General features: G+C 44.1%; 3 protein-coding genes across 11 annotated transcripts; 2 read left to right on the forward strand and 1 right to left on the reverse strand.

Annotated features, from left to right (window-relative positions):
- Positions 1–22,917: 22,917 nt before the first annotated feature.
- Positions 22,918–218,944, reverse strand: RASAL2 (RAS protein activator like 2). Of its 9 annotated transcripts, none has more exons than XM_052800962.1 (19): positions 218,729–218,944; positions 128,815–128,942; positions 119,061–119,187; positions 78,924–79,030; positions 65,693–65,802; positions 55,377–55,530; positions 53,707–53,805; positions 52,335–52,889; positions 49,840–49,984; positions 46,502–46,646; positions 45,368–45,604; positions 44,458–44,659; positions 41,555–41,733; positions 39,725–40,586; positions 35,208–35,342; positions 33,620–33,822; positions 33,028–33,115; positions 30,262–30,292; positions 22,918–28,228 (listed from the first exon to the last, which is right to left on the reverse strand). In XM_052800962.1, exons 1-19 carry the CDS (start codon positions 218,892–218,894, stop codon positions 28,086–28,088), a joined length of 3,816 nt encoding a protein of 1,271 aa, XP_052656922.1. In that variant the 5' UTR covers positions 218,895–218,944; the 3' UTR covers positions 22,918–28,085. The 9 variants fall into 9 exon arrangements, with proteins under 9 accessions (XP_052656922.1, XP_052656920.1, XP_052656925.1 ...); XM_052800960.1 differs by having other exon boundaries at positions 41,555–41,754; XM_052800965.1 differs by lacking the exon at positions 218,729–218,944 and adding an exon at positions 176,374–176,526 and having other exon boundaries at positions 41,555–41,754.
- Positions 218,945–219,524: 580 nt separating this feature from the next.
- On the forward strand, positions 219,525–237,246 carry LOC128147622 (quinone oxidoreductase-like protein 2). Its single transcript, XM_052800362.1, is given in 11 exon segments — positions 219,525–219,768; positions 231,146–231,240; positions 232,504–232,635; positions 233,795–233,860; positions 234,173–234,280; positions 235,605–235,690; positions 235,692–235,770; positions 236,253–236,358; positions 236,361–236,392; positions 236,395–236,481; positions 237,178–237,246. Coding segments are annotated over 11 exon segments (1,104 nt in total).
- A 9,611-nt stretch (positions 237,247–246,857) lies between these two features.
- SEC16B (SEC16 homolog B, endoplasmic reticulum export factor) lies at positions 246,858–269,170 on the forward strand. The gene is made up of 26 exons (XM_052802471.1): positions 246,858–246,904; positions 247,945–248,287; positions 249,388–249,494; positions 251,445–251,550; positions 251,670–251,784; positions 252,494–252,635; positions 252,994–253,151; positions 253,786–253,847; positions 255,107–255,242; positions 255,811–256,041; positions 256,645–256,742; positions 257,431–257,512; positions 257,631–257,748; positions 258,361–258,472; positions 258,719–258,824; positions 259,422–259,562; positions 262,462–262,575; positions 263,305–263,377; positions 265,528–265,779; positions 266,355–266,425; positions 266,976–267,122; positions 267,311–267,418; positions 268,293–268,374; positions 268,487–268,584; positions 268,676–268,744; positions 269,034–269,170. Exons 2-26 carry the CDS (start codon positions 248,019–248,021, stop codon positions 269,100–269,102), a joined length of 3,066 nt encoding a protein of 1,021 aa, XP_052658431.1. The 5' UTR covers positions 246,858–246,904; positions 247,945–248,018; the 3' UTR covers positions 269,103–269,170.
- Positions 269,171–288,358: the final 19,188 nt, after the last annotated feature.

Consider the following 288,358-nt stretch of genomic DNA (forward strand, 5'->3'; position numbering starts at 1 on the left):
TGTTACCAAAAAGAAAGAGGCAGTACCTGTCTTTGACGGCTTTTGCAGCTTTTGTTTTGTGAAGCTATAAACTTTTCCAAGATTTCCACAAAAGGGTATCAGGAAAGAGGAATACAAATATTCTTAAATCATGCAACAAGGAGGACCCATACTCCCTGCAGTTTTACCAAGTAAGCTCACAATTGAAGTCTAGCGCCCTTGCCTACTCCAATTGCTAACACAGCTAACAGTTAAAATTGGAAGGAATTTCCTACTGGTTTTATCTTCGAGACTCTGAGTCCTCACATAGGTTACTATGCTTCATCTAGCTCAGGCTTCAGAGATAATTGACTTAAAGATTTCCCAGGATCCATGCAGTTCTTGAAGAATCCACGCAATTGGGACTACACCATGTTTAACTTAGAGGGAAGGGTACAGAGTGGATTTTATACTATGTGGGTCACTCCTGTGAGTTTTCCAGTTTGGGTTAACCCAGATTTCGATGATTGCTTGCTTATTATAGAGAAAAGTGCAATCATGAATAATAGTAACAAAAAGTTCTTTTATCTGATTTCGCCTGTATTTTTAAATAAAAAGAAAAGCTTCACAAAGTTCAGGTTCGGATAGCTGGAATCTATAAAGACAGAAAAATATCAAAGCATCTCTAAACCTGATCCAGAAGTGGTCTTCCCTGGAGCTTTGTCCATGACTGCTTGGCTCAAAATTATGACAGGTGGTGGATCTGATGGCTTCTGACAGTGGACAATCTCTAACTCTTAGAAGCACAAGGATTTCTTAATTGCACAAATCTTTTTTTGAAAAATAAACTATAAATGTTTTAAACAAAAGTTAGATGAAACAAAGCAATGAAGAAGGAAATACAGAATCATAACACAGCAAGATTAGGCCTTCAGATGATCTTAAAGCTGGATGGTGATAACAAGGGCTTTAACCCAGCTGTATCATATTAGCCCCTTTTAAACTCTGCTACGCAGCTGCAGTTACAAATTGCCTTAGAAGATGTGCTGATGCTCAAGGAACAAACTGGAGCTTTGATTTGCAAAAAAGGATATTTGTTTGGCTAGTCCTGTATTTGCCATGCACTCTAATCTGGACTCGTTGCTTACAGGAGATAAAAATAATTTCAGGTAAAAGTTGCATAACCCAAAAAAGTCTGTGTTTGTATAGAGGAATTATCAGTTCACAAATGTTAAGTGAAATTAACAATTTGTCTTAATTATTTGCTGGAGTTTTCACATTTTAAAACACGTGAACAGAGTGCGCTTGTTTATCCAACCTGAGGTAACACCAGCAGTCACCCTCTCAATATAAGAGGTCTAAACTGCTGGCTGCATCCCCTTTATGTGACAGAGGGAAGTCTGACACCAGAAAAATATCACAGCCGACATGAAAGAGGAATTTGATAAGACTAGTTATCTAGAAGTAATGAGACTTTTAAGATGGATAATACCTAAGTCCAATTTTCTTGTTTGTAGAAGTTAGTTATATTACTTATACATTCATTAGCTTAGAACTACTCACTTTTTACCTTTCTTAATAAAAAGGGTTAAAGTTGCCAGGGATGTTTAAAGTACCACATACAATGCCACATTTCCTGTTGACTCAGATCCTGCCACATACAGACATAAGGACAAACTTACTGTAACTGCAAGCTGGACATGGCTAAGGACAGAGCACGTTTGGTGGCTGCAGCTATTTCGTACAGAAGTATTTAACAAGAACTAAGAGAACTACAGTGTTTCTGGTTAAAAACACATACCAGTGTATGAAGGCAGAATGTAAGGGGTAGCTAAACAGAGGGAAAAGGTTTTATTTGCAATGGAAGGTAAAAAAAAAAAATCATAACACATGGAAAGGGATCAGTACAAGGGGTTCAGTGTCACGCCTGCCAAAAGCAAGCAATTTGCAGTAATGCATTGCACTCACTACAAATTGGAAAGGAATTAAAGACCAAAACAAATGCATGAACATACAGACAGAAAATGCTCTATTTATGGTAGATAGCATTTTCTTCTTGGCTATGCTAAAATGTTTACAAAGTAGAAGAGTAAAAAAAAAAAGCTTTATAAACATGTAAATAAGTGAACAGGAATGAACTGAAATATAGCTACTGTAATGGAATGTAGAGCAATTATATCAAGGGTATAAAAATATTACTGGGGGCCTACCTGAAAACAAAAGAAGCCCTACTACTCTTTCAAACATGAGCATGTGGCAAGCTGTACTCCTAAGAGCAGATGTACCTCCACGGGATCTGTAAGAGCAGAACAAAAAGTCCCATATGTGCTGAGGTTAAAAAGCACTCCCCAGATAAAAATGATCAAATTGGTACACAAACCTGCCTACAGAAGAGGATGCAGAAGATAATCCTAATGAATTTGATTAAGTGCTTAATAGCCTATAATGCATTCAGGAAGTAATACACTACATTATTACAGGTACCAGTGTATTTATGTATTATGTAAATCCTGTTGGCATTGAAAGTTAACCTAAGGAGTGAGGTTGACCAAATGCTAAAATGAGACTTTATTGAGATAATATTGATATTGACTGGATGAATTAACTGTCTGGTTCCTGTAATAAAACATATAAAAAATGTTCATAGTTCCACTACAATAAAACCAGACAGTACTGAGTGTTCCTCCATGGGGCCAATTGAGAATACTGGTATTTCTAGATAAAGAGTCGTTCTGGTACACCCTTCTTGACAGAGAAGCTATAAAAGTTGCACTCACAGCTCACATTCTAGAAACTTAAAAAAAGGCATCTCAGAATCATAAATTGCATACAATAGTACTGAAATATTGCTATGGTTTAAAAAATAAAAGCAGCCTTAAGATCTCTATCAATGTAAAGACACACGTGTTGGGAACTATCCAGCAGGATTCCTGCCCACCAGCATGTATGTAAAACTGAGGTTTCTATAATGTAGAAGAACACTTCCTACTGTTCAGAAGAACTGAGGCTGTAAAAGCACATATCAGCTGTGAAATACAGGAGCTTCTAATGGCTTATACTTCCCCATAGTAAAATCCAAAAGCTGCAGGAAAAGTTGTTTGGTTTTTTTTTAGAAATATGACTCGATAGTATTATATCTTTCTGGAACACAAAGTGATACAATAAACTCAAATATGAAATATAAAATGACTAAAGCTTATCAGAGCCTGGGAAAATAACTCCTGATGCAGTTATGGATTGCACTGTTTTAGGTGATGGGGTAGAGGGAAAAACCCTCCACGATGTGCTCTTTTACCCAGGAAAAATGTCCTCTCCCCTATAAGGGAAAGATGATAGGACTTGGCCTACCTTCTTAACTTGGTCTGTCTCCACACTTCATTTGCATCTGAGATCTCGTTACAGTCATTGTGCCATCCTCTTTTTATTTAAAGAATAAAAACTTACTACGCTAGTACCACTCCCAACACCAGCCTTTGTTTGGCTAAATATTCACCCTGCATGTGCTTAAATACATACATACTTCCCGTTGCTGGGGTGCTTTGGGATTAAAAAAAAAAGTGACTCGTCAACACCTGATGTCCATAAAAACTAATTCAGCTGATCAGAAGATGAGTCTACCGTGTCCTGTAGGTGCTCCCAACTACTTTTCCAGAGATGCTGCTCTTGTTGTAGAGATGAATGCAGAGTGAGGAAGGCATGCAGCTTCTATTTTGGTAAGAAGTGGTTTGGTAATATGTGGTTTGACAGCTTATTTTTCAGACCACAACAGCCCCACTGGCCACAAAGCTTGAAAGGAACAGTTGCAAAGGTCCTGGAGCTATCCAGGAAAAAAAAGAATCACCTAAGACAGAGCAATTAATTGGCTGCTATATACATATTGTACTGCTATATACTGAAAAGTAATTGAGCAGTTTGATTTAAGAACATAGGTGTTTAATTTTAAAAGCGGTCTTTCCTTGGCTAGAATTGTAATGACATATTTTTACAAATAGAGGGTTTGCTTTTTAACATTATTACTGTTGAGAGATGCCAAACATACACACCCTATGTCATAACTCTTCAACTTGGCTTCAAATTTTAAATAGTATTCTTACATATAAACAATAATAATGCTCCACTGAAAGCAATTTTAAAGATCCATGATCCACACTGTCAGCCTGAAAGGTGATGGAGGAATTAAAAACTGAAAGAGAGAAATATTCCAGTAATAAAAGTTACAGCAGAATAGACAGCACAGAGTGCAGCACTCCAGCTCTTTTTAGAGCTGAATCTGTCATAGCCTATTCAATTGTATATCAGCACAAACTTTCTCTAGCGCTAACATACCCCATGTTGTCTCACAGAGTAGGAGTACATGCATAACTGTCTTACATATTTTCTTTTTCTTCAGTACTGAAAGCATGGAAAAATAAATTTGAGAAATAGTGTTTTAGGATGCTAGCTCTGGAAAATTACTATCAGAAACTAGACAAATCCATGCTAGAACACAGCCCTGTGGAATTACAATACCTCTCAGCCAAAAGGAGAAAATAAAGGTGACCCTTCAAATCACCGCAGAGACTGCCAGCACAGGTACCCACTGACCAACTGAAGCTCCTGCAGAGTGTTTGTGGAAAGCATCAGTGATCTGTCAGGCCTAGAGCAATCGTGTGTAATAAAGCTCATCTGTTATGGGTACCTACTTGTGTTGCATAGCTAGGCAGAGAAAGCATTTTCTTCTTGCTAAAAATACTTCCTTCCCCTCTCTAAAATAGACAAAAGTATATCTTTGCCTGACCTATTTTTCGTCCTTATTCATTCTGTGGAAATCTTGCAAAGTTGACACCTAATTTCCAGGTGCTGTTGCTTAGCTTCCTAAATTATTGATGAGTGTAATAATTACCCCTTTTCATCATCACATGGGACAGGGAATAGATGCAGAGATTACAATCACATCACCACCCTCATATCCAAGCATGTTTATGATATCAGAAGATCTCTCTACCAGTTTCAATCAATAAGCTGTACTACACATGCATTTTATGTCATGGTCTAATGATACGTTATGCTGGTCTACTCTAATTGTATCAGCAGTGACCCAGGGTAAAGCACAAAAAGTACAGGGGAAATATGGACCAAAATCAGGGGTGTCTGACTTGTTACTGTACTCAAGAGCAGAGCCAGAAGCCTTTGGTGATTGGAGTGCACTGTGTGTGCTGATTCTGACATGGGTTTACAAAGAAGAGAAGAAATGAAAGGAGCAGAGAAGAGGTGAGACTGGTAATGGGGTGTGTCAGGGAACTACCAAGTAACAGGAGAACTTCGTACATCTTGAAAACGTTCAGAATGACTTCAAAAGTAAAAACAAGGGATATTCCATGCCATAGTATCTTCACAGCTGTACTTGTACCAGCAGAGCTGTGTCAGCAGGGCTTCCTATTAGCAACGTGGCCAACAGGAAGAGCTTTTCTGCCAAATTAGCTGTCCCATCTCCCAAGGCCAGGGAGCAGACATCCTCATCTAGCCCTTCTGGCTGAGTTGACTGAAGATGTTCTGCTTCACAGTTGTCCATCAGCATCTGCCAGCTGGGAGTTACCACCCCACAAAAGAAATCCTGTGAGCATTCTCTCACGCTTTGGACAAAGCTGGATGAGTTAGCACTAACCACTTTCTTCAGCACTTTAAATCACTCCATGGACCTTGCCTGAAGTGGGCTAGGGCACAATCTCTTCTGCCCACACATAAAGAGGGCTGCAGCCTCCCTCCAGGAGAAGAACAGTAACAAGCCACAAGAGGAGAATAAGGTCTTCCACGGTCACGGCTGTTTGCAGTGTGAATGTCTTTTCATGGCCTGAACAATGTAAATGCCGGCAACAAATGCACATGCTGGTCAACAGTGGTACATCTACACCTATAGCTTTTTCTGGCACAGCTGTACAGGCAGACCTTTGTAGTGCTAGAGCTTGAAGCTACAGCCTCTGCTGGATTCAGCTGAAGATGTTTTTGCTCCCAGAACTGCGAGGCGCAGAGATGTTCAGCCAGCATGGCTAAATCCAACAGGGATCATGAAATGGAGCTGCTGACCACCAGGATTCACATCTCAGGAAGCTCAGCTCACTAGTGTTATAAGCTGCTTGTCTAGGTGGTGATCTGTGGCATGCACAGAACAGAGACACAGCCCACCGTGCCGCCTTTGCTGTGCGTCGGCCACGCTCCGGGAGAGGGGCAATGGGGACAGGTCGGGGCAGAAAGCTCTTAAATTGCCACCGCCCAAATGGCCAGACTTCAAGAGACTAGGCTCTGGTCTGAGCCAGCGGTGGGAAAACAGGGCAGTTTTAGCAAAACACTGAGACGAGAAATCAGAATGAGATAAGGGGAGTCTGGTTGCAGGTGGAAAACAGGGAGCTAAGTGGGACGGGACAAAGAACAAGTAACGAGCACCAAGTGATCTGGACAACTGCTTGTACCCTCCTGCTGCCCTGCCCATCTGCTTGGAATTTGCTTTCAAAACAAGTCCTATTTTCCTTACGTCTGTCCTGATCCAAGCTCCCATCTTGTCCTTTATGGATCCGGTGCTGTCACTCAAAATCATTTAGAGCAGAAAAGCCGAATTGAGAAACAAAGAAAACTTATTGTTTAACATACACATTCCTTGCCCGGATAAGTTTCTTTCAGCTGTATTTTCCCTCCACTTATTCAGGTCAGAGCCTTCTGGCTGGTTTATGACAGGCGTTTAAAGACAACAATGATTTTATATGACTGTCTGACTGCGTTACAAATTCATCGCAAGTCCTGGCTGCATCTGACATTTAGGTCCAAACAACCGCATACTGTTGGAGAACCCCCACCCCCCATGAAATACATTCACTGACCTCCCCTTCCAGAAGAATGAGGTCATCAGTATAATGAGCTCTCCAAATTGATCTGTAAACAGCCTGATTCACAGTTTTTCTCTAGGAAAGACAAGTTACGAAAGGAGCAGCTTGAACAAAAAGGGCTTCAGCTCCACCCAGTGGTAATGAGAAGGTTTCCAAACCATTCCTCTGCCCATGCTCTGGGTACCTAGTACCAGACAGGCACACAACACTGTTTTTTTAAGCTGAGGCACTAGAGACTTCTGCTTGGACACTGCTGTCTTACAGCTTGAGCTGTTACACGTCTGAACAGTGTTGTTTCCTTAGTAGCCTGCGCCTTCAAAAGCTGGGGATTTATCGTTACTCTGAGATTATATACATCAGCCATCACCATCTTTGGTATTTGCAAATTTTGAACATTTCTCTTCACTAACCATATTCCAAATAACCAGCTGGCTGGGCATAGCACCATGACCTCTTCTCTCTCTGCAGTGATTTTGGGAGTGATTAAGATGTAAAACTTCTCTTTTCTAACTAACTCCTACTCCTGCCTTTTAATAATTTTTTTTTTTATTTCTCTGATGAGGCACCACTTTTTCTGACATAACGCTTGAAACTACTTTTAGAATTGGGGATGCTTTTAAGGAAGGTTTTTCTTGTCCCAGTTTTCAAGAACAGAATGGCTCTCTAAATAAACTTTACAGTTTGAATGACAGGGACCTTGAGAAATTCAAAGCCAGCTCTAGCTCTGTTGGTTGGCCAATAATTAAATAGTTCACCTCTGACCTAATTAATGCTCAAATACACGTCAGCACCTCTCAGGCTCTAAGGAATAAATTTGTGACAAGTGAGGGTCAGGCAGATGCCATCACCTCACCCACCTCTCAAATACCCTCAGTATCACCATCAGCTAGATGCATCATTGCCTTTTTGGGTGGCACCGAAACTCCACTTTGTGACTCTTTGGGGAGCAGGTTCTGGATTAGATGGACTCAAGTCCTGTGTATAACTGTGAAATGTTAGAAACCTTTATACTATTTCTCATCACTGTTCCTGTCCTTCCCACCTGCCTCAGGTGCTCTTTCTTAACTTTTTGGAAGGCATGGCTCATTTTTACCTCTTTATTACACCCATGTCAGTATCATTATTGTGGTTATATTTACATTTCAAAGTGCTGACCCTGCAGCATTTGTCCATGAGTTTTGAGATTATAATTAGATGCAGTGCCTCATTTTCAGCTAAATAGTCAAAAACATATGCAAAGTCTGAAATATATTTTAAACCAATGTGTGCTGCACATAAGCAAAACTGTTTTTTTTTCCTATCTGAAAAGTTTCCAAACCTATTCACTTCAAGCATTCCCTTGTGTGCTTTCTCTCTCACCTATGTACGGAGGCCCATATTTATTTTCATTTAAATAATATTTTCACCACAAAACTGGAACGATATGTTTAGCTATCAAACTATATCACATTCACCAATTAAGATTTGAAAATCATACATGAACAACATGAAAAAAAATTCAGCCGGCCCTTCTTCTCCCATGCAAAATCTAACTTGTAAAACCAGTATTTCACAACGTTTTAGAGCAGCTATTTAATTTTTTCAGCTCATCAGTGACACAACCAGTTAAAGCTAGTTTTATATGCAGTAATGCTTCGTACAGTGCATTGAGTAAAGGACTATTATGGTTTTACTTACAGGAGAAAGGGAAGTAGCCAATTCAGGCAGGCTCTAGCACACATGTATTAATGTCAGTCTATGAAGTAGCAGGAAGGCAGAGAAAAGGTGGGTTGTGCAGGACAGGCAGAATGAGGCTTCCTGAGGGGAACCTGGAAGATAAGGTTGTCCTCTGGCTGCGGCCATGCCCCCCCATCCCCATGTTGCTTCTGCTACCAGGAAAACCAGAGGGAAGAGGCAGAACTGCCTTGATTTGAATTCAGCGGGCATTTTATCATCAAAATAACTGAAAAATCTGACCCCTTGCTAGGGCAAATCTGTAATGCCAAGGGAGTTTGGGAACCCTGTGCTTTGTAATCCATTTTTGTTGCCCAAGCAGCCCAATTTCTTCAGCTTTTACACTTGCACTCTGCTCTGTGACACCATGCTGTCAATAGTGCCTTCCGCCCTTGCGCAGAGAGGGCACATTGCTAGACAAGCTGCTTTCGTTTCTAAAACAGCCAGGTTCTCATGTGTAATAAAGCCAGGAGAGTTAGCTTAGGTGTACATTTCCTGGGCAATTCAGTACATCTTCTTTGGAACCTCTGCCCCGGCTGAATCTGATAACCAGCTGCACAGGTGTGAATCTCAGTGCCTGACCAAACCGGGTAGCCTGGCAAGTGGCTGCTAGAATATTGCTTGGGGGAATCAAATGTGTGCATTCTCACTGATCTCTCCCTTCTTCTGCATAATTTAGAGAGGCAGCATCTCTAACCCTAACCTTTCTCTGCAGATACAATCAGTTGCTCACCAATTTCAGGACGAAGACCACTTTCTGCATGTTAATCTGATGCCTTGAGTGTACTGTGAGCAAAGCCAGCAGCATCTCTGATGAAATGTAACCCCATTCTCTCTCAATTTGTGCCCATCTCCTTACCTTTTGTGTAGTGCTACTGGTGGCTTAGGAAATCCTCATCCATTTAGAGTATTTTCACAGTACAGGAATTTTATTTTTATGGAAGGGGTTTTTCCCCCAGGTTGTGTAGGAAAAACAAAACCTAGAAGCGATATGACAGACAAACTTCTAAGAAAAAGGATTCTCTTTACAGCTAGAACAGTTATTATTTCAGTCTGCCCTTTTCTATGTCATATAGCAAAGCCAGAAGATAAATATTTTGGGTTTTGCCCTTCTGTCACTAGCACAAGCACCTTGTTTTTGGCCTTTGATTAAATCTTTGGCCAAATACAGCCTGATGACACAGCTCCAAATATCCCTTTAACACTCAGGAGAATTTTCAGGGAGAAAAAGACATTCAGAGCCCCTCACCTTCCAAAGATGACCAAAACCACAGTTCATATTTCACTGAAGTTCATTCAGGTAGATTAAACCCCAGACAGAAACAAGCATCAAGCTGCCAAGCAGATTACTGTTAGACCACAACAAACAAAAAAGAAAAAAAAACCTCCGGCTTTTACCAAAGTCAGCAGTAAAGCTGAGGGGCAGAAACGCTTTGATATTTTCATGAAACATTAACCTTCAAACATAATTACTACAGGCACCAAGATTGTACCTGAAGGCTGCAGTGTTGGGGAGAATTGCTGTAAAACTGGCCTGCAGGGCAAGAACGTGGCAGGTAAACAAAAGTAATGTCTGTGCAGAGATAATGGGATACAGGTCAGTGCATAAAAAGCATAGCTTTAGGGGATGGAAGTGCTGTTACTGACAGGAGGTTTTTCCCACTTTCCACGTACCAGCAAAGGTGATGATGACTTGTTTGACATTGCATGAACAGTAATCTTTGAAAACAGACACTACTGAAGCATAATAAGCTGAATGGGGGAGCGTGAAACCAATGTTGTCCCTGCTAAAATCTTGTTGTAATGTTGAAATCATTTTAATATCTGGAAAAACAAATAAATTAAACTAGATTTACTCTGAGCAGTTAAACATCTACATTCTACCTTGACATATGAAATAAAGGGAGCAGATGTCTCAGTCTTTGCAAGATTTCCAGCCCCATTTTGCAGAACCGTAAGTAAGTTAAGGAAGAGACGAAAGATCTGTATCTGTATCTGTAAAATACAGTGACTGAGATTGTGTGCTGTTTCTTCTGAAAATACGACATGGGGAGGACAAGACAGGACAATGGAAGCTAAAAATCAGCTTTGCGTGGCTCTGATTTCTGAACCACTGCATTATTCAGTGTGATGCCCTTCACAATGCTGGTATCCTTCTGTGTGTATCAGGTCAATATCTAGCCCAAAGTGATTTCTCCTTCTTCAAGTGTCTGGGGTAGAGAGATTTATTTAAATTCCCTGCACTTCCCTACTCAGCCTGACCTTTAAAATGACTCTATCAGTGCCAAAGTGTCCAGAAGGTGTATGCAAAAATAAAAGATGTAATTGTTAAAGCTCACATTTCAGGGAATGCAAATAAGAGAGAGGTGGAAGGGGGCCAGGTCTGTTTGGGATGTGATTTGCAGAAGCAACTGAACTGGAAGATCCCAGTGTTGGCAGGCACCGGAGAAATGGTACAGAACAAGTTCTGAACTGCTGTGATTTCCACCAGAGCTCTTCTTGGGCTTCCAACCTTTCTCTGCCTGGGATAAGTTTTGGGGTGTGTGTCAGGCATTAAGAGCCCTGGCCCGTACCACTTACGAGCACAATCTATTTGAAAATTCAGTTCCTAAATCTTCTTAGTGAACAATCACAACGTAGGGTGCATCATTTCTTCCCCAGTTTCTTCAGTTATTTGAATCAGTTTTTAAATACAGGAAGGGAAGAAGCAGTAATTTAACCAGTGCTGATGATTTCTAATCTGCTATAAGGAAAGACGCAGTGTGCTCCCAGCTTTCCCTCCCAACCGGCAGCAGTCCCACTATCCCATTTGGAATTTGCTGTGCTACATATTGTCTTTACTGCCCCAAAGCAGAAACACACATGGAGGGCCAGGCTGTAAGGTTGCCGCACTCCTATACAGCAAGGAGAGCTGGGAGACTGTGGTGGGTTGACCCTGGCTGAACGCCAGGTGCCCACCAAAGCCATTCTATCACTCCCCCTCCTCAGCTGGACAGGGGAGAGAAAATATAACAAAGGGCTCATGGGTCAAGATAAGGACAGGAGAGATCACTCACCAATTACTGTCATGGGCAAAACAGACTCGACTTGGGGAAAATTAACTCAATTTATTACCAATCAACCAGAGTAGCATAATGAGAAATAAAACCAAATCTCAGAACACCTTCCCTCCACCCCTCCCTTCTTCCCGGGCACAACTTCACTCCCGGATTCTCTACCAACCCCCCAGCGGCACAGGGGGACGGGGAATGGGGTTTACGGTCAGTTCATCACACGTTATTTTCTGCCGCTTCATCCTCCTCAGGGGGAGGACTCATCACACTCTTCCCCTGCTCCAGCGTGGGGTCCCTCCCACGGGAGACAGTCCTCCACGAACTTCTCCAACGTGGGTCTTCCCACGGGCTGCAGTTCTTCACAAACCGCTCCAGTGTGTGTTCCTTCCACGGGGTGCAGTCCTTCAGGCACAGACTGCTCCAGCGTGGGTCCCCCACGGGGTCACAAGTCCTGCCAGAAAACCTGCTCCGTGGGCTCCTCTCTCCACAGATCCGCAGGTCCTGCTGGGATCCTGCTCCAGCGCAGGGTTCCCACGGGGTCACAGCCTCCTTCGGGAACCCACCTGCTCTGGCGTGGGGTCCTCCACGGGCTGCAGGTGGATATCTGCTCCACCGTGGACCTCCATGGGCTGCAGGGCGACAGCCTGCCTCACCATGGTCTGCCCCACGGGCTGCAGGGGAATCTCTGCTCCGGCGCCTGGAGCATCTCCTCCCCCTCCTTCTTCACTGACCTGGGGGTCTGCAGGGTTGTTTCTCTTACATGTTCTCACTCCTCTCTCTGGCTGCCATTTCTGTGTCCCAGCAACTTTTTTTCCTTCTTAAATCTGTTATCCCAGAGGTGTTACCACTAACGCTGATTGGCTCGGCCTTGGCCGGCGGCGGGTCCGTCTCAGAGCCGGCTGGTATTGGCTGTTGGACACAGGGGAAGCTTCCAGCAGCTTCTCACAGAAGCCACCCCTGTAACCCCCCCGCTACCAAAACCTTGCCACACAAAGCCAATACAGAGACACCAGAGCACCAGCTCTGAAAATAACCCTTGGGCCAGGCCACAGGGTCTGACACAGGGGGACTTTAGCTTGTAGCTGGGACATCCGAGGACACAGATGCAGCACTGGGCAAATAAAAGTGTTGGGAAATAGTGACTTGCTATGCAATCTTGAGCCGGTCACGTTGCCTCCTTGACTCCGTTTCTGCCACTGAAAAACAGAAGCAATGCAGCTAGATAAAGCTCCTTCCCAGATTAACTCATGAGTACATTGCTCTGGAAACAGAAGACCATACGAGTGCACAGAACTGCTTTTAGGGTTTTAGAGATAACATTACAAAACTGGCTTTCTCCAATACTCCGCTGAACTATAAACATAAAGGATTTCTGCTTATGACAGCCAAAGCTGTGTGTTCAAGGCTGCAAGGATAGCGTAGCATTACTTTGGATTTGCTTATGTCATCTCAGAAATCTGCATGCTCTGATGACTATGATAAATTTGCGCTTTAAATCCACTAATGCTTCAGTCAGAGCTGAGCTCAGGGGATTTTACAGCACTATTCTTGTCTGCCTTCAACTCTGCAGGGGGCTCTTCTGGCTCCAGAGACCTGTGCTTGACAAGAGAGGCACCAGCAGGAAAGACTGTGACTTAGGAAGGTGCACATCTTACCTGATTTCTTACCTCCACAATTTGCAGCATACAATCACGAGCAAAAGCTTTGCTTCTGCGTTGATTTTGTTCCTGGCAAACTGGGTGCCTCAGAAGGAAGCGAATATACCCAATTTCCAAGTGGATGTCATTGCGTTGTAGCTTAGCATAAAGCAAAGGTAAGCCCCATAAAGCCTCTGCTGGGAACATACTATTAAAATCCTCAGACGCAGATGAACTTGCTTCATTCAGGATTAGGTTTGTCCTGCTTGCCTAGCATGCATTTTGGACTGAGCTGCAAAGGCCAATCTTCACAGGATCCTTCCCCCTTTGAATAACGCACTGCAACTTGTCAATGATGTTCCCAGGGCAATTAGCACCCTCCAAAATGTTGCCCAAGGTGGCACAAAAGCCACAGAAGTCTCTTTTTAGCCATGTTACCAGTGAGCAAACAATCCAGCCCACGTGACTGTGTAGTTCATTCTCCTCAGGATTTCTGTTGACTTGGAGCGCATAGGAGAAATTAAAATACCTGATATGGGCAACAAATTTCCACCCCTGCAAAGGAAATGCGAACTGCATTGTGCTCCCATGGCTCCAGTATGGTTTGCATGCTTGCATGCAGAACAGCCTTGCTATGCCTACTGTTTAGCTGGCTGATAGGCCAGGTGGGGTTCCATCATGCATTACAACACAGTGAATCATTAATGATAACATCCAAGCCCAATCACAGTATTCTTACTGTAAGTACTTTCAATAGTTTCCTTACTTTTCCCCCACCTGAACCCCTGCTCTTTTTATCCCAGCCCATTCAGTTAATTTTGCAAGATATCCTGGTCCTCGCATGTTTGAAGATGGGTCCCAAATTAGCATCCTAAGCAGTCTTGTTAGCACATTCCTGCTGTTCATCCTGAGGTCAAAATAAAGGCTAAACAAGATCTCGGAACTGCAGTTCATGACAATTTACTACCCTCCTTTTCAGACAGATTCTTACCTTCCAGTCTGGTAGTAATCTTCTGATCTCCAGTTTAACCAACAGCTTTCCATGTGTTATCCGGTATTTGTCCAAAGCTCAGGCAGCTAGATCTACTGCAAATCCTCTATGCGGAAAGCCCCCAACTTCCGAACAGAGATAATACTGCCCCTTGCTCACAGAAATACAAGGTTCTTTACTTATAGTCTCAATATTTGATCTTAACTTGTTTGTTGGGTTGAAAATTTGTCATAGGAAAGTAGGTTACGTTGTGAAGAACCTTCAGAAATATGGTGTGTGGAGGCTACAAACGCAAATATTATCACCTCTTCTACCTCTCAATGCTTGAAAATTTTTCCTGAGTTCCAGAGTGATGGCCCTAAGGGCCCAGTAGATGAGGTAGGCTTTCTCAAAACAGAAGAGGAAGGATCTGGATTTATCACTAGTCTGTTAATGTGGGTCCTTCACATTATCATCTTGGTTGCTGAGATCTGCAGTCTTGGTTTAGTCAGTCAAAGCAAGAGAAGTCAACAGAGGCCAAGAGTTAATTGAAAAAAAAGTATAGCCCAGTATTTACAAGGCACTACAGAAATGCAACGCTACTTGCGTGCACTGCACAGCAAACCCTAATGTTTTTTATTACAGCTGCGTGAGGGTGGAAGGGGTGGAGAGGGTCAGCCAGAGCAGTCACCTGCATTGCACTACAACAACATGCTTCTGTGTGGAAGGTAGCACTAGCCAACTTGCCAAACCTGTAGGATGACAGCGGGATCTGGGCATACACCTTGGGAAGACAGCTATCAGCAGGAAAGGACTATACAAAGCAGCCAGGTAAACGTGCTTCGTCCCTAGGACAGATGCTGTTACACTCGTGGGTCAGCTCTCTGGCCCAGCAAGCATGCCTGGGAGGCACTGCATCATCCAGGAGAGCATCCAAACAGAAATTTTCAAGCCCACTCAAAATTCCTCCCCATTGATACGAAGCAGAGATTGAAGACTGCTGCTGCTTTCCCCATGGCCTGCAGCGGTACAGTGTTTTACTCCACTTGGATCCTGCACTTTGGGATTGGGAAGATCTTCTGCAAGCATCACTTTCCCTCATCTTCCAACAGCAAAAAAATCTTTCTTCCTAACGTATCCACTCTCTGTGCAGTTGTTCTAGGAGGTCTGGTAACAAGTTTGTACTTTGTGCAGAGGCACCGCTGGGAAACTCTATTTCTTTGGATCTTTTTCCCTGACAGTTTCATACAGGTCCTGTTCACATTTTTCCATTTGTCCTTATTCCTAGGATATCTCCTCAAACATCACTAAAGGGCTGGGGAGCAGAGGTCAAGTGGGAGGAAAGGTGTGGGAAAAGGGAGGTCAGTCTGAAGAGCGGCTATCTATTGACTCCTAAACAGCCCAAGTTCAGAGTGACTGGAAATCACAGCATTTTATGGTGGTTGTTTGACAGCCCAAGAGCAATCCTTCACCACAGTTCCTACTACATGGACTTCCCCTACACAAAGGCCCGCTGGTGCTGCGGGCTATTTTGCTCTCTGTAAGAGCAAGGATTGGAATGCCCTTTAATTCTCAGCATGGTTTGTCCAACTCATCCACGCTGATAGGATGAAAGCCTATTATTATTGCTGTGCATGCACTCCTCATTTTAAGCTATTTATTTACCACATCAGTGCATTACTGCACAGCTATTAATCATTAGCTAATTTTTCCTAATAAATATCACTTCTGTCAGAGAGAAATATTTCAGACCCATCTGCGGGTGGGAAGGAGAGATTTGTTATTTAGCTAGTCAGCATCTGCTTTGTCCTCCTTTTTATGTTCCTCGTACTTCAGCAGGACATAAATTGGAGGGCAGCGTGTGTGGGAAGTCTACGTGGACTTTGTCACAGTGACAGATCTTGATGCCGTCTCAGAGAGGACAGGAGTGAGTTAGCAGGGATGCCCTAAGGCTTTCAAGAAAGATGAGCATTTTACTGACAGCAATTCAAAGCTTATTGAATTGCAAATGTTATCCCTGCACCAGTTTGCTGATAAAGCTTGTAGCGCTGGTAGGTAGCATCTGCACAAGTGTATTTGCCCAAGATACTCAACATGTTGTTTTTCATGCTGATAAGGGAGCAGTGGTTAAAGAAACACTTGTAGCAATGAGTGTGTTTGTGTCATGCATGCTTAGGATTCATTTATCAAATTCATTCCAGACTCACTCTAGTAGAGGCCTGTCAGATAGCTGTGGCTCTTATAAGCAAAAAAATGCGGTGGGAACCTGGAGAAATGACTAAAGAATGGTCATACAGCCTGGTACCAGTGTGATACGTACTCAGCCACTTCCACATGTACTAAAGAGACTAAAATGAAATAAAAAACTTGCAAGTTACACGTGGAGTCTTGACAATGAAAATGCCAATCCTCACATGGAGGAACTACAGTTAGGTTGAAATAATAACTCCAAGACTCCTGACTCACCAAATTTTCTCCCTCCAGCTGCTGGGGTGACCTTTCCCATGGGGAAGGCACCCAGCTTGCCACAAACTGGGCTGGGGCCAGTTCTAAGTTAAGCAGATTCCACATCGTTGGACTCCTCCATGTTCATTATCAGCTGATGCAAGACCTTTGGGCTGCCATTCTGGCGAGTCCGTCAGAATGGGCTCTTTATGATGACGCCCATCCCGTCTTTGACCAAAGTCAACTGCAAATGTTGTACTGGAAGGTATAAAAACTTCATTGTCAATATAAACTTCCAAACTATTTAATTGCATCCTGCTTTGTGTTTGTGGGGTCAGCACCCAAAGTACTGATTTGCTGATGCCCCGAAGACTGTGGGACAATAAAAGCCCTTTTACCTTATGCCAAATAGTGTAATGAACATATCTGGAGCAAAAGCTGCTTTTATTGTTTAGGAGCAGGAGAATGCTAGGTTAGTATTTATTTCCCCAGCTCGGAGGGGCATGTATTGCTGGGGAGCGTGAGCATGACATATATACCACAGGCCTGCCCCAGTTAGAATAAATCTGTGTCAGCATAGTCCTGTATCTGGGTGAACTGCAGAGAAAGGTGTGAACACAGGAAAGCTGCGAACACAGGAAAGCTGCACAGAGCAAAATCACCAGGGAAACACCTGTACAAGTCTTAGTCTCCAGAACAGTGAGACCGGAACCAGCCAAATACTCAAGATATTTAAATCCATCTGAAATCAGACGCCTGAGTATTTTTGAACCAAGGACTAGCTGAGCTCCTTACCAAGGGGAGAAATCTCAGTGGCCCGATGGGCACAGTCACATTTCTGATCTGAGGGGCCAGCTGAGGGGCCTGCCTGTAGCTGCTGGTGCAGGCAGCGTGAGGGACCCCAAATAATGGGGCATACATGTTCCTGTCAGCTCGTTTCTATTCTGGGCAGCCACAAACTGCTCTTCCTTCTTCACCCAGCTCCTTTACTCCCGCTCTCAGCATCTCTGTGACTGACTGCAGCTTCTTGCTGCAGACCTAAGCAGCTGAAGCATCTGGGAAGGAGGCAGCTGGCTTCCACCCCACTCTGCCAAGGCAGCTCATTCCTGACCCATGGCATTGCAGCCACTCCTGTCCTGGGCTGAGCAGGCAGAGATCAGCAGCTGTGCTCGCCACTGAAGCTGGGTGACATGACACACACCTCTATATAAGAGGGGTCTGGGACTGCCACCCAGCTTCTTTCAGGAATGGCTGTGACCTGCATTCAGGGTCCCAGCAGTTAGTGGCTAATGAGATAATTCAGTAGTTCTGAATGGCACTTGAAAAGCCACTATCAGCCCTATAACCATAAATGGCTCTTTTTACCCAGGATTTCTGAGCTCTGAGATAACTGATGCTTGCTCTTCACAGGCTGCTCTGGTGCCGATACATTTGAGCAGCTAACACAGGCCTTCCAGCTAACGCTCAGCTTCTGTCCCTAACCAGAACAGGAAATGCTATGCATACAGGTGGGAGCATGAATGCCTGTGATACTATGCTAACTCCCCAGAGGACAGTCATTATGGCAAAAAACCCAGCCTAGCCCTTCAGGAAAATTTCCTAGCAGCTGTTAGACCACCAATGCATTGGCAGAGGTCTCATAAAAACACACTGGCCGTGATTGAACAGAGCATTACTCTGCACACAATAGTGAACCGCGAGAGCGACCGAGTACGCTGCCTGCTACATCTTTCCACCTTTGCTTTTCAGGCACACAGCTTATTCCAGCATCACAGTTGTCAAGTCAGCAGTTGGGGCAGATGGACTTTCTGTTTTAAGCTCCCTATTTTGCCAAAGCCACAGTCTGGAATCTGCCCGCAGGGAATGTATTACTTTCAAGGAAAAAAACCCCCCAAAACCAACCAACCACCCCATGACAAAAAATATGTTGCTGAGGGAGTGGTGGCAATCTCTCTGCCCTTCAGACAACCCCAGAGGAGATCCTATGTATTTTATCAGCTTTTTTAGCCTTATTGGTTGCTGTAGCCATGACTTTCTAAATGCACCCCAGTAGAGCACAGACCCTGGCATAGCAGGGAGCTACCATTCACAGCTTCCCAACAATGGACAAAAATCTGAAAGGCTGTGCTCCACTTAATCCCAATTATGAGAGTCTTGATCAGGTCTAAGTTCTTCAGTGATTCCTGATCCTAAAAACCACCCAGCAATATAAAATAAAATTTTGCAGTGGCTTCTGGTACTAAAAGGGAAAGGGAAGTCAGTCCTCCTCTTTCATTGCCTTCCCACCAGGGAAGCCCTGAGTCCTGAAAAGTCCTTTGAAAGTGCTGAAGGAACTAGTGCACACAGAGGTATTACCGGAGAGCAAAGCTTTGAACAGTGAAACACAGAGTCTCTAACCACACCTGAGGTAAAGGGGAAAAGGGGGGACACATTCTAGGCATGAGCTTAAGGGCAAGGCCCTGTGTCCAAAGGGGATGTACACTCCCATGCATTTCAGCTCATGTGGGGGCTGAAGTAAATTCTCTGACCTTGATGAGAACTGAAATCCAGCCAGCAACATTTCAAGGCCTTTAGAAAGTAGTTTTTTTACTGGACATTCCTAGTTCGTGTCCCTGGTAAGGACAACTCCTCCTTACAGAGACAATGCTGGCTCTGCAAAACAACTTTCTGCACAGAAGTCAGCTGCTGAATGTGCACAGGGTGTCACAGTCAGGCTACCTGCCAGGGCAGGGGAGCGGCGCCTGCTGCTTTGTCAGGGAAGGCTTGCCCTCTAAGGAAGAAAGGGGAAAGCAGCAGCCAGTGAATTTCTCTTCCTTCCTTCCCAAATGCCAGGTCCCAAATCAGGAGAGGCTGACCCAAACGCCCAGCCATGCTACTTCTGCACAGACCTTTTCATGGAGACAAACCCAGCTTCTCTGGATGGAAACTGCTTCTGCAGCCACTGCTTCCTGGGTGGGGAAGTGTCAGTTGTTCTCCCCCATCTTGCCAAGGGCTCAGAGAAGTGTCTTAACCTTTAATGAGTTCTTGCCACCCTATTATCCACAGTGTGGATGGGGTCTTGTTCAACCTCCTCTTTTCTACATCTCCCAAAGAGGTGAACCTTGCCTCCTACCTCAGCCAACACCAAGAAGGGTTATAACATCAGAAGCAGCGCTGATGCTGAGCCTCCAGCCGGGAGTTTGCACAGGTGGTAGGCTGTTTCAAGGCAACCATCTCCCAGGCACCTATCTACTGCAGCTTTACTGTGTTCAGCTTCCTTCCCCAACAAGTTTAGTTTGCACCTATAAACACAAAGCCAACACTTTTGCACAGACGGCCACCTCTGTGAGCCTTCTAGTGATTAACAAGTTACACACTGGCATTGCACGTGCTCCCCAGGAGGGACTGTCCCTGCAAGATACCACATGCTGTGTGGTAGTCTGCATTTGTTCGGTTATGTTCATTAGTACTCCTGTTTGCTTGTAAATATACCGGGCCTGTAATTCTGAAAATGGATTTTCTCTCATGTGACTCACTCTGAAGACCAGGAGAATATAAAACAACAGTTAGTTTAGGGAGGCGAGATATAGCTCCCATCAACAGAACAGCCACTCCTACAGCAGTAATTTGTAAATTGAGAGTTTCAGGTAGGGTCCAGCATGGCACCTGCGTGTTGCCTGACTTACGTGTGCTAAGTGAAGGGGGAGAAGCAACAAAGGGTAGGGGTGAATAAACACAGCCTGCAACTTAGCTGTAGCTCTTCCTCCTTCACTGCATGCAGGACTTCCTCCTTGCCAAGCAAAATAGGAACTGCTCTCAACACCTGTATCCTGCTGCAAATAGAAGCCTGGGCAGCAGAGAAAAGGGAGTGAAAAAACGTCATTCATCTCTGTGTAGATCACGTTTCATTCTGCATTAGATTCTGTCATCACTATGTCATCCTTCACTCCTGGTGTCGACACTAGGTATTTGTCCCTCATGATCCCCCTCTCCCCAACAGTAACACGACAGCCCTTAGGGTCATATTGTAGTCTGAAAGCTGGAAGAACCTGGAGGACGCAGGGAACATCTGTCCCGCGTGCCCTGATCCTGGCAGCTACCCTGAAGCCTGCAACATTGATAACAATTTCCTCTTATTTCAGCCAAGGCTGCTCTGCTACTGAGCTGGGCTAAGTGGGTTCAGGTCCACAGAACTCACATTTCCAGTCATATCAGCAGGATTATATGTTCTCATGGAGCTGACTAAGGACAAGGAATTCATACTCACTGCAGGAATAACTGTCGGGCAGTCAGGTTTCATGCCTACAACCAAGGTATTTGATCTACCTCTCACAGCAAAAATCAGGAACTTAATACATCTTCTGGAGATATGAGGATATTTAATCTGTGGGACCAGGAGAAAGGTGAAGGACAGCCACATGAGATGGGTTCTAGTAAGAGCAGGGACTCTCTTCTCATGAGGCTCGTATCTCAATGTAAGCAAATTGGTATTCCACCTGCTAATGGATTTAAGCAGCAGCTGCTGCTTACTTCAAGCACCAGCACACATTCTTGCACATAGGAAATCATTAAAGGTTTTACACTTGCATCCTTTGGGCAGGAGGACTCTTGGAGGGGAGCTTCTCCAAAGGAATTTCCCAGCGGGACTGAGTGACCTGCAAGAGTGATGAGGACAGGCTCCAGAGCCCTGTGCATTTTGTCCAGAATGGCTAGAAATGGGAGAAGGATTTGCACATTCACATACAGAAGTTTAACACAGTGGAAGTAAGGAGCACGTCCAAGGTAAAGCGGAATTTAACATCCTCAGCAGGACAGGGATAGAACACTTGAGTATCAGCTGCTTTGGGACAGTCACAGAAAAGCCCAGACTTCCAACACTTTTAATTGTGTTATCCCAGTGCCATCCTAACTGGCATTTGTGCAGTGCTCCTGCTCTACCTCACTCTCCTCCCTCTGCTTCCCTCAGCACACTCTCCGGCTGTCTCCTCCTCCCCCCAACCCTGCTTTCCCCTGCCCATCCCTCTCCCATTTGGATTCCAACCCCCGCCCCCCCCCCCCCCCCCCCCAAACCATGACAGCAAACAGGATACTGAGATCCCTTTGCCGCTAGGTCTACATCCCACCCCATCCCTCTCCTCTTCTCACCTGCCTCTGCCTTGCCTGTTCACATCTGGGCAGCTGGGCCTGCCCCCTCCCCAGGGCAGCGCTTAGCATTGCCGCAGAGGAGCGGGCGACTCTGCTGGGCGAGCGCAGAGAATGGACAGGACAGGACACGGGTGTGGGAAATTACAGATCCACCTCCTTCAGAGATGCCGTTTGTGCTGCTCTCGTGCCCAGAAGCAGCAGGCGCCCACTGTTTCGGGTTCTGTACAAACACGCAGGAAGACAACTCTTGGCATGAAAAACGTACAGCCTAAGCAAGAACAAGGCAGAACACACAGGGGACTTGAACAGAACAAAGTGGAGGGCCAGGGCGGAGGCACACAGTAGCAACTAAGAGTTTGCTGTGTGTTTTTTGCAGGCTTCAAAGCTATGGAAAAAAATAAGCATGTGAAATGAAAATACAAAGACTTGTAGCGAAACATCCCCTTGAGTACAGATTTTACACTCAGTAAGTTGAATATGAAAGGTTTTCCCACTCATTATGTACAAGATTTCACACACATATGAAGAATAAGTATAAATTGCTTGGAATCCAGCACCTGTAAATAAATATTCCTCTGTACGTCCATGCCTCAAACACTGCAGCTTTGGGCTGGTGCATGAGAACCTGTAAACTAGGAACTGACTGAACAAGAAAACTGGGCTGATCACATTCACTGGACTGGCATGAGAGGAATGAACATGTTAATTAATACAAGGTGACTCTCTTTTCACCACTTCGGATGTTGTTATTATCCCCCAGATCCCACGCCTAAAAGAAGCAGAGAGCAATTCTCTGTGCCTCCACAGCTTGTCGCTCTCTCACTCCGCAATGCCAGATTATCTCCCAGCAAGCGGAGGGCTTCAGAACGAGAGGTCACTGGTACACCCAGGGAGGCATTGCTCCGGGATGCAGCCCTGGGACCTGTGCTGGACACACACCCCAGCAGAACACCCAGAGAAAGGAATTAATTCTGCTGCTCCACTCGGCCACGGAACCCCTTGGTTTACCCAGGTAACTCCAGGTGTCAAACGGGAGCTACTCTGTCCCAAACACAAAGTTACGCTCTCTGAGTTTCCCTCCTCCGCCCTCCACAAACATAAGTATAACCTGAGAGCAGAAAGAGCAGAATTTTAAATCAGCATAGGTTTACTGAGTCCAAACTGTTTAAAGTTAAAGTTTATTTGTATTCTTTGTAGGAATATCAATAAAAGACCTCAAATGTATCTGTATCTGTACATATTACAAGAACCTTCAAAAATTATTCACAGAACAAAAATAAATCTTCTTTAGAACAAACCCAGGCAATGAAATGCAGAAATGGATCTCAGAGACCAAACAGTCCAGTGCTACTAGCATAAAAATACGGCTTGAAAAACAAGTTTATTACTTTTTAAGGTGTACTTTGTTGAAATAAAAAATAAATTATTTAGAGCTATCATTGTAAAACAGTTCTGTGTAGTAACACTCTTATTAAGGCCCTTGAGACAGAAAATCTATTTTTACAGGTAGGATTCCTAGCAGGCATGATCTGTAACGACATGCTCACTCTCATGGGAGTTAACTTACTGTGGAGAAGGAAATACCTAAAAGCATCAGCCTAAATTTAACCCTTTTTGCTCTGTCAGACTCAGCTGGATACCTGTGGCTGACCACGCTAACCGCTGATGGAAATATATTTAATGGTTCAACCTGGGCAGGAATTATTCTCCTGGAACGACACAGACATTTTTGCAGAACACAAACAGAATTCGTACATAGACAGTGACCTTAGCAAATAAGTATTGCTGACACATTCCACGGGCACCGCTGTAAAACTGATGGACTTCAATCATTGGGTTTTCAGATGAAGTTAAAAGCTGGTGGGTTTAAGCAAGCATTAAAACATGAAATTAATATATCACGTAAAAAAAAAAAAGCCTAAGCCAACCCAAAGCAATTGCAAAAACATAAAATAAAACCAATTTCTTGCATGACTTATTAGATGGATACAGAATTTATTACTGGATACACCTCATATTCTCTAACTAGCAAATATACACTTTCCTTTCCACGCTCCTCTGGATCCCCTGCCTGAGTTATGCCACTGGAGAGGCATGTTGCAAAACGTGTAGCTGTATGAATCTGTGCTTTTATGCATAGCTGCCCATTTCTAATACACCAGGGAAATAACAGTTGGTAATTCCTGGATGTGAAACCTGTCTATTGCCCTTAAAAAAAAAATGGACTGAATTCCTATTGCTGCAAAGAACAAGTGGCATTTACAGGATGCCACTCCTAGGCTGTGCTCCCTCTCTTCTCTGTTAGTGCCTATCCCATCTCATTCTGGTCACCTCTGTTCTTCACACACTCTGCAGACGCCACATGGCAAAAGGCCGCAGCGCTACAAAACGCTGTTCCACTTCCCTGCCCCGCCACGCTGGCTGCCAGCGTTTACTGGGAACTCAGAAGCCCCGGGGGCTTTTTGGTTTGGGAAGAATCATCCCAGACCAGTATTGAGTAATGTGGCCAGCAAGGACTTGAGATGCCAGGATGGGGCAACTTTTCTGTTTCAGTCTTCGGAATACATGAATATTACTTCTACAGGAGACTAAATTTTTCCTGCACTACTTCAGCTGTTTCCAAACAAGAGCAGCAGTTCCTTGCAATGGCATTAGACACAGCCTGATGCATTTGCTCGAAGTATGAACCAAAACCTCATGTCTATAAAGCTCATCATCAGACTTCGCACTATTTACTACTACTATCATTGCTGCAGAAACCCACTGGCTACTAGTCTTAAACCAAATGTCATCAGGCCCAGTTAGAGCTCTTGCTCCAAAATAGACAGACCTTTTGGCTGCCATGTGGTTTAGTGCCACTTGAATTTTATCAGACTGGACAAAATAGAAGCTGGCATTTTCACATACTGTCGGCTTGAGGCGGCTTAAAATTTCTCTAGAAAGCTGCTTGGTAACAAACTAGGAGAGACAGCTGCCTGCAGAACTCAGGAGCATAACGTTTTGTTCTGCAGCTAATCAATTTTAGTCTTGCAGCATTTTGAGTCTGCTACCTTCACCCCCTTTTGGGTCAAGGCAGCTTGTCCTCCACAGCGGGAGTTAGAGAAGTACACTTTGCACTTTAGGGTAGAAACTGAAATCGAAGACAAACAACCAGCCTAGCAATAAGCTGTGAGGACAATACTGATGGGCCAGACTCTTAGAATAGCAACTTTTTCCTACAAGCATTCTACAAGCTTAAGAAATACACAGGAGAAGGTACATTATTAGAATGATACCCTACTGAAGACGTCACCAAAACATATCAATCACGCGGCAGGTATTATTTCCCCTCTAAAAATCAGGGCTGAAATGTTGTCCCCCATTGCATTTCTCTGCAGGAACCAAAGTGGACACCTTGGCGTCTTCAGCATCAAACCATACAGCTCAGCCAGTGATTTTTGATAGACTACCAGAAAGCTGGGGAACTCCAGTGAAATGCGTTTCCCGAATTAATGCTAGATTAACGCTACCAGAATGACATACCTGCTTCTACCTTACTCTAGTCAATGTACTCCTACGACCACTTCCTCTCACGTCTCAGTCACAGAACAGCCGCACTATTTGCACTGTGTGATACGTGAGCAATGCACATGCCCATCTGAAAAAGGCTACTTTGGGGAACCCATTTCCCACGATGCAGCTGTGTGATTACAGTACATAGCAAAGGGGAGATGTGGATTCACACAAAAATACTCAACCAAAAGGGGTTTGTAAAGGTTTCTTCTAAGAGAGCAACTCACAAGACAGATTAATACAAACTCGATAGACTGCCTATGGCTGTGACGCATGAAGGAAGAAGGAAAGAAGGAGGAACTTAAAGGCACAGTTTGAGGAAGAAAATATCAGAGGTCAGCAATGACCCAGAGCTGGAAGATGGTTTGGAAAGTACCGAAAAGAAATCACTACTGAGCAAATGCAGAGCACAACCCCGGGTGTGTCAGAGAGCGCTGACTTCGCTATGGATGCTCCAAGAACAAGACAGGGATGCTCCTTGGCCTGTAGTACCAAGTCACATTTGAGCAGCCAGAGCAGCCTTGATCTGAAAGAACTAAGCATTACATATAAATCCCAACTCGCTGAAGCCAGATCTTCTCTAGATGTAAATTAACAGCCAAGACCTTGCTAGGAGAGATTCATACACATTTTTCTTATACGTCCTACAGTGCAGGAGATGTGGTCTCTGTATTTGTGCATAGTTAGTAATGCAACATATGTGATGACGTCTAACTGAAGTATCGTAACCCATTAATCAGGCAGAACAGTTAACATAAACTGCGCTCTGTCACAAGCTGCATTTGCCCACAGAGGTGAGATTAATTCATTTCCAAAGAGCAAACAAACTTGACAACAGACACTGAATTTGGGTCCTCGGTATTGCGAATCCTTCATGTTCAAGGCAACATGGGTCACTTTCAGGAGGTCAAGAAATTGGCTCAGAAATGCCTACATTTTTAATGTAGTACAATTTTAGAGATTCAGAAACTAAGGCCAGAAAGGATAATCAGATCATCAGCTCTGACCTCCTCCGTATCACAGGCTATATGGTTTCAGCCAGGTATCCCCATAGCCACCTCATGAACTTGTTGCAGCCTGAACAGTTTGCTAAACACACCCCACACCGGGGCACCCTCTCAAGGTTTTGTCTCGTTTTGAAGTCAACTTTTCCAATTTCTGATTTCCATAACATGTTTGAATGGTTAATCACACTCACTGTTATTAGTATATTTCTATAATTCAAAATTTCAATTGCTGTTGCAATAATTTTATTTACTTTGAGAGTTTGGGGGCTGGAAATGTATAACAAGAAGTGGAAGCAAAGATTCACACACTTACTTGACTCTAGAATCTGGGGCTTGAGAAAAATCTCTCAGACTAAATATTGTGGCATTTGATGAAATCATGAGAATTGACAATACTGTGTCATTTATTGTTAACCTTTAACAGTTTGTGAATGTCATTATCTTCCACGAGAAGGTCACTTTGTAATTATGCACGCATTCACATACAGCCAGTAAGTATGCTTCTGTGAAACACAACTGGAAGTAATTGGAGACAAAAGCTTAGTCAAAACTCCTTAAGAAAAAACTGGTGTGTACAGAACTTCAAAAAAAACCCTTTAAAGCAGCCAGAGAAAGAAAAATTTCAGTGGAAATGGAAGATCTTTTAACACAAACGTGCAGAAAGCATCTTTCATTGGAACTAGACTGGCTAAGCTAGTGGCTGAAATAGTGAAATTGAATGAGAGTTAAAATGTAGAAATCCTCTAGGAAAAAGGAAATTTTGCATACGGAAATCTACTTTGCTGGGCACGGGCACCCTTCGGTTAGCCCCTTCCTCAGAGCATTAACCTGACTGTTCCTGATGGAGTGCAGAGAATAAATTCAGGGTGCCACTGCATGGTGCCTAAAGTGGGGATTGGATAGAAATTTGAAAAAAAGTATTTACAAGTCTGTAAATTCTCAAAACAGAAAATATAAAACTGCATTAGAACTGGGGTAAAAAAGAAAGTATCCTACCTTGAAAAACTGCAGATTCCCTCTGTCTGTTTGATGGGAAGCCTGACTGTGTGCAAATGCAAGGAAACAAGCTTGCTGCTCCAATTTTTACCTTGTTCAAAAAGACTGACAATTTTTTGCCAGAGTCCTACCGAAAGTAAGTACAGGATCCAGCAAGAGCCGATTTTCTTGCTAAAATGTTTGCTATTGAGTTTGCATTCAGTTAAAGAACAGCTAGAGAAGAGGGGAATAAAACCAGCAGATGAGTTTTCTTACAGAATTCATTTCACTACTATTTCACTCCACTCATGTACTTGTAACAGTCAGCCTGATATATACAGCTGCTGTCTAATGTAACCCACTGCTCATCTCTCTCTCTCACCCACAACACACATGCACTCACACTCCCCTCTTCCTCCTCCAAGGACTGCAGTGCTTTCAACAAGAGAAAAAAAAATAATAATAAAAATAGCAATAATTAAAAAAATCTACAGTATTCACTTCCTTTTGGTATATTACATTGGCATTTTCTGTACATGACCCAAGAGCTCCCTCTATTTACACAGTGATATGGAAGGACTTGTTCTCGGGAGCCTGGTTCTCCTGGCCTTGAGTGGGGAATTAAAGCCCACCCTTTCAGAGTTCTTCTTTCTTTTCCATTTTATTAGCAGCATCATGTAAACTTGTAAGGGGAAGGGGGGGCTATTTTGAAGGTTTCTTGAGTCTGCTCCCTCTTGCCCTTCTGGGGAGATGGCTGGCAGCATCTGCCCAGTTAGCAGCTGCTGTTTTTGAATTCACCATTCTCCGTGATGGAAAGCTTCGTGGGATTGGTGGGGGAGATGCCATTGCGGACTTGCATGCTGTAGCGCTCCTTCACCTGTGTCAGGGCACTCATCAGCCGCGTGTTGGCAGAGTCCAGGGACACGATCCGCTTCTCCTGCAACAAACACCCCACAAAGTCAGAGCTCCTCCACAAATGAAATGCCTTTGCCCCACAAGCCTGCTTTATCGGGAACTTCCAGGACGCGGGGCTGTGGCAGTGTCTTCAGATGATTTCTAGGCAGAGGCAGTTTAGCTAACATTCTCTGGTAAGATGGGATGTCTGCCTCTTTCTGTTTTCTTGGGGTAACATGGCCCGCGCTTGCCACAGGCTTTTCACAGGCTGGTCTGGCCCTCCTGGCCTTTTTGCATGATGGAAGGTGACAGTGAGTCAAAGTTACATTGGTGAACTGATCCAGTCACGGTGGCTTTATCCAGACAGCCTCCAACAGAGGCAGATGGAAATGCAGTATTTTGTCATGGGGCAGGGGGGAAGGGTGTTGGTGTTAATAATAACGATAGCCAATTATTATTATTTTTTTCAATTATGTTAGAAAAACAGAAACAGGCAGCAGAAAATAGAAGTGGTGGAGGTTTCAACTGGCAGAGAAAAGTGCAAGTGGTATCTAACGGCCATTGTCTCTGTATTTTGGATGGAGTGTGCTCAGAGTAAACTCATGGTATGCTTGAAATAAAGAAAAAAAAGCAGGTAATGTCAGCCTGCAGTCACCAGCAGGAGTGAGGGTGCAATAGCGACATAGAGAAGAAGCAGCCAAAAGCTAAAACTAAGGGGTTATTTGAGGTGAAGGGGAAGAGGGCATTGTGGGTGGAGGGGGAGATGCCATCGACAGAACACAAAGAACAAACACTGAACACACTGCTCCTAGACCCATTCCAGCTCAGAGGGGCTCCCGGGCTCTGCCGAATCCAGGGTTCCCACATCCCAGTTTTGATTCTTCTGGCACAGAAAGTGCTAGCCTCCACTTCTAGCAGAAAGCTAAAGGATGTGTACTAAATTTATAAAAAATAAAAAACCCATCAACAAAACCCAGCCTACTAACAGCTAGATTGTCTGCAGTGGGATAAAGCACTGGATGGTCAAGCCAAAGAGTTGGTGGCACAATTAGAAATGACAGTTTTCATCTTCCCTCAAAAAAAAAGTAATGCAGCCACACAAAGCAGCAACAGAGATGGCAAAAGGTAAATATGCTCTCCATGCTACCAGCTGATTGGCTTTTTTTCCTTGAGAAGGAAAAATGTCTAATTTACTTGAATGAAAAAAGCTGCATGCAGGAACTCTTCCCAGTCCAGCCCATTGAGAAACAAAATGGAAGGAAAAATGATGCACAGAAGGCACAAACATTAAGGAATAGTTCAGACATACTGCTCAGGAGACCTAAGTGCTACAACAGACCCTTGAGATTTTGATCCCAGAACATCAGCTGTGTGGTACATCAGTAATCAAGTAATGTTTGCTTTTCTCAGTGGGTTTCCCCACAGGGGTAAGTGTTAGGGAGAAAAAAACAAAGCAGAATTTTAAGTACTGCTTGTATTACAGCCCTGGAGACCAAGCTCTGTACAGCAAAGCAAATGGAGGAGGAGGCATGAGAAATCAACTAACAGCAAGGCAGGCTATAGCCAGCCCTAGCACTTGCCCTGGTCCAGCCAACATAAGTAAGGAGAATGGACAATAGAGGATTTAAAGGCCTTAGCCTTTCCTCCCATGCTGAAATAAATCCTGTATAACACAACTGCCTTAGCAGAAATGTGTTCTTCAGCAAGTTAAAGCTCCTCCTCCTTGGACTAAATTTCACCTGGAATATATAACTTAAAATTAAAATTTCTTTCCAAAGAATACAGCTTTCCAAAGAGTTAAAAATGAAAGGCTGGTTGTTTTCTGGCACTGATGAGTGCTCACTATGCCAGTTTGTGAAACAGCTGGAAATCTACACTTGGAAAATCAATCTTAAAAGAATGAGCTTGGTGAGTAGAGGCATCTTCTCACTCAAAGGAAAATACAATCTAACAAACATGTCTCTAACACACATTAATTGGGCACAGGGAGTGGGAGGAGCTGGAATGGGTAGGAGGTCAGTGCACTGGGCCAGGACTGGGTACTGCTCAGCTAGAGAACTGATTGGGTTTACTTGCCTGTTTGAATTATCTCATCCCCATTTATGACCTGTAATTTAACACAGTGGAGATGTCACTTGCAATAGCAACTGGGCTAGTACTCTCTGCAGCTCTGCTGCTCCAAGGAGAGAGTTTAGCCAGACCTAGCCCCTGCCGAGTCAGGGAGGGCCAGAGACAGCCTCTGGAACCACAGCGCACACGAGGCGCTGCCCAGAGCCAGTGCAAACAGCACGTACCCTGAGAACAAGGCTGTCCTTGTGCATTGGTGCAGTATTGGGTGCTGCACCTGACCGTAAGACAAAAGAGCAAATCCTGAAAAGCGTCTTGTGCCGATGTAAGTAAGCACAAGAAGCCCGGGTTACTGCTGTTCCCTAGCGGCCATTTAATTCTTCAAACAGGTGTGATAAGCCAGGTTCCAACTCCACTCATCTCACGTAAAAAAAGACCTTTTCTTTTCTAGCCACCGCTATATCCCTTTGCCAAATGAATCACAAACTAAGAAAAATCTTCCAAGCGCAACTTAGAGGGATTGCTACAGAACTCAGAAAACACTTGGCTCCTCTGGTGTGTCTGTTCTGAATCTTTCATCAGTTTCCTCTTCTGCTCAGGCACCCATGAAAGGGCAATGACAACTAAGCTTCTCACCCCATGAACCACTTGACACTGAAGCAGTTAAGGTTTGCTGATGACCTTGCTTGCCCAAGTAGCCAACAGCACTTCAGAAGAAAAAAAGTCTCAGATTAAAAGAGGAATCATTAATGCTATTGTTTTACTACTGTTTTTTTTCAACAATTTCCACTGCAGGTGATCAATGATGCATCATTTGATCAAGTGTGATCAAGGACCACACCCTTCCAGCCCTGAGGGTGTGAAGCTTTCACAAGTCAGCAGCAGTTCCCTCTGCCAGCTGGTGACACTGAGGGATCAGACTGGTCCACTCTCCACCCTGCTATTCCATAACCTCACACCAAAGCTGAGAGCCTACTGGCACAGACAGGTAACAAAAGGGAAGGGCAAGTTTCTTACTCAGTCACAATCTCTCAGATCCTCCCCTCCAAAAATCACTTTTTATGAGTTTGCTCAGTGCCCCTTTCACCTTCTCGAGGCAGATGAAAAAGGCATCACCTCCTTCAAAAACCAGGCTACTGTTTGGATGGGCTGCCATTCTGTCAGAGTGTAACTGCAAGATGCCCTGACTGTGTCTATCTCCAAAAAAATGGCCCAGCCTCTTCAACTTCTAGCCCAGCTTCCACTTGCCATACTCCTTGATCAGATTGGAGGCTGCTGTAGAGTTTCCTCACCACCGAGAAAATAAAAAAATAGAGTGACTGACTACATTCCTGTTCATTCTCCAGCACTGCACTCTCCCACTTTGCATTTTGAGTGCAAGCTCTCACAGAAGGGATTTAATCTTGAGCTGCATCTAGAAAGGGTGACTACACTGGTGACTCCATGAAGAGCATCTTGCACAATAGCTAGGACCTATATATGCTGTAATTCCAGTAGGATTTTCTTTTTATTCTGCAAGGCTAGGTAACAGAAGTGCCATGTTATTGTACATGAGTGATTTATTCAGATTAGATGGCACAGACCCAAAAATCCAGCTTTCATGAACAGTCTTTCTGAAGAACTGTGGGAAAACCAGCCGAGGCAGCAGGAAAAACAGAACTTTTCACATTACCAAAAAGAAATCTGCTATAAATATGCTCCTAGTGTTACCAGGCTTTTAAAACCACAGCTTTTTTCTACTTTATATTTTTCCTATAGTTCCATGTGAGTTCAAACACTTCTATTATTGCTGGCCATTCAACAGGAAAAAAAAATGGCCATGGTATGCCCTTTCGTGCTCACGCCAATATTCTAATACACCAGTACCATCTTTAACAATGTTCAACTGAGGCTACCCCCCTCGCCACTCTTTGTGTAGGGAAACAACTTTCTGAAATAACTTGGGTTATTCCTGAAACAGGTCATCTTCTTAAGATTATCTGTTAAGGAAAGTTTACAGTTGGAACTACTGAAAAGCCCAGAAGCAGGAAAGATGTCCTCCAAACGCAAATATCACAAACATAACATGGCAGGCAGATATCAAACCAGTCTCAGGCTCTGTTGTACAAGCTTTGCTATCTGGGATCAGCACAGACACAGAAGAAAAGCTGAAATGATCCCACACAATACACCCACATGCATTGCCTGCTGGGTCCGACTTTCCACAGCTAACTTCTGTTGACCGAGGCAAGCACTGCAGGTTTGTGGCAAAGTGGGCATTTCTCCAGGACCGACGTGGACAGTCAGATGGGGTGAAATGCCACATATGACATTATACAGGGCAATGCTCCATTGCAAGCATTCTCTTTTCTTGACTTGAACGTTCAAAGCCATGCTTTTAGCTTGCATAGCTGAGATGCATGCACATGGCAATTAAACTATGCTGGTATGAGGCACAGCTTTTCCAGAGTTCCCAGGCCCACATTTGGAACAATGTCTACACAATGCACTGCTATTCCTTTACCCCCTTGGGATCTCACAAAGTGGAAAAGGTTTTGGAGAAGCGATCAGTCCTGTGATTTGTTGTCAGGCTGTCTCAAAGCCTACTGTCAGACAGTACAGCCTTTATTAATTAAAAAACCCAATTCTCTCCTAGAAGGCAGTAAGTCACATGTGCAACACCATGGGCCAATACTGGCTTGGGAGCTAGGTAATAATACTGGGGCAGGAGGACAGGGGAGAATAACGGGTTCTACGCACAGAACACTTGATTCTTGGGGATCCTGAGCTCCTTACCTGTGCATCAATAATTTTCTGCTTTGCATCGATAACAGCTTGCATCTCTGCATGATCCTTCTTCAGCTCCTCTTCCACTGCCATGAGTCTGGTTAGCAAAAAGAGGTACAAATTAGGACCATTTAATACTATTCCAGAGGGTTTCAGGTACTCTGGCCTGTTGGTTTGACTTCTCTGATTGTCCTGGCTCTGCAAGAGAAGAATTCTGCTGTGCTCAGAAAAGCTTATCTATCCAACTGACACTCCCAATTGCCTAACCTTGTTATTCTCAAAATGGACATTGCCAAAAATGCAACTGCTCTGAAAAACTCCCGCCTTGAGTACAGATTCCAAACAAAGCAAAAAGACCTGTTATAAGTACAACAGAGACCAGGGTTAAAAATTCCTAAATCTTCTCCTTCACTGCCACTTCCTGGCAATCTGAGGCAAGTTTCCACACCTGCATCCCCATTTCTTCATCTCTAAGGCAGGATGGTATCAGTCCAGAGATGTCAAGAAGCCCATGCAACTACCTTCTTTAGTGTCAAAGAGAACACAGGGGACACAGGGGAGCTGCTTGTCCTACACAGTCCCAAACTTTCTAAAGCCTCACCTGCTGATGATACTTTTCATCTGGCTGTCCTTCTCCTCCTGTTGCCTGCGCAGTCTCTCCTCACTGTCTTCCAGCCTAGACTTGTACTCCATCAGCAGCTTCTGCATTTGCTGCTCTTGCACCAGGAGCCGCCGCTCATACTCCTCCAGCCGGCGACTTGACACCTTCAGGCGCTCCTTCAGCTTTGCTATCTCTTGTTCGTACTGCAGGTGGAAGGAAAGAAGGAAAGAAGGAAAGAATCAGATGCAAAGGAAAAAGGAAGAGATCAGATCATTATAATCTGCTGCTGCTGTTCAGAGAAGGACATTGTTTTTTTCATGAAAAATAAATTCATAGAGCTAAAGCAAATAACAAACAAACAACTGTGAGCAACCACAGACAAGGAGCACGTAGGCTCCCACTGAGTGTTAAGCTACTCCCACAGTGTAGGATGTCCTTCTGTAGCACGATTTAAGCAGAGGGCTCTGACATGGCTCCTCAGCCCTGACTGGCAACATCCCCAGTTACCCCAGACTCAAGCACTTCCCAGACAGAAGCTGCTAATAGTGCTCAACTGTAAAAATGTCCGGGGGTGACCAAACTTACAAAACTGACCAGTATGGGACCCAAATAACTCATTCTTCAGGACCTAATCAAGGCATGAAAACACATGTGAAGACAGCAAATCATTCACTACAAAATAAAGCCTGTAAGTTTACTTGGCTGAGGTTTTGTTCTTCTACTTACTGTCTCTGCGGACAATCACTTCTGCAGTAGTGCAATGAATCTCAACGTATTCCACTTTGGTTTGGGTTCATTCACCTTTCTTAATAATCCTATGTTCCTGCTTCTTGTCCACCAAATGTTCTCCTCCCCACTCCCTGCCTTCTCAAAACATGAAACCTCTTACTAAACTTCATCACCATAGCAGCATATAGATGTAACTGTATTTGGAAAAATGGTATCTACTCCTGAAAATAAATACGCTTTAAAAAAAGATCATGGACATTTCTGTGTAGCCCAGAAACACTGTACTACCTAGATGACAGGCACTTGCCTCAGGTGAAGCCCAAGACAAAATTTGAATGCAACTACTGATGAAGATTGAATTGCGTTTACAGAGCCTTGTACAATCACTTAGCATATCCTAAGCTATACTCAGTTGGGTTAACGATAGTGATTTTTTTTTTTTTTTAATGGAGTTTAATGATCACTAAAAAGTTTTGCAAGCATAGAAAAATGGCAGTATGCTGTAGCTATAGTGTTGTCATAAAAAATAATGACTTGAGCAGGATCTAATACACTTAGGTAGTGTGACTCATGATGCACATAAGTGCCAAATACCAGCCTGGAATGTACAAACCCTCAGCTATGTCAGTTTGCACCTATTTGACATGCTACAGCCTGTACGTGGGTTAATCTGTAGTATGGGATACTGTACTACAGATATGTGTGACAGCATGTACAGCAGGAAGTTATGCCAATACAACCTGAGTTTGAAAGCATGACTCTGTCACAGCAGCGCCTGAAAGCTGTTCTGAACTCAGCTGTAGGGTGGACAGGACTCACTGGCAGCCCTCAAGTCGGCTGCATACGGAACAAAATCTACCTTCTCAGCGTGCTTGACTTCATCTGGATTCTGCTCTGCATCCTCCTCTACTTCTTCATACTGTCCGTTATTGAGAACCCACGCAGCTGTCCTTTCCACTGGTGACATTGTGGCAGAGTCCACAGGCGACTGAACCTGGAGCAGAGATACCTGTAAGCATTTTTCAGAGAAACTACATAAAAATCAGCTCTAAAATCCAGTTTATTTGGAGGAAAAAAATGACCATGAATCTGTCAGTCTCAAAGGATCCCCAAAACCTCTCTTGCAGAGATACTTTACCCTCCCTTGACTTAGGATCCACAGCACTTACTTGAGTCCCTCTAAAACCAATGTACTTGAGAAATTTTTCTTCCTCTCTAAGCAAGCTTCTCTCTGGAAAAGTTCTTGTTTCCAAATCCTGTTCACATCCACTTTTCCCCTTTGCCAGATTTTCAGTAAGGCCTTCTCAACCTGTGATTTCTCTCACAAAGAAAACACAGCAACAAAGCTTTGTTTGCAGCCTGCTCAGGTAAGACAGATTGGTTTCCTTGGAGTACTGAGGAGCTTAACTTGGGAGCACAGCTTTCTCAGCCAGGCTGCAGACAGACTTTGCAATGGAGGATGGGGCCGCATGGCTTGGATACGAGACAGTACAGCAGTGCTTAAAAGTGGCAAAGCGGTGTAACATTATCACTATCAGATTTAGAAGGTCTATTGTAGCATATACACCCAGACAAGGCTGTGAAAGGAGGTCAGGGCCAGCAGTGCTTACTAGGAGAACTGTAAAACATCATCAGAGGCTATCCTCAATAAGGGAGTCTGAAAAGGAAGCCAAGAGAAGAAACAAGAAACTCTCCGGCTGGCTGGGGAAAACATGGCTTGCTACAAATTCCAAGCAATTTTCATGGACAAAGACAAGTTTATAAGCACCGGAATTAGCATAATTACCCCTGAAAGAGCAACACTGTCTTAACTTTTTGAGAAATGCAAAAGATCAACTCCCCCCTTGTACCACTCCCCCCAACTGTAGCTTCTTTTTGCACTCAAGCAGCTTTTCAGCACACTGTCTTGTTTCAGCATCGTACCAAAGTGAAATGTGCTCCCTGGCAGGGGGATTTTGAAGTCTCAGTTTCTCAGGAGCTCTTGATGGGGGAGTAACAGCTTCTCTACAAGAGGCAGGCAATGGATCATGTCAACCTCCATTTCTGTTTCACTTGTTCACAAGGACAAGGCTGGTGAGTGCTGTATATGTCCTATGCCAGCTCCAGCCAGACGATCTGCCTGCAACAGCTCAGCTGTCCTGAACAGCGATGAAGACTCCAGCACTGGAAGAAGCCTCAGCAAGGATGGGTATAAAGGCAAAGGAAAGGAGTAGAAATTAGGCAAAAATCTCCGGATTTAGGCAGAGGCCTTTTCGCTAGAAGGAAGTCTTCATAGCAGAAAGGCTAATAGCCTCTTTCAAGTGCAGTGTGACAGCTTGGCAAAGCTCCTTAGATTTTTTTTGATGGTATTTGCTGTCGGGCAGCCACAGTGAGGGAGGCTATGAACTGTGTGTGGCTCTGCCACCAACAGCCTCGTCTCAGAGGTAAATACTTTGGCTCTAGGAATTGCTGGAGGAATTAGGAATAGCTATGGATGAACACTGTCACCGTTCATTGCAGTTATGGAGGACTAAGATAGCAGAAGAGTGACTATAAACAACATCACCAGCCTTGTAACAGACTGCTGATCAGCAGCAATCGTTGCGAAACAACCTTGCAAGCTGTAGGAAGAGTATTTTCATCAGCCAAACTCAGAAAGCCTACAAAGACCAAGTGGATGGCAAGCACTTCACATGCTAATGGGTTATGAGTTATACTCTAATAAAGGGGAAAAAAGAAAAAGCCTGCTAGGAACATGTATTAATTCCCCTCTCTGCCTCTCTTCCAGAGGAACACACTGACATTTCTGTTCCCACCTACCTACTAAATGCAAATGGAAGGCAAAAAGTGACCTCTCCCAGTAAACAAAGGGCCTAGCTCTATATTCAGAAACAAATGGTACTTGTAGAGAACAGAGTCTAATAATTATAACGCCCACAAAGCATGCCTAGAAAGAACATGCCCAGAAAGAACATGCCCAACTTCTCTTTTCTCTTTCTCTTTTTTAAATAAGAACAGAATTCCACAACACGATTTGCAATTAAAAGGACATAGCGGAATTTGCCTCAAAAAAATTTTGGCCACTCGATCTGGCACACTTCAAGACATTTCTCAAGGGTGCGGGGAAGGAAAGAACAAATTGATTTCTATGAATAAAATAGGAGCAAGTACTCTAATGAATCCAGTGGAAACAATTAGTATGGAAAGTAGAGTGGAAAAGTAAGTAGATGCACATCGCCTACAAGAGGGGGGAAGGAGACTGCCCTGAAGCCAGTCATAGTCGTTGGCATCTGTGAAGCTGAATGTAAAAAGTAACTGGAGAAGAGGGAAGTCTGAGACAGTCACTTTGATGCTAAACAAGCACAGGTAACTGATGTACTTGGGGGCAGGCGGGTAATCAGCAATTTAAGATGAGAAGTGCCAGGAGTTTGCAAACAGCTAACTGAACAGTTCTTGTAAATACACACAGGGCAGAAGCCACCCATGTAAGGTGTACACACAAAGACTGGAGACACACCACCTGTGCTTTCTCCTCCTTATCCTAACACCTTCAAAGTAAAGCCCTCTTCGCATATTTGTGTAGGCACTTCTCATAACAAGCCCTGAGGAAAGGTACCAGCTCCCTGGGGATTTTGGCTAGGACACTGCACAGAACCATACAATAAAACTCAGCAGATCATACAATACAGGTTCACACTGGATGCCTGAGAACTGCAAAGGGAGTTTTTCCTTCAAATTTATCCTCATTACTGGCCTAAAAATTTCCTACACCTCCACACTAGGCTTAGTTGTATTCAATTTACTTTACCTATCAACCCCTCTATGCCAAATGCAAAACACACGCTCCAAAGGAGGACACAAACACATGCACTTCAAATAATATGCAATTACTTTTTTTGGTATTACTAACTTGGCATATTAAGCTTTGCTTTGTGATTCAGTGTTTCTGATCTCCTTGTACTTTAATGAACTTGAGGTATCAAAGTAGTTTTGAAGCCTGATTGCTCCTGGGTTCCCAGGCATCACCCAGATTTTCCTCCTTTCGACTGTAACATTCAGGAGTTTGCCAAGAAAGCTATACCAACAGGGATACCAGCGAAACCCTTGGCAGAGCAGGAGCTCACGCTGGCAACTAAGTTCTTCTGCCAGCTTTACCTTACAAGACAAAAGCCTTCCCCCTGCACAGCCATGTCTTCACCAGCACTTTTGCCAACAGGGCTACATCAGCAAGGAGCATCATAACCTTCTGCTCTCTGTGGATGTAGCTTCACCAGCAGTGTCAACCTCAGGGGCTGCAACTTTCTGGAGTGAAATTCTTCACTCTTGCCTGTGAACAGAGTAGCATCCTTCCTAGAAGGTCTTGTGGAAAGCAGGAGCTTAAAAAATTTCTTTCTGTACTAGGTAAGGTAAATCAAACATGACCATGTTTACCCTCACAGTGACCACAGGAGAAAATACTTAACCCCAAGGAATAGCGCAGGTGTTGCCTTCAAGAGCCTCACCCTGCCCAGCTGACAAGTCTGTATGCACTAGTGTGACATTTCTAAAAACAACCACCTTCTCTCTGACCTGCAGACTGACACGTTTTCTACCTTTGCTGTAGTGCCAAACATTTATATACTCATTTTCTCTTTAGCATCAAACTAATTTAGGAAAAGGTTTTCATACACAGCAAATCACAACAGGATTTTTTTTTTCTGTTTTTTTAAGTAATGGAACTTTGGCTTTTTGACAGGAATATCTTGATTTACAGCTGCCTATGAACAAATGATAAAGTGCATTAGGAGTTGGTATGTATAAGCACTCCCGTCCAGAAAGTGTTTGCATTATTCATAGTTTGGGATGATTAATGAAAAAGCAGTATTTATTTGGGGACCAGCAATAGACTGTTGCATCATGGTGAAATACAGATTTCTCCACACTTAAGAAAACTGTACTTATTTATTATTTTGGCAGCAGTTTATTCCATGATATTTTACCTTTGTTTATTTCCCTGTTTTTAGGTAGCTATGCTTTTAAATTAGCACCACAGGGCAAATGCAGTCTCACGTGGTGATCTTAACTACAATTTGGAACAAAGCTTCTTCTATTTTTTTTATTCAGGGAAATTTTCAAGTTTTGTTTCTTTCAGCAGGCTTGCTGCTACCTTAGTAAATAGAAAACTTTTTTTTTTAAATTTAGTACAAAAGCATCCAAAAATAACAGGTAAGCTAGGCTTGCCAAGCTTGTAAGGGTAACAAGCATGACTATTCTTTACACTTGCTACTGGCCACTTGCTTAAGTGCCAGTACTCTTGATTCAACTCAATTCAACTCAAAGGTCAAAAAGCTTTGAAGGTCAATGCAGCCATCAGCTAAACACCAAAGCAGAAAGTGCCTGGAAAAAGGTTTTCCTTACCTGCTGTGTTTGTTGCCTCTGAATTGCCCTCACCTTTGGGACAGGGCTTTCTCTAGAGGACGAGGACTGCTGCCGGGACCGGCTCCCATTCTGAATGGGTTCAGTCACCATGGCTCCTGACACTCCGGACATGCTGCCCGTGCTCCGCAGGGATGCGCTGTGCGGCAAGGACTGCGGAGCTTTGGCCCTGGCACCCAGCCCGGCTTGGTCCATTTTGCGGATCTGTGCTTGGCTGCTGCTGTTCTGGCGGGGCAGCGCAATGGGGACGTGCTTGTCTGGGGCCATGTGGCGCCGGGAGAAGTCCTCGCTCTGCGTGCTGCGCTTGGTGAAGTCCTCCATGCTGCTGTTGCTGGGTCCGCTAAGTTTGAAGTCTTCGCTGTGGCTTCGGCTCCGGGAGCTGGCAGTGCTCAGGTTCTCCAGGCTGGAGTCCACGGAGGCCTTCGGCATCGGTGGGGTTGGGTTGTTGAGATGGTAAACCGGGTTCTGGAACGACAGAGGCTGGAGGCTGCCCTGTTGGTTCAAAGCCGGGTGCAGAGGCCTTCTCACCTGGGGAGCACTCTGGGGTGTGCTCTGAGTTTCCCACAGCTGTTTGATGTTTGCCACCTGTGTGATCGAGAGCTGGCTGCCGGCCAAGCGCAAAGGCACGTCGTGCATAATAGAAGCATGGTCACTGTGAGCCGTGTGAGGATCTTGGAGGTCCATGAGAGAGATGCTACGTCCATTGGGCAAGATGCTTTCCCTTTCATCCTTATCTGAGTAAGTCATGCTCTGGGTGGATGCCTGCTGAACCAACAGTAAGGTCTTGCCCCTAAAATATCCATCTACATTTTCCTGTGTTGGAGACTTCAGCTTATGCAAGTCACTGTGGAGTGGAGAAGAATTTGGTTAATTTTTAAGCAGCCAAGACCCTGAGAGATCTGTCCCCGAGAAGTCTTTCTACCTCATTTAACCTCCCACCCAACTGAAAGCTTCAAGGAACCAGATTTCCTTTCATGAGCTCTTTGTGTTCAAGTCAGAACACACACTTCCTTAATTACCACTTATCTTTGAGAATTACATTTGAGTCAAGAAGTGCTTCATCTTTATTTTTTTCACAGGTGAAATGGAAACCATTCCCACCAAATCGTCCCTGCTTAGACAATTCTGTCTCCAGCAAGACTTCAGAGCAGTTCAGATCCTGTTTAACCCTTCACCAGCATTACGTATTGTGGGTGTCTGAAAATTCAACAGGAGTTGTGTGAAGGCTCCTGTAGATCTAGATGTAAGCTCAGATGGCAGACACTTCCACGTGACAAAACTGGCCCTCATAACTGACAGCACAGAAACTACTCTGAGACCACAGTATCCAAGCTCTTTGGCAGTTCTGCCCTGTCACAGCTTTTTGCTTCCGATTAACAGCTATTATGGTGTGAGAAACGCTGCACTAAACAGAGGAGGGACTATTTTTGCTATTTCACTGGTAACAAGTTCCACCTACAGCCCGGTTTTTCATCAGCAGTAAATAAGTGGCGTGATTGCCAGAAGGAAACATTATGGTTGACTATGCATCTGGACACTCAGACTGGCAGTAATTGCAAAACTGTTTTTTAGCAGCTGAAGTCAGTGACTCCCGGAGACACGTTTGAGTCCTGGGTAAGTCAAAAGTTTCAGGTCTCCAGTGCCACCTTGTGCACCTCTTACTAGGACTGTGTATTCCCCGTAACAAAGGCCCAAGCTCCCTGCTCCTACAGCTGATGTGGGCAGACAGTTCAGGTGATGAAGCACTCAACTCTTAACAGACTTAACAACCCCTTACCCCACATCTTCCCTTGAGCTCTGGCTGTTACATACCCATCAGTGGGGTCCTCAAATATCTTCTGAAGCCCTGAGGAGAGACTGCCACTGACGTTTGGGCTAGAGCTGTGCTCAGTGAAACGCCTCAGCTGCTGCTGTATGGGCGTAGGGTTAGTCATTGATTTGGTGATATCGGCAAGAATACGAGGAAGAGGTCCCAGTTTTGCCACGGTCGCCTGTAGAAAGGAATTTTCACCCTAATTGGACAACAAGCACCGCGACATCCGCCAGTTTTTTGATAACGATGCACAGAGGCGGAGGGGTGGAGGTGGAAGGAAGGAGGGTGGGTGGTTGTGTGCGGGTGTGCCAGGACCGTAATGCAGTGTTACGGAGCAGCGTAACCACGGCGACGAGATGGATGAAGGAGACGAAACGGGGTGCAGCAGACATTGAGGAAAGAAAAGGAAATAGAAATTAGGATTGACCCCCCAAAATAAAAATCATGCTCAATAAACCAAAACTATTGCCATTCCAATGCAAAACTATCATGCAAAGCAAACTAAGTCCAGGGTGGGTGAGGCCAAAGTGAAAACTACGGTCATCTACTCATTAAAGGGCATTCAAAGACTACAGATTCAGCTAGTGGGGGAACTTTCCAGGCAAAGGGTGTCACGTGGTAAAGGAAATGCATGCCAACAGACAAGGGGATGCGGCATTCAGGGGGATCATGAGAGAATTGCAAGGGTTGAGGGAGATGGGGAAAGGGAAGGTTTTCATTTCATAAGCCTTTTGCTTTTGGCATCCTACACTGATGCCATCTTCTGTAGCATCCTGTTATCAAAAATTAAGGCATTCTTCCCTACCTAAAAGTGAAAAATAACTGCATGAAAACATCAATGATCCTCATCCCAACATTATCACATCAGGATTAAATGTGTAGCTTCTTGTTCAATTACATGTTAGCTCAGTGTTCGCCAGGCCTAGATAAGAGCAGCTGACCTTCCAGCAAGGAAGGCTGCTCATTCAGGCTCTTTGTATTTCTCCCTCCCTTTGGGTCACTGCTGGTTGTATCATCTACAGGGCATCTTTGGGCTCTTGGGACTGCAGGAAGAAGGTGAAAGTGCTGGAGGTTTATAAGAAAGTAAAACTCCGCTGCAAAGACAATGCTTTTTTCAAAGATATCCCTATTTTTCCTGTAAGCTGGTATTCAATCAGTTTGGCTCCAGAGAAAGGTCTCTTTACAGACGCTTTCATGTAGCACTTCTGTGTCTATTAAAATCTCTGAGGTGAATTCTCTCATCATTTCCCAGTCATTACCTGCAGTAAAGCAGTATTGCATGTAACTTTACCCCTTAATTCTCTTTTTAGCAAACCACTATACCAGCTCCCAAGGGCGTTAGGATAGATCTGTGAGTCTAACCTACAGAAAGGGCAAAGCAGATCTGCTTTGACGGTTTATCCAGGTCTGGCTCCTCCCTTTCCTCGCTGCCCAAGACATTTATGACCGCTGCATTCAGAGAGCAGCTCACAGTAACTAACACCAAGTCCAAAGATCCATTTGCAGTTCTAAAGACTGGAGCTGGGCTTCTCTTGATCTGACGCCTGACCAGCTTGGAGGGAGATGGCAGTGTTCCCTGCACTGGTGGGTTTACCCCAATGTGTAGAAATGGAGGATCTGGTCTTTAGACTGCTCACTTTGCCTGTTTTCCTGAGGCTGCTGAACTGTCTTTATAGCTGACTTTGCTGCCTGCGACATTTTGAATGTACACTGTGTGCATGTATGAGGAAAACGGAAAAACAAGATCATAAATTATTATCAAACTAAGATTAACTAATATATATTGCCTTTTTGAGTCAAGGACATTTCAATTTACTCTGACACAACAAGCTCAGGTTTTTTGTTTTCTGTTTTAAATAATGTACTGTGAGAAAATAGATACCCAACAAATAACTATTTTGGCAAACCTTGATGCAATAAAAATATTAAGAGTGCATTGCAATTCACCTCACCTCTCCAGTTTCAAAAGAAAGAATAATACAAATGGAATATGGACAAAATAATGCACCTCTAAAAGTTGAAATATGGAACAGTTCCAAGGACTTGCAGAAGAAAAAAAAAAAAAAGACTCACAGCTCAGCTTTTCTGGGTCTTATCAACTACCTTTGCTATCAAGGTTTTAATGATTTTGGATCCTGCAAAGCCACATAGCTAAGGAAGAGCAAACTACTGCCTTTTCTCCTTCTATAGCTAAATGGAAGCAATGCTTATTGTTGGTGATGTCTATTGCGATCAGCAGAACAGAATATGGACAATGCATATGATCCCAGCACAATACACGGCAGAAAGCATCTTGCTTTTGTTACAGGATAAAACTGAGAGTGGATCCAGGTTTTTACATGGCATCCTCTTGTACACTAAAAACTAATCCAAAGACTACAGAAATGAGAACATCTCAGCAGGCTTTGGATGAGGTCTTTAATGAGAGTAGTTCTGCCTGGCCAACACATTACTCCATCAGAGCTGGGCAGGGTAGGGCCTGGTGTGCAGCAAATCACCTCCATTAGCATCAAAAAGGGCAATGCAACATTTTCATTTTCTGCCCAAACACCCTCCCTTTTTTCGAGCTCGCTTATGAGAAAGGACTGCCTGCTCAGGGAATTCCAGGTATAATTTTAAGCGCTACCCTCTCCACCATTGAACACCCGGCCTTACTTAAGGCTCTGCAAAGTGTTTGCACTACTGCTGAAGCCCAACCACTTCACATGCCCCGCTTCAGGCCTTAATCTGAAGTCATGGAAAGAACAGTTGTGAAATACCACTATCAAACATTCCTCTCAAAAGCTGTTGAATAAGTTCTCCCCAAAGCAGGCTTCAGCTGCTCCCTTGATGTCTCCTAGTGTTTACTGTTGCTACGATACAATTGCTGCATTCACCCTCCCGGGCCTCCAGCCTGCTTTACCTTATCAAGTTGGGACACAACCTCCCATAAGAGGGAATGCAAAACTGAGAGCTCTCTGCCCAGGTCGATGTAGCCCTCAAATCCAGGCATGTTTGAGATGGTATCTGGATTAGAGATCTCCACGAGAAAACGCTTCATTCCTCCCCACTCATGTTCCAAAAAGTCATTCATGAAGGCCATATACTCTTCCTTATTACCAAACCTGCAAGAAAGGGGAGGAGGGGAAACCCAGTCAATAACCTCCACAAAAAATACAGCGTAAAAGTGCTTATGGCCAATTACTTAAATGCTTAACTTCAGACCTGCCTTCCTGAATATGTGGTCTGGGAGAAAAAAAAAATGGACAATTTAAGAGATTCACTGCTTGCTTGGACTTAATTAAATATTAGTAATTCACCGTTCCTATTATAATCAAGGGCTCAACACATCTCTCCCCCCTCCCTCCCACAGACACCCTTTCTCTTCTCCCCTTCTCTCCATCTCCTCCCCTGTAAGAGACATGCCATGCCCTTTGTATTATTCAGATGGGAATTTAGGAGGAAGAAAGGAGGAAAATCATGATCCTTGGTGGGAACAGGCTTTTTTTCTTTTGAAATAGCATACACACGGACATGCTAATGCATGGCTCTTCTTAGTTTTATACTGTGTCCCCTCTACTGAATTCAACACAGCCCAAATCTGCATGTGAAAAGGAGAATTTATCTAGCTCAACACTGAGGTGTCTCAAGGGGAACAGCGTTCACATATAAGTGAGAAGTTTCCTCCTTTTCTAAAGCTGACTTCAATTTGACAGAGAATCAGCTGCCTGCAAACATGACTACCAAGCGGGCCTCTCCTTGCTCCATAGTAACCTGCAGTGACTTGCACCCCTACAGGCACAGATTTTTTCAGTTTTATTGTCACCACCTACTTAGCAAAATTGGCGAGATTCTGAATGACTTTAGCAATAAGTGTGAGTGTGCGAGATGTCCGGTCATCAGGATACTCCTGCATGAGGCTAAAGAGACTGGGGGACATGATAGCAGGGCACAGGAAGCGGAGGAAGAGGGAGGCACTGATCAGGCGTTCACTGATGTCCTGCTTGCCCCTGCTCAGGCACTGCTGCTTCCAAGATGCAAATACTTCCTTCAGCTCACGAGGGAACACGCTGAAAAACAAGAAACCAGGAAATAAAATCACATGGGCGATGAGATGCAACAAGTTGAGCTGGTGACCAATCACCTGAAATAATTATCTGTGAGAAAACATCATCGGCGCTTCCCCCCCCGCCCCCAGTTTTCTCTCTCTAGGCTAGGAAATGTCATTAGACATCTATTCTTAGACCCTCATTTAATCTGGTGATACTTAAGTAGTCTTTAAAGCATCCCTTGTTCATATATGTTAAGTGAAGCCATTTTCAGACACACTGATTTGCAAGCTAAGAACTACTTATCCATCGCTATCCTGGAGCAAACAGGATGTTAGAATACTAAAACCAAACTGAACCAAACTGAACTCGTCTCCATAACTGAAATCTTTATTTTGCTTGTTAAGCTCTCTCAATATTTCGCATGTGCATTGTTCTGAAGCAGAAGGCCCTTCTTCTTTCACTACTACTACTCAGAAACAGAGATTAATAGAAACCTCTCTCCCAATGCTTCCTCCCTGTGATCCCCTGTTCAGTTCTACAATCTGAAGGGTCTGAAAATCTTCTATAGACAGCAAAACTTTCAGCTTTTTATTCCAAGTTCAAGCTAAGCTGTTATCTTCTCACTTTATTCAGCCACAGCTCAGTATGTGTTCCCTTGGCAGCGTATTTCAGCAGAATTTCCTGTCAGGTATGGTGTGTGGGACTGGAACCCCTCAATTTGGGCACAAGTTCCACCTGCAATATGGTGTCACACGTAGGAAGGTAGTGAGGAAAGGAAGCGAAGGCAGTCTCATAAGACAGATGGGTCTATGCTATTTCCCCATACAACTGCTGTTTTCTCATCTTCAGAGGAGGAATGGGTACCCTTCTAAGCAAATGACCTAATGGGGGAGAAAGGGACGGAAGATGCCTCACCAGTAAGAATTGATAATCTTGCAGAAGGCCAGCTCACAACACATTTTCAGGTTGCTCTGATGATCTGTTAATTCACTGGATGAACATTTGCTGGGATCCACTTCACAGTTTTCATCTGACTCATACAAAGCCTTGATAAACTCCCCTGGACAAAGGGAAGAGGATGACAAACCAGGGTAGTTACATGAAAAGCCTCCTTGACACACCTTTAAATCCTGCTTATGTCTTTCCTTGGCAACTGCCTCTTCTGTTCCCCGTGTCTGCAATACAGCCTCCAGACACCAGATGTTGGGGACACGACTCCTCCCAGATCTTTTGGAGCAGAGCACTTGGCGTACCAGATCAGATGGCTGGTGCTCTGATGCTTCAGCCTCCTGTGCCCTCGCTGCCCCCAAATATAGGTGCAATAACAGGATGGCTTTGCTTAAAACCCCTGCAGACACTTCACTTATAGCCTAAAGAATAGGATTTGACTTTGTATTCAAATTGTATTATCAACTATAAAACTATCCACAGTCTTAGAAATGAAGCTGTGCTATTTGTCTTCATAATTTCCCCAGGAAATACACTTGACAATGCTATTTATTTTTATTATTTCTAGATTTACCTTTTTTTAAATTTTAAAAAGTGTCACCTTGCTCTTGAATAAGAGTAACATCTGAGTGCTAGCTAGATACTGCTAATTTTCTCAACCTCTTTTATCAACACCTTACAACATTTTTATAGCCTGCATCTTTCAAAATCCTTTGCATTTCTGTCATCCTTCTCTTACGGCATCACAGCAGAAGCTGGACACTTACAAAACCACATGAAGTTTCCTTTGTTTGACATACTGGAATGACCTACTTACTAGTTTTCCTCCTACATATGCTGGCACACCAAGTGATTTTTAAATTGTTGTTCACTAGGAAAAACTCTTTTATTAATTCATTTAATGATTCAATGTCTTTTAAGTTCATCTCCTCAGATGATCTTGCTGGCTCCGAGCTAATGCCACAAGGCTTGTTTGTGCAAAAGGGTTTTGTTTTTTTGTCTTTGTTTTCATAAAAACCCTTAAACACCTCCCACCCCCCCCCTCCCCAAATCTCAAGTCAGCAGTGTTCTTGCAAGCAAAGCAGGCAGCACATTTTCTTAAGCTTTTTTTTTGTTGGGGTCCAAAATATTTCTGCTGAAGGCATCCGGCATCGCTTCTGTTGAGCCAATTCTGTTTTAAGTGTTGTTTACTGGATAATATTTTTTTTCCTTAAACACATTTGAAACTTACTCCTTATGGTCCACAAGACCCTGCCTTAATCATATATTAAGATGCTCTTACAGATGTATTAAATAGCTAACACCAAGTGTAACGTTGTTAATCCTTTCAAAGAACATGGCACCTGAGCAAAATGACATTTAAAACTTGACAAAGAATTAGATTGGTATATTGTCATCAGCAACCTTGCCCTGAGCTACAGAAAAGCTGGATGACCTTAGGGGGATTTTCCATCTCTCATGTCTATGATTTACAATCTTATCACTCAGTTCTAAATGATGTATTAGAAGTCATTAATTTTAGAATATTTTTATGTAATTACTGCACATTAAGGGGCTTACAGTCAAATGTAATATACTGGTCCCACAGCTGATCGTTCAGTCTGCTGAAAAGCATAGGACAAAGTGATATGCTGCTCATTTCTCCCTACTAGGCAAGAGCCTAGGACTGTGACTTCTGCTGAGTGGTTCCACCCATGAGAATAAGACTACCAGAACAGGCTCGTTACACTTAAGAAATAGCCAAAATGCCTATAATCACAGATCTGACTATACTGACCCTTGGAGCACTAATTTAGCCAACTATCTCCTTGATGACTTGCCAGTGTCTGGGATTGCTGAGGACAAGCGAGATTGCTGGGAAAGCAAGCTGCCTTTTCTTTTTTTTTTGTGAAAGGATGTGGTGTGGGACTTGGCTTGGCCTGATCTTGTTTCTCTTGTATCAATTTCCAAAGCTTTCTTCATCCAAGAAACATCAGGGGGATGGGTGGCTCATTGTGCAATCGTGGATAACAAAGACTGTGTGGAGTGGTAAAAGCTAACTGTAGCGAGGCTGTGAGTTTCCTTGGAAGAGAGCATGCACGTTTTTGGTCCTCTTGATTGCAATATTAGTTGTGCGGACAGTAATTCCCAAGGCAGTAGCTTATGACTACAGCAGAACCTTTTGGTGGAGAGGGGACAATAATACAATTGTCAGAATCCACCCTGGCACGTAATCGTGGACATTAAGACCCCTCACGGGAACGGAGTACGATATCACAGGTCAGCCAGGCAGTTTTAATGAGGTGGTGAATAAAGAGCGCGTTGGATAAACACAGGCAGGAAGCTCCTTAGACAGTATGCATCTTGATCTCCTGCCCTGTGCTGCTCAGTAGCCTTGCAGCCTCACCCCCTCCAGCCATATTTGTCTAAGGATTTTTGTTGGGGCAAGGTACCGCTTTAAAAGGTTAACACAGATGTTTATGAATGAATTGCTCATGGCAAACGTAAGGGCTGAGCAAGTCCAAGGGTCGCTGTGGAATGTGTCAGCATTACCAATACTTGCAGCTGAAGCATCTGGAAATGAATTTTCTTGTACTACCTGCATTCAACCCAAGCGCTAGGGTGGGCATCTCACACTTAACACTTGTTAACACCATAGCTAATATTTGCTGTTAACTACAACGGCAAGTGAAAGAGACTGACTGGAGATGACCCAGCAATACACACTTGTGGATGAGAACTTTGGTTGTCAACCAGATAACCCGGAGTATATCTAACACCCTAGGTGGCGGCACTTCAGCCTGAAGTGAGTGCAGGAGCTTCTTTAGCATAAAAGGAGGTTAGTGAAATATATGCTTCACATTCATAACCCTTTCTGAAACCTCCACCTAATTGTATTGCATGTGATACCAGATTCACTCCTGACACCACAACGCAAGGTATTGGTCTCGCTTTCCACTGTTAAACTATGTGTCAGAATCCCTTTTTTAAGCCTGTTTGTATATCGGATGGAACAATCACTGTTGGCCAGAAATACAACATGGTGATACAAACCTTAAGAGGGACTCAGCTATATTAAATCAAGTTTGCCTTGCCTTGGGTGTTACTTCTGCAGGCACTGAAGAGCATCTTCCTCTGTGTGGAGGAAGGGCATCAAGAGTAAGACAGCATGTATTTTGCTATCTGAATACTAGACACCCCGGCTGAGTGCTGAGGCAGTTCCTTCCCATCCCACATTGCTAGGTGCACGAGGCTTCAGTCATGTTGCAGACAGTTCAGGGTTAGCCCTTGCAATGCAAACAGGTGACAGACAGGCACTTTCTTACCTAGTGCATCGTGAAGATACTTCTGCCCTACCAACTTCAGGTATTCCTCAATAGCTTTGGTAGCAAGTGTGTTCTCCCTGAAGATCAAGACATCATGCTCCCCACAACGATCTACCTCAGACATCACCAAATCCGTCAAGAAGTCCTGAAGAAAAAGGTCAAGTGGCAAGAGGTTATTTTAACCAGACTCAGTCATGCCAGGCTAACTGCAGAAGCTGAGAAGGAAGGATAAACAGAGGATCCAGAGGATTATTGAAATAATTGCTCAGCTTGGGACAAGGGGTGCAGATGCTACATGTAGTATGGGCAAAGGAAATAGCTAAGGCTCCTCTTGGGTTTATTATATTTATAAAATGATATAGATCACAAATTATTAAGGGAGAAGCAAAAGTCTCTCAAAGAAAACCTTTACAGCCAAGCTTGTGTTTCAGATCCTGAACAGAAACCCTCACCAGTTTATCAGTGGCTTTGTCTGCTGAAGGAAACTGTGATATTATATTTATCTTTTAATACTGAATATTGCACACAAACTTGGATTTAAAAATCCAAAATGGAAGTTAGGCACAAGCTCTTACAGCCTGGTGAAATTTAAATACAAAGAATGGCTTATATAAATTAAAGTCACAAACCAAAAGTGGTTCAGGATTTGGGAAAAAAGTTAACATACTTGCTGTGGATCTATATGGCTTAACTTGAACTGTATTCAAATGCCCAGGCAGGAACTATCAGCAAGTCTTGATACAGTGAGTAACTGCTTGATATAGGGTCTAATTCTACAGTAATACTTATTTCCTGAAGTGATAACTTTATGTGAGTCAAGGACACTCAGCATTTCACAAGAAATACTTAGTATTTTGCAAGATCCAATTTCAGCCACTGTAAAGTTCTCCAGGAGAGGAAGCATATTTCTCCGTTTTTGTTTTTTTTTTTAAACTGTTCCAAAAAAAAGAACACCCAAAAACCAAAACACCACCCTGAATTAGGGCTGAGTGATAACTGTGACTTGCTGGTTCTGCTGCAAACAGCATCCTCCTCCAAACAGTACAGAGTGCTGTAGTAAGGTTTTATAACCCCATTAACTACAGAAGCCATAATGCACTACTAGCATATGAATATGAAATACGTGGAACAAATTATATATGATAAATATAGATCAAAAATACATTTAGTACTCTTGGTTTTCAATCCACTATTGCTGTTTCTCTTCAGCAAAATCTGAGAGAATTATTTTCACCTGGTGCAAACTGGGAACATCCAGCTGCATCACCACCAACAAAGTGTGAACTGGAAACGTACCCTCTTTGCAGCTTTAGGTTACGGCAGCCTAAGCTGCTCAATGCTTCCAGTAAACAGAGGTTCAAACGTTCAGGCACTAGGAAGGCAAACTCATAATAATAATTTATCTACCTGTTGCAGCTAGCACTGCAGGAATCCAGAGCCTGCTTTCCAGCAGGATTTCAACACAACCCTACAGGAGCTACCCCAGCTACCAGCTTCTCTTGATCAGACAAACAGCTTGGTAAGGAATGAGGTCCTATCACACACTGTCACAGAGCACCACCCTTTCAGAGACGTACGTCAAAGGGAGGACAGTAGAAAGTGGTGTATGATTACGCAAACATAGAAGGACCTTTTTGGAGCAGGTAAATTAGGCTGTCCCTTGGATGTTACTTGTGGCCATCCTTCCACATCTCCAACCCTCTAACTTGTGTTTGGTCGTGCTTAACTTGCTCAAGCTGGCATTACTGGAAGAAGCTGGCTGCAGCTTGGCACTACTCACACACACACTTGGCAGGCAGCATCCAGATAAATCAATGCTTGTTAATGCCTCTCAGAATTTCCCAAGACCTACAGGATATTCTCCTACAATCTATTCCAAGAAATTGAGGCTCACTCCAATTTCTGCCTCACAGAGAACCGTCAATGTGCACCCAGAAGTCCTAATAACATCCTTGGGGCAGGCAGGATCACCTGTAGAGATTCACCAAATGGCTGTTCAAATGCTGACCAAGTCAATGTTATCACTGATTAGCTGATTTAGCACTGAATCATCAATGGCACCCTGCCGCTCATTGTATCAGACACTTATTTATAGAAGTAATTCTCCGGTTTACTAATCTATTGCTTACTTATTTCTTATCCTGTATCATGATTTTAGAAATACAGAAAAGGTTCCTGAACACTCAAGTGCAGGCCTTAACTTTTCAGAAGAACATGAAGTTACGTAGTCCTCCTGCTTATACTTTGCACCCAGTGTCTTTAATCCTTGTATCAACTCTTGTTGGTATCGTGCCTATCTACATGCCTTCCTGGTAGGTGAAATTGCCCAAATCTTTTCAAGTATTTTTGAGGCCCTTTTCTCAGCCTTACCCCATCTGGCACCTTCTGCTGTTGCTTCCGGTCATGCCAGCCCAGGTTTCCTACTTTCTAGCTGAAAAGACACCACGTATCAGCAGCAAGAGGGAGTCCTTTTGACAGAAGCCGCCTGTTCTTACCTTAGCTCTCCCAGTGCTCTGAAGAATGTGCACCAAAGCACAAGCCATCTCTTCCTTATTCCTTACGCTGATCACAGGTTCCAGCACAGAGCACAGCATAGTGTAGTTACTGGTAACAAACTCTGCAAATTCTTTGTATTGCTCCATGGGCAAGATGGTGATGGTCTGATAACGGGACTTTATCCGAATGGAAGGTCCCCCCGATTTCCCTTTGTTGGGTGTGGGCGTGCTGACTGGGTACCATTTTTCCACAAACTGGCGACCGGTTACACTGGCCATGGGAATGTTGACCAGGCCTACATAATTGTTCTTGTCCTTTTTCTTCTTCTTCTCCACATCCTTGTAGATGTGAACTGTGATGCTGTGAAGAGGTGGGAGACTGTAGAACTCGAAGTGCTCTCCCCAGAAAATGTTATCTGCTTTTGTTTTGCTGGTGGTGCGGGCAAAAAGAGTGTCATCAAGGCACAGCTCACAGAAGTATTTCTTCTTGGGGGCCAGGTCCTTTGCCTCAATGATCCAGAGACGGAGTACATTTTCAGCTCGACGGCAGTTGTCCTGTGCAGAAGAAAGCTCTGAATCAGCTTTGATTCAAAATCCCTAAAAATTTAGTATTCTGTCTTCTATAGCAGCAGTGAAGGGCTGCCTTTTGTGTCCAAGGTAAGGACAGAGTCAGAATTCAGAATCAGATTCTCTCATCTTCAGAGAATCAGAATCTCTAGAAAATCAGACATTTTCTAAAATAGAAGAAAAGGGCTGTCTTTTGTATGTCAAAGGTGGGGACTAGAACATTTTTCTTCTCAAAAAGCTGTACTTGAAATGGGTTAGAAAACAAACACTCTGCACAGGAGCCCCTCAAAAGCTGCTAGACTGGTGTGGCACGCTGCATTGTTTACTCTTGTGAATAACTCCAAGAGCACTGTTAGCCTGTCCCTCAAAGGTGGTATGCCAACTATGGAGGTGACATGCGGTATTTCCAGCTGATCAGTAACTTGACTCTGGTTCAAATTCCATTTTTTTTTTTGTTGGTTCCCCCCGCCCCCCAAACTGTGCCCCCACAGTAAAACATGAAACCTATGAAGCCATGTCCCATCCTTCTGAGGTGCATGGTATCAGAAATCCAGTGTGAAACATGATAAGCAGGCACTGGGGCAGGGATCAGGAAGCATGCCGACATGTATTTGTTCATTAAAGGTTTGACCTACTGCACTCACTAGAATAGTACACAGCAGCTTTTGATAACACTGATGAGCAGACTTCTCCCCAGACTAAATTAATTGAGGATCCATCTGTGGGAAGCCCTGGTACACTGGACTAAAATCCAATCATACCACCTCCATTCCCCCGCTAATCTTATTTCCACAGTTTCTATTACCTTATTTGGCTGTACTGTTCTGCGTAGGTTTTCCATCCACTTGTCCCTCTCTGCTGCAGAGGAACAACTGAAACATTTACTGCCACTGGAGTAGGTTACCTGGAACATAAAACCAACAGGCTGAGTCCAGGCAAGCCTAGGAGACATGTAAGAGGCTGCAAAAAGCAAGGAAGAAGATAAGCAATGCTTAAGCAACAAAGTAAACACGAAAAAGGCAGGAAAACAATATGGGACCCTAGAAGGCAGACAGGTTAAAAGGGCCACAAAACGTAGAGAGGAAAAAAAAATGTCAGTTCAAATTAATAAAAAACTAAAGAAACATATGAGGAGCACCAGAGGCTCCTCTTAAACACTCTTAAACAAAGCTTTAATCAACCAGTTAATTCATTTTTTTTTAAAACACTTAATTGATCCATAGCAATTAAATGCTTGCAGTTTTCCCCGTTAAGTCCTAGAGACAGATGATTTGGTAACATAACAGCGTAAAGACAAACAGAACTAACAATGTATTAAAATAAGGCAAAACACACTGGAAATAGTGTCTTCAGTAAATACAAAATATTTCCAAGACTCCATATATACAGCAACACTCTAAAACAAACCAAAGGAGTTGTGCTCTGATCTGGCCCTGACACGATGCCATACACAACTCTGCTTCACGCAGGAGGGAACCACCTTGGTTTCTTTCACTTTTACGTGGCCTGACAAGCTTCATTTACTCTTTCCATTCATTTGTGCATACAATTAAAAAGCAGTTTGAGGCAACAGCCTCAGAGCTAAGTTGTTGCCAGTTTTTTCACTCAACTCCCCAAATCTAAGCAAGCTGGAAAGCGCTTCCAACCAGAAGAATGAGACTGAAGTGAACAGGAACAGTTCCTGGATACATCCCGAGGGAGATGGGCCCCATACGCTGGTTTTCTGCCAGAGCAGTTTTCCAGGTTGTAAACAGATCTTTGTTCCAGAAGTTTAGACACATCTGACTAATCCTGCTGAAGACAGACTGTCACCCGCCCCTGCCACGACAGATGACGATGGCCTTAGATGCATGCAAATAGCACACATGAATACGCTGTTGGTCCTGCAAGGTAAGAACTGTGCTCACACAAACAGCCTGTTCCTGAAGCAAAGCTAGGAGCCACATAGTGCTGTGCTGCAGCCTGTGCTGAAAAAACAAGAGGATCTTTGCATCCTGCTCCATGGTGCAATGGACACGTCCACAGTTACTGAAGCTTCTCCTTCAGGAACTGGCAAACGGGCTGAGCTAATGGAAGGGGGCTCTGACTGGAAATCACATTTCTCAATTACAGTGTATTTTCTAAATTTAATTTTAGGTAAATTTGGAGAGGATGAATACACAGCTTATGAACAATAGTATGTTTCAACCATATGTTTGCATGCAAACTACAAATGCTTAGATATTTATCAAATTAAAGAGATTTTTCAATTAGAAGACACAGTAATTGAAAAAGATTTCTCCCATTGAGTGAGTGATGCCATTAGCCTCAAGGACTTCAAAATCACATGCTGGTTAGACGGCCCCCACCCAAACCTCAGGATAGCAGCAGCTGCTGATTTGTTCTCAAATTACAAAGTCACAGAACAGCATACTGCAAGGGTTCAAACGGACTGACAGCATATAATTGGCTGCGTGCTTGGAGAGCGTTCTTTACCTCAAAGCAGAAGTCTTGTCCAAGGATACTGCTGTGAAGTGGTTTGACAAAGACTTTTTCTTCTGACCCAAGATCCAGGGCCTCCACGGCGCTGCCTGGGCTCAGTAAAGACTCATGGGAACGGGACTCTTTCAGCTTTGGCAATCCACGAGACCTGTAGGAGAACAAGGGGGAAAGGAAACTTTATTTTTTCTCACAATTACCAAAAGGGAGTAGGCAAGATCCCAGAGAAAGCTGCAACTTGTTGGTGTTTATTCAGAACAACTTCTACAATTAGTCTGTAAACCTTATGAAAATAACATTAGCCCAGCAATCCCAGACTCCTCAGGAAATATCTACCTACACAAGCCTAGGAAGTCCATTCCCGCTGATCTAGAAATTGTAGCTGCTAAGCCATCAGTCAAAGAACAACAGCAAAACAAAAAGTTGAGAACTTAACTGCTGAAATTTAAAGAAAACCCATAGATAGGTTTGGATATATTACTGAAAATATTTACAACTATCTGGATCACTAGATAAATGTTGTGTATTAACAGCAAAAAGCACACCAATCTCTAAATCTCTAAATCAATGCAGAATGATAGCTACTGCCGTTAGAGCAGATGAACCCCCCAATACACTTGATTTTTCTTAATATACAAGGCCTTTATAATAAAGTCAAATATGCAAATTATTTCCCACTTCACAATGCTCAAGTCAGTTACCTACATTTAAATTTTGCATTTTCTTCTTCAGCTGCTTCTTCCAGTTTTAACAGTTTCCAATTTTTTTGATACCTCCATTATCTTCTAACTTCCCCTCACTAACACGTACTGCTTCTCTTTTTCAGTTGACTGTCCTGTAAATCCCTGAGCTCTACCAGAGCTGGCACCTCCCAAATTCTCAGTACTTTTTTATCAAGGCAGTCTTCTCTTTGCCCCCAGCAGTTCCTGAATACTTCTCAAAGACATATCTCTCCCTCCACTATGCTGTAGCTTTTTGCGAACAGCAGCAACATTATAAAATGTGCCCTAACACTTTCTGAATTCTCCCAATTTGATTTAATGCAACATACGTACATAGCAGGGAGCTCTGCTGTCAAACAGCACTATAAAACATGCTCAATTTATAGGTGACAGTGGTTTCACCTGTGCTTCTAACTCTAAACTGACACCTGGACTACAAGCTTCTGCAATGAAGTCATATGATACTTTAGGCACAACTAGCATTTCTGCTTCAAAAGGTAAACACTATGTGCACACATATCTTATTTTTCCTCTAGCTGGAACTCAGTCAAAGCCTTCACAGACGACCAACAAGGAGGAAGAGCACAGAGTCACAGCTTAGCAGAAAAGGAGTTGTTTACCTGGCAGGTCTAGATTTTGTTAAGATACTGAAGCTTGTGCTGGTCCCTATGTCTGTTCAGCGATCCATGAAAGTACGTCCATAAATATGGCTGCACATCCAGAAAGTGTGACTGAGCACAAAGAACAGATGTGAAAGTAGAAAGGCATCAGTTGTCTACACATTATGCAGACAAAAGCAATGCTCTGAAACTATGCTTCCTCACCTGTGTTTGTCCTCACAGTATGTCCTCTTATTCAATTCCCAGTAGCAAGGCTCAGTATCAAATGGAAAATGTTTAAAAAATGTATTTATGGAAGAGTGAAAAGCACAGCTAACTCTAACAGCTTCCTTAATTTTGAAAAATAAATAGTTTCTATTTACTTCCCTCTCATATCTTATACAAAGAAATCCTCATATTTTGTAACCTTAGCAAAATCAAATTCCTCCTACCCTTGAGCAATTCTATGGCGAAACAGAGAGGGGAAAAAAAACCCCCAACCCCAAAAACATTTGGAAAAGGTATCTTCAGTACTTCTAAGGCGGCTTAACAAAAACTTGGGTATCACAAAATATACATGTAAAGCAACAAGCAGAGTTCATCTGACTGCTCTTTTGTACAAAATGAAACGCTGAAGGTATTCTAGTAGATTCATGTACGATAAGATTTATTAAACAGTAAGGGAGAACTTTGTTCCCATTTAATATATTGAATGACCTAAGTGCAGGCAGCAAAAACCTTTCATCAGAGGGATATTACAAAGACACTGATTTCAAATGCAAAACAGCAGCACTGGTACAAATGCGTTGGCTGCCCTGTGCATGCTTTGTTATAACAGGTTACAGGAGCAGCTGAACCAACGCAAACCTAAAACCTCAGCCATGTATAATTGAACACTTGCTGCAGTTAAGGTAGGGCAAGTCTAAAATAAACACACCACAATACACCACTTTAATATCATCTCTGCAAAATCCTCTCTAATTTCTCCTCTCAAGAAAGCACTGCTGAGGTCACTTGGCTTCCATCCCTGTCCCAAACTCTCAGCAATTCCAGTCCTAACAAAATACTTCGGTGCATGATGCAGGGGAGCTGGCTGAGAGCCTGCAGCCAACTCCTGCCTTAACTCCTTGTCAGAGAAGGAAAGCATGGAGTGGTCACAAAGAGGGAGAAGAGGAGGGAAAGAAAAATAATTACCAAATAAAGGAGAAAGAAAAACAGATTTTACAAATTCCAGTTAAGTGGAGGCTGCACTTGGAGTAAGACAAATCAAGCACACCTACATGAAACAATTGTACAACCACTTAGCAGTGCATCCCCAAATCATAGCGGTGCCACATGTCACAGCCCTTCCTTTCAAACTTCGTTCTCTGGGCTACATCTCAGACAATAAATCCTGCCGGGAGAGGAAGAAAGGCACAAAAATCCAGGAGGAGTTCTTCCTCAGGCCTTAGGTTACAAATTTCAGACGAGCATCATGCCAGGCAGATAAGCTGAGGCGAGAAGAAAAGTCACAGCCGCACCAGTAAAGAAATCTCTCTTCTCGTCGGCTGTGCTCCCACCCGGCCCCGTGGGTGACACGAAGAGGCTCCTGGGTGTGTGTTGCCATGGTGCGGCCTCCTGTAAGGAGATTAGGGGGGGCTGGCAGCCGGGAGAGGCAGCAAGCTCGGGGAGGCTGCTCTGCAGATGTAGGAAAGGTGACCTTTCCAGAAAGAAAGAAGTCCCTCCATTTCCTACAACGAGTTTAATGAGACCTGGACAGTTAAAGACAGTGGGAGAGAGCGAGGCATCTTCCAAGAATGCCTCCCAACAGCCTCTGGGGACAGGGCAGGAAGAAAGGCAGGTACACACAGAAATTGTACTCCATGCCTCCACATCCCACCTTGCAAGTTAAATCTTTTAGTAGCATCTATTCTGCTTCATTGCTCTTCTAACTAGTTAGCTTTGAACATTTTGTTTTGTTGCAGGTCAGCTGGAGCATGGTTAGTTTTGTTGACTCAGGGTCCTGGGGCAGAGGAAAGTCTATCTGTTCGAGCAATCCCTTGAAGTTACCATATTTAAAACAGCTCAAAAAACTGATTAAGTGGCTTAGAATTGGCACTTTATCTTCGATAAACACCACAGCAATGCTGTAAAGTTGCTGGTTACATGCAACCACACACATTTACAAACACAAGTACATGCATTTGTAAGCACTATGGTATACATTAGATATAACAGGTATAGGTATAATAGATCTGCAAAGCAAATCATTGACTTGTCCCTAAATCAGCGGCATCCCAATCAATACAGGCAATAATTATATAGCAATAATACTTCTCTGCTGCTTTAAAGCCTCATCTGATATGCTGAAGCTTTAAGTAACGATGAAGGAAAATAGCTTGCTGGCTTCCCTTTTGCACAGAGGCACAGTTAATTAACCAAGGCCACTAACTTACTTCCCAATGTCCAGCAAAGGGGCTTCATTAACAGGGTCTCTCCTCTATTAGGTTGGAAGCTACTGGTAAAACGAGTGTTGCTTAAAGTCTCTGTTAAAAGAGAGGTAATCCCAGAGAAGCAGATTACTGTAAACAGGAAGATCGCACATGCAAAAGGTGGGGGAAGGGTTGTTTGTACAAATCTGTTTCTGTTAAACAGCTCCATTAACAACACAAATCCTGTTTTAAATTACAATTAAACTCCAACGATCAGCTTTTTTTTCTGTGCTGCTTTTTCTATCTACTTCTGCATACAACAAAAAAATTGCAAAGGACAACATTCAAGTTCAGAGCAAATAGTTACCAGCAGCATCAAACAATTCTCACATAGGTATTCTCCGTAATTTCTTTCCAACGGGAAAAGCAGGTGGAAAAGGAGCATGTCAGGGAACATTTTAAACTTCTCACCACTTTTCACATGTTTTGGAGTACTGGTCTTCAGAGCTGCATAATTTCCTTCTAAATCAGAGCCCAGCCAATGCCCCAAACCACTGACCTGGCAGCAGCATGCGACTGCTACTGAGAAAGACCTCTTCGACAACACCATCTTGCTGGCCCAACCCCAAGCTGACCCTCTGTCGTCGCACACCATAATTCAGTAATTTTCCGCTACAGGAAGGTCTCAGTTGTAAGGCGGGAACTAGAAAGCTCTGCCTTTCGGTGGTCGCCCATGGCACACACCAGCCTATTAACTGACTTCTATTATATTCTACTGTCTATAAGGCATGTAGGATAAAGGGTTAAAATCCTAATTGCTCTAGTTATGAAGCTCTCCTGCTGATTTTGACCTATTTAAAAGCCAACCTACAAAGCACAAAAGACTTTCAATTACTGAGCTTACCAGAGAGAGCACTTGGAAAACAAGCCTGTGGACATCAATAATCCAAAAGATAAGAAATAAATGTATAGAAATGAACTACCGAGAACCAGAATCCCATAATCTGTTTCCTTTACCAAACTGGTGTGAAGGCAAAGAATTCTGAAAAGCATTTTTTGTTCAGCCTAAGCACCCGTCTAAAGCCATGTCTTCACTGGTCTTACGCGAAACTGTACATCTGCATGCTTCAAATAATTCCAGCACAATACCCGTGTGTTTAGAGACAGTCCCCGAGATCAGAAAGTTGAATTCAATACTTAGCCACTCGCAAAGTCACAGGAGAGAGCTTGGACTGTAATGCAGTGAACTTTCTGCTCAGCGCTGCTATTCGAAATCCCAGCCCTGCTGTACTGGACCCTAATGTCGGCAACATCATCTGCAACACAGGTGCACTCTACCCGTGCTGCAGCATCAGGTTTCCCTGTGCAAGTGTTCATTTTGTAGGCACCACACCCCACTTCGTTTTCCAACTGCCAATTAGCAGAACATCCTATTACTTGGTCAACAATTCTGCAAGTCTAACCAGTTTCATTATTAATATTTTTTTTTTAAAACAGAAACTCAGGGTAACTTGCTTAGATGCAAGTTCTAGTCAGCTGCAATTAAACGTTGGCTTTTTCTGAGCATATTGCTTCAGCCTTCCATTGAGATTCTAGTCTTTCTTGCAAGGCCCTACCCAAAGCCTCATTGTTTGAATCCTGGATTTGCAAAGCCCTTCCCTGCCTACCTGCTCTCCCTACAGATCACAGCTTGTCTAACAGACACCTCATACGGTGCAGCCAAAGAGGCTGCTGAATTTCACAGGAGTAGCGTTCTCCTCACTGTACTGTAACTGTGGTCTCTGCTATTAACGTTTCAAATTCTTTTGTTTTGCTGGACCAGAGATGCTTAACCGATTCAGTTTCATTTCACTGCTAAGTGATTTATAGGTGAATGCTATGTGGAGGAGCCCAGGGTTTACAGAAAAAGTATCAGCCATTAAGAAGTATGTTTTTATAAAGGGGTCAAGTGAGCTTGCAGGTGAGACAGAGCAGCCTAGCACCAAGGTTAAGGTTTGCGACAATAGGTTTAGCACTGAGATCTTGTTCAGTTTTCACTGAAAAACAAACAACTGCATGAGGACTGAAAAAATTGGCTGAAAGAAATATGTTCACCAAAACAGGAGTGAGATGTCTCTCCGGAAACAAACCACTCCTCCCCTTTCCCCATACTCCAATATGCAGATAGAAACAGATACTCTGAATGAATACAAGCTCTGAGTGAGTCAAGCCTTAATAACGCATTGTGTAACACAGATTTTTATCCTTACATCTAAATCAGGATAAAAATCACCCACCTTTTTTTGAAAACCAGCATTAAATTAGAATGAACGAATACGAAAAACACGACAAGATTTGCTTCTATTATTGATATGATCTGTGCTATTTTCATACTGCAAAGAAACCAGGAGGGAGGAGCGAGAACTTACCGAAAGTAGAAAAAGCTGTCATTTGAGCAGCGATACCGTTTCACCATGAGCCCCAGAGCCATGGCTACCCGCTTCCCTGCAACCTGCTGGAGCCCATTCTGAGCAAGCACACAACGGATCCTGCGCTCGTCTACGACTATCTGATAATGCCATAAAATGACTTTTAGTAAAGCAGGAGGATTCCCACGTGGCAGTAAATCCCAACAGGGCAAAACCCTCCCAGCTGTCTGCAGAGCTTTATTGCAGTCGCTGAGACCATATGCAGCCAGTCTCAACCATCTTCACTCCCTCACCATAAACAAAACTGAGGAGAGAACTGTCGGTCCACTTGGAAATACTCTCAAATTCCTGGCCGCAAACTGAAAATATTAATTTGGTCTCTCCTTTCAAATGTAATTTTCCTTAAGTCTTTTCTCATGCTTTTTTAATATGTTTTATATATTACTGACACAGAGAAAATGTTAGAGACAAATGTGTGGGTTGAAGAGCTCAAAGAATGCAGTGGGAAGCAGGCTAGAAAAGCTGTGAAAGATGATATGGTAATATGGTGCCAGATAGCCTCATGCAAGAGCTGTTGGTAACCTGGTGAGATGCCATACTGGCCACATGTCTGAAGAGCTTCATTCACATCTGGCATGGGTCACAACCGAGCAGAGTCTAAGTGTTCTCACATTAATGCCTTGTACAGACAAAACACAGGTTTTCGAGTACAACAGACCACCCAGCAAATGACCTGAACCTGGAGTAATAGAAGTGATGCGAATTACGGACTGAGAGGTTGTGGATTTTTACAGGACATCTGGATGGTGACCCACAGTGGGCTCGTTTCTGGAGGACCACTGCAGCGCTCTCCTCTCCCCATCCACTAACCCAGTCACACTGAAACAAAGTTAAAAGCCAGAAAAAGTAGGTTGGCCAATTGCTTTCTGCTGAAACAGAAAATCTGGTCACAAAAAAATCTGCAACTTATCTCCATCACTCCTTCCTACAGCATTCCTGAATCCTTTCTATTTTAAATCAACTCCGAAAAAACCGCATCCATCCTCTGTCACCATCTGGCATGGCATGCAGTGTTACAGTATCCCAAATCTTGATGTGCACCAGGATAACTAATCTTCCTTACTCCGGAATTTTATAGGTATTTATCTATAAACATCTCCTGTTTCTTAACAGGACCCAAACACCTCAAAAGCACGAGAAAGCAACATGAGAGCAGCCTCTATTTCCTTCTAATCCTTGCAGGGTTTTGATTTATAAAGCTATATAATACTTTCTTTGAAGGCAGGGCTCTTGTATCTGTCAGAGCAAGAAAAGGTAGATGCTATCAGTCAACCTGGCCCTGAAAACCTGTATAACACCATAACATCACCTAGCATCACCTGCTTAAAATGGGAAAGGGCTGACTCACCCGGGTAGGACAGGAAAGTTTTTACTGCAACAGATCGAGACTCATACAGAAAGCAGGGAGAGCAGAAGGTGAGAGAATGGCAATTCCCTCTCATGAATTAAGAGTCAGCTGCTATGTGTTATCTTCTTTCAGGCAGAAACAGTTGTTGCTGATTTGTCCCATTGGAAAAAATCGCAAACAGCAGCATAATTCTAAATACAAATCAATCTTCTTAGCCTCCTCTTTCCTCCAGCCCATATCCTCCCAGTATACTAATCTGTTCCTCATCTTCAGTGCTTCATTCCCACACAGTTTCTGAGTTGTTTTTCCTGCTGTTCTACCCACCAATTGCATTTTTCAGGCACCCTTAGATACAGAGTGAAACATATGGGAGGCAAGGGAGAAATTATTGGCAAGTTTCACTTCACAGTGGAACTGAATTTCTTTTATGGTTTTATTTATAAAATACCATTAGAAAAGTAATAGCTCTAACCATAAACTTTCAAAGTTGGTATATTCAATTGGTGCACTGTCTGATTAGACCACAAATGCAAAGAGAACTCCATTAAACCTTCAATCTTTCCAACAAAAGGTAACTACGAGGTTGAGTAGTGCTGTTACGCTTTCCTTCCAAAAAGAACTTGTCAGCAATATGTGACCCTCACCTGCAGCATGAAGCTTCAAACAGAGCTTGAGGTGAGGCTTATGCTTTTGAACAGCAATACCCATTTGTGCAAAGATTTATCTCCAAATAAATTAATCTCAGCTTGCTTTCCACATAGCTTGGCTGCTCTCAAATGATCTCCCTTGCCTCCAAACTGTTGCCCTCTGTCCGCTTCAGCACACGTACCTCGGAAAGGAGGAAGATCACACGGACTGGTATCAAAAATGCTTCGTTCCATTAGTAGCAAATGATCGTACCAAGTCACAAAAACCCCCAAACACTGTCCCATCTCCTGCCCTACAGATGCATGATGCATTGCTATAAGGCTAGTGTAGAAGGCCAAAGGAGGAGGGTGACTGGATGGAAAGTAAGGAGCGACCACCGGCTTGTCCCTGTCTAACATCCTGCACATCACTGGCTTTCTAGGGCTCTGTCCCCCAAACCTCTGCGTGGACTCTGCCACTGGAACTTCTCAGTTAATTTGCTCCTGAATCCTCCTTTTTAAATCCATGCCAAGGAGACTTAAGAGGACTGACAGAAGAGACCAGCTATGCCTAACGCCATCACTGCATGCAATGGATTTTATGCTTTGCAAGCCATCAGAGAAAATCCACATTTCATTCAAGTCTAGTTGACAATTTGTGCCCATACTGGCAGGGAGTAGAGGGGGGTCCGGTTTTAAAGAAAAGGCAGCTTCGCTGTGCATAATATCATGTCTTAAACCAAAGTTGTAGAATTAATTATAGCTAAATTTATTGGCTTTCCCAGAACAACAGCATTTCCCTTACACTGCAAAAGGAAGTATCATCAGTCCACATTCAGCATGAGTACCAAGTTAGGGAAAGAAACATATATTATTTACAGCAAAGAGCTTTTTGCATTACAAAACTTCAAGCAAAGCTGGTTACAAACAATGGTAAAAATAACAGGTGCTTTATCACATGGTCACATTATTTAACATGCTTACGCTCACTGAGTTGCTTTTTATAGCCACGTTGCAACTCCCTGAAAACAGGGATTTATAACAAAACTTGACTCAAAACAGACTGGGTGGCCATTGCTATGACTATAGGAGCAACATCATCCACACCATTAGTCACATTCGGTAAGCAGCAGTCTTTTCTGTAACTCGTGAAGTTAACAAGACCTTTAACATCCGAAGCCTTGCTATCTCCATGATTTTATGGTGCTGCCTTTCAGATGGAGAAGATAGCACCATTGATTGAAGCAGCACAGCATGACAGATACAACTAATGAATTCAACTCAGCTAAAGGAGAAGGGAAAATGCACTAAACAATATAAAATCACAGAAGCCTGCCGTGGCCTTAAGTACAGGGCAACCTATTTTTCACTCAATCCAGTCTCCTGCTGGGCTACTGTGGCATGTAACACAGAGTAATGTTTAATAAAAACAATCAAGAGACTTTACAAATAGTTAGGAAAAACCGTGTGTGAGAGCTTTTGCTTGCCTCATGTACAATCCATTCCCAGCCTGAATCACCAGCCAAAAACTAAAGCAGCAAGAATATACCAAATGGAGCACTAAGATGGTCAGTAGTCACTGAGTTTTCCAGTCTTCTGAAAAACAGACCGTCTGTTCATTGTAGTAACACTGCAGTAACTATACAATTGACTGACATTAGCAATGATTCTTAACGTGCCTGAACTGTACTGCACATCTCTGGGCTTTGCGAGTGCTAGCTGAACTGATCTGCTCGCACCAACACAATTCCTCATATTGGCCACTGCACTGATCTGTGGATAAGGATTGCATGCATCAAGCTAAGTTTCTCTAAAGCTGATCAATCCAATGGTTTTGTATCATGAAATTTAAAGTCTGCAGCTTATTCGAAACTGATGCAGAAAAAGGTATTTGAGTCCATGTGCTTAACCTGACCTTTTTGTCAGCTGTTAAGAGCAGTAAAGTTCTCAGTCCTGTGTCAGCAGTACACTGTATACTAAACAACTTCTAACATACTAGAGTCAGCCCCCAAAAACACCCACCTGCTGGTTTAACAACAAATCCCTTTCCTTGCTCTCATTCTGTGCATGCTACTTGTAGATTTTGCAGTGTGCCTCTGGATGAGGAGAGATTGTTTTGGGAGATGCATTGAACCTTACCTGTCATCAGCATTGCGGAGAGATGGGAGACGGAAACTTGTGTTCCTGTCCAACTTTGACTGACTCTTTGTCCTCTTGATGGACCCTTTCAGACGTTTACTGAAGAAGCCCTAAAATGAGAAGTTGCAGAAGTGAAACACGGAAACTGATGCCAGTAATAAATCAATCAATGCACTGTCACTGAGTCCAAACTCAGCAGTGATTCCCACTGACAACGATTACAGAACGTGCTTCATTGGGATTCCTCTGAGCAGGAAGAAAGGCAGGGCTAGATTGTCAATGACAGTTCCAGTATGTGATAGCTTCAAATTGCCATAATTAGCACTACTCACATTACAGGTGCACTTCAATGAATTCCAACTACTATACAAGAGACCCCAAATCCCACAATTACCATTTAATAAGGAGTAGTCTTAGATATCAGTATTTTTTCCTACCTCCCCTTTACATGCCATGTTTTTAATTCTTGGTCAGATTAAGAGTACAAGATGTCTTTTATTATGAGCTTCTATCGCACCCACAGTTGCACCTGGGTTTTCCTTTTTAATTTAGATATAGCACGTTAAGTCTTACAATAATTTGTAATTTCAATAGTCTCACTAGCCAGAATTGAAAATTTCAAGAGATTTCACATACTAGTGACTTCAGATACCAGTTCTGGTATTGCTTTGAAGCAAAGCTCAACCCCAAAATCTACCTATGATCTAAAATACTAAATCTTCAAGTAATCTGTCTTCTGAACTACAATTTTCACCAAACAATCACTGACTAAAGACACATTAGTTGGAGGGAGCCTCTGGGGATCATCTAGCCAGCCTCCTGCTCGATGTGTGTACTGCCAACACTAGGTCGGTCTAACTCTGACTTTGTCTAGCTAAGTCTTGAAAACCTCTGGTGATGGAGATTTTACCGCCTCTCTGCTCTCTGGGCAACTCAGTCCAGTGCTGCATTACCCTTCCAGTGAGAAAAATTTTCCTTGTGTTCAACAAAAACCTCCCAAGCAGCAATCTGCAGCTGCTGTCTCATTATAGCATCTGCCACTATGGGGAAAAGTTTGGCTCTATCATCTTTGTAATTCCCCTCTCCATTGCAGTAAGGTGCCTTACATCACCCCTTAGCCTTTTTTTTGCCAGATAAACAAGTCCTCAACCTCTCCTCGTAGTTCTCTCCTTGTTGATACCATCAAGAGCTACTGCTGTGTTACCAGTAGTGAAACATGAGTACATCTGACCACTGATACACAAAGGGGCGTGTGCCTCTGTACGTGTGGGGAAATCACAGAAATATTTCAACACCTGCAAGTTTGATTTTCTCCTATAGCCCTTTAAATTACTTTGAGCATAATATGCATTTAAAATAAACCATATTGTGTCAAAATATTTCCAGGGCTTGCAGACATACATGCATATAAATTCTTTGGCATGATCAAAGCAAATACAGAGGTTCTTAATCCAGTAGGATTAAACAACATTTCACTGGCTGAATCTGTTCTGCTCCTTCACAGAACAGCTGCGCAGAGCCACCGTATCCTGTGCACTGCTGTTGGGAGATTTACCAAACACATGCGAGTGAAACCATGTTTGTTAAAAATATTATAGACTGGTTATAGGTTGGTAGAATTTGCTCAAAGTAAATGTTCTTTTGGTGTGGATTGAACCAGCACATATACAGCCTTACTTTAGTTATGGTCTAGTGACAGTGATAGCCAACTGGGGCCAGCCCTGTCTTCCATCATCCATGTTTTGCTTGGATAGAAGTCAAGTACAGCTAATTTTGAACACATTCGCAAGGCAAGCCTCCACAAGCTGCATTTGGGACAGGTGACAGATGTTGCCCACAGCTGCCTCCTGTAATACAGAAATCAGCAAATTGGAGACAAACAAGGTCTCCTGTTCTTTCCTATGCAGAACACCTACAAAGCAAGAGTGTTTTATTGGCTCCAGGTGACTCAGCTAGGCTGAAGTATGTGACTCGTTCATCTCTCAGACTTATAAGAATTAGGCCATCACAACCAGAGATGAGTTTATCTGTAATCTTTTAGTCTGAAAAATCTCACATCTCTTTGACCTCTTCAGGAAGAAAATGAGGTTTATCTATGATTGGACAGGGTGCTACATAATTTCATCTAGGCTCCCTTTCCCACAAAAGGTTGGACCAGGTGATCTTTTGAGGTCCCTTCCAACCTGGGCTGCTCTACAGTATTCAAAGGAAAGGGCTATCACCCTCTTCTCATCAGTGGATGCCAGGTTAATTGTTGGAAAAGAAGTTGCTTCCAAACAGCAAAGCCTGCATTTGGTCAGGTTCAAGACATATACTGCAAACATCTCTAAACCAATTTTCCCATCTCATATTTGCCTTTATCTTCCCATACTTTCAGTGCTCCTTTTGAAACAAAATGTATCCTCTTCCCTTTGAACAAGCACACCCTTCAACCCCCCTCTCTACCTTTCCTCATTCTATTATTCTTGGTCCCTTTACATTCAGTTTGTCCCTCTTCCTCCACACAATTCACTCCTGTATCCTAACCCTTCTTGAAACCACACAATTCCCCTCTCCATACACACTGGTAGGTGGGTTGTCTCTCTCCTCGCACTTGTTCTCACTCTTCTTCTTTCGATGAATAACCAAGTGAGTCCTGCTCAGTTGTCAAGAGTAAAAAAAATCCCACCAAATCGACAGTTCCTCAGGTCCACACCCATGACATCTTCAGCAAATACAGCAAGATGGCCTGTCTCTTCTCTTCCATTGAGATTTGGATGGTGATGTATTACTGAAAGCCTATCCATACCTGATGCAGGCTGTAGGATCTTTCCAGCACACGCAGATCATCCTCTCCCAAATACTTGTGTAGGAAACAACCTGCTCACACACACCAGAGCCTGACACATGCCTGTCCATGGGCAGCACAGAGAAACTGGGATGCCCTGTGGGATGGTGCTGCAGGGGACAAAGGAAGAGGGAATCTGTTTTCTGCATCTGAAGGTAGTACTACATTTAAGACTGCCCTTCAATTTCTGAGGCTTGCCAGCCAGCAGGCTCCTCAAGGGTGAAAGCTGGTATATTCCCCTGAAATAGGAAATAAAGTGGAAAAGAAAGGGCCTGATATCTAGATACTGCAACCCCCCACCCCCACCCCACATATCTACATAGCGTGCTGGGGGAAAAGGTACTGTCAAAAGGGAAGAAGTGTTTTTAGCTGTGTGTGCCACTCAAACTCTACCCATGTTCCTGCACTTTTCTTGGTCCTGGTATTAAAGAAGTGCCTTCAAAAAAACCCTGTAATCAATAGATGCTCTTGGGCTTCTTTTGGGGCCACTGCTGGAATTCAAGTAAAGGATGTATAGCACTTTCAAAGGCACTTTCATATATTCTGACCTCTCAGCATAAAAAGTAACAAACCCAACTACAGGGATTCAGATCTGGTGGACCCTGGCTTCATTCCAGTACCTCTCAGGCTACTCAAATTGCAAACACGAAGTAACATGTTTTTCTCCCCTTAAGGGCAAATCAGACAAAGCTGATCCAATTCAGCAGGAGTCCAAAAGTATTTATTATTGAGTCATTCCAAATCCCACTCAGAGAGGGACCATGAATATTCATTTTTGTGTGCATGCACAATTTTAAATTGGCATTGCTTTAACATTAGTGAAACATGTTCTTGGTTTAATTGAACATAATCTATTCCCTAACAAAAAAAATATGCTATTTGGGGTTCAATAAGCCTATCCAGAGTTGACTGTACAAAAAAAAAAAAAATTAGGGGAAGAATATACTTAAGGATAAAAATTATTCAAACAAAGAGTGTATTTATTGGTCATCCTCAAAGACTTGAAAACATTTGCAGTATTTGCTTTCTGTACCTTGCTGGCAGTTCACGCAGGGCCAGCGCTTACAGATGGACAACCTGGGAGCAGCATGAAAAATTTACACGTGCCAGAACTGAGCAGAGCTTTGCAACTTCCATTTGCCAAAGGAAATGTTTTTAAATACTGAATGTGATATAAAAAAGATGTAGTGATGAAAAATAAACTATCTGCAACAATACCATCTAACTGAAAGGTCTTTTTCCTTTTCCTTCTATAGAGAAGAAATCATTGCCAATGCTAATAACTGTAGCTTGTACCATTAAAAAGACAAAACTACCCTTACTTCCTTTCTTATTGTCTAGGTATTTCTCTTAAATACTTATTTCAACACAAAATACACTGCTGTTTGGTTCTTATACCTTATAATGAAGTGTCTGAGCTTTAAGAATCATCATGGAACTTTTTTAAAAATAGTGGGAATTTTACTGCTTAAACAAACACCCTCAGACAAAAAGATGTAAACTTATTACCCAAACTGCCAGAAATTATAAGACTATGTTCTTAATTAAAAAAGTGCAAAACATTGGTAGGATAAATTAGCTAGGATGCAATTGCAAAAGATCAGTACTGTCAGTCCAGTGAGAGAATGACTGTAGAAGAATTACGCCTTAATCTCTCGAGACAGATTTGATGGTCCACACCTAATGGGACAAAGCTCAGTACAAATTCCCCTCAAAACCACACGTTTAAGGGAATGGGGCGGGGGGGTGCGAGCAAGCCGGGGGGAGAGAGCAAGCGCAAGCGAGCACAAGCACATACTCAATAGGGCATGTGGAATAGGTTCAGAGCAGGTTCATCATCTCAGCCAAAAGCATCAAACACTGGGCTAAGAATTCCCAATTCCTAAAAATTATCTAAAAATCATTCAATCCCACTAAGAATTCTATTCATCTAATTTGGAAGTTAAGCATCTCATCTCTCTCACTCTGCCAAGAAGAAATCACCATACGAGAAGTGATAAATTCAGCAGGCTTTTATAACTTCCCTCCATAGCTGCACAGGGAAGGCATAGAAACTCTGACCCCAAGTATTTTAAACTCAGGGATGGTTGTTGGTCAGGGCAGCTTTGGCTTTAGGAAATGCTCACTCCGTGCCAAAGATGACAACTGTCTGTCTGTCCCTAATCTCAGCAGAGCAGCACATGAACTGCCCAACAAATTCAAAGGCAGCCCAAGTATGAACTACTCAACTCATTAACTATTAACTATTGCTCCCTATAGACGTACTGATTCTTCACTTTGGAGAGAACAGCCCATGCATAATAAATAATGATTGTCTTTGTTGTTTTGAAAGTGAAAGGTTAATTCAGCCATGAACTAATAAAACTATATATAACACGAATTATCCATCAATAAAATGCAACAGTATTAGTGGAAGTTTCAAAGCCCCAAAACCACGGTAAAATGGGTGACAATAGAGGTTCATCTTATATGCAGTGCTGTGGTTTGCAGGACCGTTACCTACATTAGGTATTTCTGGGGACAAACACATCGCCTTTTGGAGGCTTGCAATGCATCTTGAACATTTATAATTCTCGATGAGGAGCACTAATGCATTATTAATAACAGCAGGTGGGTAACTTCATTTACAGAGCGATGAGACTTGTTCCCTCTGAGGGGAAGGACTGGATGGATACAAAGCTAACACTCAAGTGACTATGGACGACAGCAGAACTGCTTCCCAACTACTGTGCGTTGTTAGCACATGAAGGATTTTATTTCTTAAGCTGCTCACAAGCAGCTATCAAGGAGAAAAAAAAAAAAAAAAAAATCACAGCCAAGTGAAAATGCTCTCCTGTGCCAGTAACATTGTAAAGCTATGGGAAGCAAAGAAGCAGGGGAAGATAGCCAGGTTGTAAAATGGAAAGATACAACTAGCAGGAAGTTCCAGGGTTTAGGAGCAAACATCGTGAAGTTTACTATCCCCTGTAGAACAACAGCAAAACGCCAATATAACTAGCAAGGAGATGGAGAAATTTGCTTATGAGCCCAGTAACACTCATTATTAAAATATTAGCAGTGACTACCTTTGAAAAGGCTCTCAGCTACTCACACAGTAGAAAAGCAAATGATAACAACTCTACATACATCTTGGTGGTAATATAAGGAACAAGACAGTGACTTCCAACAGTCAGATTCCACCATCAACTCATCCATAAAGCCTGGCACTGTGTCACTGAAGAGGTGGTTTGTGCACAGGCGGAGAACAATAAAAAACATGTTTGAATGTATAAACAAAGGATAAAGCACAATAAAAGTAAAGTGGTATTATGTAAATCTGCCATAGCTTTCGCACTAATGCAGCACTCTCTTCTGATCTTCTCATCTCAGCAAGAAAACTAGAACAAAACTAAACTCCAGAAGTATAAACTGATTAAAGGCAGACAAGAGGGGGATTTACAAATGATATGTTTTAAAGACTGACTATTTATTTTAGAAACAAAAGCAAGAAGGGATTATAGATGTATAAAACAAATAGAATGGAAATTAACTAAGCTCCTCATGCACCCTGTTACATAAGAAAACCAAGGGGCAATTTAACATGAGGCAGCACATTTAACTGATTGTCAGGAGACCTTTTCTAATGCTATCTATAAATCAACCCGTAGAATTCTCTACCACAAGATATTATACAGACAAATTTTTTCAGCAAGATTAAAAAAGGATTATGTGTTTATATAAGGAAGAATAACATATGTAGCTGCATTAGTCAGGTTTAAAAATAACAAGAGTGAGCAATTATCATGCTTCAGGACACAAGCTGATCAACAGCAAGGATCAGGAAGATATTTTTCCCCTGATGGGACAGCACTGCAGATTTGGCCAGATAACAATTTCAACTTTCCAATGAAAAATTGTCTACAGTCACAGGAGGGGTGCAGAATAGGATGAACAAGTTTAAGAACAATAATAAAACCAAGGAAATGGAGAGGATACCACAACAGGGATACATTGATAATACATCTATTAATAAAATGTATCATAAGATGGCATGTACTTTGCATGATATGCAGTCAAAAGTACTAAAGGAATCAAATTTCCAAGTCACTGGGAATCATACTAAAAAATTCATGAAGAAACAAGAGCTACCCGATAGCTGGGGACAGCTACATCAGCTTTTCAGATCCCAGTTCAGCAAGGTGTTTAGCATGGATGCAACTGGGAGCAGAGCCCGGCTGCCTTCATGGGAGCTGTTCACATCAGGCACTAGCACAAGAGCATCCTTAAAAGCCCCTATCCAGGAATTAAGGAATAAAGGTCAGAAGTCTATCTAGAGAACAACAAAACAACAGTGATAAACAATAAATAAGAAACAGGTCACCCAAGTCTATCAGAGTGTTTAATGAAACAACAGTTATCGGCTGCAGCCAGTGAAGTACATGGAGAAGTGATGGCCTCCAGCCTACCTCACCAGGATTCGAGCAGCTGCATTTTTGTCTTTCCCTCACGTCAGGAAGGAGGCAGCAATTTTTGTGACCCCGGCTCTTTAATCCCCTGGCACACAGCCAGTAAGCAGCCCAACACTTCAGAATACCTTTTGATAACACAACATACATACTAATTAGAAAAATTAATGGAAATGAGCTTTGTCAAAGCTAGTAACACAAACCTGAGAACTGGCTGCAGGAATATCTAAAAAGAGTGGTTATGACAAGTGATGAGGTATCAAGGTAGAAGAAAGGGTCCAATGGGATGTGGTGGGGATAGTGGCATGACTGCTTCTGTTTAACATCTTTGTTAATGATCTGGAAGAAAAGTTAAACAGCACATTAATTACACTGAGCTATATTAAATTAGGAGGTGAAGCAAGGGCCAGGGAGGACAGAGAAATAACACAAAGGGTTGTGAGCAATTAGAAACTGATAACACACATTCCTGTGAACTTTAGTACCAGAACTTGGAGAATCAATTGAAGGGAATTAAAAACAGAAGAGCAAGAAAAGTGATAAAAGGGCCAGAAAGACTGATTTGCAGAGGATGCACTAATTAAACTCTGCATGACTTGACTAAGCCATGGTTTGGAGGTAAAGAATAGGATGAGTTGGTGCACATTTAAACACTATTAAACCAAGGATGATTGGAATGTGACCAGTGTTTATAGCCGTATGCATTCATAGTTCCCCTACGTTAATTGCAGGGGAATTAGATAAAGTCAAGTTTACACCAAACATGAGAAAAATGTTCCTGCTGTTCGAGGTCCACCAGACAGTGTCAAAGACTGAATATATCCGTCATCTGACTCAATGTTGAAGTTTGATGCAATGAACAAATCCACTTTGGCAGAAAGATATTGTGAAGGTTATAGAGCCCATGAACAGTATTACCCCAGAAAAAAGATATGGATGAGAACTTGGTGAGCAACCTAGAGATAGCAAATCACCCATTTATGCCTTCCGGCAACATCTGCAGAATAATAGCCAGCATACCTAAACCATCACATCACAGGCAAATGATAAAAAATGAAAGCAGATTCAAATGTGTTACGGTAAGAAAAGAGTGGAAAGTGGAAGGAAAAATGTTAATCTTACAATAGGGAGGACAGATTTGAGCACAGCCAGTTTTTCATGAAGGATGCTGCGATGCCTCACACTAAGGTAAATCAACAATTCCATCTCTGCATTGGCGCTGACGCAGAATTAAAAAGATGTACTTGTATGCCATCAGGTCACATGGCCAGAAAAGATCAGACTTGTTCTAACCTGGCAGCATGACGGTAGTGGAGCTGTGCTCTGGAGAAGCAACAATCTTGCTGACTGCATAAAAGATGAGGCTGGGCAGCCGTGAGATCTCATCAAGCTGTGACCTTCACTTAGGCTGGCTGCATTGTCTTCTGTTCCATTTAGCAGTACTCTTAAAGAGCAGAGAGGCAGACAGTATTTCTATAGATCTAATTATATTCTTGACTAGAAACAAACCAAGGCAGGCAATCTGTAAGTATCAGTCTTCCCATCAAATGCACACAGGGTTCCTATAAAAATCATTTTATTTAGTTCAAAGATTGTGTTCTGGCTTTCCTATCTCATTTGCACTTGTTTCTTTGCCTCTTTCTTGCCTTTTTTCCTAATAGCCAGAAGACATGGATGAATCATATATTATTTGTAATAACAACTCACTAACAACCCTACCCCAAAGAAGCAAAAATTGGAGAGCACAATGAGAGTCTGAAGAGTGGATTAGCAATTCCTCTCTATCCTGCCACTGCAGGAGGTTTGAAGATTTTGATAATCTCATATTTACCCTGGTCCCTCAATTCCAATGCCAGAGCAATGAGAGAATATGGTCAGTTGCCGCAGTGCTGCCGGGGCTCAACAGTGCAACAGTAGGGAACGGGATGCACTGAGACTGAGACACTCTGCCAGGACATAGTGTGTGTGGGAAGGGAAAAGCTGGTTTCTCGCCCACCTATGCGTCACGATGCCTACTTCTAGCCAGTTCTGTATGCCTTCCTATTTGTTGAGTCAAATATTATTCATTATTAAAAATATGACTTTTCCTATATATGCGTATCTATAAACAGCACACATCTGTCTATATGTGAGAAGACACATGCTTCCTCATCTCAATTTTCCTACCTTTTGTGCCTTTCTGTTCTCTCTCAATATTCCTCCCAGATATGCTTGGAAATTGTCAAACGGCAATAACACAACAGAACATAAATGTAGACTTATGTTTTAACTGCAGACAAGAATATTTGGGGAAATGTGGAAGAAAAAGAAAGGACAAGCACCAAGAGCTCCTATCTCTATGTATGCCTTGTGCTGTGCAATGTCAGCATCAGCAGAATACACTTCATTCCCCTTGGTGGGAGATAAGCAGTACAAACACGTTGCACATGCTGGTCCATGTAGTGGTTAGTCCCGAGAAAAAGTATGTTTGTAAGAACTGAAATTCTACTTTTCACACAATAGTAAATTTAAACATATGTCTTTTCCTCCAGTGCACACGCAGGAGGTACAATGGCTAATTTCCTGAACTTTACACGTCAGCCCCTTAAAATAAATCCTTCATTGACCACTGCCACTGAAAAGACTACTTAAAAAATGTCTCATCAAGGAAATGTTCGCTTAAAGGCCATTATGCTGTTATGAATCAAAATTCCAGATGCTAAACAAATGCCAATTAGCAGTATTAAAAAAACAGATGCCCCGTTCTGAGTGAGTACCACTGCCTGGTGTTAGAAAGGAAAAAAAACTGCACAGTACATGCTGGAAGCCACTGTCCTATTGAGAAGACAGCTTTTAAATAGCTTTTCTGAGAGGCAAACTTAAAAAGCTGTAAAAGCAACTTATTATGAAAGTCTCAGCATAATTTTCCATCAGTATGGAAGAAGGTTAAGCTGTCCCCTGCCTTAAGCTGCTTTATTTTAGAAATCCTAGCAGTGAGTAGAAGAGGTATGGCACAGAGTCAGGTCCATGGAAAGAATAACTGAGACAGCACTACACTGCAGCTACCTATAGCCCTCCAACCTATACTGTAGGTGTCAATGTTTGGAAAAACAAAAACGCAAGTTCTCTTATTATTAATCTCCTTTATATGTACAATAACTCCCTGTCAAATAAAGGTGACCTCACACACACACATGCACAAATTTAAAGCCATTACAAGCACCCCTTACATCCTTCACTTGAAGCTCAGACCACTGAGCTGAGACTTCCACAAGGTGCCCAAGTCATCTTACCTACTTCTGAGAGCTGGGAAATTCTTAATATAAATCAAAGGAAGAAACATGATTCCTCCCCATCTTATCATCCACTTATTAGAGGTGTGCCAATCCACAAAGTTAACAGGGTATTTTATTTCAGTAGTTTTGGCTTGAGCTCATCTGTATTCTTAGGCAATCTGACTTCTAATTGCAGCTTGCTCTTTTAAAGAGATCAGAAGTTGGCACGTTTTAAAACGGAATGATCTCAGCCCCCACCTGCACCACAACCTGCTAAGGAGTAACAGCATATAAATGGGCTATTCAGAGCAAAACCTACAAAGCCAGAAGCCTTGTCCCTATGAGAAAGACAGGAGGGTGCATTATGCTCCTGGGTATACAGGTGGCCAGGCAGACAAAGAAGCATAATACCAGCTACATGTGGCACAAATAGCTTCTAGTTTTTTTGCTGGTTTATGCCCAAGAAAGGCAGCCATGTATTGCTTCCTGAGCCTATTTGCCAGAGTCCTAAAAGCCCAATACCCTGCCAGGGGAAATGAGAAACATTCTGCAATGTTCTTGTTTTGAAAGGGAGCAGGAGCTAAGAAGTATTAGAGAGCTATTAGAGAAGAATTAGACAAACATTAAAACATCACTTAAAAGATAGGATCAACATTAAAAAAAACTGTACAAAAATGAGGAACAAACTAAAAAGGAGGCATATAAAACAAACAATACAGATAGTAATCAACACTTCTGATATGGAGCTTGCAGCTGTTAGACGAAGACTATGACAATGCATGTATACATAAAGGCTAGGGCAATTACTTGTAGATGAAGACAAAGAAGACAGAGAATTTCTTATAAATGAAGATGAGAATAGCTAGGACTTTTGAAGGCTCTCAGAGTTCAGAAATCCTCCTGGAACTGTGTGGACCATGGGTTCAGCATAAAAGTCTCAGAACTTGACATAACAGAATATTCTTGTGACAACTTCTCATGCAACTAGACCAAGACCCTTTTTTCCCCAAGTACCACCCAGAAAACAGGTCATTGAAGTGATAAAGGGTAGTTCATAGAATCACAGAATAGCTGAGGTGGGAGGGCACCTCTGGAGATTGTGTAGTCCAACCCTCCTGCTCAAAGCATGGTAAACTAGAGCAAGGTGCTGAGGACTGTGTGGCCAGTCTGCTTTTGAATGTATCATCAGTGATGGAGACTCCACAACCTCTCCAGCCAACCTGTTCCAGTGTTTGATCATCCTCACAGTGAAAAAAGGTTTTTCTTATGTTTAAATGGAATTTCTTATATTTCAATTTGTGCTCACTGCCTCTTGTCCAAAGAGCCTGGCTCCGTCGTCTTTATTTCCTTTCATCAGGTATTTATACACATTGCTAAGATTTCCCTCAGTGCTTTCTCTTCTCAAGGCTAAGCAATATATTCTGCTTTAACTGCTACTTCAGATATTTTTTGAACTAGAGGAAAATGTGATTCATGGTCTTTCAATAGACATTGGAAGTTCAAGTTTTGTTCTGACAAGAAAGCCTTTACAAAAGAAATATTCTTCACAATGAGGATAGTCAAATATCAGAACAGGTTGTCCAGCAAGGCTGTGCAGTATGCATCCTTCAAGGTTTTCAACACCTGATTGGAGAATGCCCTGAGCAATCGGATATAAGTTGGTCCAGCTTTGAAGAGGGGGATAGATCAGAGACTTCTGGAGGTCCCTTCCAATCTATATTATTCTATGACTCTGAAAAGGGACCAAGTATGGATACCCAGTATATTCACTGCTTCCTTGGTCCCTTTTTCAATTCCAATAAATCACAAGTTTACAGGTTTATTTTTAAAATGACACAATGTAGAATTTAATAAAAAAAACAAGTTTCACACACGTTTGGATCTAAAGTGAGCTAGGAAGTGTGCTTAAGAGATGCGTGCTGTCTAAAGCAAAGCAAGAACATATACACCAAGGTACAAAAATGGTACTCATGTCCATAGAGAAATATACAAAAAACTTGATGTTCACTAGATAATTCTTCTTCTGTTTTTCCTCAGGTTTTAAAGTAGGCAGATTACTTGCCAAAAATAGAGGGGTATGAAAATACTTGCAATATTAAAGTTAGGTATTTTAAAACATGAACAAATATTGTTAAAAAATTACAGAGCACCTCATTTTAACTTGAAGCATTTGTCCTCAGTCTAATAATAGAAAGGCCTTTGTGCTCTTGGATGCACTGACCAAAGAGTGATACAAACAAGAAAATCTGGACTCTAGCTGAAAATGTCTCATGCAGACTCACAGCCAACCAAACTCTTGACAAAAAGTGAATAGCTAAAGAGCAATGAAGACACCTGCAGAAATTTCATCAGCTTCCGAATAAACTATAAAGCCATTTCAATTCTCTATGGACTTCAGTGGCATGAGGGAAAATAACATGCTATCGCCAACCTAAATGAACTTTTTTCCTAGTCAAAATTGAATACGTAATGCAATCCCTGGTGGCGACTTCAAAAGTATTTATATAGGTCGCTGCCCACATTAACACTGATAAGTTTCACTATTTGCAACTTTAGATCAAGGCAAGGCAAATAAGCAAGTTATGGATCTACCAGAAATCTCATTGATAATACATGACAGTTGATAGCAATACTCCCCCCCCCCCCCCGAGCTTAGTTGTACACTGTGATATTTTCATGTCCTCTTCCTATGCAATGACACTTACTGGCACTTTGAAAGGAGAAGTATTTGAAGCATCCATGGAGTTGGTTTTCTCAGAGGTGCTGGTCCCAGAGATGCTCCGTCTGCGAGGAGATCTCTCTGCTGGGACCTCTAAGGAAGAGAAGAAAAAGAAGGTGAATGGATGCCGGGGGGTGGGGAATAGTCAGGTTTTATGCTCTGTAGGACAGACGCCTCAGCAAAGTTTCAAGTGCATTACTAAACTGCTGAATTACACTCACCTATTTTTCTACGTCTTATTTACTTACTAAATCACAATGGCATTGCCACTGACAGATTCAAGGTTGTGAATCTGACTTGATTGTAGGCAATAAAAATAAAAAAATGCTGGTAAAGATCAATACTCAAACATATTTAGTACTCTATTACTGTTTGTGAGATAGTATTCAGAGAACTTTATTTTTTTAATTTTTTTTTTTTACATAAGCAATGCAGTAATTAACAGATAACTAAAATCAAGACACAGGGAAGCTCAATTTTAGTCACAGCTGAACACAATTTGAGAAAGGTCAAAGTTCGGTCTTATGTGATCACACTACTTGCTCAAACCATGCAACCAGCAGAAGACTCATCAACTGCCCAGGTAATATGACACATATATCTCTGCAGATAAAAAAAAATAGGTCAACTTCTCCTCATTCTGGCAATATGACCTTACTAAGATATGACTTTGGCATCTTAAATCCATGCAGGCTGATCTGATGAGCACAAATATTCATAAAAGATGCACTTATCTTTTTCTGGTATAAATATTAGAATAATAGCATAATAAAGTATATACACTATTAAAAATCTCTACACAAACACACATATACTGTACATATATGCATTTTTATATAAAGCTAGATACACATACATATAGATACCTTTATCACAACTGCTGCCCATCTCCAGCTCAATTGCCAGACTTAAAGGAATCCAGCTTCACAAAACATCCCCCAACACAGGGAGGGAAAAAATCACTTCCTAGCAGAAAGTCCATTGTTATCTTCCAAATCTTAAAGAAAAGGAGTAAGCCGTGACTCCAGATAGTGACATTTTGACTCCTGCCGTTTTCCTTTCAAGAGACAGATGCAGCTTAAACTTCCATTTCTGGCCGCCTGGCCCTGGGGATCCGTGCTACTTCCACTTAAGAGAAAGCTGGATCTCTCCGTTCCCCCTCCCTTTCCACAGCTTGCAGAGAGCAAGCGAGCAAGCGAAAAAGAAACACACAGGACTGCAGCTATTCAATCAATCGCTCCGACTGCACATCCTCATTAGTTACTTTCAGGCTATTAACAGACGCCCAACTGCCGGCTTCCCTCCGCTACAGAAAATTTCACTGTATATCCTGATTCACAGCAGAAAAAAGGTTTACAGAGATAGACTGCCAGCTGGTTCCACGAGAGCAGTGTTTCCCTCAAAATAACCGAAGAAAAAATGAGAAAAGCCTTCTTCAGGGATAACATTACTTGTGATATCTTTGCATACCGGATTTTGATTTCACCAGAGTTATAATACGTATCTCCCATGGATGCTTGAAGAATGACAAAATGGAGCATATTGAACGAGAGGCTAAGAAATCTGGACCCTGCAGTATTAGTGTCTCACATGGTAGATATTTATCTTTTAAAAAACCAAACTGCTAACATTCAGCCTCTCAATCTGCTTGTAACCATCGTGAGGAAAGAACTGCTAAGGGGGAGAACAGCCTCCTGAAGTGGGCAAACAAAGTCTAACACACAATGTAGCTACCACTGGAAAATGGGCAGGGCACAGCCGCTCGCTGCCAACCATGAGGACAATGCACAAGCCCTGCTTGCACCGACCAAGTAAATCACGGTCTGTCAAAGCTTGCAATAACTGTGATAGAGCAATACCACTTTCGGGGAGATTTCTCCTTCAGCTGATGAGCAGCATCGGGCACTTTCTCTTACAGCTAAGGAGGCATCGCCTGTTCCAGTGCTGGAGGGTAAGTCCCTGTCAGGGCACCTTTAGAGAACACAGTGCTTGGAGCAGGGCCAGTGCTAGACCAAGGTTTTTGAGTAATGGTCAGTCACACTATCGCAGGAGCCTTTGCAGAGGCTGCTAGTTTTATCTGAAGATGCGCTCTTTTATACTGCCAGCCTCCTCCCCCGGCCTCTACAAAGGGAAACTTATTTTCTGCAGCACCTGTAAGTACTGCTCTCCCAAAGAGAGCTGTATTACATTGGATTTAAATGATTGCTTCTGCTGTTCTCACTGTAAATGTAATGAAAGCAAATGGGAGTGATATATTCACTTGCAACTGGGGACTAAAGTGAGCACCTTTTATTTTACATCGAATAGTAATGCGTAACGTAATAGGTTTGGCTTTCTCCACTTCTCACATACAGGAAATCACATCAAAGCTCCTTCAGTAATTTAACACAGTCTGTTAACTTTGCTGAGTCATGAATGAAAACAGGAGCCTGAATTCCCCACTATTTTCAACAATAGGTTCTGCAGGAGTGGCAGTTTAGGAAAAAGTTTAAGTTTAAACCAAATGGAGTTGCAAAGCTACAACAAGGAACATGCCTGTCTCTCCTTGCCTTCCCTCTTCCCCTGACATCCACCCAGCAGCAATTTAAGTTCTCTGCAAATAAAACACTGAGATTCCACTGGTAAAATGAGTTTCTTCCACTCTCAGACCATCACAGAAGTGTACCAAATGGGAAAGGGAAAATGAAATATTCACAAGGTGCCTGCAATGAACTAAAAATAAAACTACCTTTCCCTCTCTTCTCCTTCTAAAAAAACAAGAGCAAATAAACAACATGCTCAGTCCCCAGGAAAAAGAAGACCTAGATATAGCAAAATTGTCAAGATATGTTAACTGGAAATCAAAAGCTAAAGCAACCTGCTATGATGCCTGCAGAATGGTGTTTTTGCTGAGTTGTGTAAAAAAATCTATACTGTCACCACCAGGCAAAAAATGAGACGGTTCCCTCCCCTGCTCCACAAGTAATGCTAGAGGCTACTCTTGCATAATCTTCACCTGCTGTAAAAATCGATGCACCTCTCGTCGGCTTAGTATTAAATTACAACTGCCTTCTCCATTGCTCGCTCTCAGGGACCGACACTACAGATAAATCACATTGTTTCTATAGATAAACAATCTGAAACCCTTTTCATCTACTCTCAATTTCTGGGAAGAAAAGAAAATGAGGAAAAAAAGAAAAAAAAAAAGGATAGACAGATCCTCCCCCTTTCAACCTTAAAAAAATAATCCATCAAACAAATGAGTTGTAAACATCCCTGTAGGACACTTTTAATTTATCACCTCATATATTGGTGATATGCAGTAATATTTATGTAAATAAATATTTACGCAAATATTTACACACTACATAGAAATAGTCAGTTACAAATTAGCTGAGCCAATTACTCAGCAATGGCAGACGCCTCTGAAGAGGGAACTGCCCAAGGATACAATGAAGGTAGGTCTCTTTTCACATCTTCATATTGCGCCACTCTACCCTCTGCAACACCAAAGCTTGTTTTGTTGGCCAGAAGGCAGGTTTGTGTAAGACAAGTGCCACTTACTACTATGAGTAGTGGTGATGATTGACCTCCTTGGAAGGCAACCATCTTGGCCACAGCGGCATAGCCTCAATGACCTCCAGTCAGGATGCGGCTCTCGGACTCGATCTGAATTTCCTATTGCTGGGTGCTCTGGCCACTTGAAATCTGAAACCTTGCTGTTGTGGGAATTTGTATTCTACCGTGAAGAGCTTTTTCTTAGGGTGGGAGAAGTAGAGATGAAACAAACCTCCCAGCTTTGCAGGACAGTGCTTGCTACTCTATCTCTATTTTTCTGAATTAGAAATGGATTGGAGAGGGGCAGGGTAAACTATCAGGAACAAAGAAACATCCTCAGGGGTTAGTGTGAAAAGAATGAAGTTACTGAACTTGCAAATAAGGTCACGGAAACAAAGATTACAGGGCTGTCCATGATTTTGCAAAGGGCAGTGCAATGAAAGTACTGCACAGTTTCAGTGGAACTTGCATCAAGACTGCGGCACCTTCCAGACTGGGCATGTGTCCTCCCAGGACTGGCAAGAACATCTCCAGATCTGAGTTCCTGCTTATGGAGTCCAGCAGGTGACTGTAAAGCAGTCCCCAAGACTTACCTGGAGATGCGAAAAAGGGGTAAGCACGCTGGCAAGCATAACTCCTGTCATTACTCATAAGGGGCTGGTACTGGTCTCTGTCACAGCGAACAACAGATCAGACCATCTACTCCAGGCTGGCAGGTCCCACACTTCTATAATAAAGTTCTCAGCCTGGTCATGTTCTGCAGACCAGCCTTTTATCAGTTGTGACTTTTAGCAGTTCATAATAGTCAATCAATCAAAAGTCACAGTCAATAATCAAAGTCACAATTTTATCAGTTGTGACTTTTAGCGGTTCATAACAACACATAGCTTAGCACTGACCAATTATCTGCTACCACACCCTTCGCTCTGATGTGCGAGAAAGATTTGGATTTGTGAAAGGCTACATTTACCATCCACTGAAAATAAAAATTGTACTACTGACAAAAAACTAATTAATATTTCTTTCCCAGGACACAGATTCTGTTGAGGGGGGGAAAAAAAAAATCCATCCTCAAATTCATTTTCCAGATATCTTTCTTTGGTATCTTTGTGTTGTCTTTACTAGGAAGGGGGCAGACTGCTGGTGTATATTACCTACTGGTTAGGAAAATAAAAGAAAGATATTATAATAAGATTTCAGGGATTGGGACTTCCTTTTGTTTTGTCTGCACACATCCTGATATGATGGTACCTTGGTCTGTGACGAGAGGGGATAGAGAATATGATTCATAAAAAGAATCAGTTCATTCTGCCTCTCAAGTCTAGCTTAATTACAGGCATTTGCAAAATACAAACCCAGTTCAATACAACCAATTACCTATCCAGAACCAAGCGTTCCCAAAGACTGCCTCTCAGGTGCCCTTGTATTAAAATATCCCCAGCTGAAACAAAACCAAACCCCACCCAAATATTTTCACCCCCTTTATATAGCTGCCTTGGCACTCCCCATGAGAAAATGGTAATTGCTGCTGGTCAGAGCATTAGCTGAACAATCAAACAATCCTGCAATTAGCCTCTTGTCTGAAGGAAGGATCAATAAGCTACACATACTATACCCCATTTTTTTAAACAAAATTTGTCATTGTTTTAAATGTTGTAGCACTCATGCAGCAATAGCTACCACAGTGGACAAACAACCTAAATATTTACTTTTTAGCTATGCAATTTTAGGAATTCATCTGCCTGGACAGGTTATTGCACATTTCAAATATGGTAATGCCTAGAGGCCTCTTACCAGAATGCAGCATGGCTAGACTAAGTACCGAATAGGCACCGTTTCTGCCCCAAAGAGTTTACAGTCTTAACTTGAAACAAGGCTCTATTAGAGTGTGATAAACCCTACACAGGAGTCAGGAGGGAAGAAGTACATTAAGAAAATAACCCTTCATGGGCCTCTGTGTGATTATTTATTCTTAAAATAAACTTATACTAAAGTAATTATCCCCAGATAAATAACCAAATTCTAGCAGGGGGAAAATAAAAGAGTATCTTGAAGAAAGAGTTGGGAAAAAAAAAATCTTAGTTATCGAACATTTGTAAGAACAGGAAAGACAAGTGTTTCTCTCAAAGAGGACAGACAGAAGAGACCCTACTGGGGATGTAGCAACAGACTAGAAAGGACTAAAGGATTTCAAGGCCTCCTTCAGCACTATTTTCTGCTCTGTCAAAAGGCCAATTACTCTTACGGATTAACTACAAAAGAAATCCAGAATAAAAACCTGCAGCACTTGACTTTTTGCGACTTAGTATTTCTTTTACAAACACACTTAAAGAAATAATAGGCTCAAATCTAAGCTTGGAATAGTTGGAGCACTTATGGGTTTGCCATTGACAGCTAGTTTTTGAAGATGTTATTCATAGATGTAACTACCAGTTGAGTGGTTTACTACAAACAGAGATTCAAGATTTGTTTCACGGACAACAGGAACTACAGAGCTTGTTTCTTAGTTTACAAAGACAGTACACTAAAACTTTTAGCTTGTAGGGCTTGAAAACAAACCACAACAGAGATACTGCCCTTCTACTCTGCTACATTTTTATTAACTATTTTCATTGTGAGTTGCTGGCCACCTACCACAGTGCATAAATAATGAAGGTGCTTGTTTCACCCTGATGGTTTGGTCTCCTCCTATATGCATATATTAAAAAAAAAAAATTAAACCCCAACATACATATATATGTAATTTAAAAAAAAAGTTTTATATGCATGAATGAATGTTCATCAAGTGGGAATACTCAGATGGGCTGCTAATTCAAGTACTTTCATTCCAAATAAACTACTGTGTTGAGCCTATTGAAAAGGGAGTATCTAATTCACTTTTAGAGCCTTTTAAAAATAAATAAGCATTTCAACAAGTACAAAAATTCAACATGCCCCAAGGCAGTTTATGATGTATCAGTACAGCATATACATTCAGTAACATTATGGCACTCACAACTTAGTTAAGACAGAAGAGACTATTTTTGTCTCATTATCTCTTTAGGGTTGTTTCAGAGTGCTCACGTGACAGCACTAATGAGAAAGAGATCTCTTTGGGTGCAGTCAGTATTTACTCATGGTTTCTTCTACCTTGGTGAAAATACATACCAGCTAACAAAATTAGCGACAGTAATAAAAAGCAGAAAGATAGTGTTAGGAGATATGTAAGAAGGAACAACAAGAAATGTCTGAACAGCATCTTTCAGATGAGTATTTCCTAATGAAATAGGAAGCCACATATAAAAATAAATAGAAATGTTAATGTTTTATCTTGGAGTAAGCATTCTCTCTCATTTTACTCGCTTGGGGAGAATTCAGACATGGGCCCAATTCACAGACAGTCATAAAAATTGAATTAAATGCCTATGTAAGAAGCTTAGGGTAAAAGCAAACTCAAAAAACCCGATCTGTTTTAAGTCCTGAAGTCCAAGTTCGTGTTCTGACTAAAATACATTATGCAAATTCTAGAAGGTATAACTTAAAGGAGAAAATTGAAATTTGCAGTGATAGCTTTTCCACATTTATCAAGACAACTAGACAGGGGGGAAAAAGGCACAAGAAGATACACATCAGAGAGAATGCAACCAAGTCACAGTGTACTGAAGTGCACAAAAGCTACCAAGCCTGGAAAGGGAAATACAAAGGAAATTCTGCAAAGCTCACTGGCTATAGAACTCCATCATCCAACAACTGCTAGATACCAATTATGATCAAAACCTCTCCCAGTCCATTAGCAGGGATTTTAAAAGAAGATACTGTGCTTTAGTAGGGATTGAGTCAATCAGCCAAGTCTTGCAAGATGATCCAGGTAAATATCAAAGATTTTTAATTTACAGATAGGTAATTCTGTTGGTGTTAGGCACTTGCATTGTGCTGGCATATAAAAAAAGTGTAATTGAATCAGTGCCCAGTTCAGAAGGTGCATAAATGACAGTTTAAGTCACTTAAAAGACATTTAAGTCATTGATTCCTAAAGGACTTTACAGTCTGAAAGACAAGACCTAACATGCAAAGCAGATGAATACACAGAGGAGGCTGGACGAAAGGGCAAGAATATCATAGGAGAGAATAATCTTTGGCTTTCAAGTACTGACTCTCACAATTTCTTTTTGCAGAATGTTCTGAGGAAACTGTATGTGGCATTTAGTGAGTACAACATCAGCTGTTACTAGACTGATGCATTCACTTTGAGGTGGAGGAATGAATTCTCCAGCTCTGCAAATCTGAATCACAAATGAAACAGATACACGTCCCTAAACTGTTCAACATATCCTCTACATGATGTGCGTGGCCATACAAAATTTGGAATAGTTGCCCCTTTTTAACCTGCTCATGCATCAGCTTCTAAAGCCTCTTTTAATGGTTGACTCCACGCACAGCAATACAAATTGCCTGGACAACTGTGCCAACACAAAAGCAGACACAAGGAGCTACTGCACATGACCTGGAGATGCTGATGTCCTCGTTAGTTCCTAATGATCTTGGACTGCCCCTGCTAATTCAAATTACCTTGTGTTTGCTGCAGAGAGATTGCACACAGACAATTAACGCAGATCAGCTGATGCATGGTAACTTGTTCCCGCAATGTAATTTGTTTAGAGGCTTATGACTTAGACACACATTAGTATGATATCAATATTTATTATCCTCATTATTAAACAACAGCCTTAAGCCATGGCTTTCAAAACTGATCTTTTTACTCTCTGCGAAAGGTGAATCAAACCATTCTCTAAAAAGCGATCCTTTGGTCTGGTTATTGGGATATTCCCACAAGTGACCGGCTCTTGGGTGCACCAAAGATCGACAGCTCTTCCCTCCTCCTCTCAATGGGCCAGAAGGCTGCTCTAAGCTTCAGTACCTCTTGCTCACTATGGCAGGATTTTTGCCCTAAGCATTACGAATTATTGTTACGGTCACACAAAAAGAAAAAATCCCAAGGTACTGTAGACATCCGAGGGATGTCACTGAATCTGAAATATGGCCCCAGAGTTAAGACACCATTTGGGAATTGGTATCTCTTTAAGATAAAAGAAAAAAGATAATTTAAGTAAAAATATGTACTTGGAGGCAAAACCGGCTAGCTTAAATACCTCAGCTTTGTGACACCCTTCAGACTCCAGTCTGAATAAATAATTCCTGGTGTTTCTGGGGTAAGATTTGGGAGACATGTTGAGGACCTCTTGGCTTGGAACAAAATGTGAATGCAGGCATACGTGTAAGGGGGGTAAAATCTCAGTCTCTTGAAGAGCAGCCCCAGTGCCCAGCCCATGCATACTCCTGTCCTTGTTCACGTCTGGTGTGATATTCCCAAAGAAGGTCAGAGCACATAGTGATGAAGTGTGAGCAAATCAAAATAGACTCTGTGGGAGACCCTTACTTTCCTCCCACATTCTGTACTGTTCTGGACCTGCTAAGTAAGAGAACTGCTTACCACAGAGAGACTAGTGTAAACTGTATCTACTGGAAAGAGCACAGCCACACCAGGCACCTGCCTGTGGTCTGGATGGAGGACAACAAAATTGGGGAAAAAATAGTATCTGGATTGGCTGTCACCTACTTGACTGACAAAGATCCACAATGGTGACTATTGCACCTTGGTGGGGGGGGATATTATAGCAGATATTACAGCAAACATTATTTTAAATAGTCCATGGAAAGGAAAAGGGGCATACATATCAAGCAGCCCGTCTGAGCAACTCAGTACCTAGAAATTACCAAAACAGTAAGAAAACAGACTGCATCCTGAGAACAACAGAAACCATTAAGGAGAGAGATGGAATGATTTGTGGAGATGGGATTAAAAGAACAAAACCAAATAACAACAGTTTGAGATAGCAACAGCTCAAAGGGAAAGACAAAACAATAATCAACTTCTATGTCTGAATTCCGTTTAAAATACTTTCAACCTTACTGGTATTTATGCTGGCCTATAAATAAAAGAATAGTTTCAATTTTCTACCTGAATGCCATTAAACTAATGTGTAAGTATCCAGAAACAGAGCACAGGATTGTTTGATTGTGCTTCCTAGATTTAATTTCTAGGCTAGAGAAGTATCTGATCCCACAGCTGAAATTTTTATTCTAAATGCATCTAAATATTTCTTTTAAGAAGAAAAACTTTCAGCAGTCTCCTCTGATTTACCTTACTGCCATCACAGAGTTGAGAAGTTGTAGGCAAGCTGACAAAAATGAGTGGAAGTAGACTGAACACAGTGATCAGCTGGTCAAATGGCACAGAGAAGAAAAACAGACCAGTAAGTAACATGTTTAGTCCAGAAATGATTTTCTGCGTGGCACATGCCCATTTATGACTTGACCTTTGCCCAATGTGTTTGCAACTATTTCAAACAGATTGTAACCAAGTTTAATTAACAATTGCATACCACTTAAAAGCTTTTAAACAGAAATAAGGTCAGGTAACTGAAGGACTGAAGAAATTAAGCACCAGTGAAAGTAGTAAAGGCTTCCCAGTAAAGTGTTAAAAAAAAAAGTAAAAAAATACAGTTAGTACCCTACCGTACCAAGAAACGAGAGAAGGCTTTTCTCATCTTCTGTGCTGCTATCCAGCCATTCGGCCACATCACCAGGAGAAAGAAGACTCATTCTCCAGCCAGAAAACTTTTCCATACAGAAAACAATAAGTGAACGAAGCAGGGTAGGAAGGGTGGGGAGGAGCTGATGGTCTTGGGATTCCAGTACTCCAGTTATTGTCTACACTGACAACATGAGAGCGTGATCCTGCCCTGTTCTCTCAACCCTACATCTGACAGCCCGTACTGACAAAGCAGGCATGGGTGGGAGCAGTAAGTGGGATCTGTACTTCTTGTCCCTTTGTGTCAGGTTTCAGTCCAAGCAGGAACAGAAAGAAGGCAAAAAAGGGAAGCAGGGGAAACCGAGGTTTTAAAATCCAAAAGAGGTAGCAGGTTATGATAGAATCGGTTTAAGTAAAAAGATGAACTAGGTCTCAGTGCTGAAGAAGCTCAGATAAGTCGGCACAATAGCTCATCACCTAAGTGTAGTATATCCCTATCATTCCTTATAGTGTTGGCTTTGTTTGAAGGCTCAGGTATTATGCTTTATGCTAAAAGTAAAAACAGCAAGCTTAGAGGCAATTTAAGTACCCTCCCCATTACTGAAGAGCCTGCATTCCCCTGTTTACAAGCCCGTTCCTGCTCCAGCTATTATAACAGCATCCCAGCCTTTCTTACAATGATTTTGTTCATGCAATGGCAGGTTGATCAATCTGTGAATAGGAAGCTCCCACCCCTCCCTCTCCCCTCCTCCTGCATGGCGGCGGCATTGATCGGCAATAATGGAATCTGCTTCTGACTGCCAACAGCAGCATTAGAGAGAGGGGAACTGCTCCTCTTCATCAGCGCGAAGCAGCAGTCACAGCCCTGCTGGGCTTCAGCCTCGACTGCAACAGGGCAAATGAGGAAGAGGTAAGGAGAGAGCAGTGTTCTTGGGGGTTCAAAGAAGTCATCAGCACTAACGGTCAGTTATTTATTTAACAACAACAACAACAAAAAGATAAATGGGAAATAATTCTGCTCTGTCTAGACAGCGAGCTTGCTCTGCACAGCTTTGCAATGAAGACTTGTCATTGTGACTTTATGAAGGGTCACATTTAATTGTACAGGATTTATAGCATATGATTTATTCTACACAAAAGAGCATTTTACAGGTTTACACATGCACGAGCAGAGACGAATCCCGGTAAGTGAGGGACTCCTGGGCCCCACAAATCAAAATTGCCTTTGTCCTCAGGGGATGGAGCTGATGCTCTGATCAAACTGCACTCTTTAAAGAGACAGCCGCCTTTTGTTCACCATTTTCTGAACCTGTCTTTATTTTAAATAATTTATACAGTTGCCAATCCCTATTACAAACTAGGACACTTGCTGACCACTGACTAAAACCCAAGCCAAAACAGCAACAACGAAAACCATTAGATCAGCAAAGCGAAGAATTAGATACCAACCAACAAATGAAGAAAAAAAGAGCTATCAAGTCCCAGCAGGGAAGAAAATTCCAATTACTAAGACAAACTGTAGCAAGTATTGTTTGCGCAGGACAGATATTTTCATAAAACACCTGCCAAGCAGGGCAGATGCTATACAGAATTCACAATTAATGAGGGAACATGGGGCAGACAGTTCAGGAGTGAGGTACCACAGCAGTGTGGAAGACGTAGCCGAGCAGTGCTCCTGTTCACACTGAAAAAGCACATGCCTCCACCCCCAATATGAACAGAGATAAAAAACAAGAAACATTTCCTACGTAATAGAAAATCCAATGATAGAAAGACATCAGATACATTTCCCAAATATGCAAAAAATGAGCTTTTCCAAGAAATTTTACTGTGTGTGTGGGAGGATCACATTTGTCCAACTCCTACAAGTAGGATCTTCTTTGAGGTAAGACTGTGCAAACTGATGACATAAATCTACTTGCAATAAGAATGGAATTTAAAAAAATTTAGAGAAAGGATTAGATAGCTATTTTTTTCTGTCTGGTTGGTCAATATGAAACGAAAATTTCACCTCCTTCCTTTTAGTGTTCTGTGAAACAAATACTGTGCCCGCAACCACCTGACTGTCCATCCATTAAAAACTGGTTTAATTTGCAATATTAATGATCAACTCCATAAATAATAGGTTCTAGAGAAAACAAAGTTAAGAGTATTGATTTCTCATAAATGCTTACCAATTTTGCATCGTTTCTAGGAGTAGAGATTGCGTACAGATCCTGTTTTCCTCCCTAACTGCCTCATCTTGTATCATAATTTAAGCGTTATTCATCCCTTTCAATGTTTTATAATCTTCATGGTAACAGGGAAAGTATATTAAATATCACATATGAAACTGGCTTATTGTAGTATTTTAAAATATGGGAACATTAAAAACTTTGTAAAAAATGGAGGCAGTACTGGCAAAGACTTCAGTCAGGAGGATGTAACTAGGAACTGAAAGGGCATTAAAGTTTTTCATATGCAGACCTGTCCTGTGCATTAACATTCCTGGGGCAACACACAGAGTGTGGGGGGGAAAAACCTGCATAAATACTTCCCTACTATTTTGTGTGGTTTAAGAGGTCACAATATCATGCAGGAAGCCTGTCTGCAGTGGACTGTCAGAAGATGGAGATACGCATCAGAAAAAAAAGCATGAATTGAAAAGTCCTCGTAAGAAAGTCATGAACACACCCTCATTAGAAATCCAGGAAATTTAAAGCGATAGATAGATGTAGAACAACCACTGACATTTAGAAACACCAAATCCATCAAATTTAAAAGTAGAAATAATGATTACAATCATCTAACCTGACTTGAAACACCTTTAGAACATCACCTAGTGACTCTTGTCCATTCATTATTTCTAGCTGAACAAAGACATGTCTTCCAGAAAAAAGGACATCCAACTGTAAACAGACACTGCAAAGACATAAAGAGCCAGTCTGTTCCCTTGGTAAGCTGTTCCAATGGTTAACTCCACTCATTCTTAGCAATTTGCTCCTTAGTTCCAAGAATGAATTTATCCAGCCTTATCTCCCAACCACTGGGCACTGGTTGACATTTGTATGCTTTGATACTCTCCATTATCAAACTCTGGTATCAGAAATGTCCTCGCTGTTTACATCCTTTGAATACCTAGTTTCAAACAATCACTTCAAAAACATCTTGGAACTCCTCTGTAACATGATTTTAATTTTTAAACCCTTTGCTGTGCAAGAAAACCAGAGACTAAAATTGCTCCACAACTGCAGGAGGGATGTACTGCCAGTCTCGCACTAAAGCTTGCCATAGGCAGAAGAAACACTGTGAATAGCTTCTTAAATTTGTCTTTCTCCATCTTAAAGCAGGTCTTGTGCTCTAGAGCTTACCAAAAGCTTTCAAAAAGCCTTGTCCAAATTTTCCAGGACAGCCAGGTTTTGAGATAAGCTGCAAATAAGCAGGAGAGGAACATTCAAATATGACTAACTTATTTTCATGCTGTGAGACCTACCTACACTGGAAAAAAGTTTGTTGAACCAATGCAAATACAGATACGAATTGCTCTATTGACCAGAGTGGAAGTATGCAAAATGTGAAAATATCCTATACTGGAAAGATATAGACAGGTAGGAGAGATCAGCAAAGTAGTAATAACCCCCCCCCCCCAAACCAGGAGTAAGAAGCAGCTCATCTCTCCAATATTAGCACTGGTAGCCATACAGAATAGCAGGTGAAAACATGAGAAAAATCCTTCAAAGTATTGGGGTTCATCTCCCTCACCCCGGAGTTCCAAAAGCAGACGAGTCCACATGGCTGAAAATTAAACCAAGCCCTTATGTTTTGGAACCTCTTATATAAACTAATTGTTTAAAACTTCTATCATCCCCAACTGGTAATTCTTTGCATTACCACCAGAGAACGAGCTTCTGCTCCTTTCTGCAGTTGTCAGAAATGTCACCCTCCTACAGTAATGATTTTGAAACCTATGAAGCTAAGCAGCTTTGCCATCCCGTGGATTTAAAAATTAGCATTCTTGATAACTGAAACTACACAGAAGCATGAGTGCTCTGATTTTTCTACAGGAATTTTAGTAAATGATAATTCATAATATATGCAAATAATAGAGCACAGATGCCTTCTGATGCAGATGCTTTGTAAGCACAAAGTCACGGTAGTATTATAAATCATAACGTATTAATGTTCTCTGCATGAGGCATTTACAAGAAGAGGAAAAATGGATCTTTCTTGCACTAGGGACAGACTCTGATGGACTGATTGATGGATATTGCTATAGTCAGTAGATGATGTCTTCACAGCAATATACATCAGACATTGTACACCCAAGTCATTCTTATTAAAATGTTTTACAGTTAATTTAGGAGTGAATAAAGACAGGATATTTGCACACTTGAAAAATTAAATGCTCCCTTCAGAACAGGGGCACAATGGGTAGGGAGAGGGCAAATTTTTTAACAAAAAGTAGGCAGGCAGAGACATATAAAATAGCTTGCCGAGGTTGCAGCACTAGTTAATCCACAAGAAACAATAAACATCCACTTCTCTAACTCCGGGATCAATGTCACATGTACCAGACAAAACTACTCACCTCTATACCTGTCCATTAGGAAATAAGAAAACTTATCCAAGTCATTTTGCCCCAGAAAGATGCAAAGCACTAATAACTTTCCAATCCTATTCAATGCCATAGCACAGAACAAGCAAGCTAGCTTAAAAATAAGTTTCCCAGACATCTAAAAATGTCAATTCTATATGCAAAAGGCTCTGTTTCCTGCATTAAATCATTTAAAATGCCTATCTAGAATGAAAGTCATTTTGCTTTGAGAAGCGGTATTACAATATAACAGCCTTCTAACCATGCTATAATCTAGTTCAAGACCATCCGGATGGACAAGGCCGAGTAACTCACTGTGTATTATGGAATCATGGTGGAAGGATTCACAATCCTTTTGTGACATGGATAACTTTTTGGCTTAAGCTTCATAAGCAAAACCAGCGTGTAATACCATGACACAATCCTACGAACAAGCTACGAGCAGCAGAACAGAATCATTCTGTGGCAATGTAAATCAATAACAGATTTACGTCAGACATGAGAAGATGTGGATAGCCCTGTTGGAGCACAGCAAAGTACACAGAAAGCCCTTTTTATCAGAAAAAAACCTGATGGACACTCAGGTCTCTCTTTAAGCCAGACTATTCTGTTGTGGAAACTGAAACAGCGCTGATGAAGTACGAGCCCACACATACACAATATCGTCTAGTATTTTATCCTTTCAGATTGCTTAATAAAGTGATTTTAGCTCAGTCAGTGATCTTTAGCACTCACTCTCAACAGCTCTCATCCAGCTGAAGATGACAACCTCTACATGCCACAGGACTGATGCAATATTATCTTTTACCAGGGTAATAGCTCCCCTTACTTCCCAGAGTGAACACCACCAGCCTTCCAAACCCAGCTGAGATCAGAGACGTTAACCTAGTGGTTACTCAGGAGGGGAGGCAGAGCAAAGAATTTCCTAAATAACAATTGCTGGAGCAGTGAGGAATCCAGGGGCAGCGAAAGCTGTGCTTGCTGACAGCCTGTAAAGATAAATAGGGACAGAAAGGCTCAAAATGAAGGTGAGAAAAAACAACAAACCTTGAAGTTGGCTAGTATATAGTAATACAAGCAAGAGCTCCCTTGTACAAGCGACATTTTAAATAAAGTCAGGAAGCTACTTCCACACTTAGTTTTGACAGGGCATTGGACACAAACAGGTCAGCATCTGAAATGAAAATTTAAACTAAACCCAAAGGGGCTAGTCTTTATAAAGCTCCTCCATGCCCACTGAGCCTCCTAGCAAAATCATCTGGCCTCTTGGCTGGCTATTCATACTTCACCTTTTTGGAAACTGAGCAGCAAGTCCCTACCACAAACACTTCAAGAATGGCTAAATACATAAGCCTAGTCATGGGCGCCTCAGACAAAATTCACTTAAGTCAGTTTACTTGGACACAAAGAACAGCAGCAGCACAGAAGTTGGCTTATAATTCCCTTGAGACATAAAGATACATCTAACTGCCTATATGAATCTAATCAATGCTTCAAAATCTTCTCCATAATAGCAAGCTATGTCTTAAGAGACCTCCCATTACATTGTGTTTCCTTGGTGCATATGAACTATTTTGAGTATAGACAATATCTTAGAATTATAGACATGCTTTTCAGGTTGAAGAAAAAAAGCTGTCAGAAGCCTATGAAGCTACTTGCTAAGGAGCTGAATTTTAAACTACTTTTAAAACACATCTTCAATTTTTCCATAATATTTTCCTCTTGCACATTCCAACACAACATAAACAACATAAAGCTTTCTTTATGAAGGATGTCTGCCCCAGTTCCCTCTCTAGATCCCAGTACTGTGTTTTCCTGGCAAAACTGATGCAAGACTGTAATGCTGTAGGGGTTGGAGGTGAATCCTTCATGCTGCTGACTGTACCTGCCCACAAAATTAAGTTTTGCTGAGTTTAAGACTATACATCCCTATACTTTTTTCCTCCAGGATGTATTATTAAAGAGATGCTTGAGGAGAGCAGGAAGACTGGGAGTCAAACCATCAGCTGAAGATCAACAGAGTGATCAAGACATGTGCCTGCACCCACACCACAGATAATGTCCAGCATTGTATAAAGAAAGAAACTTGGTTCTATCTAGAGGCCGAGGAGGTAAGCACAGAAGGAACTATCACGCTGCTCATGTACAGCAAGAAAGATGCAGTCTTAAAAGATCTTTAAAAAATTAATGTAACTGAAGAATATGCAAATTACTGTGATTTTGGTTCTTAAGCACGTTAACCCTAAGTAAGCCAGTTCCAAAAATCAGAAGAACTAGCAATAGGAATGTTTTACTACTATAGGTCAAACTGTCCTGTTGCTGTTGTCCACTTTGCCATGGAAAAACACTTCGCCAACATTACAAAACAGTGACCTAACCAGAAGCACTAAGAGCTCTGACACAAGTATTTCTGCTGGAGAGAACTGCTGGATTTTCAGTACTTCACTGATGAAGGAACCATGTGGTTTTTTTTTCCCATTCCCACACCAACTTAGTTCCATTTTTGTACTCAATCCAACTTCAGGTATCCTCAGCATAGCCAAGGGATTCAGCTAAGTTATGCTGCTAGGAGTATGGTAGTTTGTAAGTATCTATTAATGACTACTCTAAAAACATTAAGCTAATTTAATTCCAAATTAGGGCCAAGACATTATTTACAGAGTCATCTACTCTGGAGTGCTTTTCCAAACTGTGAGCCATATGCCTCATGTAAACAGACATCTTGTCTTAAAGGATGAATACATCCAGCTACATATTTCATGAGCAGTATGTAAAGTCTACTTAATTTCTGATGCTGGTATTCATGCGATGAGTTTTTTCCCCAAGAATGTGTTCATGAAGAATACCTTCTATACTCCTTCCCTCTGACCAAAAACATTGGGTGTTCAAAACAAAGAGCAGACTAAAAATGTCCTGAAAACATGGAGCTGTAAAAACAAAACAAACCCCACACTTTCCCAGATTTGCCAAGCACAAAGATTGATAGGGAAGCCCTTGCTCAGTAACACTGTGAGAGTGACACCATGAAATGAATTGAGTCTCAAGCTCTTCAATTTAAAAGAGGATTTCGGAGCTAGCATCTTTGCTAGAAATGTTATGTTAGTTCTAAAGTTATTTAGCATTAGAAATGTTACTTTAATGCTAAGACTGAAAGAAAAATTAAGAATCCCCGAGAGGTGCCAACCTTCAAGAATGGATGAAGAACATGAAAAAGATCAACATTAAGGGTCTGATCCCCTGCCCACTAAGCCCAGTTACATTACCTGCTTCACACATCTGAATATCCAGCCCAGAAATTCAAGAGCTCTTACATCTTTTAAAGTAGTATGAAAGAGGAATGGGGAGTGATTTTTTTTAACTTTGATACTGTGAGGACTGAAATTGCCAGTGTCTCAAGTGATATCAGCATCACACTGTTTTTCTCAACAAGAATTTCCAAGAAATGCAAACTTCAAATATAAGTACAGCTTAAACATGACCAAAACAAAAGTTAAGAAGAAAGAACACTATTTTTGTAGAGCTACTGGAAGGAAAACAGCAAAAACCAAATACACATATCTGCTGACAAAAAAAAAAAGGGAAAAAAAAAAAAAAGGAGGACAGCTTCCTTCCTTCTATCCCCCAGACCTACATCACCTAGTAGCAGTCCTAGAAAAATAAAGCTTTCCAAGCAAGGAAGCTTTGCTGGCTGCACTTCCAAGTCTCCCAGGTATTAAGAAGAAAAATGTAACTGCCCAGAAACCACACTTCAGGCAGACAGTAAACTGAAGCACCCGCTCCTCCCTGCCATGTCTCTAAAGGCAGAAGACTTGCTTAAGCAGTTCAGGTGCAGCATCACTGCTATTTTACAGATGATCTTACAGGTCTTTCATATTTTATCTGTTCTGAATCATTATAAAGGAGCATTATTAGACAGACAGACAAGGAGAAGCACTTAACATATAATGGATTTATCAGAAATTATACTGGAACACCATGGAAAAAGTATCTTTTAAATAATTCTTCCCAATGCTTGTAATGTAACTGTTAGGGTCAGCAATCTGACAGGTTATTACTATCCTTGAGGACTCAACTGCTTAATCCTTTGCACTTCAAGATGCTGACATGCTATGAATTCTCAGGAAGAGAAAACAAGCAGGTTTTGGGGGAAAGGGGACACCTTGCACTAAGCTGTCCTCCAAGCTGCTATTGGGACAGCAAAGCACTTCCCCATGAATGCTGCAGTCAGGCATGGAAAAGGAAAACAATTTTTCTTGCTCACCCTGCAGGCCACATAGTTTGTACAACTCACGTCTTCACAAGTGCTGAATTTTGCCCAAATTCAGAAAGAAATACAAGTGAAAATAATTGATTAAGGCAGTTTTGTTGGAATACTACCATCACTCATGTTGGTCTCTCCTATTACTTTCTGACCTGTTTTTCCTTGGGCATATACTCTCAGCTGGAGCAGGGAAACAGCCAGGAATGATTTTTCTTATTTAGATAAAATTATTGGGATGACAACTCCAACAAGCAAACAAACGAAAGAACAACTTAGTGAGGGCTGGGGTTTGGGTGGCGGTTGGTTTGTTCGGGTTTTTTTGCCTTCTGTGACTAGACATGATCACATAGATAATAGAGAACTACAATTTTGAGAAAAACGGTTTCAGATGAGAGAGAACTAAATGTTTTATCATTCAGTCTGCAGCATTCTGGTGCCATCAGAATGCATAAGACCCACACAGATGGCTTCAAAGTATTTTGGGAAGCGATTCAACATGATCAATATATGATATTCTACGGAGCGTGCGACTTCTTAAGCTTCTGGTCAGATCATGTAGGAATTGCCACACCATCCCATCGACTTAAACATTATTTACCCTCTTCCTACAAGGTTTAGTACAAGGTAACAGCTTTATGTAGCACTCCCACGACGAGTTCAACTTGCTTGTTTTCAGCACAAATTAAATACCAGCGATTCTTGCAGAGCAGGGTTGAGGGTGCTGTGCCAATAGGGAGCTTTACTCCACCCTGAGGTCACTGCTTGCTCCCTTTATATGTCAAGAAACCGCAGCTTTGCTGACATCATCAGGTGGGAGTTCAACTCTCCTTGTCTGGCACAGACAAAAAAAAAAAGAGACTAATTCACAATAACCTGCACTTCTAACACCGGAGACAGAAAACCACCAACAAAAATTCTTAGTGTCTAGTAGCCTGAAAGCGTGCAGCTTGCACTTACCAGGTATGCAGCAGAAAAGCAGGAGCATTCTGGAGAACGAGTGGTTGTGACCAGCAATATGATTTCCTACCCCTGCCTATGAATCATGTGGTCTCCCTCCCTCTGTACTACCCAGTTCCACCTGTGTTTATAGGAATACTATGTTAATCTCTATGTAAGCATCAAAATAAGACAACTGCCAAAGCCCAAGGCCTTTCCAAACACTAGAGATCAGTACAAGAAAGGCAGTACTTGGAGGGGTTTTTAAAATCTGTTTCCAAAGTAGGGACCAAATTTAGTGGTGAAGCAAGGAAACACAGCAAGGTAAGAGACTGTATAGTTTAGGAAATTTTTACAAGGACATACCAAGTCCTCCATCTTGTGGACATGGACTTAATTTCTGACTGATGCTGTATCTTAAAGATTCTTCTTGGACGCTCTGGCAAGAGTTCCCCTGGAGAATATAGCTGACATTTTAGAGTGACCTTAGGACATACCAGGACAGGGCTTTAAGAGCATGAATGCTGTGAAAGCTGGCATTAGAATTACACTGTATTTTGTACATTTGGCATTTTTTTCTGTAGCCATTGCCCCTGAAATCAAACAAATGTGGAGACAATTACAGCCTCCATTCTAGAAAAAGGACCTGGCCCTCACAGTTTGAGTGAGACTGAGCTTGAAACTCTGACTGAAGCCTACTCCAAAAGGGATCAAAACAAGGAGGAAAATGAAAGTAAAAAAAAAAGTATTTTCAATCTCCTCTTTTCTAAGCCAGACTTGCATTTCTGAATGCTTGTGGTTGGCGCCACTTTTGAAGGTTGCCCAGGGGCCTACTCCGAACAAACGCGTCAGCGGAGCTGTTTCACTTCTCTGGCTGGTGTCTACATCACAACATTGCCCACCTAAAGACCCTGCTGAGCATGCTGCAGGTGCAAGAGAAGAAAAATGCAATGTTGCGTGTCATCACAGTGGATCCACTGCCTGACTAAGGAGCAGCACTGTTCAACTATGGAAGGAAACTCTATCCAGACTCACCATGGCTGTTTGTAGCTGCCATCATCTGCTCAGATAACCAGCTATTACACAACTCTGCAACCCAATTTTTGCAGTTATGTTTACCACAACAACTTTGGCACAATTTCCCATTAAATCCATAACATATATAGTCAAAGTCTGTTGACCATTTAACATGTGGAGATGATACTGTTGAAACTGTAAGCACTGACTGTAGTTGCATCATTTGCTTGCTGACCTCTTGTGCAGATTTCCCTCTCCCTTACTAGAAGCAGTCACCCATATATGTAGAAAATTAAATGGAAGGGGACCATTAGGTCTCCCTTCTGCCATTGGCCCAGTTTCAAATCCCACCATTATTAGCTCTCCTAAAAAACATTTGTGCTGTCTGATGCCAATTAGCCAAGAAATCTAGATAAAAGGAAGTATTCCCTTTGTGGAGAATTAAAGCTTTGAAAAGGTACATACCTCTACAGGCTGGAAAATGAATCTGTCTCTTGACGCCAACTAGCCATTTACAACTTACATTTACAAATGCTGTCCATACCCTGTATTTTGCTGCATCACAGAATTCTCTGACTTCCAATATTACATAGCTGGTGCAATACTTACTCCCAGATATCAGAAAACGGCAAGGAGCAGGTCAAGCCTCAGCATATCAGAACGCCCCTTCCTCCTGCTTATATACAAATGAAGCTGATTTGTTCCCATGAGCTTTAAAGAGCCATGACAGATCTTTCTGACAGAAGTCACCTCAAGTATTCGTTACAGTTGCATCGTTTTCCCCTCCCCACAGATTTTAGAGAGAGAAAGAGCAAGAGCACTCACAGAGTATCAGATAAAGCTAGGCACAACATGAAGAATTAGCAGGAATGTAAGTTGCTGCTCATGTCTGCCTTCCAGAACTCCCCAGTAGTGTATTTTTAATTCACTACCCTATTAACATGTTAATCATCTGAAAGAGCCCCAAAAGAGACAGGAAATTCTAAAGGGTACCTCCTGGTAACCACTCCAAAATTACCTAAATGAAACTTGGAAGGGACCAGGATTGTGTTGTCTTGAGCTTTTCTGGTTAGTTTGCCAAAAGTTTGCTTGTTTTTGAAAGAAACACTTGTCCAAAAAAAGCCAAGGCAGAAGGTTTTCATTTTCTGATCATGTAATTCAAAACCAGCTGCAGAACAACCTCATTGGTTCAAGGCTAACAAAAACAGTCTCTCCAAGTTAGCAAATTAGTATTCTCCCTGGTCTACAGATGAGGAGGAAAATGACTAAGAAGGACTTCATAATCAGTACCTATTAAAGGATGTTTCCAAGGTAGAAAAGAATTTAGCTCAGGAGGTTCCATTCCTGGTTTCCTTAGACAACATTTATCACTTTGGTAGCTACTGAAAAATGTTTAACTATATCAAAAGGTATGAAATCTAAATGCTTTCCAGCTTGCTATCACTTCACAATACATTTTAAGACAAAAGCTGCTAGAAAAGCAAGCAGCACTACTAAGGCAGTGCCCTTTATATTGAAAAGAAAACAAATCCTCTTGTTTTTATGAGCAACCTGTAGGATTCCCTGAACTGCTTTGATTTACCATCCCTTGCTGGAGGACAGGAAGCAAGGTTGGCAACATCATATGCTGAAAACATCATGCAATGCCAGCCACCAATAAACACTGAAAGATATTCCCACAGTGTGCCCTTGAAGATTGATGTCTGGACTTATCCAGAAATCCCATGTCATATAAAAATGTACTGACTTATGTTAGGTAAGTAAAGGCTTTCAGGGAGAGGGAGGAAAGTAAACCTAATGATTTAAGTAGCAATAAACTAGATTTTTAACTTTGAAAGCCATTACAAAAACTTGTTTCTCGTCTTCGCATCTGCATGCTGTTTGAATACTAACATGTAATTTCTGGACTAGTGAGCAGAAAAGTACCAATAATCCACTTCTCCATTCATCACATTAAATGCATGTAAAAATCTCTTTAAAAACCTGTGTATAAAACTGAAATAATGAAGAAAAGAATTGATATATACATGCAACATGAAAAAAACCCCTTGAAGTCTCTGGTTGCTTTAAGTCTAGCCACCTTAAATTTCCAGCAAAATACTATGTGCCTCCTACCCAATCCCGCCTCACTGGAAATATTGCAGCAATACAGTCCCCTATTTGCATGGATGGTGTCAGGAGGGATCTCTCTCACCTGTGAACTGCATTCTGCGGTAATCCTAATACCTCTACCATGGTCCTGCCACCATGCCAACCAGAAAGTCAGCGTAGCCTCTGCACGCTTCTCTCCCGCACTCTGTTTTCTCTGCCTCAGACGGTTTGGAATGCAGAAAAGCCAGAGCCGAAGCCCGTCAAGCGCAAGCCTCTCTATTCAGCAACTTGGCTCGAGTTGAACAATAGCCGCCCTTCGGTCGCTCGCCTTCCCTCGCAGCGTATGGGATGCATGCCATCCTCCCTGCAAACAGCGACATAATCTACCCGGGATGGGTAGCCACTTCATTTTTCCTGTCCCAAGGGAGGGTGGGGGAGCTGAGAGACAGCGCAAGCACTCAGGGTGGGGTGGAAAGGGGTGTGGGCAGGAGGAGACTCCTGTTAAGCAAAACCACGTCCGATGCTGAGAAAATTCTGGGATTTCAAGCAGCTGACTCCAAGTCTAAAATCAGCTACAGGGAAGCTTAAGAGGCTGATATCACTGCATACACTGCCTGGATTACAAGAAGCCAGTCAAGATGAAAACATGGTTTTGCCAGCTGAACAAGGAACTACGACTGAATGTGTCTGACAAAACTGCACTTTATTTGAAGATGTTACCCCACTTCAAATGTTTCTACAGCTTAGGAAATATACAGCACCAAAAAAGCCCTGGAGAGTCACTTAAACAAACAATGAACTTTTTCCCCCTCCTTTGTTTCCTGCACTGCCTTTTTTTGTTTTTCTTTAAATTCAATCTCAGATCTATTGCTTTGGAAGTGAAACGGTGAAGTCTGATACCAAAAGCTTTTCTTGAGCTCTGTTCTTTTTTATTTTAGAAGTGCTGAGAGCTGAACTTCCAGGTATAGCATTGCTCTAAAATAAAAAGACAAAAGCTGCTCTTTAAGGCGCAGAAGCAAAAACGTACGCAGTTTGGTTACTGCTGCCGTCGTAATGTCCCTTATACATTATAATGCCCCTGCTGAGAATAGCATGTCAAGATGGATCAGTTTAAAAGTCCATGGTTTGATTCCCAGCAGATCCCACCTGCCAGTCGGGGACCAGAGCAGACAAGCACACACACAAGAGGAATGCAAAGTTGTTCAGCCTGTTGCTAAACAGGCTAAAATTGCTCACGAAGAGCAGCTCTCTCCTACCTTCTGCAGTTCTTGGCGGGGGGCAGGCAGAGGGTGAACATACCTATTTTACTCTAATTTTGCCACTTGTTTGCAACACAATATTCTCCTCCAATTCAGTCCTTTTTTCCACTAATGCTACCCATCTCCTTTTTTTCTCGCTGAATTACTTGAAACAATCTCCTGTATGTTCTCTTAGGCAACAACCTCCCACCACCTCACAGTGCTTCCCCTGGAAGAAACAGTAACTTCGGTCACCCTACCCCCTGCCAAGGCTCACGTGAGAAATCTGTGTGAAAAGCCCAGGGTAGCCCTTGGGAAAGAAACTTGTTCTTGAATGTGTGCTTAAACAATACTGACTGCAAAATAAATAATAGAAAATTATAATTGCTCCCCTGCCCTCTAAAGCCAATCACTAAACTACACCCAGGGATCTTGCACCAAGATTAGCACTAGAAGAGAACAGCAGCTCAAAAACCAGACACCCCCCAAAAAGCCTGTCACTAACAGCAGTATAACAAAAAAACCAGTCCCTCTAAAAGACAAATTGGTTTGACCTGCTGCTTAGAAACGCCTAATTACCGGAAACAATAGGGCAAAACAGTCTCATGATTTCAGGTGAGCCAGATTCTGCAAAAAAGCAGTAACAGCTTATAAGTGATTGCAATCTCCTCTCCCTCACCACCCTTGCTCCATAAAAAAACCAAATACTATGGTAATTATATAGAACACTTCATTCCAGAGCACTGTACCAACTACATTCACAGCACCACAGAAAAGCATCTCTCTGGAGGGTGGAGCAACATCAGACAATTCATGTACACCACAGGGCATGATAGAAAAGATGGAAAAATTAAGGACTGGGACATTAAAGTTAGTCTGTACATCTCTTCAAAGAGTTCTAATGCTTTTATGGGCAAATCCTGGCTTTTTTCTTTTTTTTCTTTTTTTTTTTTAAAGTTTGTCTGATTACATTTCTGGGTTTTGCTTCCATGTTTTGCTTTTTCATTTCACATCATTTAGGAATCCTCTGTTTTCTAAATCAGGTTCAAACAGAAGGGTTAAAACTTTGAATCCAGCTCTGAAATAAGGCCATAATTTGCCTATTTCTTCCAAAGAAGCCATTTTTAGTGATGTGGGAAGGTTCAGTCCTGGTATCTATTTTTATCAACCCTAAAACTTGCTGTACCAATCTCAAAAAAAGATTTCAGATATGCCAAAGGAGCTATCCGACTCATGCAAATACACCTGCTGAAGACTTAGGAAGACAGTGAATTAGGAAGATACTAAAAAAAAAAAAAAAGTCGGGGGGGAATAAGGCAAATCATACAAGTACTTTTAAGTATTCTAGAAATCTGCCCCCCAGTTTCAGGAATTTGAAATGCAATTTGCAAAGTCTAGGAATAAAAGTTGTTTCCAGAAGACTGTGACACTGAATAAAGATTATAAAGATTATTAACACCCCCCCCCCGATAATATTACCAGTGCCTCACTACGCGACTTTTGTTCAAATAACCAATCTTCTGACAAATATAACAATTCTACTTCTCATTAAAAAAAGCCTGTTGAATTGGAAGAACAGGAGGTTGCTTCCCAGTATCTCAAGAAAAATGTCAATACAATGAATTAACTAGTTCCTGGCCAGCATCGCTGCCTCTGTTCAGACCAGGCACGTTTACAGCTTCTGACTCCGAAGGCAGCAGAGCAGAAGCACTAAAGCAGAATAGATAAAAAGAAAATAACTCAAAGTTGAACTTTTTAAAAAAAAATCTAAATTTTAAATGTAAATCCATTTCTTTTAGTATAAATCATTTACAATTAAAGGCAAGATGTTGACTTAAGGTCTGTCTTCCTATGATCTATCTGAACTACTTAAAATCAGAAATACATATGGGAACACTCAGCTCGCAGAAGATTTTTAAAATGCCAAATTACGCAGGGAGAGAAGCTACTAGAAAAATGTTTTTAAAAACACTGTCTTCATATATCCAGCATAGTCCAGATTAATTTATCTAAAAAACCAGTTGTCTGTATTCAGCAAAGTTTCTATCACTTAGTCTGATGCAAAGGACTCAAAAATTAAGTTAAAAACTAAGAAACATCATTAGGTTTTCTAACATCTTAGAGCACTGATAATCTGCATAAATTCATATTATTGTAATATGCGCTGAGTATAGTGTCTTTATCGGGAAAAAGTACCGAACTCAGCTCATACGCTGAGTTACCACCAAGAGCACGAGGGAGAAGCGATGCGACACGAGGACGGTGTTTCGGTGCGGACACTCTTTTTCCCACAAATATCCGGACTGACGGCAGCACGGAGGACAGCGGTGCTTTCCCTACGTGCCCACCTATCCAGAAACGCCACACTGAGCCCCGGCCGCCTCTGAGGTACCTGCGCGGAGTGCTGGCAGGAAGGCGCTGGCAGCCGGGGGCTCTCTGTGAGGAGAGGCTGCAGCTGCCCTGCACCAGTTCCAGCCGGTTCCAGCTGGGGTCAGTCGAGGGGCTGGGAATGAAGGCGTGAAGTAGGAAAAAGGGGTGGGGGAAGGTGGTGTTTGAACTTTTGTTCCTCCAAACTTATTTTAATTGGCAATCAAATTAATTTTTCCCCAAGTCGAGCCTGGTTTGCCCGTGACAGTGATTGGTAAGTGGTTTCCCTGTTGTTCTCTCGACCCACGAGCTTATCCATCTTATTTTCTCCCCGTTCTGTTGAGGCAGGGGGTGAGAGCAGCTGGGTGGGTGCAGCCGGCAGCTGGCCAAGGTCAACCCACCACCACGCTTTACCAGGAGCAGGAATAAAACATCTCTTCCAAATTCAGTCTCTGAAATCCAGCAAAAAACATTCCTCAAATCCTTCCTGTTTGCTCCTGGGTGGAACAGTCAACACCTTACCTCACTGTCAAAGCAAGACCAGAGCACTAATCCAATGGCGATCAAAAGTGACCAGGCTCTGGAAGCTCTATTAAGGTTCCCAGCCTTTAGACCAGCAATCCCCAACTTCACCTGCAACCAAAGGGTAATGAAGTTGACTGCAAAAGCAAAGCACTTGTTATCTGCGTGACAGTGGTATCTTTGGGTCAGCAAGATTGATGGTCTGGACTTTCCTGCTACTGTTTTAGCTCATACATGCCACATAACAGTGGGGAAAAGACCATTAGTGAGGAACAAGTGAGTTGACTGGAGTTTTCAATGGTCAGATTCTCACCTAAACTACATCTGACTCGCTGAAAAAAAGGTTGCTAGTCAAGTAAATATTTGCAGTTCCATCCAAGATGAGAAAAAAAAAAAAAAAAAAAGCAGAAAACCCTTCAATTCTTCACTGGGTAATGCACAAGATAAAGCAGTCTCAAATATGCATCAAGAATTATTAGCTTGTAGCCAAAAGCACTTTAGTGGACACCGAGCTGAATCTTAATGGACACTAATCACTGCTAGAATGTAAAGTCCTCTCCATCTCCAAGGCTTCTTTTGGGAGTCGGGGATTTGTTTGCAACACAGAGGTGCCTGTTAGAAGAGTTTCTGATGAACTCCAGCGGAGTTCAATAGCCCACTTTTCCTCTGTGGCTTTATTATTTTTCTTTTAAGTAAATTATCTCTCTGCTATACTGCCAAAACATTTTTATCTGTTTTGCAGATGAAGATCACGGTTATAATTCTTTGCTCCTCTTTGTGCTATGAAAGTGATCACTTACAAAAGGGACAGCAGGTTAGCAAAATATCCAGTACGTGTTTGAGTAAATCTAACTTAATACCTAAGCCACCTCATATATTGAGCCCGTTTATTTATGCATTGATAAGAGGTAGTTTACCCACAGGAGGTGTGTCACTGCCCCAGTGAAGTGTAAATATCACAAGATGGCACAGGAAATACTGAAAACTCTGCTTCTTTTATTTATTTTTTTAAAACTCCACTTGTCTACTTCCCAAAGGTATTACGGAGATTAATTAGCTCATGTTCGCAGACTATTTTGAAGATGTAAGAATATTACTGCCTGATGGAAAACAAATCTTCTGAAGTCTTGCATGGAAAAACCCAATATATAACTGGCAATGGATTTCTTGCCCCACTATAGCTTTCTTAGCAAGTTCTGCCATCCTCAACCAGAACTAATTATAAGGAAGAAAATCCCCCCAAACTTTGGATCCTAGGGCAGCAATGACAAGAAGTTCTTCAGCACTTTTTATGCAGACATAGGAAAGCTTTTCATGGGATACCTTCAGAGACATTTCAGCACGGGCAGCTCAGGTGCACAGATGGAAACCTGCCAAAGGCCACAACAACAATCCATAATGCCAAAACAAAAATACAAGGATTCACAGGTTTTCAGCACTCTAGAGATAAGATACACAGCAGCTCACCGATTATCATAGCACAATACCAACTAACCCTGCTTGTCCACATTCGCTTGTTATGAGAACATCCAACATACCATGACACGGAGAAAGTACACTGAGGAAAGGGGGACATATGAGAGCAGAAAAGACTGGTTGAAACCTCCTAGAAACAACACAAAACCAAGGAAAAAAAAAAAGCAGAAATGACAGTCCCAAGCTTCATTAAAATAAAAAAAATGTGATGGTTTTACTACTCAGCACAGTGCACTTATTTAAAACAAATCTATTTCTTTAAAGTTCCTGGAAGCATGACTTCAATGGTCCTCCAGAAGGACTCCACGTTTTTCCCACTGTTTGTACAGGCTTGTCCATCAAATATTGTGTGTGTATTTTTGGACTATAAAAAGAAGTTTGGACTATAAAAAGATTACAGAAACACATGAATGCTACAGAAGTGGATGAACTTGTAACACAATGTATGCACAGCTAGCATGAGATAGGGAACTTAAGGCTGTGCCTAGGACAGAAAAATGTGCAACCCTAACGAAACAGTTTTCAAAAGCGAGGCATGACTATCCTGCAACTATGAGCCCTAACTGCAATACACGAAGACATACCAGAAGTAGTTCAAGTAGTAGCTGTAAGAATGTGAGAGCGCAGGCTTCAGCAGTGGCGGAAGTAACACAAGCTCTTCTGAAAATCTCACACGGCCCTTGTTCAAATCTCTGCTGCCTTGGCTCCACTGTTACCGTAAGTGCACTGGCTAGATCAAAGCTAACACAGAGAGCAGTTCATATTACACCCAAGCCACTATAACTCCAGGCTGCTACTAGGGGGGAGCACAGAAATAGAAACAATTTGGCTCTCTACTGTCCTTAAGCAACACCATCTCCTCTGTGTTGGAGGCACCACATGGCTGCAGGGTTATTTGGAACATCTACCAGATCAGATTCAAAGATAATCCATCAACACAACATATATGTGAACATGATTTTGCTGCATGAAGTCCAGTCGATTCACCTGGCAGGCATGTGACAGAACTGGCACCAAAGAGGGTGGTAAAGCAGGGAGATAGGAGTGTGCACAGCCCTGTGCAGTGGAGACAACTTTGTATATTTTATTTCATACAAACTTCAAACTAGATGCACTTAATCCAATTTTATAAATATTTGCATTGTGCCGTATCAATTTATGCTAAAGCAATAAACTGATCAGCAACTAATTCCATAATTAATACCAAAGTCTGAACAAGATTTAATTACATCAACATTTTTAAATTTAGTTCAACAGTTCAAAATTAACTCTAGACAAGACTTAAGATAAGGAAATTCAGGCTGTAGGAAGGAAGGTTAATTTTCCATTAAGTGTTAAGCCGGTTGTTACTGAAGGAAAAAAGGCAAGTATACATGGTTGGGTGAAGTGTAATTACTTTTTGCCACAAGATCAAACAACTATAAAAGAGAACCTACAAAATTTAACAATCCAATCATGCACGATTTAAGGTAGATTTCTCTAAAGAATTTCATAAATAACTTTTTATTGTTGTTGTTGGGAAAACTAAGGAAGATGATTACTTCCTTCATAATAAACTGAGGTTTGGTTAGAACACAGTCAACAGATCTGCCCCAGATGGTCTGAGAGCTACCAGTTCTTACCAATTACTACATTGCACAACATGCTCTACTTATAAAGTATTCTTTATGATCACATAACAAAATTTTAAAATCTGTAAAGCCATTTTTTGTGTGTGCTGGAAGTAGTGGGGAGGGATGTAATAATACATTTCCAGGGGAAAAAAAAAACCCCTAATGGATTATGTGTCAATACTAGAAAGTTACGATTATGTGTTCGTTTCCCTGTTAATCTCTGCTCTAAAAGTTTAAGATCTAAACAGATAAAATTTGCTTCATGATGAAACTTGGCTTTCAGCACAGATGGGAATAAAGTTTCAGCAGCATTCAGAACAAAACAAAATCCTTTGGCTTTGCTTGCATTATAGAAGAAGAAAAAGATAGCAGCTTGGCAATTTTCTGTATACAAATAACTCCAATTGCCCGGGGGGAATGTCACTGAGATCCAGCCATCCTGTTTGTTACATCTAGCCTCCCTGGAGTCAGTTTTAATTTCAAGCAGAGTTGTCTAAATTCTTCACCCTTCCAAGGCAGGCAAATTGCACTGTACATTGTCCAAATTTCAGATGACTTCAGGGCTTTTCCCAACATTTCCTAACCTCCATTGTGGATACAGAAGATAGCAGGACACTTTGCACAGTAGGTGTTTCCCTGTATAGCCTGTTGGTTCTTTAAACATGCCCAAAAGCAGCTGTATTTCACAGGAGATTTTAAAAAATGCAACTCTCAGTTTGTTTAATATCTTTATTGATGATTTGGATGAGGGGATTGAGTGCACCCTCAGCAAGTTTGCAGACGACACCAAGTTGGGAGGCAGGGTCGATCTGCTTAAGGGTAGGGAGGCTCTACAAAGAGATCTGGACAGGCTGGATCGATGGGCTGAGGCCAATCGTATGAAGTTCAACAAGGCCAAGTGCCGGGTCCTGCACTTCGGTCACGGCAACCCCATGCAGCGCTACAGGCTTGGGGAAGAGTGGCTGGAAAGCTGCCCGGCAGAGAAAGACCTGGGGGTGCTGGTTGACAGCCGGCTGAATATGAGCCAGCAGTGTGCCCAGGTGGCCAAGAAGGCCAATCGCATCCTGGCCTGTATCAGGAACAGTGTGGCCAGCAGGAACAGGGAGGTGGTTGTTCCCCTGTACTCGGCGCTGGTGAGGCCGCACCTCGAGTCCTGTGTTCAGTTTTGGGCCCCTCACTACAGGAAAGACATGGAGGGGCTGGAGCGTGTCCAGAGAAGGGCAACCAAGTTGGTGAGGGGCCTGGAGCACAAGTCTTATGAGGAGCGGCTGAGGGATCTGGGGTTGTTCAGTCTAGAAAAGAGGAGGCTGAGGGGAGACCTTATTGCTCTCTACAACTACCTGAAAGGGGGTTGTATTGAGGAGGGTGTTGGTCTCTTCTGTCAGGTGTCTGGAGATAGGACAAGAGGAAATGGCCTCAAGTTGAGGCAAGGGAGATTTAGGTTAGATATTAGGAAAAATTTTTTTACTGAGAGGGTTGTCAAACATTGGAATGGGCTGCCCAGGGAAGTGGTTGAGTCACCATCCCTGGAGGTATTCAAAAAGCGAGTGGATAGGGTACTCCAGGGCATGGTTTAGGGGGCATGGTTAATGGTTGGACTTGATGATCTTGAAGGTCTTTTCCAACCGAAATGATTCTATGATTCTATGATTCTATGTATTTGCATTTTGGGATAGAACATGGTGGGTAAACAATGTCATCTAAAGACAGTTAAAGTTTTAGAATTTTAATTGATCTTGGCGTAGCTACAATCCCTACTAATCACACCCAACAGTCACAGCACTAGGAGATCGTGACCCAATGCACTAGACAGTGGAGCATGCAAAGGATAAAGTCTTTAGCAAACCCTTGTTTGTACTATTACGTGAGCCAAAGGCTTCAGATCTCAGCTCACAAAAGGCTCCCACGCATGGGTTCTGGCAACACTGCCAGGTCAGGGTTGAAGTGCAGTGAAGAACAGAGCCGTGCAGCTAAACGTGCACAGTACCCACCCACAGCCTGCAGAAACACAAACAGTTCTTCGGCCACCACCGAGCAGTGTCAAACTATACAAGTGCAGAAAGGTGCTTTCTGCACTGATCTCATTAGTGTATCACCTTTCAGCTGTTGGGGACCTTTCAATTTAGATTTTTGACACAAAGCACTTACAGGTCAAAAAGAAAAAAAAAATAATTACCAAACCACTCATGGAGGGTTGCTAATTTAAATGAAAAAGGCAACGGACAGTAATGCATCTGATCCTTCAGACTCCTCGGTTTGCATAAAGGAGGATGTGAATCTCTCACATGTATATTTGTGCATGTATATACAAACACGCTCGTGCAAGCCCAAGTCAGGCAAACCCAAAGAGCTGCAAACAAGTCAGCACATCTGAATCCATCTTCCTGCCAGAGATACTGCTATACAACACACCCCTCAATTTGAGGGCTAAACCCAAACCCCTGTTTTGCATCCCTGCCATGCATAATAGTTGACAGAAGAGGGATATTTTGCAGACAGCAACATGGTGTAAGAACACACAGTGCTATTGGGAAAATTATTTCATCAAGACACATCAGAAATCCCTACAGCTGAGATACAGGGAGCTGTAAACTGCATTTTTTTCCTTACTTGCTAACAGATATTCTTCGTAGGCAAAGTTGAGTGGTGGAAGGTGAAGGGACAGCCCTCTTTTTGGCACATAGTTTTGTTAGAAGTTACAGGAAGTCCATTATTTCAAATTCCTGCATCTTTCCTAAGTAAATCTTTACTGGATATGTAAAGATTGGTGCATTGCAGATTCTTTCATTGACCAGGTCACAAACAATCTCTCTTCTTCCAAAACAGACTGTCTCCCTCTCCCTCCCACCCTCTAAAGTAGTAACCTTTTTCAGGTATTCATCCTAAACCTTAGTGCACAAGGATCGTAATTATGTGATGAGCACAGAGTAAATCTATTCTTTCATCACAAAGTACTCATTCCAACTGGAATATACAGAAAGCAAGGCTCAGCTTTGATTGTTCTAGTTGCAAACAACCTTGATTGTTCTAGTTGCAAACCACCTTGTCTTAGAAACAGCAGTTATTGAAATAACCCTAGAAATCTTTTTAGCTAATGTCTGTCCTCTCCTGCCAAGTTTTTACCTGAAGGAAGAAGCACAGGCTGTGTATTTTCTTGGTGCAATCATCCCCACGTAGGAGGGCTCAGCAGCCGCTTGCAGGAAATGTTGTAAGAGGTACATACCAGGCAGCAATGACACCAGACGTCACTTCACTAATCTTCTGTTGCTCACTCCATTTCCAAGCCTCTGGACATAACCTTTTAGAACAGTACGGAGGCAGGATTTCTGCACAGCTAACTGGTCACCTGACAGCAATGCAGTATGGATCTGGCACCAGAAGATTGGTGCTTCATTTTCATCACTTCTTCCCTTGTTTGCATGATCAGAGAATTTTCTGAATCCAGTGGAATTTTTACTGAAAAAATGAGCTTGAGGGAATGCAAAGGGGGTGATCACTAAGATGAAAAATCTATCAACTGTGCAACTAAGCCAGAGGATCAGGAAGTTAGAAGTAATGTTTGAAACTCAAAATTCCATCTTCACCAAATTTCAAAATTGTACATGTAATTCACCACAATACAGAAGGTAGATTTTATTTATTAGCTCTAAGGTATACCCTTGAAGTTTAGAGATCTAAAATCAATTTTAGCAGCCTCAGTCTTTCTGTAAAAGGTAGTGATAGCTGCAGTTGCTTTGAAACTCAGCCCACTCACTTACGTGCTTGACTTGAGGAAATTCAGGTTTGAAAAAATCCAACTCAGGTGATTTATCACCGAGCTAGAATTCCAGATTAAGTGCCTATTGTGTAACAGTTATGTCATCAGGAAAGTAAGGGTGCCTAGTCTCCTATCTATTTGCATTTTAGTGCTTATCTCCCAACCGAAGCACACATTGCAATACTGTTTTCATTAGAAGTTGTCCAGTCTCCTTCGCATATGACCACTAGCCGTGTATTTTTATGAAAGTTGTGGGAACTTAGTACCTCTGAGACCTTTACCTCTCTCTCAAATTCAGTGTTTGTTGGCCAGGAGACACAACTTGTTGGAGAAAGGGGGACACACAGATACAGCATCAGTTTTACTTCATTCAAAAAACAGGCTGAAAACAATCAGAGAAGTCTCTGCACGAGACAATTTACAGATGGTTTATGACAACAGGCAGATAAACGTGCTAGGAAGAGAAAGTCAAAAAGGGTCAGAAAGTAAAACAGAGAACCAGTGAAACACTGGTTGTAAGGAACTCCTGGAGGTTATCTAGTCCTATTTTCCACCTGGAGCAGGGCCTTGCCAACACCCAATAAGGTCAGCTGTGGCTTTGTCCAGCTGAGCCATGAAAGCCTTGAAGGATGAAGTTCCTACAACCTTGCTGGGCAACCTTTTTTAGTGCTGCACTACCCTCCCGGTGACAAACTTTCTCTTAATCTCTCAACCTGAATCTCCCAAAGTGCAACTTGTGGCCATTCCCCCTTGTTTTATCACCCACCACTATGGAGAATGCTTTAACTCCATTACTGCTAAATCTCAAGTAGCCATAGTCTATCAGATCAACCCCTTAGCCTCTTTTTTTTGCCAGCCTAAACAAGCCCAGCTCTCTAAGTCTCTTTTCATGGGTCACATACTCCTGAACAACATGACCTTGACAGATATCTGCTGGACCGCCTCCAGATTCTTAACATCCTTCTTCAAGTGGTGGGCCCAACACTGGACCCAGTACTCCCAGTATGTCAGCAGCGCTGAGTACAGGGCATCAGCATGACTGCTCTTCCATTGCCATGTTAGTGGTCGCAAAGGCAACCCTTACAGAGACACTCAAAGAATGGCAACTCATCAGAGCATGGGAGATTTGTTCCAAGGAGGAGAACAGATGATAACTGTAGGTTGCATGGATGGAATTGTACCAAGGGACGGGGAGAAGAGCAGCAGAGCTGGGAGGGGAGTCAGTAGCTGAGAAACAGCTATTAGTGCTCTACAGAGAGAGCTAAGGCACTAAAGGCCAGTTGGTTCTCTGATGAAGTGAAGATGACACCAGCACAAAAGTTGGGAAGATGAGCTAGAGAGCTATGCAAAGGTGAATAGACATTGACATGAGTACACATTGTCTAGGCAGAGCTGACTGTGTAGAAGCTCCTAAAAGGTGTAAGGCTTGCTTACCCACATTGTCCTCAATCTTGGTGGCTATTCTCTCTCCAGCCAAAAAACTGGAGTATATTTTTAGAAAAAAAAAAAAGGCTGCTTTACTTGTGTGGTTCCAGACACTTTTGTCAGCAACAAAGGTAGTTTAATAAGTCCCAGCCTCCTCTCCTCTTACCTTTGGCTGCTTGCTTGTATCACAGAACTATTCCACCAGAGCTCCTCTTCTACATGCCATGTTAATATTGTTTAAAACAATTAGATCAGTAAAGGCTACAACCAGCAAGCACCCTAGCATTTAGTGTGGGTAGAGGGTACAAACTATGTTTTCCCATTGATTAGTCCAAGTGACTGGACACAAAACAAAATTTCTCAATGCTAGTGACTCAAGGTGAGGACAAAATGAAAATCTGCAAAGAGCATCTTCACCTCTGACCTGCTTTCAGCAACCTTTTCTCAAGAGCCTTCATATTCAGTAGTCATAGATGTGACTGAGAAAAAACAGGGTTAACTTGTTTCAACAAGTGAAACAGTCTTCATTTTCTTCTCAGATGACTTCATCTCCAAATATAAAAAGAAAATCAATTTGCATCAACACTAGCCTAAGCATCAGAGAATCTTGAAAAACTCTCTCCCTGATGATGCTCTTTCCTAATAATTTAAAAATAAATTAAAAAAACAAAACCCAAACCATTTCCTCACTTTCAATCCCTCCTGATATTTTCACACATGCAGGCAAAAAAATCCCTTATTAATGCCACAAAGATGCACCCAGATGCCAGAATCAAAACTTTTGCTATGTATTCTCCTTAACAACTTTCATTTAGTGTGAGCAGGTGGTCAGAAGGAAGCAGAGTAAGAGAGAAGAGGATTATTTTGGGAAAGGAAGCAATAACTGTTACTAGTCTGTCAAACAGTATGAATGGTGGAAATCTGAATCATGCTTTTACTGTATGAATGGTTAATTCCAATATGCTATTATAAACAATGATCCTTTACAAAGGATGTAATCTCCCTAACAGCAAAAAAATACACCTGTTAGAAAAAGAGCAGGATCTGAAGTAGAAATGGAGGCAATCCAGAGATGCACCAGCTTGAGTTTTCTTCATCTTACCTCTTCCTATAACATTTAGGTGCTGGTCTCCAGGGCCTATATCACACTTCATAACAGAATTAGCTCATTGAAAGTAATGCTTGAAAGAAGAAGGAAAGAGGCTGTCAAGCTGGAGTTAGGGAGACATCACAGCTACATTTTTAGCTTCCTTGAATGGAAGCACCTCTGGGTAAGTGCTGCAGAGATGAAATCCTAGCAAGAAAATGACATATTTAGAGCGTGCCTATTCACTCACACAGAGGTATTACTACAATGATACAGATTACGTACTCAGGAAATTTCATGGCATATATTTAACGGATGGCTTGCTGACACAACTCTGTACGGTGTACCTTCCAGATAGGAATTAAGAATTCCAACATTAGAAACAACCTTTCCACTGTCTGCAAGCAGAGGGCAAGCTCCTAAGCTAGCAGTAGATGGTGAGTGTCCTCTGGTGTTACAGTTTTTAAATGATCTTATTAGTTTTCGCTGTTTAAACAAGTCACTTTCTATCTTGTGTTTTATCTTTGTGTCCACCCCTCCGGCTCTCATTCGAGGGTGACCACAGTGGTTTCTGTCCGCACAGAAAGGATGGCTCAGCTGCTCTTCTAGCAGCTGCTGAACCATCACAAATTACAGCTTACTGTACTGAAGTATGTGGAAATTGGTGTCTATCTTAGTACACGGGACTGTAAACCATGGTGGTTCAGCAGCTGCCTCACGAACAGCTGAGCCAACCCTGCAGCAAGGGTAAAAATGAAAGAGACGACAAGAATGACTACAACAGCCCTTGGGTAAAGCACACTTGACTTAATGTTGACCTTTGGAGAGTTACACATCTCTTGCTTCAACTTCTCAGCTGTAACGTGGGTAGTTTCTCTCCCCCACACTTCCTAGGAATGGTGCTAAAAGGATGTGTGCATAATGCTATAAAGAATGCCACAAAAATTTGCAGAATGGGTACTACTGCTGATTATGCCGAGCCCCTGAAGAACACACACCATTCCAGTTGCTCCGTTAACAAAAAGATTGACCTCATACAATACTCTTGAGATTTCATACAAGGTGTAACTGCAGTGCTACAGATGAAAAAGAGTTCCATCACCTGATTTTCCTTTTTTTCAGGATCAATCAATCAATCAATAAATCACAAGAGAGGTATGGCAACCTTACTTAGGAAAAAAAACAAATGCCATTGCTATGCCTTAACCTCTGCACTAGAGGCAGCCCTAAGGAGCTCTTCTGCAAGTAGTTATTTCAGATATCATCATAAGATGCAACGCCTGCTGTTGCCATGTTATGCACATGCTTCCCTAGGACAAGCTAGATATTCTTATCAGCTCTACATAGCAACTTCTCTACAAGATATTTTAGCTGCCTCTGCTGTGCTTTTCAGCTTTTGGTGTCCATTCCAAAGCTATTTTAGTCCGGTTGTTATCTGTACTGCTGGTGATACATTCTGGCTGCCACCATCCGTTTCTTTCTCTTTATAAAGATGTTCAATGGTTTCCTTCACTGGTTTGTCCTCTGGCTCAACATCTCGACACAAAGCTATTCCCACTGCTTGCTATCACACCACTTTTTTCCATTAGCAGGAATTCTGTAGTCATGATAAGAGATGTTTCTAACCAGGATGTGAAAACAAGGGAACTACCAAGGGAGCTACAATCAGAGATTATATATAACCTTCCCTCCCACTTACTCTCATCCTTCCTCACAGCATGAGCATTGCTTAGTTTTTCTCCAGCTCATGTCTGTCTTCTTCCCCTCCCACTGCATGCCCACTTCCTTTAGCTACACACTTTGTGACATCTATATTCACTACAGTTGCAGCTCTCATATGGAGAAGACATGTGGATATGAGTTTCTCTTGTACTTTTAATATGTTCTTGTCAGGCATACATCAAATAGCACGCTACAAGATGCCACATGCATCTAAAATTGTAGCAAAATACATAGTAAGGCATATACCCAAATAGCACAGAATAGCAATTCAAGAAAAATGAAGAAGGTTACAAGGTTACATTTAAAAACATAACACTAGGATTTCCAGCTACTCAGATGCTCAGTGAAGTCTAGAAATTCTTCTACGTATTTTTCTACACATTCTTTGCACATGGTATAGAAAAAGAAGGCATTTAAATCCTAGATTTTAAAGGTCTTTCTAGCTTGCAAAGCTGCAAATAATATTCATTGCCTAGTGCAGACTGGTTGCAAATATGATTCTTCATTCATCCCGCTAGCCACACATCTGGAGAAGTACTTTGCCTATAACACTGTGTAAACATGTTTAATACTGGGTTTAGTTCCGAACAAGAATGACTATTTGTTCATATGGCAAAACAAGATTATCATTTAGAGCTGCATTTGAAATGCCACAAACAAATCCAACAGGGGTTCTGTTTATGTCACTCATCCCCAAGTATTTTGCAGCTTTCCCTCCTAAATCCCCAACCTGTCTGCTTCTTTTCAGACTTCTAATCCAGGAATCAAACAAATCCAAAACAAGAACCCTATCTGATTTCCTCAAATATGGAAGAGTTAAATAGTGCTATTGGCAAGTACAAATAAATAAGTACTATATTTGCAATGTGTTAGTTAACTATCTAGAAGAGTGGGATTTTAATGACTTGTGTGCAATATACTTGCAGAATAAAATTATTTGGCATAAAAACCAGCTGAGCCTGTGAAATGAAAAATACCTTACCTGCTTTTCACCTTTGATAACAATGTTATCAAGGCTGCTTTACCATTTAGAGATGCATGTTACCTTTTTCCTCATAGCTCACTCTCTCCCAGGACTGGTATTTTTCACAGCTGAACTAAGAAAGAATTGCTCCTAGATCCTATCAGCCTATGCCAAGGAAAGCTTCTTGCACAGGTTGGGAATAGAAAGAAGAGTTCACTTGTGCGTGGTTGCTTTCTTCTGGAAAGAGTTGGAATGATGCTCTTTATGCAACCACAGGTGGGGTGGAATAAAGAGGGGGAACTGAGCCAAATCTGGACTTGGGAAACTACTGCAACAGAGCTTTCGTCTGTCATTTTTAATACCTGCCCTTTCTTTTGCTTTCCTTAGATTTCAACATGTATAATTATAGCCAACAGCAGCAGGCAGTTGGTTGGTTCTTTTAGGAACTGCACCCTGAACAGGCATGAGGTAAGTTACAGAAAAACCTGTTATCCAGTACTTGTTATGAAAATATGAAGCAAAGGAAATTCCAGAGCGACTCAAAGTGAGGTAAAACATAACCACCTAACAGTTCTAAAAAACAGCGGGAACCACTTACAGCTATCTGCAAAAGCTGCATTCGTACTGACCTGCGTTCAGCAGCTCTCAGGTGTAAATCCCAGGGCTGCCTAGTAATCTTCGAAACACGGCTACAAACCTTCCTGTGTGCAGCAACAGCCCAGCTTCTCTGGTACCCCATAATAACCTCACTGATAAATTGGATAAATCCTACTGTTTACAAGTCATTTTGCTGGAGGCATTTACAAACTCCTCCACGGTCACACGACCTCCACCACCACCTAGCTATGACGCTACCCACCTCAGCAGGCTCCTTTGCAAGGATGCTGCCGGGGAAGCAGTGCCCTTGGATAACAGCTTGCAGCTATAAATTAAAATCAATTTATTGTGGCCAAGGTTTCCACTTACCTAGTTTGGCGGCCCCCTCTGGTGGGTACTCGGGGAATTGGCCCTCGGAGGGGACGCTCACCGTCCGGCGCAGGCAGCGCCCTTTGGTAGCATCCACCTGCGGCTCCTGGACCCCATCGATAGGCACCTGCGTAAAAGGAATGCTGACAGCTGTTAATGTGCCACCGGGCTATGCTGTTAATATGCCATCTTGATAAGGACTCCATTTTCTACTCATCTGGTAATAACTTTCAGATGCAGTTCAGAATGCCTGCCCTTACCACGCAATTCCTGAGGCTCTGCGGACAAGCACTGCAGCAGTGAGGAGCGTTAGTGCACATGCAGCCCGGAGAGGGCTGCATGCAGGCGTGCAGCAGCCTGCGCTCCAGAGGTATAAAGTCACAACACAGCCGACCCATCTGACTAACAAGGCAGTCCTGCCTTTTGAAACTGCTTCTCCAGTGCCGGACCCATTGCTAGACAGCCTTGTCTACTTCCATGCTGGGAAAGTCAGGCAGAGGCTGCTGGTCAGATAGCTACATGTGAAACTTTGAGATTACAAAAGCATTTCTGCAGTCTCAGCACACATTCAGTGATCAGCTACAGCATGTCAGAGAAAAATGGACTTTCTGCTGGTCATATTGGGCACATGGAGAAAGGGGACATCTATCATTAAGTCAAACTCATCCTATAAGTGGGACTTCAGAAGGCTCTAAGAAAGGCTTGGGGTCCTCACTATTTCATAGTAATAAAATTCTGTATGCTAATTCTCTTTAAAAGTACTGAATGTATAAAGATCTTGTTTCTCTTCTGAAATATTGGCAGAACTTGACCCCTCGGTGTTTACTCCCCCCCAACCTTGCCTTTAAACACCTGGCTGGACAACTGCATTTTGCTAGAGAGGACCTTATGCTGGAAAAAAAAGTGGTAAGTTATGCTACTTATCACTACAGCTACAGGGCATTTAGACAACAGCCAAGAGCTCTAAAAGAGCCTAAGCAATACAGTCTCTTTGCCCCACAGCACATATGTCTGGGAACAAGAAATGAGCCTGATGTAGTCCTAATCCAATCCCCCAAAATGTACAAAGGGATCTGGAGGATAAGGAAGAGTACCCAACTACTTCATGAATTTATACGGACACCTTTGTGCATCCTGATTTTGTTTACATGATCAGCATGGGTTAATTCAAGCATCAGTTACTTTGCATAGAGAAGGGCAGACAGACAAAACCTTCAGACAGCTACCTGCTTGCCAGAGGTGCAATCCAGACTACCCCAGCCTGCAGAAAACATCCTTCCAACAGGAAGACATTGATTCCAGTATGAGGAAGACATCCTTCATTCTACCCTTCTGAAGAACATACACATTGATCTGAAGAGGTTCAAAAGACAGCAGAGATCCTTCAAGCTGGTGAAAGGCTGGTCACCAAAGATGGAGACTGAGTGGGAAAAACATGTCTCCAGAACCAAGATACACAGGCTCCTGGCCCCATGGTAACCACTGTCTCCTTGACTGAGTCACTAACAAGGGGTGGGCACCTGGGGCCAGTACTGCCTTATACAGTATTTCTGGGGCCCATGCACCCCAAAGAACTGGCGCAGAAGGGGGCCAGAGAGCAGATGTGATGGTTGATTAACAAGTCCAGATAGTGCTTCCGTGTCTCAACAAGAGGACACTCCAATTGGGGAGCTAGGAATTCCCTGAGCCTGCTGGCTGCTCTGAGTCGCTTGTCTGAGGAAGCCATGCCCTGCGTCCTGCTGGCCTGCCTGATAATCATGGTTATGACTATGGTTTTGCAGGTTTTTACATGCTCAGATATTAAGTTTAGCTCCGTGTTGGTGAATTACTGGATTTGCTGTCATTTCAACCTGGATAATTGTGCTACTGAGTTACTGCATTTCTTGTTGTTAACCACCCAGATAATCGTACTCCTGATCTGTATTTGTTACTGCAACATTATTTAGAGATAAATTGTTTATCCCTAAAGCTGTTGGTCTGGTGTCTGTTACCATATCTGGAAGCTGTAACTTGGTAACCTTAAGCCCTTATATTCAACAGTTGGAAGAAACCCCAGGGATGAGGGAGAGTGTCGTGGTTTAACCCCAGCCAGCAACTAAACACCACGCAGCCGCTCACTCACTCCCCCCCACCCAGTGGGATGGGGGAGAAAATCGGGAAAAGAAGCAAAACCCGTGGGTTGAGATAAGAACGGTTTAATAGAACAGAAAAGAAGAAACTAATAATGATAATGATAACACTAATAAAATGACAACAGCAATAATGAAAGGATTGGAATGTACAAATGATGCGCAGTGCAATTGCTCACCACCCGCCGACCGACACCCAGCCAGTCCCCGAGCGGTGAATCCCTGCCCCCCCCCACTTCCCCGTTCCTAAACTGGATGGGACGTCACATGGTATGGAATACCCCGTTGGCCAGTTTGGGTCAGGTGCCCTGGCTGTGTCCTGTGCCAACTTCTTGTGCCCCTCCAGCTTTCTCACTGGCTGGGCATGAGAAGCTGAAAAATCCTTGACTTTAGTCTAAACACTACTGAGCAACAACTGAAAACATCAGTGTTATCAACATTCTTCGCATACTGAACTCAAAACATAGCACTGTACCAGCTACTAGGAAGACAGTTAACTCTCTCCCAGCTGAAACCAGGACAGAGAGAGAGAGCATCAAGGGGCTAGAGGCAGGCACAGCCCCTCAGTGCCCAAAACATCTCAGTGCACTTTTGAAGAGGACATTGGCTTCAACAGTACAACTCTGATACATGCAATATGGCAATTTATTTTCATATAGCTATGTAAAAGACAGCTTGCAGCTAAAGGAATAGAAGCCCGTTATATTTCCTGTGCTGCTTATCCTTTTGTATCTTCAATCATCTCTGAAAACCAAGTATTAATAGCAAACAAAAAGATATTATTCATTTGTACTGAAGGTTGTAAAAGATGTACAAGATACTGTACTATTTTAGAAACAGGCTGCGCTACAATGGCTCTCACAAACTAGTTCTGGCATTTCCTGACTTTTAAGCACTTAGCATTCTCTTAAGGTCATTTTTTTTAATGCTATTTGTTACTATGCTAGTCTATTTGTCTCCTTCAAACAGTGCTCATTTTTCAAAACAAGTATCCCAAATCCCTCGTGGTTATTCCGTTAAGGCTACTTTCTTTTCTGGTAGATTTTTACAGCAGCTCCTTTGCCAAACGATCTCCGTGCGAGAACACATTAGGACATGAAGCAGAGACTAATTTTGTTAGTTTATGCCACGTTCATTCAATCAAGTTCACAGATTTTCAGTTTTCATCTGGAGGCTCTATTTATTCTTATTCCCTTCTAAAGGCTCTTCTGCTCCACCGCCTCTTCTGCCTCTCCTGATTTCCTCCAGAGCATTTTTTGGTGGGATGCTGCAAGCTGTATTTCCAGAACAGCTATTACAGTCACACGACACACCTGCTTCAGCACACCTTAAAAGCATCAAGCTACCACCCTGTGATCCTCCTTTCTCAGTGAACTTGTTGTATCTACACCTAACTGCTAGCTCTATACCAATACAGCTCCTGCAGGGTAGACTTCTCCACTATTAGATTTTTTAACTGAGAAATTAATATAGTCCCTTTTCTTTCAATTATACCTCTTCAGTATCTGTGTGTGCTTTCGGACATGGGATGACAGAAACATTCTTTTAATTCACCGACGCGAAAAAAAGCAGTACTACCACCCTGATAACAGTGTATATAACAACAGCGACGATAGCCAAGAGGATGCTATGGATGTAGTGACTTGCTCCCGAGGGTGAGGAGGAGAATGGTGATTGAGGCCAGGCTGTCCTTTGTGTCCTTGGGAAAAGCAAACAAGCTGCAGCACACCGGAGTTGGTGTCAAAACCAAATCTACTTCTGCATACCAGAGATAGGATTTATCTTCAAAGAGGAACTGAGCCATTAACAGGAAGACTGTCTGAGAGCTCAGGTCCTAATTCTGGGTCACTTAGCCTTTTGTACTTAACATTTGTCCAGACTAGGAAAACACAGTTAGACTGCACACTAAAAAAAGGTTCATTGGTGTAGCTATGTTCTTCTAGTGCAGTACAGTCCACACCAGCAAAAAACCTGCTTTTGTTAGCGTATTTATAGTGGCTTGAGAAAAAAAATGATACTGTTTGTTTCACTCAATAATTCCATAAACTGTGTAAGGAACAACATTTTAATGCTACATAGCTTGATCTACACCAGAGAATATACAAACATCCCACAATTTCGTGGACAAGATTAAAGTAGCACAGTAGCTAAAAAAGATCCCCCCTTAATTCTGACTTAAAAGTGCTGTGTTATTTTACGTAACAATCCTCCAAAACCATAGTCTCAGTCTATACTGAGAAAAAAGTACTAAATCCAGGACTGCAGGACCAGTATTTACTGCTTAGCATAAGATCAGCCTGCTCTTAAAAAATACAGCTTCATGAACATGCAAAATGAGCTTGGTCATCAGCTCTGCATCTCTTGGGGCTGGACATGTTTTTAGAAAGGTATATAAACTGCTCTGTGGTAGCTCAAACGGATTCACAGATTGGGTGGCACCGGAACACAAGCAAGCACACAACTAAATACCACATAAACATCAAGCCAGACATCTGCAATCTTCCGAACCCTCCTCCAGCCCCTGCCATTGCAGCAAGCAGTTCAGCAAAGGATCGAAGAGAATGACAAAGTCTTGCAGAGTCAGGACTCCAATGGCAATTTAGGCTTTCAGCTCTTTTTTTTTTTTCCATCCAGCTTTGTTATCCTGTTCTTTGCCCTGCTGAGACTTCACCAACCTGGGAATTGTCCGACCCTCAGCTGATGTGTTGAAGCTGCTGGTTCAGGGCTGGACTCCAAGCAGTGTAACTCTGGGACAAAAAGGTACATAGGGACAGTCCAAATCCCGATAATTTTGGCAACCTCGACAATTTTGATCATATGCCACCCTTCACTGGCAAATTTCACAATTTAACAAGGACGGGTTCAGAGCTCGGACTCTAAAATCTTGAAAAGCATCACAGCTCACCTGCCAGTGAACATGCTTTTTAAGTATAAAAAGCCTATATTTGGGATTTCTAGTAGTTTGATAATGAATAGATTTCAGAAGAAATAGTAGTAAGAACTTTACAAGCATTTAATGCCTCTTAAAGGCAAACTGAGCTAGGCTCTTTTAAAAAAAGAGAAAGGAAAAAAAGTTTCTTCATTGCAGATAGATTTTTCAAGATTGGAAAGACTGATTCAGGACAAAAACTTGAGAACTTGCAATCTCTTCTGAACAATAGTCAGGAAGTTTGGAATCATGTCAACAAAATAGTTAAATAATTCATTTTAATTTTTACCTTCCTCCAGGAAGTTATAAGCTTGCTAAAATTCTGACATAGAAATCCACTTTGAACATGTTGACAACTAACATTTCTTTGGGCTTTTGGAAAATAAATAATTAAATTCATTTGAGAATTGAAGCAAATCTTTTCTTACAACTGGGTTCAGCTTTGACAAACTCCTATTTACAGGTAAAATATATTTGCTGTAAGATACCAATGTGACAAGTCTTTTGGGAATGGCAGTGGGTGTTACTGAAGAACCTCCCCTGGGGCCCCCAAGCAGCAGTGTTTGCTTTTGCTATTTTCTCTTGGGATAATCACTGTTGCTCCACTACTGGTGTCAGTCACAGGAGATGTAAGAGTAGGAAAATACATCAGAGATGTCCTGCTACTGGCCTCTGTCACCAGCACCAATAAGTAGTAGATCTTGTCACAGTGAATGTAGGTCTCTACTATCCTTTGCCCGTGATTAAAACCACCTCTAAATCCAAGAAGGAAGATGAGGTTTTGGGTGCAGGAAGGAAAAAGGAAATGTCTAACACAGTGAAAAGCAGGACAGCAGCCAAGTTACAGACAAAGACGAACTAAAAAGCAGCCCAAAACGAGATGCAGCTATTTGTCACATCCCTCATGAAAGTGCTGTGCAATGGATTATCTATCTGAAACCGCCCTTCATAAACACTAACTCATTCCCTTTCCCTGTTTAAATGGCACTGATTTTGCAGACACTTTTACTGTGTTCTTACCTTATGGAACAGGTTTCGCAAACGATGGAAATACCTACACCTTCCTGACAGTGGGAAACTGTTTTCCTCGTAGAAAAAATACCTGATTTGTAAGTGAATCAATCTAGACCTGTTGTCCCAGTCTTGGAAGATGCTGCTAGATATTACCACACCATGATATGTAGTAGTAATTGCACATCTCCTGTCACTCGTGACTCCTTATTTGCTAAGTCATCACTCACATCCCTACAGGGATTCATTTCCTTTCTACTTACTTTTTGGGCACCAATCTCTTCCCTTCATTAATAATCTTCATTCTTCAGTCTCACCTATTTTCATTTTATAAAGTTGACAAGGTGTCAAGTAATTAATATTTTTCTACACTGCACAAGGTGATACCATCAGACCATTTTTGTCTGAGTAATTACAGATCTTTTTGGATCAAGTTGTACCTCAAAATTTCTCTGATTTCCAACTTACTCTTATGCTTGCAAGCACAAAATCTCTCTTGCACGTACTCTATCCAAACTGCCTTGACAATAAATCCATAGTGGTGGCATGTTATAAGAAAAGAGTTTTCTTACTACTCTGTTTATTTCTGTACTGCTCCCTCAGTCTTAAAAATCTGTGCAATTCATAATGCTCTATTTTAACAGCATTAACTGAAAGAAACCAAACTTAGCAATATACCCAAAACAATTAAGACATCTTTCATTTACCTGTTTGCATTTTGTATATGTTTTCCTACTTTTTGGCTTTGACATACATACTTGCATAATGATTTCACAAAGTATTATAAACATCAAACATTTCTGTTCCCTTTTAATTTCACACAGGCTAAGCTTCTTGAATTTTTATTCCATGAAATAACAAAGCAGATGCACAGAGAATAAAATGAGATGCTTCAGACTCACAGTTTTCAAATTACACCAGCCCTGTGATGATGCGAGTGCTCCCTTTCCGCTGCAAGGGCACTCTGCTGTTAACATCTCTTCCTTCTTCCACCACACCCACCCCCTTACTGATGGGTATTCATTCTGTCCCTCACATTGTTTCTAAGATCCTCTTCAGCAGTCTGAAGAAATTCTGACCTACCCACTCTACCAGCAATTTCCATGTTCAGAGCAGGATCCTCTCCATCTTCAGCTCCTGTTGCCTATCACATCATTTTGGGTTAATAAAAAACCTCTTCCAGCATCACCTTTCCAATAATTTTACTCTAAACATAATCTTCAATTTTCTTCTTTAAGTAACCTCCCTCTTCCTCATTCACCTGGTCTTTTGCTTAGGCTCCCTGTACCTGTGGTCCCACCCATGGGCTTTTTTTGATTCCCCTCCTACATACTTTTCAATCATTATGCTCTTCCCAAGCAACTCTCCCCATTGCTGCCTTAGGCCTGTGTTCACTCTCACTTCTAGATCACATCTCATAGAGCCTCTTTCGGCTCTGAATGACTTGCCAAGTAAAATTTAACCAAGTCGCCTCCCCTTCTCTTTCTCATGAAAGCTACAATGGATACTTCTATTTCAGAAAAAATTAGAAGAGGGTGTAAATCCGGAGCATCAGCTCTGTGTCTCTCTGTTAACTGGCTGTTCTACTCCTATATGTTTCGTGTTTCTACAAGGGATTCTATGTCCACTGCCATGTGTACAGACTCAGAAGCTAGATTAAAACAACCTTTTATTTTCCTACAGAGTACTCATGACTCTGCAAGGAGTTCCCTTTTTCCTTTCACTTAACAGCAGTCCCAAATTACTTGAAAATCAGAATGGCAAATCTGACTCCAGCTACTAGCTTCTGAAACAAATCACATTATCAGCATGTGGAGTCACACCTGCACCAAAGGCATATCTGCTTGGCCCATCTACATGCAGCATTTCCCAAAACAAGTTATTTCTCATTGTGATAGTGCGGGCAGGCTCCTTTGAGAGCACGCTGCAAAGATTTACTCTGCTGCTCGATTTTTTGGGATTACTGCTGTATTTAAAACCCCAGGCTCTGTATAGCCTGATACTGAATTTCTCCAGCTTCTGACAAAAAAAAAAAAGAGTGTATTTAAACATAGTATATAATGACTTAATACACCAGTGCTACATCAGACTTCCCATATTTACTCCTCAGGATCTAAGCAAAAGACTCATCTTACTCCCAGCAAAATGCTTTTAACTGTATGCAGTAGGAGAAATTAAGAACCCATAAGTGCATGATTACCACCTTCAGAAAATGACTTGTGATATGAGCCAGTGTTGTTTTCAATTACATTTCTTTAATGAGATGCATCCTTTTAGCCCAGCTGTGCTGGTACAGTATAGTTTTAGGAATAATTCTCACATGTCCTTAAGTTTCTTCAGTATATACTTTAATTCCTTAGGTGACAGTCCTGTCAGACTAGAAAAAGAACTACATAGTAAACAAACATCATGATATGGGCCTTCCATTTTCCCTGCGTTTGATCACCTCTCCCATGCATTAGCATTGATGTTGTTCCCTTCTAATAACTCAAGTCCTGCTCTAAACCATTTCCTCCTACGCTCCCTATGCAACGAAATATTTCAGCCCTTGTAAATAAACCTGATCACAGCTGAAGATGAATAATATTTAGTGCTACATCAGAAACAGGTCTCATACTCTCAGCCTGTACACAGCCTGTACACAGCAGCTTCAAAAGAATCAAGAAAACGCACAAAAATTCAGGTCCTCTCCAAATGTAGGAAACCATGGTATTAGACTCAAATTCATGGGCATTTATATGTGATAAAATCTATTTCAGTAATTTGAAAACATTCCTATTTTATAGCTCCTCCTGAAATACTTATTTTTAAGCAGGTTAAATCTACACCAGAATAATTAAACAAACAAACAAACCCAGGAGCATTATCAAATGCTTCTAAAGCTCATGTGTTCGTGACAGTCTATAGACATCAAATATCACAAGAAAAAACATACCGTAGTGTAGTCTAGGAGAAGGGAATTATCAGCATTTGCTTGTTCAGTGTTTCAATCAACTAAAACATGCCTATTCTTTACCATATTGACGTTACCTTCATGGCAAGGCACAATGCCATGCTATGTATAGAGAGAGTAATTTTATAATTAAAGCAAAGATGGTTGCAATAGCTTTGAGTATCCATGCTAAGGGGCACCCAATCTTCCTTGCTGCGTTTAGCAAGAGAGGGCAAACCTCGGTCTCAAACAATTTACCTTGTGACTGCAGCAAGGTTGATTGTACAGTGTGAAGGTTGCACACACCTCCTCTGCCCAGCACTTCCATACGGACACAAAAAAACCCCTTTCCCCCCACATTTACTGCACTTTTCCCTACCTTTATGTCTGCACCGACGTGAGGAGGTAGGTTTACATAGCTGTGGTGGCTTTAGCTACCATTAAAAGCAGCAATAACATAGGAAGATGTAGTGGCAGACTTAAATGCAGGCTGTAAAACCCCAAGAGGGAGGTTCGGATGCACACAGTTTGCTGTGACCTCTTCCATGCAACTGGCATCTGGGCCAGCAGGATTATAACTGTGCGTGCCATGCCATCCATACGCAGAATAGGTTAGCTCCCCTTTTCCCCCCCTTTCACACATTTCACTAAACTTGTGAACAAAATAAAGGGGAGATGAAAAAAGCTGCCTTCCTGTTTTACCAATAAAGGCCAAAAGGTAAATCCTGAGTGGCCAACACGAGCTTCTCTCACCTCTTTCTCCCTGTTGAGCAGCACCAGCTGGCTGTCCGTCAGGATGCAGTATTTCCTCTCCCATGTTGTCGTTTCAGTGTAGGGAGACTGGCCGCAGGACAGTCTGTGTGTAGGTGGCCCTTTCACATCTGCAAAGAGAAAACCGTGACGCCAGAACAATTAGCATGTGTCATTAACCACCTTCTTTGCTTTTGCTGTTCTGCAGCTAGATGTGAACCAAAACTGCAATCTGTACTTAGCAGTGCTTGTTTCAGGATATTAAAAGACAAAATGCTAATCCTGGGAGGCACCCATGTGGAACGCTACATAAGGTACACTATGAATACTTATTTATCTATAGCATGACTTACAAAAATGGCAATACCCAAGATGAATATAAATGTCTTTGTCAAAGAGTGAAGTATAATTAAAAGACCAAGAGCTCTCATGCAAACTTCATCTTCCCTCCACTCCCTTTTCAAAAACGTGGTTACATGGGTAGGGCCCTGAATGTACCCTAAATCATAGAAGGGTACATAGGAAGGAAGATGTGGACCAAGGAAGGCAGGCTTGAAGAAGGGAGGGAAAAATTCAAAGGGATGGCCATTTAATTGAGAAGGGCTTACTATCATCTTTTGGTAGGGATGCTATTTGATTAAATTGTGACAGATAGGAGTCTTCCAGCATTTTCATTTAGCCACAGCCACTATAGTGCCAAAACTCAAACAAAAAAACCATCCAACTAAACAAAACCCAAAACCAAACCAAAATCCAACTTGTTTGGCTCCCAGTGCTATCTTTTAAAATTTATTTTAAAATCAATTTCCCTTAAGTCTCTCAGGCTTGAGCTACATATCACATTCTGCCGCTCACTACTAAGTTTTTCTCCAAGACTAGGAAAGGAAAGCACATGAACAAGTGCAGCAGACAGACTTCACTGCCAAGCAGCCAAGCTCAAAAGCAGAGAAAGCCGTGGAGCAGCAAGGTATGCTGTCAGTGCTACAAGAAGACTGGGTGCAAAGAAGGCTGCCCTGGGAATTAAGTGTGCAGTCAACTTAAAAAAATCTCTCTACAGGAGACAGAAATGCTATATGAATAATAGAAAAAGGGATGTACACAACAGAGCCATGGGTAGCAAAATTTATACAAACTTAGAAAAGTTTCAAGTCATCTCTTTCTAAAGTTTTGAGATTAAGTTCTCGTTGCTTTATAACATTAAGTTTTGGTTTTACCTTGCACCCTAGTTTTATACAACTTTACCTGCAAAAAAATCAGCCATTCTCAATGTATACACTGTAGATTCCTAAAGTCCCTGAACTACCTCTAAGGGGTCTAAAATAGACACTGCATCAGGGGCTTGCTGCATAGGAGTCCAGGACCTCCTTCAGCTGTTTCAGGAGACCATGAGGCAAAATGAGTGTTTAAAACCAAAGTGTTTTGTAACATTAGCTTCCTTTTAGTACACATACTAATAACCCAGCGCTTGCACAGAGCTAAGCACAGATGCTTCTTGTAGCTTCTACACAGCTTCACCACTAGAGGCCAGCGAATCCTCAAACACCCAGCACCTTCCCAGCTGCAAGGAACAGTGCAAGTCCAAACACAAGCATTAAACGTTGAGTAATGAACCCCTCCAACTGACTTCACTCCTTGCAGACCCTGTGTATGCCAAATCCCACCTAATTATTAAAAAAGCTGCAACATCTTCACGCTCTTTTCCTGCGTATAATAGGCACCTTTGCCTCCGCATTGAAAGGAACGTGTCAACTTCTAAAGCTGGAGAATTAACTTGAAAGATGGCTTTCAGTACCTAGTTCAATCTCATGTTGCATTAGGATTTTTATGATTGTTCGGCAGAATGCTTGCAACAGGCAATCTGATACCTGTAAGCAAGAAAAAGAAGAGGACTGCATGGTTCCTACTACTCTGAATAATAAATGCATCTTTGCTCCCTTAATTTCAGGTGAGAGAATTCAGGGAAGAAGCTGAGATTCAGAATCAGGCTCCACAGTTACCTCTCCTAACAAAGCTTGGTTTCCAAGAGTGACAAGCAACGCTGTGTGTCTAAAAATTGCCCAAAACTCTACTTTGGCATAAGCATAATTAAGGGAAACCACCATAATCTCTGTGATGCAAAAGTGCACTTGTGCAAACTCCTGGAGCCCAACAGACTCTCTCACAAGTTACGTATTTGTCCATCTTATAGAAATTAACCCTCCAGGTAGATTTTTGGCACAACTTCAACTCACATTTATCATGGTGTCCAACCAAACACCTAACCAGATGCAAAATAAAACCACTGTTGCTCCTGCTTAGACCTTGGTTTCCCAAACAGCAGAACATGAACCCTACCCACACCTAAGCAAGACAAACCTACGAGCAACGAGCTAACAGAGGGAAAATGAGCAAGAAGGAGGAAGCCATGGGCTCCCAGCATGAGCGTGCAAAGAAATGTGAAGACCAGAGCTCTGGGGATCTAGTCTCTTGAGTAATGAAAGCACATGATAAATCACCAAGGGGAAAAAAGGATGAGGGCGTGCCCCGTCCTGCTCATGTGGGTGGGCTAGCAGCGAGAGAGTGCCTCCAGCTGCTACGCTGAGCGATAACCAAGTAAACTACATTTTGAACTGCTGATAGACTTTCTCATGGCAACAGAAAACCCTTCCGGACCATTAGCTCCAATGCAGAATCTACAGTCACAACTCGCCCAGCACCGAAAGACTTTCGCATTATAATTTCTACTAACTACAAGCCTTGGCAGGGTACCATCCAACAGATCTATAGGCTGCACAAAGGAATTAAAGAACAGAACGACTTCTTCCACTGCAATAACAACTCCAGGACTTAACTGAGTCATCAGGCACTGCAGGCCAGCCATGGCTCTGCTGCCAAGTGGGTTGGCTATGTCAGAACAGCTTTCCACAGGCTGCTGGCGCAGTAACATGCCATCTCGGTGTCTGGAGCTGTCAATCACCACAAGAGAACACCACAGCATTAATATTTTGTGTTTGTATTGGTATCCTTTTGAACACGTCGGGACACAGCCCCACCACCCCTGCAAGCTGACCAAGTGCTCTCTTCAACAAAGAGCAGCAGCTGCAAGCTGGTTTTCTGATGTATCAGATCCTGTAACTTCAGTCCTCTCCCCAAGGCTGATGCTGCAAGCCCATCTTGCAAACTAGATGGATGCTGAATACATGTTACAAGAAAACTCTCTGCAACAAAAATCGCAGCGTAGCTTTGGTGCATTTGTCCCACCTATTTAATTATTTCTCAGCTAGCCTTCTTGCATGGTCGACCTCTTTGGAGCCTCTCACAACAGCTGTAACTTCAGAACTTCAGTATGTTACCAGTTTAGACTGAAGACTCTTTGGGACTTTACACAGTATCACATACACACTCAGTCGCTTCACAAACCCTGTTCTGCTTTCTGGTACTCTTCATCGTCAGTTTTCGTTTTACATTCTTGGCTCCAACTTTTCATGTGAATGTAATAAAACCCACTGACCTCTTCCACTAATGCCCCATAAAACTAATTTACCACCACTGTTTGAATCGCTATGGAAGTGAATGGCAAAAAGTCCATGTGTAACTAGGACCACTTACACTTCTGGAAAGACCAAAAGTCAGGGCTGTCCTTTTTCACTTCGGGCCTACTATCTATCAGCTCGTACAGGAAGGCTTGTGCTTTGGGAGGTAACTCACCGATGAATGCAGTTTCAGACAGGAGTTGGAGAAGAAATCAGGGAAGTGTATCTGAAAGCTCTGAGTTTGCAGACGTTACGTGTGGAATGGGCTCATGCAGCCACACACCTAAATATGCAAGTTCTGGTGACAGAAGACTTCTTTCTCTGGTCTGATGCAATCCTTTCCATTCTGCATCATTACAATGAGGCATTCAAGCAAGCAGATCAGTTAGTCTACACACAGGATTAAAGGTCATGCCTTATGCGCCTTCATATGCTAATATCAGTTAAATAACAGCTTGGAAAAAATCCCCTTCTCGGTGTATCCTCCCCTGCTGAACTGAGAAGAGCACCACTGCTCGCCTGCCACATCCGACATAGCTGAAGATTGGAAACTGCGTTGTTTTTCCTCAGGGCTCTGAAATGCCATTAGGCATGTTATAAATATCCACAAAGCTCCCTTTCTGTCAGCCAAATGACAACTTGTACCTTATTATTCTTTAAGTACAGAACTTATTTAAAAAAAGGGGGGGGGGAAGTTCTGCCATAACCACATAACAATAAAAAGAAGTGTTGACTGGTGCAGGGCGAGGGAACAAGGAAAGAAGCAGCCAGTGCCAAGCTGATCCCCACAGAAAGGCTAAGTGGTTTTATGAAAACTGACAGCAGTTTTGCAGTATTTAGGGAGTAGTACTAGTGCTATCAGATGGGAACATTTCTGAATCTTCCATTGCAAGTATGCAACAATTCTTTTTTTTTAAATTCCAAATGCATTTTCGAGTGGAGAATACTTTCCAAAAAGCAGGCAATGGGCAGAATCAGAGAATTATTTCCAAGAGATGACAGGTGTTCCAGTGTCATTTAGTCCCCAACAGCTCTTCTACAATCAGAAGAGCAGCATCTTCTCTCCTCTTCAGAGCTAGTGAAAAGGACAGAATTAGCAGAAATCACGGCAACAAAACTACATTAAAGGTAAATTCATGCCTTTAGTCTCCTTGCCAAAAAGCACTCTCTACCTACCATCAGTAAAAACACAGCAATAAACCTCCATCCCAGTGATGACAAGAGCACCCCTGGCATGTGTCAAAGCTCCTTTTCTGAACCACACTCTTCCTATGGTGAAATCACGGGCTTACTGAAGTAGTTGCCAAATTTTCATCAACTTTATTAGGGTCTGTATTCTGTTCCTAGTATTTCCAATGAGGAGCTGCCAAGCAGCTGAGTAACTAATGTAGTGGCCAAGTTTTTATGCAGGGAGGATTTTTTTTCCCCTGAAGAGAGATTAGTATAAGCCCTAACACCTTTTGACAACAGGTCTACTTGCCCAATGTCAATGTTTCCATCGTGTTTTATGTACTTACCATAGAGACAGGACTCAGAGAACTTTAGGCAAGTGCTGTCATCTGAGAGCTTGTCACTACCCCAAGCCTATCCAGCTGTGCACGAGCATGCAGTCCAGTTCAAATAATCATCACATTGAACCTTCATCAAGCAGCTGAACAGAAGCTGAAACAAGCCTTATTATTGACAGAAAGCTTCAAAGACAAATAGCAGTTAAAAGTCCTTCACTAAACTTATACCATCTCTAAAAGCTGATGAAGCTCATGATTCAAGGGAAAGATATGGCAGAAAGGGAAATACACTGTGTCTCAACATGTTCCATTCCCTTAAACCTGCATCTTGTAATACAGCAAGATTTCCGCAAAAGAAGTCACTAATGCAAGTGAAAATAAACAGCAATAGCACAGTTATGTGACATACAGCTGTGTGTGTATATGCAACTATTGCAGACAGCTGTGTGACGCTCAGACGAAGATCTGCATGATCTGGATTTAAAACAGAAGAGAATTCAAGTGCCACTGCCCTGAGAGCAGACACAGATGTCGGAGCAACCCTGGCTCAGCTAAAAGAGGGACAATGTCTCAACACTTACACAGAGCAGATGACGACAGAGGTCAGTTACTGAAGGTCTGCTAGGAAAAGCACAATCAAGACAACTTCCACTTTCTCTCATGCTGATATATATAGCTTTTGTTTACAGTTCTTATTTCTCAAACCAACTCCCAGCCATACGCAATGGTTTCTGATCCAAGCAGAAATGCAGACAGACACTATCAGAAACAACTGTTCAAAGAAAACCTATTGTGATGCACAAATTCACTTGGGAGAAGGAGGGGACACTCATCCTTCAAGTTTGTATGGACAACAACCACCATGTCCCACCACAGAACATACAACACTCATGACTAATTGTATAATACGACAAAGAAAATTCAGCACATACCGTGTGTGGTAATGCAGAGACTCACATGCTACGGAGAAAACATGTCATTTAGGGTTGATTAATTCTTCTCTGAATCACAACACATTTAGAGGTATGTCCAGTACAAAATATATAAATAAAACCATTAATCCTACCACTTTATTTCAAATCACAACATGGGCAATGCCTGTAGGTTTTCTAGGAAGCTTCTTGTAGCTACTGTGAGATACAGTATTGCTCACTTGCCCCTCTAAATCACTGTGTGGCACAGCTCCATTTCAGTTAAGAGGTACCTACATTTTTGTGGTCAGCAACAGATCTCCCTGGTGAAGTAGGTGTTATTTTAAGTGTAGAAAGCATAAGCAGATCCTTTGGGATGACAGCCACGCTCTTTATGTAGGATGTTATTACAGAGGTAAGTATCTAGTGTGAATTCTTCCTGTTATATTCAAGAGCTGCACTCAACAAACTTCGTTACACATCCAACGACTAGCCCTCAATTCAGCTGAATCCAGTTGCTCTCCTCTGGCAGCTGCATGCAATGATTAACCAAATTCTTGTATGGAAACCTAACATCATGGGTAGGAGGTAAAGAAAGCTTAGTCAAACCATCAGATTTCAGAGATCTCAAAAGCTCTCACGCCAAGTGGTTACAGCCAAGATGCAACCTGGAAAATCCATTCTGCATAGAATAAAGCCATAAAAGGTTTAAGTAGGTGAAAATGGTATTTTAGAAGCTGGCAGAAGCCATGACCAGCGCCATGACTTTCTCAGGTTCCAATGTATTTGGCACTGCAACGCAAATTCTTCACAAGATCATTAATTTTTCTAGTATAGGCCAATCTTGCCAATCTAACCTATTAACTTTCCACTACTCTTTTATTGAGTGGCAGTGATCAGGCATAGTCTAAAAATTGGTTTTCCATTATCCCAGTGGAGAACCTCATAAGCCACAGACAGATTCATGTAAAAACTGTTCAGTCAGGTGCAGTTTTCATGCCCTGTACCCTCATAGGAATATCACTGTGGCAATTTTTATGCTTATTGTGTGTGCTTCCATTTCCCTACCATCAGTATGCCAACTCTGGGTGAAAGAATCTCTTAAAATTTAGAGATGAGAAGTCTGAAGGTATCTGCTGCTCACTGCTTACGGGTAAGGTTTTGAAGTTCTTGCCCTCCTCTGAATGAGGACTGTATGTCTCTTCCGCAAACAGATAAGGGCACAGCTTTTTTCCATCACCTGCTGGAAAGCTTTGATGAGATCTGTGATGGGGTGGGAGAAGGGTTGCCTTTCTGCTCTGAATTTCTCACATGTAGCAGTCTCACCTCAACACACAGAAAGCAAGATTCACCTTTAAAGCTCAAAGAGTGAGCACAACATTTTGTCCACTACCAGAGGTACCAGCCAGATTCTTAGATTTCCTAATTTTCTGCATAAAAAAAAAAAAAAGTAAGAAGCAATTTTTATGTGGGAAGAGCTAAGTCATCAGATGAGTGAACACCTAATAGCCAGCCAAGGGCTGTCTCCTTTGCAACCAGCGGGAGACAAAATACAGAATGCTACTGTTCAACAAGCCTGGCATCTCCCAGAAGGATGAGCTCTTGCTGTCTCTCCTCTCCATTGCTGACATCATTCCCACCCCTTCATTCCTTCCCTAGGAGAGATTTGGCTTGTTTGTACAAGAGACGGCCGGCAGTGAGCAAGGTACAGCAGGCTCGCTCCCCCAGCTGAGCTCCCGGAGGGCTCTGCCAATTTAACTTGGTCCTGAGTCAGTACATCTGCCCTGCACTTGCAACATCGCTACTTTGCCTATCAAAAGTTCAGTAGTTTTCACACCAAGGCTGAGACTATGGTAGAGATCAGCCAAGATTTCCCCTCTCATTTCCCCATAACACATGCAATTCAAAAGCAAACCTTTCCCAAGATCTGTGCTAACACATTTACCACCCTCAGCCCCTACTATTTGCTAAAAGGTTTCAGTGTTCCCTGGTACCCGAGCATCCTGTGGAAGCTCGAGAGCACAAATTCAGTTAGGCCACAACCATGCAAGCAGTTTCACCGAGATTTTCTTTTCAAAAGGGAAAATCATGGAGTCGCTCCAAAAAAGAAACCACAAGTCTTAAAATCTTACGAGTAGTTTAGTGAGCAGATGCTGAGTGTGCCAACAGTCTCGAGCTTTCTTGCAAAATCCTAAAAAATGAGAGCTAAGGAGCTAGCAGCAGAAGCAAAAATTAGGCATAAAGCTAAAATTGGCCTGGCAGGGTAATTGTGATTAGAAAGCAGAAAGTTGCACCAGCTCGCTGTCACTGTGCAGCTTCTTTGAGCAAAAGGTGTGGGAGCTCTTAATAGCAGTTTAAAGCTGCCAATTAGCTTGAACGCTGCTGAGCTCCTCTAAGCTCCTTATGTGCCCCGTAGCCGATTGCTAAACTTACAAAGGGTAATTGATCCTTGCTCCCCTCGGCTGTGCCTCTCTCTCTGGCCCTCTGGTTCTCATGGTTTGTACCCAGCCAGGTTCACAAGAGACAGTGTGAAAGATGTGTCTATCGGGAGACATCAGCACCTTCTTGAATGGATCGGTGCCAGCAACCTCAAATCATGCAATCATCTGTGCACTTTGTAGCTCAACAAGCGGAACCAGAAAACACAACCCAATCAAGGTGGGGACCTTACAGAACACGCAGGTGCGCTTCATGCTCAGCCCAGCCTCCCATGCGCGCCTGCAAACAAGCAGCTCATTGTGCAGCCTTGTAAATCTCATGACATCACCACAACAGAAGCTGCTATCTGTGTAAAAACCAATTTGGTTCCCAGGATACCTAGGATTTCAAATAACCCGCAGTTGCTCAAAGCCATCGCTGTGACCCTTCCTATAATGCTAAGCATTTGCTAAGCTAAGTTTTCCTTCCTTCTTATTCAGCTCTCATTCCCTGCCCAGGACCACTCATCTTTGCTCCTGAATATTAAGCACATTTTTCTCTCACAGTTAAATTCCCACTTGGCCTACAAAATCCTTTGGAATCTCAAAACAGAAATGGTTATTACAAACTTGTAAAGAGGATTATAAAAGATTACATGCCCCTATTACATAGCTGCCAAGTTCTGAGAAGATTCTCAAGTGACACTTCTCCCCAAAGCAAGGAGAGGCTTTCGTGAGAGGTTTAGGAAGTGGAAAATGGAGAATAGAAGAAAAGTTAATTATTCATAGGAGAAAAAAATCTGCAGTTTTTCCTCTTAATTTATGCATGGTCCTTTTCTTACCCAGCTCTATACCCTTCCCCCTGTTGTCTTCTCTGTAATGCTTGCTCTCACCAACCCCTAATCTCCATCTTACAGCCTCTTCAGCATGGAGCATCCAGACTGGGCTGTTCCCTCTTAATTCTTTATTCTTTGCAAGCGGTGCAGGAAGAAGACTAGAGGAAAAGCATCCTGAACTTAAAAAGGACCTTGGCCCAAGGCAGCTGTGAAAAAAAACAAAACAAAACAATTTAAAAGCAAACACTGCTCAGTTCCTGAACATTTTTTGTGCACAAAAATTGTACTTGTGTGCTTGTGGTCAAAGCTAAACATACATGTACCACAAGCAGTGCACAGAGCTTGGCAAAAGCACCATTACCAAAGGTTCACAGACAGCTTTACCCCCCCGCCCTTGCCAAGAAGGCATCAACTAGCTGACATTCATCTGTCACAGACCATTTTCAAGAGAGCAAGACCCTTTTGCTTTGTTCTGCCAAGGAGGGAGGTATGGGAAGAGCAAAGGTAAAGAAGCATTTCTGCGGAGACAAAAACAAGCCACAGGAACAGACAAGGTGATGAGATAGTGACCACAAGTTCAAGCTGAACAACTGAAAAACAAACACACTGTCTTTCAGGCTTTCACATGCAGTTTGAATTACACCAAGCAGGCTGTTTCTTTTACAAGCTTTCATCTTTGGCTTTACTTCAAGAAAACCGATATTTTAATTGTCACTGATCTGAACAACCTCAGCCCATAAACTTAAATTTCTCAGAGCAGTGGCAGGGTTGCTGAATTCCCCTCCCCTTAAACCTACCTCTACAGAAACACAGCCCCTGTGGTCTCAAAAAACAACCCTCCCTGTGTGTGGTGGTTTTCATGGTGAGAGAGAAGAAAGGAAAAATAAAGAATTAAAAATAAATAAATAAACAAATCACAAAGCTCTCACGTGATGCTCTCCCATACCTACGAGTTTTAAATGCTCGGTCACCCTACCATCACTGCACAGCCTGTTGCTGCTGTACTCTAAGCTATTTCCAACCTGAACGTTTCTTAAAGCCTGAGTATACATGAGTGATTAGGGGCTTCTTTTGGGTTGGTTTTTTTGCCTCAGTAGACTTTTGGGAAAAGAGACTATAGGAGTTCCAACCACCGCTGATGTCTCAGACAGACAAATTTATTTCCCTTGCCTAAGAGAGAGCTCACAGGACACTAAAATCTACTACAATGATGTGCATTTTTTTTGCATATTATCCAGGTCATTCAGGCTAAACTTAGCTTTCTTATTTTTAACCACTTAAAGCAAATGACTTAGGGACCACCTCAAGGGATTCAAATATAATGTAAAAGAAGCCCTCCAATACTCCCTATGCTATTTAAAAAGACCCACTCTGCTTCCTTCTGGCATCTTCAAAATGTTTTCAGATGAACCTGGAACCAGCTATTATACACCAATTTGTTGATTTGACCTACTTAAAAACAAAACCCCATACAAAAGCACCAGAACGCTCCTCATTCCATTTTTCTCCCTAATGTCTGAAAAGTCTTCATGCATCTCAGTAATGCAATGCTAATATACAAAGGACTGGACTTTTTTCATCTTTTACAGATGGTTCAAACACAAAACTTTAGAGGAAGGAGACCAGATCTTACATAAATGCAATAGGGATTCTGAGCCATATTAAGATTTATGCAAAGAGATGTCTTATTGCAAATAATCTGAATCCCACATTTAATCCAGTACAACGAGGTAACGACCTGTAATACCTCTTTCATCAGCTCTACCCTTTAACCTTTATTTAAAGGTTATATGAGGTTAGTTTCCCTTTGTAATTTAAGCCAGCTATTGTACCTGGTTCTAGGGAGGGAAAGCTGGCTTCAGGAGAAAAATCCACTTTGGTTAAGCATAAGGAGGTCACCACCAATTTGGTCAAGGCAGGACACTGAGTTGCTGACTCAGATCAAGGCTCAGGAGCCTCCTGACTCAGAGCACTTTTGCTCTTCTTATTGCCACATGATGTCAATATTTGCAAATCAAAGCTCAATTTTGTTCTGAAATTTCAGAATACAGCGGGCGATTTCTTTCTTCCTGCCTACTCTATATGATGCTGAGGGAAACTTAACTGTGAAAGAAAGAAGCAGCATGGGAAAGAAGTAACAGTGCCAGGGCAGAGAAATTGCAAGTGCTGAGCTAACACTGTGTCAGGGGAAACACATTCTTGTAGGCCAGCTCAGTTTGGACATCTTAGCCATGCTGAGATCAAGGCTCCTGAGATACCACCAAAACAGGTGGAGCAGGTTTACTACACTTTTGGCAAACCCAAATAAGCGTGATTAATATATCCTTTGATGATGGGCTAGCTAATTAAAAGGATCTGTAGCTAGGGTGCAGTATTTCAAGTATTCTTCAACTGGGTTTTCCCTCTACTTAATATGTTTCCTTCTCTCTCCAGTAGGCTAGGCCATGAAGAATAAAGGCAACCCCACATCCTCACCCCAAACACCCTCTACCCTAGAGCCCACACCTACTTAGTTTTTCCTCCTTACTCCTGCTACATTCCCCAAAACCTGCAAAATATAAAGCTTGTGAGGACCAAACCTTTCATTATTCACTATGCTGCTTTTCAGCCAATTTATCTGATGCTTAGCGGTAATGCCACAAATCCCCTAAGTGCAAACATGCACTTTTCCCCCAATGTTTTCCCTGCCATATGTTTTGCAAACTGACATCATGAAGCCCCAACAGAGAATCCAAACCTCCTTCTATCAGAAGGGTAAAGTCACAGGTGCTCAGCTCCAAAATCCTAGAAGGAGAACAAATGAACCCAATAAGGATAAATAACCAGTGGAGAGAAAATGTCTTTCCTACAGCAATGCTGAACAAAAATTTGTAGGTCACAACCTTGCAGAAACAGGCCTGATAACATCTAATTAGCAGTCCCGCTGCGCAACTCCATTTTGTAACAGTAAATCCAACCAGACCAGGAGGAAAGGGAGAGGGAAATCTTTATATAAATGTAATAGTTTTCATCCAGTTTGAAGAGATTTGCTTTATGTTACTGTTTTGTGGGGTTCCCCCTCAGTAGGAATAATCAACCCACACAAGTGATTCTATGAGTTATTACTGAAATTCATTTCACTCCTATTGGGAAACAATTTACAGGGGCAGCACAGATTTTTACTAATTAATTTATTTTTAAATCAAAATACTAAGAATTCTGTTTGCTGCCAGAAGATGGGTGGAGAAGGTAAGGAAAGTTCATGTACCCAAGAGACTATTAACTAGAACCAACTTGGACAATACATTTAAGAAGCATTTCCTTCCAGCTACTGTAGATAGCTGTCCTTAACATGCCTTTACTTAAGCAGCCAATTTTCCACCACTGAGTACAATGAGATTTCAAAACACACATGAAATCAGAGTATAAACAGACACAAACATCCACTTAGTGATATAACAAAAGAAAATATAGGGCAAAAAACTTGAGCTTCTCTATTTTCTGCCCGTTATAAAATACCTTGGCATTTTTAAATATACTCCGCTCCACCTCCCCCCCCCCTTTTTTTAAGTGACAGTATTATCACAGAATACTGTGCTTAGCTGTCTTTGCAATGGTGTTCTGAAACAAAAATTATTTCTGGGGGTTGAGGGATAAATTCCACCCAATATTATCGCAGAGGGAATCGAGTTTCAGATGAAACAAGCAGCAGCCGATAAAGCATGAATGAGGCTGCAGCGGCAGAGACAGCAGGAGGGAGTGGTGAATCAGGCAGAGCTAGTCCACACTAGCAGTACAAAGCAAGAACAATTAAAATACATATGAAGATCTTGTCACAGACAGCAGAAATGACAAACAGATGAGAGGCAGAACCAAAGAGTGAAATATTAAGGAGCAACTCCCCTTTTTCAAGAGTTTTAGTTTGTCAAAGACAGACGGTGCTGCTTCCACATCATTAGAGCAGGATGGTACCCTACCCCCCAGCCTCTGACGGATGTTAAACTTATTTTTGTAAATCTCTGGTGATAAAAACCATGCATGGCATCTTGTTCGTTTCCTCCTTACTACTTAGTTTGCCAAAAACTTTAAGCTCTGCTTTCCTTGCCACATCTACAGACCAGTACTATTTGTTCTGCTCTCAGTGACTAATGATGATCGTATCATGCACATTCCTTGTCTTTGTAAAAGCCTCTTTTAACAACAGTACAAGAACTGAAAATGGTATCTTGGTACCTGTTTTGCTAGCCCCGAAGCAATCAGACATGATGATGTAAAAAAAAAAATTAAAAAAAAAAAAAATCTATTTTTTCCTTCCCAACTCTCATGTGATTAAAATCCATTAAAATGCAAACAGGCTTGAATTTTATTTTATCCATCAGTGACCACACTTCACTGTCCCTGGGCTATGACAGTCTCTTTGTGAATTCTCTGCACATAACGGGAGTCAAGCTTTAGGTTTAGGAGCAATCAATCTAGTAAACCTTGCTAAATATATATGTGTGTGTATATATTTTATAATGATCTCCATTTTTCATGTTGATTTACATTGATCATTGAAAAGTACATTCAGCTTCATGTTTGCTCATCTCTGAATAAACAAAGTGAAGGCTGTTGGGTATCCAAAGACAAATGAGACATTAGAGCTGTAGACAAAACCTATCATCACCCTGAAAGCATTTCTCTTTGAAATTATATAGCCATGCAGAAGTTATTCAGAGCGGAGATTGCTATATGTGTTTTCAATTCAGCCTGGGCCTGTTGGGGGCAGGGAGGGGGTCTGATGAAACACAGAAACATAGAAACATAGAAACATTTCAGTTGGAAGGACCTACAATGTTCATCCAGTACAACTGATGAGGCTCTACACCGTCACTTTTTTCCCCTCCACATACTTGTCGATTCAGAAACATATGACTCGGTAAGGATTTTTTTTCCCTTGCATTCTATAGTTTCCATTTCTGAGGATAGGTCTCCTTAGGTTCATGTGTATAAGTTCATATATAGCATGACTACCTGGAGTTTCACCATTAAAATAAAAGTATCTACATCCATTTGAACATGCGATTCCCCATCAAGCACAACCATGTAAATCAAATACAGTCAGTGCACCAGCTGGGTTCATACTGCACAGGAGTATTTCCTTCTCATCTGCAGACTTTGTCCCCTTTTGCATCAGCAGAACCCTCCCCGGGTTCAGAGACATCCAAGTCTGGAGTTAGAAATTATAGTTTCCACAGTAACAGTAGGAAGGTGTCAGAAGTCTGGGCACATATGCTGCATAGGCTGTTGTAGCGCCAGCATGCACCAAATTCAAGATGCTACATATGCATACAATAAATTGTTTTGGTTGCTGTGCAAACACAAATTTCTCAATTAGTATATTTGAGCCATTCATGTCTTTTGTTAAAGTAACCTAAAACTCCTGCTCTACACATATAATTCCCCCCAGACAAACCCAATGCCATTTTACAATTATATTTAAGGGCCTTCACTTTTGTTTATAGACATGTAGTATCCACAGAAAGCTCAGAAGAAACTCCACAATGAAGAAGGAAAAATGTATTTCCTGGAAAGAAGTGTTCCCCTTTTGCAGCTATTAGAATATATCTAAGCAGGAGCTAATGATCTGTCATTATAACGAGCTCCTCAGGCAGGTTTTGCGGCAACATGCAATGAGCTCCCTGCTGCTGCGGATAAGCCAGCTAAAAACTACCTTGTTAGCACAGCTAAAATAGTGGCTGCAGCAGTCATGTATCTGTATGGGGCGGGGGGGTCATTAGCAGCGCTGTATGGGATATGGGCTAGCCCATACATATATAAGAGCTAGCCCAGCCTGGAAGCAGCATGTGGCAGTGCCCGAGCAGAGATGCATGGTTATCGGCAGCACAGGGCTGCCCATCTCAGCTCTCCCCAGCTGCCCAACCCTGACCTGTGCTCACCGGCACCCAACGAGCATGTAGGAGGGCACCAGCCTGATTTTGGACACGTACAGGATTTGTCTCTGCAGGACCGAGATAAAGAAGATTTTGCACCATCTTTTACTGACATATGTTGGTTTGCTCTTTCCTTATTGTTAATTATGTACACTGCTATCCCACTGACTTTTCTGAAGTACCAGGGCAACTGGCTCGGCCATTTCCTTCAGGTTATGTATTGACAGTTTTTAAAAGATATATAAACCTCTTAATGCCTAACCCCACAAAGTCACAAGGGCCTCACCTCCCACCCTGCCAGAGTATTCAACACTTTCCTAGGTGCCCCATGCTTTCTACAAGTCTTCTGGATTAAAAGGCTTTTACTGACGCAGGTCATCTCTAACATTGAGACATCGTAAATAAGAGTCAAATCTTCACATGACAGTTACATGTGCAAGTCGGAGTGGAAGTCACAGTCAGAAATCATGAAAACCAATGTCAAGACAAATGATTCGGCTCTGTCGCAGCAGACTGAATGATTATCCCTTCCTCTCCCCTTCCTTTTCAAAACTTCATCCTATTTTTGATAAGTCTTAGTATCATTTAGTACTACCTCAGAAAAGGAAAAGACTGTCATTTCCAGACACCAGTGGCTTGAACCACACTCGTTTTATCAAGCTACAGGACGGCTGACAGGAAACCTACCTCCAACCATACTGCAGCCAGAAGCCTGCCCTTACTAAGCACACCACGCTCAGCAACCCCAGCCTGAAAACACTAGCACCTTAGTATATTAAGCACGCAAGTCTTTGTTGCTTAATAAAGCACACAGAGGAACTAGTTACTAAGACAGGCTATTTATACAGGATGCAGCCAATACACTTGATCAGTAATGTAAAAAAAGTGTTGGGAGTGGAGATGACTGCAAGCAACTGGAAGCTCTTCAGATCTGTGTATTCACCTTCTACTCCTTGCATGCAGCTCATTCAGTGGCACTACCTGGAGCGGTGTCGCTGACAAAGCCTCTTCTCATGTACAATTGCAGCCAGAGCTAATAGGAGTGATAAGGTAGATGGAGACACACTGCAAGAATTTAAAGTTTGGCAGATTTTTTGGTATTAATTTATCAAAACTGCTTGTCAAAACATCTGTGTCACTAAATGACTGTTAGAGGAAAATTGCTCTTAAGAGTGACTACATTAAAAGGGCTTTTATTTTTTCCACAAAAATGCATTGTAAACTCATAGACGTAAGAAGAAGAAAATCTACAGCAACTCAGCTTAGGATGAGTGAGATGCAGCTAGCAGTCTGACCATACCATCATCACAGAAGTATGCAATAATCTCAGAAGATTTTAAGGTTTTACTCGGGAGCAGCCAGAGTACGGGATGCAGGAAAGCATGTCAGTTCCTATAAAACATGCAAAAGCAGCTGAAGTCAGACACAAAATGAATAAGCAGGTCTGCTTACAACTTGCCATTGGACTTGGCAGGGTACTTTCTTGCATTTCACTTTTTAGAAAGAGGGATTTGTCTGTGACGAGGGGAGAGGGAAGACGAGGAGAATCAGAGAGCTTTGCAAAATAAACAAATCTCAAGAACTAGAATTCAAACCTCATACAATACAAAGACAAGAAACTATTAAACCAACACATAACTCTGATCCCCTAGGTCTCAAACCCACAGACAGCATCAATAGCAATGTGTGGTGATAACTGACAGAAATACATGCATCTGAGCTGACAAAGTGTGTTTGCTCACTACCCGTTCTCACATGCTACTGTCAATAACCTGGCTCCTCTCTGCATCAGTTTTCAGAGAAGTGGTTTTTGAGAAGGATGCTCCTATACCAACTGCACACATTAAAATGACCAGCATATTCCCCATAAGGAATAAAGAGAGAGACTGCCTGCTCTCTAAAACATAAGCTTCTTTGAGAAACTAGCTATTTCGGTATTTTTTTTCACCTTCTCTGTACAAAATATTTTTTAACTTCACTTGAACAAGCAGTCCCATAACTTGTAAAGAGCTCTCTCGCCCACAGAAGACCAGATGTCTAGCTTCAGCTTCTCTCATAGTAAGAACAAAACCATGCAGGGGACAGTTGGTTTCAATGCTAACATGTCAAGAGTTTCATGCATTAGCTTGTTGTTTACATAAACAGCTTCCTTTAAACAAGTGATGTTTTACAGGATTATTAAGTATTTATTTCAGAAGAGTCTAAAGAGTCTCTTGAGTAACTACCACAGAGAAAGTATCACCACAGAAAGCATAAGGCTAAACGATAATACAAGTTAATCAGTTAAAGCAAGCGATCAAGTAACTCTCTGGTAGAGCAATAGTATAAATAAGGGCACAGAGATAATATTGTACATGTTTGTTTACTTCTAAAACGCCATTGCTTTGAGTCCTAAATCACATACTGTTAGCATTACAAACCTACACCATTCATTATTTGGAAAAAAAAAAACCCCAAAGATGTAAAAACCAAATACTTTCCTTTGGGTTTGTTATTTTAAGGAAAAAATGGTCAACATGCCTAGGAAGTGCTCGTTGTGTAAGCATGCAGGCAATTTACATCTCGCGCCAAGTTTCATTATGGGCAGCATTTGTGCAAATGCAAACCAGGGAGCTTTGCCTGAAGAATACTTTACCACTGCAAAACTTACCCTCTTGCTACAGGCTCTAAATGTACACATCTACAAGAGTTAAGGTTCCCATTTCAAGTGTCGAATAAGCTTAGCAGGGACTGAGTCTTCAAGGATATCTGAACCACTGGGTACAGTTCCCCTTTCTGCACGCTCCAACAGCTGCGTTTAGGCCTATCTTTAAGAAGAACGCAGAATTTTGAGAAGTCTAACACAGTTTCTTTTATACTTCCTAAGCCTGGGCTTGCTTACCCCTCAAGGGAAACGGGAAGGACCAGCTGCGCAGCTGCCCTGCGGGGCTGTGGGGTAGGTGCTGACATGCCGCAGACAACCCCTAGACCATAAGCATCTCCTGCTGCCCTCTCGGGGATCCTGCCCCGTCGGGTCTCATGGCTGGAGCTTCTCTTTCCAGAGACTCAACAGTTGAAACACGAAGCTCTGCCAAAGACTCCAAATCCAACTGCTCCAGACATAGCTCCTCCTCTGGAAAGCAAAGACAGTTTTTCCTCCTCCAGCCACTTCCTTTCGACCCTGTCTGGCCTGTTATCAAAGGAAAAGCTTCTCCCACCAAAACCCCAAATCTTTACTTCACTGGGAGCCCTTTCTCCTAAACTCCACACTTTCACTCTTTGGCTGCCTCTAAGAAAGCTGCATCTCTTCAAACCCCTATCTCCCTGTAAAGAAAATACAGGAGACAACGTCTCTAGGACACAATTACCCTCTCCTCAGATAATTGCCATGCAATAATTTCTCATGATCAAGGTAACCACAGATAATATTCTTGCACGTACCAGCTGTCAGCCTCCTCTGCACAAGCAGCATAAAGTACAACATCCCAACAGTCCCACAGATACGGACCACAAAAACAACAAAAAACCACCTGGAATGCAAGACTCTGCCATTCACTCGCTGTGATTTCATGAGTGAGAAAATAGCTCTTACAAATATAAATTTGTCCTCATTCATCCCACTGAATGTTATTTTTTTGGATTCAGACAAAATGGTCTGGGGATTAAAGAAATGAAAATCAACAGTCCATGCTGAAATGAGCACAACTACCTGCTTAGAGACACCATTCGTTAAGTGTAATTAAAACCAGATAAGCATAATTTTATTAGCTTCAGATACTATGGTTAATTATTTTGTGTAGTGTTCATAGATATTCAGCTGAATAGTATTAGCCTATTGCCCAAATTAAACATTACAATGCTTGGGATGAACCAGGCATGGCTCACCAGCAAAAGGAAATACTTTGGGATGAAGTGTGGTGGTGGGGTGTTTAAGTGATACTCAAAGCTGTCAAATGCCAGAAATACTCCCCTGTGCATCCCCATCCCCCTGTAATTTTCAATACACCACGTAACACAGTATTTACTACCACAAAGCCACACTACAGTTTAAAAAAGAAAGACCGATACTGGACTGTAATTTGTTATTTTCATAGTTATAATTCTACAAAAAACTACAGTCATTTTAATGCAATGTAGGGATTAGGTATAAGCAGCTATCTTGAATCTGTTCTGACAATTAAAGGTGAATGAGTTTTAACATTAAGACTACACCTTGCAATGAAACATAGGGGATTGTAGCAGAAGGCATATAAACTGACATTTGCACAGCACTTAAATGATCGCATCAATTACAGAATAAGCTCAATTGTGTCAAAGTTCCTTACTAAAAACCACACTAAAAATAAGATACTTAAAAGCAAAAGAGATTTGGGGGTGGAGGAACGTGAGTCAGTAGAAGGACTTCTAAAATGAGAAAGTAGCTTTAAAAACATGAAAATAGAAAAGCTGCTCCAATGAGCAATAAATATTAAATTCCCATCTCAGACAGGAAGAAACAGTTTTGTATTTTGGGAATCGCTGAAAGAAACTGAACGTGGCACTGCCTTGGCTTTAATTTGGGTTATAAAAGTGAAAATACAAATCTCTGAAGTTTATACAGAAAGATATAAGAAATAGAATTTAATGAATCTAGACTGTAAAGATATTAAAAAGAACACAGAGTTTGAATAACTTTAGTGAACTATAAAAAAAACAAAATCAATTCCAGAAAAGCAAGGATATAAAATATTCTCTCTCACTCTAGGCACAAAAAACTCTACAAAATGAATTAAAGCATGAAATCAAAATTAAAAGACCAAAGAAACATATCTTTATCCAGGTGAGGAAAGAGAAGGAAATAATTCTGAAGAAGTGTATTTATAAAAATTGTTACAAGAGAGCAACTGTGAAAGCTAAATGCACACTAAATAAAAGAAATCAGTGTTTACCCTCTCTCCCTGCCCCCAAACCAAAACAGAGATACCCAGGGAAGATACAGATAATTGATTCTACTGAAGAATTATTTTGTCATCAATCTACAATTAAACTTGCACTGCCCTGAGATCCAGATAAGAAGGAACACTGAAATAAATGTTATCGGAGAACTCTCTCACAAACCCATTCTCAACAGTGTTAAAGGGTGTTTTGGGTTTGTGTGGCGGGCTTAAACCACAACAAGAGGTTACTGGTAATACTCAGAAATAATAAAAAAAGATGCAGCAGCTCACCTACAACCCTTGGATCCAAGGCTTTGTCTGCATAGCTCCTTCCTTATCTTGTTTCTACCAAAATCATGGTAAGTTTGCAATCAACAAGTTTATCAGAATGACACCTCTCCTTCCTCAAGTTGATACATTTACTAGAAATTAAAATGTTCTTAGATTTCTTAAGTTTTAGATAATAACTTAATGCTGAGTATAAATCCTTTACCTACAGGCTTTGCATATACTAATGTAAATGCTGGTTTGAAACACCTGGCTCTAGAAGTGGTTACAAGTCAGCACATATGCACCAAAAGCACTTCATTCACACCCAAACCCAGCCCAGGCTTCTCCTGCGAAGACCCACGCAGCACACCGGGAAAGAGCTCTGCTCTTCCCACCTATCGTCTACTCCGTCTATCGTCTTCCTCCTAAAACCCGTGCTGTAGTGTGTCGCAGAAAGCATGCCACACACGTCGGGCAGCTGCTGCATCTTGTCCGAGCTCTGGGCAGAGCCAAAGGAGGCAGTTTTCCTGAGGTTCAGCATCCTTTCATCACCAAAGAGGATGAGTGAGTCCATCCATTAGGGAATTCTACAGCCAAGAACTGATGAAGCAGTGTCTGAACATGCTTCCTAGACTGTGAGACCAACTGGAAAATATTTATCCAGATTCCCCCCCCCCCCCCTTTTTAAATCTCACTTCCCTCTTCATATTGCCAAAAAACCAACTGATCCTCTTTAGGGAGGTAACCATTTCTTGAAGGAGGGAACTGCTCTTCCCTAGGCTTACAAAGATTAGTAGCAAACTCTACCAACAGCTACACAAACCCACGCAGATGACCCAGCCTCTGCGATTCTGGTGCAGAGATGGAGCAAAACACAAGAGGCCAGGCCAAGCATTGGAAGGAAGATAATCTTTTAAAAAGTTGATAATCTGCAAGTATTTCAGAGGAAAGTGGAAATACTTCTAATGAAGTGAGCTTGTAGAAGTGAAGGGCTTGGCTCCTTGGACAGAAAAGAGGCAGAAGGCATGCTTCCAGGTTCTCTTGGTTGAACTCCAGAGCACACCTCTCCCACTGTGTGTTTAACAACACAGAAAAGGTCCTCTTGGGTTTTGGTCATAGTGGCAAGAATTTCTGTCCAAATGTCCAGATGTTTCCTGGGAGACTTTCGATCAAGCTTTTCCAAGTTAAACTGTTTGCATACTTTGGAGAAACCCCATGTCTCACACCCTCTCTTGACTAGTAAAGTGCCTGAGCACTATTACCACCGACTTCAGTTGCCTGAGGATTCCCAAATTCTGCCTCTCTCGGAGAGGAAAACAGAATCCATTTTCTTGGATTTTTCCTTGAACAGCAGACAGGACTGTAGGCATGGGAAGATACTTCCCACGCACCAAAGCACCAAAACTGTCAGCGGACAATTTGGTGACCACCTCCCAGAACTAAACTTGTGTGGTATTTGGAAGGAGAACAGAAGATTTGATCACTTCTGAGCGTCTATACTGCAGCCGAAGAACACAACAGACTAGGTATTCTTCTCTTGCCCCTTTTGTCTGCAAGTTACCTCCCTCAGACCTGAGATCTAAACCCCACGAGCTCACACATTTTGCCGCTGTTTTATCAGGTCTCAGCCTACTGTACTCGGTGGGGCAGGAGGCTCTACCCAGTAGCTCCAGCAAACTCTGGCAAGAACAGCTCTTTAAGGAAAAATAAGACCAGTGGTAAGCAATTAGTTGTCCTACGGCTATATATATCCCACATAGCAGCATATCTTATCAGGTGAACTAATTCTCTTAAACCTAAGCCGTTGTCTACTTGAAGATCAGAGGCTGAACCTTTGAGAAGGCAAAGGCTGAAAAGAAACTCCACGGAGGTGTCTATCCCACCAAAATCTCTGTGGTCCTGCAACAGCAGCCCAAGCAGAACCTGGCTGTTTCAGGTGATTTTGAGGGTGCCTGCATCAACCTTGTTTCCCCAAACACTGTCCCAGCTACGACTTCCTCCCTCGAGAGAGTTTGACTTTTTATCTAGAGTCCCATTGTTTTTCTCTCAGTTCCTGAACTGTGACTCGCTTTGCAAAACCAGTTTTGGCAGGCTCAGACAGAGGTTTGTCTGACCCCAAAGAGCCAAAAGGCTCCGTCATTGTCCCATAACTGACATGAAATATTTACCAAGTGGTGGTGTCTCACAAATAATCCTTTTCCTCTGTTTACTTTTCACGCTACTAAAAGCAAAGCATCCCAATAACCTAGTTGACTGACAATACTTTTGAATTATGAGAGAACCATTCGGTATCAGTGCACCACAACAGAGGAAAAAGAGGAACTACAGCATGCTCTGCCCTTCATATACTGTGTGATTTTGATCCAAAACGCTTATGTCACATAGAATACCTTCCCAATATAGCTTGCTGACGTATATTGGTGGGCAGAAGAGACCAAACAGAAAAACTGTTCCAAGCAGTCTGCAATAGTAATTCAGTCTCCCAGGAGGTCTTAGCAACAGTAGGAGCCTGCAGTACAAATCTTTGTTTCTAAAGTGAATGACTAGAGAGGAGAGAAAAAACTAAACCAACCAACACCTTAACAAGAAACCTTAAAAAAAAAAAAAAAAAAAAAAAAGTAACTCTGTTTTGGTTTGGGGTTTCGTTTTGTTTTTTTTTTTTCATGTATTCCATGGAATTTAACAAGCATCATCAAGTCAAATTCCAATTGAGAAAGGTCTTGCAGAAACACAAATCAGCAACTGTACATAACTAGGTTTGAACAGATATAGTCCTTCTTAGTTATTTCTTCTTTTGGGCCATTTGTTTTTCTTTTAAAGCAATGCAAGTACTTCCAGTAGCAAAATTAAGCCTGTCAGGGACATTCCACTGTGACTGAAAGACTGAATACCCCTGCAGACAGAGTATATTCTTCTTTCATTACCACTACTACTAAGCTGAGTTTTTTGAATACTGATGACTCGTCCAGCAGTCTCAACTGGATCCAGATGTTAACAGGCTTTTAATACAATAATCTGGAGGACTCTGGAAAGTGCTGAGGTTTTGGTGAGAAGGAAGGTTTATTTTTGTTTTTATCACAAATTTAAACATTATGGGTTTTTTCAAAGCATCATCAGTTACCTGGTTCAGGCTGGGTAGCCCACTGGAAAGTTACAGGAAAGACAAAGAGAACAGAAGGCAAATTTCTCCCCTTTCTAGCCCCCCCCTTTTTTTTCTGCTTTACAAGTGTTATCATCAGCAGGGTAGACTTAAATAAAACCTTGGACTGGCATCTTGCTGACCTCAATCCCAGCTGCCTAAACCTTTGCAACACTGCTGTCCTTGGCATCTACCAGAGAGCAGACATCAGTTTAGCTAGTTGATTACAGAATGGCGAATCTGGTATGAGGAACTAGATCCGTTCCACTGTCTTGAACACTGTTTAAAAGACAACTTTATTTCTCTCTCTCCTAGTACTTCATTTACAGTAGCAGGCTTGGTATCTCAATCAGGGCATTACAACACTGCAGAGGCTACCGTGCTTGCAGGAGTGCATACACCGCACACACAGGATGCATTTGAGAGAGAAATGCTAATGCTTCCATCAGATGATGCTTGTTCTAAAGGGACCTCCAAGTTTTTAAGCACACACCAAAACATCTCACACCACTTCCTTATCAGGAAAGGCCCTTTTCCAGTTGCTTTTTTTAAGTTAACATAGAATATCAGAGGGTTGCCAATGTCTTGTTAATAAAACTAAGTTAAAAAACAGTTTGAACAACTATCATATGTCCCAAAGAATGTCTCACTACACTCACCTGTTACACAAAGAGTAGTAGAACAAAACAAAAATGAGTTCATTACCTGTACTCAAATCAATTTGATTATCATCTGTCTTCCCTTCATTTACTGACTCGCTGCCAGGCTCCCCTTTTCGACTCATTATCTTTGAAAAGCCACTTGAGAGAGAGGAGAAAATGCCACGGATGAAATAGCCCTGCTGTTCAGAGTCCGCCGAATGCATGGCTTGCAGAAATGGCTTTACACTCCTGTTTCCAACGTGTGGCACAGGTTCAGACAGAGAGCGGTTGAAGGGAACCCGAAACAGTCTAGTCCTTGCCTGGAAAAGCATCTCTGTTGGGTATTCGTGGAGATCAGCACTGGTAGCATCCACGCTTGCAGAACTTTTGGCAAGACTTGGATCATTGCATTCCCCTTTCAGGCTGCACGAGCCCTCTCTTTTGCTTATCCTCCAGGGGAGCCGAGGATGTGTCTGCCACCTGTACGCTCCAAGAGGTTTCTCTGGGTCAGAACTCATTTGTTTATTCATCTTCTTGCTTTTCATTTGGTGGTACCAATGATAGTCCTTCAAGGCAGCAGTGCCAGCATCTTGTTCCGACAACGATCTTCTGAAGCTCCTGGGAGAGAGACTATAGTGCTTTCTGAAAGCACTCATTGTATACCCCTTGAATTTCAGCTCTTAACTTACATTCCTTGTGGCTTAATAGTCATGTAGCTGTAGTTCCTCACTCACCATTTTAAAGCCCCAGTCACTTTGTTCACTGCTGCAAACTGCAAGACAGCAGAGGTTCTTCCTGAAGATTTTGAGCATCAATCTCAGAACCAGGTGTTTCTACATTTCAGCAAGAATGATGTGCCCTCACCTATAGCAAGCTGACTTCTAATGGCACATGAAGCCTTGCTAAGCTTGCTGCTGCTTCCTGTGCTGTCACATTTCTGCACCAAGCTTTCAGGAAATGACTAAAAGAGCCCAGCCATGAAAACCCACAGTGGTGTTCTGAGCCAATCACACTTCGCTTTTTTCAGTCTACATTAAAGATTTGGTTAAAAAAAAAAAAAAAGCGAAAGTACTTCACTCTAGAGTGACAGCACAGTCTCAGAAAAGCATTAAAAAATTGCAATACTCAACCAAGAGTAATGCATGTTATATTCTTCAGTTAAGTAGTAAAGTTTATAACTATATATACAGTTAAGTATAAAGAAAAATACAACATAAATACTATTCCTAGAGCTTATATTTACCACAGGTATGTTGTATCACTTAAGAATACCTCAGAGTTGCCTTTTAGAGACAGGTAAAATAGGCAGATTCATCAGAAAATAGTGCTGGAAGCCCCAAAGAGGAAGGCAAAGGGGAGGAATGGAGGAAGGAGAAGAAATGCTGCAACTTAATGTAGTGAGAGTGTAAATACACTGAAGGGAAATAAGTAAAGGGGAGGAGAAAAGGGACGGAGAGGGTGGGTGGGACTTCACCAAACATAGACCAAGGCAAAGGGAAGGTTTTGAGGCATGATCCTCTGGCAAACAGAAAAGGACAGCAGGCAGATTTTCCTTTTTCTCCTCCCCCCTCCTTTTTTTAAACAACAGAATAGGTTTTTATTTTTATAAATCTAGTTGTAATAAGCGAGATGGAAAATATAGTCCTATCTGTTTAACCAAGAGGGAAAAAAAAACGCCCTTGCTTTCTCTACAATCTAAGAAACAGCTGACTATTTTAAAATCTCATAAAGAAAATATCCGCTGGTGAACTCAGATCATGCTTGCCAAGTTTTAGACCAGAACACTTAAATCTCAAGTCTACTCAAATCCCTGAAAATAGGGGGTTTATAATGGAAATGCTGACAGACCCTTGGCAATCAAGTGACAATGAAAACTACTTCTCTGGTTAAATAAAATGATATCTCGTCTGGCAGACCAATAAAGCTTAACTGACCCACCATGGGATCTCGCCTTTAAGCTAGGCTGCATTCATCAGCCAAAGCACATTCCTGACAGTTGCAAAAACTTCCCTACTTATGTGTATATATGGAAAAGCGTATCACTGCTCCCTAGAATAGGGATGGAGTTACCCAAAGACCTCCATCACATCAAGAAATAATTTCTCTATTCAGTAGCAAGTTACATTTTCCAATTAGAAGCAACAGAAGTGACTATCTAAAACCATCATGTTTAAGAAGTCACAACAAATAAGCTCAGAAGTGAGAACAGCTTGGACATTGCAATCAAAAATAATGATGCTGACTCTCATGCTTTGCAGGAAGTCATGCTGCTCAGAGCACGAATCTTAAATGACAAAACGTACCTAAACAAGAACTCCGCTACAATTTCTCAGAGCAATGATCTCTCAAGGAAGCACGAGGAGCAGTGAATATGTGCAGAGATACAAGTACTCCCATCATGAAAACGAGACGGAGAATTCACCAGGAAAAAGTTAGCTCTCACCTTCTGTTTCTTAATTGCTGTGGTTGCCGATCACCCTTTGGTGCTGCCTATCTGGTCCTACGGGTTGAGTTCTTCTAAGTAATTCCTGAATTGACCCTCAACTACTGCTGGTAGTTTCTCCTCCTTCTTGGTCCCTTTCACCAAGCACAGAGGCCTGGGAGCCCTTGTTTCTGATGGCTGAGGCAAACATAGCATTGAGGACCCCAACTTTAACTGGGTCTGCTGTTACTGGATCATCCACCCCTTTCAGCAATGGGTCCTTGTTTTCCTTGTTGAGCCTTTTACTACTAATGTGGCAGTAGTGCTTTGAACAAATGCTTTGAATTAGCCAGTCTGGTAAAGTAGGCTTTATGGAACTTCAGAAATAAGTATAAATAAATACAGCAGATAATGATGTGGTTCACTCTAATGGCACAAGCCATAATTGGCAGAGAAAACTGAGAATGTGAGGTAGGTTTCTGGTCAGCTCTGCAAGCCTTGCTTGTACAAGTTTCCGCTAGCACATCTAGATCTACTTTTGCTTTGGGAGCACAGAAGGGCAGGAGAGGACAGAAAATGGAGACAGACAGTGCAGTAGCTGAAGTCCTCCTGGGATTTGCTTGCTGCAGATTTCTAGCATGCTTTCTAACTCCTGCTGAAAGCAATGACCAAGCTGAGCACCCATACAAACCACGTTTTGAAACAGTGTTTTGAAAGCACTTATCTGCTGTATCAGAGGACTCGGTATGACCAACAGGAATGACTCAGCTCAGGTAACATGACACCATCTGCGTCAATGTTATTCTGAAGCAGGGATTTAGTACAACAGCACTTTGGACAGAACAAAACTTTAGGCAAGACACTGGTCTTTGCATGAGGACAGAGATGATCACCAGGACTACTCTCATCCTAGTTCTCTTTTTCACCACCATCCTGTGGACACCTGATTGTATGGAAAGATCATTTCACCTCCTTCCCAATACAGCTTGCGTTACATCAGTCACTGACTTCCACAGACCATCCCTTTCAGCAGGGTGTGAGAGACTGAAAGAGTTAATGTCTCAAATATTGTGGTAGGGCAAGTTCTGCTTAAAGACAAACCCTGCACAGCAAGGAACCAAGGTGAAAAGCCCATCAGCTCAGACATCAGCAACAGGAGGGGGGAGGGCGTGCTGGAGGATGCGCAGCTCCCTGTTCTGATAAGCTGATCTGATACAAAGATCAAACAAGGGCCACATCTGCAGGGAAGAAGTTACTCCCCAAACGGCCCCCAAGCCCAAAGGCTCACAAACTGCTCATTAACCTGACGAGTTCGGGTGCCTGCCTGAAGGAGGGGCAAGGATGATAAAAGGACACAAACTGAAGCCCCGGGCACGCAAACCCACCGGGACTGGACCCCTCAGCTGACTGAACCAACACTGGACCCAGGACCGGTGAAATCTTTCCCTCTTCCTTTCTCTCTCTCTGTCTTCTTCTCTCTTTCCTTTTCCACAGTCCCTGCACCTCATCTGTTTCAAGATATATACCGTTGACCAAGTCTGAGACTAAGAGTAGATCCAGCCGCCCCTGGGCCCTTCTCTGAGGAGGAGTCTAGAAAGCAAGGGGGTCTGCTCTGAACCTCGCGACTCAATGGGAGGGATCTCCTTATTCCCTGAATTGATGTATATGGTTACACGGTTTACAGAAGTAGCCTTATGCCAATTCCTGTTGTGAGAAACCCTGCCACCTACTACCACGCCTCCCCAGTTCAGTTTGCTTTTGTCATGAATAAAATCTTTAACTGATCGTTTGGTGTCATTTCACCTTAATTTAGCCCGAGGGAATTTCGAGTTAAACACAACTCCCTGGTCTGTCCAGTCTGGGTTGTGACACAGGGGAACGCACAGAAAGATTAACCATGTCTCAAGTTACAGCATGAAGCAACTTGCAAAACCAGTTATGGGTTAACTTCTACTTAAAAATATTTTTACTGGTGTGGCCAGGGGTTGGACCACAGTTCTGTACAGAACTAACAATACAGAAAAAGATAGGCTTCAATAAGCACTCAACACGAAGCCCAGGAACATCAAAGTCACAGTTGAGTTTAAGTTTGAATAATGTTAAGAAGGGTCTTTACCTTTGACTTCTGATTTCACTTTTGATTTCATGTTACCACTGCTCAGACAAATGCGTTTCGTGATCAAAGAAAACAGTTATCCAGCTGCCTTCACTTAGCTGAGATTTCACAGTGTACTCTACAGAGGGTAAAATGGTCTTTCTCAAAGTGCTTCTAAAAAGGCATAAAAGGCTTACAGGTTTATTGACATAAAAACACTGATACACAAGTTTGCTTAGTCTACAAATAAGACAATTCTTTTCAATTGCTAGCTCAAAAATTTTAGCCTGGGCTCTGAGTCAAACTGGACTCTCTTCCTTATACACGTTATCAGTAGCAAAGATGATGCCCAGACAAACCCTTTGTCTATACTAATCCAATGTCACTGAGTTAAAATTGGTCTCACTTGGCTCCAGCAGTTCTTGTGTACATATGTATTGGCTTTGTGTGGCAAGGTTTTGGTAGCGGGGGGGGGTTACAGGGGTGGCTTCTGTAAGAAGCTGCTGGAAGCTTCCCCTGTGTTCGAGAGCGCCCATACCAGCCGGCTCTGAGACGGACCCGCCGCCGGCCAAGGCCGAGCCAATCGGCGATAGTGGTAGCACCTCTGGGATAACATTTTTAAGAAGGGAAAAAAAGTTGGGACAGACGGGAAACGGCAGCCGGAGAGAGGAGTGAGGACATGTAAGAGAAACAACCCTGCGGACACCAAGGTCAGTGAAGAAGGAGGGGGAGGAGATGCTCCAGACGCTGGAGCAGAGATTCCCCTGCAGCCCGTGGTGAAGACCATGGTGAGGCAGGCTGTCCCCCTGCAGTCCAGGGAGGTCCACGGTGGAGCAGATATCCACCTGCAGCCCGTGGAGGACCCCACGCCGATGCAGGTGGATTCCCGAAGGGGGCTGTGACCCCATGGGAACCCTGCGCTGGAGCAGGCTCCTGGCAGGACCTGCGGATCTGTGGAGAGAGGAGCCCACGAGCAGGTTTTCTGGCAGGACTTGTGACCCCGTGGGGGACCCACGCTGGAGCAGTCTGTGCCTGAAGGACTGCACACCGTGGAAAGGAACACACACTGGAGCGGTTCGTGAAGAACTGCAGCCCGTGGGAAGGACCCACATTGGAGAAGTTCGTGGAGGACTGTCTCCCGTGGGTGGGACCCCACGCTGGAGCAGGGGAAGAGTGTGATGAGTCCTCCCCCTGAGGAGGATGAAGTGGCAGAAAATAACGTGTGATGAACTGACCGTAAACCCCATCCCCGTCCCCCTGTGCCGCTGGGGGGTTGGTAGAGAATCCGGGAGTGAAGTTGTGCCCGGGAAGAAGGGAGGGGTGGAGGGAAGGTGTTCTGAGATTTGGTTTTATTTCTCATTACCCTACTCTGGTTGATTTGTAATAAATTGAGTTAATTTTCCCCAAGCTGAGTCTGTTTTGCCCATGACAGTAATTGGTGAGTGATCTCTCCTGTCCTTATCTCGACCCACAAGCTCTTTGTTATATTTTCTCTCCCCTGTCCAGCTGAGGAGGGGGAGTGATAGAACAGCTTTGGTGGGCACCTGGCATCCAGCCAGGGTCAACCCATCACAACATATAACATGCAAGAAAGTAATTCACCTAGCAGAACTTTCTCCTTGATCTGTAGTCCAGCTACGCATGCGAAAACTCAAGTCCTTTCAGAGCTGCAGTTTATCTTGGGAAGCATTGACACGGTCTCACTATCACAAAGAAATCAGCTTACAGCAGTGACTGCTAACATATCGGTTATGCGAGATCCCTAACCGTACAGAGCCACCCACTCAGCTGTCAGCAGGTAAAATAATTTCAGTGGAAGAAAGGAGCTTGTCAATTAACTTTAGAAAATCTGGAATATTTTCACTTATATCTCCTGTTTTTAATACCTACTGCATAAAAACGTGATACTCAGCTAGCAAATTTTTGTCAGAAGTTTTTTTTGGTAATGTTTGCAGTTCATTGTGCCAAATCATTCATTTAGCTTTTTCAGAAAATTACTATTTTCTTCCTAACAATCCAGTCATTTAATCATCCAATTTGACATGTTTAACAGCATATATTTCACTATTCCTAGATATTTAAGTAATTTATGCACAAAATGCAGATTTGCTATGTTGGAATATAACTGTATTTCAGCTTTAGGATTATATTGGGAAAACAATCTTTCTTAACTTTATAACAACATTTCACAGAAAATGTACACAAGCAGCATTACATTTTCACCAAGCATATGAAGATAATTCTTTGGCAACGGCCTCCTGCATGGGCAGTCCACTCTCCACCACTGAGCTTCCCAAAAAAACTACTCAGCTCTGCTGCATGAAGCTTCAGAAATTCCTCTGAGTATCTGTTGTTTAATAAATACTACCACCCAATTAAAAAAAAAAAAAGCAACACCACAAAAAACCAAATGCATCATTGCCAAGCAGCTGGAGGGAGAACCTGTCTCTGATGATAAAAATTAATGTTTAGTGCTCACTCGCTCTCTGAAAGCTCTCTAGTGCTTGAGTAAAGGCACTACAACATGTAAAATTTTAGTTCATCTTTAGCATAGCTTACATTGAGAAGATGAATTAAAACCTCCCATGACTGAACTATGCCCTTTTAAATTAGTTTTGGACCAAGCACACACTTACCAGTTTCTCATTTTTAAAACATTTGCGAAGACATGCGGTGGGGGGGCAGGGAGTAAAGAGTTAAAAACCCCAACCAACCAACCAACCAACAACAAAAAACCAAAACCAAAACAAACCAAAACAAACAAAAAACCAAACCAAACTCCACACAACCACCAAAACCCACGACAAACCCTGAACATTTATTCACCACACTTGGGTTTTCAACCAAGTCCTCTCTTCTAAATCATAAAGACAGCAGGTTAAGAAAACGCCACTTCTGAGAAGATCCCAGATTAAGTCCCCAGCTACCAGCCTTCAAATGAGTTCTTTAACATGTAGAAAAGTAAAACAAATTGCACCCTGCATCCTCCCCAGACCAACCAGAAGGGATGCAGTCAGGCAGGGATCCTCAGTTTTGCAGTCTAGCTCCCCTTAGCAATTTTTCCCTTCAAGACTAATCCAATGCTCACTGCACTGGAACAGTTCATGGAGGAGTAATCAATACGTAAAGCAGAAACCATCACAAAAAATCTTCCAATTGACCCAACTTGACATGTAGCTAAATAGCATAGAAGATGAAAGATTCTTCCTTCCCTTTAAATTAGAGACTTTTCTAAGTATTAAGTTTTGTTTATGCAAGGCTAAGTAATTAATGACCTAACATCCCCTTCCCATCTCCTATCACCGAGATGCATCTGTTTCCCCCTGCAACATTTCCTGCAGGTGGGTATCACTTCTCCTAGGCTCAGTGCAGACCAGTGCACCTGACTTACTTGACCGATTAATATTTAGTGCATGAAGTTATGCAGAGGACAAATGAAATAGCACCTTAAAAATTGTTGCATTTGGGATTAGAGTGACTGGAAGAGCAAGGCTTGCTGGAGTTTGGAATCAGCATGGCAGGAACACAGATAACTTATCGAGCTGAAATTAGGAGTTCCTGGGAGCAAAGCTGCCACGCATTTCTCTCACAAGCTTTGAGCTGGCAATGCCTATCAGTGACCACACAGAAAGCTCACCTGTCCCAGATAAATCAACAAGGTATGTTGTTTTCACTATCACTATGCTGAGAATGAAGTGCATCTATGAACAAGCTAAATGGTGATACCAGCACATTTAAATGCCAGAGAGCACCTCAGTTTCCTGATCTGAAATTTCCATGCTGAGGCATGCCGTAACTGTTGCACTGTCACTGCCTTGCGTGTCCAAGCCTTTTACCTTTCGGTGTAGCCAAAGCTGCAGCAATGCAGACTGACTCAGCTCTGTGTTTGCCATGGTCTAGTTTCTGAAAGCAGGTACTGAAAAACTCTTCAAGATTTCTGCCCTCTAATTCTGTGGCAAAACTTCTCCTACAATTTCTCTGCTGATACAAACTCCCCACTTGAAAGTCCCCTGGCTTCATTTTTCCATGCTGTTCCCGTGATCTGCATGAGAAACTGCTACAGCCCTGTCAACGGAGCAGAGCAGAGATAATATAAATTTATGAGATGCTGGGTTTTGGATGGACGCCAGGAAAAGTTAGCAAGACAATCCCATTTCAATACATGGCGAATAAACCTGTAGAACAGCGATGCCAGATTTTAATTTCACGAGCAATCTTTTGTTGTTGTTGTTGATGACAAAACACAGCTCATGCCAAGTTTCAAGGGCCATAAAAACGTACATTTAGAAGCTAGCCAAGCACACGCAGTGGCTAAGCAAGCCCACACACAGCTGCGAGACACGCCACCCTGAGCCAGCCAAGTGTTTTAGCAACATGCACTGGTGCAAATAAACAAATGCATAACCTGAAGGTAAACACTACAGCAACTACTACATAGCACAGAAAGTCATAACAGTAAAAAGACCCATTTGTAGTGAGTGGTGGCACTTGCCTCAGAAATTTGTAGAGATTTACAGGTTTCCGTAAGGCAGGCAAGCTCTCAGCCCTGACCTGCAACACAGCTGCTCCCGCAGGTCTGGCTCCTTCGTGGGCTTACCACTGTGCTGAGCTATGAAGCCACCGACATGTACAGGGGGCTCAAGCTGGGAGGAAAACCTCTGGAGCCACAGATCACCAACTTCAGCCCCTGAAGAAAGACAAGCGCACCAACCTACTTCACTGACAACTTTTGCAAGACCGTCCTTCAACTCTATAAATAAAAAAGTGCTTCTCCTCACTCTGACATCCATTTCTTCATGATTACAGGTTGGGCTCGGTACCATCTAAAATATGACGTTGTTTTTCAGCAGGCAAAATTACTTTTCCATCACCCCACTCCTTTTCCAATTGAAGTGGTTTGGATTTTGGGGAGCGGGGGGGCAGGGGCCGGGGGATACAAGACACATTATTCCTGCAATCTTAAAGCAGGGGTTTACCAGCAGAACACAGTTTTATTGCTAGATGTGAACCCTGCGTGCATCAAACCAACTGCAGCTTAAACATTACTAAGAAAGGAAAAATAGTCATAGTTATAAAGGTATGCTAATGGGTAAACATCTAAAAAATGGTCTTGGTAACTATGCCCAAATAGCTGGTGCATATATTCAAACTTTCCAGCCTTCATTTTTATGTGACTGGAAAGGAGCACATCCTCAGTGCAGACTGTTGCAAAAATAAGACCTACCAACTCTAGTCTCCACCAAGGATGTTAGGAATTGGGTTTATAATTTCATCCTGTACATTTTTTTTAAAATTAATTGCTGTAACTGTGGTGGCCTTATTTTGTCCTGCTCTTCCCTATGACAGAGTGAATAAACTATCTTTATTTCAAACAGCTCCTTCACCCAATACTAGCTTTGTAAATATATTTTAAAATGCAGCTTCTCAAACACTGGAAATCCCACTGCAAAGCCAACTAGCAGCAAAAGATAACCACCAACTAATTGAGAATACTCTCCAAAATCATTGTGTATCAGTGTACTCTTACAGTATAAATAAGGAACAAACTTCAGCAACATCCATAATTATAATTCTTGCATTTACCATATAAACACCACAAGTAATAGAAATACTCTGTCTGCTTTCACATCTCTTATCCTGCATTGGTGTTAAGTAGCAAGACTTTGTGGTAGCTTGGGTAGAATGATGGGTAGCAACAGGACATCAGCAGAGAGGTTTTCCCAATGCCCTGTGCCCAACACTTCCCCATTCTGGAGTCTGGTTTACTGCTAGAAAATGCCAGCAGGGAGACCTGGGGGTTTCCATGGCCAAACTAGCAAGACTTTTATAAAGTCCAGTCCATAACAAGAAAGTGAACAATTAGCTCACACAAACCAAAACATACTTCTGAAGTATTTAACACCCAAGATGTTTAACATGCATGGAATCTGTGCGTGAACTGAAGGAACATGACCAAACAAACTTGATTTTTTAAATCACCAAAGACACACTTGAATTGCTGGTTAGTTCTACATCCAGTTTGCAAAGGAGTTCATGACAGCTTTGATATCCAGCAGTGTTTCTGCCTGCTAGACCGGACTACAAACAGCCATGGTTTGAGAACCTGCATACACAACAGCGTTAAGGCGTTAGCCATGGAGATGGGCGCTGGAAGCTGGGCATACAACCAACCAGGAGGAAGAATTTACAAATCCAGAGCTATTTTAGGCTCTGAATTTAGGCAGGGAAGTTCCTTGAGCTGTACGAGAACTAGCCCAACACTCATCTCACAGCCCCAGAACGTTGTATTAATATTAGCAAATTAAAGTGCAATGATTGACAATAAATCAGTGACGTGTAGGAGTTTAATATTAAACCTTCATCTAAATGGAAAAATGGATCACGGGGAGAAAATATGAAACATGCCAGTATCTCAAAATGCCCAAAGTTTGGAATTAAAACATTTATCACTAGCTTGAAAAGAGGGTCTATGTAAAATTCTGGTTGCTGTAGCACTAACTACTTACACACCACATGGAGAAAAGTAGTAAAAGAAACAACCAAAAGTGAAGGAAAAAGAGATGAGGGGGGAGAAAAAAGAACAGTTATTAAATTTAAATGACCTTCCAACCAGAAGAGTTCTTTCTCCACAGGTTGTCTGTCAGAAACAATCTTGAATCAATGCAAAAGCCAGATGTCAGGGACAGTGATGAAGCACTGAAAGGAAGACATACCTTCTGCCAGCCTGAGCCAGCTACAAGCCTGGAGCCAGGGCTGGAGGAGATTTCACAACTGACAACAGCGTGCAGAGCCAAAAGATGAAGCAAGGTGACCTGCGGGCACTGAAACAGCCCAAGACTAGAGGAAAGAAAGGAGCACACCCTCTTTGACTAAATCTAAGTCTGTGTTTGTAACTGTGTTTGTGATTAAAGATGTCCGGTACAGGACACTGCTTGCGATAACACCGTGTGTTCTCCAAGAGGTGAACCTGTACATCCTAACACTGAGCCTGAACTGAGAATTTAGATGAAACCCTTAAAAGTTAGTATTAAAATATGTTTGATGGTAACACGTACAAAAGAGGCTGTCCCAAAAAAAGAAGGATACAGAATAATTTCAACCTTTGAAGACAGAGGAAGGAGGGAACAGAATTTCTCTTTCAGAGACTATTTAGGGAACAAATTTGTGACACATGCACACACCTTCTCACTACAGAACAAAAAAGAAAGAACTGGACATGAAAAAGGATTTACACAAAGCACGAGTCATAACATCCCAGGCAGAGTCCCCAGCCATTAAAACTGTCCTTCTGAGGACCGCTCTCTGTGTGGCAGCTGGGCAGGGAGACCAAAGCCCAGTCCTCAAACAACTGCACTCAACAGTGAGCCATGCCAACGACACAAGCACTTCATTTCTTTTGTGTCTTTTCATTCATTATTACTGTACCAGAGACTACGTCTCTTTCAAATTCCAAAATGACTTTGGTTTTGTTTCATTAGGTGTGAATGCTGGATTACCAGATGACAAAACTGCCTATTTCTGAGGTCAATCCTTTCCAAATTAAGTGTGCAAAGTCCCATTTGTAAGTCTGCACAAGCAGCACTTCCAGAGGACAGCCACTGTTCACCAAGCTCTTTAAAAGAATATTCCCAATTATTTCCATTGCAAAAGTGGAAATTTTAACCAAAAGGTTTAACAGGATTAGGGGAAAAAAAAAACCCAAACAAACCCCGCGCTGCGTGCTCTTGTTTAGAGCAAAATCCACTCCAGTTAGTATTTCTTAAACACTTTTTATTTAAACCCTCAGATAGCACAAGCCTCTTTAGGGTGCTACCATCACAGCAATCACACCAACAAAGAAACTAGCTTTCAGAAAGAAACCACTAATTGTCCACAAAACAAATTACTGCCAGCCCTGTGAAATGACCTGCCAATACCCAGCTATGACCAAGGTCATAGGAGGCAGCGGTTTCAGTAAAGATACTTTTGTCCCACCCTCTCTTGATGTGCAACTATTGTCAAAAAAGTTACTTGATTAAAACATTCTTCCTCAAGGCCTTCGTGTTTACTCACCTCGTCAATGAAAGGGAAAATGAGCTGTTATTTGCTATTTTTACCTTGACCACCTTAGCACTATTAGTAAACTCTGCTCCATCCTCACTGAGTGGTGCAGAACTGCTGTGAACAATAAGGTCCGACTTTGAAATTGTATCCTGAAGTTTTGAACCAGCCTGCCAACAAGCCAGAAGTATTTGCTCTAAATATAAAACACAAAGCCACGTTGGCTTTTATAAATACATAAGCAACCACCGAAGCTAGACTAAATTAATGAACATGTGTATTCCAATTCCAATAGACAGGACAGCACTCGTATGGCTTCACTTAGTGACTTATTATAATCTATGCCTTATAAAAAGGTTTTTACATGTGTGAAACACTCATATACCAGTGAGACATGAAATCAGGATGTAATCAAATCTCCACAGTTTTATGTACAAATCCCTCAGGACTTCAAGCTGCAAAACCAAATGTGAATAATTGCATCTATTTTCTAATAGAGACCATGTGCCTCAGGAGTCAAGCATGCAAGTTTTCAAGAGGTCTGCATAATATTTTTGAAGGTATTTCTACTTCAAATAAGCAATTCAGTTAAGCAGAGATAAACATACACACACATCAGTGACCTTGTTTAAACAATGCACCAATTATTGTGATAAATCTGGCTGCCAAATCTAAATATAGACTTTTAGGAAAAAACAATGGAGTCTGAGTAGGAGACAGACTTCTCATATTTACTGTTTACCTAATTATCCAATGAATGTGCAATTTGGCCTCTCCCCCCTTTTCAGGCTGCATGACCACTTTCCCACTCGGAGCCAAGAGAGCTCTGGCTGTTACTGGAAATGCAGTGTGATCCGGCACATTTGATGCTACGAGTGCACTTGGTCCAATTTCAAAGCTTGCATCACGGTTTGGGTATGTGCGTACTCTGCTTCCCCCAGCCAGCCCCATGCCTGACACAAGGCAGATAGGCACCGCAGGACTGAGTCACAGCTACAGAAACAGGGAATTTTTTTTGTGTGTGTGTATATTTTTTTTTTTTTTTAAATGAAGGCATGGTGGGGGGTGGGAATCATCCCATTTAAAACCCACTCTAAGTTTCCAACTTCAGGTGCCTGAGCAGGAAATGAGGGGAGGAGGGGGAACGAGCTAAAAAGGAGGAGGAGAAAGTTCTTTTATTCAGGGTTATATTTTTAGACTATTACCAGTTTTGTTTTGTCATTGTGCTACAGAAACTAGACGTGTGTGAATTAATGCAGCATTATCCTTTCTAATTTTTGCTAAATCCATGCTGAAGTATTAACCTAATCTTCTTACATGGGATATGGCAGGGCATTTGCTCCCACTGTCCTGCTGTGGCTGATGTTTTTCCACCACAGATATTCCTGACTGCAGCACACATCCAGCCATACATTCCCTCTTTCCCCAAACCATGTAGGAACAAGTAGAATTCACCCCTTTTGTGTTGGGAAACAAAATCTACATACTGAGGACACTGAACCTGAAATCTTGATTTGTTCTGAAGCATACCAAGGTAATGCAATTTATAACCATAACGTATGGGAAGGAACACCACTGAAGTGCTTTTCCTTCTTGCTAAAAATACTCATGACAAAGTGCTTTGCCGTTCTTGATCTATTGATATTTATAAAAGTAAAGCTCAATTTTGCTGGGCAGGCTGAGGCTAGCAGAGAGAAATCGGTGCCCGCTATTCCCCCCTCTGTTTTAGTTCATAACAGTTATGTAGCACATTTATTCTTACTGTTTCAAAACAAGTTAAAACTAACTGGTAATTTTTTTAACAAGTTTCTCTCTCCAGCTATCATTGCTAAGGTTATTGTCAAACTATTTTTTTATTTCCTTTCTCCATGCTTGCACAGCACAGGCCAAACCCATTTGTGACTTACCTCCCTAGATGCAAGTTGCCATGCATAGATCAATTATACAGAAATACAATGACTTACAGTAAAGAAATCATCTGGGAAAAAAGCAAATATATGGAGCTCAACTTATTTATAAATATCTTCAAAAAGGAGCCTGGAAACATTCCACCCTGGGCTGGTGATGCACGAGGCAGAAGTGGTGGGGAGTGGCAAGGGAAGAGACAGACAGAACAAGGATTTTTTTTTTTTTTCCCCTTAAAGTTTTGTTTTCTTCTTTCCAAAAAAACAAGAAAGGCCAGGAAATCCTCCCAATTTGGCATTCCCAAGACCACCACACGAGATGAATACAAGGCCTTTGCTTCCTGTTCCCTTCTCACTTCACAGCAAGCGAGGATGGAATAGGACAATGCCGACGTCAGATCTCACAGGAATGCTACAACAGAGAAAAAGCCCTGTAGGTCAACTCTGTGCAAGCTTGGGGCTCTACTATTTGTTTGGGTAATGTGCAATTTCTTATCCCATACCAGTGCCTCCATTTTTTTCACTATGAAAACCCAGATCAGGTCTTAGGGTCAGTAAAGCTCCTCCTACACTTCTCATCTCTAAAACAAAGATTAACTGGCCAGGCCTCCTGCAAAAACCAACGAGTCTCTCTTCTTACCATCACCAGCCAGAAGAATTTGGGGGTAGAAATGGTTAAAAGGGAAGGAATGATGAAAGGAAAAGACCCCAAAGCTCAGAACAACTCTCTCCCCACTTGCAACCCCACTGTAGGAGGGGGTGAGGGGGACAGGGACCCAGTTAGCTCCTGCTCCCACCAGACGTGGAAAAGTAGGAAAGGTGGCGGAGCACACTTATAAGTCTCCTTTCCAACCATACCTTGGGCTCCTGCTTAGGAGCGGCTGTGCCCTTCTGTATCCCAATGGCAGAGCGAGGCACCAATAGCTTCACACTAAAAGGTGCTGGTGGCACAGGATTGACACACAATTTTGAGGCTCAGGGAGAAGTCGCATGGTTTTACCATCACACCATTGGCATGATTGCCAGCAACAGAGGCCAAAAATCACCTCCCTGTGTAAATATACACATAGGGACATGTGGACAGCTGAAACAAAACCAAAATAACCAAGTTTCACCTCTCTGAAATGCTGTCAAGCTATCAAGTCCTTCTTTTATCTTGTTGACTGTCTAAAAAACTGACAGAAGAAAACCAAGTATTACTCTGGAATAAGCTAGAACACAAGAAATAAAAAACCAGGGATAAATCACAATTTATCTTCTTAAAATATAAACCCCTCAAGGAATATAATTTGCTGCAATTAAATATAAAAAGACAATCCTCAAGATAATCCTTAACAAATCACCTTAAAAGTTTAATAAGTTGTGGTTTGGTTTGGGGGATTTTTTAATGCATGCATTAGTGTTTTAAACTGACCTGTCAAACCTACTTCTGAACTTCTCACAACTGATGAATATGGGAGCCAGAATAGAAAGTGTGCAAGACAGGTTAGTTTCTAGGACCACTGAGATAACTTTTTCAATAAAGAGGTTTAGAATATTTAATTCTTAAACTCGCAAGAAGTCTCAGGTCTCACCTTGTATCATTCATAACTTCACTGAACATCTGCAGAGCGCAATATATTCATCTACCAGACACAGCGACGTCACCATGGGAAGTTGAGTATCCTGCCATCCAACTTTTTGACTTGGGCTCTCACAGATCAACAAGAAATTCTTGATACCAAAGTGTTGGAAAGAGCTCATAATGCTATAGATATTTTCTTTTCTACAGTAAACACACCATCGCTTTTACACTTAAGACAGGTTTAATTGTTGATATTTAAAATAACCCTTATACACTCTTTAGATATAAAAAGTTATTTTAACAAGCTTTCTTTTGAGTTTCCTTGCCTTTCCTTTCTGGGTCACTGAAGTTGACATATGGGCTCTACTTCTCATGCACAGAAGGCATAAGCTCTTTTTTTGTATTTTCTTACTTGCTTTGTTCCATACACAGAAAGATGTTCCCCAACCAGCTGAGAAGTGGAATGCTCTGTTCCCAGAGCAGATACCATGATTCACTGTATACTCACAAGACGGGGTATGGGATCTCCCACACTCTCCCCCCAAATCCTAACCATTTTGCAAACTTTCAGTATGCCTAAATTAAATGTTTCTTTTGTCAAGCGAACAAAAATTCACATTTCCTGCCAATCCACTAAACCACATTCAAATCTTAGAACATACACCCAATTTAGCATGTCTTAGTGGTTTGGGTGGAAATTCAGGTACACAGAGACCAAGTTTGCAAAGCTGCAATGGTTATCTTGACAGAAGGAGGATGGTTATGACCATCAAGTCCAGAGAGAATCAACTTGATATTTACTTGTGTATCCTGGATCACAGAAGTACAAGCAAACACAAGCAAATCCAAATCTCATTGCTCACACCAGGCTGCTGTTGTACCCTGCAGAAGTTCTGGCTATGAGGTGACCTTGTGGGAGCATTTCGTTGTCCTGAGCTGTTTAAAACCTTTCACTTTGGTGACTGTGGGTTTACAACTCCACAGTTTAAGGCAGCACATCCAAGGAACCTGTAGCAAAGGTGGGAGAACACAGACAAATACCTCTTAAACTGACTTTGTTACTGAAATCAGTCTACAGTGGAATTTCAAGTCTACAAAAAGTTTTCCAGAAATAGTGCAAGATTTATACAGAGATGATTGCACATCAGTTCCTTATTCAGAATCTTTTTGTCACATTCACTGGCAAAAAAGTTGGTTTTATTCCTGTCCTTCATTCTTCTACCCTACTGGTTTTTTTCAGTTACTTCTTCCACTCACTGTCCTCTCTGCTTTTCCCATGTAACAACTATCAAACCCAACCAACAGACAGATTAAATCACACAAGCTTTCCTGTTGCATTCACTGTATTTTTCACAGCTGAATAGTCCATATCCATTCCATTCCAATCTATAGGGATTTTAACAGATTGCATATCACTGAAGTTAACAGGAGAGTTCACCCACCTGTACCTCTGCTTTCAGTCCGTTTCTGAAAGTCCTTCTCATAATCACAACTCTAGACTCTCAAATGAATTACAGTTCAATAGATTTAACAATGCAAAAAATATCTATTCCAACACTAATTTAAATTTTCTCTTTTTATTGCTTTTTAAAGTTGGCAATGAGACAAATATTAAAATGAGAGCTTCAGCTCCTTTACCATTAAGATCTCTAAATTTTGTACTAGATAGTTAAGGGAATTTCTGAATGAATGAGAAGGTGGCAATTTCTGGGTAATCCCACCAAAGCTGGGCTGGGGGGGGGGGGGGGGGGGGGAAATCACTGTTCTCACATTCTTTTTCTATTATTAAATGCAATATAATTAAATGCAAGGATTCCTGGTAAAACAACTGAAGCCAATAACCACAAACTACGCTACTGGGAAAATTAAGCAGAATGAAAACCCAACGCAGCAATACAAAAGAGATTAGTGACATACAATTTCTCACTAAAGAAAAAGAAGGAATAAATGTATATTTAAAGCTCAGAAATTTAGAGCCAGGAGTAAGAGGGGAAACATGACATAGAAAGGAAGGGGAAGGGAAGAGAAGGAAGAAACATGTATTTATTATCTCAAGCTCTTAACTTGAGGGATTCCAGAAGGAGTAAAGAAGCAGCAAAGAAATTCCACTGCAGCTTCTTCTGACGTACATAGGTCTAATGCTGCCATTACCTGGCCATAAAAATTTGACGATTGATGTAGAGCTCTTGAAATCTGACAGCTAGAAAGCTGTAATTTAGCAAGGGTAGTTATTTTTGAGCACTTACTCAGGAAAAAGTTGAATTTAGCTCAGAGAAGAACTAGTTGCTGCCTGTGATTGTCCCAGAAAGTAACAGGCAAAGTTGAAAGATTCATACAGGGACTTTTAAAGCTTTAAAATCTACAGACACAGGCAGGAAATTCATGTTTGTACTTTTTCTGACTAGCCTAATTTTCACTTTCAGCCCTAGAGCAACTTTCAGTATTAAGTGAACTCAAAGTTTAAATTCACTCTTCCTTCTACCTAAACTATCATCTAATTTGTTATCTCCTCTCAGGCCCTACTGAGACTGGAAATCTCATTTTCAAAACTAATTCTCTCCCTTACTGTTATCTGATAACAACTCTCAGGACTGCATATTTAATCATGATAATAGCAGAAGATACTGACAAGTGAACCCAAATGCTTTAAGTGTTTACACCATCAGCAATAATTGGTGTTTATTTACATAGTGGTAGTAGTGGAGAGCTGGTTAGCAGAAGGCAAAATAGCTTCATGTCACAGATGATATTATGACCACCCTCTGCGAACCTTAGGTGGATAAACACAGGGATATCCAAAAACCGACTGTGTTCAGCAATTAAAATAATTTAACACAGATAACGAAACATTTAAAAAAACCCTCCCCCATTCAGAATTACAGTGGCTTTCTCCTGGTATGGCTTAATTCAGTTTGGAATTAATTCTTTGGAAAAATTCTATTGATCACTAAAAAAGCCTGTCTCAAAACAGTCGGGTATCTACAGCGTGTGATGGAGAATGCAGAGATCTCCAGAACTCAGAAATACGCTTGACAGAGTGCTCCGTCTACTGCAACTCTCAAAGCAAAAACACAGAGAGCATACTAAAGAGTATTACTAGTCCAGGTTTTAAAGCTGGAAAGACTACAACGTGGAACTCTTAATTATCTTGTGGAGAATCTAAGCCTGAATCTACTGCAGAGCTAGAAAGGAAAGCCTGGTCTGCAGAACTGTGAGAGAGTACGACTTGCACTCCAGGAATAAAGAAATACCCTATTTTTTCATGTCAGAAATGGACTGCAAATTTACTTCCACAAAGAAAAGCGACTGTGGAACAGTACAAGTAGCCTTATTGCAGTCCCTTGGTTATTTGCAGCGAAGAGGAGATACCAAGATACAAAGAACAGGAAAAAGTTTACTTTTAATATAAGGTATCTTCAGAGACAATATTAAGTGATTTATTACAAATGACAACTTTGCTTTTTAGAGGCTAAAGTGTTTTCATTATTTCAAAAAATTAGAAAGAAAAGATTTATTAAATTCCCAGTAAACAGAAATAGGAACTTATATATACTATTTAAGATTTTGTACTTTACACTGCTCAATTTCCCCTCCCTAGTGCAATTATCTGTCTGCAGAGGAAATAACACACAACATTCTGTGCTTAGCTAGAAGGTTTATAAGAACAATGAATACACAAGGTAATGCCACATTATTTTTAAACAGTTTTTCTTTTTTTTTTTTTTAAAAGAACATTAAAAGACTTTCTGAAGACAGGATTCTGACGGCTCCATGACAGAAGAATACAGCGTTACTAAATCCAAACCAGACTTAAAATATTTCCAACACCTGTACTGCAAGATTTTCATTAAGCGAGATGCTTTTGTTAGTAACTATGTTCTATAGCATGCTCACTTGAACTGGCAGCATGAATGTCACTGCACTCAGGTGATTAAATTAATACTGAAGCTCCCTTAGCCACAGCATTCTGATATGACAGCTTAGTGGCTACCACCTTTAAAAGTTATACTGTTTTATGTATGGCCATTTACTGTAAAGGTCCCCAATGTATCATCCTCAGCAGTCTCAGATATAAGATATTCCTCATGCTTAAAAAAAATCCTCTGAGGTACTGGAGATTCCTGTTAGACTACCATTATTTACCTGCCAAAAGAAAGTAATGTTAAGATGCTGCAATCATTAAGGCTGTTACTTTTCTGGTATTTGAGAGCTTTGATGTGACAACTTTAACTTTCATTTAACAACTTCTTGCATACAACATCATCTTGCACAATCTTCAGATGATATGGCAGCATCATTTGTGGCAATGCAGCTGAAATAATGGGCGTCATTTCAAATGTTAACTAAAAGGAAAAGCAGCATATAGTTAGAAAAAGGTTACCGCTTAGCTACGTCCTTCTTTATAAGTTTTTGCTACTTTGCTGTTCTTTAATGTGTCAAGTTTTCCACACAGTTTGTATTTTTATATTTTATAAGGCAAACAATGATGTTAAAGAACAGCCAATTTCAGTTGACTTAAATGTTTCTTCAGCTAGGGCATGGCTCAAGCTCATTTCAGTTTATCTCAAATCCAAAAAACAATTTGCATTTTCTCCTGCAGTTGTAGACCAGCAGACAGGCAAATTAAACAGTATTTTCAAAGTAACAGGGACCTCAGGAGAGGAGAAGTAAATACAATAGCATTTGTTAAGCTGCCAAAATGCCATTTGCCTACTTTGATCTTGACTTTTTATAACCTTTTTGTTTTAAATAAAGATCAAAACCTTAGGATGTTCAGTTTCACCACCACTTCATGAAGTGTTCACAAGTCCTCTACCATAACCAACCTTAAACATAAAGAGGGGTCATTAAAAAAACAACTGTCTCAAAGAAAGTGGAATATAACTCCTCCTGAAATAGCCTCTGACCATGTCTATTCTTACACATAAGTCACCACTTAGAAGTCCCTTCTAAAGACTGATGTTCTTTCATTTAGTTCATTAATCCTGCAATCTCTGAAAGCTGCTGCGAGTTGTTGTGGTGCCTAAGCAAATGCATAAATTCGGAACACGCAAACCCAAGATATCCTGTAAGTAAATCTCTCACTAGGAACTAAGAATGAAAGAAAAGATTTTTTTTTTTTTTAATGGCAAGAGAAGAGTTAAATAAAGAAGAGTGGTAATTAGACACAGACTCTACATAGTGAAGACAAAATGTTCATCAGCCTGTTTTGCCGCAGACTCTTCTTCTGCCAGAATTACATGTGGTAACACAGAATAAGGTGTAGATCTATATTCTTGCTGATCCCCATACTTTAAACACTGGAAAATAAATACTGTAAGTGTCCTTTATGCTTCTTTATACTGTTTCCTTCCCGTGCCATTTCTTTTTCCACCTGACCACTCACTGCAGTGTTGCTTTTATCCACGCACTAGTACGAAGATCTGGGCAGTAAACTGGGATTATAGAACTGAGGTCTCAGCTCCCAACCTCCCCAAATGAAGAAACCAAACTGGCTTCAAGCACACACCTTCCATGGGCCGAATGAGTGCTCGTATTTATACACCCCATCCAAGTAGTTTTCCAATGGGTATGCCTCCTCTGGGGTCTCCTGGCATCCTGGACTTCCTAACATCCTGCAGGTACTTAAAAAAACCGCATTTAACACACATCCCCACAGCATAAATCATGAGATTTAAGTCTAAAAAAACCTCTCCAGAGGTTCTGAAATCATGCTGAAAGTTAACAAGCCAATGCTTATTACATGTTTCCCTATTGGCTATGTTTCCCTCATCAAAGAATTGTGCCTTCAAACATTGACGGGCTAAAACTTCTCTGAAGAAATCTATGCAAGGTAGATGTATGCTCTAGTCATTTAATAACTGCTAGACTTCTCTACAGAAAACCCCTCTATATTAATTCTCAGACTGCCTTTTTTTCAAGTGAAATTTCAACTAGAATCATTCCAATCTCCTTATCTCTGAAGCAAGGAAATATATGTATTTATTTATTTTCACTCAGTTTCTTTTTGTAAAGACTGGTTAATGTACCCAAAGTCCCAAGTTATTTACAGAGAGATCAGGGAGTTCTCCTCTTCAGCTTCCTGTATTTGTCATGCCACGTCTGTCACAACATAATCAAGGAGATTACTCTGTTTCAAGTGATACCTCCCTTTTTCCTAGAGGCAGAAATTCATGTTTTCTGGGAAGTCTTGAGTGAGCAAAGAGAGACTAGTAAATTTGGGCTAGAAGGCAACAGCATTTGCCAACAAGATCTCTTTCCCAGCAAAGGCCAAACCAGTACTTTGCACATCCAGTCCATAACTCCTACACAGGAGACACTGCTTACATCTGTCTGAACTGTCTCTTCCACAAATACAGGCTCAGTTGCAGCCTTGGGAGAGATGAGCAGCAGCCAGTAACTCACACAAAAGTTCTATTTTCCAAGAACAACCTTTCATTAAATTTTATACATTTATAAAATTGGCACTTGCACACCTGACCCCACATGGCTCAAATTGTGCCCTCCTGTCCTTGCCAAACCCTGGAGCAGAAAGAAGTTGCTCTGCTTGGGGAGGGTTGTTTCAGTCTCCGATAACTCACCAAATCAGTCCTAATTAGCCTGAGTTATTGAAGAGCCTTCTGCCATATTAAAGATTGATTCACTCAGATACGCCGCTGCAAAAATTGTTTCCTGCTGTGGCAGTTTATGATGTTTGCTTTGCAGAACAGCAGCACAAAGAAAGGACGCTTGCACCAGAAAGACACAAGGCTAATAAAATAAATTCCTGAAATTTGAGCCAGCCACTTAAAAACACTCACCAGGTACACATATAATCACACTCTGTAATTATTCTAATTTGCACAATTAAGAGCTGAATAAACACCATAAATTTAAATGAAAAACCCCAGGCACAGGCTGGTGCAGCTACTGGAATATTTTAAAATCCAAAATACACAACACTGCTGCTGCTGATTTCTGTAACCACTGCAACACGAGAGCACCTTACTGAAATCCAGTTAGGTACTTACCACCAAATTAAAAGAATAAAAATAAAGCAATAAAATTGTTTCTCCTACAGTTTATTAGCATTCTTTTCTTCTCAATCCCATCTTTTGGTACAGTCACAACTGACACAACAGTTTATATGCTCCCGAGATGCCTGTCTCCTGCAAGCTCCCCACTCCCCCCAAAACCTCCCGAATTAAAAGCCATCCTACTTATACAGACTGCTGCTGTTATTTAGCCAAGCTAAGGCAGAAATCCTTGGGCAGGCTAAGGAACAGACTTCAAATGTGACCATGCCCCATAACTAGCACATTCCTGTGGATAACCATCTTCTCCATGGACAGAGGTTTTGGCATTTCCAGGTAGCTATCTCACACTGGAAATGGAAGAGGAAAACAACAATACCCAGCAGGTCTCTGCCCACTACGGCGTTTCTCCTCCTAGGCACCTAAACCAACACTTTCTGATCAGTTATCTTTCCCATCAGGCAAAATGTTTCTCATACTCACCACTCAACGGCTTTGTCTGCACTAGCACCTTCCTTACCAGGCTTGCCATACTGGAATTTTTACCCGCGTTGTCTAAACCTGCTCAGGACCAAACTGGGTGGAAGAGTTCAAAAAAAAACCACCTGCATCTAGTCCCTGTGCCTCCACCAGCCCCTTGACTTTCTCTACCGAGGCTGTACAGCGTCTGGATGAATAAGGCTGAAAACACATACACACACACACACGTGCACGCACAGGAAGCTTGGAACCAAATCAGTATTAAACGTACCGACTTCCTTCTTCATGCTCCAGTATCTCTGCTGTAAACAAGCACTGCATATTAGCTAAGCAAAGCCGAAAAGTCCAGCAGAGAAGGACAAAAGAAGGGAGTGGCTCCAGCAAGGAATAACTATTTTAAATGCACAAACATCTTCCCATCAGATTAAAACTAGCTTTTAAATTAGGCAAATTCTGAAGCCATTGTTGTGACAGAATAACTAAGACAAACAGGAGACCCTGCTTCCTCCTCTGGAGAGGTCTCCTGGATTTCCAGTACGAAGTGTCCCATAAGCTTTCCAAGTGCCTGGACGAAAAGACTTCAGAAGTGTTTGTGTCACTCCAGGGACAGAAGGCAAAGAAGGGGGAGGCAGATGCAGAAACAAGCCCCAGAAGAGGCACCAGCTACAACTGCTGCACCTTGCGGTGTAGGTGCCATGAACAAGCAGGTGAGGGATGCTTAGCTTGTGTCTGGGTCAGACCACATGGCCGGGGCTACCAGCCCTGCCCCACAAGCCAGCCACCAGCTCTCAGGAACAAGGTCAGCCTGGCAGGAGCAACTGTGTGTGCAGGGATTAGGCAGGAGTCAACTGCATCCTCTCCAACGGTGTTTCATAAACAGCCCACTTGTGTTTTGAGAGATCTCCACCTCACCCCACATAGCTTCAGGCTCCTTTAGTCTTCAACGGGTTTTCTCCATCATTTTGAGGCATTTAACTCACAGCAGCTCCACCTCTGAGCAAACTGGAGAACACACCACCAGCGTGCATCAGGCATGCCACCAACCGCTTGCACAAACCCAGAGGGCTCTAACATTTGACCCATTGCTGGCCACAAACGGTCTCTTGACGGATAAGAGGGCAGGCAGGTCAAGCTCTCCTGATCCAAAATGCTCCAAAGGAAGACGACGATGGCTTTGACCACTCCACTGGATCTCCAGCAGGCCCATGCACTTGGCAGGCAGGATGAGCAATGGCAAGCAGAGCCCAGGAGAGAGACGGCAGAAGCCACTTCTGCCTACTGCTTCCCTCACAGATGCCCTCCTGCAGACTGTGCCAAGCCGGGTGGCTCTGGAGAGTGTCCTGCCTGGTCTGTGGAGGGAGCAAGCCAGACACAGACTACTGCCCATCCTCTCCTGTTGCAACAGGCTGCAGCAGCAGCCCTCCAAACCTGCAAGCCTTGCCATCAGGGAGGCCTGCTGCATCTAGGCATCCTTGGAAGAAGGGAAAAGGGAGGATGGACAGGGCAGCTTTGGTCCATCACCAAGGATCAGTCAAACAGTGACCATCCTCACCCTTGGCCGGGACACAGCCATAGTAGACTTTCTGCTCGCGGCAGCCCAGCTGCTGGAAAATGCAAGTCTGGTGGACTTCTCCCCAACTGTTTACAGCATGAAAGGCTGAGATGCATGTGGCTTTGCAGCACTAGAAACTTTTCCTCGCCTCTGAAAGTATGCCAAAGTTATAGTAGTTCTTAGTCTGGGATATTCAGCAGCCAGTATCTTTATTGATAACACTAATGAAACAGTGCCTGACCACTGTGTGGTTTCTCAAACTAAGCCGCACAGTGGCCAGCACAAAAGGCTGAGTGAAGAGGAGCTGGCAGCTTGGCAATACTTAGCCCCAAGATGATAAGAAGTGCCTGTCTGAAAAAGCTTTCATCTTACGCCTTTTCAGACAGATGCATGTTATTTATCTTTCTATCAAAGACCACTTATCTCACAAAAGAGCTTTATTACATCTAAGCTGAAACAGTGGAAGATATGCAACTATTCAACAAACATCCTTTTTATTACCACCTTGCAAAGTTGGCTACTAAACGATCCCCCCATTTTTTCTTACTCTCTTAATATGGCAACAGCAGATTCCACAGTCCACCTCCTCCCCTCCTCTTTCCACCCTGTCTTTCAAGACAAATCAAATTCTCATAAAAGTAAAGTAAAATTAAATTGCTGCTATCCCTTAAGGCATGTAACTGCGAGATCAAGGGGTTGGGGTCAAAAAAGAGATAGAGCTGCTCTTAAAATCAGAGACTTCACATGAGTCTTCCCAGGGTACAAGGGACAAGTCTCACAACAACCATCCACATAAGAGAGAGAAGTCCAACTACAGACAAGCAGGGGAGCACAGGGCAATCAGTGTGCAAGCCCATCAGTTTTCTGCCAAAGGGCTGCTTCTCCTTGTTCTGCTATCCAAGCTTAAAAAGCAACACTTCATTATGAAAGAACGGGACACAGTTTCAAACCTTCATTTCCATGTAACCAGAAACAACATGCTAGCACCTAAGAGTTTGACTGCGAAAGCACCCCTCCGTGCTTGCTCCCCTTCACTTGACCAGCAGCAGCCGTCCTGTGTGCCGCAGCTGGCCCGTGCCCTGCCAGAAGTCTTCATCCAGACGTTGGCTTTCAGTCTTCTCTCCTGACAGCTTCTGAGATACAGGTAGGGAACTGGTCATGCAAGCTGTTATTCTGGCAAACTCTTCCCTGCTAATCTTTCAAGTGGGCCCTGTGATCAACCTCTGTCTATAACATGATGATTCAAAAAAAAACCAAACCCAAAACCAAACCCAAACCATTAACTGTCTCCAACAACAAAACATTGAGTCCACATAGATTGGACTTAAGACTGCCCAGCCACATAGACATGTACCATGCCACAATATGTGCATATACGTGCGCACACCCAGGGACAGCGCGGGACGATCCCCAATCTCTTGAGTAGCCCTTGAGAGGTCAGGAAGCTCACCTCGTGACCAGCACTAACACTGTGCAAGTCCCATTTGGGAAACTGATCTGTACACATGACAATGTGAGGCTCATGTAGTCCAATATGCCAGCTAAATGCCTCAATACAAGTGTTTATGTGCACATCTACCGAAAGACATCCAGAATGTCATTGTTCAAGTGCAATGAAATCACTGCTACAGTACAAAACACAAATCATTTCTTTAATATGCGTCAGCTGAAGAAGGCTTCACATTAACGCCCTCACCCCTGCCAAGTACTGAAACAATTACTGCATGAATATTAACAGGGGTTCCTTGGCAGGATGATACGATTATCATGGGGAATCTCAGGAGACGCTGCAAGACTCTGCACGATGCTTCAAATTTCTATCAATTTAAAGAGCGATTACTTCAGGCAACAGAGGCTCCTCAGCCTGGTTATGGAGGGAGTTCCACATAATAAAAATAACAAGCCCCAGGATGAGACCACTTGGGAGCGAGGGAAAGAAAACATTGCTGCTTCCACCAACTGCACTCTGAGGAGTCACAGCCCTTCATGTTTTCAGAAAGGGAAAAACACGATAGCAGCTCTGCTGCTTCTCACATCCCATAATGAGAAGAAAAATGGTCCTGAATGTGGTATCTATTTAAGGTCACATAAAACGATGAGTCTGGTCAGTTAACCCCTTGAAGAGGTTTTCTGGGATAAACCAACACTGCACCACACAGACATGGGAATGGGGAGAACGAAGAGCAGCACACAGGCTTCAGACCAGCAAAACTGTGCTCACACTCTTCCACTCACTTTGACTTTCAACCCCATTTCCCCAGTATTAGGAGCTTTCATCTTTTACACACCAAATTGAATGGTATGTTTTACACTTCTACAGTGAAAGCCGATTACAGCTCCTCACCTGGATCCAGAAATGCAAGGAGTCACACAGTTTCCCCAGCCGAGCCTGCCCAGGTTTATGGCTCTCTTGGCAGCTAAGACTTTCAAACAATCTTCACAGGTTTAATGCTTTAGTCTAAAGCTTCACAAGCAGCACCTTAAACCTGGGTATCTCCCCTTTGTTTGCCATGTGATTATGGAAAGTCGTAGTAAAAGCTTGTTCCTACCAAAAATATATGGTCAACCATATTTTTAATATTACATATAATTAGAGTTTTGCTTCAATAACAAATATACTCAAAAGCAGAGAAATTATCACATTGGGTAGCTAGGATCACAGGAATTATTTTAAGCTTGGGATCTCATATACGTATGATATGCTTATGATACGCAATTCTGGATCAAGACATAATTTTTGTGATTTCAGGTCACATTTGTACTAAGGATCCACTAGCACCTCCAATTTTACAGGCTTTACCAAAAAGGAAGGACATCCTCTCCCCACCCTTGAATACCCGTCCTTCTACAGACTTTTTAAAAAAAAGAAAGAAAAAAGTTGACACCCAGCAAAGTGATGTTTTCCATGCATTTGCCCCCTGATAAGCACAAAAATGCCTTCTGCGGGGCGTTTTCCCTGTTAACCTTCCTGACCAAAAACATTAATGCTCGGAAGAAAACGGAACCTCATGCAGTAGGTAATGATACTAAATATAAGCAATGAGTCAAATCACTTTGTTTCTCAGGAGTTCAACTTAACAAGTTGTTTCAGAAGTTCAAAAACACAGTCCCTGTGCAGATCCTAGAACAGCTGACGATTTCTCATTTTTACATCTTTTTTTTTAAAGTGAAATGTATTATTAAAAACAGAACTATTACAGAACTCTGTGAAACAGATGCAGTTCAAGCAATTTTTTATAGCAGCTGTTACTTCAAAAAAACCTCATCACCAGTGATCATCTAAAAACATTATTACAACTAGCATAAGTAAAGAGAAATGAGGTACAGAAAAAAGCATGCAGGACAGGGAGTATCCAGGAGACCGCTATGATTCCTTTCAGAGAGCTCCTGCCACGGGTTCAGCAACAAAGCCATGGGATCGTAGCATGCACTCTTCAGGCAAAACAGAATAAATGGCTCGGATGGCCAAGGCCAGGCACAAAGTTGCGTGTGCAATGGTGGAGTCCGCTCCCCAACTCCACCGACGCCAGCAGAAGGACCAGAAAAGTCCAAAGCATTCAACCGCCCTTGAAAGCAAAGTCTCAAGGCTGGCAAAGCAACAGAAAACCAGCGGGAGATGCTTCCCACTATGCAAAGGACAGTGGGAGGCTGCTTTTGAAACAGAAAAATACACACTTTTTAGAAAGAAGAGATTAAATATCTAAAGGACAAGTCAATGGAGGCAATCAATGATGCATTAATAGTTTTGATCATTCTCAAAGTATTTACACAGTCTGCATTCAAAGACTTTCTTAAAAAAAAAAGAAAAAAACAACATATGAAAGACCTGCTGGAGTATTTAAAAAAAAAATTAATTCACATTCATATGTTCCTTTCTTTAAAAGTTGATCTCTACAGATATTCACCAATTCCCCACCTCCCACCCCTGAAAATTGTACCCAATCTGGAAAAAGTAATCTAATTGAAAAATTCAACTTTATGAGACTCTTCAGTACCACGTCTCTCTGCCCATTAACTAGGAATGAAGACAGCCAGGGAAAAGAGCACTGAGACTACATGGGAGATTGCTATAAATCTGTCGCCTAAGACAGTCTTTATTTGGGAGCAGAAGTATATTTATTTTCTATGCCTAAATGCCAATAGCAGCTCCATGTCTCTGGTTTGCTTTAGCAAAATTTGAAACACAGGCAAATTACCAGTAACTGCAAGCATTATTAATGCTGCTGTGACTGATACAACAATAATGCTTTAGAAGACATATATAGCAAGACGGGGTGTGTGGGGAGAACCACATACACTTCCAAAAATGTGCTGATAAAATGATATACTGTCTTCTTGAATCCAGGATGTCAAAAACAAATGTCTCTAATAAGTCTTGATAGGACAAAAAAACACTGTAAAAAAGGTGCAAACATGGAGTCACCCTTTTCTGCATGCAGCATGAATTCTCTAAAATAGAGCCCATTATTTTATCTATATTTTACTGCAAAATCTGCAAAATCGAACTTCCCACCAGCAGCTCAGCAAGTTCTCAGTATGGGGCTGAGGTTCATCCTCCCCTCAACAATCAAGTTCACCATGACTGTGGAGGTCTGAACGCATGTGGTACAGTCCCCACTGAGGTTTCCAAGAGCTGTTTTTTCTCCTACTTTTTTCAAACCTCAGGCTCCTTCCCCAAAACAGGTGTCCCTTTCTTCCCCAGCAACCTACCTCCTCTGGAAGAAGTCCCCTTCTCCCTGCAGCCTCTCTTACCCGTGCTTGCACACTTCACAGTAGAAAAGAGGAGAAGGAAAAAGGAAAAAAGAATAGGACAGGAATACGAGGCCAGGTTCTCTGATAGAGGGATGTGGAGGTCAAGTACAGCAAGTCTAGAAGAGGGGATCTCGTGTCTGTCCTTAGAGAAGCAGTTGTTGTGATCTCCAGGGCAATTTCAGCAGCTACAGGTAGTCACAAAACAAAACAGGCAGTCTGCTACTGTGTGCAAGTGCCTGTTCTGCCTACACACAAAACCTGCAAGGATAAGGCAAAAAAATTCCCCCCGAAATATAAACTGCACTGTGACAAGTGTTTCTCACCTCTAGCACAACATTCTTGATGAATAAATTAGCTTTGCTGGAGTTTATCCAGTATTTTAAGGTGCACTGAACAAAAAGTCTATAAAGAAGAGCAAGGTTTTAAATTCTGTCAACAAAAGGTTTTGATAAGGAAGAATTTGCAGATTGTTCTCTCCTCTCCCACTGCCCTCCCTCCCCTGGGAGACAGACAATTTTCTGCATAAACATGCAGGGAAAGACATGCTAAAGATTGCTTTTGAGCTGCAATTTGAGCCAGACCAAAAAAAAAAAAGAGAGAGAAAAAGACAAGAAGCTAAATTCAGAAGATGGGAAATCTGAAATGAAAGATGAAAAAGAAATGCACAAATTATGCCGTTGCCGGTAAAGGGGGAAAGCCTTTGTGGCTGACACACAGCCATGTGTGCCAGCCTGGCAGATCTCAGTGGCAAGGAGTTTTCAGCGGCCTAATTGCCTCCGTTAACTGTTGAGTGAATAACGGGGAATCCAGACAAACAGGAAATTTATTGGAAACTGAACAAGAAACAGCCAGCGGTTCATTCTGCAGGTTAAGGTGCTTTTAAATGAAATGAACAACAAAGAGATTACAGCTTCCTAATCAAACCACATATTTGAAAGATGCAAGGGAGGAAAGAAGGGGAGGGGGAAGTCAGGGAGACTGAGGATGGGAAGCTAAAAAAAGATCAGATATCTACAACAGATTAAATGGGCAGAAAAAAGAAGAAATGTGCACTTAGGTTTTTGTCTCTACATACTCTCCTGGTCCTCACACAGGACTTCGCAGCTCTTAGCCCAGTGTAAACAGATGTACACAAGATGGAAATGGACATGGCATCTCTCTAGACAAGTAATTTTGGGGTGCATATAGAAGACAGAAGTGTATTTCTGTAACCCTATGTTCAGCACAGGGAGAAAATGCTGTTTGCACCTGCAGAACATCCATCTCACTTCTGATCGCTGTTACCACAGGATTGTTCCTCGTTCTTACCACTGGCTCTGCTGGGGGGCGAGATTAACGATTTTGTTGTCAGCACCAGTGTAAAGAAAAACACATCAGACCTCACCTTACCCTGTGCCCCTCATTTCAGAGGAGGATCTCCAGCCAAAGGGTGCTAAAAAGACAAACCAACAAGTGCCTCCTCACATACTTTACTTATTGATGCTCCGCATAAAGAGTACATAATTCACTAGTATGCTAATAAAATACCTATTTTATTGTAGGATATTGCCAAGTTAAAATAACAAAATAGTGCTATTACTATGTTAGTAAACTACCTTATCTTTATAAATACCAAAACATGCAGTTATGAAAGTAGCTGACAGTAATTGGAGCTTTGTCTACTCTCCAAGGTAGAAGAGACTCAAAGGTATCTATCTCCCTCATTCTCAGTCACGCCCTGCTGATATCAAACCTAGTCATTTGCAGCTTTATTGATAACTCTTGAAGTCTGGAATAGGTTTATTGCAGGTGTCAGTATCTTAAGAGGAGGATGCAGATATTAATCTTTAACATAAAGGTTTTCTTTACCAAGAAGGTCAGCCAACCAAAACAAGCATTTTTTAAAAACCTTTCTCAACACATGACAATTTGTCTCCCTCTCACCTGTTTAAAATAATTCTCATGGCTCTTAAAATATTAAAATACTCCCTAAGTCTTAAGGTTAAGTTCTAAAAATGCAAGAGGTACAAGGCTTTTGCCTCCCCAGCTCCCACACTTGTCACCTTTCCAGGCAACTGCATCCTTGAGACAGCTCACGGCCACTGAACAGCTTGCCTCCTCCAGAAGGAGACAGTCCTACGCTCCACGCACCCAACCAGCTGACTCAAGTCGCTCCTCAGTACCGGAGCATCGCTCTACCCTCCATCCCCAAACCTTCAATAGAAGAGGACTACTGAGCTCTGGAGCCAGTATAAGAGGGGGAAAAATTCTGGTGACAGCAAGCTGTGATACTGGTTTAGGTGTATTACAAAACCGCTCCAGCACATAATAACAAGAACCATGCTCAGGATGTGGTCCCCAAAAGCGACCATGGGCTAGCAGGAGAGGATGGTGCAGAGCCACCCTCCACCCAGAGCGATCCTCCCAGCAGGAATTTGTCAGTGTGAGAGAACCTGGGCTCCTTGGGTCCTCCTCCAGGACAGCAGGAGAAACTGGCCAGTCTCTGCCTTTCTTCCCCCAGGATCTCCCTCCTCCCCCACCGCAGACCAGACATTTTTAATCGCTATGACTACATATGAGATCGTACACTTTCGCAGTCAGCAGACAGCTGCCAGAAACCCACTCTTAATCCCTAAACTTGAGCGCATTCGTAAGGAAAACAGAAGAGTTCAGAACCACATGAGAATCTTGTAATTTGCTCTCCAAAATAACCCTAAAGGCCCACGGCAATCCACGTGCAAAGGAATGTATTTTTCCTCACAAAACCTCAAATCAGCATTTCAGTCCCACGTCATCATAGGAATCAAAACTGTCATTTTTGAAAAATCATGGATTTATACATTGGCTGTGTGAAAGTCTGAATGCACAGTTTAATGAAGCAATTGTTTTTCCTTCAGTGGAACAGAAAAGCAGTTGTTTTCAATTGTTTTGCACAACTCTTCCTCATCTGCTCTCCCAAAGAGATCTTTACGTGAGCATATGCACATCTCTGCCACGAGGCAGGCACTTGTATTTTAGAATAGGTGAGAGAAAAAAAACCCCTATTGTAGCCCAAAAAAGCAAATCACATCTTCGCACCTGTTGTGGTTTAACCCCAGCCAGCAACTAAACACCACGCAGCCGCTCACTCACTTCCCCCCCCACCCCCCCGTGGGATGGGGGAGAAAATCGGGAGAAAGAAGCAAAACCTGTGGGTTGAGATAAGAACGGTTTAATAGAACAGAAAAGAAGAAACTAATAATGATAATGATAACACTAATAAAATGACAACAGGAATAATGAAAGGATTGGAATGTACAAATGATGCGCAGTGCAATTGCTCACCACCTGCCGATCGACACCCAGCCAGTCCCCTGAGCGGCAGTTCCCCGCCCCCACTTCCCTGTTCCTATACTGGATGGGACGTCCCATGGTATGGAATACACCGTTGGCCAGTTTGGGTCAGGTGCCCTGGCTGTGTCCTGTGCCAACTTCTTGTGCCCCTCCAGCTTTCTCGCTGGCTGGGCATGAGAAGCTGAAAAATCCTTGACTTTAGTCTAAACACTACTTAGCAACAACTGAAAACATCAGTGTTATCAACATTCTTCGCATACTGAACTCAAAACATAGCACTGTACCAGCTACTAGGAAGACAGTTAACTCTGTCCCAGCTGAAACCAGGACAGCACCAGATTCCAGCTGTGTTGCTAAATGAAAATTAGTGAATTTTCCCCTCCTATGTGCTTGTAATCCTGGGCTTTTACTTGAACTACAGTTAGTGGCCACCTAGCAAGAAGAAAACCCACTGACCTTCCTCTCCTTCCTCCTCTTCAAAAGTTTGTCTGGAGATGGTGAAAGCATGAAACAGGGGTAGTACTTATAAAAGAGATGCTCATTTTACTGAAGGAGTTACGAATATCTTTATGCATGAGCAACAGCTACCTTGTTTATTGAAGTGGAGTCGACTCAGCCACTCATTGCTTTCTTGTGAGTGTAACTGTGAGTCAACAGTCGGCTGAAAAACTTCAGGGTGCAGCTGAGCATTATGCCGAAGTTGCTTAAGTTTTTCTAAGAGGGGGTAAGTCAGACATTTGACAGGCTATTGGACCACAACCAGTGGAAGCAATATGCAGCCAAGAATTAACTTACCAAGAGAGAAGCCTTCCCCACAAAAGTGTAAAACAGCTCTGTGATACCATTTTCATGAAAGGCAGGAGGCACTTTGGACTCCCAAAGTATGGTTTCAAATGCTAATTCACCACTGACATGTCAATAACCAGCTAGAATAATTTGTGCAAAATGGTTTTATGTAAAATGATCATTCTAAGGAAGCAGGGGCAGAGTGAGTGAAAAACACAAATGGTGGTGGGTTGATGCCAGTTGCCCACCAAAGCCACTCTGTCACTCCCCTCCTCAGCTGGACAGGGGAGAGAAAATACAACAAAAGGCTCATGGGTCAAGATAAGGGCAGGGAGAGATCATTCACCAATTACCATCATGGGCAAAACAGACTCGACTTGGGGAAAATTAGTTTAATTTATTACCAATCAAAACAGAGTAGGACAATGAGAAATAAAACCAAATCTTACAACACCTTCCCCCCACCCCTCCCTCCTTCCCAGGCACAACTCCACACCCAAATTCTCTACCTCCTCCCCCCCCAGCAGTGCAGGGGGATGGGGAATGGGGGTTGTGGTCAGTTCATCACACGTCATCTCTGCCACTCCTTTCTTCTCAGGGGCAGGACTCATCGCACTCTTCCCCTGCTCCAGCGTGGGGTCCCTCCCACAGGAGACTGTCCTTCACGAACTTCTCCAATGTGGGTCCCACCCATGGCCTGCAGTTCTTTACAAACTGCTCCAGCGTGGGTTCCTTCCATGGGCTGCAGTCCTTCAGGCACAGACTGCTCCAGCATGGGTCCCCCACAGGGTCACAAGTCCTGCCAGAAAACCTGCTCCAGCGTGGGCTCCTCTCTCCACGGGGCTACAGGTCCTGCCAGGAGCCTGCTCCAGCAGGGCTTCCCACGGGGTCACAGCCTCCTTCAGGCATCCACCTGCTCTGGCATGGGGTCCTCCACGGGCTGCAGGTGGATATCTGCTCCACCGTGGACCTCCATGGGCTGCAGGGCGACAGCCTGCCTCACCATGGTCTGCCCCACGGGCTGCAGGGGAATCTCTGCTCCGGCACCTGGAGCATCTCCTCCCCCTCCTTCTTCACTGACCTGGGGGTCTGCAGGGTTGTTTCTCTTACATGTTCTCACTCCTCTCTCCAGCTGCAGTTTCAGTCCTGCAGCAACTTTTTTCCCCTTCTTAAATCTGTTATCCCAGAGGCACTACCACCATCACTGATTGGCTCGGCCTTGGCCAGCAGCGGGTCCATCCTGGAGCCAGCTAGCATTAGCTCCATCGGACACAGGGGAAGCTTCTAGCAGCTTCTCACAGAAGCCACCCCTGTAGCCCCCCCACTACCAAAACCTTGCCACGCAAACCCAATACACCCTTGTGCATTTATTCCCCTGAATAAAGTACAAACTTGGAAGTTGCGTGAGGGGACACGAGAGATTATCCCCTCTGCACAGAGAGACAAGGTGGCTTGGCCTCTTAGTGGCAGCTGCTGAAAACCTTTCTAGTTCTCCCATGGACTGAAAAAGAGCACAGCTAAAAGACATCCCAAAGAACATCACTATGAAAAGGATATGAATTTTGGTAGAAAATCAGCAAGATGGCACACCACCCCATGTAGGGCAGTGGTAAGGAAGGGAAGCACGCAGACAAAAAAGACAGGGTGAGATATACCATAAACTGTAGAATAAGGAAACAAGGGAAGAGGAAGAAGAGAAAGAATAAAGCCAGACTGGTTGTTTTGCGGGTGGGAGAAGAGTTGAAATACAGCAAGTGTAATAAGTGAAGTATATATAACTGTTTCTTTCCTATAAAACCATATGGGACAAGATCATACAGGTATTTTACACCTCAGCTAATAAGCACATATCCTCAGGCTAGTAAGTGCCAGGTATATTTTTCCAAGGACTTGAGGAAATACTTGTATTAAAATTAAAAATAAAAGGGAATGCTCACTTAATCGGCTATGCAATCTGAATCCTCACTTATAAATGGCAGGGACTGGAGACAATGAGAAATTGCTAGATTACACAGTCCTCTGCAATGCAGTTAGCAACAGCTGAGGGGTAAAGTTGAAAAAACACCAATGGACTTAAGAATGCCAAATTAAGTTTGCTTGCACAGTTGCTGCTAATAAAAACCACAAAGCCTTTCTCTCGGTCTCTGCACCACCTCATTCATACCACTCTGTAATGCTGAAACAGAACTAAAATCATAGAAAAAGGCTCACAATCCTGTCTCTAACACCATCAGTATTCCCTGCAGTCAAGTGAACAGAGTGGCTACAAAGCTGGATACAGCTTCACGTATGATCCTTCACTGAGGATTTTCGGTGTTCCCAACGCAGGCAGGAGTTAACTCATTACTCCAAGTGCCAAAGACAGCAACACGCGCATCCCAGCAGGAGAGGCACTTCGGCTTACAGCAAAACGTGTCATTTCAAGCCAATGAAGTCATGACACAGAATCAGACAGGAAAATATTTTCCTATTATCTCACAGATAAATGGAACTTGCTACAACTTATTAAAAGGTCTGTTGGGAGCTACAAAACGGTTTCTTCGTTTTCTAGAGCCGTAAACTCCTTGCCAAACATGAAGGGTTGTCCTGTGATTCACAGAGAGCAAATGTAAAGTGATAATGTGCACTGAGCTACAGAAGCTACTCTGTCGGAGCTCAGTAATTACGTGAATGAACTGATCTATTAACAGTTAGTCTAAATACAGCTCCCAAGGAGCTACAACTCAATCAATGGTATTTTGAAAGGAAATGTTGCTATTGCAAGGGAACTGCGATGGCAGAAGGGAAGACTAGCCATGCGGTTATCAGCAACAAGAAATTACCTACTTATGGAATAATAAATCATGCTATTTAAAAAAAAAAATAAATTGCACTACAAAGAACTTCATTTCACACAGGCCACATTTAGAAGTACATCAGTTAACTCTAATTTGCCTTTCTACAGCAGATTAGCGATAGAAATTCTCAGCTTGCATCTAAATTGAAGGGTTTCCTAACTGCATTAGCAAAGCAAAAATCACAGCGCTGCGCTTCTGAAGAGTTTTATTGTTGTGAAAATTAGTCTGACTTCAGAAGGCAGCGTCTCCTGCAGTAAGGAAGACATATCAGTGAATTACTCAGACCAACAGCCCTTCAACAGTTAACGCTACCGGCCATCCTCCTCCGCATGGGGAGAATTACTGCTGGAGCACAGTGCATTTTGTAGAGCAAACTAACACGAAGAGCCCCCTAATAAAATTCTGTTGTAGTCTAAGGAGTCATTCTTCAAAGAAACATGTGTTCCTAACTGTTTTCTTGTGTAAATGACACTGTAAAACAGGTATTTACCTTCTCAGGTCAAGCTTACCAAAATTAGTCACATAAAATATTTGCATTTTTCTACAACTTCAGATGAATTCAGTGTTATCTTAGTCCTACACTTCAAAACCATCATTCTGGAAAACAGAAAATATTTGGGGAAAAATTTAACTTTTCTAAAGAATATCACAATTTCTTCTTTTTGTGAGTAGCCAGTATGTAGATATCATCAAATCCACACATGGCTGTCATCTCTGTTTAAACACTCTATGGCACAGCATACTGATCTTTCACAAACAGCAGTCTTACCTGCATCCTGGACATATAGATTGTTCTGCTTTTGTAATAGTGGTTAGAAAAAAGGAAACGCTTTTCCATTACTCACCTCTCCCCATTACAACAGGGAGAAAGAAAAAAAAGCACCTATCATGAGCTGCTGTATCTATATTACATGCAATTCAACCCACAGGAAAAGCCCTTTAAGAAGGAGGAGGATTATTTGCATGTAGCAGAGACCAAGAAGTCAAAGAGCAAATATGAGGAAGGCTGCACAATCAGAGATGTGACGCTGCATTCCTTGGAAATACTATCATTTTATTACCCCTCTCTTCAAAGAATTAGGCAAAGCTGCAGCACTTGTGAAGATGAACAAAAGGAAAAAGGGATGAAGAAATGAAGGTGCGGCAAACAACAGTCAAAAAAAAGATTACTCACAAAGAAACTCTCATAAATAAACATGCTTTGTTGCCTGCTTTTTATTTTGCATCTTTCTCATACCTCTGCTTATATTTGTGCATATGTTTGTTTTTTCTTTATTTATTAAAAAAAAGAAAACTGCACACAGCTTGGACTGTGTCTATGAAAGTGTAATACTGTATGAGCAGCGAATAGCCACAGGCCAACAGTCGGCAACTTTCAACACAGCTGGCATTTGGGATTCCACAGACTATGGTCCTTTTGTTACTGGAGCTGGAGGACATCAAATATTTATCTCATTTGACTAGCACATGTTGCTTTGGCATACTTATATTTTATGCAGTCTAAGCTTTCAGTCTGAAATAGAGAGGAAGTTTTTAAAATTTGTATTTTTATATTTCCAAAAGAGATTGAAGGATCAAACATTAGTCCACCGTGGTAAACAACCTGAAACAATTGCTCTGACAAGATGTTAACTTTCTGAAATTTTTATCATTGGGTTTGTAGTAAAGCGGGATACTTGAACTATAAATTGTTTTTTTCCAATCAACCCTTTTTATCAGATTTGCTCTAAAAGAAAACACAGAGAAGACAGAAAAGCCACACAAGAATACATTTGAAAGATCAGGTATGAAAGGAGTAACAACAGGTCTTAAAGGGAAACATTTTCATTTCCCACATTGAGCAATGCTGATTGTAAATAAAAACAAAAGTTTAAAAAAGAAAAATGTTGCTATACACTGTCAAGTGTTACATTATGCAAACTGACATCGGTAAGAGATCTGCTCAAATGCCAAACTTGGGGCTGTGCTCATTGTATGCCCCAATGCACCATGGAAGTAGGTGCTTGCAAAGGAAGAAGCTAGTGCTCCACTCCTTTGTGTTTTAAGGGGGAAAATCCACCCTAAAATCACTTCCTTTCAAACTCAGTCTCAACTACTGTTTTGAGTAACTAAAATTATAAACACAAAGACCACTCCTTATGTTATTGAGGATGACCGTCCCCACACATAGTTATTTGGCACAAGGAAGCCACAATCATAAATTATGCTTTTATTACACATGATTTTCCTTTTATCTTTAGTTATGCTGCACCACCATCCAGGGTTCTTTGGGAGACTCACGCTCTGAGATCCAAAGAACTGTCTTACAGTCCATAAGGCTTTCCTCCTGCATAACACAAATCCTCAAGCTTTCAGCTAGTCATCCTTGTGCCAAGTCCAGCTATTTTGTTCAGTACACAGCATCTCTCTAAGATGAACGTACATAATACGCTCATACCAGATACACTTTAGACCCCATACATGGGTGAAAGGCACAAAGCAGGACATGGGCATGCATGAGCATCTAGTCTACAAACCTTTCAGGACTACTGCCGCTTAAGAAATGATAATAAGAACAGTTTTATTCAGCGAGGAAAATCAAATCAGGTATACAGGAGGCCTTCTTGTCTTGTTTGCTATTTAGGCACTAAATCTAGAATGGTTTTAATGTATAAGACTGAATCCTGCATGGCATTGTGTTCATAAAGTGCAGAAGGAAAATCCTGGCTTGAAAACTAAAAATCAAATTCAAGATAGTTGTAAGCATGAGTGTAAAACAATGAGGACGAGGAGGAGAAGAAAGGGATAAGAACATTTCTCTGAGGCTAAATATTGAGGCAACTGGCGAGGGAGTTTCTCCTTCGGTGAAATCCCTCCTCAGTGCAGAGGAACACTTCAAAGCTAAGCTACCACTCCCTGAAATTCTTCAATTAAGTTGGAGCAGATACTTTGAAATAAGCTTCAAATTATAGAAATTGGCCCTGAAGGCTCCTCGTAGAATTACTTTATTCAGATAATCAACAAAATAGTAAGACCAGAGAAAAAGTGGCAAGAGCAGCACAAATATCCTACTTTAAAAAAAAAAAAACAAAAAACACCCACACTTTAGCCTTCAGAAGTCATCTTTCTGCCTGCCCCAAAACAATAGGACTCTGTTCTCTTTGTACTCCTGACATGTTTTATTTCAGCCACCACACCCAGTTCTGGGAAGGGCACTACGATAGCCGCTGATTTGTTTGCAGGATGGTGCAAGGTGAAGTCAAAGTTAACGATCCCATATCCTGTTTAATTTATTTTTTTTAATTTCACACTATTAAAAACACAGAGACAAAATTCACTCATACGTATGCTAAAAGGGTGAAAGGGGTAAAAAGTTATCCTATACTAGCCACTGATTAAAACCCAAAATAACACTGAAAAGGAGTGTAGCAGAGCTTATGAGTAGCAAAGAGCAGCTGCAGGCAAAAGAGAAAGAGCTGAGTCCCTTGGGATCCATGTACTCTCCGAGTTAACAGGGCACAGGCTATGGCAGCCCAGGGAAACACCTCAGCAGGGCTTCCACCACACTGTCTCACCAGTGCATCTCAGCCTCAATTGGCACAAGCTGCAAAGCAAGGAAAAATTCTTTCCTCCATATATTCAAGCCCCAACCTTTGCAAAATCTACAACTGACATATAACTCTTCTTCAGTAAGGAGCAAGTAAAAAATCAGATTTGCTTTACATAGCTCCGATGGCTGTTTGGCATAATATCCTGAGCTTATTTTCACTGATGACCTGGATATGATAGACAAATTATATTGATACAAATCCAGACTAAATCAAAATAAACCAGTGTATGAATTGGGGAAGTGGGTGTGGAGTGCGTATAATTTTTTTCTTTTAAGTTATACATCACAAGGTACATCAGTTCTTTTACCCAGACTGAAGAGGACAAGCAGATACCTTTTTAAAAGTCAGTTGTGTGCTATGATCACCAAGCTGGCCACTCTGCTAGAACAATAAAAGGATTTTAGCCAAATGAGCATTACTTCCTCCAGACTGTCTTTTAAAAAGTAAACTCCATAAAGATAACAACAGTCATGTTCAGAGCTAATTATAGCAGAAACATTAGAGTGGCTAAAAATGCTAAAAAGAGGTGGTGGGAAAGGAAGGAAAGTAGCTTAGAGGGAAAAAATAAAACGGGGAATGGCAAACCTGTCATGTGTCTGTCACACTTAGCCTTCATGCAATGCTCACAGTGAGATGGAAAGGTAGGAAGCATGTAAGGTCTATGGACAACAAAAGTCCCAAACCCTGAGAAACAAAGATAGACTGAAGCCCCACAAATGCTGCAACATGCAAAAAAACCAATAGAAGTCCGGGAAATGTGCAAATTAAGTGGAAAAATTGAGGAAAGCTTCTCACCCTGTTTTTTATCCCAGCTGAGAGTGCAAGGGGAAAATATGCTGCTCCCACACTTGCGCCCGACTTCTCAAAGCCCAGCCTGGACAGAGGATGGGTACTAGGCCATTTTATTTTAGGCTAAAGGAGAAGGCTGCCTTCAGCAGCAATTTTAGCAATAGAAGCAAGTAAATTATAAACCTGAAAGAAATCCCAAAGCCAGTGAACGCTGTGAAGAGACCATGCTGCCAGGCTCCCAAAGTCACTGGCATATGAAGCAGCTGAAGAAGAATCTCATTTTCATGTGTAATCTGCACTTGCATTTTCTTGTCTTATGATTTTCTTTCTAACCCTATAATCAAATGTTTAACAGCTACTTTGACAGTACACATACTACTTTTTCCTTCTATTCCTAAATTTTGGCTAGTAAACAGGTGATCCAACAAGGACAGACTACTAATTTCTTTGGGAGTGGCAAATCGATGAATGGAGTAAAGTTTACAACACCCTTTGCCCAGCACTAAAACCAGGGTTAGTACCTTTCCTTCTAGCACGACTGGCTGTGCCTCAGGAGGTATCTCTGGGGAACTATCTCCTCCCAGGATTGGCAAGTGACAGAAGGGATATGAGAGCAGTCCCTGGCTCAGAAAGCACCTCTACACAGCAGCTGCCTACAGCATGCACACGTGTGTGCCTGTGCACAGCTCTGTCTCACTGTCCAGAGAAAAATGAGAATATTCTAATTAACTAAGCTTTCCAATGCAGCAGAGCATGTGCATAAACTCTTGCTTACAACGGTGACCTACAATCTTCTCAAACTGGCCAGAGGATCCAACACAGGCTGTACTGCTCAGAATGACAGCACTAGCCCATACCTGGAGGATGCAGAGGAATCTGGCACTATGAAATGGCCATGGAAACGACTGATGACTCAGAGTGGGGGGTAAGCTATTTTTTCCTGCACATGCAAGTGGCTGTGCATCAATAACTTCTCAAACACACACACACCAACAACTGTCCTTATTTAAAAGATTCCTCACAGTTGCTACAAGCCAGCAATAAAGTAGATATAAAAGTATTGCAAAAATCACTGTAACAAAAAAAACCTGTCAGCAGAAAAGATAATGGAAAATTACAGAAAAGGTTTCATGCTTACTCATGGTAGTTACAGAGTAGGATGATTTTTTCCCTAATATTTGTAAGACCAGCTTGTAAAATTGGGAAATAAAGTTTCACCATCTGTGAAATCAGCACAAGTATCAAGGACTCTCTAATCTTTCCCAAGCTGAAATGAAGCTCAGGTCCATGCTAGCTAGGTTAAAAAAGCAGCAGGTTTGGTTCATCAAGGACACTTAATCAAATGGTACAGCATTCGAACAAATAAGTGTCCCCAAGCTGAGTCACGGTATCATTTCTTAATCCCCACGGGGAAAAAAAAAAACTGCTCGAGAAAAGTGGGGAAAAGGAGTTGGGATAAGCATTTGATCACAAACATAAAACTCAAAATTGAAACAGACACCTCAAATTAAGAAAAAAAATCCTTTATAAACGTGTCCTTTTGAGAGATGGAGCAGTGCTGGCTCTCCTCTGAGCTTGTAAGTCAACTTGCTCATTTGTTCCCTGCACTTTGTCTCAAACAGCAGGTGCAGCCAGGTGGACTATTGGTACGAGTCCATGATAAAATGCTGTTTATCTTTGCAAATACTAATATTCATCAATTCCTCCTGCAGATAAAACAATAAATGTTTGCTTCCACAGATGGAGGGAATGTTATTTAAACCATGATACTATTCTAGTAAATCCGAGACAGATGGGCCAGGATTTGGGAACAACTGAAGTTGCTGTGTTTATGATAAGGGAATTAGAGTGACAGAAAGCCTCTTGCTGGGAAACGTGGGATCTGGTAGATTTGCATTTGCTTCATAAAGAAGGTGAATGCTCTACAAATACACTGTTCAAGGACAGTGAGCCAGAACAGTTTGGAGGTAGTGGGTCAATCCTAAAAGAGGGCACCCAGATTTCCAGGTACTTGTTCTGTAAAGCACTATCCACAGAGTCCAGCAGGTCACTGCAAGCAAACCTGAAATAAGTTTTTGACGTATCTTGTTTATCTCTCAGTGCCTAGAAACAGTGAGAGTTTGGGGAGAAGGTGGGAGAGAAAATACCCCAACCTCTCAGATCACAAGCACAAGAAAGAGAAGAAAAAAGTATTCAAACAGTTTACTTTGAAGAATATTTTTCTTTAGCATATTAATAGCAATACAGTGCATTTGTGACCCACCTATACTAAGCAGACACAGAGCAATTAAAGCTTTTCCATCTCATATAATCAAAATACTGCTCAAAGACAGGATTAAAACATGTTGTATCTCTGTCTCTAACTTGGCTACAGGTTACTGTAGATGACTTAGGGGTTTTTTATGCCAGCAAAGAAAGAGTCAAGGGTGTTAACAGAAAAGTGGACCTGGTACCCTGTGACCAAGGAAGCAAAATTTATCCACTTCAGCAAATGTTGACAGAGCCATTACTCAGGCAAGGCTTCAAATAAGTCAGTACTAAAGTCTTGAGCCTCAACAGTGAACTGCATGGGTCCCTGCTCTTGGTTCATCCACCACAGCTGATAATACACTGCAGGGGGAGAAAAGAAAAAAAGGCAAGCTTGCATACACTATTACTACAGAAAGTAGATGCACACGGGCTATATTAAAAAGACATTAAAAAACTGGCATTTTGCTAATGAGCTCGCATATATCAATGATGCTACCTAAAAGAACGCTGATTAACAAGGCACATTAACAAGGCTGCAGGGCAAAAATGAAGACATGAAGAAACCAATCATATGTATATTAACTAAGGCAGCTGCCAAAACTTACTTAAAATGCTTAACTGGACAAGTAAAACTATGGCAAAATTTAACCCAAGTAACTGAGTTTATTGAATAGAAGCTGTACGATTTCAGGCATGGCAGCAGGTGCTGTGTATCTTCTTTCTACCACACTGTCAGTCTGCTCTCTAATAATATATCTTTAAAACCAGACATCGATGATCGGATGCTTACTGAACTTCTGAGAGGGCATTTTATTTTCCCCCTTGAGAAAAAGCTTTGAGCACGACAACAAAGTAATTCCTTTACACTCTGCCTATTTCTCAGTTCTCACTTAAGCATCACCCTGTGAACTTCAGCCTGGTGATAATAATAGCATCAGCATTACTAAAGGCTTATAGTTTGCAAGAGGAACGACAACCTTTTTTTTTTTCGTATGTGGATGTATTTGGAGAAGATGGGGAGGAAGCTGAGATATTACAAGTTGAAACTGTGAGGACAGAAAAAGCATGGAATGAGTATGTATTGCCTAGCTTAAAATAAGCAAAAAAAAAAAAAAAAAAAAAAAAAATCGCTTCCAGGTGGTCATTTTCAAATGCAAGCAGTTTTTGTCTTCAGTGGCCACTGGTACTTCTCCACATCAGAAAAAAAGGACATCTCATTCCAACAGGAAATGAAGGTCAAAAATACTGAAAGCAACAACTTAATATTTGAGATTGGGGAAAAAAAACCCCATTATTATTGGTATTACAAAAAGTGACTTTTTAAAGCACATACCTCAACTCCACACAACAGCCACCGAGGCACATAACACCATCCAGAGGGACAGGGTCAACAGGCAGTAGCTGCTTCCTACACCAACCGTTAGGAAACAGGGCAAGTTTAAAAGGCTGTAATATCTGTATGTATTTATGCCTTCACTGATTTTATATGACAAAATTACAGCTAAAATAAAATGGAAAAACAATGACAGCTCAAGTTTAGCAAAACAATCTTCTAAACGTGCTTTTGTCACATCTCCTGACTTAATGCTTAGCATGACACGTCAGAAGTAAAGGAGTTTCTTCATGTAATTATCATGTCTCCAACTGCTTTATCTTTGTCTTCCTCAAACACTTTTAAAAAAACATAACGTTGCTTAAAATGCAAGTGCAAGAAGCATTTCATCTTTACAGCAAAACCTGTTTCTTCTGGTCTTATCAGTATTTTCATTAGAGGTGCTTTTAGCTCCTATCTTCCATCTTCACTGCTTGTATCCATGTTGATGTTGAAACACTTTTAAAGTGCGTTCCAGGTCACAGGCTTAAGCGTTGCTATTTTCTTCCTACTTTTTTCAAAAGTTTCTTATAACTTCGAAACAATTTCTTCCTGCAGCAATGAACCTGTTCCTCTTTGCATCTAACTGGAATTCCAAAGCCTTTTTGTTTACTTCCTCATTCGCACACAATCCTCCACCCCCCATTTTTAAAATAGTGCAGTTCTGGGAATACATAACTTCTTAAAAAGCTGCCACGGAAATCCTCAAGACAGCAGTATTACTGTAACTCATCAGAAACCAAGTAGAGTTTCTGAAAAAAAAAACAAGAAAAAAAAAAATCAAAGCATATCTAGATTTTGCTGTCTATCCTCAGTACTCACGGATGTAATCACTGCAAAAACGTCATATATTTTATCCCTGCTTTATATTCCTGTTACAGAGGTTTTGGTAGGAGATTTTGGCAATTAAGTTACTCTTCTGCAGTTTTCTTAGGTCAGTAAATTTAGCTACTGCACTTAACACATCTTATTTTAAAAAGAGGTGTGCCCCCCCCCCCCCCCAAGCCCAAACAGCAGGCAACAGAAGGGCCAAACAAAGGATGGGAGGCAGGGGGAACTGAGGGTGGAAAAAAGACAGGTTAGATAAATTCTAGTATGTAAAATTGATTTATGATTAAGCTAATATTTTGCTGGGATATTTTAATTTGCTTTCAAATGCTCATCTAGTCTTCCCATACACAGCTTTCCCGATCTCTAGCCAGAGTGACGCATCTCGTCTACTTGCTGACAACTAGCTTGGTAGAGCATGAGACACAAAAAAGACACTCGAGGCAAGAAGACAAATATTCAAAGCTACTGATGGGAAAGAAACTCAGGAAGCAGGAGCGCTGAAAGGGATGGGGTAATAATCATGGATGACATACTGACCATGAGATTGTTATGGAAAACTGAACCAATAACTAAGACAGGTTTTGGATGCAAATGAAGGATCCCAGTGGATGTATGTTATGACCATGCCTAGGTCAGTAAGGTATTTTTTGGACATTTCTAGGAGAGTTGCTCATGAACTGTGAGTGAAAAAAAGCAATAGCAGAATACTGAGCTGCAAGACTAAACCCAAGTGGTGTGACAACCTGAAACTTAACCAGCTTCTAAGAAGCTGGAAGTAGTTTTGGGTTACGCACAGATCCCTAATCCCTACCAATTTCTGCAGTTTTAAACAGTGTCCTACTCCTACTGTCCAGATTCCCCAACCTTTCATCTACAGCAGCCAGCAAAACATGAGGCTTTACTTATTATTGTAAGCAAATAATGAACATACCAACAAAATGCTACAGTGCAAGCTTTGTTTTTTGAGGTGTTGGATGCTAGCTACAGCAAGTCATTTTCCAGACACTTGAAAGATTTAATAGAGTAAGATATGACTTCTTTGCATTTACTACCAAATAAAATTAGAAATAAAAAAGTCTCAATATTCCCCAAGTATTTTCTGGAAACATCCCAAATACTAGCATAAATGCATGAGAGAAACTGCTGAAGCAGCATAACCTGGAACATTAAATTAAACTGGAAATACCTATAAGCATTCTTGTAAACAGATCATGCATGAATGATGGGGATAAAGGCTGCTATGAAAGACCAGATAACTTACTGAAATACTCAGCTGCTGAGGATATGAGGGAAGGAAAGGATATTATTGAAATGTTTATTATGGTAATACATAGAAATTAATTTGAAAAAAAATCAGCTCCCACTACACAAGCTTTATAATGAGCTTATAGCCTAAACACTGATGTTTTGCCAGATTAAGCATGCTTTGCTTCCTTTGTATTTTATGATGTGATGTAGCTACATGCTATTTTTTTTTTTCTTTACAAGACATCTCCTTCAACATTCTATTACCAGAGGAGCAGGGCTAAGAGACAAAAGTGTCAGCCTTTGAAAGGCAACAGGATTTAAAAATTAACTGAGGGGGAAAAATGTCCAGTTATCTGTTAATACTAGACTTTTTCTTTTTTCAAGAATGTTAATGTCATTTTACAGTTCAGAACTTGCTAGCATTCGGTTACAGAGATAACAGGATTTACACGATCGTGACAATTTTTAAAATACCCCATCACTAGTACTAAATTCTACTTATCCTGCAGACAAGTCAAAGCCATTTTCTACTTGTCAAAGATGATAAATCAGTTGTCTGGTGACACTGACAGGTGGATTTGTCAAATCCCCCTTGAAGTACTTTGGTCTCTGCTTTCAGGCTGCCTGTGAACTCCTGAAAGTGCAATAACACAATAGAATAAGGGAGGGATTAGGAAGAGTTTAGATTTTTAGGGCTGCTGCCCATTTCCCCAGCTTTCTTGGTATTTTTCTTTCTGCTTTATCATTAAAGTGGGTGTATAGCATCCAGCTGCTGGGTTTTATTCTAGCACTTCACCCACAGAATTCCAGTTAAAAACCAAAACAAACCCCCCCACACTGCATTTGAAAATACATTATTTTCCTTAAAAATACCAACTTCTCTTTTCTTCAAGACAGGGGCACACCTTAGGAAAGATGAAATTAAATCCCGTTTCTTCTACCCACTCTGCCACTACAAGCTACTCAAAAGAAACAACTGGTATTTGAAGTGAGGGGAAAAAAGCATTGGCAAAGATGCGTGAATGGAAGCGCATACCTTGCGCCCATCAGCCAGAAAAACGTCCATTTACTTACAGTAAAGGTGGAAGTGTTCCAGTCAAATACTTTAAGTACTGATGTTAAACAAGGTTGACAAGACATCTAACATGAATTGCTCCCTTTTTAGCCCTTCCTTCTCAAAAAAGATTAGAATGGTGTTAATACGCTGTTTGGGCTGTACTTCTAAAACAGATAAAATTGCACTTAAGAGCCCATGCAGGTGTACTTCAGACAGACTAATTTGGAAAAATAACTAGCTACAGTTAAAATATATAAGAAATTAGAAAATGCAGAATAGGAAATGGTTTTTCCTACTACCCTCAGAAGTAACACCACTTGGACACAGTGCTTCTCCAGTGGCAACTCCTCAGTGCTCTGCAGCAAGCTTACAACACTCTTGATCCAAAGACCAGAAAAATGCGAACAGCAGCTCACATTTAACCAGCAGATCTGAAAAGATGAGAAGCCTCAAAGTGAAGCCCAGAGGCAGTGTTTCAAACTGAATCCTCCCAAGCAAGAGAGCCTGTTGGGGAGGCCTCTCCAGGCACCAGTAAGCACCACCACCTCCAGACCTTTCATACAGACTTCAGAGTAGCAAGGTGGATCCTGGAGTTAAGTTTGGCCTGCAAGGCTTGCTCTGCTCCATCTCCAGGACACTGCAGGTATGGCTTCCCTGGGTCTGGCAGGTACCTTGATTTCTGTAAAGCTCATAGAATTAGGAGAAGCAGCAAGAAATTGTTTCTCATCTTGCCATACAAAACATGAGCTACTTCACAAAAAATAAAAGGCAACTCCCTACTCATGAGCCTGTTCTTCATTGGAAAACTTGAAAAGCATAAGGTTTTGCATTTATTTTCTCTCTCTCTGCAAGGAATGCCAAAGAGCTTGCAGGTCTGAGATGGAGGACTAGCATCGGTTTTGCTCTGTCCTGAGATAACATTTGTAGCATCCCTCTAAATTTCTACATCAAATCCTCAAGCTAGAAACACAGCATAAGGACATTTTTACATCATTTTGACTGCAAGGTAGTTCATACTTATTCCTGAACTGTTTGAAAGCACATACTTCCTCCTGCATATTACGCTTAACATACAAGAAGTAGGGAAAAAAAGACATTTCTGGACGCTGACAAAGCCTGAACAAATTGCCCTGCAGCAGCATGCAATTCACTGTATCCCCATTTATCCAGGGGGCTGAGTCAGAGCTGTCTTTCCCCAGGGTAAGCAGACAGGGTGGAAATGATGACAATCTATTTTAGAGGCTACAAGATGAACTAAGACATTTGGTATTAGTGTAACGCTGACACAATTCTAATTCTAATAAAGTCATTTATTGGAGCTGCTAAGTGCAGCTGTTCTTCCCCTGTCTTGCCACCCACACTGTACTGCAAGCAGCAAGACAAAACTGAGGGGTGAGGCAAAGAAACCAAGTGGGAAAATGAAATAAATCATTTGGAAAACAGCTGGATGGCAAAAATGGTCAGCCCTTAGGCTGGAGAGCTACTCTAAATCCTGCTGTTTTACATTACCATTAACTGGAATCTAATTGCCATCTGGGTAAGCAAGCTACATTTTAAAAGACACATGTAAATTAATCTGCAGTTATTTCCAAAGATAAGCTGTCACTGGAATAATACTCTTGCCAGAGAATCTGGAGCAGAGTTGCTCAAAGTCTTTAGAGGCAAAAAGTTTTTTTCCCTGGAAGTGCTGTGAGTTCTTAAAAGTTTATTGAGGATTTCTTCCTGGCATGAACAATTTATGTGCCTTGATACTCTTAGTATCAGAGAGACACAATTATGAACAGAACAGGAGATAAATTTTCATTTTCAAAGTTGCTTCTAATTCAGGCTGCATTTGTACTATTGGGGTGGGGAGAGAAGAATCATACTATCCACTCTCCCCCCCTCTGTTGTCAAAGGAAAATTGAGCAAAGTATAGAGCCAGCCAGTATCATTTTCAATCTTAAGTCAACAGCATTCAGATTGCAATATGGGTTTCAACTATATAAAAGGGGGAAAAATGCACAGGATTAATACCCACAATGGCTCATCAGAATATTAAGGAGATTGCAGATTGTCAGAGCTCTGGAATCAGATGCTGATAATTCATCAGAGCTCCTGCTCAGCTTCCAGGCAACAAAATGCATCTGCACGTGTTGGGGAAGAGATTTGCATTCATTGTTTCCTATCTGCTGATGAAGGGTAAGATTAAAAAAAAACCCCAACAAAAAAAAGTATAAAACTCAGTAGCTTTCCCTCATGGATGCCAGTGTTTCACCTGCCTTACTGGATATTTCAACCAGAGAAAAGGAACATCCTAAAAAAACTGCAAACCACTAAAAGCTTTAGCATGCCATGCCTCTGGACTAGCATGGCCCCTGTACTGAGCTTGCTTCCAACAAAAACAGCACCACCCCCCTTTCACCCAATATCCTGCTGGCAAGAAATGTGGAGAAATAGCTGGTCTATCCAGCAATCTTCTGGGCAACACAGCTTGCCACCACAGTGCAGCTGGCATTCACAACATTTGCTGAATTCTTCATTTTCTCACCAATGACATGCAGTTCATTTAACCTCAGAGCCCTGGTAATGCTCGGTCTAATACCCTAGGCTTGTCTTTTGAGGGAAGCGACTCAAATGCAACTACTTTCTGCTATGTTTTTAGCCCCTCGGACTCTTCCAGCACTCCATTTACAAGCATACCTCCACCTCACAGTTATACCAGTGCACATGCCCATGTCCAGTTAAACGTGATACAAGGCAACAAGGAAGGGAGTGAGGATGACTACTTACAATGGTGGGCTACAAGAAGAACTTTCTCCTCAAATGCCTTGCTACCTGCACCACTGGTGAACACCTCTTGCTAGTTTAAGGTCTTCGTTCATCTTCTGCTAAAGGTTTTCCTAAGAGGGTTAGGGGCACTGCACACCCAACACCAGTGGAGTGAAGAGAAGTTTATCTCCAGATACTAATGGGAGCTGGACATCATCTTTACTGAAATTCCTTTGACATTTAAACACACGCACAAAAACTATTTCCCTCGTGGTTTTCTTTGCTGTTCCAAGCAAAAACTTCACAGTTGCAATAGCATGCTCATTTTATAACAGCAGCACACATAAAGATCTGGCTACTCTTTGCTGTAAACCAAAAAGCCATCAAGGTTCCAGGAAAGGACTGCTGTGGATTTTTTATTTAGGGTAACCAGTGTTTATACCAACATGACACCTGAGTGAAACGGAGTGGGAGGAAAGCAGCAAGTCTTATGAGATGACAATTACAAATGCTAAGCTACGTCCACTTTGTGAAATTACAGAAGTGAATTATTTTTTCCAATGATATGTAATACCTTGAGGTATTAATCCCTCCATAAGACTTAGCTAAATGCTATGTATCTGCTGAAAACTGCACATCTGCATCACATTAACTGGTTTTTAAGTGTCCCCACAAATAAGTAAGCACATACTTCATGCCCCAGATAAAAAGCAAAAGCACCACTAATTGAAGAGAGATACAGCTAAGCCTTGAACTGAATCACCACCAGTGGAAATTACAGAAAAAAACCACAAGGAACAATGCAAAGGAAGAATACCCCAGAATGAGTAAAAGGAGTAAGAACTGGGATGTTCCTTCCTCTAGCTGTGCAAGTACTTAAGTAATAAGCATATGACATATTGCTTGCCCCTTGCAAGGACAAGAGGCAAATGTAATGCCCTTAGAGTCACAGGGCTAACCAATTCAGTCATGAGTAATGAGAACTCCAAGGAAATACAGGCATTTCCTTCCCTAATTCTCCAAACACCCACCTCCAGGGTCTCAAAATGTTTAGCAAAAGGCCTTAGTAAGGAAAGTACCTAAGAGTTAGTCGTGTCATCTACCCTGGGTGTAAGTGGAAGGCCACTCAGCCAGGTCCAAGTTTCCATCTACCAGTATTAAAAACTGACTGGTGAGCTTCCAACATTTCTCATGGAAGGCACTTCCTTTTGGAAGAGAATGAAAAAAGCAACCTTAAAGTGGTGAAAGTAGGTCACCAAGAAGCCACATCAATAAAGTCTGGACACAAAACAGGGAGGGATACTCTGTCAGCTATAGAATCGAGTGGTTATTATAAATGGACATCAAAAGTACAGCTAGAACATTTCGACTGCTAAGCCATTTCATGGATGAAATATAAGTACACAGTAAGTGATACACTACAGTGTTTCCTTTGTAAGCCTCCTGCAAATCTACTATAAGTTTTAAACATAATTGCATGCTTTTTAGACTGAACTCATGATAACCCTTCTAAACTCCATCAACAACAATAGCAATCTTGACAACAAAAGTTTGTTATCCGATATCAACTCCCCAACACACCTCTTTCACCACAGGTTTAATTTAAGATTCATTCCAAAGTTATCTTAGAGCCATCTAGGTACAGATCGATCTGTAAACAGATGTGGTAGTTACGTTCTACAACTGGATGGATGTGTCAGCCAAGAGATCTCATGTCCTGGACAGCAGGCCAGCAGATACCTCTGCTAATCCTGCAGAGCCGGCTATCCAAGGTCGTCAGCCTGAATGCATGGAAAACTAGGGTCCATCAGTCCACTCTCACCTTTTTTCCTAAAATGTTAGTGAAACGTCAAAGCTAATGTAACCTGCAATCATAGCAAGTAGTTTTTCAGCAAGGAAGAAGTAGGTCAATTTAATTCTTCGCACCTGTTTATAGGAACACCTACCTACTCATATGGGAAACCAACTTAACTCTAATAAGAGTACTTGCTGTGTCCTGGGCTGATCTGGTTTCAAACCCATTCCGAGAAGAGAGACGGACTATTGCAAGGAAAAGAGTTACTGTCTCTTGATAGTAACAGCTATTGCACTTCAAATTCTTCATATAGATAGGGCTTATAATATATTTTTTAAAAAAATGTTTAAGTCAGAATATAGGACTAAGGAGTTAACCTCCTTCTAGTTGCTTATGGATAATTCACAGTTGCTTACTGGCTCATATGTGTAAAAATTATATATAACTGGCTGCCTCCTCCTTTCGAGCACCAGGTTAAAGGTGCCAAGAGAGTTATTAAACCCAAATTACCCAAATGTACAATTTGAGATAACTGGCCTAACACCCTGATGAAGTCAGGATCCAGATAACCTTGAGACACAAGACTTCAGGTGAATGCTGCTCTTACACTAAACATATAATTTATCCTTGATAGCCATACTGCATTTTCAGACAGTTTTCTATTTTCACCCTTTTCTAACACAGAAAAAGCAATGTGTTCTGACAAAGAAACATCAGAAAGCAAGTTGTGCCAGTATAGGGAAGATTAATGACTTTTCATACCACTTAGCTGTTTAAGTATTATTATTGCATTCCTCTCAAATTTTTTTTCCACCAAAGTTTCAGACATATTTTCATTTTCACAGCATGCAAACTCCCCCTTTCCAGCACTGGGCTGGAATCAAAAATATTAGTTTCCTTCTTATCATCCTTCCTTTCTCCTACACATTCATCATTTCAGCAAATAGAGGCTGTTTACTTCACATTCCTGACTTCCCTATTAGTAAGTCAAAAAAAAAAAAAATTAGAGAGAAAAATGCTTAACTTCCATCTATAAAGCTTGTCTAGGCTAACAAAAAAAAGAGGCTTTCTTCCTTTATTTGATTTAATGGTTATAAATAGAGAAATTAGCAACCACTGGAATCAAAATGAGAAAATGAGGATAGTTGAGTTTGAAATGGCCTCGGTTCACACTGCTCTGCCACTACTTACAGAACTTGACATGAACAACCACGGGGGCTTCTTTAAGCAGAGAAGTCACCAGCCCAGGGCATGTGAAAGAAAACAGACATAAATATTTATGGCAAGACCATAAAACTTTTTTGCTACCTTACTATATGGGATATAAACCTCGTTACCTCTGAGGAGTTTAGGCTATTTGAAAACTTCAGGCCTTAGCTAATGGAAGGAGTTAAGGAAGCACCCCATGAAATCCATTCAATGGGGTAATCAATCACCCCACACCTCACTGACATCCTATGCAAGTGCTGCCAGAGAGCAAGAGAGAAAGAGACCCCATAGGCCTACGCCATCTAGAAGATAAATCTTCTCAAATCAGGTTTTAAAGGATTTTTTTTTTTTTTTTTTTAAACACAATATCCTTTTGCCATAGCTCGCTATTTCTGTTTTGGTGATACCACTCCATTTTTCCCCAATTTCTTATTTTCCAAAAGACCTATCAACTACCCACCACCTTGAACAAAAAGATGGAAAATAAATACAGAAATGTACCTCTAAATACCAAATGCTCAATATCAGTTGATGAGAAAGTCTAACGATTTCCTAGCAACTGTGAGCATATTGTGCTTTTGGTGCGTGATGTACGTGTTCCAGTATACTCAAGCAAGCTAGGAAACCCAGCAAAGGTAGCAGCTTGGCTGCACAGCCTGATATAATGTCATAATGTAAATAAGCATCTTTTCAGGAAGCTTTTTGTCACTTTTTCTTTCATAGTGCCTGCACTGCACTGTACTCCTGCACATCAAGATAAAACACCTAACTAATACAGAAAACTACTATGGATCAATCAACTGTTGGCAAAGCCAACAAAACATAAAAGTGTTAGACAGTGGCACAGGGTCTCAAATGCCATGGAAAGGATGTTAGAGCTTCAGGTGTTTTAATCATTGCTCTATGGTTTTCCAGTCTCAATCTGCAATATATTTTCCTCCCCCAGTCTACAGTGAAGAGTCACCTACTTGGAAATAATGATTTAGTCAAACACCTGGCCCTGTCCACAAATTAAGATAAGTTAACCAGTACCAGCTATCCAAACTCCTTCATACCAGCAGTCCAGCCTGCTATCACTGTAATGAGACAAGTTTATTACATTTTGAAGGTCAACAAAAGTTTAGCTTTGGTTGGGTTTTTTTGTTGTTGTTTGGGGTTTTTTTGGGGGGGGGGGGGCAGCAGATGTAAGCAGACATAACCACCTGAATGGAAGTTTCTCCTCTGAGAGCATCTTGCCCTGCTAACCTACAGATATGACAGCTAATAGGGTATTTGAGAGGATTATTAATAGTCACAAGAGGATCCAAGTAAAGTAGCAGGCTTAAAGGTATCCCAAACATGAAGCAGTACAAGTCAAAGTGTGCAAGCCAAGTACTGTAGAGGTCTCAGGAGATCTGACTTCTGTTGCCAAGTTTCTTGTATGTCCTTGGGCAAGTTGTCTGACCTATTTGTGCCTTGTTTCTTCACCTTCCCAGCTCACAGCAGCACTCTCAAATAAAACCGTTAATGCTTTGGATGCACTCACATAGCAAGGCAATGAATGGTGCAAGCAAGTGAAACTGATCCTTCCTCCTTTTACCACAATGGGCAGCACAGGAATTGCTAATAAAGTGGTCACCATTTGCCATGACAAAATGGTACACAAAACTGAAGTGATCATTTCATTCCTTAACGAGATTCAAGGGCTGGATTCAGTCCTCCCAGCCACTGCTACTTTCCACACGTTTTCCTGGAACCCTCGTACTACCCATTGTGCTGACTAGTGCAGCATCTGTACCCTATCCTGTTGAGACGTTATCAGTGCACTGAAGAGTCATCTAAATGAGGGTGTGAATTACCTCCACTTATCTCAAGTAATGAGAAACTGAAGAAAGCAAGCAGGTTTTTAACTCTATCTGCCATACAAGTACCAACCATGGAAAAGAAATCCCTCCAGAAGTACCAATTCTATCCATATTTCCACTAAACCCTCACTGGCAAAAAGAGATGTGCTTCCCAAGAGGGAAAATGCAATTTTTATATTATGCTGTTATATTCTGTGTAGTCACCTTAAGTTCTTTTGTCAAAGATATCCCCCAAAAATGGATATAACATAAATTTCTAGGCTTTCCAACTTATTCAGCCTAAACATAAACACTGCTATTCTAGAGTTGGGGAACATCATTCCTCTTGCAAGAGAGCTTGAAGCTGTTAAGGGTGCAAGGTGAAGAAAGGGCAGGCAACTTGGGAGGAGTACAGGGATCTTGTTAGATCACACAGAGAGAAAATTAGAAAGGCAAAAGCTCAGCTAGAACTAAATCTGGCTGCTGTCGTAAGAGACAACAAAAAATGTTTTTACAAATATGTTAACAGTAAAAAGAATCCCAAGGAGAATATCTATCCTTTAATGGATACAGAAGGGAACGTAGCCACCAGAGATGAGGAAAAGGCCTAGGTACTTAATGCCTTCTTTGCCTCAGTCTTTAATAGGGAGACCAGTTATCCTCAGGGTACTCCGCCCCCTGAGCTGGAAGGTGAGGATGAAGAGCAGAACATACCCCCCTTAATACAGGAGGAAACAGTTTGTGACCTACTACGCCATCTGGACACTCATAAATCTATGGGACCCGATGGGATCCATCCAAGAGTACTGAGGGAACTGGCAGAGGTCCTTGCCAAGCCACTCTCCATCATCTATCAGTGATCCTGGTCAACAGGGGAGGTCCCAGAAGACTGGAGGCTTGCCAGTGTGACTCCCATTTATAAGAAGGGTCGGAGGGAGGATCTGGGGAACTACAGGCCTGTCAGCCTGACCTCGGTACCGGGGAAGATTATGGAACAGCTCATCTTGAGTGCGCTCACATGGCAAGTCCAGGACAAGCAGGGGATTGGGCCCACTCAGCATGGGTTTACAAAAGGCAGGTCCTGCTTGACCAACCTGATCTCCTTCTATGACCAGGTGACCCGCCTAGTGGATGAGGGAAAGGCTGTCGATGTTATTTTCCTAGACTTCAGCAAGGCCTTTGACACTGTCTCTCATGGCATACTCCTTGAGAAGCTGGCGTCTCGTGGCCTGGATAAGTGCACTCTTCACTGGGTGAAAAACTGGCTGGATGGCCGAGCCCAGAGGGTAGTGGTGAATGGAGTGAAATCCAGCTGGCGGCGGGTCACAAGTGGTGTTCCCCAGGGCTCGGTGTTGGGCCCTGTTCTGTTTAATATCTTTATTGATGATTTGGATGAGGGGATTGAGTGCACCCTCAGCAAGTTTGAAGATGACACCAAGTTGGGAGGCAGGGTCGATCTGCTCCAGGGTAGGGAGGCTCTACAGAGAGATCCGGACAGGCTGGATCGATGGGCTGAGGCCAATCGTATGAAGTTCAACAAGGCCAAGTGCCGGGTCCTGCACTTCGGTCACAGCAACCCCATGCAGCGCTACAGGCTTGGGGAAGAGTGGCTGGAAAGCTGCCCGGCAGAGAAAGACCTGGGGGTGCTGGTTGACAGCCGGCTGAATATGAGCCAGCAGTGTGCCCAGGTGGCCAAGAAGGCCAATCGCATCCTGGCCTGTATCAGGAACAGTGTGGCCAGCAGGAACAGGGAGGTGGTTGTTCCCCTGTACTCAGCGCTGGTGAGGCCGCACCTCGAGTCCTGTGTTCAGTTTTGGGCCCCTCACTACAGGAAAGACATGGAGGGGCTGGAGCGTGTCCAGAGAAGGGCAACCAAGTTGGTGAGGGGCCTTGAGCACAAGTCTTATGAGGAGCGGCTGAGAGAACTGGGGTTGTTTAGCCTGGAGAAAAGGAGGCTGAAGGGAGACCTTATCGCTCTCTACAACTACCTGAAGGGGGGTTGTAGTGAGGTGGGTGCTGGTTTCTTCTGTCAAGTGGCTGGAGATAGGATGAGAGGAAATGGCCTCAAGTTGAGGCAAGGGAGATTTAGGTTAGATACTAGGAAAAATTTTTTTACTGAGAGGGTTGTCAAACATTGGAACAGGCTGCCCAGGGAGGTGGTTGAGTCACCATCCCTGGAGGTATTCAAAAAGCGAGTAGACGGGGTACTCCATAACATGGTTTAGTGGGCATGGTTGATGGTTGGATGATCTTGAAGGTCTTTTCCAACCTAAATGATTCTATGATTCTAAGGTGGCTTGCTGCCATTCAGCAACAGCTCATGACCCCACAGACCCCTGCCACCTACTAAGAGCATTTCCTTCCTTTCCTTCTCACTTCCACACCACTAAATACCTTGTAACTGATAAAACCACAAAGTTAGAGGTGCTACATGCAGGGAATGCTAACCACTTCCCATCTGGCGAGATAATGGTCCCTCCAGTGCTGGCCAACCCAAAAGTGCTCTGCTGGCTACCAGGCCTATGCAAAACCATCGCCAGCAGGAGATGGGGCAGTGCAGCTCCAGACCTGCATTCCTCGAGCATTAAGCTTTGTCTAGAATACTGCTAAATTGCCTTTTGTTCCTTCATGCCAAAAACCCCCTAAAAACAGTCTTGACGCAAAACCTCTCTCCCAAAGACCTGGATAATGGTGGTGGGCATCCAATGCTTGTCACATGGATAAAATCTACGCAAAATGTCACTTCCTAATTAGTTTCTCTCTCCTTGTCAGAAACTTCATGTCAAAATCCAAGTTCTCATCCTCTTTTCTAATACCGTGCCTCCCAGAACCTTGCTTCAATTCCCTACTACCCAGAGTACAGAAAGCTCTCTCAGACTTAATGCTACAGTATCTATGGTCTACCTGAAAGAATTCTCTATGCTTTTTTCATGCCATCCAGACTGGGAACAGGACTGAGATGAAGAGATTCTGTTGAATCTTTTGGACTATTACATGAAAGCCTAATGTTGGTAGGGATTAAGTCTAAGAGATGGGTGATCATTTTTAGTCACAGGTTTCTAAACACTTCTCTTCCTCTCACCACAGTACTGATTTCCATTCCCACACCTCCTTGGAACCAAGGACCGAGTAGACACACTCCCCTCCCACCTCCTGATTCTCTACTGTGTAATCCTCCATCCACTTCCAAAAGCATCTGCCATTTTTCATCGTTGCTATTTCCTTTTTTCTCTGGTCCAGGCTACAAATTCCAAAGGGCAAGCAAAGCAGCCGCTGTCTGTAAAACGCCAAGCACGTCTACAGTGCAGTACTGTGTAAATAAAATGAATTATCTTAACACAGAAGAAAATGGGGCATTTTCAATTAAACCACTAATGTCCAAGAATGCAGACACAGCACTACAGGAAGGGAAAAGGTGCCTGCAAGTTTTAATCAAGCCAGAAACTAACAGAGAAGCATATGCATTCTTATGCAAATCTACACCAGACTCACTGCACATCTGCTGAAATGGGTGTCGTTTTCCCACAGTTTGCAGAATTAATGTGTTTAAGTGCCTGCCAGTGCTTGCAGTATAACAGCTAATTTTTAATGGGGTATTCCCAGCTGTTAAAAAAAAAAAAAAAAAAAAAATCAAAATCCCTTTAGATAACAAGAGATCTAAATCCAGGACTTGGTTTTACATTTTCTTAAGTGCAAAGACCCCCTTCACCTCCAAGAGCTCATTACTCACACTACTCCAACTTGCTTTATAATTAAAAATAATCACAATTCTTGGAGAAGAGCCTTTCTACAGTTTTGTGACCTTTTGAAACCCTATTAAAGAGAATTAACAAATGTTATTCCCTCCTGATCACTTTTATAAAGGCTTTCTAAGATAGGGGAGTGTCAAAACACACAATGGACTTTATGAGAAGTTACAAACCAAAAGACAGTAATTTTTCTTTTCGCTTGGTTACTTTCCTTGCAGATACGAATTGTATTTCCATGATTACTATGTTCCTTTACAGAGGATTTTGAAAGAATTCAGATGAGAGCTTAAATCTGTGACCTTGGGGCTAAGACAGCATACATGCCAGAAAATGCTGAAAACTCAGCTATTTTTTATAAAAATCTATAAATATCAGTTGAAAGGAACCCATGATCTCATAATAAGTCAATGGGTCACAGTTATGCTCCTCTTATCTTCCCTTTTTTTCCCTATTGTTTAAAAATAGGAAACAGCACCACATGAAAATGTTCGGCCAGAGATAAATTGTGTGACTGAAATACAGGAGTCAGGAAATTGATGTTTTAAAATAATGTCATACTCATTTTCCCCAACACACTCTAGTATTGTTGATGCCTCCAAATATTTAAGTGACTTAATAAATTAGTAACCTAGGTAACATTTGCAACACAGTCAGCTGAAAGACCCTAGCTAAAAATGCATAAAAAAAAAAAAAGTAAAAAAATCCATTTATGTATAAATTAGTGTCAATGTTCTTTAAAAAGAGGAAGGGCAAACAGTTTTAACGTCAAAGGGCTAATTCTGCAATAAAGTTTGGGAGTGAGGCAACCAAGAAGAAAACAGGCTATATCCAGCACTCAGCTCCACTCCAAATCACCACTGCAAACACACAGGAAAGTGAACAGAGATTCAACAGCTGCAGTAGCACAGAGGACCCATAATTCACCATCTACCTGCTTGCAAGAATTCCCTGCAGTCAAAAAGAGCTATCAGAGGAGCTGTCATACAGCAGGTATGAGCAGATCACCTGTAAGAGCACTTAAGTCACATTTTTTTATATTCCCCGCTGCTGGCTGGCAAGGGAAAGCAGCGTCTCTGCTGACAGCACACTTGCCCATTTTTAATCTGTAGCAAATGCAGTCACTTGAAACCTTGTTTTTGATAAACTCTACCTTTTACAAAGGGGCACCAACTAGAAATCATTGTTATTTATCATCTCAACAAAACAAAAAAAAGCTTTATGCCTTCACTATTTAACATCTGTACCCAATACACTGCAGCAGTAGCTGAAGGCCACGATAAGGTCAGATATCACTATAGTAGGTACTGTCCAAATACACAGGAAATGACATTTCCTGGCCCAACAAGGTTTATCTTCCAAGCCTGCTTTTGCACCAACTTTCTAGGCGAGTTAAAAATAAGGCTATTGATCAGAAGGGAAAGAAATGCTTATGAACCTTCTCTGCTTTCCAATACAAGACTGCCTGCACAGACACGCCATGCAGCTCTTCAGCTCCCTTTCAGCTTTCCGAGGGTCTCAACCGCACCTTCAGCTTATCTCCTGTTAAGTTCTTCATAACAGCAAATGATCTCCTGCAAGGAATTGCAGCTCCGTACATACTCGTAAATGCAGCAGTATACAAAACATAGTCCAGCTACACTGTCTGCACACATCTCAAGGAGAAGAAAACCCTCTACAGCTATCACAGCCGTCTCTCAACCATCAGATTGCCTTGCCGCTTCAGTTTGTTATGAGGGGTTTTTTTTGGTTAACATTAAATACATCCTTCCTACCTACCCCTTGTTATACAGCCTCCAGATTACTTTTTAATTGACCTTCTGGAGATAAGCGATAAGGTTCAGAAGTGGAGAGGATGCTATCCCCCCGGCTTGTTTCAGGCAGCCTCGGACGTCCTCAGCAGCTCTTGCACCACCGCAATGAAGATGCCGCCACCTGGTGGGATCTCCACCGGCTCGGGTGGAGGGGGGGGGGGGGGGGGGGGGCCACGCTGGACCCCGGGGAGGGGAGGCTCCCCCCCGGGGAGGGTCGTGGCTCACACTCACCGTCCTTGCATGGGCATCTCGGAAGAGGCTGGCCAGCAGCATGAGCAGGGCTGGAAGGAGAGGATTTGCTGACAATGCGAAGATGCTCTTCATGACGAAAGCCTGTTGGTGCTCATGCAAAGTGAGATGGTTTGGAAATGGATAATCTTTGCATTTTTAGGTACAACTGCAAGCAGTGGAAGAAGAGAAGAAGAAGGAAAAAAAAAAAAAAAAGAAAGAAAACAAAAGGTAGGTATCAAGCTACCTACAAAGCTGTAGCAAGGCAGGCTGTAAAGAACCAGAAAACCCTGAGAATAGAGTTGGAGTCATTGACACAAGGGTTGAGCAAGGTAGACAACAGATTGCTGGAATGCATAACTCACAGAAGTTGGGCTTTTGAACTGAATTTCAGTGATTAGGAGATGCTTCTGTTCAGTGCTCAAGCCACAGCTATTTTTTAATCTCCACATGATACTACGTGCATTACCGTGGCTTTAGTCCTGAGCATGAGTCTAATATTTTCTGAGGGCAAATACTTAAAAGCCTGGAACTCAGGTTTGAGGCAGCCCAGAGACGTTTCTGTCTGGTTGCATGGGGTCTAAGGCTTTTTCTGGAGTCAGAGCCAGCAAAGCTCTGTCTGTAGATCAATATCCATGAAAAAGCATGGAGCCGTTCAAGCCTGTGTTTGAGGAGCCTTCTATTTCTGCCAGGAGAAAGGGGAGCAAGGAGGCTTATTCTAGCAGTAAGGAATGTATCCAGACTGCTGGCAGGATTAGAGGACAAGGTGATGAAAATATCCACGTCCGATCTGCACTCAAGTTGGTGCAACTACTATCATCTTTTAGCACCACTGCTAAAAGAGAAAAAGACATTTCCTAGTCCAGATAAGGCCCCAGAGCAACAATGTCTATTCTCAGGATGAACATTCAAGAACAGAATCTTCCCCATGGTATTTTCTATGTATTTCAGCAACTCCTATGTTGGAATTGTAGCACGTGAGCATTTGCAGCGACCTTAGAGCAGGCACATTGGAAATGAATTTGACAACCGCTGTTACAGAAGTTTACAACCTATTTAGACACAGACTGTAAGTCAGGCAACATCTGACTCTGCCCCCATCACATGCAACATTTAACACCAACGCTGCGGTGCTGGCTTTATAATTCATGGCTACAAAATCCATGGATGTTCAGTCAGCCACACCAGGCAATATAATTGCTGTTTTCACAGTTAGCACTGAGAACACCGTAAATTCAGTTATTCCCCTGCCTCCTCCTCCCAAAGTCTGTTTCAAAGAGCAGAGAAAAAGACCTCGAAACACTGGTGGATGCTTTTAGAAGTCAGTTACCCCTTGTACAGAGAAAAAAACCCATAGCATTAACCCAGGCAAGACACCTCTTCCCTCCTACCCATTACACACATGCCACGAGTCTGAAAGGAAGCCATCCTCCAGAACACATGTTGATACATATTTTACAGAAGCACTAGTTGTGTGTCAAAACTAGTTCTTGGAAACATCATCTAACAACACTCACATGACTTATGTTTCACGAGCAATTAAACCTATCACTCCAACAAGCAAATTTGCTGTTCCTGTTCACTATTCAAACATCAGGTTAGAGGAAATTGCTTATGTTACAAACTCTGTCCTTCAATAAATTCTATTTCCATGGTTTGATAATGTCATTGCTAATTCATTAAACCAGAAGCTGCCAAACCTCCAGAACACAGAATGAAAAAAATACACTTGAACTACTGCAGCTAACAGAGGAAATGCAAAAATAGCCAGACTATGATTTAGATCTCATAGTGAAGTCAGACAAGACCTCAGTGTCGCACTGAAATCACATCCCAGACATTGTAAAGTCCTACTGCATTCACATCACTGTCATACTGCTGGCAAGCCGCAGAGACCAGTAATGATGGTACTTTACTACTAAATTCTTTTCTCCGTGCTTACAGATGAAGTTTTACAGGCTGTGCAACCAGACCAGCTCCCCTCATGCAAGTAATTACCTCCTTGGATAGAGACAAAGTGGATGGCACACCACTGCAGAACAGAGATGCAGAGAAATAAAAAGTCGCCTTTAAGTGGCCGCTGAACTCCCTTCCTTTAAAATAAGTGTTTCCACTACTTGAGCCACTTTTCAGACAGTAAGCTTTCATTTGGAACAACACCCCAACACAGTGGTCGTGGAAAAGAAATGCTATGACATCAAAAGCTGCATTTCTTGCCATGCTAGAAAATGCTTCTCTACTTTTCAAATGCTAGATATTCCCTCCCTCCCCCAGCCATTCATGGTGAAATAATTAGTGTTAGTGTTCTCATTGTTTATCAGACAATACAGACAATAAGGCTAAGCCTTCTGCTCCTGTTTTCTTTCGCTGTGCTGCTGTGGTTCCTCAAACAACTGTGCAAGGCTTTACTTTGAATCCTATAAATAACACTTGTCACTCATAGGTTTGTAACCCATATTTAGCTGGGCACAAACATGGCACAGTTTCAGCTTGATTCATTGTCCACAAACTTCTCCAGATGTGTTCATGCAAGAAAAAGAGGCTAATAAGGAGGAGGAAATAAATAAATAGTAGCTAATCCAATTGCAATTTCATAGGGAAGGAGAGAAGACACTACCACATCAGATCCTTTATGAGGAAGAGAGATAATGAGTTGTTTTTAAACACAGACTAGGAATAATTAGTTATTGTCCTTGGGCTACAAGATGTATTTTTACATGCTTGAATTCTATGCTGATTTTTATAGCCTGTGAGCTAGCTGCTCTGTCACAGGGAATTTTTTCCCATTTATCTACATGTTAGTGTCAGACTACAAACACATCACAACATATGACTTTATCAACAAGCAATGTTTTTCACTGTGGCTAATTTTGAAACCGCATTCCTGCTTCCACTCATACGAGATATAACCTTGGGTAACAATCAGATAGGCTGGTGCCAGACATCCTCTTCTTAAATACATTCTCATTTTACCTTTGGAAAGTATTCTAAACAAACAAACAATCTGGAGGCAATCTGCTTTCTTCGGAGCTCCCCTTGACAATAGCAGAAAGATATATTTTTTTTTTAGAAGGCTGCATTTTATAGTCTCAACATTAGGATGAGAGTAACAAAAGAAAGCCACACGAGAAGCAGCAAGCTAGACATAGTGGAAACTACTAAAAATCCCAAACTTCTATTACAATTAATTGTGCTAAGTATAACTTTGCTCATTGATGCACCAGACAGAAAGCAGACAGACAACCTCATCCCACTGCACCAGCTTTTCAAGCTTCCAAAATAAACACAAAGGTCTTTGAACAGACTGTGCTCTCCAGCAAACCTGCAGCCCAATCTTCCTCATTTGATATGTGCAAAGGCTAACGCTGGTGGTACTCACAATAATTAACTGCCATCGGCCAAGTAATCCAGCAGAGTTCTTGTAGATGACTTATTTATGTCATCTTTGTGTTTCAGCAATAATGCAACCACTAACAGGTCAATGATACAGGTAACAGAGAGCATTTGCTTCTAGTTTTACAGGGCAGGGAAAACCTGGAGAATCTCTTTGGGATTCAGAACAGGGGAGGAAGACAACAGGGACAACCAGCAGCGTGACAGGATCTGATGTAAAAAAGTACCAATAAAAGGAAGTGTTTTTACAGGTTCTCCATAATATTAGGCAATGGTAACGTAGTAACTGCAGGTGCAAGCGCCACAACTCCTGCCTTTTTTCAAGGATGGACCATCAAATTTGTTACAAACAAGATACTGTCTGCAGCGATCTTCACTCTGAAAGACTGGAGTAATTATCGCTAGATTACCAAGACAAACGAGAGGGAAAGATATGGAAGAGATAAAACAGAATTTCCACAATTTAGTGCTGATCGAGAGATTAAGCCTGACTGCATTTCGGTTGGTAGCCTAAACAAACGAGAGGCCCGGCCACATAAATCAAGTTAATTTTAAAAGGTTACATACCAGGGAGAGTTAGAGAAAGAAGGGGAAAACACACCGGGTCCTGTACGCGGGCCAGACTGCTAAAGATTTTAACATCCTTTTTGTAAATAATAAAGGTGCCAATTTAAGACACACCAGTAAGTCTGGGGCGACGGGACCCACCGTATCAGTACTCCCAGGCCTGCAGTACCTCATTAATACTAATCAGAGCCGGCGCTGGCAGGCGGCGAGAGCTCAGCCCTGCGTGCACTCGCATCCTGTACTTGACTCCCGGCGACACAAAAGGTTTGGATGCCGATCCCCGCCCGGTAACACCGCCACGTCCCCCTCCCCCCCGCCGCTGCCGGCTCCGGCACCGCTTAACGCGGGGCATCCTGCATCCCAGCCGGGGGGTACCGGCGGGAAAGGGGCTGCCGAGGGGCGGGCTGCGGCTGAACGAGGGGGCTCCTGCCGCCGGGAAAGTGGGCGGGGGAGGGAGGGGGGGCACACACCCTTTGGGAGACTCGGGGAACCGGGAGCTTCGGCAGCGAGGAAAAAAAAAAAAAGAAAAGGAGAACGAAAAAAGTTAGGGTCGGGAAGTTTTCCGCCGCTCCCCGCTTCCAACCTGCCGCCGCAAGCCGGCAACGGGCCCCGGCCCCGACCCGGAGCCCGGGCCCGCCCCCCCGGCGCCCCCTTACCGTAGACGCGGACCCAGCCCTGCTGCTGGCAGACCGACTCCAGCAGGACGCGGTCCAGCACGCCGCCCGCCGCCGCCTCCAGCTCCTCCGAGCCCAGCTCCGGCTCCGCGAACGCCTCCGCCGCCCAGGCCGCCGGCTCGCCCGTCGCTACGGGGGTGGCCTCCATGCTGAGGCGGGGAGGCGGCGGGGGGGAACGGGACGGGACGGACGAGGCACCGCCGCCCGCCCGCCCGCCCGCGCTGCGCCCTGGCCGCGCCACGCCTCGCTTCGCTTCGCCTCAGTGCGCGCCGCGGCGCGGCTCCATCCCTCCCTCCCTCCCTTCCCCGCCCCTCGGCCCCGCCGCCCCCCGCCCCCCTGCGTCAGCGCGGGAGGAGGCGGCGGCCGCTGCCGGCCCGCTCCAGCGCCCGGCGGCGGCGGTCCCGCCGCGCCCTCAGCGCCGGCGGCATCCCGGGCGAACAGGCGCGAGCAGTGGCGGGCCGAGCGCCCGCGCGCACGGGGCAGGCGGTGGACGGCGGGGCTCGGCCAGGCCAGAGTAATCGGCCGCCGAGGCAATGAGCCAGGACCCCCCCCCTCCCCCCCGCCCCTGCCCTGAGGGAGAGGGGGGCGGTGGCGGGAGATGGCGGGCGGCGCTGGGCCGGCCGTAGCCCTTCCTCCCCCTCAGGGGAGCGGGCAGCGCTCTCCCCCGGCCCCCGCATCGCCACCCCGCGCCCGCCTCCTGCCCAGGACCGCTTCCCCACGCGGGGCTTCTCGTCTTGGCCCCCGAGGGGATTCATCCCGGCCTCTGAGGGGGTTCAAAATGGCCCCCGAGGGGGTTTCACCTCAGGCCCGGCAGGCCGGCCCCGCCGCCGCCCCGGTGCCCACCCTCCTTGCGGGCGCTCCCCGCCGTAGGGGTTCACCTCCCCGGCTGGAGCCGGCCTGTCGGCGGGACGGGGGGGGGGGGGGGGGCGGGAAAGGCGGCCGGGAGCGGAGTTTGTGTCATGGTGGAAGCATCCCAAAAAAGCAAAAATCAGGGGATAAGGCCACTGAGGGTCTGCTGGGGGGTATGTGCCGTGCCACATGCATCTCACAGCGGGCCTTTCTCCGACCTGCCAATAACATCACAGGAATGCGAGGATGATGGGTTTAGTCTCAAAAAGCAGTATGAGATGGGGGTTGCCCGGGTTCAGACCCTTTGTCAGCATTCGCATTGCACTTCAGGGCATGCCTAATCGAGACCGTTAAATGTTTCATGCACTTACACTGTCCGTTTCTTCCAGGTACATGGGAAGGATATGCACTGGGGAGAAAGGAGGACAACTGGTTTGATTAAAATAAATTCATTTAGGAGATTTGCGGGTTGGTTTGTTCTGAATGCCTGTTTACTGACCTCCCCGAGTACACCGGGTTTTCATTGTCTGTTTTGTTTTTTGGTGAAGCTCCCAGTGCTTAAGGTTCTTGCTCTTTGAAAATCCGGTATAAAATAGCTGAATATAGTGTGCATCCCACAGTGTCTTTTAAATCACGGTCTTGTAACTTGAATTTTCAGGGAGGGTGGGCAAGGGGCTTCAGTTTGCTTTGGGTTCCATCCCTGTAATCTTCTTGGTCTGAGTTTGTGCCTGTCCGTGATCAATACAAACTGGGTAAATTCATCCAAGCGCGTAGATTCGGTGATTATCTCCATGGTGCATAGAGGATTTAGCAAATCGGCCATCTCCTCAACATTTCTCACTGAACGCTAAAGCTTAGCATGGGCTGTCCCTAAAGGCTCATCTCTGTACACAACTTCTGTATTAGTATAAAGGGACTAACATTTTTTTCTTTATTGAAACAGCTATTGCATTAGCATGGACCTATAGCAGTTATACTGCCATAAAGCTGCTTTAAACTAGATATGGCTCCCCCACTTTCTAACCGTGCTTTATGTCACCTTGTTTTATTTTGCACTACAACAGAATAAGAGGGTTCACGCAGCGAGTTACTGCAGCTCTGCTGAAGAGCAGTAACTTCCCTCTGAAGGGGCTATAACTCTCTAAGCTCTGCAGCTTGGCAGGTTGCGATCAGCTGCCCGAACCTGAAGGTTTGTCTTGGGAGTTCCCAAAAGTTCCTCTTGGGAGTTGAGGACTTGCAAAGTGGCAGCAAACGATGCCCTCCTGATCCAACTGGATTGGAGTACCCCCATACTGGTATGGTTCTTTCTGCGATGGAAGATGTATTAACTATTTCAATGGAGAAAGAAAAAGTCCTGCCAGCCCTATGATTAATTGATGAACCCTCATTTCCTGTGGGTTTCTGTCTCATGCTTGACTGAGAGCTTGACCTGAATCTTGCCCTACAATTGGGTCATTCTCTACCCAGTTGGGAGCCCTCTTTTCTGAAACAGGATGAGTTCGCGTGGCAGTTTTTCCGTTGCATGGTGGGAATATGCACCCTGCTGCGATTTCCAAGCTGAGGTTGAAAACAAAGAAACCTGCAAAATGTTTGGTTGTTTCGTGATCGGCAGCACTGGTATAGCCTGGTTTCCTACAGATTTACGCCTCAGCGTTGATCCGCTGGTATCTAGCAGAGGGTGGACACCCTCAGTGGAGAGGCTTGTAGGATCACCCCGCTTTACCTTGCTGCCAGTTTTCATTATTCCTGCAGGGATTTAATTAGCTCTTGGACCTTTATCCCTCTGTTTGTTTTGTTTGAAACAGACCAGCGAGATCAACGCTTCTTGAGGCTGTAGAAGGTGAGGCACAGGATCAGGGGAAAAGAGAGATCCTGTGAGTTTGATGGCGTCAGCCTCAATTCTCTGGGAAATGAGGATTTTTAAATTACCCTTATAACCAAGAAGAGTTAAACCAGGCTGAAATCTGGCAAGGATTCCTCCCTCCATCCCTGTGACAGGCACGGGGCGATTCTGCACAGTTCTGCACAGAAGCAGCACAGCTGGGACACCCAGTAAGCTCTCCTGGCTCCTTCCTGCCCCAAAATATGCTCTGCATCATGGTTTCCAAAGGACTGGGAGCTGAGGGCATGCAGGCTACTCCTTCCAGAGCAGGCATCTGCATAAATTGCCATAATAATACCGTAAAGCAGTAGGAAAACCTATTTTTCCCTCCTACGTTCTCTCTACCCCTGCTCATTCCCACTGCTGCTGATAATATAATGACGTACATATTCTCCAAGCTTATCATTTAGTGGCCACAATCCAATAAACTCTTAAGGTTTTCCCCTCCTACTCTCCCCACAGCCCCCTTCTTGCTATCAACCTCCCAGAGACTTTTCCGTCCCTCACACAGGCCTGGGGTCTTTACCTGCTGCAGCTGCAGGCAGCTTCCACAAGCAGCTGCAGGGGGAAAGGGGGATGAAGCTGCTTTGAGAAAGAGAAGAGGAGCTGGCGTGTTGCGAGGGAAGGATGTGGCTGCTGAGCTACTGCCAAAAGGGGAATAGTGGAGTTTTAAAAAAGCTGCTGCACAATCCTGGGACGACAATTACACAGGAGCGGTGCAAGACACAAGCAACTGGTTCCCATCAAGTGAGGACAGGTTGTATCTGCAAGTATGATGAAGCCATCCTAACAGCAAGGTCTGGAACAACTGGATAGTGAGGTTTCTGAAATTCACACAGTAGCAGAAAACAAAATCCATTCTCGTGCCTTTATTTGTGGGGTTTGGTGCAATATAAACAATAATGAAGAGCCAAGATGACTAAAATAGGAAGGCTGGTTTTGCAGGCATGACAGTAGCAAAAATAGACATATTTTATAAATAAAGATGTCCTGGAAATCAGAGACTCCTGAGTTTCATGCTCATCAGCTCAGCTGTTCTGGCTGGGGGTCTTCTCCACCAGTAGTGCACAGGGGATTTATGCAGGCGTAAATGAGCAGTAATATAAGCACATGCATGAAATTCCCTTCCTGTAAAACAGCCCCATTAGTTGATCTACTCATGGCTGTCATGTTAACCCACAGGCTCTAGTTAAATTAGGTCTGGAGGTTTACTCAGAATAGGTTAAATCAAAGTGTTTGAAGAGAGCTGCATGTGTATTTCCATTAAGCCAAAGACTGTATGTGTTGTAGAAGAAATTGAACTACATCAGTCTGACTTGAGAAAATAAAGCTTTTGAGCTGAGATTCTTCCAGGAGAACGAATTCATGTCTTCAGGAGTGAGCAAGTCTCACTTCAGTAATCTTATCTCAAAAAAAGGCGGTAACAAAATGAGAACAGACATGGAGGAGGGTGGTAAGGACAGTGGAAGTGATGGGATAGATACCATATGAGGAGGAAAAACTAGAAAAATGAAGAGACTCCAGTTTGGAAGAACAAAACCTTGGGGCAAGTGCAGAGAAATCTGAAGAGGTCAGAGAGGTCTGGTACAGACCTGGAATTATTTTTCCCTGTTCCTCACAACACGAGAGCAAAGGAGCATGGAGAGAAATGTTCAGGAGCCAGGTCTAAAGCAGACAAAAGGAAGTACTTTTTCACACAACACACAATTACATTGTGGAACTTATTGCCACAGGATGTCATGGAGGCCAAAAGTATAAATGAATTCAAAAAAAGAATTAGACAAATTCATGCAACCTCCGGCTCAGGAAGTCTCTCAACTGCTGATTACCGGGAGCTGGGAGGGTATGCCGGAGGAAGGATCACTTTATACTCTCCCTCTTCCGATATCCCTTCCTAAGCATCTGCAGCTGGCCATGGCCAGGCGCTGGTTATTGCCCAAGGTGAACATTTATTCTGAGCCAGCCTGGCAATGCTTATATCCTCCCGGTAACTCCCTATGGATGGAGCTTTAGGGACCAGAGGCCTCTCCTGGCCAGATACGGGACTGACCCCTAATTTTGTTACTTCCAGCCCGACGCGGTCCCAGCAAAGTCCATTGTGGCCACCTTTTGCTGATTTAGGCTGGTGTAATTGAGGCCAGATTGAGCTCTGAAACCTTCTGAGAGACTCTTCCGCTTTCCCTGCCCCTGGGATTAAGCGCTGAAATCTCTGTGCTAAAACCTTCTTTGAACGGGGATGGCAGATAATGCACAAACTGATTAAAAAAACCCCAGCGCTAGGGAAAGTTAAATATTAAAGAGCCAAGGCCCAGTTTTAACTGGTGCTGCCGTCCCTCCTTCATCTCATGCCAACTGCCTCCAGGACACATATGCTGACACTGAATTTCTACCTCACAAAAGCGGCTGCAGCATGGGCTTTAAACTCAGGCCGTTAATGCCGAGATAGGAAGCAGAAAAATAGCACAAAGGCAGCAAGGGGCTCCTCCAGCTTGCACCCGCTCTGGCCATGCCCAATCCATCCCTGCAGCATCGCAGGGTGGCTACCCTGGCACCCCCTGTGCCAGCAAAGCATTTTGCTCCTTCAGTGTTTCCTTTGACTTCCCAGTGTTAGTAGGTCTGAAATATTTTGCTGCCTGCTTAGCCCTGTTGTAACTAAACTATAATTTTCACTAGCGGAGAAGAGGGATTTCAGAGAAACATCTGGTCTCATTTCATCAGGATAACAGCTCTGTCTCTATTTATACACACGCCAGGATTGTTGTAGCTCTCAGCTGTTCTTCACTCGACATCTCCTTTCAAGCCGTAGTGTCCCACTCCGTTGGGGCAGGCAGCAGGTCAAGGCCAGCCTGCTGCAACGTGAAACAAAAACCGGTCCTAAAAATGGGGACTTGTGAGAACTTGTCCTCTCAACACTTGGCGCTTGCTGTCTGCTGGGCTGGTGACAATGTGCCTCGATGGACGGAGTTGCTCCTCTCCTTCCATCCTGGTGGAGAGAAAATGGGGAAAACCTGTCCAACTAGGAAAATAATAGCAATTTGCTCAGTAATCCCGGAGATTTTGCTGGTTGGGGATCAGGCCTGAAATGAGCTAACTTCATCAGTCTGAATAAGCTGACCTCAGTAGTCTGAATCTTCCTCTGAAATCCAAGTTGTGGATTTCAGAAGAAAATTCAGACCATTGAGAAGAGACCGGCTGGCCCCAGCTCTTCTCTACAAGGTGTTAACAAATTAGTGGTGACCCTGCAGAGACATGGGAGGGTCAGAGACTCCGCTTGGGAAGGCAGTATGTCCTCCTTAATTCACCACGGGGGAGAAAAACCCGCTCTGCTGCCTCCACTCCAGCACTCACGAGACATCACATCTCATTCGGCATGTTGAAAGAACCCTCAAGTCAAACAGCTGAGTACCTGGAAAATTACCAGATCGCACGTTCAGCAGCACAAGTCACTGTATAAAATGAACTCTCATCTCCTGAATGATGATGGTGTGTAGGTTGGCATTAATCATCTCGAGAAAGTCTACCCAATGCCCTGCTTTTCCCTCAAATGGGCTGTTCCTCTCCTCACAACCCGATCCACTTCTAGCCCTGCATACCCCCAAAACATAGCTATTTTAGCATCACTCCCTCTCTTCATTTCAGGAGATCTGGACTATTTATTAACACCGCTACAAAAGGAGGAGCCACTCAGAGACACAGATTTTTGTAACCCCAATGAGACCAACATTTTCAGGTGCTACTATTGATTGTACTGAGGTTGCGAACTCCCTGGAGGAGGATTGAATTTCACCCTGTGTTTGTACCGTCTGATGGGATCCTGCCCCTTCAATATACTACTTCAAAATACTATTCTCAGCAGTGACCTGAGGTTGGGTAGATCAATATTTGTTTACTCAGCTCAGGTCTAATTTTCACATGTGCTTATTAATCCAAATCCATCTGAATGCAACAGAAAGGGCCACTCCTGCATATTGCACGAACCAGGCAGAAATGTGCACCCTTCCCAAAACACCACCCTTTAGGAGCAACTCTTGAGGAAGGAAATGTGACTCAATCTTGAGAGAACATGGTCCAAATATAAACCCTGGTGATTCTGTGGACACTTTGGGGTGGAGGGGTGACCATTTGAGCCCTTGTGAGCTCTTCACTTCGACGACTCTTCTGTTTGGGAATTTTTTTTTTTTCCCTCATTTAAGTCAGTCGCTTTGCAGCACATTGAGTACCTTCACAAAATGTGTCAGAAGTGCACCAAACCATCCAATTTCTGTCTAATTGCTGAGAAATGTTCTCTCGCCCTGAGCAAAACTATGCAAAGAGGACTAAGCGAGCAGCTGGAGACAACAGCACCTTATCCTGCCAACGGGATGCTCTTACAATGAAATCTGTCTTCATCCCATTCCCTATATGAACAGCAAATGTGAAGGCATGCGCAGCACTGTTTTTTTTTTTCCCCTCCCATGGGATTCGGGGAAGAGGGAAATGAAGAAAGGCTGGTGCTGGAATATGAAGTTCTGATTTTGGATATCTTTTCTTTGGGCCCTGGGTTGTGAGGACTGGACACAAAGCTTGAGGAATGGCTAGATGTGGCCTTGCTGGGGCACTTGAAGTCTGATCAAAGGCACTCACTCACAAGCTGGTGCAGGGCCCCTGTTAAAGAAGGTGGAGGTTCCTCTCTGTCTGCTGGAGATGCTCAAAGCCTCTGCTCTGGCAACATGTTCCCTCACCTTGCAGGTCAGGAATATCCAGATGCAAAAAATCCTTCAGCTTGTCAAAAGCAGTCAGCTGGCTTTAAAGCCCAAATGACTCATGTTTTTTTATTTTTAATTTCTGTTTTTCATAGTCTGCTGCTGCCCATACTTCAAAACAAAATAACCAGCCTCCAGCAACCTTCAGAACAGATCTGTAAAACTCTCCAACTGACTCTAACAAGCGAAGGCAAGACTGTGACAAACCTGCTGGCTTTCTCTTCACAGACTGGATCATCTTCAGGGAGCGCAGAACTGGCGTTTAAAAATGTAGCCTTTGAACTGGTCCTTTTTTTGTGATAAAGCTGGTCCCCAGGACATTGGGGAGGTGACGACAGCAAAGGCTGTGATGAGTCAGTGCAGAGGAGGCTGTGGGATGGACATGGGGTCAGTGAAAGGGTACGTTTACTGGACTGTGCTCAGCCAAAAAGGTTTGGGTTTTATCTTTGGGCAAGAAATGAGGCCAACAAGGAAGGAATGATTTATTTGTCCCTATTTTTCTTGTCAGACTCCAGGTTAGATCACTTGGCTGGAACTTTGAGAAAAGAATGATCTCTAGATTTATCTACCTCTCTAGGAATACAGGCTTCTTTTTCTGGGCTGCCTGTATTATTAATTTATCCAGCTTCTTTCTGCTAATTTTCGTTCTGCATTGACCAAACAGACGGGTTCCCTTCCTTTGCTATTGCGACCAGAGACAGATGCAAATGAATAGGCACTTGTGCTCTGTTGTGTGGTTACCTAGAGAGGCGGCTGTTTGCAAACAAAGCCTGTACCAGGACACAAATAGCCACGTTTGGTGTAGCCTGGAGATACACTTCATTAAAAATACTGCCGTGGGGTCCCCCACGCTGCCCTTCAATATTTATTATTGGAGCCGAGTGCGGCGGCTGTGGCAGCATCCACCAAAGCAGAACTGATCAAGAGCACTATAAGATGCTGACATTTCAGAAGAAAGGAGGAGCAAAACATATAAGCTCTCCTCCTCTCCCCTCCCAATTCTCTAACCTATTGTTCCTTTAGATGTTTGAACAAATAAAGGAAAAAACACTGCTCTGGAGCACAAAGCAGCTGTTTCATAACAGCTCATGTACATGCAAATACAATGTCTGTCTTTCTCCCCTGTCCTGTGAGCAGACCCAGATGGTTGATACACATTACCTTGCACCACAAACAGTAGTTGCTTGTGGTTTCACAGGGGCTGGATGCCGGTTTGAGGAATTTCCTCGTGGACCACATGGAAGCAGTGACTGTAGCTGCCAGCTCTCAAAACCAAGTCCAGCCCTGTCTCCCACAGGGAGGGCACCTGCAAAGATGTTGCGATGAAGATGCATCCCTGGCTGTCACCTGTAAACCTCCTGGGAGCAGAGCCCCATAGGGTTGATGGCCATGGTGGGTCCTGGTCCAGGACTAGGCATCATGGTGACACGACTAAGATACCAGCGTAGCTGTTGTAGACTCAGTCCCTGTTAAAAATACAGAGATCATTAAAGCTACATGCCTGTGCTTGTCCTGGTTTAAGCTGCATTTAAAATAAAATGTAGGAATCCCAGAGTTAGGTTGTACAAAAGAAAACTGAGTCTGAGAACAAGAATTGCCTTGTGGTGGAAAATGGCTGCGCTGGTCACAGTAGCCCTTCAGCCCAAGGAGTGCAACCAGGATTTAGGGTTGCAGGGAGGAGATTCAGGACATTGGAGTAGTACAGAGGCAGACCAAAAACCATAAAAACAAATCAAGCACTTCAGAACACCTGAACCGAAATGAACACAAGGTTATAACCACATGACAATAATAACAGCCACAATCCGAGCAATGATGTAGCTTTGCATTTCTGAGCAGCATTCTTTCCTGAGGAGAAGGTCTAGCCTTCCTTGGTTACCATGTGAGCCTCAGGTCTCAATCCCTCTGCCTTTGTTTTGCCTCCCAGAGTCTCTGGATGGATTTGGTGCTCTCTTGCACTGTGTGTTAGTACTTGGGTATTTATTAAGAGATGGGCAGCAACATCCCTCCAGGAGTCATACCTGCTGCTCACGCTGTGCCTGCGTGGTGTTTGGGGCATTGGATGTTCTACCTCAGTCAATTAAAAGTATACCAGGATAAAAATACTGCCATTTCCTTTCTGCTTTGCCAGGAATAAAGCATGCGTTTGGAGTGCAGATGACAGCAGTGCCATCCAGGCAGGAGAGGAGAGACTCCTGAAGGTGTTGAGCAGACAGGAGCAACGCTCAGCGGCTGCAGCACGGGGAGAAGGCAAGCAGCATGGGATGGTACCACTTTTACAGTCCCCATTCTGCCCTTAATTATGAGCTTAAGTGATGGCTAATAAAGATGATCCAAAACAAATAAATTGAGCTGCTGCTCTAATTAAGCGGCTTTTGCTGCGTGCAATGAGCCAGACCCATCTGTGTCATAGTTCAGCAGAAGCCAGGAGGGTTCCACGAGGGATTCATTTGAATTGCATCTGAACTGCTTCGAGGAGGAAAATGCAGCGCTGACTATCTTGTTTCCTATGCTGCTAGCCAAGAAACACTGGTCCATTCCCCAGACAGTCATCCTGGGCAGGGGCACTGTCATTTACATACATTTCATTTGATTGCATCTGCCTTTATAGCAAGTACGTTAACGTGAGACTTTCCATGGCTTATGGGAGGGAAGCTTGAAGCTGTTGGGAAGCAGTAATTGTATTTCTGGCCAGATAATAATACAACAATAACACTTCATGTCTGTGCCCCTGGTTTTTAAACCAGCCCCATACAGCAGAGACAAGAAGTGATTACTACTGGACATACGCTTATTTGATGGATGAAATGAGCTGACAGACTCCCCTTGGCAAATTGCAGCAAAAGGCTTTTCAGATCATCCACTTCATCTCACAGGTAGGGGCTGATGCCTGGGAAGGGCAGAAGCAAAGGACAGTATATATCGAGAGCACCCATGCTGTGACTGCCCTGCAGATATACAGCTTTAATTTCAGGAGCCTGAACTCCCAAACTGCAGCTACTGCTCCTGTAAGCATCTGCTCTCCAGACATGCACTGCCCAGTCATCTCTGCAGGTACAGTCCAAAATGTTTAGGGATCCCTGTGCCTGAGTGCAAATTTTTGCCTGAGATATAGTGAGCATCTGGGAGATACGTAGGATATTTTTCCTCCCTCCTCTGTATTTTCCATGGAAGAGTGTAGTCTCAGCACCATATCTTCTATGACCACAGTCAGTATTTTAAAATCCACTTGCCCCAGAGAAAAGCCAGTACGTGATCCTTTTGCAGGACTCCAATCCAGGTTGCGTATGACATCTCATAACAACATGCCCCAGCATGTCTGAAAATGGTACCAGCAGTCAGCCTAAGCCTGCTCCCTTCTCCTTCATGTCACTATAACACACCAGGACTAGCGGTCATGACCCCAGTAAGAAAGGCACTCTCTTCCTTAGCTATTAAAATACCATTTATTGGAGATAATACTAGAAGGAAAAAGGGGATAGCATAGAAAAATCTCACATCCCTTCAGATGCAGGGCACTGTTTTGCAGCATCAGCTGGACCTCCGATCAGGGCTCAGCACCCTGCACAGATCCCATCCATTAGTCCCGTTGCTGACGCATTGGTCTTTAGAGCTCTTGCAGGATTTCATTAGAATAAACCAACTCTGTTTCTCATCCCAAGTGCCAAAGAAAAGGGTGGTCACACACAAACGTGCTGCTTCACTTGAAGATAAAGACAAGGACATGCAGGTGGTGTGATTGCTGGTGCCAAGCAGGGGCTGCCTCCAATACGATTAGCCAGCAAAGTTTACCCCATGCCAAGGGACATGCGTGGCACAACATGGGCTGGACAGCCATGTTGTATGTGCAGCACAGCACAGCCCTGTGCCTTCACAAGGTAACTGCTACATGGATCAGTAACTGCTGGACGTACCATGGTCTTCCTCTTAGGGTCATAACTGCAACAAATAGCCACACTGATTTCTCCAAACCCAACTTTCTTGTCTCATACTCCCTCCCCTACATACCTTCCCATCTCCCTTCCAGACAGAGTTATAAGATGTTTCAGCCCAAGCAGCACATTATTTTCTCTGAAAATACTTTTCTCTGAAAATCATGAGCAAACAGCAGTGCAGCTTTGGAGCAGGAGATTCCCTGAGGGGAAGGGAAGAGCTTGCGGTTAAACCATGGGATGAAGAGTCAGCAGATCAGGGTTTCTCATCCTCTGGCTCTGTGAGCTTTGACTCACCCCATGGCCCTGTGTGGTTCATGCATTTTCAGTTTCCCCATCTGGAAAACCGGTGTGATGACACACTGCAATGGCAGCATGCAGCATTTTATAGCTGCTGGGAACCACCACGTGCTCCTGCAAAGGCACACTCTCTCACTGCAAAAAATCAAGCTTTCAGGATGTAAAATGCTCCTCTGCAAGGTTTTCTGCTGGTGTGGTTCACTGGAGCTGCGAAGGTCTACTTAGATATTTAAATATTTACCCAGCATTTAAATATTTACCCAATATTGAAAGCATCAGCACTTGACACCCAGTCCCCTTGGGATGCACAGCCACATGGGCAGCTGTGCCCCAGGGAGATGTTGCTGCCCGACTGCCAGGGACTGCAGGGACCCTGCTGCCTCCCCAGCCACCCCAAGGTGGGATGGGGCACAGGGGGGCCTGGAAGGCCCTGAGGCACCCTCTCTTTTTCTCCATCCCCTCCTCTCTCCCCTTCAGCACCCACTGTCTCCCACAGGCCTGCTTGCAGCTCAGCCCCAGGACTGGGCTTCCTTTGCTTCCCCCCAAGCCCAGCACTGAAGATCTTTCCTCCCACACCACCTTGCTGGAGCATCCCTGAGATACTCCTTGGCTTTAGCTGGGAGGGCTTTATGAAACACTGCCCTGGTGAGAGGATGGTACAGGGTAATACCTCCTGCAGGCTCTTGTGTTTCAGGATGGGAATCCTGGGACAAACCTCCTGGAGAGGAGGTGCTCAGGGCTACCAAGCCAGCAAAGTCCCTGGTCGAGTCATGTTCCTCAGGGGAGCTTGTACCTGCCCTGCCTGGTCTGCTCTCATCTCCAGGATCTGTTGTTCCTCTGCTTCCCTCTTTCAGCTCCAATCATCTGCTTCAGCACCTTCTTCTCTTTGGATCTCTCCTGCTGTCCTTGTCTCCTCTGCAGGCACTATTGCCAGTGGAGGGGCCACCAGCTTCATGAAGAAAGCCCTGCTCTGCGAGTTTGACAGTATCTCTGGTCCCTCCCAACTTGCTCTGCCCTGTCCATTTGCCCTGAAACCCTCTGCAACACGAGGGGCTGCCTCTTTTTGTAGTATTTGGGCAACACCTTACAACAGCATAAGCCCTGCTTTCAAATCAGCCCCTTAAATGCTATGTTAGCAAGAACAATAGAGTCACCTCTCCTCAGCGACATCTCCCCAGGCTCTTTAAAGAGAAGAGGGTCTTTACCTCCCTTTTACAAGTGTGGATGCTGAACTTACACAAGTGACTTGGACAAGATCTTCAGGCAGAGAAGCAGCAGCAGAGCTGGAAGATCTCCTAAGTCCCATCCCAGTGAAGTTGGCTAAGAACAGGACATAAAAACAGACAAAGGTTTTGTGCAGGTTGCAAAAGGTATAGAAGACAGAAGGAAAGAGGAAGGTTAAATCCAGGATGCAAGGCGGCATGATGTTCAGTTCTCATCCCCCTCCCACATGTCATTTCCAGTATCTGCCAGCCCATCCCAATGTACACCCCTACCATGGTGGTAGAGTGTTCATTACATATTTGCCATGTCCTTGAAAGAGCAGAGCTCTCAAAAGTGTGGGTTTTTATTTTCCCCAATTATTTGCACCTGGGAAAGGAGATGACAAGCTTAAAATCCACAGGACCTCATGTACCTGCACCAAGGAAATAAAATCCACAGAATTCTCCTGTAATAATCAACATAGACTGAAAGAATAAACATCCCAACTTGAAGCATAGCACAAAACTGTCCCAGCACAGTAGGTACTCCTCAATGCACACTGTCCATTTTCCACCAGGTCCCATGTGACCACATTCCAGGGGAGAATCCACACAGCCACAGCAAAAACAGTTGCTGTCCCTGGTTTCATCTGCTTGAGGCTGTGACCCCATGACTTAGAGAGCACCAGTGTCTTCTGAGAGATGGGACAGCACAGTGGTCAGTGTGGCAACAGGAGATATCAGGATTTGGTTATTCCAACTTTGCTGTAGACTCAGGGCAGGGTCTCTAAAACTCTTCTGCTGCTGTAGGATGGGAGGGAGTTAATGTTTGTCCCCTTCTCTCTTGCAGGTCCCAGTTGGTGTCCGTTACTGCAGGTTAAATTTTGCTGGTATCTTGGCCTGCCAGGGACTGTATCTGGAAAACCATGCTCTTCCCTTCACTCCTGGTGAGAAGGTAACTGGTCTGTGCAGAAAGCGTAGTGTGACTAAAATGAACTGAAGTATTAAATTCTCCTTGGGAAATGAAGGCCGCTGCAGGTAAAGCAGAGGCTCACTTAAGGCATCATCATAACGCCAAGACGACCACCGCCTTTTAACGTCCTTTCTGAAAATACTCAATGTAAAATATTTTGCATTTCCAAGGTAGCCTGCAAAGAGCACTCATGCTAGTTTGGGGAGAGCTACAGTAAATATTAAGCTTATCTGAAAGCTAAGAAAACCAAAGCATAGACAGGTTTGGGGCAGGGCTGGGTTCTTCTGTCCAAAGCCTAGAGCTCCTCAGTGCTGTAATAATTCACACAAGCACATGAGACAGCCTAGCATTGCGGGTAGGCATACCACCCTGGCACCCTTCAGCCTGGTGTGGACACAGGGACTGTTCCCCTGCTGAAGGCACATCCTCGCCCCTCCCAAAAAACCCCTCTGGCCCTCACGGCCCTGCATCTTTCAATGCACAGGCGATGCTTGTGTGGTCCTTCTCACACTAAGCCCTTCAGGCTGAGCCATCTCCTTTGGCTTTGCCAGTCCAGGAGAGTTGCATCTTGTGCCTTGATCATAATTCTGAAGTCCAAAGGCAAGAAAATATTTCCTTTCCTCTGCAAAAACATACCAATATTCCCAATTAAAAGAAATCCCTACCTAGTTAAGCAAGAGTTTGCTGTCTGCTGAGCTGATGCTGCCATCTTCTGCCCACCTGGTGCTTTGCTGCTGAAAACTTCCCCAGACCTCGGCCCAGGCACCTGCCCATGTGCAAGGTAAAGAAGATAAGAAAAATGCAGGAATGTAAGAATTTAGGAATGGCCTCATGGTCCCTCATCGGTCACTGTGGGTAGAGATCCAGATGTGTGTCATGGAGGTTGTCCTCTTCAAGCCTTTGTGGTTGTCCATACGAGGGAGGGGTGCTGAGCTCTGCTGGACAGAAAAGGCATAGGCTCTGTGTAAGGAATCACATTCAAAAGATGAAGGGGGTAAATACATGCAGTTAGTGCAATTGCTAAGTGGACTGTTATTAGATACAGCTTGAGCTGCTCACGGTTCTTCCTGAAAACACAGGTAGGTCAAATGTTTAATTCAGAGAGAACAGCAGGACTGCATGACTTCTCTCCTGACACCCATCCAATAAGGGTTTTTTTTTTTGGCAGGGATACAGAGTAATTGGTGTGACTGGCACTAAAGCTATGGCAGCAGAGTGCATCACTGATCAGAAGGTAAGGATACAGAGCACTTGTTTTCCAAAATTGCAAAAGACTTTTGTCTCTTTGTTCTGGGCTTTAGTTCTGCCAGAACCACTGCCTCGCAACCCTCTGATTACTTTTTTCCCTTCCCTGGGCACCACTGGCAGAGTGGGATACTTGGGGGGAGTTTTTCCAAACAGCAGGCTGTTAAAAGATGTTAAAAACTGTTAAAACAAACCTTCTCACATACCAGGCCCCCATGATGCCTCACCATGGGTTCAGTTCAGCAGAGCTTCAGCCCCATCCTTCCTTGGGATTACTTGTGTTGCAGATCTTTGTACGCAGATGCTGTGGCACATCCCTGAAGGTGTTGTACGAGGACGTGGTGGCATTGCCAACCACCTACAGCACAACCTCACTGGTTCTCGACCACAGGGCATGGCTTCAGCTGGGGTAAGTGGCAGCTCAGAGGGCAGCACACGAAGCACAATCCCAAACCTGGACATCTCAGTTGTCAAAAATGTTGGTGCATCTTGTCTCTTCTATACACACCTGTATAAGCTGGGGCAGATCATTTCAGGTTTGTGCCTTGATTTTCCCTCCCTCCAAGTGGGGGGAAAGCATGCAGATCCGATGGAGGTGAGGATTGCACAGCATCCAGGTGGGATGTAGCCAGCAAGAGATGTGGTCAGCAGCCCTGACCTCTTGAATTTCAACAGTATTAAGTTGTCAGAGCCTGCAGAAAAAGCAACTCTTATAAACTACATATACACAGATACAGCGTGAACTTTAAAACTGTTCAACATGAACTTTCTACAAAGAATTTGATGTCCCTGGTAAACCCGTTCAGCACCGATAGACTTTATAAAACACAGGCCACATGCAGTGGTGAATCCGTTCCCCATTCCCCTCACTGGGAAGTGTCCTGAGCAGGCAACATTGCATAGCTGTCTCGCCAAAGGCGAGCTTGCCGTCCATGTGCATCTGTCCTGATGGGGCTCTAGGGCAGCAGCTCTGGTTTGGAGCAGCAGGGTCATACCTCTGTGCCTGGGCTAGGGAGCTGTACTGGGGGATGGCTGTAACTCACTGGATTTTCAGTAGCAGGTGAAATGCTGAGTTCTCCACTCCTCTGAAACATGGAAACGTCACTAGACAAAGCCATAGAGATTAAGCAACTTCCTGATGTTCATACAGAGAGACAATAACACAGGTGGGGACAGCCTACAGAAGTCATGTCTACACCTCAATTCATGCAATCCTCCTCCCCCCACCCCACAGCGGAGGCAATTATATGGTCTGTCTGAACAGTACAGGAGTGACATTTTCTCTACAGCCTGGAGTTAATGTACTTCTGCTTGTAAAGTCAGATGGCAAATGCTGATCCTTGCTTAGCAGATCATTTCACTTTGCAACATCAAAGCTTTGTGCTGGGCCAGAGCCAGCAGCACCTTAGGTTCAGCTGAGCCAGGCGAGGGGACAGACCTCCTTTCCAGAGGTACTCCTTGAACAGCTGTGGTACCCAGCACATCCCTGATGGTGGGGGGATTCTTGTGGCCTGGAAACATATTGTCCCTTTTGGAAATCAATGACTTTTTTCTGCTGTGCCATATACATATACACATCTTAAACATAAAGAGAAAGAGTTGGGTCACTGGCTCCAACTTTCCATTTGCTATAAATAAAATAAAAAAGAAATGTACCTCCAGCCTGAGATGCTCTGTGCTTCTCTGAGCAGAGCAGATTTCACACCAGGTGGTGCATTTTCCTTTGGTCTCAGGTGATAGTGACAACTGGAAGCAACCCCAAATACAAGCTGGCTCTGAAGAGCAGCATGAGCCACGGCATGAACTACAGCCAGAGCAGACAGAGAGGAGGTGAAGAAGCTCACAAGTAGCAGAGGGGTCAATGTGACCATCGAGGCCATCAGCAGGGACATCTTCAATGCAGCTCTGCAAAGATGCACTGAAATAAAAGCCCTGCCTTGCTCTGCCTTATAACAAACCTGTGCAAGCACAGGTGATGCTGTTGACCTGTTTAAGGGTTTTGCTGACCTTTGGGGGAAGGCTAAGCAAACCCATTGATTGGGCTGTGTTTGCAGAGATGCAGCCAAGGGGAGGCTGTTTTAGGGTCCAGATGCAGCCGACCACCTCCCAGGGTCAATGCTTGTGCCTAAGCCCCCTGTGCACACAGAGGGTTGTGGGTAGGACAGGACTTTGGCTTGTTGCCCCCCCCCCTTTTTTTTTTTAAGTTTTAAAGTACATTCTTTGAAAACCAATACTAAAGTACAACAGCCCAGCCCAGAGCTTTTCATACCTGAAAGCTCATCACCCACAGCTCTTCAGCCCTCCTGAGAACACAAGTACTGCCTCAAGACAAGGTGCGAGACCTCTGCTAGATCTATCTTCTTTCCTCCCTGTCCTTGCAGGTTGGCATGGGGAGCAGGATTGTGGGGATGGATTTTGCTGGAGGAAAAACCCCCTCAATTCCCACTAATCTGCTGCTTCTAACAAATGTGTCTGCAATGGGAGCATACCGAGTCTGTACCAGGAAGACGATTTCCCCATTTTTTTTCTTCTACTATCTCCTCCATTCCCCAGCATTGCCAGGAGGGAAATATCTATCCCCATGTTGGAGCACTCTTCAAACTGAAAGAGGTAAGCACGGAGCAGATTCCTCAGGATTATTTTTGCAAAGCTTTTTTTGTAGATAGAAACAGATTTTTACGTGCAGTTAGGCCCCTGGCACAAGAGACTCCAGAGTCCTGCTTCTCTAAGAAACAAAAATATTAAATCAAGAAATCCCATTTTCCCCTGACCCTTTTTAATCTTCTTTCATTGGGTTTGATCCAGGGAGTCGTTCACTCCTGGTTCAGTACTGCAAGGCCAGGATTGCAACGTGCTCAATGGCAAAGTCATATAAAAACCGCTCAATCACATACCAAAGAGTTTGTGTTCTTAAAGAATAACGTGCTGGGATAATATTTTAGAAGTGAATTAGTGGATCCTGATGTGCCTTCATTTGCATTTTTCCCCCTGAGCACCTCTGAAGGTGTTCAAAACACTTTTTTTTCCTCATTTGATGGTATTTTAATCCTTAAGTAATGGCTCAATTCCTCAGAAATATTTACATAGCCACCATTCAGCACATTCAGGGACGTAAGGCAGAGGAATACCCAGACCTCAGCTCAGGTCTGATCCCGAGTTATTTCAATCCCAGCAGTTGATCCCAGGGATGGAAAGCCCAGACTCAGATGCAGGCTTCTCCCATGCATCCTCATTCTGCCCCTCCCTTCCCTGCAAAGCCCTGCCCTGATGGCCATCACCTAAATACCTATGGCTTTGAGTTTGCAGGTAAATGAAGCCTCCAACCATGTGCTCCAGCACAAGGCCACAGGAAAGGTCATCATCTCCATGAAGTAAATGTGCAGTTTCCCCAGGACTCAGCCTCCCACTCTTTCCCTGCCCTGAAGAGGAGACTCCCCAAGCTCCCACCCCAACAGTGGACAAGCCAAATGAGTCAGGGACACAACTTGGTTATGGTGGCTTAAGAAGTTGCTGCATGTCAGCTGAACTGGGGTAGCTGTTGATGGCTGTGTGCTTGTAGCCTGTCCCCTTTCTGGGCTTAACCACCAGCTGGAAAGGCTCCTGCCAAGGCTGAGAGCTCTGCAGCCCAAATCAGAGGGGGAAACTTTTGCAGCCACCACCCAGTTGTGTGGCTGATGCTTTGCTTCATGCCTTCACACAGGGGACCCTATAGTTCTGTCAAGGATTTCTTGCTGTATAGTAAATCAGAGGATCCCTCAGCATCAAGCATACCTTGCGAGTGTCCTCTATCACCACAGCTGCAGGAGCTGTAGTTTTGACCAGGTTGCCTTGCCTCCCAAAATCTTGAATAAATTTACACAGCACTCAAAATCTGACCCCACAACATTTCCCTGTGGTAGAGTCACATGTGTAGTCCAGGCATTAAGCTCACTTCTCACACAGCTTGTCCAACTTCATCAGTAGGTTATTGACCACTTTTCCCTTATTGACAACAGCCTAATGTCATGTGTTTGCTGTGGTTATTGGTTACAGGAGCAGAGGAATGTAGCTCACTTGCAGCTTCTTTTTACAGTTTGAGCTGTACAAAGAGCAACTGAAGCTAATCAGGGTCCCACCGAACTCCATTTGGGAGCCACTGCTGTAGGACACTAGAGCAGAGCCCTACCAGGCACCCAATTAGCAGCTTGACAGAAAGGTCTGATCTGAAATGAGGACCAAAATAAGAGAGACATGGGTGGATGGATAAAGGTTTGCATGTACATTTTGAACAAGGAATGAAGTCACTGACCCATCCTGCCTCCAGCAGTGACCAGCAAGGAAGGGAGACTGCTCTACTGCCTGCCTTCCACCTTGCCCACCTGTGTCCCCAGGCATTTCTGCCTGGGGGGAAGGAGTGTGCTCTTGACCCTGCATCAGTCCAGCTTGGTCCCAGGAGGGGTGATTACAGATACCATTACCTTCATAAGCATCACTACAAACAAAAGGAACCTGAAACTCTGGTAACAAGCTGGCTATACTCTTTGAAGCTTAATGAGAGAGACTTGAACTACAATGAACTGTGGAGACAGAATAGTTGAACCATTTCATGTGACAATACTTAAATTTGCCTGTGCTGTGCCCTACTGTTCCAGCATTGCATAGACTGGCTACACAAGCCGCTTTAGCATTGCCTCTGATTACAAAGTGCTTCCTCTGCTGCAATACCCTCCTGACAGCGACTCCAGTCCTGCTTTGCAGTGCCTTAGACCCTGGAGGAAGTTATTTAACTCTCATCCATCCTTTAAAAGCTTTGCAAATTCATCACCTTAAGCACAGCTTCTCATTACAGAAAAAAGAAGTGGGGTTTTAGCTTATTTCACTGGTAATAGCAGAAAATGGCCTATTGCAGCAAAGAATTTGTCCAAATAAGCTGTGAGCCATAGCTGTCCTGTGGATAACATCCAGCTCATTTTAGTGTCCTGGAAGCACTCTACAAGTATCTGCTATTGAAGCATCACTGTACTTTCGGTAAATGCACTGCTTAAAGATAGCAGTCAGCATAGACCACTGAACAATGGTTTCATTTTATATGTTCAAGCTATCCCCTAAGTTATTGACAACACCTTAGGTTAGCAGTCTGATGAAGTAGTTAGTGTGATGGTGGAAGAGCAGGACCCTTACTCTGTTGCACCCACTGGGCTTCCAGCAGTATATAAGGACTTTAATACATTATGCCTAGATTACTGCATTTATTAGTCTTCAATCATTATCCTTCCATCAGTTTGCTTTGTTGAAATAGTATCTTTGGTGTCTTCAGGTCACACCACAGGAGGTTCCACAGTTCAGTTATGCACTATACATACAGAAAACCTAAAGAAACTGATTCTGAGTCTACCCAACAGTATTTTTTTTTAATATATATTACAATTACAACAAGTCCCTCACTACTGAGTGCTGCTTACCTCTGTCACATCTTCTCTTGGTCTTCCTTTGCCCAAGTAGAAGAACCTTCAGGCCTTTAGAGACCCCAATACCTTACAGCCTTGCCTCTTCAAGAACAAGGAAGCCTTTGAAAGGCTTATGTTATTTTCTCACAAATATTTGTTTTTGATAAAATAATAAGCATCTTCATTATCCTGTAGCTCTAAATCATTTTTCAGGTTCTAGACTCTATTTCTTGATCTGATACACAGCTTCAAAAACAATTTCACCCTATAGCTCCTTACACTTCTCCAGCAGCTAGCCCTACAGCAGAACCACCCTTTCCTGCTCCACCTCCCCATAAGTCCTTACTGGGCCTCTGAGTGCCTTAATAAGCTTTAGTGGCCCTGACTGGCCTCACCTGAGCATCCCCACCCATGGGCCTGGAGCCCTATGTAAGTTCAGTCTGGGGGCTTTACTTCTCTTTTGAGCTGTATTGTAGGAGCACTAATCTGTAGCTCAGTATAGCCAGGCTAGCCTTAGACCCTGCTGCTCTAGACCTAGCCAAGTGTGTTTGACCTGGGTACTTCCTCTGAACCTGACTCTGAGCTGTGGGCTGACTGGCCACCTGGACTTTAGATCCATCTCATCCCTACAGAGGTACCTGATGCCTGGACCTGGGGGCTTTCAACACTCTTCCCTCTAGGTTCTCCAGTACCTAGAGGAGGTAAAACCTCTTTTGTTACTTGTTTTTATACCCTAGCGTTAGCAGTTGATTGTTGCTCTTGCTGAAGATCTTCTGCTATCCAGGTGGTTCCTGTATGAATGACAGTTTTCCTGGAGCAGCACTGTTCTGTTGTCCCCGTGTCTTCCCTTTGCAGCAGGAGCTGTGGTAGTGCCAGGCTTTCCCTTGCAATGGCTCTGTGGGGCCTGTTGCCCCTCTGCACCCACATCTAGGTGGTGGGTGGCACCCTTGGGACTTGTTTCCCACGTGACCTTCTACAGCCTGGTCCTGGCACCCTACACTGAAGCTCCCAGGTGCTGCGAGAAGGTTGTGCATCCCACCCAACCTTCATTCAGCTGAGCTTATGGGTGTCAACAAGCTGGTCAGGCCAATGGTGGGTATCTGCTACTGTTTGCTGAGTAATTTGGTCTTGTCTTCTCCTGAATAGATGCTTGTTATCCTCACACTGGGGTAGCTGAGCAATTTGGGAAAGGAACATGCTGTTTGCCAGGGTATATCACATCTCTGCTAGGTAGAGTTAAGTGAGGGGGGGAAAAAATTGTGTCTACCCACAGGGTGTTGCCTTTTTCAGGAACTGTGAAGGATTTCTTCAGCTCTTCAAAATGTCTGGAGTTTTAGTACTTACAATCAGCAAAAATTGGAGCGGAATATCAACGGAACACAGCTTTCAAAAACTCATTTTCTTTTTCCTTTCAAGCTGACAGTAGGATTTTAAGAAAAACTTTGAATAATGGATACACTTTTGAATAATAGATGTTTCACAGCCGAAGTCCCTTGACTTTTCTCTCTGTGCCTGAATGAGAAGCCTTTTAATTGCACAATACGTGGAGAGGAGGTACAAAACACTTTGTGTCTTGTGCTGCTGATTAACTGATGCATACGCTCCCATTAAACATTCAGAGAGGGGTAAGTGTATCCCAGCCCGAAGCTGTATGTTATGCACGTTGGGTTTTTGTCAGCTAAGGATCTGGCATGAGATGTTTTGCATTTTTCCTTGTCTCTGTCATGGCTGCTTGTAATTTTCCTTTTTTTTTTTGTGGTTTGGATCTTTCCTGCTTTTAGGGAGGTGTTCTTCCACGTGAAGAGCATGCACCTTATGCTCTGAGCTCATGCGATGTGGTATGAGGTCACCTTGTGAAGCAAAGCAGCCTCCTGAGCTTAGATCATGGGACAAATTTTTAAATAGGGTTTTCCAAAATAGCAGTGCTTATTGCAAGGCTTTTGTGAGAGATGATCATACCTGGTGAAAGAGTTGCCCTGGTGTCTGTGCCAGACTGGTTGCTGTGCCGTGGTGTGATGGTGAATCTATAATGCATGGAACAATTTGAGCCCACTGCAAATCAGTTGCATGGGATGCAGGGAGGGGAATTAGCAAGAACAGCAGTGGTATGGGTCTTCCCTGCTCTTATTCTAGCATGCTGCTGTCTGTCCCTGGAGCTGGCTCTTCTCCAAGTTAATTCAGCTGTCATGAAAGTTTAACTCTGCGGAAGGGAAAAGACAAGCCACTGTGCCCCTGAAAAATGTAAAGGGTGGGTTTGGGGTCAATGGTTTTTTTTTGGTGCTCTTTGTCCTCAGTTTCCCCAGTTCTTGGTGTGGTGCCCAGCACTTTGAGTGAACCCAGAGGGCTCAGCCAAGCAAAATCTTGCTGTGTTGGTACTTCTCTAACTTTTGTCTGCACAAAACCCCCTTAAAACAAGAAGCTATGATCCCATCAGTTCCCCAGTTTTCTTTCCAAGCACAAATCCAGCCCAGGGACCAAGCCTCAATGAATAAATACTGCTGGAGCCTGGCTCTGTCCTGCTCCCAGCTGACTGCAGGGGAGTGGAGGCTCAGCTTATATAGAGAAATCCTGTGAGTTTGGACTATTTTGACATTAGACCACAGAAGACCTATGGAGACGGCTTGTTGGGGTGGCACAGAGGGTCCCCTGGGCTCCCTGATATCAGGCTTTTCCCTTTCATTTAGAGGTTTTTGGTGATCCTTACCCCCACACGCCATGGGAAGCTGCTGGCCAGGTTTCTGGCTTTAAACAGAGCTCGTTTTCTCTCAATTTTGCAGCTTCTTGCCTTAGAGGAGAACTGCAATTTAGTTTTATTTTGCAAAATTTGACATGACTTGAGACTGTGATTTACTGGCCTTGAAGGATATGGTATATGTAACCGTGGAGGGCATAAGTGGCTTTTCATGGTAGAGGAGTCATAAACTGAGATGAGAAAAAATGAGGGAAACATTACTGTCCAACTTTACAAGGTAGCACTAAGAACAGGACACAGCGAAGCCATCTGTAACTGTCAAGGGTCTTTATTGTCCCTGTGTGTAATAAAGCTCCTGAATGAGACCCATGGTCTCAAATATGAAGGCAACCAACATTCTAGCGTCTGAAAAGACACAAGATGGCAATCTTTTAAAAAGGACACCCTGGAATATCTCGGGGCTAAAGGTTTCCAAGCTATCAGCTTTCCTTGCTGCAATGCTTGCTGGAGACCCTGGGAAAGGGTCTGTGTCCAGCTCGCTCCCTCCGTGGCCACCAGTAAAGGAGCCTGAAGGTGTGTGAGGTGAGGTGGAAATCTCCGAGGGTATCAGCACAAGCAGGGCTGGTAGTCCTGGCCGCATGTTCCGATCCAGACAAGAGCTCAGCATTCCTCCCCTGCTTATTCATGGTGCATACCCTGTGAGGTGCAGCAGTTGTAGCTGCTGGTGTTTCTTCTGGGGCTTGTTTTGACATCTGCATCCCCCTCTTCGCCTTCTGTCCCATCCATATCTTCCAACAGACACAGATCCAGAGGAACATTTCATATAGCAAGGAGATTTTAGACAAGGAAGAATAACCTCCTGTTGTTTTTTTTGCTTAATGCCACAAAAATAGCTTCAGAATTTGTCTCACTTAAAAATTAATTTTCCCTGCTTGAGCAGGGGGTGCTGTGGGGCGGGTGGAAGAATTACCTTTGCTTGGTTTTCAGCATTTGCCCAGCAAATATTTCCAGGCCTCTTGGTTTTATATGTTAATTTGCAGCTTAAAGGTTGTAACACATTGCAATGTGGCAAGGCGACAGGGGCGGTGTGACAGTTTCCAGGCTGCTTGTGCTCATTTTATCTGCAAATGGTTGAATTTGCAATGTGTAATGATCTCTGTAAGGCAGTTAGCAGCGAGATTAACATCAATTTTATGGCTGGGAAAACATAAGGGGTGTTGCACAGAAAAACGAGAGGACCTGAATACTGAAAGATCTCTGACCTCCTCAATGCAGTTGGGTTTAGCTCTTGCATTCCGTTGGCCCTCGTGCATCCCAATCCCTTCCCATGGTGTGCTGAGCTAGGTGAGATGCCATGGCAGAGCCTGCCACGATGGGATGCAGGAGCAGCGTGGCCTTTCCTTCAGGGGTGAGAGATGCAAGTAGCAAGGACTTAGTATTCACAGCCAAGAGTTAAGAGGTTATGCTGAAGTGGGAATGAAGAAAGGCGAAGACTTCAAAGTTTTTTGGTGCTTGCTTTGTAATAGGAGCTCATGCAGAAGGCTGGAGTTACCCTTCTCTTGCAGCCAGGCTAGGGACATGTACAGCACTCTGTACAGATGTGCTTTGATTTTCACAGTTCTGTTTCTTCATTGAGTACGATGTGGCTTTTTCTTAATTTGCTGTATGCTGGATGCCTCTGGAATGCAATTAATATTCTTGCCTAAGTCTCAGAAAATTAATAGGCATGTCTGGATGTTGCTGAACATGACTGTGTATGTGCAAGGGGGTGATGGGAGGGATGCCTCAGTCCCTCAAAGCTGGAAACAACCTAATTTGGGGAAGAAAGGTGCAAAACCATTGGTGAAAAGTTAAGTGTGTGAACTGACTACAGGAAAATGGCAAGTGGTGCCATGCTGGCTGGATCAAATCCACACGATGGTGCTAACGCAGCGGCTGCAGGTGGGAGCGGACATGATCTCAGCTGCTTTAGGAGCAACCACCTTCCTCCCACAGGGATGTCCCTGGCCTGGGAAGGCCCCAAATGCCACCCCCAGCTAGAGCAGGAGCTCTTACCACGCCTTCCTTGTCAGCCTGGGAGGAGTGATAAAGGTAATTAGTTAATTAGCTGCTGTTGAGACTGATTGACGATGAGGGCTCTCCCCACGCTGGTGCAGGTGCTCAGCCTGCCTGGGAACCTGAGCCCCAGGGTTTCCTGGGTGTTTTTTGTTTTCTTGGTCTTTGTAACATATAATATACTGTCAAATGTCTTGAATGCCAGCAGCGTGTTCAGGGCTGGTGTTTTCACTGTATAGAATCTTTAAGATAGGTTTTCACGTTCTGTGTAGCTCATTTACTACTTGCATTTCTGCCCCGCAGATGTGATGAGATGAGTTGGTTTCAATTTTTTCTCTTGACTCTAGCCAGCCCTTTCAAACTCCCCTGCACTGTGACATGATGCTTAAGACATGTCTATAAAAAAGTGTGTATGTATCTCTCATTTCTAGGGGGCTAAAGCTCAGAGATGAACAAAGCTTCCTATTGATACCATTTAAAAAAAATAATAATCTCATCTCAGAAACAATTAGAAACAACATAAATCACCTAAAAATAGCATCAGGTGCTGAAGCCACCTGGATTTCTCCTCTTAGGTTACAAAGATTTCTAATGAGGCTTGGCTAATTATTTTCACCTGTTGGGTTTGGGGGGCGGGGGGGACACTGGCCTGAGTGTCCAGGGCTGGCTGTGAGCAGAGCCCCAATGTGCTGTGCAGACACCCGGAGGGGGTGAAGAAAAATGTTTTCCACCTAATCTTGTTACTGTGACAACAGTAGTGAAACCTTTTAAAGCGGAAAAATACGATTTCTTAAAGAGATATTGCTGTCCCTTCAGCTCTGTCTGACAAGTGCTATCTGTAGTGTGTGCTGCCTGCTTTGCAATAGTCCTGTAAGCTCAATGGCAGTCCTATGGCACAGAGTTTGGATTTCCAGGAAAGCTATGAATCCTTTTAAAATAGAAATTTCTTGGCTAGAAGCGATGTAGTTAAAGGGTTACCCACTTCTTGCCCTCTTTCTAGCCTATCTGGTCCTTTAATCTCTGTTTTTTTCTTCCTTCACTTTTCATTTCCCAGCTCCTTCCCTGAGCTCTCTTCTCCTCCAATGCACTTTTCTGCTTTTTCTTTTAAACTGGTGTTCCCCAGCTGTCCGTTTTAAGCCACCTTTGCTGAAAGCTTGATATTACTGGTAGTTTTTTGCATCTTTTTCCCTAGCATGGGCCAGTACAGTGTTTCCACCCATCTCAAACACAAGCATTGCAAATTACAGCTGCTTTTCTGCAAGTCAAGCTCCCGAGTCTTCCTCGCAACCCAAATCCCTCAGGTTTGGCTGGCAACAGCAGCCCGAGAAGCTGGGGCTGTTCTCAGCCTCTTCATGTGGTGCTCGTTGAACCCTTGCAGATTCCCAGTATAAATTAGTGTGGTTGCTAGAAAACAGGTTGGAAACATCCAGCAGTCACCTCTTGGCTAGAAACATAAAATTATTAGGCAGCAGTCAAGTGGAAGTATGATATATTTATATATTAAAGAAGTGGGATGCTCATGGTCTCTAAGGATCCTTTCTAGCTTTCCTGGAAGACATGACCTGTCCATAACACACCTTTTACCTTGTTCAAAGCCTCCCAAAGTTTTGAAGGGCAGATGTGAAAGGCATAAGAGATGCTTAATTTTGTTCTGCCAAAACAGCTTGGCAGCACGAAGACGGCACTTCCCTGGTTTGTGTTTCTTCCAGTCAGCTCTCAGTATGGCTGAGTGCTAAGGATATTTTTTTATCTGAAACCTTGAATTCTGCAGAGACTGAGTGCTTATTTCTTAGGATCACTAGGGAAAATTTCTTACCCTCCCAGTAGGGTGGAAGTTTAAAGCTCTGAAGCTATAATATACGGAGTCTTACAACTTCATTAGAATAGGGTTTTGCCTGACAGTGCCACTGCGATGCAAGGAATATGATCCTGCCTGCAAATTCAAAAAAATCGGTGGTGTGGTATCACAGTGGAGGTAATTTGGAGGAAATTTCTCAGGGAAAGAGAGGACTGCAAGGGTGTTAAAAAATTAAAAAAGAAGGGGGGTGTGTGTGAAGCTCTTTTTCTGCTGGTCATTCGATGTTCCTCCGTGCTGCCCTCGGGCTGAAATTGGGCTGCTCGCACTCAGCAAATGGAGGCTTTGGGGGTTAGGAAACCATGTGTGCTTTCCCTGGTGAAGGGGGAGATGATGGCATGTCACTAGGCTGCTGGGTGTAAGATGCTGGCTCTTATATCTAGCTTTTACTGCAGTTTTCTATGACGCCATTTGCCTTAATTTACTGCTTTTTTTGGTTTTTAATGTACCTGGGAGAGTTTGGGAGAGGGTCTTCAGGCAGGAATCCCTGGTCGCTTATAGAGTGAGGCCATTATTGCACTATATGGACTTAGATGAGGCAATGCTGGGGTGAATCCCAGTTCCATCCTGCCCCAATTCTGCCCTGGGCAGTGACTGGTGGGACAGATGTTACTTGCTTGAGCTGGGTCCATATTAAACCAACAGCTCAGCCAGCAGGTTTTATTTATTATTATTTAGAAAGCGTGAGGATGTATAGAGGAGGATACTTATGGCATTAAAAACAAACCCACAGGAAAAATATCTGGCTTTTTTTGAGCTCCGAGGGCTGCATGCTCCATCTCTTGGGTGAGAGGAGGCACAAGTGATGGGGAAGGTGACCCTCAGGGGTGCAAACAGCAGTGCAAACCCTGCCGGGAGCTGAGCGAGCAGCCAAGGGAGTCAGTCTGGGGCGGAGGAGTGGAGGTTGCCCTTTGTCCCGCGCAGCAGCCAGCGGCCCATGTGGCAGTGGACTTTGGCAGTGGCACCCCAGGGAGTGGAAGACGGGCCCCGGCGGCCTCTGAGCAGGTGTGTGTGGCTGCTGTGGGGGGCGGAGGGCAGTGGGAACCCCTGGCCAAAAATTAGAGGGGCCCTCGGTGGGACCAAAATGGTGGGTGTCTGGATGCTTGTGCCTGGGGGGCTATTTAGGGGAAGGATTTAACCCTGATATCACCTAGAAGGGGCACAAACTGAGCTGTCTGTGTTGAGATCTGAGTGTCCCCCCCCTCCCAGCACTGAAATGACCCCAAAATGCCTTAAATGTTGAGTGTGAGAGGGGTGACAAGTAGTTCAGACAGCATCTGGCTATCTGCCCGTATCAGGGAGGTTCGTGAGCCTTTGTGGGGGCAGTTTGGGTACCGATGCTGCAAGAGGAGATGTGGGGGGCTTGAGGGTGGCACCTCCCTCTGGCAGCTGGGGTTTCACCCGTGTGTTGTCTTGGGCTCTCCTGAGGGTTTCCTCTTCTGCATGGGACCATTATAAATAAATCTGGTGTCTGTTTGAACTGCTATATTCTTGCTGGAGCTGGAAGGCAGGAGGAAATCCCTGTTTCCACCCCATCTCATAGCTCACATGAGCAAAGCTCCATTTCTCTCTGCCTCTGTCCCTACTCATTTTTTTTAAGAATAACTCTCCCTGTCCTGCTTGTAGCTTTGCCAATATCCCTTCCTCTACCACGTATAAAATGGGGTTTCACCGCCTTGTTGCAGAGGTAAAGCTGATTTCTAACCTGCTTGGGGAGACTGTGAGTGGTGGTGCTGGTGCTGGTGGTCTGCTGGTTGGGGGTGTGGGAGGATGCTACCTGGATGCTACCTCTGGCTCTGGGAAGAGCTGGATGCCTGTTGCTTTCAAAAATGGACCATTTCATCCTGGTGTTTTAAGGGGAGCTTCAAGTTTAGGTAGATGTGGAGATGGCTTTTCCTTGCCTCTGGGCATTTTGGAAAGAATGCTGGGTTTCAGCAGGCTCCCAAAAGCAGGGAGTAGGTGGCAACAGACTTTCTGGGGGGGCTTTGAAGGGGGGGTGAAAAGCCACTGATCAAACGCACTGTGCCTTATTTCGTTGCTTGCAGGCCACTAAAGCCATTTGGGACTTAACGTCTCCTCCCACCCCAAAACCAGAGAGGATCTCTCTGGCAAGCTCGTGATGGACCCCTGGGCCCCTGCCTGGCTGCCCCAGTTCCAGGAGAGGCAGGTAGCCCGGGCGGGGTGGGGAGAGGCACACCGTGGCCCCCCACCACAGCCAAGGTGGCAGCTCCTCCGTGCAGGGCCCCCGCGTCAACCCGGCCCCTGGGATGGGGGCCACCTCCCCGGCCACCCCTGGGATGAGGGCCGCCACCCCTGGAGGGATGCCCGCAGACCAGCTTCCCGGGCTGAGTACTATGAAAGCAGCAAACCCAACAGGCCGTACTCCAGGTGAGAGCTGTCTGACTTTGCGATGCTCATGTTGAGCCCCTTCCTTGTAATCCTTCTTGAAATAAGATTTGACCGTTTCACCACTCTCATGGGCTTGTGACGTGGGTCCTGCCCTTGTAACTGCATAGGGGAAACAGTAAGCAGCCTCGAGGAGGCAGTGGGCGATTAGGTGATTTCCAGCTATTAAAGCAGCCGGTGACTTCTATATTTAAGGCTGCGTAGCAGTTGCAGCTCCGATTTCTTCCTACAGCTGTGACTTCTGTGGTTGCTGTTTTACAGGCTTCATCTTGGTCCCGAGGTGCATTTTTCTTGAAGGTTTGATTAAATGCAGTTCTTTTTTACCAAGTGCAAGGTGAACAATAAAAATACAAATGGTAATACAGGAGCAAAAGGGAGGTTGCAAACTCAGCTGCTGAAACAGCGGAGGGTGGAAGGATAAAATGTGGGCTAGAGGATGCTCTCACTGCTGAGAGAGCTTTGAGCGCTCCAGCAAATTTGCATTGATTTGCCTGAGTTACTGCCCTTGGCGAGTTATGGCGTGGATACGCAGAGTTTTGTGCTGAGGTGGTACAATGCTCGTACCAGGAAGGTGGGTGTTGCATAGGGCTGACCAAATTGCTGTGTAAATTGTGAAGGGTTAAGGTATGTGAGTGCCGGGTGGGTGGCTTGGGCTTGGGCTGGGGCTGGGCTCCGGCACAGGGGAAGACCTGCTGAGCTGTGCGGTAGATGTGGTAGCTCCAGAACTTGGTAGAGAAGGTGCTTTTGGGGGACCTCTCCTAAAACATGGGTGAAAGCTGATCCCCATGACAAGTCCACATCATCGAGCTGAAATTGGGCATTGCCTGAAACTGCAGTGCACAGCTTTCTTGTAGATGTGGATGGGGAAGTATCCAAAGCTCTTGCTGCTGCTTTCAGGTGTGATGCTGGACCAGTTTCTGGCCCTGCTGCTGAGCAGGGCACCTTGGCAGGGGAGCTGGCTTTATTTCCATTACCCTTTCTTCCTCCAAAGGTCCCATCCAGGGCATGAGTCTAACCCTAGATGTGGTCCAGAACCTGCAGCAGTGCCCTTTCTTTCTCAGATTGAGTATGTTGTGTTTCAGGCAGGGATATGAAGACCCCCACTGGCAGTATCCAGCAGCTGGCTATGGGGATGACTACACCTACCAAAGCCGCCAGTGGCAGCCAGTGGCCTGGCAAGATGACAAAGGTATGAGCTTGTCCTTTGGGTCTGGGGATGGAGGCAACCTGCTTGCAGAGGAGGCGATGCTTTCTCCGGGATAGAATCATTTAGGCTGGAAAAGACCTTTAAGATCATCCAGTCCAACCATCAACCATGCCCACTAAACCGTGAAGTGCCTTGTCTACACGCTTTTTGAATACCTCCAGGGATGGTGACTCAACCACCTCCCTGGGCAGCCTGTTCCAATGCCTGACAACCCTTTCAGTAAAGAAATTTTTCCTAATATCCAATCTAAACATCCCCTGCCGCAACTTGAAGACATTTCCTCTCGTCCTATCTCCAGCCACCTGACAGAAGAGACCAGCACCCACCTCACTACAACCCCCCTTTCAGGTAGTTATAGAGAGCGATAAGGTCTCCCTTCAGCCTCCTTTTCTCCAGGCTAAACAACCCCAGTTCCCTCAGCCGCTCCTCATAAGACTTGTGCTCCAGGCCTCTCACCAACTTGGTTGCCCTTCTCTGGACACGCTCCAGCCCCTCCATGTCTTTCCTGTAGTGAGGGGCCCAAAACTGAGCACAGTACTTGAGGTGCAGCCTCACCAGTGCTAAGTACAGGGGGACGATCACTTCCCTGCTCCTGCTGGCCACACTGTTCCTGATACAGGCCAGGATGCGATTGGCCTTCTTGGCCACCTGGGCACACTGCTGGCTCATATTCAGCTGGCTGTCAACCAGCACCCCCAGGTCTTTCTCTGCCGGGCAGCTTTCCAGCCACTCTTCCCCAAGCCTGTAGTGCTGCATGGGGTTGTTGTGACCAAAGTGCAGGACCCAGCACTTAGCCTTGTTAAATCACATACAATTGGCCTTGGCCCATTGATCCAGCCTGTCCAGATCTCTCTGTAGAGCCTCCCTACCCTCAAGCAGATCAACCCTCCCTCCCAACTTGGTGTCAACTGCAAACTTACTGAGGGTGCACTTGATCCCCTCATCCAAATCATTAATAAAGATGTTAAACAGAACTGGCCCCAATACTGAGCCCTGGCGAACACCACTTGTGACCCGCCGCCAACCGGATTTCACCCCATTCACCACAACCCTCTGGACTCGTCCATCCAGCCAGTTTTTTACTGGTAGCGAAGAGTACACTTGCCTAAGCCATGAGCCGCCAGCTTCTCAAGGAGTATGCCGTGAGAGACAGTGTCAAAGGCCTTACTGAAGTCTAGGAAAATAACATCGACAGCCTTTCCCTCATCCACTAGGTGGGTCACCTGGTCATAGAAGGTGATCAAGTTGGTCAAGCAGGACCTGCCTTTCATGAACCCATGCTGGCTGGGCTTGATTTCCTGGTTGTCCTGCACATGCCATGTGAGCGCACTCAAGATGAGCTGTTCCATAATCTTCCCCGGTACCGAGGTCAGGCTGACAGGCCTGTAGTTCCCCGGATCTTCCCTCTGACCCTTCTTGTAAATGGGCATCACATTGGCAAGCATGGATGGGATGGGTTCTTCTCCCAGGGTCTGCACATCTGCAAGGCTTTCTCCTGCCCATGCTCCTGCGCTGTTGGTGCCATTTTCCCTGTGCAGCACTGCCCTCGGTTTGCATTTGGGAAATGTGAGCACGTACTAGTTGTACCCAAGGGAATGTTTGATCTTGATCTCCATGGCTAAAAACCTGTGTCGTTCCCGGTTCCAGGCTGAACTCGATGCTGATGGTCCTGTGTGAGCAGGGTGGCCAGGGTCTTGTTTTTGCTGTTTCTGGAGTTCCTGGGCTGAAGAAAAGGGGAGGGAGGAAAGAGGAAAGGATATCAGTGCTGTGTTGGCAAATGTGTACAGGGCTTTATCATACCTCCATGTTGAGCTAATTTGGAAGCAAATGGGGTGTGCATGGCAAATTGCCTGACTCATTGCTTTTCTTCTGCAACTTCATTATGGCTTGTTGCTTTGGAGGGGCAATGCTAAATCTTGATTCTCTCTCTAGACCTGAGACAGGGAGAGCCTTACACCAAGAGTACCACTTTCCGGGACCAGCACTACTACAGGGGTTACCACCCCAACCTGGCTGCAACCCCCCGGGGGCAGGACAGGTAAGAGTAGGGGGGCTGGGCATCGCCTGGTGCAACCATCTGCTGCAAAATTAGTGGATTTGTGGCTGGTCCCCAAAATCTCTGACCTTTGGGGCTTCTCCTTTTGGTCCCTTCTGCAGGACACAGACCTACGACTCCTATGAGGAGAGATATGTCTCGGCTGCCCGGCCTGAGTGGGCAGGGGGAGAAACCCCCAGCAGCGATTCGGGGGAGGCCAGTGGCCAGCCCTCAGAGGTAACCTCAAGATGGGCAGGGGTGCAGGACAAGAGGCTTGGGGATCTCCCAGGGATTTTGGGAGCAATACATGTGTCTCTCCTCCAGCTGGGAAGGAAGCTGAGGAGAAAAGGGCTGCTTTGCTATGTTGATCTCAGTGCTTAACAGTCTCTGGGGATTATTATAGTGGGTTATTAGTATTTATGAAGTGCCCATCTGCTGGGCTGTTGTTCCCCCAGGCATGGGGCTGTACACCGCTTTTGCAGGGAGCCAAGAGCAGGCCAGAAATCCAGACTTGGTGGGATGCTCTCTTGCATCCTCCCAAGGTAGCTGAAAGCTGTGTCTTTTTCGGCTCTGTCCACCAAGGTCTGCTCCATCACACTTCTATCCTGATCACTGTGTTTTGGAATAGAGCAAATTAAAAGATCAAATCAAAGCTGCTCTGGTGGTTTTGCTCCTGGGCAGAGCCTTTTTTTCCTGATTCCCAAGCACCACCTGCTGACTGTTGGGCTAGACTTGTGGCTGATGTAAATTATTTTAAAAGCCATTGGGTATGACCAGTGTATGTGCCATGATGAACCTAAGATGCTGAAGAGAGTGAGCTGCTCAAATGGGAATCAGCTGTGCTGTTCCTCCTGGGCAGCAGAGCCTGTCCCGCTGCCCTGGGAGCTGAGAAGCAGTGGGGTCCCTAGTTTCTCAGCCAGGTTTGTGTTTTCTTCCTTCCTTGTAGCCCTCGGGCCAGCCCAGCCTGCTCCTGCAGTACCGTGAGTCGGGGCTCAGCTCCAGCAGCCATGAGCTCAGCCAGTACATCCGTGATGGTGCTGACCACTATGATCCTGCGCTTTCAGGGACCTGGAGCCCGGCACAAGCAGGTGAGGTGTTATGGGGCCCTGGGCCCCTCTGACAAGGCAGGGGAGCAAGGAAATAAATGGCTGGTGTTAGGAGATTTGCTGTCTCACAGCTTGGTCCTTTCCTGGAGGAGGTTTTGTGGGTGCAAGGCATGACCAGGGGGCTGCGGGATGGGTGTGTGGTCCAGTGGCTCTGCCTGGAGGGTGCAGAAGCTGCCACATATTTGCCTTCTGCTTTAGGGGACAGTTCTTGTATAGGGGGGGATCAGTAGAGGGTTACTTCAGTTGTGGGGGCCAGGTTGGGACCTGGTCACATCCTCCATAGTGGAAGCGGTGTGGAGTCAAGATAAGGGGACTCATGGTGGCCTGTGTGTCATTGCAGGGGGGCCCTTGGTGTCCACCCCAGACCCGGTGGTACCCCTCAAGTTCTCGCTGCCACACATGGCAGTGTGCTTCGGAGCTGGAGGCCAGCTGGTACTGGTGTGTCCCCACCGCCCGGCCGAGGGGCAGCTAGCCCACGTCGAGCTACACAGCCTGGAGGTATGCCACAGCCTGGCACCCCAGACTGCCCTCGGTCCCCTTGCTGTAGTGGCTCCTTTTGCCCTGAGGGATGCAAATGCTGTTCATCACCCAAACAGCCTCCTTAGCAGCCTTCCCATCCCCTGCTGCCATCTTATCTCCAGCCAACAAGGACCCTTGAGTCTGCATCGTGCCAGTCTGTGCCTGGGAATTGCTTTCAGCCTTTGGGCCCCACATCCTGCTCCTTCAGCTACGTAACTCTTGTCGTCTGTGACCTGTTCACAGTGTTCCCTCCTGATAGGGACAGATGTGGGCCATACCTCTCTGAAGGATAATTCTGCTCACCTTTCTGAGGTTCTCTGATACAGAGGCCATATCCATCCCTTGAGTCTACCACAGCGTTTCAGTCTCCTATTTTGCCTCACAAAAGAGGCAGATGCCATCTCAACAGGCGTTTCTTACCTGGACCTTAGCATTGGGGTCCATGTGATGGTTTAGGGTCTATGCTCTGGGGTTACCTTAAGACATGCTTAGCACAGAGAGTAGGTTCACCAGCACTGTTGAGCCCTTGGCCAAGGCACTGACTTTCAGCTAGCCCAGCTGGGGCTGGCCTGATTGCTGGAGTCCAGCTGCTGAATTTGCTCTTGTTTTTTAGGTAATCCTTCGTGACACAGAAGAGCTGGAGGAGCTACGGGCCTTCCCTGGGCCCCTGGCCAGGTATGCTGCACCAGCAGGTCAAGGAGCTGTGTCCTCCTGGCTGTGCTAGCATGGCTGGCCTGGGAGCACCTCTTCTTTGGGAGGACACATGAGCTCAAGGCAAACTTTAGGGTCCCCATGGTTTTGAGATATCTGCAAAGGCCAAGTCCAAGTTAAGACTGGGAGCCCATCCCCTTTGCTGCAGTGTAGGTTGGTTTGGATTGTGGGAGATGGTTATTTTGAATATTCATAGGGTGTGGGTTTACTGTGGTTTGTATGTCTGACCTTATTTTGTACTCATGTCCCAGAAAACTGATTTTTGGGAGATCTCTTTGGATTTCTAAAGCCCTGGGTCAACCTGTGGTTTAGCTTTTCCTAAGTTTTTTGTCCCCTGAGACTGTTGAGCATGGCAGGGTCAGACCCAGTATGCATGCACCTTCATCCAGCGTGAGCCTGGGGATGAGTCATGGTGTACTGCATCAGGTTGTCTCTGTATCATACTGGTTACACCAGTGTGATTTCTTGTCACTTGTAACCAACATGGGGAGAGGAAAGGAGTGTGCAGAAGGAGGAAAACCACTTACTGAGCAAAACAGCTGCCTACGCCCAGAAGCTGGGTAGAAGACCTGGAGGTTACTTGTGCTGAAAGGGATGTTGGGAATATCCATACAATATGTTGGTGTGATTGAGTCAGGATCAGCATCTCCCGTCATGGTCCCTCTCCCCTGGCTCATCTTCTCTCTCAGCCACTTTTTCCAACTGTCTGATTTTTTTTTTTTTTTGTAAGACAGCAGTTCTGCCTGGTTTGCACATAGCTTAAAGGTTTCTGCTTCTGTTTCAGACCCAAAGAGTTTATGTGGTCACAAGCATGTCTTTTTCCCTGCACTGTGCCAGTTAATCAAAGATACTGCCTGTATGCATGCCTGCTCCTACAGCCTCAGATATCCACAGCTGTAACAGCAGCACAGCTAAGCAAAACTGAGGTTCTTTGCAGATGGATGGATGAAAATATTATCAGGAGGGCAGAGAGAGGGTTTGAGATGCCCTCTGCATGCCTGAAACACAGAAATGTGCAAAGAGTCATAGTAATGATCAAATTTAAGCATTTTTGAGCTTGGTGTGGCCAGGGTGGTATGTGGTTGATGCCGGGGATCTTTTCCGTCTCTCGCTTTGAATCTTTGGCATCCCCATCAGTGAACCTGGGGATGCTTTGAGTCTGAATGATGTCCTAGATTGTTTTGCCTTGGGTTTCTTTTGATGCCTTTCTTTGCTGCTGTAAGGGAAGACCTGCACAAGGTGGATGTGATGACATTTTGCCAGCAGAAGATAGCCACGAGCTGTGATCTTTCAACACAGAAAGGCAGAGATTCAGCTCTTCTCTGGAAACTGCTGGTCCTCCTCTGCCGGCAGAATGGGGTAGGTGTCCATGGAAAGGGGCTGACTGTTTTGATCTTAGAAGTGAGGCAAGTTATATGCCCCTTATGTGCCTCTTGATTCAGTTGCTATTTTCAGGGGGGTGCACCTTAAAAGCATCCCATTCCCACAGTACCATCAATCAGTTTGGTACTGCCTGGATATTTGGAGCAAACCCTTCTCTTGGACTGCTTTTCATCCTTGTGAACTACCAACAACCCAAGCTATAGCAGCTCTGAAAAGGACTGTTGCCACCTTCATTGAGGAGCCAGCATTTATGCTTAAAAGGGGATTATTCCCTTAACCCGATGAAATGCACCCAACCTAATCTGTGGCTGCTTGTTGGGAGCAGATGAACGAGATCTTCAGAGCGAGTGCTGTGAAGGTCTTGCTAGTTGTGCTGAATCCTTTGCCCTCCAAAACTGCGTGCTGGTGGCCAAGGCTGGTCTTGTTGGGAGATGCACTAGGATTGAGGATACAAGTGTAAGCATGTCCGACTGGAAGTGCCATCAGCCTTTGCTCATGGGGCAGCCTCCATGGGCCTCCTCGCTTCTCCCCTTCCCTTTCGCAGTCCATGGTGGGCTCAGACACGGCTGAGCTGCTGATACAAGACTGCAGGTGCCTGGAGAAGTACAAGAGGCAAAACCCTGCGGCAAACCTGCTTGGCCTGACGGATGACGAGTGGATGTCGCGTCAGCCGGGGACACTGGACCTCATCACGGGGGAGGTCCCTCCTGTTGTGGAGACGCAGGCACAGATAGTGGAGAAGTTCACCAAACTCCTCTATTATGGCAGGAAGAAAGTAAGTGGTGAGTGGGATCCAGGACAGAGGGCTGACTTTTGTTCTTGGCCCCTTTGGCCTCTTCAGGTTTTAAAAGGAAGGGTGGTCAAGACATGCCCTATGGTTGTGGTATCAACCATTCAAGTTGTTTGTACAATAGGGCTTATGGCAGTGATTTTCCACCATTGGGAACTGGGATGGGGCCCTGAGTGAAGACAAGATGCAGATGCTTTTACCAGCACTGTGGGTTTAGTTGCAGCTATGTGATCTCAAGGGATACCAAAGGCACAGGGAGAGAGAGGAGGGTTGCATGCAGAGAAGGTTGGGTGTCCAGGCTGGGATCCCAAAGTGGTGGCATTGAGAGCTAACAGGCAGCACAGACCTGGAAATCCAGGAAAGACAATATTGCTGTGAAGGTCCCAGTTCTTGTCATCATGCGAGGTAGAAAGATAAAGGGGCCTTTGTGAATGTGGGAGGGTTTTTTGGAGGGTATTAGTTAAAGCCGGAGTAGCCATTAGATCTTGACTCCAAGCTGGGTGAGCAGAGGGTCCTCTGGCAGCAGGGGAGGGCAGGGAAAAACATAGAGTTAATGCAAAGCCTTTTTCTTCTCCACCTTGGCTGCAGGATGCTCTGGTCTGGGCCATGAGAAACCAGCTGTGGGGCCATGCCCTCTTCCTCTCCAGCAAGATGGACCCTCGGACCTACAGCTGGGTGCTCACTGGGTAAGTTGGAGAAGCTAAAGCCATGTATGATGCTCTGTGACTGCCTTTGCCAAGCCTATTACCCTTTGGGTGCCCTCAGCCCCAGTGCACTGAAAAAAGAGCATTGATTTCAGCTGGATGCTTTCAGAGGGGGCAAAGGGGAGAGGGGGGCATCCATCTGGATGGGCCCAAGTCCTTTGGGCTTCCTGATGGACAGGAGAAACCAAGGTGGAGGCTGGAAAGCAGAAGGAAAGCCATTCCCTGGAGATGTGGCGTGGATTCATTCTGAGTCTTTGGCTTTGCCTTTGCTGCCCTAGCAAAGGCAACCATAGGGGTAGGGGGAGCTGAGCTACCTTCACTGTGATCCAGCCTGGTCTAAGCTGTTCATCCCACTCGTATGAATGTTTTCTGGTGGAATTAACGTACTTAGTCTGGATTGGGTTGATCCCTTCAGAGAGAGTTAAGCAGAAATTTTCTGTCTTGTGCAACCCGAATCCTTTTAAGGAGGTTTTATCCAGTGTTGTCCTGGAGACTTGCCTGCTCTGGAGGTAATGCAGCTCATCTGCCTCGTGGGCTGATGATCCTTTCTGCCTTCTCTGGGAAGCCCCTCAGAACACTGCTTTTCTGGGGTATTTGGGATGTGCCCTTGGAGGTGAATGAGAGTTTGTCATCCCAGCATGGCAGCCCTATCTCTGCTGTCTCCTCACAGGTTCACCAGCACGCTGGCCACCAATGACCCCCTGCAGACCCTCTTCCAGCTCATGTCAGGAAGGATCCCGCAGGCAGCCCTGGTCTGTGAGCAAGAGGCTGGCCCTGGCACGTGTACCCCCTCTGCTGTCAGCTGCCTGTGACACCCACCTTGTGGTGACCATCTCTGCTCACCTTTGCTCTCCTCTTGCCTCCCTCCAGTGCTGTGGGGATGCCCTGTGGGGAGACTGGAGGCCTCACCTGGCTGTGATGTTGTCCAACAAGGTTGGAGACATGGAGCTGAACCACCGAGCTATCGTCACCATGGGAGACAGTTTGGGTGAGCCAAGGCTTTTGTGAGCAGTTGTGTTCCAGCTGTCTTGTAGTGGTGGGTGGACACCGGCAATGTTACCGTGCATGTCCACGCTGGCATGGATGTAGGCTGGTGCCAAGATGGAGTGTGCATGCCCGTACCCCCGGACTTGTGGTGCCTGTGCGGTGGCAGGGATGAGGTGTTGATGGGTCCTGCTGCCATTTGTGCTGGCAGATGAGTCAGGCCCAGGCATATCTATTAGCTGCTCTTTTGGAGACACCTGGAGCAGCCGGACCCAGAGAGGGCATATATAACCGCAGGGACTGAGACTTGTTCCCAGTGGCAGGGACTCTTGGGAATTTCATACCAATAATGGCACCCTGCAGAGCTGAAGCTGGAAGCTCAGGTTTCCCTGGTCCTACCACTGAACTGAAATCCCCTCCTAGGTACAGAAAGCAGCAATCAGGGAAAACAGACAAAAAACAGGGAGAAGGGAGGGATCAGGGTCTGCATGGACAGGGAAAAACGGGGCGGTGGGGTTTGGGTTTTCCTGTGAGCTTGGGGGCCTCCAAAACAACACTGACCACATGGTGACCTCTCTCTCAGGACTAAGTGTTTGTCTTTTTTCCTCCCATCCAGCTGGCAGGGGAGCAGTTGAAGCAGCTCATTTCTGCTACCTGATGGCAGATATTCCTTTCGGTTACTTCGGGGCGAAGGCAGACCGCATGGCTCTGCTGGGCAGCAGCCACTGGTGAGCGAGCCCAGGAGGCTGTGCTTTTGCTAGAGTGATGTGTCCCACCTTCTCCCCATCCCCGGGATCTCACTTTTACACAAAAGCGATCCCTGTTTGTGGGTTTTTACTGCTCTTAATGTGAGCTTTGCTCTGGGCCTCTCCAGTTGCAGGCTGGCACAGTGGTGGAGCTGTGAGTCTGTGTGTGGGGCTGTCTGGGGAGAGAGATCTCCTCCTGCTTGCTGAACCTACCCCTCTCCTCTGCAGTCAGGCATTCGCCCAGTTTGCCAGGACAGAGGCCATCCAGCGGATGGAAATCTTCGAGTACTGCCAGCACCTACGACAGCCCAAATCCTTCCTGCTCCCCTTCCAGGTAGCGGAGATGTGCAAGCACATCTGGTGCAGCAGCTCAGACCTGCCACAAAACATGCATCCACCCTGAAGCCAGGGATTCAGGCTGCTCTCCAAGGCTTGTCCCCTCACTGGGCTTTGGGGGTGATGGGGAGGCTGCCCCAGCCGAGGAGGTCCTCCAGAGCAGGGCTTTGGGCAGATTTGGGGGCACAGTGTGTTTGATCAGCGCTAGCTTAGGTCTAGTTGCCTTCCTGCTCTTTGGGTAATGGATAGACTTTTCATATTGCAAATAAGTACCCGGCTGTTGCTGCCTTGGGCGCTGCACAAATTGGTTGGATAAATGAAGGTGGTGGGCTGGTGTCCTCTCCCCACCACCTATCTGCTGGCTCTGGGCCAGTCTGGCCTTGCGACAGTGTTGTGGTTCAGGGAGAAAGGCTGGATGACCCTGTGGGGATGGGTGGGGGTGCCCATGGGTCAAGTTGAAGGTGACCTCTGGGTGATGAGACCCATGATCCAGAGTGCTCCGAGTCATGCTGGGATGATGTGCTGGGGCAGAAGGGACTCACAGGCATGAGCATGTCATTGCTCACCTATGTCTGCTCCGCTTCCCTCTCCCGAGGTGTACAAGCTCCTCTACGCCTCTCGCCTGGCTGACTATGGGCTCCCAGCCCAGGCCCTGCAATACTGCGAGCAGATCGCCACTGCGCTCCTGGGCCAGGATCTGGCCAGCCACCCCATCCTGGCCCAGCAAGTGATGAAGGTGAGTCTCATACTCCCCTGCATCCTTGGCAGGGACCCGGTGTGGTAGGAAGCATCCTTGGGATTTCCCGTGGCTGGGGGTGCTTGGCAGCTCTGAGCAGTCCCCCCAGGGTTTGCTGCCTGGTGTGTGCCGAGTACAGTGAAGCCAACGCCCCCATGCAGTCTCTAATACCCATGGATTTAGGGTAGAAGACAAAGGAATTTTGTTGACTGCCAAGTAGGAGCAGAGTTATTTGGAAGCAAAGGATGTTTTTTGTTCTAGAGAGGCTTTTTGAACTTCTAAATGGCACAGACATAAGAAGCTGAAGTTTGAGTGCTTGACATTTCCCCTCCAGCTCATCATCCCATGATTCCATTTACCTGCCAGGGGCTCTTTTGGGGTGACAGTGAATAGGAGCATGTCCCTGCTTCTAGCACCGAGGCCAGCTCATCTGCTTCATGAGTGGGATGCTGGGGCAGGGAGGGGTGAGGCAAAGTGTCCCAGGTCCCCCGGGGCAGGTTGGGCTCTCAGGAGAGTGGGTCTGCCTGCCCCACACACATTACCAGGGCAGTGCTGAGGCTGCTCGAAGCCTTCCTCTGTTGGGAAGGGTGCAAATGCCGTGGTGCTGTGAGATGAGAGCAGCAAGGATTGCCTGTCTGAAGCGGGTGCTGCAGAAATCACCCAAAACTTGGCTCGTGCAGCCCCCCCCCATCGTCAAAACCTATTTACTGTCTAACAGCTTCTCAGATCTGCTGTTCTGCTGGGGATAATGCTTCTCCTGGGAGAAAACACTTTCATCTGAAAAACTAGTCCATTCGTAGACACTCTTGTCTTTGATGTTTTAGACTGTGTTACAAATTATGATACACATTAGTGTTTGATTAAGACTTCCTCTCTTTTGAAGCTGGGGACGATATACAACCAGGTGCTAGTTCATTAATATTGGATCAAAGTGCACATTAGCTTTTGGATTAAACATTCCCCCCGTTTAAGAGTAATCATGCTTATAATTTCCTCTTTCCTGCAACTGATTTAGGATGAACACATGTGTGTTTGCAAAGACATGGGACAGTGGGTCTGTAGGTAGTGCAAGCTCCTGGCTGGGTGCTGGGTTAGTCTGCTCTCTGTCACCAGTCCCTGTCCCAAGCTGGGCTCTGGCTGCGTGGGTCATATCTTGCTGTAACCTGTTGGAGTTGGAAAGTGTGTTTTGTGCTTTGTTTTTAAAAACTTTGGGAATAGGAAAAAATGGCCGATGGGGACTGGTGTGGAGGGGATAGCTGAGACCTGTGTGGCTGCAGAGGGTGGCTGCAAGGTCAACTCTGGATGGCTTTTGGTGGCCCTTGATGCGGCAGCCTCATAGCAAACTGGAGAAGATAAATAAGCACGAAGGAGCTGGGAGGGAGCTTGATAAATCCTCAAGAAGTGAGTCGATACCAGTAAGAGAAAATTCAGTAAAGGCTCAGATGAAGAGCAGTGCTTTGAGTGTCATCTCCCCTCATCCATCTGTCTTGAAACTGGACCCTTGTCTGAGCAATTTCTCCAGACTGTGATTTAGCTCTGCAGGGAGCCCTCCATCTCACCCTGGGCTGGTGGGATGGGTGGCCCCAGAAGAGCCTCTTGCTCTGTTGATAGTAGCTGGAGACCCCACGTGATTGAGATGGCTGCAGCCAGGGTGGCAGAGACCCCTCTCTTGCAGGAGAAATCAAACACACAGCAGCAATACTGCAGAGAGGGACCTGGGGGAGATAGCGGAGCATGGAAAAAATACCGAGCAGCAACATAACAGAATGCTGTTGCAAAAAAAGAAAAAAAAATTCCAATGTTATAATGTTATTCTGGGCTATGAGAGCAAGAACTGCATGTGTGAGACAAGGAGGTGATAATCCCCCTGTGCTCAGGTCTCTGGGGTCTTGGCTGGGGCACTGTGCCCTGTTTGGGATGCTGCGCTCAGAGACAGGGCCAAATTGGAGCAAGTGCAGAATAGAAGAGCAGGGGTGATAAGAGATTGAGGGGAAAATGACCTCCAAAGAAGGCCTCAGGGTTATTTTTTCCAGGCAAGATATGCTGGGGGAGGAAGGGGTACAGGGGAGCAGGAGGCTGCTTTTCAGGGGATGGTGCCTGATTGTCCCTGCAGCTTCTGTGGGAGCAGGAATTGAGAAGCTTAATTTGCAGCAGGGAAGATTTCACTTCAATGTTATGAAAAAAACTCTTTAGCTCTAAGGACGTTAAGCATCAGGACAGGCCTAGGAGGCTGCAAAATCTTCTCCCTGGAGATTTGTAAGTGCAAATTGACAAACATGGGCTGGTGTGGGCACACAGGATTTTCTTGAGCGTTGGCAGATGGATCAGATAACCTCAGAATATCCCTTCCAGCCCTGCATTTCTGTTGTTTTCTGCGTGTTTATTAGTAATGGTAATGCTTGTTGCAAAGACAGGTGAGCCCTTAGCTCAAACCCTACCAGCTCCCATCCATCCTTATAGGGTAGGTAAGGGGTTGATGCACAGCCCTGGGAGTTGGGCTGTTTCCAGGGCTCCTGGTGGGGTGTTCTGCAAACCTGCTGGTGCCGCAGGCTGGCTGTCAAGTAGGATTAAGGTGCTCGTTTTCCTTGGAGGACAAAAGGATGGTAATAGTTAGCTGCCTCTCTGATGTGAAGAGCATCTTTGACGTGGGTACTTCGACATCTATGTGGAGGTGGCTGAGATAGCCCTGCTGGGCAGCTCTCTGTGGCAATGCAGGAGAGGGAATAAATCTCACATGAGAGGCTGGTGTTACTTTTACCCCCATATTATGAAGAAGTGCAGCTCTGGTGGTTTTCCCCTGGGCCTGTGTGCCCAGCCATGCGCGATTGCTGCGAGGGTTGGTCTCTTCCCTGCGGAGCTGAGATGTGTGATGAGCCTTGTTGTCCTCCTGGCTCTGCAGCTAGCCGAGCGGCTGAAGCTCTCCGACCCTCTGCTCCTGGAGATGCCAGAGCAGGACCAGATGCTGGAGCCTGACTGGCTGCTACAGCTCCGAGCCTGCTGCCGGGAGTGGGAGGTAAGGAGGAGCGAGGATGCTGCAGGGCAGCTGGTCCGTGGTGGTGTTTGTCTGCAGGAGCATCCTCCTCCTCTGCCCTGAAACTAAGGGGAGGGATGGGTATGGAGGTTTGAAGGCCATTCGAAGGACCAGGTGCCTTTCCCCTTGGCTTGTGAGCTCAGAGACATGGTCTCTGCTGTGGGACCTGCAGCTTCAGTGGAAGCAGGGAGGTTGCAGTGCCTGAGGGTGTGAACAGCAAGGGCTGCAGAGCTTTGCATGGGGTAAAACACTCCTTGTCTTGGCTCAGGGAGGGCAGTCAGGGGCTGGTGGGTGAATGATGATCTCCTCTTGCAGTGAGGATGTTGCAGAGGACACTGGTGGGGCATCATCTTGCAGACGTATGCTCTCAGGTCCCTTAACTGTAGGCTGATCCTTGGATCAATGCTTTTTGTTCAGGTTTCATGTCTGCTTTTGGTTTTGTGCCCTTTTCTGTCTCCAGTTTCCCCTCCTGCCTGCTCTCAGCAGGGCAGCGGTGCTGCAGCCCCCTTCACTTGCTGGGAAAGAGCTGTGCCTGTGCTGGTATGGGTGTCACCTGTAACCTGGACTCCTACAGCCCAGGGTGGGTTGTGACCCCCAGCCCCACCAGCACCATGCTTTTCTTCACAGTGGCTTTGTGGTTTCCTTAGTCTTTGCCCTGTGCCATCCCTTTTTCCATCTGTTTTATCATGTTTTCCCTCTGACTCCTTGCAGGTGGAAGATGACCTCTCTCTGGAGGTGGCACCCACTCAGCCAGATCTCTCCTGGGCTGCTGCATCGATGGCAGGTAAAGAAAATGAAGCAGCAGGTTGCAATTGCCGCAGCAGCCTTCTCTGCACATGGAGTTGTGCTGCCATGGGCTGGGAGGAAGCTCCCTGCTCCCCAGAGCATTTCTCAGCAGCTTCTCCTTGCTCCTTACATCCCCCCCAAACTCAAAATTTTGCTCTTGCCTGGATGCATCCCTCTGGTGTGGGGCTGCCGGGGATGGGCTACAAACCCAGGGGTTGATGCTTATGCCTGCTGTATGAAGTCTGAGTAATTGGGCCTAATTACCACAGATTCAGAGTCCCTGTGGGTGCCGTGGAAGAATGGGGACTGAGGGTGGGCGGCTGGACGAAGCACGTGCCTCCCAGCTGAGCCTCAGGGGAGGTGGCCCTCCTCCCAGGCAGTCCTTCGAGGATGAAAACTGGAGCTGAACTAAGGGGATTTCTCACTTTCAGAATGAAAGATTTGGGAAGGAGCTTGTTCCTCTGCATACTGGGCTGCAGAATGCCTGTTGGTAAAGCCCCAGTGTTACCCCTTCCCTACTGCCTCTTTCACCCCTTTGCTTTGCCTCTTGGTGACCCCAAGAGTCCTCTCCAGTGACATTCCACCCAGAGGGTCAAGAGACATCAAGATGAGGGACATGAGCCTTCCCTGGGTCCATTGGGATGTCCCATCAAGAAGTCAGGGGCTGGTGACCCATTGGCATTGCTTCACGGCCACCTCCATCAGTTGGATGCCCCGGCACAGCCCACTGCTCCTTGCTGCTGCTCAGATCCAGCTTTCTGCTGGGAATGCTGGCACCAATGGGTGGAGAATAAAGGCTTGTGCAGACAGGATAAAACATGACAAATTCCTCCCAGCCTTTTCTTCCTATCAGCTTTCCCTGCTGCTGCCAAGTTCTTCTTCAAAGAGCTCTCCCAGGCAGTAAAAAGGATCATCAATCCTGATTGCCTTCTGCTGCTATCAGGGCTGAGGCTATGATAACCCTTCCTTGGAAAAAAGTCAGAGGTATGATGAGGGCTTCTCTGAGTGGCCAGGTCTGCTCCATGTAGCCTCTGCAGCTCACTTTCCCAATGCTTGGCCCTTTTGTTCATTGGGAAGACCATCCAGAGTCACCATCTGAGGGACCTGCATGCAAAGAAAGCTGGCTTGGTGCTGAGTTCATCCATTTTGGAAAGACAAAGCCTAAATCAAGGTGCCAAGCTGGGATCCATGTGGTCACAGCAACCTCCCTCTCCATCCTTACAGCCTGGGCTGTCCTCCCTGACTTTTTCCAGCTAAGCTTGCCAGGGACCATGGAGTCGAGTATCCATCCTCCTCCCTGCGGATCTCGAGCATCTCCAGGCTGTGTGGGAACAGCTTGTGGGTGTGAAGCCAACCCTAAGCGGGCTGGAGGCAATGCCGGCGGACAAAGAAAAGGGTTTTGTAGCACTGTATCCAAGACATGCCATAGTCTGTCCCTGGGCTCAGACCCAAGGGGTCTGGGTCCTGCCTGGCCATGTCTTATGGTGATGGGAGAGAAAATTCCTAATGCCCAGCATGTTTCTGGCTGAAGGCTGCAGAGCTGGAACAAGCAGGACATGCACCTTGGACCAATGGCAGTGTGCTGCCTGTGCTGTGTCTAACATCAGACAGAGCAACGTGTATGTGTGTTAAATAAAACAAACCCCACTTGCTCAACGTGCCTTTCAAACAAACAAAACCCAACCCTGAATAAATCTGCCTAAAGCAAGAAACTCATTTGTGGGTGCTCCTGTGGAGCAGAAACGAAGACTGCGGTTTCCTGGTGAATTTTCTTTCTTGCTTGGGGTGTGCAGCAGGAGTGGAAGAAAAGGCTGGAGGCCCCGGACTCCTTTGAACTGCTGGCATGAGCTGCTTGTGCTTGGTCTCTTTGTTTCCATAGCATTCCCCTTCTGAGTTCATTTGCAATGTCAGGCATTGGAGGTTTTTTTTCCCTCCGTCTTTCACAGCCCACCTTCCTTGAAGCCTCTGAAAGGTCCCCACTGCTGCGCTGTGCCCTACCTCCTTCCTTGCCTGTGTGTGGTCCCTGGGGTCCCTCCTCATGCCCCTGGCTCCTGCTGATGTATAATGGAAAAAGGGAGAATTCAGTGCAACAGCCTGATGAAATTATAAACACTGGAGTAAACTCCTGAGGTGTGGGTTTTTTTGCAGATGGAGAGCCTGGTCAGGAGCTTCCCCGGAGCAAAGGCTACCAGTATGACCAGTGGTACCAGCCCATGCCACCCCAGGGACCCAGCTCCCACGAGGACATGTCTCTCCAGCCCCTGGCCCCCACTCAAGTCGCAGCATCACCACTGCTCGGCACTGGGCAAGGGCTACAGCCCCCCGCGCTCGGCCTGGGGACAGCTGCCCCTCCGGGAGGTGTTTTTGCTGAGCCCCCTCTGCAGGTGGTGCCACTGGCAGGTAAGTGCTCTAGCCTTGTTTCTCTGCAAAAATACCCGTCCCCAGTTAGTAGCAGTGGGATGGGGCGTTCCTCTTGGAAGTGTGATCCTCTATGGCATGTGCATCACTTCAAATGCTGCTCCCTTCACCCAGAGCCTTGTTTCCCTCCAACCTTGCCCCAGACGTGGAGCCACGCTTGCCCAGTGGTGTGCACGCAAACCAAGTCCACCACTGTCAGCCACCCTGGGCAGGTGGCTCTTCATTTTCACAAGAACTTGCCCAAAGCAGCAAGGGAGGGCAGCTCTGGGTTGCTGGCAGTGCTGCCACTTCCCTACCAGATGGGAAAAACCAGCTTCACGTCCAGCAGCGGAAGGCAGGTTTTTGAGATGCACCAGTGCAGGCTTGTGACTTATTCCCTCCCTGGTGCTGGCATGGACAGGGACCAGAATGGCCTTTTGCACCTCTCAAGGGGGGACATCTTAGCCATGTGGCCTTGCTCTGGAGTGGGAGGATAGAAGCACTGAAAATAGCTCTGATAGACATGGCAGGAGCTTCTTGGGCCAAGCCATGACTGCATCCTTCCCTCTGCTCCACAGGAGAAGCTGGGGAGCCCCAGGATGTCCCCCTGTCCCCTGGAGGGGTGCAGCCATCCCTCCCAGCAGAGCAGGTGAGTCAGAGGGGTCAGGGAGACCATCCCTGACCCATTATTGGGGGGCACTGGGGAGATTTGGGACTCGCTGGCTTGTCCTTCCACATGCTTAACTCACACGGAAACCCCCCCCCCCCCCCATCGTGATGCCAGCCATCCCCTTAGGGACCTGACGGGTCAGGGTAGCCCTCTCCAGCCTCCTACCTCTGGGACCATGGGCTGCCCACTGCACCCTGCTGTGGGTGCTGTCCCTCCCCACCTGCTGTGCGAGGGACACCGGGGTCCCTGGGGGTGCTACCCTTTAAGCCTGGCATGGAGGAGTCCCGGGGATGCTCTGATCGTAGAATCATAGAATCATTTAGGTTGGAAAAGACCTTCAAGATCATTGAGTCCAACCATCAACCATGCCCACTAAACCATGGTCTGGAGTACCCCGTCTACTCACTTTTTGAATACCTCCAGGGATGGTGACTCAACCACTTCCCTGGGCAGCCTATTCCAATGTCTGATCATGCTTGGGGTGGCTTGTTTGGGAACACGACATGGCAGCTCTGATCTCCGATGCCAGGAGGAGTTAAAGGCAAGGGCTCGGACCATCTCAGAAAGCTCCACTGTCTCCTTGGAAGATGACAGCCAGCCTTCCTCAGAGAGCACGGCTGAAGACACCATTGAAGAGCCAGCACCAGCAGAGGCGGTGAAGCTGGGTGAGGATAAGGTGAGCATGCCAGGGCTGACGTGAAGCCCTGTGCTCTGAGCTTGCCTGTCCCTGATGCCTGCTGTCCCTGCCTTGACATGGGCAAAACAGTACCTGCTCCCATGGCTGGTGTGGGGGGCAGCTGGGTGGCCGTGGCGTCCTCCCCTTCTCACTCATTTATGTTGACTGTGACAACCTGTGTTTCCCAGAGCTCTGGATTCAGGTGGTTTGGCTGGTTTCGGTCGAAGCCCACCAAGGAAACATCTCCCAAAGCCGGGTCTGAGATGGGCCCAGACTGCCCCACGCCGGGTCCACAGGTAGGGTATGAGAGGCTGTCCTGTCCCCAGGTGACACCCAGGGTTACAGCCATGGGGACAGGTGACACGTCTCCCCCTTCACCCACTATTTCTCCCTCCGTCCTCGTGCAGGTGGCTGGGCTGTGCCGTTGCACAGCTCCCCATGGCCGTAGCCATTCTGTGCAGGGACAGAGCTGGACCAGGAGCCCTTTTAGCCTGGAAGTGAATCCTTGGTTAATAATAACTGTAAATTTATAAAGCCTCTTTGAACCCAGAGGTCCTCCAAGCACTCAGCAAACTATGTGGGGATGGCTTGCCCTTTGCCGGAGCGGAAAGCAGCAGCTGCGAGCGGCACAGCTCAGGCAGGTTTTAGGAGCTGAAGGGAAGGAAAACCTCTTTAACTGGAAGCGCAGCAGAGAGAGGGAAGCAGCCATGTGTGGTTATCCCAGTCCTGGCCGAGTCCTCAGCGTGTCACATCCCTGACTGCGGGCTGGCGGTGGGCTTAGAGCGAGACCGTCCCCTGGAAGTTTCTTCCTGGTTGAGAATGACCTACAATCCTGGAGCAGGAAATTTTGGGATATTCTTCCAAAACTAGCAGGAGATGAGGAACAGAGGGGGACCCATGGACCCTGGTGGCCCCTTACACTGTACATGGCCTTGGTGTCCAGCCTCCTGCCTAATTTTGAGCTCTCTGGGTGGTTTAGCATTGTGACAGGGGTTGCTTGCCCTGATCCTGTAGCTGCCCCTTAGCTTGGGTACCTGTAGCCTCTTGGGGTACCTCTCCAGCAGGATGGGTGCAGAGTGGCACCCCGAAAGTGTGGTGTGGTATATCTGGTGCAGAGGCTTTCTCACCATGCAAAGAGCTTCTGCTCTAAATGGGTGGATGTGGTTTCAGGAACGGATGTCACCATCCCCACATGAAGCTCCTCCTGTGGCTGGGACAAGCCCTTTGGCTCAGCCTCCCTCCAGAAACCCTGGTAAATGCTGCATGGGTCCCCTTTCCCCTCTCCCTGTTGGCATTTTAGAAGCTGCTCCTCCTAATTATGTTTGGTGGGGTTTTTTTTTTTTTTTTTTGGTTGCATGCCCCAGCAGGAATGCAATGTGAAAATACTTTTCCTGTTACTCCAGCATCCACTGAGATGAAAGGATCGTGGGATGCAGGTGGTGGGGAGTCATCAGGAGAGCAGGTGAGGAGAGGAGGGAGGTGTACTTGTGTGTGATGGGGGGGTCTGAAATTGGGGAGTGGCTGTTAAGTGTCTTTCCCTTCACCCCTTCCAGACTGGCTCCCATGAATCTCCCCCATCGGTGGGGACAGTTCCCCTCTTCAACCCTGTCCAGGTGTCTCAGGTGAGAGCATTGTCCTGTGGTGTTGCTGGTTAGAGCTGGGGCTGGCTCCTGCCTTTGGGGGTGATGCCAGGTTGCAGGCAATCTGCTATGGGCAGGGGGATATAGGGGATACCAGCCCTGGGTATAAGGGTTTGGTGTTTATAAGAAAATAAATGGGGGGAGGACAGTGATGGGGGGGTGGTGATGGAGGAGGGAAATAGGGGGGAATGCTTGTGGCTGCATCCTGAGGACAGCAGGTCTGCATTTTGAGGTACAACACTCCCTTACACCACCTCTCTCTGCTTCCCAGCTGGCCACTGCTGCTCGACCCAACCAACCCAGGCTGCTTTCCCAGCGCCGCTACCCCAACCCCCTGTGATCGGAGAGCCCGGGGGGGTGGCTGAAATCAACAGTGGTGACCATCTGCAGAAAGTTCTTTAACCAAAATGGTGTTTGTGATTATTTTGAAGGGGGGTGACAGAGGTTGGCCCTGTGACCCCACATGATGTGCAGTGTCATCCGGGGCTGTGGGACTCAACCGCTACCACCAGTTTTGTGGGTGTTGGGGGAGTTTAGAAGCCGTATAAATGGGGGACGGGGATGAAAAAGGGTGTCCGGGGAAGAGTAGTCTGAATTGGGTTGTAGGGCGATGCCCCACCTCACGCATTGGACTCAACGATGGCTGGCCGTGAGTCTGTCTCAAAGCACCGCGGGGCCACGAGCATCCGCCGGGGTTCCGCGAGCAGGGAGAAGGGGGTTTTGAAGTCCCGCCGCCCCGCCGGGAACCAGCTACGGCTTCTCCTGCCCAGGCCGGCCCATCATCCGCGGCGCCCCCCCTTGCTGGTGGCTCACTCGCCCCTCGCGGGCGGGGCTCTGCTAGAGCCGCGGGCGGCCCTTCTCTCAGACCTTCCCCGAGGCGGAGCGTGGGTGACGGGCACCCCGTGGGTGGCCTCGGCGGTGAGCTTCCCCCGGACGTAAGAAGTACCACTGCCCTGTCCTATATATGTACTCACTTCTCTCTCTGCTTCTAGGACAGGGTGAGCTGTCGGTGCTACCCAGCAGGCATTGCGCCGCATGCTAATATAGAACCGCCCCTTCGTCGGGGGTGGGGCTGGAGGGGGTTGTTCCCTCGCGGCCGCTGTGTGTGGAAGGTGAAGCGCGGCTCCGCGGCTGGGGTCCGCCTGCCGCCCGACACCGAGTGGGCTGGGGGCTGGTAGGCCTGCGGGGCCCGGGCCCACTCGTGACTATGGGGGCCAAGACCTGTTTGTGAAAGGTTGTGGGGTTGCGGCCCCCCCCCCGCTTTGTGACAACAGGTGGGGTCAAGGACTGCTTGCAGCAGCCTGCGGGGTTGGGGCCCGCTTGTGACAGCCTGTGGGGCCGTGACCTGCCTGTGACAGGCTGCGGGGTTGGGGCCCACTCGTGACAGGCTGTGGGGCAGAAACCTGCAGGCTGTGGGGTTGGGGCCTGCTCATGACGGCTGTGGGGCTGTGACCTGCTTGCAGCAGGCTGTGGGGCTGGGGCCCACTTGTCGTGGGCTGTGGTGCCAACACCTGCTCGCGACGGGCTGTGGGCCGGGTCCAGGCTGCCTTCGGCAGGCTCGGGGAGGTGCTGCGAGGGCTGGGGGCAGTGGGCGAGCGTGGGGGTGGCTTACTTTAAAATGCCTGCAGAAATGTGAATCTCCATAGTGCTGGGGCTGTTTGCTTTTCGTTTTAAAAAAGACTGTCGAGGCCGCTGCAAACTCGGAGCACCTGGCTGGGCAGACACTGCCAACAAGTGCCCTGAGCACTGCTCACTAGGCTCTCCCTCCTTCCAGGGCCAGATGCCTCCGGGTTTGGTTTGCAGGGCTGCACAGGTTGGAAGCGACTGGCTGAGCCTGGGATGCCACGCTGGGGTGAGTCTGGCTGATTGCAGCACACAATTCCAGTGGATTTCCTGGGGATGGGGCTCCTACTCCTGGGATGCTTCTGTCTCTTTCAGTGTGGGGAGAGGGATCCCCGGGCTGTGCTGGGGCTGTGGCCCTGCTGGGTGTCCTCACAGCTCTGCATACTGTAGCCCTGTGCCCATACACCTTCCTGTCCCTCAGGATGCCTTGGGCAGCAGTGCTCATGGGGGCAACCCTTGGTAGGGTCAGTGTGTTACTTCCCTGGCTTTGTAAGGGCTTTTTGCCATTCTCCAGTCTTTGGAGTTGGTTTAAATGGGCTGAGCAGTATGCAAAGCTCTCACCTTGGGCCTTAAATATCCTGCTTTTCTGAGATTGAACACGGTCTGTCCTGTTCCTCAGGCAATCTCTTTTGGAGGAAAATTATACATGCAGGGGACTTCTTGCTTGTATAAGTTTGCAGATCTGGCAAATACTTTTAGAAATAAATCTTGTTGTTTTGGGAACACTCCTCAGATCTTTATTTTCTGACTCTACTTTTGATCCCCCTCCACCCCCCTGACGTTTTAAGGAGTCAGGTTGCAAAGTTTTTCTGAATTAGAGTGTGCTGCAGATCCCCTTAGGAGAGGCAGCTCTGCATGCAGCTGTGCATGCGGGGTTACAGGAGTTTCCTTGCTTGCATGTGACCTGTTGCGCTCTTTAGTCTCGGTACCATGGGGGTATGGAGATCAAGAGTCATGAAAGAATTAAGAGGCTGAATCAACCTTGTTTGGTGCACACCTGATGCACATGAGTTGGGTGTTAGGCTTCAATGAAGGAGCTAAAAAAAGAAGAGGCTCTGGGTGATGCTGGTGGCTTCTTGGAACAGAGAGGGTATCTCGTTTCTGGTGAGATGTGATCTTCCATTAGCTTCTTTCTGTGGAAACCTAGAGGTAGGGCAGCTGTCTGCTTGGAGTAGGAGGGCTGGAGGAGCTTATTTTTTCCTGTGCTGCTTTGGGTGTTTTGGTGGTGGTGACTCTCCTGGGGAAACTAGGTGCTTGGGAAGTTTGCCTGTGAGTTGCTTTCTTGTGGCCTGCCAGTGAACGCGAGGTAAACTGGGACTAAGACTCCCTTTTCCTTCCCCATCCTCTCCTGAGAGCACTGGAAATGCATTAACCTGATGCTAATTGTTACTCTGACTGATAGCAGCAATTAGGGTCTGTAATCTGAGATCAAGTTTGCTATGAGGAGTGTTGTAACTGCTGCCTGGGGGAGCGCTCTGCTAAATACCCTGAGCTGGGATGCTTCGAGGAAGCCCTGGGTTGCTCCTAAACGCTACCAGCTTGTAGAGGGAGGTGTGTGTGTTCCCACTGAGCTGGGCTAACTGTGCCCAAAACACCGTGATTTATTTCGGAATTACATACTTGATTTCCTGGTGAGATGCTGCATCCTCACTTCCCTGCTGCACGGCAGCATCCCACTGCCCAGCCTCTCCTGGGCAGGGTTGCTGAGAGGAGGCACTGCTGTGCCTGGCTTTGCAGTTTGGGCATCTGCTTCCCAGATGCTTTCAGTCTCATGTGGGTCCCACTGGGCATGGCAAGGCCATGCTCATTTAGAACTGTTATTTATTAAAAGAAGTGCTGGGTGGTGACCCTGTCTCTGTCCCTTCAGCTCCTGGTGACATCTGTGACGTAGCTGGCCTTAAGAGGTCACTCATTTCCCCTCGCTTAATGATCTGCTGTAGAAAGCAAGCTTTCATTGCTTGCTCGAGTGTCAATGGGACATGAATATTAATGAAACCTCAGTGGTCCTGTGGCGCTAACTGTCACAGCCATGGAAGGCTTATTTGGAGCTGCCGGGCAGTGCGTGGACCTCTGTGATGGAGTGATAATAAAGTGTTTGTGAACTCTGCTCTGAGGTGCTGCTGAGGACTTTGAACTTGCAGGCTCCTGGCACAACACCATGAGACTGGCTTGGTGTTTTCTAAAGCAGGCTCTTGCACAGCAGCCTCAGCATTAGCAGGAGAGGGATTCACGGGGATGTTTTGGGTGCTGCAGGTCGGGAGAGTTTGCTGGTTGCAGCTTCAGGTGGCAAACGGTCTGGTTAATGGAACCTGATGTCCTCCAAGGCCCTGAGCTGGGATTGGAGCAAGGGTAGATGCAATGCAACATCTATTAAAATGGCCTCTTTAGGCTGCTGCTACCAGGTGGGAATCACCGTAAGGATGGGATGGTGGCTGTTATATGTGTACAAGGGAAGAGCATAATTCTGAGTCTATGGGAAGCAGGCTTTTGCTGTGTTAATCCAGGCAAGTCCCTTCCAGCTTCTGCTACCCTGTGTAGAAAAGTTGGGGTAACGACTGAGGTCTTGTAAATAAAACAGTTGTCTTTGGAAAAGTGAGGCTTTTTACATACTAATCTGGAATATATCACACAGGCAGTGCACTGTGCCTTTTAACAGGGTGTGTTTAGTATTTGTGCTTGAATGGCAGCAAAACTGCTCCCCGAAAGATTATCTTGGAGAGAGAACCCTGGGTTTAGGTCTCTTGCTCTGAACCCTTATGTGTCTCCTGAAATAAGTGCCCAGGGTCAAGCTGTGTGGGGTAGATGGTTGGTGACTCTTATTTTCTTATCTGTGGAGAAGAATCTGCTTCACTCCTGGAGTAAAGCAGACCTGACTTGTTCTGCTTTCGCTTAGAGCAATATCTTCTTCCCCTCCAACCTGGGGTGTTCCCTGGCTGTAGAGATCACAGGGGCCCTTCTACAGGGATTTCTGCTGGATCACGGCCTTAGGATTTTGGCAGTGTCTGGTATATTAATGGACATCCTCCCTCAAAACCTTTGTATGCCGGTCCATGTAAGAATTGCCCTATTGCTGAACAGATTTTTGCACTGTGCTATATTGCTACACAGAAGGACTGTTCTGAATCCTCTGATCAAAAGGAGCGTTACATTGCCTGCAGATCCTGCCAGGTATGGCACAGCTGAGCTTGTTTAACTTTAAAAAAATGGTGGGATTTGTCTGTGTTGTCTCCAAGCTATGGCTGTTGCAGGCTGTCATGTCTTAGCAGTGTATAAAGTCTGCTTGCATTCTGCAAGGTTGCTCACCTCCTTCATTTAATGCCCAAGGAGGAAGTGCAAAGGTGGGAGCCGATGGCTGTGTGTTAGTTGTTATTACAGTGTCTGGCGACTTCATTCAAACTGGCTTCCTTTTACAGTAAGTGAGGTATGAACAGATCAGAAGGCTGATCCTTCCCTCTTGCCCCCCAAAAACTTGTGGAAGAGCTTGGCTGGTGCAGGAGCATCATGTGCCTGGGGAGCTGGCAATCAGTTCTGTGACCTGGTTAGCATGACCTGGGAGGGTTGTGGCTGAAGAAAGAGGAAAAGGGACATTTGCCATGGCAGGAAGACTAATTGGCTGCTTTTAGGAAGTATGCAGGATGGTTTCATACCCCCTTCATCTTTGCTCAGACACACTGGAGATCCTTAGCCCCCAATGATGGTAGGAAAGACTGACCTACAAAATCCTCTCTGAGCCTGTGCCCATGCACCAGTGTTTCTGGAGTATAATCCATGTGAGTAAGAAGCAGGAGGGGCTGCTGTACCTGCAAGCCCTGAGGGACCTATGCCACTGCTCTTGGAGATTTAAAGTTCTGAATATTACCTGAAGGATGTGGATTATATTCATGCAGGGGAAAAAAAGGCAAAAAACCCCCAAACGTTAGAAGCCTTTGACAGCGTAGGGTAAAAGCATCACCTTTCTTGACATGTTTGTCTTGAGCAGAGATTGTATCTAGTGGTAGGATGAAGAGAAGTCACATACTGTCTGGTGTTAATTACAAAGGGAAAACCGCATGAAAATCAAGTGAAATTGAATCCCACTACATTTGATATTCCCAGAGTTGAAGGCCTCAGTGCATCTCATTAGTTTAAAAACCCTGATGGAGAGAGAGCTCAGCTTCGAACAGGAAATTGATATGACTTTGAGACCTAGGAGAGGATTAGCCGCCTGCCTGTGAACTTGTCCAAAGGAGTTGAACATGTAAATGTTCCCGTAGAGCAGTTCCCTGCGAGAAGGCGTGCTGGCTAATTAAGGCCCTGGGGACTGCACAGTTGCAGTGTGGGAGGGATAAGGTCTGTGCGCATGGAAGGTCCTGCTGCTGTTTTCTCTTTGCGGTGGAAATACTGCATGGGCTATGTAGACAGCCTAAAGCTTTGGGATTGTGGGCTCTACTTGGATGTTGGTAAAAGGCATGCTTTGATGTACTTCTTGGTGGGCTTTGCAGGCGCTGGGTTAGGATTGAACTAAACAGGCTGTGGTGTTTTGGGACTAGTGTGTTGGCCTATCTGGCAGAGATGTCTGTGGAGGGTGTGTGGCTGGGAGGCGAATTTGGGTTTTGCCCACAGGTGACTTAAGGACTGGCTTTTGAGCCAAAGAGTTTGGTTCTGTTTGGGGACTCCGCAGAGATGCTGAGGGCCTAGAGCTCTGTGGATGTCATATTTGGATGCCAAAACACATCTGATTGCTGTGACCCAGCACGTAATGGTATGAAAATTGCAACACCAAGGCAATGTCCTTGCTGTATACAGAAAGCTGCAACTGCCTTTGTGTTTTGTTTTGGTGGGTGGTTTTTTTGTTTTTTTTTTTTGGTTTTTTTTGTTTAGTGCTTGAGCTGATAGGAGATATTTGCCAGGGAATGAAGGCCATCAGATATGCCGTGCCTGCCAGTTTGTACCTGTGAGCCTATCTGCTTTGGGCCCTGCTGGATTTACCCTTGCAATAAAGTGTTTTGTAACAGCCATTTGTGGAGAAAGGATATTTCCCATTTTCTCTTGCAAACACCAGACGTGCTGTGTGCAGTCTTAAGGCGAGGTGCTAATGATGAAGAATCCACAACTTGGTGGCACACCGGGGTTTTCAGCAGTACTTTTGCTCCTTTTGAAAATGAAATGTGTTTGTGGGCTGACTGTGATCTCTGTGGCAGGTGGAGTTTGCAGACCATACCGACGTCGTTGTGCTGCTTGTGTATTTGGCAGGCAGCTTCTAGCTGGAACATTGCAGTCCACGGGCAGGGTTGCTGGAAGGAGGGCTGGCGGGACTCTGCTTTTGGTGGGGTGATGGAGGCTGTGGAAGCCTGCAGGGATCTGCCTGTCAGCATGATGCCTCTGCTTTGGACAGAAACCCCTGCCCAAGTGGCCAGGAGGTGACAATCTCTGCATCCCTCCAGCACGGGCCCCCTCAGGGGAAAATCTTGTCTCTTATTGAAGCAGTGGCCTGTGGCAGGCTGTGCGGTCGTGTACGGGCAGGGATCCTCCTCACTCATCCTCTGTCTGTGCATCTCTCAAGCCCTGCTTAAAATAAACAGACCTTCAGGTTCTCCATCGGAAGAACAACTCCAGTGCAGAGCCCCAGAGGAGAACCCTTGTCCTAGCACAGTGCATTGCTCATGCTGATGTTGCTGCTGGAGAAGACGTTGGCTGGAGCAGGGAGCTGTGCTTTATGTAATTTGATGGTGTTGCAGCTTCCATCTGAGGATAGACTAGATCGGGATTCACCAGCTTGGCAAAGGAAGGAGGACTTGAGACACACCTATAAAATCACCCAAAGAGGTGATTAGGAGGCAATTGTTTGTTGTTTCCTGCAGGGCAAGAAGCCAGGGCTCCCCACGAAAAATAGCAGGCTGCAGGTTTAAACCAAACAGCATTACATGCTACATGAAGCGGGGGGAAGTAATTCAGCCCTGGAAACTTGTTGTCCTGGGATGTTGTGGAGGCCAAAAAATATCATGAACCTTTAAAAAGGAATTTGGCAATTTCATGGCAGATAACTCTTGACGATGGGCCTAAACATAGCCCTGGAGTGATTTACAGCTTGGGAGCTTGTGAGTGCTGGGCTGCTAGGAGCTGGAGAAATGTCCTGGGAAAACACCTCCGTGTTCCACCTTCTGTTCAGCTCTTTCCATTAGCATCAAGCTTGGTTGCTGTTAGAGACAGAAGGCTGAACAAGAGGGACCTATGGTCTCTTGGCTGATGGCTCTCATGAGTGGACAGAGGTGGGTAAATGACCCTACCACACACCACCTGAATCATAACCCTCCTTTTTGGGAGGCTGTGATCAAAAGAGCCATTTCAAGTCTAATGCTAGTGATGCGTGGTTCCTTGGTACAGGCAGATACTTGAGTGATTCCTCCAATGCCCATGCCTGCCTGTGCAGAAGTTGAGGCTGTGTTTAGGGGGTTGCGTGGTGACAGTTCTTCTGGGCAGGTTTAGGGAATTAAACAGTAAGTAGGATTAATAAAAATGTATCAAAATATGTAAACATATGTATCACATCTCTTTGATAATGAAGGAGCAGTTAATAAGTATTTGCAATCAACGTTCATACCTGGAAGCTTTCTCTGAAAGCGTTTCTGAGGCTGCTCAAACAACCCATTTATTTCCATCATTTTAACAACTTGTTTTCCCAAGGCAATTGAAAGGACTTGCTTAAAGAGCTGTCTCCCCTTCTCCCCACCTATGACATGCTCCATTTTACTAAGACTTTGCTCAGTCTCTGGCTCCTGGCTGTGTCCTGAGCTGCTGGGCTGGATCCTGGACCTACTGCTGGCTGGGTTCCTGCTCTGCTGAAGGTGTTGGCAGGGCAGGTGGAGAGCCTTAGGTGAGGGTAACTGGCTCATAATTGCTCATGTGGAGATCCCTACCCAAAGGCCAGCACAGACGGGGAGTCAGGAGCTGCATGGCCTGGGTGTGTGTGTGCCACTTGGAAACACATGTACTGATTGGAGGAGCTCTTGGTTTGGCAGCTTTGGGAGCAGGACACTTTTGCTATCCTGCTGAAGCAACGCTTCCCACTGATGTGTCCTGAGGACTCATAGAACACTGTTTTTCTTAGTCACCCAACCACTGTGCCTGGTGCTTTGGTGCCTTGATGAGCTGTTGTATACATCCTGGTTCTTCTCTGGCATAGAGAGAGATGCAGGTCCCTATCTGCTGCTTCCAGGACACGTGGGCATCATATAGGTATGGATGTCTGTCTTTGGGCTGTTAGAGCACTAGTTCTTCCTCTTCACGGACAGCATTGTGGGTGGCTGGTTCCCAGAGCAATGATGTGCCTTCTTGAAGACTATGATTAGTTGGGGGTGGTGCAGAAATAGTCTAGATCTCCACGATACCAGTCCAGCAAAGGCACTGCATTGTCTTGGTCCTAGCACAAATGAGTGTTGGGCCTGTGCTTCTTCCTGAAAGAGCTCTGGGGCCACAGTGTGTAGTTTTAAAAAGTTGCTGTTCCACTTCCCAGCCTGGGCACATCCCAGGACAGGGCTTGAAAGGTTAACGCAAAAAGTGGGCATGATCCCTGCCTGTTAACAGTGGCAGGGTACTCTTGGCTAAGGAAAGATGGCAGATGATGAGTGAAAGCTTCAGCTTCCAGGGCTCTTCCCCACATACTTCTTGCAAGGATTTCAGTGCTCAGGCTGTGCTGTTGCTTTGCCTTTCCCTGAGCCCTGGGGAGCTGGGAGCCATGTGACTTGTGGTGTTCCCCTGTTCCCTGGGGTTATGCCTTGTCACCCTCTCTGACGATGTGTTTGGGCTCTGCTTTGTGGGATAACTAATAGGGCTGTCAGACCCCTTGTCCCAACAACCTGAGAAGATAAATAGTCCAACATGCACAGCCACCTTCACAGGTCCTGAGGCCCTGGCAGGAACCAGCACCGTGACAGATGGGCTGACAAGCCGGGCTGACACAACTGGGTCAGCGTGAATGTCGAAGGGGTGGAAGCTGCGTCTCTATCTCCCCTCTGCTTGGCACCCCAGTGCCTCTGGGCCAGATGCTGGCCACTTATCACAACCTCCTTCAGTGACTGCTGTAAGCTGGCAGCATGAGAGCCTCGTCTAGAAGAAAGACACTAGTCATGGTCCTAATGCTGCTCTGTGGAGCTACCATCTGCCGTCTCCTTGGATGCCGCTGCCAGGGCAGCCTGGGAACATAACCCAGCACTGATGCTCTGTCAGATAAGCATCTGGTTAGACAGTGCTCTACGCCTCTACCTTCCCGGCACACCATGGTGCTGCCTCCCCTGCAAAAAGGTGAGCTTCGTGTACCTGCACACATATATATATATATATATATACACACACACACACACATATATAATTTTATTTTTTTAGAGAGCTCCAACTTTGTGCTTTGTGGCTTGATGCCTTTTCCCTTGCCTGGCCTCCTGCAGTCTCAGCACTATGTGCCTCTCCTCTCAGCTGGAGCCAGCTTTTGTGTGCTGTGGGAAGGGTTAGTTGTTTGGAGAGGACTGTGCAAATAATCACGAGTTTCTGCTTTTGTAGATGGGTGAGGAAAATTTGGCAAGGCGGCTGTGAATGAGTCTTGTGAGCATCCTGGAGCGGTGAGCTGAGAGCCCTGAGCCAGTCTCACTGTGCAAAATCCATTAGCCACGAGCAGAGCTGCTTCTGGGCTCAGCATTCAGTACCTGTTATGGGCTGAATTAGTCCCTAATTTCTGTCCCTTACACTTAAAATGACTCAGACATTTCTTTTTGAGATGGGGTATTGCTTCTGACTAAGTACCCTACAGCCATGGCTCTACTGACTATTAAATTGTTCTCAGAAATGCAGTGATCATCTTGTCTCTGGGTCAGTGTATGCTGGTGCTGTCACCTGCATGTTGCTGTGGGGCTAGAAGAGGTGCTTTGCTGTGGGAAAGCAAATGCTGAGACACATCTGAGGACTCAATGGCTGCAGGCTTAATAAGATCAATACCACCTCTGCAAAAGATTACATGGTATACTAGGCAGCAAATAGACCACTTCTGCTGGATTTGGAAACCATTTATAGAGTCTATTAGGGACGGTAAGGTAGAAGGCATGTATCCAGAGTGAATTGCACAGACGCAGTAGTTGAGACTCCCACATTAAGGGTTTTGCAGTCTATTAAATAATGGAATTAAAAGCAAAATAAATGAGAAAGTTTTATCCAAGAAGCTTTACCTGCAGCCACGTCATCAGTTGACATGGCAGAGCTGGACTGTGGCACCCTTCTGGCTGCTTCTGCTGCCTGTAGAAGGGCTAACCTGAAGCTAAGGCAGTGGCTTGACTCTGCCTGAAGGCTGAAGCTTCACTCTTGCAGAAAGAACAGAGGAGAAAAGAGCTGCCCAGAAGGTGAGTGCTTGCTCCCCTCTCCGTTGGCCAGTGCTGCCTCCCTGAAGCCTTGAAAGGTGTCAGGAGGGGGAGTCTGTCAGGCTTCTGTCACAACAGAGAAGAGCCAGTCAAGGGGCAAGCTTGGACATCCTCGCTGCTCCTACCCAGCAAGTTATTGGGTCTTCCACCCCACACTTGGCAGGTCAAAAGGTGTCTTGTGCTGTGGAACATCCCCTTTTCCCCTGCTCCATCTCTCGTGCCACGCCATGTGTTCTGCAGCTAGTGTTAATGCTGCTGTTGTACATGGCCTATGGTGGGCTGACTTGAGTTGAGGAGGAGCTTTTGGGAACAGCCTCTCTGGGCTGAGGCCACTCTGTTGGCCTTGTTTGAGCTGGCCTTGTGCTGCCATCACCTCCTGCAGTGTGCCCTTGGAATAATTAACTCTAATAACATGTGAGCAATAGCCTGCCTGGTCACCCTGCCCCAGGGAGCAAGGCAGGGTGCTCAGCTCCTATCATTTCTCTGGTGCTCTGTCCAGTCTCATTTGAAATACCTTGCAGGATGAATTACAGTGCTCTAAGGGAATCTGCAAAATAGGATCACAGGCCAATTGAATCCATCTGCAAAGTACGGGAGGACGATATATCACCCTGTGGATGGATTCTGCCCCCTCATCTTTATTTATTTTAAAAGACTCTTGGACCTAATAAGAACAACAGATACGTAGGGAACAAGCTCTGTGGTGTAACGAGGAGCTGGATCAGGCCCTGCTGACTGAAGGTGGGTGATGCAGAAGGGAAGTTGATGCGGAGGACGTACGTGGGAGGAACCGTGCAGCAATGGGTAGGGAAGCAAGGCAAGGATTTATACCATGGCACTGGTCAGCCTGGTCCCTCCAAAAGCAGAATAATGTTATGTGAGTGTCTGGGAATGTTCTACAGGGTAAATTGTGCTGGGAGAGGCAGGTGCTGAAAATGTTTACCAGCTGTGGGAGGCTTTAGGGACAAATAACAACCTGCCCAAGTTGGTAGAAGCAGCCTCAGTAGGAGCCATGCAGGTGCTGTGACCTATGTGGAGGTCTTGGGTACCCTGGACTGTCTCAAACAGCTCTGTGTGCTGACACGGGGGCAGCTGAACGCAGCCCTCAGGGTTGGAATTAACAAGTCCTGGCTGGCTGGCCTGGCTGTGCTCCCCAGGGAGTGTGGTTGAGGTCGCTCACCTTGGCTTTTGGCCCTGGTGTGGTTGGACTGCCAAGGAAGGAGTTAACCCCCTTGCAGTTTGGGTGGATTGAGGTTGGCCTGGTGTTAGTTACCAAGCCTCCTTTTTCCTCCAGCTGGGATGCTCCAGCTATTGCCCGAGGGGGAAGGGAAATGAGTTAAACCCATCTTCAGACACGTTTGTATTGATTCTGTCACTTTCTTGCTGCTTGCTGACAGGTGATGGATGGCTCATAATGTGGCCGGCACAGTACATTACGTTTCCCATCCAGGGACTCCTAAATCATTTCAGATTTTCAAATTCCCTAATCAATATTTTATCAGTAGCAGAAGAAAGCGGAATGGACCCATTTCTCAAGAGGTAGAAGAGTGAGTGTGTGCGGATGTGTGCCTGCGCATATATAGGCATGTGACTTTGTACATTTATAATCACAACTAAAGCACTGTTAGCACAACAATTGTAATACCTGCAACCATAAAAATAAATACAGAAGTAAGGCTGGGAATGTTGCTTACATTTAAGTGACTTCAGGATGAAGCAAATTAGCGATCTGGGTTTTTTATTTGAATGTGGATTAATGCTTAGTGGGGTTTGAACTGCCAGTCGCTCCATCCTTAGGCAGGGTGCAGGGAGGTCAAGGCAGATGGAAACATGCCTAGTTTTTGGGGGAGGAAATCAGATTTGCAGCCTCCTATAATGCAGTGAAGCTCAGATCTCTCACCCGCTGCTGAAGCAGTAATGGGGAAATGTCCCTCGCGAGTCTGTCTGGAGTTGGATTATGTGGGCCAGGTGAAGTTGTAACTGGTCAAACAGAGCATGGTGCTGCTTTCCTGGGACCGGAGTGCAGTGGGCAGGGAGGGATCCTATTGCTGCCATGGTGTGTTGGCTCCTGGCAGATGCTGGGACACTGGAAGACTAGGTGGGAATGTGCTTGCAATCATGTGTGCTTGAGCTGGTCCTGAGCAAACAGCATGTGCCTTTCTACTCTTCTGCTGGCACTTGCTGTTGCAGTAGGATGTGATCCAGGACCAGATGTGGGACCTGGTGTGGTGGGGCTGAATAAAGCTAGAGAAAGAAGTAGTGGTGCTTTTTGGAGGAGGTGCAGGTGGGCTCTGTGGTGTTAGGCTACTGCATGAAGTGGCTAGTTCCATACTGAGGGCCAGATGCAGTGACTTTGCATGTCCTCCACACTGGGCAACCTTCACCAATAGCTCCCAGTTCCTGCCTGGCATCTGGCTTTCTGCCAGACTTTGGGATGGAAAAACTCAGGGAAGAATGGAGCTAGTTCCCCCTGCTGTAGGAGGGGAGGCTGTGAGAAGTGAAGGAGGCACAGGGCCTCGTTCCTTCCCCTGCAAGATGATCCTGGTGAGACAGCCAGGCAAGGGGAGGAGGAGCATGCTTGTCTGCCCCAAAGATGTCTGCTTTCCCCAAATCTTCCCTGTGCTGGTGGTCCTGCACGTGTGCTCCCTGCATCCCCTGACCTTTTCTGTTTAACAACCTCTCTCCATTGAACGACCTATTCTCTTAGACTGTTTTTTTTTTTTTTTTTTTTTTTATTCCCAGGCTGGATGTTTTCCAAGTAAAAGATTTATTCTTAAGATGTCCTGTCCCCTGCCCCCTGAAGAGAGCCTCCAAACAGCACAGATGTGAAGCTAAACATAACCCTCCTTGTTACTGTCACCTCTCCTCAGTGTTTGCCTGGGTGATCTGGTGTTGTCTTCACTTCTGAGTGTTGTTTCACAGCTCAGTTGTAGCTTGCTGCTGGAGAATGCAACATGGCTTAGCTTGCAAGAGAGAGCGGGGTTACTGGTCTTGGGAGCGTGCAGCTGGAGTTCTTGGGTTGCACTTGCAAAACCCGTGCTGACTTTCTGTCTCCCTCCCAGGCTGTGTGGGGACCCTTGGCTCTTTCGGCTAGTGTGGTGGCATAGGCTGCGTAATAGGAGGGCTAGACTCTGCTGGTAGAGGTAGTTTAAGTTGTTTAATAGAAGAAACTTCCTACCTTTCTGTCCCAACCTCTGCATGGTCTCTCTTAGGGGGAGAAACACATGTGCTCACCTGCTCTTTCCCCAATGCAATAGCTGCCTCACCACCAGCAGGGAGATATTATACTACTATGTTTTTGTACCAATATTTTTCTGTATATTCAGAGTTTTCTATGGGCTTGGTCTCAGAGACAGGATCCCAGCTGTGCAGTGCTGGGTGCCCATATATAGGTGAGGTATGCCGCTATACCCTTTTCTCTCCCCATTGTTGCAAGCTCTGTCTGGTTTGGCAGGGATGGGGAAGGCCTTTGGTTTGTGCTGTCCAGATTGCTCCCTTCCCCAGAGGCACTATGCTTAGCGGGAACTAGCCCTTGGTTGATCATTGCAAAGGGATGCGTGGAAATAATTGATTTCCCTCTTCTGAAAGCCTGGGCCTGATCTGCTAGAGCAGGAATCCTTCTGAAGGGCTCCTGCGTACTTCACACCCATCTGTATAGTGGAGGCAGGTTGTAAGAGACTGGTTTTCTTTTATCCTTGCTTAAAGAAGAAAGACTTAATTGAACCAGGGACAAGTTACTGTTTGCTGTGTCATTTAATGGTCTTGTGGCCATTTGGAGTTGGGTCTGAAAGGCCTGTGGTGAAGTGGAGCTCCTTCAGCCACGCTGTGATGGGCAATGTGTGTCTGCAATTGCTGGAGCAGAGCAGGAGAGAGGAAGGAAGCTACTGAGGCACGTCCCAGAGAGACAAGATATTTGTCATGTAGCTGTCACCACTCTTCAAAGCAAACCTGGTCACCCAGACTACCTGCTGCCTTCTCTTTTTAATGTGCAATAGCATGAATTGCCTCTTCCCCTCCTGCTTTGGTGTTAACCTCTGCATGTTCTGATGCTTTTTGAGGATATGTCATGTGTTTCACTGTGAGCAGGACAAGAGTCAGACTCAGACCCAGACCTTGGTGCTTCACAGTTGCCACCTTTGCCACACACGTATGAGTTCCTGTCAATAGCTGATCTAGGCAACTGCTGCACTTAGCTGATAAACTCAGTCCTTCAGCAGAAGAGGTGAAGCGCATTGTTTGGGCACAGATGGCCTTAAATACTATCTCTTCGGATGAGAGATGTTCTGAAAAACTGTGTGGCTGAGAGAAAAATGGGCCCTTAGCATCTGAAAACTTTGCTATGGAATTGTGTGTTGCAGTTCTCATCTTCATGGTTGCTGTGCCTGGGAAAGAGGGGAGAAGCTGGGAAGCTCTCTGCGAGCAGTACTGTGAGGTATAGCTCAAACAGGAGGGGATGGGATGAACTGACTCCCCAAAGGCCAGTGCTTAACCCCCATTTGTGCTTAGGATAAGGAACGTGTTCAACCCTGAAGGTCCAAGACACAGCTCCACCCTATATCTTGAATGCTTTTAAAACATACTTGGGGGTCCTGGAGGGATCTTGGGTTAGGACTGGAATTTGTGTCCTTCAGGATAAAACCCTGTGGCAAATAGGAGATCTCAGCTTGGCTCACCATCTCCCTTGTCTGGCCGGGCTGGGGTATCTTCTCCCTGGGCAGTGGGACAAAGCTACTTGTGGTGGTACAGCTGCGGTAAGGGCAGAGGCCTCTTTTTCTGAGTTAGCCCTGTCCTTTGCTGTGCTAGAGACTCTCTAGATACCTAGAGAGTTCATGACAGAGCTGGCAGTTGCCAGCCTGACCAGAATATCCTGCAAGAAAGCAAATGTTGGGTAGCTTAGAAATGCAACACAGTGGCTCTGCGTGGTTTTCAAATGAGCTGTGGTGGCATAAAGGGGAAATGCCCAGCTGGCTTTAATAGCTGGTTTAAGGGAAGTCCCTTTGTTCATTTAGTCTTTGTTTAAAGTGGTCTGGGGAGGTGAAATTTTCCTGCTTCATCTGGGTCTAAGCTGGGTGCTGATAAGCAAAGAGCTGTTTTTCCCCGCCAGCCACTTCTGCCAAGCCAGAAATAGCCTGCTGCAGTAAGCTCACCATAGCAGCATTTCTCATTCAAAAGTTAATAAGCTTTGAAATTGGATTTTAATCAACTAATCTTTGATCCTAGGCACTAGAGCTCGATTAGGAGGGTCCAGTAAACCAAGTTCCATCTTTCTTCTGTGCCGTCTTTTTTTGCCCCATTCTAGCAAAGAAAGGTCTGGGAAATGTTTTACTATTTTTGAGGACTTGCATGTTTTAGGGTTTGTGTTGCCCCTGCTTTTTTGATCTGATCCATCCCATGGATGAATGGGAAAACTGATCTCTGGTGGACATCTGCTTTTCTAAGGCTGAAGTCTGTAAATGTTTTTTAACAGCTCCTTTTGGGGAAGGTGCTGGAGCTTTTTGAATACAAACCTTTATTAGAAATCAGATGAGGTGGGACAAGAGATAGAAGAACTGCTGTGGCCCTAACTGTATTCCTCCTATTCCCAGAATCAAAATAGGGTACCATGAATCCTGTGTCCAACAGAATCATGAAATAGCTGAGGCTGGAGGGACCTCTGGAGATCGTCTAGTCCAACCTGCCTGCTCAAAGCAGGGCCAGCTGAAGCAGGCTGCCCAGGATCACATCCAGTCAGCATTTGAATACCTCCAAGGATGGATGTCTCTCTGAGCAACCTGTTGCCCTTACAGTAAAAAAAGGTCTTGTGTTTAAATAGAATTTATTGTATTTCAATTTGTGCCTGTTACCACTGAGAAGAACCTGGCTCTGTTGTCTTTATTCCCTCCTATGAGGTATTTATGCACGTGGATAGGATCCCCCTGAGCCTTGTCTTCTCTGGACTAAGCAGTCCCAGCTCTCTCAGCCTCTCCTTGTATGTTGGATGCTCCAAGCCCTTAATCATCTTCATGGCAACCATCTAGTCTGTCTCACCCCTTCCTCCCTGTTTGGAATCATGTGCAAGCTTGCTGAGAGCGTGCTGTGTCATGTCATCTAAGTCATTGATGAAGGTCATTAAGGGCCCTTTCCTCCTCTCTTCCTTTGGGAATTTTGCCAGGCAGCAAAGGAAACTATAGCTGGACTTCAGGGTTACGTAGTTACACTTCCACTCAAGGGATGGGACTCAGTTCAGACCTTTCCAACTTGTTATTCAGCCTCCCCATAAATCTGAACAAACACTCCTGTCTTGGTTTACCCTCCAAAGACTTTTCTCTTGATCAGATAGAGTAGAGGCTGATTTTATTTTTTAAAACTATACTTAGATTCTGGTGCACAGGCACCTGTTTTCTACAGAAATACTGGCTTAGTGAGCTCCCCGGGGACCAAACACAGTTCCTCCCTGTACTTGTGTAATGGTCAAATCAAATGGGAGGGGTTTCTTTCGGCAGCAGAGTAACCACACAGAGGCACCGCGCTGCTTGCATGCTGTAGTCTTGTCATCTTGAGAGCAGTCCCAGGCACTGCTGTTTTGTTCAGGGTCAGGGCTAGAGTCTCTAATGAGCACCTCTTTACCTAACATGTCAGCACCCAAGCTGCTGGGAGAGTGGTACAAAGGCTCCGGAGCGGGCTTACCAGAGGTGGTTTGGATTTGATAGTGTGCTGGTACAGCGCTGGGCAAGCCAGTTGTGCTGTTTCCGAGCGGAGTCTCTCTCTGTCTCTGCTCTCTAGTACTTCTGCTAGCTGTTATGGAGGATATTGTATTTCCCTTGCCCTGGGCTATGAACAACCAGCTAGACATTTATCTCCTTTCCTCTGAGGAAGGACAAGGGAGGAAATGTAGCGGTCCTTCCAAACACACTTTACAATGTAGAATATCTCTATCCAGTCTAAAAGTGCCCTAATGGCCAGCTTTTACTATTTCCAATACTTTTCAGGGGAGTTAAGTCCTGTGATGGTACTTGCCAGGAATATGAACTGTGGATGTTAGCTTTAGGGGGCTGTCCAGCCTGTGCTAGGTTGACAGGTAGCTTGAAGGGAAGCTGGTCTACTGGACAGGACTTAGCTGGCCATATGGAAAACAGCATGCTTAGGGTGAGTCAGCTTCCCCTGGAGGTGATGCTTCCAGCCAGCCACAGCCACGTGATAAATTAAAAGTGACATTAATCTAGCAAACCCCAGGCCAACACAGTTAGCAGAGCTGATGGTACCAAATTATGAAGAGGAATGAAGTTAGGCCTGGTTAGCATCTTCTAAGGGCTCTGGATCTTACAGATCTGGGGGGTACTGATCCCCAAACCTCCCCGAGCTGCAAGTGGATTTTAGAGGCCCTCAGCTAGGCTGATCCTCAGAGGGAGTCCAGAGGAGGCTTGATGCCCCACAGAGTGGCAGACAGGGTCCCAGAAGCCTTTCCCAGGGTGTGCTCAAAATAGAGAGGTCTTGCCTTACGTAGCCCCAGCAGTGAAAAGAGGATGCCCTTGCACAAGGCAATCTGCAGAACCTTTCTCAGGTTTCCTCCTCATTTGTTTTGCCTTCTTACTTGCTGTTTCTAGCTAGGGCTAGTTTTCTGCTTAAGTTCAGATAAAGAGCAGCCTCCTGACAAACCTCAGTCCTTTCTTGTGTTACCAAAGACCAAAATGGTCTTACTCTGGTGGCTGTTGATGGTCAATTATTTTGCAAAGCTTTTTGGACTGAAGTTCCCCAATCCCATAACAGAGGAGCAAGAAGTCTAGTGTGGCTAAACAGCATCGCGCGACTCAACTTGTCCTCCAGGCTCTGTGAAAATGTGTGAACAAGCTGCCAACAGCTGTGGTGGTGGGTGCAAAGGCTCGATTCTGCTGCCCGCTTTGGGGTGCGTGAATGTTGCTTTAACCTTCTTAAGGCTTCCCATCGTGATGCTTTAGGGCCTGGTTTCTGACAGGTCTCTGCATCTTCTAGCTTGTGTCCAGCTCTCTTCCCCGCTTGACCCCATCAGTGATGGTTGAGCATGGATTCAGGTTTGGACAGTTCTTCATGTGCTTGGGTGAAGAGAACAGGCATAGCTCAAAATAACTGGGAGAGAGTACCTCTCCCTATCCCTTCCTCCTGATCCTCATCTCCAGATGCTCAAGATTTTCCTCCTTGTTACTGCCAGCCACTGGAAGGACTGGAATCACTGGAGATGCCCCTCACTGGATGTGTGCATGTAGAAAAGGCACTGGCTTTAGGAGAAGCTGTGGATTTCACCTGCCCTAGCTGGCTAAACTACCATCTATTTATAATCTGTGTACAGTCACGGTGTAAACCAGAGAGGTGGTATTTCATGTCTGCCATTATAACAAGTGAAGTGATATAGGAGCAGGAGCTTGCTGACACAAACAGCTGTTCTCTTCTGGAGAGTGACCCAAGTTAGAGCTGGCTGGTGAGCACAGCCCCATTTTGCCACAAGTTTAAAGGGTTTGTAATTTTTCAGATGGCATTTGGATGGAAAGGCTTCATGTCTAGTGAGTTGTTTTCTTTTTTTTTTTTTTTGGTCGGGGGGGAAGGCTAAAGGAATTGTATAGGTAAGGTAGAGGTAAGCAGC

Source organism: Harpia harpyja, chromosome 11 (assembly GCF_026419915.1).
Source record: "Harpia harpyja isolate bHarHar1 chromosome 11, bHarHar1 primary haplotype, whole genome shotgun sequence".
In the NCBI taxonomy this organism is placed as follows: Eukaryota; Metazoa; Chordata; class Aves; order Accipitriformes; family Accipitridae; genus Harpia; species Harpia harpyja.

Coding starts and splice junctions, on each gene's coding strand:
- RASAL2 (XM_052800960.1), bottom strand. CDS start 218,894: ATGGAGGCCACCCCCGTAGCGACGGGCGAGCCGGCGGCCTGGGCGGCG. Junction 45,605..46,501: donor AAGATTATCAATTCTTACTG/GTGAGGCATCTT, acceptor CTTGTTTTTCAG/CGTGTTCCCTCGTGAGCTGA. Junction 33,116..33,619: donor ATGAAAAGTATCATCAGCAG/GTGAGGCTTTAG, acceptor TTTGCTAACCAG/ACTCATGGCAGTGGAAGAGG.
- SEC16B (XM_052802471.1), top strand. CDS start 248,019: ATGGACCCCTGGGCCCCTGCCTGGCTGCCCCAGTTCCAGGAGAGGCAG. Junction 248,288..249,387: donor CCCAACAGGCCGTACTCCAG/GTGAGAGCTGTC, acceptor GTTGTGTTTCAG/GCAGGGATATGAAGACCCCC. Junction 267,419..268,292: donor GCCCCACGCCGGGTCCACAG/GTAGGGTATGAG, acceptor ATGTGGTTTCAG/GAACGGATGTCACCATCCCC.